General features: G+C 43.9%; 2 protein-coding genes across 6 annotated transcripts; one reads left to right on the top strand and one right to left on the bottom strand.

Moving 5' to 3' along the window:
- The first annotated feature begins 22,864 nt into the window (after window positions 1-22,864).
- On the top strand, window positions 22,865-84,907 carry LOC144692232 (calponin-3-like). The gene is made up of 7 exons (XM_078560820.1): window positions 22,865-23,202; window positions 65,792-65,913; window positions 68,167-68,233; window positions 69,602-69,739; window positions 80,282-80,398; window positions 81,307-81,453; window positions 83,373-84,907. The coding sequence occupies exons 1-7, from the start codon at window positions 23,146-23,148 to the stop codon at window positions 83,724-83,726; spliced, it is 1,002 nt and encodes a 333-aa protein (XP_078416946.1). The 5' UTR covers window positions 22,865-23,145; the 3' UTR covers window positions 83,727-84,907.
- A 6,972-nt stretch (window positions 84,908-91,879) lies between these two features.
- On the bottom strand, window positions 91,880-189,245 carry LOC144692229 (choline transporter-like protein 3). Of its 5 annotated transcripts, none has more exons than XM_078560813.1 (16): window positions 189,116-189,245; window positions 175,469-175,573; window positions 152,729-152,871; window positions 145,786-145,922; window positions 143,402-143,495; window positions 142,324-142,493; window positions 137,800-137,889; window positions 134,728-134,852; window positions 129,754-129,940; window positions 121,426-121,591; window positions 119,427-119,583; window positions 111,092-111,175; window positions 98,468-98,605; window positions 95,893-96,129; window positions 94,970-95,065; window positions 91,880-92,029 (listed from the first exon to the last, which is right to left on the bottom strand). In XM_078560813.1, the coding sequence occupies exons 1-16, from the start codon at window positions 189,137-189,139 to the stop codon at window positions 92,012-92,014; spliced, it is 1,971 nt and encodes a 656-aa protein (XP_078416939.1). In that variant the 5' UTR covers window positions 189,140-189,245; the 3' UTR covers window positions 91,880-92,011. The 5 variants fall into 5 exon arrangements, with proteins under 5 accessions (XP_078416939.1, XP_078416940.1, XP_078416942.1 ...); XM_078560814.1 differs by having other exon boundaries at window positions 152,729-152,861; XM_078560816.1 differs by lacking the exon at window positions 95,893-96,129.
- Between the last annotated feature and the right edge of the window lie 48,135 nt (window positions 189,246-237,380).

The raw sequence follows: 237,380 nt of genomic DNA, 5'->3' as shown, positions 1-237,380 counted from the left end.
TAACCTTTATTCTGTGCCCTCTAGTTAAAACCCTCCTGCCAGTGGAAACAGTTTCTTCCTATTTACCCTACCAGAACCCCTCATATTTTAGAATACCTCTATTAAATCTTCCTTTATCCTTCCTGGCTTCTCCAGTTTTACACAGTTCACAGGCACCTCACTTAACTTCCAGATCACCTTCAGTAAATTTAAAAACTAATTGAAGAATCTAGCCTATATTATCAGCAGACCCATTCATGGTGGTAGAATTGTGCTGGAGTGGGACTTTCATCCACTGCTTTGGACATGCATGAACTCCATTCCTAAATTGCAGGTTTGGATTAATTAGAATAGTTGGGAGGGGATCCCAGGCCTATAGAGACACAACAGTAGTGACTGATTGACTGTGCTGCCAGAATCCTTTTGTTTGTATAGTGTGCCCATACATTGACAAAAATATTCTGTAAGAATATGTGTTATGTTATATCATTACCAATGGCTGAAACTGATATATTGATGTTAATGTCTTGTCAATGACATTAAGGTTTGCTAATGTTCTGTCAATTGCATTGTTAGGATTAGGAGAAACAGGTGATGAGCATTAATTGTTTTTGAGCACATATAAACAGGGAATAAAAGCAAAATACTGCAGATGCTGGAAATCTGAAACAAAAACAAAAACTGCTGGAAAAGCTCAGCAGGTCTGACAGCATCTGTGGAGAGGAAGACAGAGATGAAGTTCTGATGAAGAGTCATACGGACTCGAAACGTTAACTCTGTCTTCCTCTCCACAGATGCTGTCAGACCTACTGAGATTTTCCAGGAATTTTTGTTTTTGTTATAAATAAGGAATAGCTGACAAGCCCGGGTGTGTGGGAGGAGAGCTGTGAGACTGAACTTCCTCAGTAAAGGAAGGCTTTGTCTTTTGGTTCCAGCTTCACCTCCTGGCTTGGATCCTATTAACAATTGACATTCTTCACTTTTATTTAACATTTTAATAAAAAATCATAAAATATATATTTCATTAAAAGGTGCATTTTTGTACTAACCGCTGGCCAATCTTTACAATCAGGGCTTGAAACTTGGTATCTAAAATCAATCATTTCTATTTGAACTGGCAATAGTCTATACATAAGATTTGTCATGTGGAACAGTATTGAATCATGGTATTGATTAAACATATTAGTCATGCTCGTTGATGCCCACTTCTTATAATGAAATTTAAGTAAGGCACTCTGTCACTGAACAAGTAGTTTCAAAATGGATTTGGATGTAGCCCCAGTCTGTGGCTGGTGGCAGATGTTGCTCTCTGTGCATCAAAACTCATCCTGGTGGAAGAATGTAGCAATGACTGAAGCTCCATTGGAAGAAATGATTACAGTCTTCCTCAAATACTTACTCTAAACATATCCTAGTCTTGCTTTTCAGGACATTTCAAGGATTACAATCTTGTGTTTAAACTGCTTATGAATGATTACTTTATGCCAATATTTAATTCAGTGCATCGTGAATGTTTGGACTGAACTGCTCAGTGAGGAAATCGAGGATTAGCGCAACAGTAATTTTAAGACAGAAAAGGACAGGCAGTTGAAGAGAAAACCAATTGAGGGATACAGGGAGTGAACCATGTAACTTGTTTGAATTTATCCAGATTTTCTGTAATGTTCTTCCATCCGTGAACATTCCTACATTCCTGTGATCAGCATTCATTTGCTGCAGCCTTTCTCCTAAGTAAAACTGCTTTTGGAGCCTGTATCTGTGTGGGAATGGTGAAATCTGAAGGACAAGCAATTGCTACTCAATATGGTCTTTCCTATTCCTCTGAAGGAGGATCTTCATACAATAACTCTTTGGCCTTCTTCCCTTCCTCTGAATACCTTTTGAAGTAGGTGGTTCTTCCAATGACTATGATTTATAAGAAAACTGTCCGCTCTTTGACACAAGTGATATGAGTTACAATTCTTCCCTTAGCTATGTTGATTTAGTGCTGTGAATGAAAAACTGTTCTTTAGAGAAACAGAAACTGCACTGATGAGCAATATTCCCCTTTCACAGACTTTCCTCAATCGTAAAATTTGTATTTACCTGTAGAAGCTATTTGGCCCATCATGTCTACTGATTTTGCTATAGCAATTCAGAATTAATCACATTACCCTGTACCTTCCTCTGCTTCAAATGTTTATCCACTTTCCCCTTAGAAGAGTCAGTAGTGTTGGCCTTAGCCAGTACCTGCAGCAAGGTATTCCAGGCTTTAACATTTATCTGCTGTCGTTAAACCGTTTCTGCAATATTTTATTCTGAGTTAATTTCACATATCCAGAGGCTAAGGCTAACGTTCTGGGGGAAAGGGTTCAAATCCTACCACAGCAGCTGGTGGAATTTAAATTTAGCTAATGATCTGGAATTGTAATGGTGACCATGAAACCATTGTTGATTATCATAAAAACTCATCTGGTTCACTGATCCCCTTTAGGGAAGGAAATCTACCACCCTTACCTTGTCTGGCCTACATGTGACTCCGCAGCAATGTGGTTGACTCTTAACTGCCCCCTGAAATGGTGTGGCAAGTCACTTAGCTCAAGGGCAATTAGGGATGGGCAACAAATGCTGGCTTTGCCAGCGCCAGTGCCAGCCACATCACATCAAATAATCGAATTTTTAAAAAGCAGCAGTGATTTGTTCTTTTGGTGTTTGTTGAGAGATGAATATTGGCCAGGATACTTCCCTGTACTCTTTCAAAAAAGTACAATGAGCCTACAATCATCTTCTAAGATTATTTTCTCTTTAAATATTGTTAGGAACAATGTATAATATTTAGGTTGAATATATATTTGTGTGTGAAGAAAGGTAAAATGGTTTCAGTTTCATTTAGTTGATTTGAGAGCCTTGTTGCCTGGAATTCTGGATAGACTCCTGACTAAAAGGTCAGGAGTTTTGGGTTTGTTTGTATATACACCATTTTAATGAGGTTTTACAACCACTGAAGTTAAAGAGATGGGTTAAAAAATGAGTGATTTAGGGAAAACAAACACAACAAAAGTAAAAAAGACTTTGCTGTTGTCTAGTGATGGTGGTCTAGGGACACAGACACAGGAAAAAGACAGGAGTTGGGAGAAGAGAGTTCAGTGTGTCAGAGAAAACGGGGATTTTTAGTTCCCTTGAGAAGTAAAACTAAAAGGCTATTGGGGCAGTAGTTAACTAAAGGATCAGCTGTAAAATTCAATAAGGTGATCAGTTTAGCAGAGGTGCTACTGGGAGACTAAGTTTAGGGAACTTGTGTTTGCTCTGCAGTTGAAGTAATAGTGAGTTTAGAATAGCAGTTTTGGGTGTCTTGGGAAGAGATACGAGGGCTGAAAAGTGTCGAGTGAATGCTCAGGGATTCACCAGAAGAAAATGGTTTGCAACTGTACCAGTCCCAAGTGAGAAGCCTTTGTGTCAAGATAGTGGTGAATCTTCACTGGCTTATGTGTCTGTAAAGACACTGCTGGATAAAGAAAGTGTGAATTTGAAGTGTCTTCCTGTGTTTGCATTGAGATCTTTCCAAACTTTTTGTCTGATGCAATAGTTCATTTTCCTTGTTTAATAAACATTTTACCCTTTTGTTAAGAGTTCATCAGCAAACTCCTGTGAGTTTATTCAGTAACTTTCCTCCACTGTTTCCAAAAAAATGTTAGGATCTATCAAGCCAGGTATCACTCTGGGATCTGACTTGTCCAGTATTAACATCAGCGGGGATTGGAACAGCATTCAGCACTCCATGCATTCTTGCCTGTGCTGAAAAGCTGCTGCTCCTGTCTTTGAATCAGTAGTCACACAGATTTACATCAGCAACAATGGTATGTGCTGGCATTGGTCACCTATCAGTGTAAACTGTTTTTGGTGCAGAGATCTTATGTTGGGCATCTTCAGATTTACGGCTCAGTTCTATATTAATGTTCCGTTTGCAAATGAAAATAAAATATTTTAAGAGCACCTTTTTGAAATCGCTGAAATGTTGACTTGTTCAGACCATGTACAGCATTATCAAATTCAATGTGGTCTCTTCAGACTGACATTCTGAAATGGAGTGCTTGGACAGTCTCAGACCAGCTTTAATGGGATAATACTTAGGACTGGCTGGGAATCAATCCAGAGCTGTGCAACCCTAGACAGTAATAAAAGGAATTCATACTGTTGCAAACAACAGAGCTTCAGGAGGTTGGCCAATTCTGCAAAGGTTTACCGGCTGGCTCAAAGTGCCAGATTCCATTCATCTGAATGGAGCACTTATAGCAGACATGTGAGCCATTCTTTATTACAGTTAAGCACCACCGGAAGTATAAGTTGTTCATATATATTCCAACATTTTTATAACATATAAATAGGATTAATTACATAGCTTTCATAATTTTAGGCTAATGAAATAGTGCTATATCGTTCTCTTGGCTCACTTTATTTAATTCACATTACTAAAGGCTTGCAACTGGGCTACTAAGTTCCCTTTATGACCACTCTTCAGCCCTAGTTTTTCATTTTTCTATGCAATTAGATGCTGTTACTCAAAAGACTACTGTGCGCAGAGTCTCGCTGCCTGATAATGAAATAGCCGGGAACAGTATTTCTGAGGATTGCCAGCTGCTGAAATACACTGCGTGTTAATGTTGGCAGCTCTGCAAAATACCTACATAAATTCCAAAGTTACTGAAGCTGTGCATTTTCACAGTAATTAAATACAGCTGGGCAAGAAGGAGAATTATTGACTTTGATCTGGCTAAATTCCAAACTGAGGTAAGACACTAATACTACGGATTATGAGAGACACTGACATGGGTTTGAAATACTCCAGAGAAAGACCTGATGACAAATTAGTTTAACGTCTGCAGCAGTTCAGTCTGAGATACAAAACATCTTCATGATATTTACTGAGCTTTTGGAAACATCCACAAAATATGTCTGATGCAAGTTTTTATAAATAACATGTTAACATTTAAATGTTTTCAGTACATTTTTTGCAGTTGGATTGCATTAAAGCTAAATATTTTGTGCATTTTCTTTGTGTCAGGTCAACTGTTCTATTAGACTATTTTGCCCTGTATCATATTCTGAACGTCTCAGTCATACTTTGTATACTTATGCTGGATTCCAAATTTGGCTTCCTTCTTCATTCAAATATGACACTCAACCAATACTTAAAATCTAATTTTTCACCTGTAATAATTCACGAGAAAAATGAACCTTCAAGTTTGGAATCCTTTTGCACACCCCAGTATTAGGAATATATCAGGTGTTTAATGTCTGGCCTTCCTCAGATTTCTTAAAATTAGCAGTAGGAAAAGTTTTATTTCCCTCACATTTTACTCAAACCCAATGCTCTGATAAAATTACATTTCAAACTTAAATATATTGGGCAGAATCTTGTTAAGGCGGTCGGGATCTCGTCTGCTGGCTGGTGAGCTGACAAGAGGCCCATGCTGCCTCTTTTCGGGAAAGCCAGCCAAACCACAAGCTGCGGGCAGTCAAACCACAGGGCCACTGGTGGGCCTTCCCCTGGAATCAAGACCTTGAGGGCAGAAGTCGTGCGTAGTGAGAGCTGCCAGCCAATCCCAGCAGCGCCATTTGGGTGCCTGCTGCTGGAAGGACAGTCACTGGAATCCCAGGGTCACGGTGCAACCCAGACCACAGGTAACTAATATCGGGTGGTGGGGGTATCACAGGACGAGGTCACCAGGAGAGAGGTTCGGGGGGTCAGCAACAAGGAAAGGAGGGCCCCACATTCCTGGTGTCAAGCCCTCGATGAAGCATTGTGTGCCTTTGATCAACGGGACCCCCCAGCCCTGGAGGTGATGGGCAGCCCACGTAGGTTTACCTGTCATGCACGCTGCATGGTGACAGGTCCACCTGCAAATGGATTAATACCAGCAGCAGCAGGATGAGGTCCTTATGTGGTCATTAATTGGCCACTTAAGAGCCTCAATTGGCAATGATGCTGGAAGGTTGCCCATTGACCTTAATAGAGTGAGGTGTCAGCTGTGGCTCAGTTCATAGCACCCTCGCCTTTGAATCAGAGGGTTGTGGGTTCATGTCCCACTCCCGGAAACCAAGAACTGTGATTGTACTCGAAAGAGTTGCAATCTGTGACTGTTGATAACTTGACCTTAATAGAATTTAATTTGGGAGGAGGTGGGAAGGCGGCACGCCACCACCCCACCTAAGTACCTGTCCTTAACGCTTCCAAGCTCGCCACCTGCGAGAGCACAAGATTCTGTCCATAGTCTCTATCTCAACATAAATGCTGCCACCTGTTACTTTTCTAAGGGCAGAATTTTCTGCCTGTTGGGCGGGTGGGCCTGACCCGATCGCCGGCAGGCGGGGAGCCGATCGCCGCCAGCGAAGCGGGCCCTGCCGCCATTTTACATGGGCGGGGCTATGCGCTCCCTGTGTGGGCAGGGAGGACTCCCTAAAATTGAGAGTGCGCTCTTTCGCGCATGTGCAGGAAAGAGCGCACATCTCCCTGAGGCTAAGTGCAGCCTCGGAGATCGCTTCGACTTATAAAACTATTAAAAATAGAGAAAAGAAAAATCTCTTACATGTCCCCTCATGTGACAATGTCACATGAGTTGGGACATGTTCATAATTTACAGCACAGCTTTATTACAATTTTTAAAACCCTACATGAAACCTCATTCCGCCGCTGGATGAGATTTCATGTTTTCTCTAGTTGCTGCGTGGGTTCCTGGCCTGCCCGCCAACCTTAAGATTGGATGGGCAGGTCCTTTAATTGTTTAAATGATCCTGTCAATGGCCTGAATTGGCCATTGACAGGTCGGCGGGCCTGCAGCTGATTTTGCTGCACCCCCGCCTTCCTGAAAATTTAAATGGGGCGGGGTGACGTCGGGAGTTCTGCCCAATGTCATCCCGTGTCAGCGAGCGGGCCCCGCCCCCTGATCACCAACGGCGAAATTCTGCCCAAAGTTACGCATATTCCCCATCCAGTCTGCAATGATTTCTTATATCATTCTTCGGGTCAGGCAGAGTGACATTGTATCGCAAAGTCAATTCATGAATTTGAACTCCTGTTTTTGAATATTATGCATCAAATGAAAATGCATCCAGGTTTCATAGTTAGTCCCTCACAAGCGCAATGCTTTTTGGATAGCGTCATAAGAGTTATACAGCACAGAAACAGGCCCTTCGGTCCATTGTGTCCATGCCAGCCATCAAGCACCTATCTATTCCAATCCCATTTTCCAGCACTTGGCCCATAGCCCTGTATGCTATGGCGTTTCAAGTGGTCATCTAAATACTACTTAAATGTTGTCAGGGTTCCTGTCTCTACCACCCCCTCAGGCAGTGTGTTCCAGATTCCAACCACCCTCTGGGCAAAATTTTTTTTCCTCAAATCCCCTCTAAACCTCCTGCCCCTTACCTTAAATCTATGCCCCCTCGTTATTGACACCCACTAAGGGGAAATGTTTCTTCCTATCTATGTACCTCATAATTTTGTATGGACCTCTATCAGGTCCCCCCTCAGCCTTCTCTGCTCTAAGGAAAACAACTCTAGCCTATCCAGTCTCTCTTCATAGCAGAAACACTCCAACCCAGGCAACATCCCTGTGAATGTCCTCTGCACCCTCTCCAGTGCAATCACATCGTTCCTATAAATGATGACCCCACACTGAGCAGCAAGCTTCCTTCCCTTCTTGTTGGGGAGACCCTTGTCAGGGATAGCCTTGTTCATTCTTATATAACCCTGACTTCCAGCTGCCCTTCACCTTGCACGTTTTCATTCAATATCTAAAAATATCAAAAGAATTACAAACACAGAAGAGGGCAATCTGTGCTGGCGTTCACTAATTCTCAAATACTTATCCAATTTCATCTTGCACTATTCACCCCATCGCACACAATAGCTAGGTGCCCCTAAAGCTGTGTGACAGTAATTTTGGTACATTTCCCTGTAATCTATACCATACTAAATCGTACTTTATTGTTGGCTTCTGCTGTGTTCACCTTTGCAGTGGGGTAACTGTTTCACTGCACATTTCTGTTTTGTCTGCAACAGTGATGCTCGCATCCCTATGACTCACCATTTCAACAACTCTCCCTTTTTCCACTCAAACAAGCCTTTAGTCTCACACGGTATTCCAAATGATCTCAAGATATCCCTCAAGAACAGCAACTAATCTTATTCCTGGGCAGAGTGGAACCCTCTCAGATATACATTGGCTTTTGCAATTGATATTTTTTTAATCATTTCCCCATCTGCCTTCACCTTTGTTTGCCTCCATTTAGGAGGTGTTTTATGTGTATTTTTCTGGTGCCTGTTTTTTTGCTGCCTTACTTCTTTATTTTCCTGTTGGTTTCTTTGAATGTCTTCCCATTGCCTCACCAGGATAATAGTTTTCTAGCTCTGCAAAATTTATTTTCAATGACCGTTAAGTGCAGCAGAAGGATAACTCCCTGTCTGTCACAAAACTATTGGTCTATACATTTCAAAATGGACCCCTTGTAAATTATGGCCCGGATTTTCCAGTCAGTGGTGAAGGGGATGGTGCTTCTGCTGACCTTGAAAAAAGCTGCCCACAAAGATCTAGCGATCTACATGACTTGAATTTCCCCTTTCCTAACTTCAGTTTGCATCTTGCGGCAAGTCAATGGATAGCCAGGTGTCGCGCAACAGTGATGTCATCAAGCAAGGTAAGCAACCAATCACATTGAAGTATTCTCAAAGACAGCAAAGGAGCATGTAAAATGCACTAATTATCCCTCACTTTTAAATATTACAGAGAGCAAATTGAATGATCGGGACATGCCGGCATGATTAAAGTTGAAGCTGAAATATCTTAAACAAACTCTTTAAAAAAAAAGTTAAAAAGATGTGCAATTTTTAACATCATAATGAAGAAATTTGATATGCCACAAATGTAAAATTAGTTTTTCAGGCCCAGAGAAATTTGAGCGGTATTATTACCTTAGGATGTTGTTACAATCCCAGTTACACCTCATTCAACAAGGTGTTACCTTCAAGGCTTTTTACAGCATAACTAATAGAGTAAAAGAGCAAGTTCTCATCTATTAACTGATTTCAATTGAATGGTGTCTGCGGGGACTTAAACAGTGCACGTGGTCAATCTGCTCATATCATAGTGTAAAACTGCTGACAGCAACTTCTGGATTTCCATGTTTAACCGTGTAGTTATGGACTCCAGAAGTTGCTGTCAGTTTCAAATGAGTTATGACGGCAAAGACTCTGTTTTTTTCTGACATTTCTACCACAAAATCCAGATCCACAAGTTCTCCCCTGAATTTTCATAAAGAATGATGTAACATAGAAGGAGATCATTCAGCTCATTGTGCCTGTGCCAACTGCTTTAAAGACCTATCTAGTTAGTCCCACTCCCCTGCCCTTTCATATTTTGATCTGTAATTTGCATTTTTTAACACCATGAAAATTGCATATTGGTGAGCATCCTCCTCCAGACAGGAATATGAGAGAGTTTGAACCATAAGTAGGTACCTCATGCCTCAGAAATCTATCAGCAAGTATAGAATTCAACTGAAGAGAAATCATTATAGAACATACAGCATGGAAGGAGGCCATTCAGCCCACCACACCTGTGTTGGCTCTTCGAAAGAGCTATCTAATTAATCCTGTCCCTCTGCTCTATCCTCGTAGGCATACATATATGTACAACTCCCTTTCAAAAGATACTATTGAATCTGCTTCTTTCACCCTTTCAGGCAGTGTGTTCCAAAGTATAAAAAATCACCTGAAATTCTTTTGCTAATTATCTTAAATTTGTGGTCATCTGGTTGCCAACAGTTTCTTCTTAGTTAATCTATCAAAGCACCTCTTAATTTTGAACACCTATATGAAATCTAACTTATATCACTGGTGCCAATTTTTCCTCACCCTACTGCCCACCCAACACTATATGTGGCGTTTCACCTAGTGAGCAGACTGAAAGCTGATTTAAAAAAAAATCTTTGACCAACCTAAGCAGATTGAAGCGACGAGAAGCCTATAGGCCAACCCCAACATATGGAGGTGGTGCGTGGTGACAATATTTGGAATTGGTACAGGTATGCTATGGTTTGATAAATTGAATCATATAACCTTGACAATTTCCCTTCCCAATTAAATGTGGTGGCAATCTGAGGTGCAATACACCTTTAAGAGAATATGAGCAGATTGACCACGTGACTGCATTACCCAATTGCTGTGTAGCGCGGGCTACAATGTTAATCAGCAGTTTAGAATAGGGTCTGGTTGGAGAAGCACCCATGTGTTAGTGCTCTGTTACTTGTGTTAATAAACAGCATGTGCTTCATCTTGCGTTGATCTCTGTGTCTGCAATATCTTGTTTACCAACTCGCTCACCAGTAGATAGGCGTGCAACTGTGTTCGCTGAGCAAAGTGACCCAACAGAGAAGGAACATGACAAATATCATGGAATCCTTTTAAAGTAAAATTTTGTTTACCAGATCTGCCACTAGATAAGTTACCACATGATGGAATTATTGCTGCATTGTTTGATAAATTGAAGAAAGGACAATTGCTAGGAATCAGACCATCTAAAGAGGAAATAAATATGTGTAACTGTAATATGAGTGTTAAAGCTATTGGAAAGTGTTATGGTTCACTTGTTGCAATCTGTCCAATTTCTGTTTAGTCCTGTTTTTGTTAACATTGTTGTTAAATTAATAAAGCATTCTGCTCCCAGCGAGGCGGGGAAATTCTATTGTTTCCAATAATATAAGTGAATTAAATTAACAATAATTGATACCATGATTAAATTGATGGGTTACTTGTGGAGGATTTTAATTCAGATTTCTCATAGTTTTGGGTCAATAGTATTTCTGTGTAATTCTTGGACATATCAGTATTCATGGTTCGAGCAAATAAAAACATAACATAAATCAAAGGGACATTAAAATAATTCCCAGCCTTTTAAACAAAAACAGGAAATGCTGAAAACACTCAGTGGAACCAGGTGGCATCTATAGGAGGAGGATTAGGTCATTAGGCCCTTCGAGCCTGCTCCGCTATTCAGTATGATCATGGCTGATCCTCTATCTCAACGCCATACTCCTGCCCTCTCCCCATACCCCTTGACACCTTTATAGTCCAGGAATCTATCTATTTCCTTCTTAAATATATTCAACAACTTGGCCTCTGCAGCTTTCTGTGACAAAGAATTCCATAGGTTCACCACCTTCTGAGTGGAGATGTTCCTCCTCATCTCAGTCCTAAAAGTTCCGCCCAATATCCTGAGACTGTGACGCCTTGTTTTAGACCCCCAGCCAGAGGAAATATCCCTGCATCCAGTCTGTCCATCCGTCAGAATTTTATATGTTTCAATGAGATCTCCTCTCATTCTCCTAAACTCCAGTGAATACAGGCCTAGTCGGCCCAATCTCACCTCATACAACAATCCTGCCATCCCAGGAATCAGTCTGGTGAACCTTTGCTGTGCTCCCTCAATGGCAAGTATACCCTTTCTTAGGTAAGGAGACCAAAACTGCACACAATACTCCAGGTCCGGTCTCACCAAGACCCTGTACAGATGCAGTAAGACATCCTTGTCCCTGTACTTAAGTCCTCTCGCAATGAAGGCCAACATACCATTTGCCTTAACTGCTTACTGCCCCAGCATGCTGGCTTTCAGTGATTGGTGTACGAGGACACCCAGATTCCTTTGTACAGTAACATTTCCCAATCTATCACTTTTTAAATAATATTCTGTCATTCTGTTTTTTCTAACGAAGTGGATAACTTCACACTTATCCACGTTATACTGCATCTGCCATGTCCACTCACTCAACCTGTCTAAGTCACCTCGAAGCCCCTTAACACCTCCTTCATCGCTCACGTTCCCACAAAGTTTTGTGTCGTCAGCAAACTTGGAAATATTACATTTAGTTCCCTCATCCAAATCATTGATACATATTGTGAACAACTGGGGCCCCAGCACTGATTCCTGCGGTACCCCATTAGTCGTTTGCCACTCTGAAAAAGACCTGTTTATTCCTACTCTCTGTTTCCTGTCTGCTATCCAATTCTCAATCCATGTCAATATATTACCCCCAATCCCATGTGCTTTAATTTTACACACGAACCTCTTCTGCGGGACTTCATCAAAAGCTTTTTGAAAATCCAAATACACCAGTCCTCTAGTTCTCCCTTATCTATTCTGATAGTTATGACCTCAAAAAACTCCAGTAGGTTTGCCAAACATGATTTCCCTTTCATAAATCCATGTTGACTTTCTTTAATTCCATTGATATTTTCTAAGTGTCCTGTTATAACGTCCTTTATAATAGACTATTGCATCTTCCCTACTATTCATGTTAGGCTAATTGGTCTGCAATTCACAGTTTTCACCCTCCCTCCTTTTGTAAATAGTGGGGTGACATTTGCCACCCACCAATCTGCTGGGACTATTCCAGAATCTACAGGATTTTGGAAGATGACAACCAATGCATCCACTATTTCCATGGCCACCTCCTTTAGTACCCTGGAATGTAGATTATTGGGCCCTGGGGATTTATCAGCTTTCAGTCCCATTAATTTCTCCAGCAGTATTGTTTTAGTAATACTAATTTCCTTCACTTCCTCCTTCTTACTGGCCCCTTGGGTTCCCTTGTATTTCTGGGAAGTTATTTGTGTCTTCCTCCATGAAGACAGAACTGAAGTAGTTGTTTAATTGTTCTGCCATTTCCTTGTGCTCGATTATAAATTCTCCCATTTCAGACTGTAAGGGACCCGCATTTGTCTTCACTAATTTTTCTTTTTACATACTTATGGAAGCTTTTACAGTCTGCTTTTATGTTCCTTGCAAGTTTACTCTCGTACTTTATTTTTCCCCTCTTAATCAATCTCTTGCTCCTCCTTTGCTGAATTCTAAACTGCTCCCAGTCCTCAAGCTTGAAATTTTTTCTAGCAACTTTTTACGACTCCTCTTTGCATCTAATACTATCCTTAATTTATTTTGTTAGCCATGGTTGGGCTGGTTTTCCTGGTGTTTTTGCGTCAGAAAGGAATTATAACTGTTGCAATGCATACATTTGTTCCTTAAATATTAGCCATTGTCTATCCACCATCATGCCTTTTAACGAAGTTCCCCAATCTATCTTAGCCAACTCATGTCTCGTACCTTTGTAGTTTCCTTTGTTAAGATTTAGGATCCTAGTTTCAGATCGGACTACTTCACTTTTCAACCTAATGAAGAATTCTATCATGTTATGGTCACTGTTCCCCAAGGACCTCAAGACACAACAAGGTTATTAATTAAACCCTTCTCATTTCACAATACCAAATCTAGGATAGCCTGTTTCCTAGTCAGTTCCTCGACATACTGATCTAAAAAACCATCTTGTGCACACTCCAGGAGTTCATCTGCCACAGTATTATTACTAATTTTGTTTGTCCAGTCTTTGTATAAATTAAAGTCACCCATGGTCATTGTAGCACCCTTGTTACATGCATCTCTAATTTCCTGTTTAATGCCATCCCCTACCTTATCACTACTGTTTGGAGGCCTATAGACAACTCCCACCAATGTTTTCCACTCTTTGTTACTTCTTAGCTCCACCCAGACTGATCAATCATCTAGATTTTCTGAGCCAATATCCTCTCTCACTAACACACTGATTTCATCCTTAACTAACAATGCCACACCACCTCCTTTTCCTTTTTGCCTGTCTGTCCTAAATATCGAGTAGCCTTTGATATTCAGTTCCAAGCCTTGGTCACCCTGCAGCCAAATCCCTGTAATCGCAATCATATTGTACCTATTTACATCTATTTGCGCTGTTAATTCTTCTACCTTATTGCGAATGCTCTGTGAATTCAGATACAGTGCCTTTAGACTGGCCTTTTTAATATTTTTACACATTTTTTTTGTACAATTGCCCTATTTACTGCCAACCTTTGTTTCCTCAGCCTTCCACTTTTGCTTTTTACTTTTCTGTCTTTCATTCCTATCTTTGTTTCCCTTTCTTGTGTCTCCCTGCTCAGGTTCCCAGCTCCCTGCCAATCTAGTTTAAACCTTCCTCCACAGTACTAGCGAATACCCCTGCGTGGATATTAGTCCCAGTCCTGTTGGGGTGCGACCCGTCCAGCTTGTACCAGCAGGTCCCATCTTCCCCAGAATTGGTCCCAATGCCTCAGGAATCTAAATCCCACCCTCCTATATCATCTCTCCAGCCATACGTTCATCTGGTCTATTCTTCTATTCCTGATGTCGTTGGCAGATTATTAATACCCTGCACAACAAGATTATTAATTAAACCTTTCTAATTCTATTATTGAGATTACTACCTTTGAGGTCCTGGTTTTTAATTTATTTCCTAGCTCCCTATATTCCCTATAGAATCCCCTATCACTTGCTCTCCCGCTCTTTTTGCCCCCACTCTGTGCAGCTGAGCCATTTGTGGCGCCATGGACTTGGCTCTGCTGAATTCCCCTGAGAAACCATCTCCCCTGCAGTATCCAAAACAGAAAATCTGTTCGAGAGGGAGATGGACCTTGGGGACTCCTGCACTACCTGTCTTATGCGTTTACTATTTCTAGAAGTCATCCATTCTCTTTCTGCCTGTGCACTCTTTATCTGCGGTGTGACCACCTCACTGTATGTGCTATCCATGAAGATCTCAGCCCTGCAGATGCTCCATAGTGACTCCAGCCGCAGCTCCAGCTCCGAAATACGAATTTCAAGTAACTGCAGCTGGAGACATTTCCTGCACACATGGTTGCCCTGGAGACTGGAAGTGTTCCTGACTTCTCACATCGCAGAGGATGAGCATTCCACTTGGCTGAGCTGCTCTGCCATGACTTACTCTTAAGTTACTCCTTTCACTTTTACTTCCTCTAGTTTAGAGAATATTAAGGACAGAAGAAATACTTACCAGGTCCTACTTACCAAGGCTCTTCTTATGAGGAAAGATAGAAAATGAAAGGATCACCTCCTTCCCTCTTCAGTAAACTCCGTCTCTCATCAAACTCCAACTGAAGTATTCTAATGCAGCCCAAAGCAGCACTGTAGATGTCTTGGCTTTATACTGTCTGAATCTAGCTTCTAAAAACCTGTTTAAGCCAGTTAACTAATTTACTAGCTGCAGCTGCAAGAAGACCCTGTTTTAAAGCTGGACTAAAATTCACCTTCTCCCAACCTAAAGAGCAAATTTTAATTAGTTGCTAAATTAAAGAAAGATTCAACTTTAGATAGAAATTAACCCTTAAAAGTCCCTTTCTCACCAAATTCCAACTGAAGCACTCTAATGCAGCCCAAAGCAGCACTCCAGTGCAGACTGTGGAGAGAGAAACAGTTAACATGTCAGGTTAGGAACATAGGATGTGGGAGCAGGAGTAGGCCATTCGGCCCTTTGATCCCGCTCCGCCGTTCGATAAGTTCATGGCTGGTCTGGTTGTGATTTCAATTCCACTTTCCTGTCTATCCCCCCCATAGCCTTAGATTTTTGATAGACAAGGGAGTCAAACTAATTCAGCCTTTAAAATATTTAATGACCCAGTCCCACTGCTCTCTGGGGAAGAGAATTCCACATACTAACGACCCTCTAACAGTGGATAAAACTCTTCTCATCTCTGTCTTAAGAGGACGACCTCTTATTCTTAAACCGTGCCCCCTAGTTCTAGTCTCCTCCACAAGAGGAAACATCTTTCCATTATCCACCCTATCAAGTCCCCTCACGATTTTCTATGTTTCAATAAGATCACCTCTCATTCTTCTAAACTCCAATGGGTATAGGCCTAACCTGTTCAACCTTTCTTCATAAAATAAGCTCTTCATCCCAGATAACCTTTCATTAGTTTAATCTTTTATAACTGGTTATTCTTAGAAGTAGGACTAATAGCTTCATAAACCACATAGAAATGAACAAAAGGCCACTCTGCAGATCCAGATCTTCATCATTCAACATCTCCTTTAGGATCCAATCTGACCATTTCTCATTTCTTTCTCCTTTAGCAGAGAGCAGATGTTAAATTAATTCTGTTTTGAATTCTCCAAATTTACTGCATCAGATGGAAAAATCTCTGCAGGTTGATGTTCTTGCCATGAAGAAATTACTCGTTAACTTACTTTAGTTCATGTTCTTAGATTCCCTTTTCCAGTTGGACACAAAATTCCTCTCTCCTGCCATATTCTCAGTTCCCTTCAATGTTTTAGAAACTTACATCATGCCTATCATCCCAACATTCGTATTTTTCCATTGAGTTAAATTTCATTTCCAAAGCCTTCTTTTATAGCTCTGTCATCATCATTTCCATTGCCGTGTTATTTTTGGAGCTATGGAAACAATGGGGCCCCATTTGCTTTGATCTAAGTTTCTATCCATTTTCTTTACAGGGACAAATAGTAAATACTTTAACTATCAAAACAGTTATTATTCCATTCTGTTAACCTAATTAGTAGCTAGGAGTTGAATCATTATAGAGTTTAAGTAGACTCCAAAATGTGAATAGTTTAATTGTTCTTTTTCACTATCTTTTATACGGAAACTGGAGTCAGAGCAATAGAGAGTTTGGCGGGGCAGACGGAATGTAGGGGAGGATGAGGAATAGGGAGTGACGAGGTTGTGGAGGGAAGTAAACATGAGGACATGAATTTTGTAGCACGGAGGAGCTGGAAGGCAATGTAGGTCAGTAAGGGCAAGAGTAATGGGTGTACAGGATTTGGTCGCTGGGTCAAAATCCTGGAAATCCTTCCCTAACAGCACTGTGGATGTACCTACACTACACGGACTGCAGTGATTCAAGAAGGCAGCTCACCTTCTCAAGGTTGGGTTGTGTTGGCCTAGCCAGTGACGCCCACATCTTGTAAACAAATTTAAAAAAGGGATACAGCCAGCAAAGTTTTAGATAAGCGGAGGATGGAAGATGGGAGGTCAGCCAGGAGACCATTGCAATAGCCGAATCTGGAAATTACAAAGGCATGGATGAAGGTTTCAGCAGCAATAGGCTGAGATAGGGGTGAGAGTGGATGATGTCACAAAGGTGCAACCAGGCATTTTTGTGATGGAGAAGATGTAGGATTGGAATCTCAGTTCAGAGCTGAATAGGACATTGAGGTTATGAACAGTCCGCTTCAGTAATAGATGGTGGCCAGGGTGGGTGTTGGTATTGGTGGTGGCATATAGAGTTTGCTTATAAACAGAGGACAGGACGGAGATGATTTGAAATATTCTGCTTTTTGAAAGCCAATTGAGAGTTGTCAGAGGTCAATTTGAGACCAGAATATTTATGCCTGAAGAAAGATGCTGGGTGGAGTTAGTATTAGTAAGAGTTCATGGCTGTTGGTCGATCAAGCTAAAGACATGAAGAAACTGACTTTAAAGAACCGAAAGAAACAAAATTGTCACTGTCCCTTCAACAATGAAGAAAAGATTAAAATTTAGTGATTAAGATATTGTGCACCAAAAGGACTGAAATATAATAACTGAGATCAGAGATAATTTTTTAAAAATTCTTTAATGGTATGTGGGCTTTGCTGGCTGGGCCAGCATTTATTGACCATTCCTAATTGCCCTTGAGAAGGTGGTGGTGAGCTGCCTTCTTGAACCGCTGCAGTCTGTGCTGTTAGGGAGGGAGTTCCAGGATTTTGACACAGCTAGAGTGAAGGAACTGTGATATAGTTTGAATTCAGGATGGTGTGTGGCTTGGAGAACTTACCGCTAGTGGTATTCCCATCTGTCTGCTGCCCTTGTCCTTCTAGGTGGTAGAGGTCGTGGCTTTGGAGGGTGCTATTGAGGAGCCTTGGTGAGTTGGTGCAGTGCATCTTGTAGGTGGTATATACAGCTGCCACTGTGCTTCGATAGTGGAGGGAATGGATATTGAAGGAGTGGATGGGTGCCAATCAAACAGGCTGCTTTGTGCTGGGTGGTGTCGAGCTTCTTGAGTATTGTTGGAGCTGCACTCATCCAGGAGATTATTCCATCACACTCCTGACTTGTGTCTTGTAGATGGTGGACAGGCTTTGGGGAGTGAGGAAGTAATTTATTCTCCGCAGAATTCCCAGCCTCTGTATTTATATGGCTAGTCCAGTTTAGTTTCAGTTGTAACCCTCTCGATATTCATAGTGGGGGATTTAGTGATGGTAATGCCATTGAATATCAAGGGGAGATGGTTGGATTCTCTCTTGTTGGAGATAGTCATTGCCTGACACTTATGTGGCGCGAATGTCACTTGCCACTTATCAGCCCAGCCTAGATATTGTCCAGGCCTTGCTGTAAATGGGCATGGACTGCTTCACTATTTGAGGAGTCGCAATTGATGCTGAACATTGTGCAATCATCAGTGAACATCCCCACTTCTGACCTTATGATGAAAGGAAGGTCATTTATGAAGCAGCTGAAGATGGTTGTGCTTAGGACACTACCCTGAGGAACACCTGCAGTGATGTCCTGGAACTGAGATGATTGACCTCCAACAATCACAACCATCTTCCTTTGTGCTAGGTATGACTTCAACCAGCTGAGAGTTTACCCCCTGATTCCTATTGGCTCCAGTTTTGCTAGGGCTCCTTGATGCCACACTCGTTAAATGCTGTCTTAATGTCAAGGGCAGTCACTCTCACCTCACCTCTCAAGTTCAGCTCTCTTGTCCATGTTTTGGCCTAGGTTGTAATGAGGTCAGGAGCTATGTGGCCCTGGTGGAACCCCAACTGAGCATCAACGAGCAGAGCTGGGTAAGTGTCACTTGACAGCATTGTTGATGACCCCTTCCATAACTTTCTGACGATCGAGAGTAGACTGAGGGGGCCGTTATTGGCCAGGTTGGATTTGTCCTCCTTTTGTGGACAGGACATACCTGGGCAATTTTCCACATTGCCGGGTAGATGCCACTGTTGTAGCTGCACTGGAACAGCTTGGCTTAGCGTGTAGCTAGTTCTGGAGCACAAGTCTTCAGTACTATTACTGGAATGTTGTCAGGGCCCATAGCCTTTGCAGAATCCAGTGCCTTGAGCTGTTTCTTGATATCATGCCACTGTTGTAGCTGCACTGGAACAGCTTGGCTTAGTGTGTAGCTAGTTCTGGAGCACAAGTCTTCAGTACTATTACTGGAATGTTGTCAGGGCCCATAGCCTTTGCAGAATCCAGTGCCTTGAGCTGTTTCTTGATATCATGTGGAGTGAATTGAATTGTCTGAACACTGGCATCAGTGATGCTGGGGACCTCCGGAGGAGGAGGCCAAGATAGATCATCCACTCGGCATTTCTGACTGAAGATCGTTGCAAATAATTCAGCCTTATCTTTTGCACTGATGTGCTGGGCTCCCCCATCATTGAGGAGGGAGATATTTGTGGAGCCTTATCCACAATTTAATTTAATTGTTTAATTGTCCACCACCATTCACAACTGGATGTGGCAGGACTGCAGAGCTTGGATCTGATCTGTTGTTTGTGGGATTGCTTAGCTCTGTCAATTGCATGCTGCTTTTGCTGTTTGACATCCAAGTAGTCCTGTGTTGTAACTTCACTAGGTTGACACTTCATTTTTAGGCATGCCTGGTGCTGCTCCTGGCAATATCCTCTTACACTCTTCACTGAACCAGGGTTGATTCCCCAGCTTGATGGTATTGGTAGAGTGGGGGATTTGCTGGGCCACAAGGCTACAGATTGTAGTTGTATACAATTCTGCTGCTGATGGCCCACAGTGTCTCATGGATGCCCAGCTTTGAGCTGTTAAAAAATCTATCCCATTTAGCACAGTGGTAGTGCCACACAACACGATGGAGGGTATCCTCAATGTGAAGACGGGACTTTGTCTCCACGAGGACTGTGAGGTGGTTACTCCTACCAAGATTGTCTTGGAAAGATGCATCTGTGACAGGTAGATCGGTGAAGACAAGGTTTTTCTCTCTTGTTGGTTCCCTCACCACCTGCCCAGCTCCAGTGTAGCAGCCCTGTCCCTTAGGACTTGGCCAGCTGGGTCAGTAGTGGTGCTCCGATACCACTCTTGGTGATGGACATTGAAGTCCCCCATCCTGAGTACATTCTGAGCTCTAGCTACCCTCAGTGCTTCCTCCAAGTGATGTTCAACATGGAGGATACAGCTCCATCAGCTGACCTGGGGGGGTTGGGGGGGTTGGGGGGGAGGGGGGGAGGGTGCGGGTGGGGGGGGTGGGGGGGAGGGTGGGGGTGGGGGGGGGGGGGGTGAAGGGCAGTAGGTGGTAATCAGCAGGAGGTTTCTTTGCCCATGTTTCACCTGATGACATCAGACTGTCAGAGTCAATGTTGCGGGCTCCCAGGGCAACTTCCTTTTGACTGTATACTACTGTGCTGCCACCTCTGCTGGGTCTGTCTTGTCAATGGGACAGGACATACACAGGGATGGTACTGTTGGTTTCTGGGACATTGTCTGTAAGGTATGATTTTATGAAAATGTCAGGTTGTTTCTTGACCAGTCTGTGAGACAGCTCTCCCAATTTTGGCACAAGCCCCCAGATGTTAGTAAGGAGGAGTTTGCAGGATTGACAGGACTGGATGCGCTATTGTCCTTTCAGGTGCCTAGTTCGATGCTGGGTGATCCGTCCAGTTTCATCCCTTTCTGTAGTCTTCATAGAGGTCAGACACAACTGAGTGGCTTGCTAGGCCAGAGGACATCTAAGAGTCAGCCACATTGCTGTGGATCTGGAGTCACATGCAGGCCAGACTAGGAGAGGACGGCAGATTTCCTTCCCTAAAGGACATTAATGAACCAGATGGGTTTTTACGACAATTGACAATGGTTTCATGGTCACTATTACTGAGACTAGCCTTTTTAATTCCAGATTTATTAACTGAATTGAAATTCTAGCAGCTGCCATGTTCAGATTTGAACCCATGCCCCCAGAGCATAAGCTTGGGCCTCTGGATTACTAGTGCAATGGCATTACCACTACGCCACATAGTCCCTCTCCCCCCCAGGAAAACTGAGCGGAATTATCTTCAAACAAAAGTTAGTGTCCAATGATCAATGAAGAAGGTCATTGATATAGAGAATGTACAGAACTTAGTGAACACCCTCAACAGTCTGATGTGTGTCTTTTATACCCACCACCATCTAATTATTCATTGGGAATGGTTAGACTCACATTGAGTAATCGAGCAATTAAAGGTTGTTTTTCAGTCACCATCTTGGCTCAAAGGTAGTGCTTTTATGTCTGAATCAGTAGGTTGTAAGTTTATGTCTTACTCTAGGATATGAGTATATAATCTAGGCTGATATTTGAGTGCCATGCTACATAGGTGCACATGTTGCCTTTTGCATGAGCTATTAAACCAAGATCTTGCCTATACACTTGGTGGAAATGTGGTATTATTTGAAGAGCAGATGAATCTTCCTGGTATTCTAGTCAATGATTATCCCTCAACCAACATTATTGAAATGGAGTACCTTGTCATTCATCTTATTGCTATTTGTGTGAGCTTGCCATGTGCAAATCGATGGCCCCATCTACATACAAAACAACACAATGACTAAAATTTAAAAATTTCAATTAATTGAAAATATAATAATGAAAGATAATGGGACTGTTAAACAGTAAATTCTGCTAATCCAGTATTCCGACATCTACAGATGCCCAAGGGCCACACATGAGTTTTACAGCATAAAGTTGACATTTTGGTGCGGTGCAAAGTGGGTGTTTCATTTGTAATGGTGTTATACTTTGGATGAAATGTTAAATAGAGAGACAACCTGGCTGTTCCAGTAGTTCAGATCGATATTAAAGGTCCGGTGGATACTGTTTGAAGAAGGGAAGGAAATTCTCCCTTTATCTTTCCCAGCATTGTTTTCTCAGCCAATACCCATGAGAAAAAATGATTGGTTTATTTTTCTGCACAATGACTTTGTTATTTTGCTTGGCATGTCAGCAAATGCATTTCATTGTAGTTTCTTGTACATGAGGCATTTGGAGGCCTTTCTATAGGTTGAAATGGAACAGTGTACAAATGCAATCTTTCCACCATGAAGATGTTTCTGCTAATACTTTTTCCAAATGTGATTTTCACCATTTTATGGCCTCTAATCCCATTTTATTTGAAAGTAAAGTCAGGATTTTCTCTCACCATTTATTGTTTTACAAACTTTAAGGAGATTTTCCTTTATCCTCATCTCTCTAGGTTGTAGACTGCCATTTTTACCTTTTCTCTCCATTCATCCCTAATTCTTATTGGTCTTTTCTGTATACCTCCCAATAAGGACCAATGTCCTCTGTCTGCTGCATGACTTGAATATTGTACCTTCCTCATCATTTTGTGACCAACATGGGACACAGTACTCGAATCACTCTTCAGTTTCTGCAGGGCATATACCCTGAATTGTCCAGTAATAAAATTCAGCATTCCATTTTCAGCAGATTCACTTTCAACATTTATTACAATTAAAAGAAATGACATGAAGTTTATCTGGGAATGTTTGATACAATAAAAAACTGAACAGGATCCACTCGGGAAAAGCAGATAACCCAGTGGATTTTCTCCGTAGAATAAAACCTGCAGAACCAAAGATCTACTGGGAATAAGATTGCTAAACAATAAGCTTATTTTCCTCTTGGGAGCATCCTGGGAGGGAAAGAAAAAAATCCCTTTAACTCTCCGGGGTGGGTACTAGATTTGCCTGTCCCCACACTCCCAGCCTGGCTCTTAATTATCGCTGGGTTGTAGCAGTAGCCTGTCCCTGGATGCTCAATGGGGTAGACAGGCTATTCAGCCCCTGGTCTCAAAGCCACACACACATACTGACTCCCCTCCTGCTTTCTCTCCTCAAGGTTCTCCCTGTGGGCGTGGCGGGGTGAGGGTCTTTCAGGGCGAGACAAAGGCTGGGAAGCCGATTGGTCGGGCGGCTGCTCCAATCGCGGGGAGCAGAAGGGGAAGGGGGAGTTAAAGCTGGGGGATTTTGCATTGTACTGGATGAGAGGCAGTGTCTGCGCGAGGAGCAGGGAGGAGAAAGAGAGAGAGAGAGAGAGGGGGGCGGGTTTGGAACGTTGGACCAGGGGCCGCGCGATACACGGCGTTCCATCGGGGCGGGTTTGGAACGTTGGACCAGGAGCCGCGCGATACACGGCGTTCCATCGGGGCGGGTTCGGAGCGTTGGACCAGGAGCCGCGCGATACACAGCGTTCCATCGGCCGGGCTTCTCGAACGCGCTTGTTGCGCTCTCTCGTCCGCTGCATCCATCCACACAATGGCTCACTTCAACAGAGGTCCCGCGTACGGGCTCACCGCCGAAGTGCGAAACAAGGTAAAAAGAAACCGATGTAACCGGGCCGGTGGGTCAGTTCGAGATGCGATCCCCCTTCCCCGTGCAAACGGCTCTCCTCGAACTTTTTGTTCGTGACGTAGGAAGAATAGTTTCATTCAAAAAAAAAATCCCTCTGCTCGCAAAAGATAACGGTCGCTTGAAGTAAAATTGGTATTTTTTTTCCCATTATTTAACGAAAATGCAGAACGCTCGCCGTGGGTTTTTTTTTGGGTATTGTTGCACGTATTAAAGTCAGGACTCAGTGTTTGATCAGGTTACAATGCCAGCGCATTGTGGAGGAGAAAGCGCTTCTCAGGGTCTCTTCCATTTCCAGTTCCATTGTCTGAAGGCGCCAGGGCCCTTTGATGTGTTTTTTTTGCTGCAAATTCCTTGGGGAGTGGAGACCAAATTCGTCGACGTGACTTTTGTCCGTTTTTTTTTAAACCCCCCCCCACCCCCACCTCAACCTCTTTATTCAGCAAAACCAGAGGAAAGAGTTGGGAGGGAGAGAGAATCCGAGCTGTGGGAGCGTGTGAATAGTGTTGGTGAAGAATGGGATTGTGTGATTTGAATGAGGAGTTTTGATTTAGTGCTGCTTGCAGGAGCGGGTGGGGGGGTGGGGGGTTGTTGGTGGGAGTGAGGGGTGCATTTGCTGTTGTGTTGAGAGCTTCTGCGACTACTTCAGCTTGAAGCCATCGAATGTCAGCATTTTGCTAAAGTTTGGTTTATACAGATTATTTTTAATCATGATCCAGAATTAAATGAGAATTCGATGCAGCAATCCCTGATCTTGAAAATTTAGTCCACTGCTAGGCTCCAGTCATCTGCTGTTTTTTTTGACATAACTGAGTTAAAATAGATCACAGATAAAAGCTCAGTTTATAAAGACCAATCCGCATTAATGGCTGTAATATATAACCACATTGTGCAGTATATTGGTTTTGCAAGTGGTCTATTGATCTTGAGCATTTTGCTTGCAAGCTGATTTTTTTTGAGGAACAATGAGACAATGAATAGGTAAGTACTTCAGAATTAAAATACTGACTCCCCCCACCCCCTGCTTTTGTTCTATCTTTTTAGATAAATTCCAATTTTTGAGAGTCACAGCATCCTGTAGAACATCTCGCAACTCGTTCATGGCTCCCTGCAATCGAATCACTCAGCCATGATCGAGGCTGGTCCACAGTGGCTGTTCCATTGGTCCCATTGCTCCTATACTCATTTTATTAACAAGAGCACTGTGATTAGACTTTCTGCTTTCTGTAATGCTGCTTGTTGTGTAAGGGATACTGGGCAATCCATATTTTATTTAAAGGAAGCACGTGATTCTGAAGTGCCTTTTAACATCTCGAAGCACATCACACCAGAGCAAATTTACCATATAAGGACATCAGAGAAGAGTTTACCACTCCAGCATTTCAACTTGCTCAGATCTAGCAGGATCTATCAAACCTGGTAGATCTTTCCATGTGCTTACTGTGCATTTTCCCAAAGATCTGTACTAAATTTACTATTTTCACTGATTTTAATGTCCTCCTAACCAAGTGACCTAACACATGTACACACGCATACTCTTCTGGGTTCTCTTTCTCTGTGCCATTAAATACTTTCATATGGATGTGAGTTCCTCAGTTGACTGGACGTCTGTGATGCTGTAGTAATGCCAGTGGTGCGGGGTTCAGTTCCCATGCCAGCTGAGGTCATCCATGAAGGCCCTGCCTTCGCGACCTCGCCCCTCACCTGAGGAGTGGTGACCCTCGGGTTAAACTCCGCACCAGCCGTGTCTCTCTGATGAGAGAGCAGCCTACGGCCCTCTAGGACTACGATGACTTTCGCACGCAGAGAAGGCTGTCCTGGTACGTGAATTGTTTTGGTTCTGCTCGACAGAACTTTTTCTTAGATTTTTATTCCCCCACCCCCAAAAAAACTATATTACAGTCTTTATTATGCTATCCTTCCAAAGTCAGGGAAGACTGCGTGAGGCATTAAAAAGAATGCTTGGATCTGTGGAAAGTAATTGCACTCTGGGGCATAGCGAGAAAGGGGATACACGTGGGATTGATCACTGACTATTCTGAATCCCAAAAAATGAGTAAGAATCCCATAAAATGTGCTGGTGATGTCTGATGAATGGTTTAGGAGTAAATTGCCCTTGACTGTTCCAGCCTCTGCTGGAATGGATGGCTCTCATTGAATACTTTTTCAGATGACACTGTTAGTGTAGGTCACTGAACAAATTGATCCACTTTTTCAATTTTAATCTGGGGAGATGGTGGCGTAGTGTTAATGCCACTGGACTGGTAATCCATAGGCCCAGGCTCATGCTCTGTGGACATGGGTTCAAATCCCACCATGGAGCGGGTGGAATTTAAATTCAATAAATAAATCTGCAATATAAAGTTCGTCTCTGATGGTGACCATGACAGCTATCATCGATCATTCCCTAATGTCCTTTAGGGAAGGAAATCTGCCATCCTTAACCTGGTCTGGCTAACATGTGACTCCAGACTTTCAACAATGTGCTTGACCCTTAACTGCCCTCTGAAATGGCCGAGCGAGCCACTCAAGGACTTGGCAACATGTTGGGGATAGGCAACAAAACTTGGCCCATGTCCCATGAAAGAATGAAGAAAAATGGAGTTGCACTTTTGTAGACTTATATATTAATGAAGGGGCAGAATAATTGAGTCAAAGGTCCATTACAATAGAACGAGCCCCTGCTATCAGTCTCGAGTTTGGAAACTGAATAGGCCACTTCTTTCCTTTGAAATGCAGAAAAGTACAAGAGCTCTTGGCTGCAAATGTGCAAGTTCTTAAACCCCTCTTCCCTGTCTCCTCTACCCTCACCTCGAACACCAAGTTTGAGGAGCTCATGCACTTTGTCACTATGATTAAGACCATCTGACCAGCAGCCTCTACCATTTCTGTCCCTTCCCCTAGCCCACCTGGTCAAACCTTCTCTAAGGCACCCCCACCACCCCCCCTAGCCCTGAACTTGTATCTTTCTGTAGTTTCTCTCGCATTGTACCCTCTGCAAGCTCATCTTTCCCATAAAACCCACCTCCTGGGCCGTTGACCAAATTTCAGCTAAACTGCTCACCATCCAACTTCCCTCCCTGGATCCTACATTAGCTGATTGTTGGCAGTTCTCCCTCCTTCAGACCTGCTACAAAAAAAAATCTCCCCAAAGAGAATAACCGTTGACCCCTCCATACTTGCAAACTACTGCTCTATCTCCATCCTCTTTTTTTTCCTCCACAGAAATTTTAAATGTTTTATCTCTTCCCAAATCCATGCCTGTCTTTCCCAACTCCATATTTAAATCCTCCAATCAGATTTCCACACCGTTACAGTACCAAAACGGCTCATGTCAAAATTGCAAATGACATTCTGTGTGACTGACACAGGTAAGCTATTCCCCCTTAACCCATCTGCAGCCTTTGATTTGCTTGAGCACACAAGAGAATCACCTGCAATGGCTTCTCTTCCCAAATGATCTCGGCCCCTTCCTAATTCCCATCTGCATGTGCTCCTGGTCGATCTCTCACATTCTACCCTCTGTAAACTTGAGGTCACCCCAAATGATGATCATGTCTTAACTTGCATTAAGCATGTTTGTGCTCGCTGACCTATGTCAACTCCTGATTAAGCAACACCTCATTTGTTTTTTTTTGAAATCTCATTTTTGTTTTGATGTTCCTCTGTGCCCTCGCCCTTCTCTCTCTATCTCCTGCAGCCCTACAACCCTCCTAAAATTCTGTCCTTCTCCAGTTGTGATCTCTTGCACATGCCCAATTTTAATAGCTGCATCGTTGGTGACCGTGCCTCCAGTTGCCTGGCCCCCTAAGCTCTGGAATTCCCTCCCTAAACCTTTCCACCTTGCTATCTCTCCTTCCTCTGAGATGCTCATTAAAACCAAGCTTTTTATGTCATCTGCCCTGATATCTCCTTATGAGGCTCTGCGGCACATTGTGTTTGACAACATTGCTGTGAAGCACTCTTTGCTATAAAGGTCTTATGTAAGTGTTGCGAGATGTGACATTACATGAGATCAGGGTGCTGCAGGCAGCTACCATCTTTTGATCAAGATTTGAATGCTTTGTGTCAATCATTGTATGAAGACCCTTTTTTTAAAAAAAAAAGATACTTAATGTATTAATCTGTTAACTGTTCTGTTGAAGTTATACGGACTCGAAACGTTAACTGTGTTCCTCTCCGCAGATGCTGTCAGACCTGCTGAGTTTTTCCAGGTATTTTTATTTTTGTTTTTGTTTTGGATTTCCAGCATCCGCAGTTTTTTGCTTTTTACTTAATATATTAACATTTTGAGACCAAAGTCTGAAACAACATTGGTGAAATAAGGGATTGAAAGCTTAATACATTTGTGTGAATTTTAAGACCCTGTTTTAATATGTGCGTGAAAGCCAGCAGTAGGGTAAGATAATATTGCCGATGCTATTTTCCAACTTTAAACTAGTGGTGTAATAAGAAACAAATGTTTTCTTTAAAAGTAGTATTCGGAATGATGGTTTTCAGATCAGCTTAGTAGCTTTTTGGTGGGGGATGGGGCTGCTGGGTTGTGGGGAAGAAGCAGCCCCTCAAAATGATTCCTAAACTCCTGCAGTTGCCACTAAATATTCTCTTCAGGCCTATTAGCAGTAAAGCTAGAACAAAAACAAAAATACCTGGAAAAACTCAGCAGGTCTGACAGCAACTGCGGGGAGGGATACAGTTGACGTTTCGAGTCCGTATGACCCTTCATCAGAACTAAGAAATATAGAAATGAGGTGAAATATAAGCTGGCAGAGGGGGGAGGGACAGGTAGAGCTCGATAGGGGGCCAGTGATAGGTGGAGGCCAAGAAGAGACTGCCAAAGATGTCATAGACAAAAGGACAAAGGGGTGTTGACGGTGGGGTGTAGTAGTAAAGCTATACTGTGCAAGGACTAGACGGTGCAGTAAGGTGACTGTTTCCCTCCCAGCTTGTGTCTAGGCTCAGTGCTACTTTAGCACACTGGGTGTGTGCTCACTATTTTTACACCTATGCTAAAAATAGATAAAAGTGGCAGACCTGTCTAGAGGTACCGGGGGTATAAAATGGGGAGAGTGTACCACCTAGCCTCAAGTCTCTAGGTGGTGACTTATTTGGTTAGGCAAACGGGAAGCTCATTTCATCCGACTTTGCAAAATACATTCCGCTACTACACTCCTCCCATGGTCAGAAAAAGAACTGAAATCTGTTGATTGAAGCTTGTACAAAATCTCCAGAATTTTCTTTGTTTATACAGCCTGGCTTCCACTAATTAGAACTTGGTTGGGCTCACGTACTTTCAGCTCCGTCGTTGCTGCATGGAGTTTTTGCATTCCTTCTTGTTATGTATTTGTGATTTCAAAAATGTTAGATTCCCAGGGTTTAACCCACTGGGACAAAGTGCAACTCTAGTTTTGAAAGATTAGAATTTAAGAGGCTGTGTTGCCTTGCAAGACTCTCTCCATTATGTTGTCAAATGTTACTAATGTTATGGCAATATTTGTCTTGAGTTTATGCAGCTGCCATCTTCAGCCAGTTGAGAAATCCCATCCCACTTATCCAGCAATGTGGAAAGATCAGTTGTGAAGCGTGGGTGTCAAAATTCGCTTGTAGGCCTTTTTGTCACTTGTGATTCTTGAGTTGCGTTGCGTGCAGAGTGCAAAGAAAGTAAGTTGGTTGTGTTATGCCAAAAATACAGTGAGCTGCAAACTTCTATCAAGAACTCACGCACCGATTTTAAGGATGTACTTGGCTGTTTACAGCTGCTTTTCCAAGATGTTTTTTGGGTGGTATTCCTGTGTACCTAAACTGTTCGAAGGGTTGTAATAGTTATGCTGATAAATAACTCAAAAAGACAAAGCTTTCCTTTATTTGTAATCTCCCTGGGTGGAATGGAGGAGGTGGGACTTTGAAGGGTGCTCTCTCTACTTATCAAGCTACTGATTATCACCTAGTAAAACCTTTAGTAATTACTAAATTACACTGAACAATGGCCTCATTCATAATGACAGCAGATATCAGCAAATAAACTTGCATCCATTACTGAAGACCAGAGGAGACTAAAGTCATTGAACTTTACAGCACATGATAAAAATGTACACTCTGTTTAAGCTGTGATCACTGTGTTACTTCTTCAGGGTGTAATGAAGAACGCAGAGTAGCATTGAGCTACTGAAAAACAGATTAAGCCTGCATCTGCTTTGGTTTTACTAATTGTTAATTTAAAATGGCTGATGTACAATATTTATAGTTTGCCTTTCAAAGTATGAGCTTTGTATTAAAAATTGCTGCTTCTGCCCCCATACATACTTTTTTTCATACATACATGTACTTCAGGGGGATGGAAGCATTGTGATAATTTTACTGGACTAGTAATCCAGAGTTCCAGACTCAGGAGACATGAGTTCAACACCTACAGCAGCTGGGGGAATTCAAATTTAATTAATCAATCTGAAATGAAATGCTGGTCTCATTAATGGTGATCATGGAGATACTGGATTGTTATATAAGCCCATCTGGTTCACTAATGTCCTCCGGGGGAGGAAAACTGGTCCACCCCGGTCTGGCTACATGTGACTCCAAACCCTCAGTAACGTGGTTGACTCTTAACTGCCTTTAGCAAGCCACTCAGTTGTTTCAAACTGCCACAACAAAGCTGAATAAGAATAAAACTGGATGGACCATGGCATCAACCTCTCCTTAACAGCACTGTGGGTGTACCTACACCACATGGACTGCAGCGGTTCAAGAAGGTGGCTCGCTGTTACCACCTTGAGGGCAATTAAGGATGGGCAACAAATGTTGGCCTAGCCAGAAATGCTCCCATCCCAAGAACACTACTTTTAAAAAAAAAAAAATTGGCATGTTAGATTGCCAGAATTACACTATACTTTGATGAAAAATGTATCTTGAGTTGCAATCGTCAATGTATATAAAGTTGCTTGTTTTCAACATTGTACTAACTTCAGTTTGGAATGCAAGCCTATTGTATATTAAAATTGGCGAGTAGGTCATAAAATTTCACTTCTCAAGGCATTGCAATGATTCGTCCTATCCCAGTAAGAACCTTTTGTTATAATCTGATCATTCTTTAGCAACAAAAGGCATAACGGGCAGGATAATTTAAAAAAAAAAATGTCATGTGACAATCATAGCAGCTATATTCATTTAAGCTCCCACAAAACGCGTCAAGTCTGCATGTCAGTTGTAAGCACTGGCTGCCAGGTGTTAGTGAAGCATCCAGTATATGGTTCGGTGAGCAGCCTTGCTGGTGCTGATTAATCTACTAGTTAAATGTTAACGTTTCTATCTAAGGCACATGTCTGGCATCCCAGCTTGATGTGCAAGTTTATTTTTTTTTGTTCTACTCACACATGGGAGCCACAAGACCCAGAAAGTGGCTTTGAGGTGCTATAGTCCTTTGGCCAGTTGGGTTGTTGGCTGTGTTTCATTATAAACTGATCTCAGTTTCAGCCCTAACAGTTTGTTGTGGAGAACAGAAGAAATCCATCCAATGTTTCAATGACCAATTATTTCAATTTTCAATGTCATTACCGGTCCCTTTTGTCTCGTGTCCATGACATCTTTGTCAAATTTCTCTGAGCCCCCACATATCCACGACCTTCTATTTTGCTCCACCACCCCCTCTTCAACAGTATAAAGCCCCTCACGTTTCTGAAGAAGGGTCAGACAGACTCGAAACGTTAACTCTGTTTCTCTCTCCACAGATGCTGCCAAACCTGCTAAGTATTTCCAGCGTTTTCAGTTTCTATTTCAACTTGGGAGCCCAAAAAAGTGGGCTTCGTGTAAATTGGCATTTTAGAATTCGGGAATATAGTGGCAATTGGGTGCAGAATGGCGCATGTTTCACTTTTTTTTCCCTCAATGGAATATTTGTAACTTCTCCCTGGATTACAGCATCAAGACTTAATTGGTTAATTTTGTTGATTTTATAACTCTCTAACCATAATATCTATTTGTCAAAATGTTGCTGAGGTTAGTCCTCTGAATGTTCGGATGTTATAAAAGTAGATCCATTTCAGCAAGCCGGATGACTTGAGGCTATTCATGCATTCATGGTTTTGGAATGGACAACGTACATGGTTGGCTGACCTCCGAGGCAGACAAAACAAATGACAACAGGGGTAAAGATGGTTGAGTAAGTGTCACTTCTGAAGCCAGATGCCATTAAAAGAATATGTCATTGTGGGCAAATTTAAACTTTGATATATTTGTACTTCTGGTACACAACAGAACTTTGGCATCACCTGTCTTTAATGCTTTGTATTATCAGGTTATGCAATTAAGTTCTTATTTGACAGCAACTCCTTTTTTAAAAAATGAGTTTGGAGACAACAGAGAGCAGCTTTTATCACAGTTGCCCTCCAGTTCATTTGGTGTTTATACTTCATTGATTCAGCTCTGAGTAGAGAACAAACAATGGTGACACTTGAATGTACATGGTATGTGTTGCACATTATTATATAGCCCATCCACATGATCATTAATGTCTAGAGAACCTTTTGCAGTTAGGATGCTAGCTGTATATCATTTTTTTCCCGCCCTGCCCCCAAAACACAAGCACACAAGCTAGCCTTCTGCTGTGCATAAAATATTTTTTGGATGTGTGAAGTTTAGTCAGTGAAGTGTTGAGGGGGAAAAAACATTTTAGGACAAAGTGACCCGAGTAGGAAGTGTTTGAACGGCTTTTTTAAAAAAAAGATATGACTGTTTTGCTTCCTTGTCTCTTTTTATCATAAGGGTGTCTCCATAATATTATTTATTCAAGTATGTGCTGCCTGAAGGTGGGTCCTTGGCTCTTTTTTGGCAGTCTTTGGTAGTGGTGGTTTGTCACTGCCTTCCACTCTCTGGGACAGGGGAAGGAAGCAGCTCCCAGGTCTACCTCAGTCGGAATGGGAAGTGAATCCAAGTGTGTGTGCGTGCATGCATGTCTGTCCTGTGTTTAAGCTCTGCCTGTTAAATTTCCAAGCAACTTTCACGTCTTTTCCTATGGTCATGTCATAATGAACCACTTTAAGAGTAAAGAAAAGACTTGGCTAAAATAATCCAAATGCCAGATGATGGGAATGTATTTGACGTTAGTAAAGGTATTGAACTAAATCTGTATGGCACCATGGGGAGAAATGTGAAATTTCCAGAGGGTTCTGCCGTCAGCAGACTGGAAGAGTATCATATGGCAGATGGGATTGCAGATGTTGCTAAGAGACACTCCATTCTCTTGACATTCTGCACCACCCAAGTAATGATATTGGCTGTCGAAGTAGGGAATGGTCCAATTAAAGGGAGGAAAAAAACAAAACTTGGAAATCCTTGAATGAGGAATTAAGTGTGCAATAGAAGCAAGAAGTTCAGAAACTCACTGGTTTAAACAAAACCTGAAAATATTACTTCAATTAGCAGAGGGGAAAGCCACTGTTTTGGCTCTTGTGAAATTTAAATCACCTGGGCAAAGGAGTGATTGTTTAAACTTTGACATTTTCCCCCACTAAATAGTGAATAGATGTTAACAGTATTAGAAGCAGGAGTTTCATTTCTATTATTCTAGAATATTCCATTACTCTACTCTAAAATAGGTGGTGCCTGTATTTTGTAGCGTGAGTGTCAGGCCTGTTTTTTTTTCGTATTGTTTGAAGTAGCAGCCTAACTTTACTTGAACTTTCTGACCACCTTTTTACAGTTAATTTAACAAAAAGAACTTGAACTCGAACTCAAAAAGAACACTTATTATTGAAGTATGCAGTGTTTGACGCAGTATGACTGCCTGGCATCGAAGGTAAGTTGAGAGATGAGAACCAGATGCCTCACTGAATTTCTTTCATCCAAGTCTGTAACTTGTGCTTTTCATAAAACATCCTGATGAGTTGAATTGGGCTAGAAAGCTAATTGGAGAAAAAAAAGTCAGTGAACTGCACTTGTGGTTCTTGTGCTTTTAGAATATCTGTGGTAATTATAAAATCGCCAAGTCAGGATTTGCAAGCCCCTTGGTATTCAGCGCCTCAACCCTGCTCCGTCATTCAATAAGATCACGCCTGATCTGGTTATAGCCTTAAACCCACTTTCCTGCTGGCTCCCCATAATCTTTGCCTGTGCTAGCATTGCTATGTACTCAAATAATGGGGATTAAAATTTTATAAACTGGACCCTCTCTCGGGCTTATGTGCTGCCAGAGAGGCTGCTTGTTAGGATGTTGCCATTATTCCTCAAGGGGTTATACTGCTACACTTGTTTACCTTTTTTGGTGTGTTCCAGGAAACTATGGATAAAACTCTACAGATGCAGGATGCCATCTGCAGAACTTGCATACCATTAAAAAAAAACAACCTAGTCCTTCATCTCTATATAGAGGCATAGCATGCAGAAGTTAGGGAATACGGCGGAACTTGTTCAAGAGTTTTAAGTTGGGTTGCAGTTTGAGTACTGCCTCTTAGTCCTGCAGGATTGAGGATGACTTGCTTCCACTCTGGTTCGATGGCTTAGAACCATGGAAAAGTTATGGCGTAGAAGCCATTCAGCCCATCGTATCTGTGCTGGCCAAAAGAGAATTTTAAAAAAACTAGCTGCCCATTCTAATCCCACCTTCCAGCACAAGTTACAGCACTTCAGGTGCAGATCCTGTTGAAGATTTCTGCCTCCACCACCAAACCAGGCAGCAAATTCTAAACACCCACCACCCTCTGGGTGAAGTTTTTCCTCATGTCCCCTCTAATCCCTCTACCAATCACCTTAAATCTGTGCCCCCTGCTAATTGACCTCTCCACTAGGGGAAATGGGACATCCCTGTCCACTCCATCTAGGCCCCTCATCTTGTGCACCTCAATCAGGTCACTCCTCAACCACCTCAGTTCCAAGAAAAACAACCCCAGCCTATCCAATCTTTCCTCATAGCTGCGGTTTTCAAGCTCGGGCAACATGCTTGTAAATTTCCTCTGTACTCTCTACAGAAAGGACATAATTGCTCTGGAATGTGGTGACCGGAACTGTGTACACAATTCCAGCTGTGGCCTGACCTAAGCAGCGTTTTATACAGTTCCAGCACTAAGCCCCTGCTTTTGTATTCTGTATCTCGCCCGATAAAGGAAAGTATTTGAGATGGCGTAGTACGATATGTGAGCTGCATACAGCCATATGTGGGGCAGGTGGTGAGTTAAGGGTCGGGTAGGTGGGGTGTTTGGAGGTTTATGCACTCCCTTTGACAGCTTGACTTAATCTCTGCACGTACCTGACTAAGTCTCTGTGTGCTTGGTGCCTTCCCAAATGAACCTTCCGTTTTGGCCAGTGACAAGCCAGGGCCTCCCACAAACCGGCAGGGATGTTTGACCTCTTTATTGATGCTTTGTGGACATCCCTAAAGTGTTTCTGATGTCCTCCTGGGAGGCTCCTGCCCTGACTGAGTTCCGAGTAGAGCAGTTACTTCAGGAGTCTGGTGTCAGACATACAAATGATATGTCCTGTCCAGTGGAACTGTTTTAGAGTAACTAGCTTCTTGAGGCTGGCCTAGTTGGCTTGGGGGAGGGTGCTGCTGCTGTTGAACTGCCTTTTTAGCACTGGATTTGAGGGAATCTGGTGCCTGGTGCAGGCACCTCTGGTTGTACTACTTCAGTGCATGGAGGTGCCTCCTGTAGGTTGTCAAGTCTCTGAAGCATATAGGAGCGTGGGGTCACTGCTGCTTGGTAAACCATGATCTTCGTCTCCAATTTGAGATCCTGGACTTGGGGTACTCTTCTTCAGTTGACCGAAGGCTGGGCTGGCACACTGGAAGCAGTGTTGAATTTCATCATCTCTGTCTGAATTCGTTGAGAGGAGGCTCCCGAGATACGGAAAATGATCCACATTTTCAAGGACCTTGCCATTGATCCTTAATCTGCAGAGTGGGGTGAGGTGTTTTGCTGTGGGAGCTGATTGGAAGAGTACCTTAGTTTACTGGTGCTTAGTGAAAGGCTGATTTTTCTCATATGCTTTGGAGGAGTCGACAACAATGACCTGGAGCCCAGTTTGAGTGAGTGCAAATCTGCACACTGAAGCTCTATGATTGAGGTTGGAACAATTTTTGGTTTTGGATTGAAGGTTGAATATTTTCCTGTCTGCTCTGTAGATTATCTCTGTCTGTTGGGAATTTGCTGGAGATGTGGTGCAGTATTGTGGTGAGGAAAATGGAGAAAAGTGTTGATGCAATGATAAGAGCTTGGGTTAGGCTGCAGTTTGAATACTGTGTACGGTTTTAAGGCAGCCTGTCATGAATATAAAAGCAATGGAAAAATAAATTCACCCAATATTTTTGGAGATGAGGGATTAGTTATGAAGACACTTGAAGATGGGACTTATTCACTTGTTCCGTCTCTGTAAGATCTTGGAACATTTCGTCACCTCTGAAAACTGCTGTGCATCTTTCTCAAAACTGCATGCTCCAATCCCTCCAGTCCAGCTCACACTGGTTGTGAAAATGTCATTCTGTGACTATGGTGTTTTATTTCTCCTCATCCTCGCTATAGAAGGCTGTATCATTGATTACGTGAGCCTCTTCCACCACCTTCTCTTCCCCCTCCTTTGGTGCATTTTGTGAAACTGCAATGTCTGGATTCCATCCCATCATATCTGAGAACAGCTAGTACTTTGGCAACAATCATCCATCTTTTGTCAAAGCACGGGCGTCTGAGCAGCTCTAAGGATTTATTCTCTTCCCATTCCTCTCTATGCATGGTGGCAGTTATTTGGAGGCTTGAGACACGCTTTCACAGACGGTATATGCTGCTGCCATCCAGCTCTAGCCCTCTGGAACAAGCAGGTTGACATCATGCCGTGCATAAGTCACCAACCCAACATGGAGAAGACAATGGAGAAGCAATTGTCTTCAGCCCCTGTCACAAGCTTTGACGTCTTGCTACTGTTGAGGAGGCAGATTGACAATGAATGAGGGGAGGTGGAAATTATTTTCAAGATTGCATGAGCTCCATGTTTTTTGAGCAGTAAAGTTAAAATACACCGGATGTAGTTTTGCAAGAGAAGGTGGCAAATCAAAGCCTATATTAATGAATCTGAAAATATTTCAAGGGCTGGGCATCTTCTTTCAAATGGAGCTTGAAATTGATTGGGCAGCTTCTGGGCTAGAATTTTATTTGCATGAGTAGAAATACAACATATGAAATGGAGAGCTATTAAAATTTCTTCTATGCATTGAAGTACCTCATACAACTCTATTGTTGTCTTCTGCAATTCCTTAAATAAGTTGTAAAGGAGAATTGAATTTAAAAAAAAAAACAGCCAGAATACAGGGGTTTAAATGAGAGTTAAGTAAACTAGAGCAACATGAGATGTCAAACTCCAGAAAGGTGTAGCTGTATAGTTTGGAAATATGTATCAGAGTCCATTAAATTTTCCCAGGGTCAGAATGGGGTGGTTACTGTCAAATGCATATTATGTAGCCTGTCTTGCTTTAGTAATGAGGCTGTAACCGTATATCACAATTTCACCCCCCTGCCCCCCAAAAAAACACCAAGCGGCAGGATAGGCAAAAACTTCATCTAGATTTCGGGCTGTAATTCAGATAAACTTTGAAACCGGCACTTCCTCCTATATCTCCAGGTAGGGGTCTGTATTTTACATAAAACTTGTCAGAGATCGATCACAGAAACATTGATACCACATCAATAACCTGTTGGCCTCTTGTTTGTATGCTGATCACCTCGGCCTCCTAAGATCTAAAATGGCACGCTGAGTATAGTTCGGTTACATACTGGTTTAAAAAATTCTTAATAATTCGACACATTTTGCTCAATTGTAAAAATGATTTCATTTGTATTTCCCTCGAGAGTTTAGGGAGGAAAAAATGCCAAGCTATTTTTTTTATTTTTTTTTAAAAAAAAACCTGATCTAAATGTGTTAACCAAGTTTTCGCTTTTGGCCCCCTCTCTTAATCTCTCCTTTCTGGGCCCAGTGTTTTCTTTTAAGATGAAAGCAAAATGCTGTGGATGCTGGAAATCTGAAATAAAGACAAAAAAAAAAATGCTGGAAAAACTCAGCAGCTCTGGCAGCATTGGTGGAGAGAGAAACAGTTAACGTTTCGAGACTGTACGGCTCTCTTTTTATGAAGAAGAGTCATACGGACTCGAAACGTTAACTCCGTTTCTCTCTCAATGGATGTTGCCAGAGCTGCTGAGTTTTACCAGCATTTTTTTGTTTTGTTTTTACTGCAATATTTTCTTCCATAGGCTACTCTGAAATACTTTTTCCAATAAAAATATTGTACAAATGGAAACTCTCAAATTTTCGCTTCTGCATTTGTGTAGAATAATGCAGAAAATGCATGATCTAGGTGCACTCTAATCTGTTGCAAGAAAGATGAAGAAAAATGTGCATCTGTATAGTAGCACTTTCTCACTAATTCAGGATCCCAAAGCATTTCACAGCTAATTAATTACTTTCGAAGTGTGGTCTTGTTAGGTAGCCAAATGTGAGTGCCAACATACACATAGCGAAGTCTCTCGGACAGCAAATTAAACAAACATGGAAGTTAATCTGCTGTGGTGGCTGAGGGATGAACGTTGGTTTGGACATTACCAAGAACATGTTGCTATGTTTTTTTTTGTTGAAAGATTTCCGTGTGATTTTTAACATTCATTGAGCAGGGTTAAAAAGGCTCTGGCATAAACGCATGCGAAGGATGGCACCTCTTAGAATACAGCATTTTCTCCCTGTGCTGCACTGTAGTGCCAGCATAGATTGTGCTCAAGCCCTTGGACCGCAAGCCTTCTGACTCAAAGCGCCACTAACTAAATCAAACTCTCTAAGACAAGGAGTGAGAATTGTGATGCTTTTGCATAACCATTTCAATGACAGGGATGTGCTTATGTTTTTGAAGTAATTTGAAACCTTTTATTAAATTAATGATATGTTAATGCAAAAGATCTGGTCTTTTGCTAGTTTTGGGCTCTATGCTGCATCACATCATAGGAATTGAGAAATTTTAACAGCCTATTGAGAATACCCTGATTTGCTGCTGCTCTTTACATTTGGTTTCCAAAGTGAGTTCTAGCTCCAAATTAAGAGTGAATTAAATAACCAAACAGTTTGTGGTTGTTTCTATTTCTACCATGTAGATGCACTTTGGGAGTGACTGTACAGATTTAGTTTAAATGGAGCTTTTGTCATTTTTAGTGTTGAATTCATAGTTCAGTTCTTTAGCTGCACAGAGAAAAGGCGTGGGCAGTTCTATGCATTATGTAAACAAAATGACTATATCTGACTTTTCACAAGCCATTGAATGTATTTTGCATTCAACTACGTATTGTTATGTCGAGTTTCCTGTGCGGCTGTCATGTTTTGTATACAGGAGAAATGTGAGTGTCTGAATTTAACTGTTCCCATGATCAGGACTTTTGTGGTAGCACATGTTTAACATGTCCACATTCTAACTTCAGGAGTGTGCTTGTATTAGTCTATATTTCCCTGAGTTGCTATTCAATAGCTTCTTCTGTAATGCAGTTTAGCACTAAGATAGGTCAGTTACTATGGAGCACTTTTTTTAAGGGATGGTTGTTAGCTCATAGCGTTCCTGCTTCTGAGGGTAAGAACAGCACGTGTACACCTTTTGTAATTTGTGATTCACGTTTCCGGGTATGAATTATTGAGATATCGTTAATAGACATGCAAAGACAAATGGAGTTCAGATTGATGGACTGCCTTTGGGGAGAGTTTCTCATATTTGCTATTTGAGTGATTCAACTTCAAATGGACTAAAGCAACCTTTAACCTACCAAGTTAGCGGAAGCTCTGGACTATTCACTCCCAATTATTCTGTAATGACTAATGCCTTCTCCATCTCGGCACAAACAAAAACAATTCTACGTTATCCCAATGCTAATCAAGACATCTGGTGGCAGGCTCTTTGCCTTGGACATACGCCAGACACTCTGCAAGAAACCATTCTAATAACATGTCTGAAGAACTATTTGAGAGAGAGTGGAAAAATTTACTTCAGCTGTCAGCGTGACCTACAAAGGTAACACTGTCTGGAGATTCAACCTTTCTATGTAGTATTTTAAACCCATGCCGTCAGTCTTTTGGCAACACTGGAAAGTAGGTACTTTGTTCTGTAGCACTTCAATGGAAGGCTTATGGCCATTTAGAAAGCTGCTGGAGATGTATTAAATTTCCAATGTTAAATTGCATTTGTCCTGTTTTTGTAATCTTATGGGGTATGCGTGTTTTTCTTTAAGCACCCTGCCTCTGTACTACAAAATGCTGTGCAATATTGTTAAGGTAGCTTTTTACATCAAATTCCAATAAACAATGTGAACTGTGTATTTTTTTTTCAACTTAATTATCTCAACTAACTTATTCTCTCCTCTCCTAAAGATGTCAGCTTCTGGTGTACAGCAATGCCTCATTCCCAGGTGGCCATCATTTACCCAAGAGCCTTCATAGTGAGTCCCAGAGGACTGTTGGAAGTGCAACTATCACACCTGATCTGGTTCCATGTTCTTAAGTGTATAGTTCCAGCAGTGTCTTGAGTGGAGAGTGCCGACACAATCTGCTGTCTTTTATTCTGGATTTTTAGGTTTTAATTTGGTTGTGCTGTTCTGCAGCATCAGTTATCATATTCAGGGAAGGAAATCTGCCACCCTTACCTGGTCTGGCTTACATGTGACTCCAGACCCACAGCAATATGGTTGACTCTTAACTGCCCTCTGAAATGGCCTAGCAAGCCACTCAGTTCAAGGGCAATTAAGGACGGGCAGCAGATGCTGGCTTTGCCAGTGATGCTCACATCCCATGAAAGAATAAAGGAAAAATGTGGCATACATAAAATCAGAATGACTGGAGGTTCCTGTCCTGTCCGTCACTATCTACTCTGCTTGACTTTTCACTTGGAAATCTTCACGCTGGATTTCACTCCCACTTTGATTCTTTAATGGGGATCTTAATCTTGTCCCTAAGCAGGATGTAACCTCCTAAGTAGTCTGTGCAAAAATGTGCGACATGTATTGGTTTATCTGTAGAATGCATGGAAGGAAACTTGATGAGACAAGACAGGTATGAGTAGAAAGGCTGGTGCATTCTCTATTTTAGCATGCTGGCTTTGCATGTTTGAAATTATATTTATGGAGACATGGTCTTAATATCCTAGCATGCCTGCAAGGTTTAAGGCTGGAAATCCAAACACTGAAATGCAACATTTGCTCCTGAAAGGACACCATTGCATCTTTTAGGGAACTCTAGATTAGATTAACTATTTAAAGCAGAGATACAGGGATAAAGGGTGAAAGACAGGCAGTGGGGTGCATTCTAAATTGTTGTACTAGAGCTGGCACCGGCACAGTTGAGCCAAATTGCTGCCCCCTCCTGTAGAATTGTGTGGGTTATGTGATGGCTTGTTCATCATGCTTCGTATTTTTTATTTGTCTGTCCAGAACAGTCCACAACCATGTATTACATGAAGCCTGCAGGGACCCGCAAAACATTTTGTGGTGAAATTAGCATCTGTATTGCAACAATACTTCTTTAAATCCCCATCCCATACCATTTCATCCATCTCATGCCATACCCATCCCATCCCTTTCATATTACCACCCTCCTTATGCCATCCCTCATTCCGTCCCTCCCATGCCAGTGCATCACCATCCCTATCTCCCATTACCGTACCTTCTGTGCTTTTTTTTTTTTCCACCCACCCTAATCCCTCTAGCCCAAAGGTAACAGTTGTTGGGCTTTCCCTTGTCTCCCAACCAGCAAAACTATGGTGAGATTTAGTATCTGTTACTTGGGCCTGAATCTCCTGGTCGGCATGTGGGGGCGGGCCCTGCTTGCCGATGAGTAACATGACGCGTGGTGATGTTGGGTGTGCGTCCCAACGTCATCGCGCGTCAATCAGATCTTCAGTTCGGAGGGCACGCAGCAGAGTCGGCTGCGCGCCTGTCGAACTATCAAAGGCCTATTAAGGCCATTTAACAACTAATTAAACTAATTGTCTGGGCTGCCCGTCCAACCTTAAGGTTCTCCCCTTGCAGAAATGACGTTAGTTACAATAAAGAGGAGTGTACAGGTCCAGGAATGGTCAGCTTTCCCGTTAACTGTATTTCTCTCCACTTTATACCTATGCCCCACTCCATTTTGAGGTACCACAGGATGCTTTGCTACTTTGGAGGCACACACAATCATCTCCATAGGTGGTTCAGTAAAACTTGGCTTTTTCCAACATTTTCAATTTCTATTCATTCATGGGATGTGGGCTTCACTGGCTGGGCCAGTATTTATTGCCCATCCCTAGTTGTCCTTGAAGGTGGTGGTGAGCTGCCTCCTTGAACTGCTGCTGTCCATGTGGTGTGGATGCACCTAGAGCGCTGTTAGGAAGAGAGTTCCAGGATTTTGACCCAGTGACAGTGAAGGAATGGTGATATTTCCAAGTCAGAATGGTGAGTGACTTGGAGGGGAACATCTAGGTGGTGGTGTTCCCATTTATCTGCTGCTTTTGCCCTTCTAGATGGTAGTGATCGTGGGTTTGAAAGGTGCTGTTGAAGGAGCCTTGGTGAATTCCTGCAGTGCATCTTGTAGATGGGTACACACTGCTGCTACTGTGCGTTGGTGGTGTAGGGAGTAAATGTTTGTGAATGTAGTGCCAATCAAGTGTCCTGGATGGTGTTGAGCTGCTTGTGTTGTGGGAGCTGCACTCATCCAGGCAAGGGGAGAGTATTCCATCACACTCCTGACTTGTGACTTGTAGATGGTGGACAGGCTTTGGGGAATCAGGTCAGGTGGTGGGTTACAAATTGCACTATTCCTAGCCTCTGAGCTGCTCTTGTAGCCACAGTATTTATATGGCTAGTCCAGTTCAGTTTCTGGTCAATGGTAACCCCCAGGATGTTGATAGTGGGAAATTAGGTGATGGTAATGCCATTGAACATCAAGGGGCGATGGTTGGATTCTCTCTTGTTAGAGATGGTCATTGCCTGGCACTTGTGTGATGTGAATGTTACTTGCCACTTGTCAGCCCAAGCCTGGATAATGTCCAGGTATTGCTGCATTTGGACATAGACTGCTTCAGTATCTGAGGAGTCGTGAGTGCTGCTGAACATTGTGGAATCATCAGCGAACATCCTCACTTCTGACCACCTGATGGAAGGAAGGTCAATGATGAAGCAGCTGAAGATGGTTGGGCCTAGGACATCACCCTGAAGAACTCCTGCAGTGATGTCCTGGAGCTGAGATGACTGACCTCCAACAACCACAACCGTCTTCCTTTGTGCTAGGTATGACTCCAACCAGTGGAGAGTTCCCCCTCCCTGATTCCCATTAACTCCAGTTTTGCTAGGGCTCCTTGATGCCACACTTTGTCAAATGTGGCCTTGATGTCAAGAGCATTCACTCTCACCTCGCCTCTAGAAGTTCAGCTATTTTGTCCATGTTTGAACCAAGGATGTAATGAGGTCAGGAGCTGAGTGGCCCCGGCAGAACACAAACTGGGCATCAATGAGCAGGTTATTGCTAAGCAAGTGCTGCTTGATAGCACTGTTGATAGCCCCTTCCATTACTTTACTGATGATGGAGAGTTGACTGATGGGGCAGTAATTGGCCAGGTTGGATTTGTCCTGCTTCTTGTGTACAGGACATACCTGGGCAATTTCCACATAGCTGGGTAGATGCCAGTATTGTAGCTGTACTGGAACAGCTTGGCTAGGGGCACGGCAAATTCTGGAGCATAAGTCTACAGTGCTATTGCTGGAATATTGTTAATATTGAATATTGTCAGGGCCCATAGCCTTTGCCATATCCAGTGCCTTCAGCCTAAGACTGCAATAAAATTTAAAGTTGGTTAGAAAAATAAACTTTGTTGAGGATCGTTGCAGGTCCTAGAATTAATTGATGGTACGACATACCATCTGGCTTTTTCAGGCCTGTGTAGTGCAAGCAATGTGTCAGTAGCTTCAGTAAAAGAGCTTGGAGCAAAGATTCTTCCTCTTGCCATTTTCTGCCTGTGTAAAAATGCTCTCTGGCTGTGTGCATTATCTATTATTAATGTGTATTATAAATATTTAAATATGACACGGAGCCTCAAGGAATCGTGGAGGACTTGCTCATTCCTGTGTAGACTTCTCCAAAGTTTTTCCCAAGATCAGGAAAACCGAACTATTTTCGGTTCGTGAGAGTCCCAAGTGAAGCAATCAGTTTAGGAAACATAACCGCCCCCCCCCCCCCCCACCCAAACTGATAGTTATGGTGCACTGGATGAAATTATTGATGTTTATGAATAGTGTTTTTTTTACATGATTTGCCACTTCTCTGTAATAGTTAAAAGTGCTGGAATTGTGCAAGTCTTATTTTCTGTTTTTACTTCTCCCTGTGGCTTCTTTCACATTCCTATTGTGAAGGCCACTTTCTCTTCACAAGCTCAGACGGCTGAAAGGGGAAGGAAGGGACAGAATAAAATGGGCTCATATCCAGGACTCCCAGAGTAAATCGGACTAAATTTTTCCATTGTGAGCTCATGAGAAAAATCCCTTTTCACTCAATTTGTGCAATTTTTAATATTAACTTTTTTCACGTGTCGTATTCCCAGCACCATTCTATCCTGCAGCCATTGTCAGAAAAGAAGAGAAGCTACTTTGTGAAAAATCACATATGGAAAATATAGTCTTGGAAAGATTCACGTTAATATTCCAGAGGCATTAGTCATCGAGATGCGAATACAAACGTTTATTACCCAAAAATCTGGCAAGCGTAAATTGCACATTCTTTACAAAGCTGCATGAAACTTCCATTATGCAACTCACAATGGTTTCAAGTATCACTGACCTTAATTAAAGGTCATTTTGAACTTTAATTATACATGTGCCATTTTGAAAATGCGGTTCATACAAAATATGGCAACTTGAAACCTTTTATTTAAAAAACAATACAATCCCTGAATTTCCACCATGAGTCCAAATTTAGGTCATGAGTCAATTGATCAGATTGCAAAGAAATACTAATTCTCGAGAGAATGTGGTGACAGATTCAAGGGCTTTTCGCCTTCGTTGAGTTTTTAATCAAAACCAGAAAAATGCGGGTCAAGCGGCATCTGTAAACAGATTGAATATTTCAAGTTGATGACCCTTTCATCAGACCTGAAACATTCACTCACTCTTGTTTCTCTATCCACAGATGCTGCCTGACCCGAGGTCAGACCTGAAGCCGCCATTTTCTGCTTTTATTTCCGGTTTCTGCAGTGTTTTTTTGCATTTTTAATGTTCCGCATTTGGCGGTCCCGATTCTGACCATTTCAAAACGGGAGTTCTGGCCAGCCAGAAATAGAAAAGTACGGAGCATAATTTTTGCCTTGTGGACAGCTGTCACTTCATTTATTGACACCTAACATCACATTTGTTGACGAAAATAATAACTCTGCACTGAGTCATATGAATTTTATTGAATATTATAACATATAATCCGTGTCATTGCTCACGCATTAAATAACCTATTTTTGATTGTGTCCTTGCACCCTAATTCTTTCTACCTGCTGCTGTGTGCTCATGTTTGTCTTCCACTTCTTCTCCTCTTGACCCCTCTTCTGTAGTTTCTTCTCTTTCCCTGACTGCATTCGTTCTCCCTCTTTTTTTTTTGTCTCCTTTTCGTCTGTTTCCTCTCTCTCTCTCTCATACAGCACGAACGCCCCACCTCTCAAATAACACTTGGCCGGTTTATTAACTTAAAAGCCACATGTGGAAAATTATCACCTTTAGAAAGATACATTAACATTCCAGAGATGTTTGTAATCGAGACATAAAGTGCTATGAATGAATCTGGGAAATGCCAGAGCATGCACAGATGAAAGAAGGTGGGCCAAAGGGAAAAGCGCACAGTGGGAAGAGTGGGAGGCTTGGGCTGAGGTAAGGAAGTACGTGGGTCCTGAGGAGACGGTTGAGTGACCACAAACAGTGTTGATGTGTCGGGCTAGTGGGGCTGGTCAGGAAGGCAGCAGCAGCGCTATGGGTTTAAGCCTGGAAGGAGTAGGGTTACGTTTGGAGGCAGTGAAGATCCAATGCAAATGGACACTGAGGTGGTTGCAGTGTGTGTAGGAAGGCGAGTCTGCACAGAGATTGTTGGCATTTGTGAATAACATAAATGAATTGGGCTGGAAGAGGTGGAGGTACTTGTCCATTTTGTATATTACTGCAGTGACCTCACTTCGAAAAGTGCTTCATTGGCCATAAAGTGCTTTGAGACACCTGGTGGTTGTGAAAAGCCTTGTGTAAATGCAAGCCTATCTGCCTCTTCTTCCTTTCATATACAAAAATGCAATGAATTCTCATTTTATCATTTGGGTACTGGGAAATGGTTTTAAAACTGTATTCGTTGTAGTTATGTCTGAGATACTTCAGGTTGAGCAACAAACGCATTGCCAGCCAATCTGGTACCTCTAATTGAGCAATACTAAGAGGGTTGACAGATTGAAGCTAGTCCTGTACAGTACATTATTGGAATGGACATTGTAACCTCTCTGGTAGCAACCATGTGAAAGAACTTGATATCAAGTTCTATGTGTGCTCTAATCCATTGTAGGGTGAAGGACCAAAGCTCACAGTGCAGGCTATCACCAGTGTTCAAAAGAATAAAAACTGGATGCCAATTGCTGCACTTCCAAAGTGATTCATTGTGTAAAATGTTTTTGAGACTATGACTTAGGTAGCTAGAATATAATTACAAGTATTGGAGATAGAACACTAATTAGATGACCCCATATTTCAGTTCATACATCCAAACTCTTTAAAAAAAAAAAAATTATAGAATTTTTATAGTGACTACTACAATGGGGAAAATTCGAGGAACTTGTGCAGCTGATTAATTTATGCACGGTATGTCCAGCCTGCTGTATGACTTGGATGCTGTTCTAGTAATTTTTTTTGTCTAAATTTTCTCCTGTTTTCCAACACTAACCTACTTGCACAACTGGTCAGAAGTATGTTAGGACATGCACCTCTTCAAGATGCAATACAACAGTATATAATTTTTTAAAAGAAATCATCCAATGAAAAATCTTAATTTTTTTTTTGGAGGGATGAGAAGGTTAAAGCAACGTTTTAGTTAAATTTGAATTTCCTAATTGTCAGATGAGGCTTAGTTTAGAAGGTGTGTATCCTAGGCATGAAAAAACAGATGCTGTAGGGATTGCTAGACAGTGTAAATCGGTGTATTGTATAAAGTGGAATGAACTCCAGCTGCTCAGATTCTCAGCTATTTCCTCTGGCTATTGACTTACCAAGGGCACATCCTGGTTATTTTATTTTAATGTCTGTTGCAGGATGCTTATGAAGGAAGGTTTGCATCATTTGTACTGGCAAGTGCTGTAATTCACGTTGGAATTGGGCTGTTAAACGCCATTCCTTTTTTACAATGGCTAAATACTTTGGTATCGGAAATGAAATTGTATATTTTGAAAAATGCATTACCCTTGGTAACTGAGTGCTGTTATGAAAATGTAATTTAAATCAATTGAGATTTTTCCTGAGCAGGAAATCCAATCAAAAACCCACACATAGCCTGGTGCATAATCAGATTTTTAATGCTATTTAAATATTAAGTTCTTCTGGCAGCAATGTGTATTGCTACTGAGTGTTTCCATTTGCAAACTCCTAAGTAATCTGAAAATGCATAATGGGGAAAGATGATGTGACTAAAACAGTATTCTGGATCACTCACTTGTGTCTGAGTAATGTGAAGCCTAGTTATGAACTAATGTCAGAAATATGTATTGAACTGAGATCTAATTTGATGTCAGTAGTAGTTTGGATCAAAATGAGAACAATGCTTCCATTTTGGATATATAGTGTCTTTAGTTATAGGAGGAAAAAGATGCTGAGGTGGGAAAGTAGGTTGCAATTAAGAAATTTACAAATGGATATGGACAAGTTAAGTGAATGGGCCAAAATTTGGCAGATGGAGTTTAACGTGGATAAGTATGAGGTTATCCATTTTGGTTGGAAGAATAAAAAGGCAACTTATTATTTAAATGGAGAGAAACTTCAGAATGCTTCAGTGCAGAGGGATCTGTATGTCCTCGTGCATGAATCGCTGAAAGCTAGTACGTAGGTACAGCAGGTAATAAGGAAGACAAATGGAATTTTGTCATTTATTGCTAAAGGAACAGAGTATAAAAATAATGAAGTGTTGTTGCAACTGTACAAGGCATTGGTGAGACCGCACCTGGAGTACTGTGCACAGTTTTGGCCCCCTTACTTGAGGAAGGATGTAGTTGCATCGGAGTAAGTTCAGAGGAGGTTCACTAGATTGATTCCAGAGATGCGGGGCTTGTCTTATAAGGAGAGATTGAGTAGTTTAGGCCTATACTCGCTAGAGTTTAGAAGGGTGAGAGGAGATCTAATTGAGGTATATAAGATACCAAAGGGGATAGAGAAAGTGGACGTGGAGCGGATGTTTCCCCTTGTGGGGCATTTGAGAACAAGAGGCCATAGTTTTAGGCTAAGGGGTGGTAGATTTAAATCAGAGATGAGGAGGAATTACTTTTCTCAGGGCCGTGAATCTGTGGAATTCACTACCTCAGAGTGCAGTGGATGCCGGGACACTGAATAAATTTGAGGAGATGGGCAGATTTTTAATTAGTAACGGGTTGAAAGGTTATGGGGAGAGGGTGGGAAATTGGAGTTGAGGCCGAACTGTGATCAGCCATGATTGTATTGAATGGCGGGGCAGGCTCGAGGGGTTGAATTGCCGACTCCTGCTCCTAGCCCTTATGTTCTTTTGGAAAAAGATTACCAAATTGTGTTTTCTCTTGTCCCATTTAACCTGTAATTTAATTACTCCAATAGATGATGGCTCGAGCTTGAGTTCCTTCTTTGGCCCTGAATCTGTCCACACATGTTCTATAATTTGCCCGAAATATCAAAAGCAGTTTTAAAATTTCATTTTGGCTTCCAGATGCATCATGTGCTGCATAAACACTTTTTTTGGGTCAGATTTCAGACGTTAGTTATAAAGCTGATTTTTTTTGAAGTGTAGATGGACAAGCGAATGAGTAACAATAATATATAATGGATATAGGACTATCATACTATCTTGAAAAGAAAAATTGTCTCTCATCTCTTTGCTAAACCTCCCTTCCTCCCTTTCTTTCTTATAGAGTTTTTAACCAGCCTGGAATATCTTCCCTGAAATTCCTGAACCCAAATTTGAACAGGCCAGCTTAATTAAATACTTCTCAAACAGTTGCTGTTGATTTAAATAATTCTTGCCTAATCCCTGTAGTAATTGCCAGTCATGCAAATATCTGAGTGAATCACACAGTGCATTAGTTTGTAGGCATCCTGGCTCCATCCTTTAAATTCTCTGCTTGGAATTCAAACACAGCAAAGCTTTGCAGCATTTGCTTTGAGTTAGGCAGGGGTCATAATTTCGTTGGTTGCAACTTGTTTTGAAAGTATCTTTAATACACAATACTTAATTAAAGGGACCATTACTAAACTAAAAGTAAAAATGCTTCATTTTTGACACATTCAAAATTAATTGGTCAAAAATTGGGGTTATAAAATATGTTGCACTCCTCCATTGTTCCAGTTGGAAAATACCCTGAATTAATCACTATTGTATTCCCCCCCACTCCACCCCCCCACCCCCGCTTTCTCCCCTGCTTTTTTGCCAGTCCTTACTCTTTTGGGGAAGAGTTCTATAGGCGCCACTATTTTGCCCAATAGACCACTCTTTGTGTGAGCTGAGGCATTTGATTGTTGACAGGCCATTCATCTGCAGCTGACACTGATCCTGCCTTGGCTCAATGCTGTGAAGTGAGCCCATACAGACAGAAATCACTTGCTGGTGATGAGGATTGAAGCGTGTGTCTGTACTAGTCAGCATAGACTTATCCTGTATTAGAAAATGCACTTTCTCACCAGAGTTAAAATGAATTTAAAACAAAAACAGAATTACCTGGAAAAACTCAGCAGGTCTGGCAGTATCGGCGGAGAAGAAAAGAGTTGACGTTTCGAGTCCTCATGACCCTTCAGCAGAATTTATTAGTTTGCAGCATCTGTGGAGAGGAAAGAAAAACAGTTAACGTTTCGAGTCCATACAACTCCTCTTCAGAGCTCATACGAACTCGAAACGTTAACTTTTTTTTCTCTCCACAGATGCTGTTAGGCCTGCTGAGTTTTTCCAGCATTTTCTGTTTTTGTTTCAGATTTCCAGCATCCGCAGTATTTTGCTTTTATTAGTTTGCACTTGTTTTTATACTGCATTTCACCACTGAGGCATCAGTGTTTAGTCAGTTCACATGCTTTTAGTAAAACTAATTTTGGTAATAAGTTGACCTTTTCAAATTTCAGTTTTAAAAATCTCTTCCACATACAAATGCCTTTTCAGCTAAAAGCTGATCTTGCTTTTAGAACAGTAAACCTTATATTAGCTTACGTGCAAACTCCTCACATCCACCCTTGAAATGAATTATTTCGCTTTAATTGAATACCTTGTGGAGCTGCCAGGAGCCTTTAGTAAGACTCTTGTGGGTCAAGGGTTCAGTATTTTCAAAGACTGCAAAGCATAGTGTTCTTCCCTAGGCAAAGGAGAGCTGCTGATAGGGGTGGGAGAATCTAAAGGGAGCTCTTCCCCTTTGAATCCATTAAGCAAAAGGGTTGGAGTTGCACATCAGGACATTAACAATTTATAATTGGTCTTGAGAAGTGGGAGAAGACGCAATGTGGGATAGCCAGATGGCATTGATTCCAGCTACGAAGACACGCTGTTGATTTAATGCAGCGTGGTCCTGATCCACTGCTGTTTTTGTCAGTTTGAAAGCTGCAGCTTTCATTGTGTCAATGCCAAGGCAAAGTTGCAGCATTGCAGGGAGTAATGTTGCTGATCTGACAGTACACAAAATCCTGGTAGCTAGTGCGAGACTCCAGAGGAGGCAACGCCCACAGCTCAACTTCATACACACGCTGGGGAGGTGGGGGCACAGTGGTATTGTCACTGTATTAGTATTCCAGAGACCCAGGGCCATACCCTGGGGACCTGGGTTTGAATCCCACAGCTGATGGTGAAATTTGAATCCAACAAAAATCTGAAATTTAAAAGTCCAATGATGACCATGAGCCCGTTGCTGATTGTGGTGGAAAAACCCATCTGGTTCACTGAAGTCCTTTTAGGGAAGGAAATTTGCTGTCCTTACCTGGTCTGGCCTACGTGTGACTCCAGACACACAGCAATGTGGTTGACTCTTAAATGCCCCCTGAACAAGGGCAATTAGGGATGGGTAATAAATACTGACCTAGCCAGTGACGCCCACATCCCATGAACGAATTTTAAAAACAAAACACTTGGTTGCAGTGGAATATTTTAACATTCTGTCTGAATTTCTGTCCTGTCAGCCCTTTACTGGTGGAAGAGCAGCACACCAGTGAGTGAAGCCAATGTTATAGCTGTCAATCAAGTGTCAGTCTCAAATGATTCATGTGGTATATCAAGGCAATTGGATAATGGCTTTCAATTTTGAACCAGAGAATTATTTGTAATTCCCTCAGTGGGAATGTTCTGATTTTTATTTTAAAAGGTGTAAAAATTTCACAATGAGTGCATATTTGTGAGGTGATTCCATAAAAACAATGTTTCTAACATCTTTGTGGACCGATGTTACTGTGGTGTAAACCCCCTTTTGCACTACTTGCTGCTGGAGGTGGGGATGGTTGGTGGTGATGGGGTTTGAGGTGAATTTGGTGATCAAACAAGCCTCCCACTTTACTTCATCTAACAGTATCAGCATATCCTACTGTTCCTTTCACCCCCTGTAGCTTCCCCTTAAATGCATCTATGCAATTTGCTCCAACTGCTTCACAAGGTAGCAAGTTAATGCATTCTAACTGCTGTCAGTAAAAAAAAAAAATTCCTCCTGAATCCTTTTATTGGCACACTATTTGTAATATTGACTTGTCATCTCCAATTTCACAAAAGATGAAAGCAAATGAGGGAAATCATTTGACTCCCCTGGATAGCTCATCCTTGCACAGGAACATATTATTTACACTTTTGTGTTATCATCTCCCCCCACCGCCCCAGAATTTATATGGCAACGTATAATTACTGCTTGAATAACTTATGATTTTCTTTCAAAATTGGTCCTGGATAGATCATGGATTCCTTGTCTGAAGTGTTTCTTGAAATCACTCAAACTTGCTTTTTTTCTCTTGTGTTTTATCTTGTACTGTAGATATATTTTATCTTAAGATAGTGTTTTTTAAAAAGTTCATTTAATGTGTTCTGATGAACATTCATTGACCTGAAACATTAACTCTGTTCCCCTCTCCACAGATGCTGCCAGGCCTGAGTGTTTTCAGCACTTCGTGTTTATAAGCACAGACTTCCAATTAAGTTAATGTTGGTGACTTAATAAGCCACTTACTATGTTGGGGCTTCTATCAGAGTTGTGTACAATGGGAAATCAGCCTGGGTTCCTTTGACTGATGGTTATCACTTACGTCCTTTTAGAGAAGGAAATCTGGTGACCCTACCTGGTCTGGCCTAACGTGACTCCAGACCCACAGCAATGTGGTAGACTCTAAATGCCCTCTGAAAGAGCCTAGCAAGCCACTCAGTTGTACCAAACTATTGACAGAAAAGTCAAAGAAATAAAATCAGATGGACCACTTGGCATCGACTTAAGCACCAGAAACAGCAATGGCACGCCCAGCCTCTTGACCCTGCAAAATCCTCCTTACTTATACCTGGGGGCTTGTGCCAAAAATTGGGAGAGCTGTCCCACAGACCAGTCAAGCAAAAGCCTGACATCTTCATACTCACCGAATCATACTTTACAGACAATGTTCCAGACATCACTGTCACCATCCCTGATGTCTTATCCCACCGGCAGGACAAACCCAGCAGAGGCAGCAGCACAGTGGTATATACTAGGGAGAAGGTTGCTCTGGGAGTTTTGACAATTGACCACCTACCATTCCTCTTCAGCTGATGAATCGTTGGTACTTCTTGTTGAACACCACTTGAAAGCACTGAGGGTAGCAAGGGCACTCTGTATGTAATCTGGGTTGGGGACTTCAGTATCTATCACCAAAGTGGTGCTCAATAGCACTGCTACTGACCTGAGTCCTGAAGGACATATCTGCCAGACTGGGCCTGCAGCAGGTGGTGAGGGGAAAAACTACTTTACCTTATCCTCACCAGTCTACCTTTCGCAGATGCATCTGTCCATGACAGTCTCGGTAGGAGTGATCACTGCACAGTCCTTGTGGAGATGAAGTCCCATCTTTACGTTAAGGATACCCTCCATGTGTGGAAATACCACTGAGCTAAATGGGATGGATTTAGAAAGATCTAGCAACTCAAAGCTGTGCATCATGAAGTGCTATGGATCATCAGCAGTTAGCAGGATTGTATTTGATCACAATCTGTAATCTCCTGGCCCAGCTTTTTACCTCAGCTTGATGGTAATGGTAGAGTGGGGTATCAACCCTGGTTCAGTGAGGAGTGCAGGAGGGCATGCCCGGAGCAGCACCAGGCATACCTAAAAATGAGGTCAATCTGGTGATTGTGACAACACAAGACTACTTGCGTGCCAAACAACAAGCAACATGCAATAGAGCTAACGGATTCCGCAGCCAAAAGATCAGATTAAAGCTCTGCAGTCCTGCCACATCCATGGTGGTGGATGATTAAACTAACAGGAGGAGGCTCCACAAATATCCCCATCCACCACTGTGGGGGAGCCCAGCACATCAGTGCAAAAGATGAGGCTGAATCACTTGCAATCATCTTCAGCCAGAAGTGCTGGTGGATGATCCATCTTGACTAAAACAAAAATAAAAATACCTGGAAAAACTCAGCAGGTCTGACAGCACCTGCGGAGAGGAACACAATTAACGTTTCGAGTCCGTGTGACTCTTCAACAGAACTAAGTAAAAATAGAAAAGAGGTGAAATATAAGCTGGTTTAAGGTGGTGGGGGGGGGGGGGCGACAGGTAGAGCTGGATAGAGGGCCAGTGATAGGTGGAGATAGACAAAAGGACAAAGAGGTGTTGAAGGTGGTGATATTATCTAAGGAATGTGCTAATAGGTGACATTAAAGGTAGAAAGCAGGACGAGCAAGGTACGGATAGCCCTCGTGGGGGTGGGGTGGGGGGGAAGGGATCAAAATAGGCTAAAAGGTAGAGATAAAACAATGGATTGAAATACATTTAAAAATAATGGAAATAGGTGGGAAAAGAAAGATCTATATAAATTATTGGAAAAAAGGGGATCGGAAAAGGGGTGGGGATGGAGGAGAGAGTTCATGATCTAAAATTGTTGAACTCAATATTCAGTCCGGAAGGCTGCAAAGTGCCTAGTCGGAAGATGAGGTGCTTTTCCTCTAGTTTGCATTGAGCTTCACTGGACCAATGCAGCAGGCCAAGGACGGACATGTGGGCATGAGAGCAGGGTGGAGTGTTGAAATGTCCATCTTGACTCCCTGGCACCTGTAGTGGTCTCCACCATAACAGTTAGTAGCCTTCACCTAATTCTAATCACTCCATGTGATAGCAAGAAACGCTGAAGGCACTGGATATTGTAAAGACTATGGGCCGGACAATATTCTAGCAATATTACTGAAGACTAGTGCTCCAGAATTAGCAGCGCCCCTAGCCAAGTTGTTCCAACACAGCTGCAACACTGGCATTTACCCTGCAATGTGGAAAATTGTCCAGGCATGTTCTGTCCACAAAAGGCAGGACGAATTCGACCTGGCCAATTATGGCCCCATCAGTCTACTCTCAATCATCAGTAAAGTAATGAAAGGGGTCATCAACAGTGTGATCAAATGGCACTTACTCAGCAATAACCTGCTTACTGATGCACAGTTTCAGTTTTGCCAGGGCCACTCAGCTCTTGACCTCGTTACAGTCTTGATCCAAACATGGACAAGCATTACCACTGCTGAATCTCTCTGCCAACATCCTGGAGTTACCATGGACCAGAAACTGAACTGGACCAACCATATAAATATTGTGACTACAAGAGCAAGTCAGACTGGGAATTCCAAGATGAGTAACTCTACTCACCTGACTCCCCAAAGTCTAACTACCATCGATAAGGCACAAGTCAGGAGTGTGATGGAATACTCCCCATTTGCCTGGATGAGTGCAGCTCCTACAACACTCGCAGCTTGACACCATCCAGGACAAAGCAGCCCACTTGATTAGCACCCTATCCACAAACATTCACTCCCTCCACCACCAACGCTCAGTAGCAGCAGGGTGTACCATCTACAAGTTACACTGCAGGAACTCGGCAAGGCTCCTTAGACAGTACCTTCCAAACCCATGACCTCTACCACCTAAGACGAGGAAAGCAGATGAATGCGAATATTACCGCCTGCAAGTTCCCCTCCAAGCTGCACAGCATCCTGACTTGGAACTATATCACCATTCCTTTACTGTCATGGGATCTGAATTGTGGAACTCCCTGCCTAGCGGCACTGTGGGTGTACCAAAAGCAGAGAGACTAGCATTTCAAGAAGGTGGAGCGACACCACTTTCTCAAGGGCAGTTGGGGATTAGCAACAAAACACCCACATCTCATGAAAGAACAGAAAAAAATCTAGTAATCAGTGCTGAGTGTTCTCTGAAGGACTGAGTTGGGTCTGCTCTGATAGTTGATTTACATAGATTTCTAATTCTCACTGTCTGCACGAAGAATAGTCACTTGGGCAATGTTCTAGGAGCTGTAGTTATTGTAGCAAGGGTCAGTGCCTTTGGGAAGGGAGAAAAATGAAGGGGAATAATTTACTGTCTGAACTAGACAAAAGTATTTTTGTAATTGAAGCCAGACTAGTGGAGATAATGTAGTGTTGGTTTGTTAATGTTTGATGTTTAATAAATTTGTTTTGCAATTGTTATGGCTACATTTCGGGCATTGTTGGAGGTTAGTTCCTAACCTATTTAGTCATCCCATGCTACCCAATAAATAAGCATTTCCTGAATAATATGGGAATAGTGAACAAACAATTCTGGTAAAATGCTCTACGTTCAAAGATATTCTGAATTCAGAACCTGCATTGGGAGGCAGTGACGTAGTGGTTTGTCACTAGATTCATAATCCAGAGACCCAGAGTAATGCTCTGGTGACCTGAGTCCGAATCCCACCATACTGGAATTTGAATTCGATCAATAAAAATCAGGAATTAAAAATCTAATGATGACCATGAAACTAATCTTAGATTGTTTTAAAATCCAGCCTGGTTCACTAATGCCCTTTAGGGAAGGAAATTTGCTGCCCTTGCCTGGTCTGGCCCACACGTGACTCCAGACCAACAACAATGTGGTTGACTCTTAACTGCCCTCTGAAATAGTCTAGCAAGCCATTCAGTTGTATCAAACCACTAGAACGTCTATAAGGAATGAAACCAGATGGATCACCTGATATCAACTTGGGCACTGGAAGCGACAATGGCAAACTCGGCACTGTCAACCCTGCAAAGTCCTCAATATCTGGGAGCTTGTGCCAAAATTGGAAGAGCTGTCCCACAGACTAGTCGAGCAACAGCCTGACACTGTCTGTAGGGCATGATTCTGAGTGTAAGACACTGTCCCAGACACACCCAGGGATGGTGATATCCTGTCCCATTGGCAGGACACACCAAGCAGAGGTGGTGGCATAGTGCTATACAGTCAGGAGGGAGTTGTCCTGGGAGCCCTCAACATCAATTCCAGACCCTGTGAAATCGCATTGCATCAGGTCACACGTGGGCAAGGAAAGCTCCTGGTGATTATCACCTACTGCCCCACACCCCCAACTAATGAATCAATACTCCTCCATGTTGAACACCACTTGGAGGAAGCACTGAGGGTGGCAAGGGTGCCGAATGTACTCTGGATTGGGGACTTCAGTGTCCATTACCAAGAGTGGCTTGGTAGCAGCACTACAGACTGAGCTAGTTGAGCCCTAAAGGACATAGCAGCTAGATTAGGTATGCGGCAGGTGGTGTGGGAACCAACAAAGCGGAAAAAGCATACTTGACCTCACCAATCTGCCTGCTGCAGATGTATCTGCCTATGATAGTATCAGTAGGAGTGACCACCGCACAGTCCTTGTGGAGATGAAGCCCCCATCACATTGAGGACACCCTCCATCGTGTTGTGTGGTACTACCATTATGCTAAATGGGATAGATTTAGAACCAATCAAGCCACTCAAGACTGGGCATCCACGAGGCATTGTGGGCCATCAGCAGCAGCAGAATTGTACTTGACCACAATCTGTAACCTCGGCCTAGCATATCCCCCACTTTACCATTACCACCAAGCCTGGGGATCAACCCTGGTTCAATGAAGAATGTAGGAGGGCATGGCAGGACCAGCACCAGACATACCTAAAAAATGAGGTGTCAATCTGATGAACCTACAACACAGGACTAGCATGCCAAACAGCATAAGCAACATGCGATAGGCAGTGCTAAGCAACCCCACAACCAATAGATCAAGTCTAAGCTCTGCAGTCCTGCCATAGCCAGTCGTGAATGGCGGTGGACAATTCAACAACTCTCACTTGCAAGAATCTTCAGCCAGTAAGTGCTGAGTGGATGATCCATCTCTGCCTCTTCTGGAGGTCTCCAGCATCACAGATGCCAGTCTTCAGCCAATTTGATTCACTCCACATGATATCAAGAAATGGCTGAAGGCTCTGGATACTGCAAAGGCTATGGACCTTGACAATGTTCTGGCAATAGTGCAGAAGTCTTGTGCTCCATAACTTGCTGCACCCATAGCCAAGCTGTTCCAGTACAGCTACAACACTGACATCCACCCGGCCGTGTGGAAAATTGCCCAGCTATGTCCTGTACACGAAGCAGGACAAATCCAATTGGGCCAATTACTGGACCATCTGACTACTCTCCATCAGTGAAGTGTTGGAAGGGGTCATCAACATTGCTATCAAGCAGCACTTGCTGAGCAATAACCTGCTCACTGGCACTTAGTTTGGGTTCTGCCAGGATCATTCAGGTCCTGATCTCATTACAGCTTTGGTTCAAACATGAACGAAAGAGCTGAACTCCAGAAGTGAGGTGAGAGTGACTGCCCTTGACATCGACAGCATTTGACCGAATGTGGCATCAAGAAGCCCTAGCAAAACTGGAGCTGATGGGAATCAGGGGTGGGGTGCAGGGGTTCAATGTCTCCGCTGGTTGGAGTCCTACCTAGCACAAGGGAAGATGGTTGTAGGAGGTCAATCACCCCAGTTCCAGGACATTACTGGAGGAGTTCCTCAGGGTAGTGTCCTAGGCCCAACCACCTTCCGCTGCTTATCTTTAACCTTCCATCATGAGGTCAGAAGTGGAGATGTGCAATCATTCGTGAATCATGTTCAGCACCATTCATGACTGCTCAGATACTGAAACAGTCCATGTCCAAATGCAGCAAGACCTGGACAATATCCAGGCTTGGGCTGACAAGTGGCAAGTAACATTCACACCACACAAGTTTCAGGCAATGACCATCTCCAACAAGAGAGAATCCACACAATGTTCAATGTTCAATGGCATTGCCAACACTGAATTTCCCACTATCAACATCCTGGGGGGGGTTACCATTGACCAGAAACTGAACTGGACTAACCGTATAAATACTGAGGCTACAAGAGCAGGTCAGAGGCTAGGAATCCTGTGACAAGTAACTCACCACTTGACTCCCCAAGCCTGTCCGCCATCTACAAAGCACAAGTCAGGAGTGTGATGGAATACTCTCCACTTGCCTGGATGAGTGCAGCTCCAACAGCATTCGGGAAGCTCAACACCATCCAGGACAAAGCAGCCCACTTGATTTGCACCCACCAAACGCCTTTAAACATGACTTCCTCCTCCACAAGACGCACAGTGGCAGCAGTGTGTACCATATAGAAGATGTACTGCAGCAACACTCCCAAGGCTCCTTTTGACAGTACGTTCCATACCTGCAACCTCTACCACCTAAAAAGGTGAGGGCAGCAGATACATGGAAACGCCACCCCCGCCAAGCCACACACTATCTTAACTTGGGACTATAATTGTTGTTCCTTCACTGTCGCTGGGTCAGAATCTTGGAACTTCCTTCCTAACAGCACTGTGGATGTGCCTACACCACACAGACTGCAGCAGTTCAAGAAGGCAGCTCACCCCACCATCTCGAGGGCAATTAGGAATTGGCAATAAATAATATCCAAATCAGTGATGCTCATGTCCTGTGAAAGAGTAAAAAATTTGCTCCTGAGTCGGGTCATGAGTTCCCGTTCCACTTCAGTGCTGGAATGCACAACTTAGCCTGCACTTCAGTTTACTTATTAAGTAAGTGCCAATGTTAAAGTGAAGGAAATAGCTGATTATAATTTTCTTTTGGATATGTTTTATTTTGGTCAGAGTTTTCCATAGGAACAACTGATATTGTTGTATTTCTTGTCCTCTGTAGTTGCAATTGACTGCCTCACTTTGATTACAAGTTTCGAACTTTTTAAACGGGCAACAATCCGATTTGGTTTTTTAGTTTTGATTTGTCAATACTGGGAATCATAATATACTTGAGTTTGTTTCAAGTTTTGGAAAGAGAATTGGTTTGAAATGAATGCTTTGTGTTATATATTCTATATTCTATTAGAAGTTACAGCTAAGGTTTAAGAAATGAAAAAAAATGAAGCAAGAGCACTTGGAATCCATAACACTGGGCTTCTCTGGTTCACTGGGCGTGGAGAATTGACATACTGGACAATGTAGATTTGATGAAGCGGTGAAGTGGCATCTGAAATGGAGCCTCTCTTTTGCCTCCAGCAGTGGGAAGAATCATTCTGGACTATTGAGGAAGCTACTCTTGAGATTATTTTGCAAACAGTGAACAAAAATATCAAAATATTTCTATAAACCTTGTGGCGATGTCTGTCTCTCTCTTCCCCCCCCCCCCCCCCATTTTTACATTCTAAGGTGGGTGAGCTGTATAAAAGGATATTTACTGGTTGAAGTCCACAGTTGAATCCTGCTGTCGGCTGAAGGATAGCAGCCACGGAATCACTGATTTATAGTTTCCAAGGACCTTGGTTGATTTGTTGAAGTGGAATGCCACAAGGATGCAGCCCATCAGTTGAGTTTGTTTTGGTTTATCCCTGTAGAAGGGCATCTGGCCTCCCCTTGGATGTTCTTGACATTTGTCTTAAAAAACATATCAAAGATCAGGAGCTTGCCCTGGAGAATTCTGAATCTAAGGCTGCTTCATAATGCAGCCTGGAGTGATAAATAGCCTTCCAATTGTTGAATGGAAAATTTTATGGAATTGGTAAAAGGAGCCTTTACTTGTTAGGTGCGTTCAGTGGCCTTTTTTTTTGCTGCCAGCCTTGGACTGTTGCTATCCTTTTAATTTATTCAAAGCTGCAGCCCATCTAATTAATTTGTGCTAGATTCATCTTTAGAATTCATCTGCATTGTTCTGTGTTTGATTCCTGTTGAACTCTGTTCCGAAAGAATCGGGATCCTATTTTCGGCAGTGGCTTGCAGGGTTCTTTACCCCAAATGACGATTTAATCAATTGTCCGTATTATTTCAAACATTGCATATTTTTATAAAAGCAAAAAACTGCGGATGCTGGAAATCCAAAACAAAAACAAAAATACCTGGAAAAGCTCAGCAGGTCTAGCAGCATCTGCAGAGAGGAGCACCAGTTAATATTTCGAGTCCGTATGACTCTTCAACAGAACTAAGGAAAAATAGAAAAGGGGTGAAATATAAGCTGGTTTAAGGCGGGGTGGTGGGACAGGTAGAGCTGGATAGAGGGCCAGTGATAGGTGGAGATAACCAAAATATGTCATAGACAAAAGGACAAAGAGGAGTTGAGGGTGGTGATATTATCTAAGGAATGTGATGATAAAGGTACAGATAGCCCTAGTGGGGGTGGGGTGGGAGGAAGGGATTGAAATAGGCTAAAAGGCAGAGATAAAACAATGGATTGAAATACATTTAAAAATAATGGAAATGGGTGGGAAAAGAAAAATCTATATAAATATTTGGAAAAGAGGGGGATCAGAAAGGGAGTGGGGGTGGAGGAGAGAGTTCATGATCTAAAATTGTTGAACTCAATATTCAGTCCGGAAGGCTGTAAAGTGCCTCGTCGGAAGATGAGGTGCTGTTCCTCCAGTTTGCGTTGAACTTCACTGGAACAATGCAGCAGGCCAAGGACGGACATGTGGGTGTGAGAGCAGGGTGGAGTGTTGAAATGGCAAGTGACAGGGAGGTCTGGGTAATGCTTGCAGACAGACCGAAGGTCTTCCGCAAAGCGGTCACCCAGTCTGCGTTTGGTCTCTCCAATGTAGAGGAAACCGCACTGGGAGCAATGAATGCAGTAGACTAAATTGAGGGAAGTGCAAGTGAAATGCTGCTTCACTTGAAAGGAGTGTGTTGGGCCCTTGGACGGTGAGGAGAGGGGAAGTAAAGGGGCAGGTGTTGCACCTTCTGCGGTTGCATGGGAAGGTACCGTGGGAGGGGGTTGAGGTGTTGCGTATTTTTCTTCTGTTACTTCATTTTACTGAACACCATCTATATATTGATGCCCTTTTTTTGTTAAGGATGGAGACCAGAACTTGCATGCACTATTGCAGCTAGTTCAAATACAGGTACTTTCAATCTTTTCGAAACTGCAAAAACTTCTTGTGAACTCTGTTTCTCATAATCATCTTTTCTCTTGTAAACTGTAACAGTTTGCATGGTAAACTACTCTTGACTGACTTTCCAATGCTTAAAAACTTCAATCTCCCATGAAGTTGGCATTTGTTCAAGTTTAAAAAAAAAACGCGCATGAAAACAAGCCCCCAGTTCACCTGTTTCTTCGGGATATTTAAAATAATTTGAGCTGTGATTGTTTCTTTTTTTTCTTGATAACTAGTTCTACGTTTTGAACAAACGTTTGCTTTTTTTAAATTGCTTCAAAGATGATGAACTTCAATGGAAAGTGTAATTCACTCCTTTTGAGTGTTTTTTTTCTTTTAATGTCACAGGGTTCTTGAAGTTTCGTTGGAATGCAGTGAGTCCTTTAGTGTCTTTACCAGGTGGCACAGACGCATAGTTTGATTATCATTCCTATTAATTTGCGAAAGGCTTGAGGCCCTTGGTTTATGACAAGAGGTGTTCAAAAAAAATTGAATCGAAGTGATTAGGTGGCATGGTATAGCCTCAAAGTAAGGTGAGATTAAGCAAGGAAGGCAAGAAATTCTCAGTTTTGAAATGCTGATTTTAAAAATGAGTAGAAGATGGCGGATTGCAATTCAACATAGATATGATTTTGGGGAGCAGGAAGGGCACATTTTGAAGCTCTGATCTGTAGCAGCAACAAAATAATGGGAAGGTGCATGTAAGTAGTGTAAGAGGAAAGTCTGTTGGGTGATGAGGTTTTTCTTGTTTCCCACTCTAATTCTTGGATGAGAAAGCTGGTGGAAGCACATTCCCACAAGGAGACATTTCAGTGATACAATAGTTGAGCTTTCGTTTGGAGAGTTAAGTTGGGAGGGGAAAAGAAGTATTTGGTACACAGCCAAGTTTTTTAAGCTATTTCAGAAAGTTAGACAAATTTCGGAGACCAATTTGATTAGAAAAGATTATGGCCTGGATTTTGCAATAAGTAGGGCAGGGGTAGAGTTTCATCGCTGACCTCCAAGCTACCCACGAGGGTCGAGTGATCTCTCTGGTGTGGATTTCACCTTTTTCCAATGTTAATTTTGAATCTGGTGCCAAGTTTAAGGGGATCTTCAGGCATCCATCAGCAATGATGTCATCAAGCAGGGTAAACAGCCAATCGCATTGAAGAATTCTCGCAAATAGTAAAATGTGTTTAATATCCTTCACTTTTTATATAAAGTAAAGACTTGGATGTGTGCATTAGAAGCTGAAATATCATGAATAAGTTTTCTAAATGAATATTATATTGAAACTATGGAGCTTTTAGAATTTGACATTGCTGAAATATAAAATTAGTTTTCCAGTGCCAGAGTGACTATGACTTGGCACGCTGTTTTAAAAACCTTTAACAAGGCATAACCTTTTCAGCATTTTTAATTTTTGCAGCGATATGACAGCATAAAGGGGAAGTTTTCATCACTTCAGTGATTTCTAAAGATTTGCAGTAGCCAGCCAGTGAGGGAACAAAGAGCGCCAGTCTTTAGATTTATTCAGAGTGAGACATTAAAGATATATACTTCCTAGTTTGACCACTGGCCCCACTGTCAGTAAGTGCCTTTTTATATGTGCTCAAGTCAATGCCCTTCGTGTGTGTGTGTGTGTGTGTGCGCGTGTAGGTGCGGGAACGTAATTGATACACCAAGTGGATCAGCAGGGACTCCGAGTGCGATCTGGACTATCCGATCGTTCCTGTGCACGCAGGTACTCCAGATGTTGCTCAGCCCGCAAATCCGGGGGGGCTGATAAAATGTTGGAAAAAATTGTCCCACAAACTTTGAATATACCCTAAGCATTAGACTGAGGTTTCACCAAATTGTTGCAAGACCAAACCTTTAACATGTTAAACCAAACTTTATAGCCTGTACAACAAGACCATCAGAAAACTGCAAGGCAATTGTGAGGTTAAGAATGATCCTATCAACCAAAAACTGCAAATTTGCTCCTGATGTGTTCAACTTTGCTTAGCTTCTGTGATGTGACTTGATTCTGGCCAGTGATCAGAGGAGTGTTCGAGCATTCGTTGTTAACATACTTTTTCATTTTTTTTTTAAGAGGCTGATCCATGTTAAAATATTGAGATATACAAAAGTGTATAAATGTCTCTGTGCTTGGTGTGTAAGGATATACTGTCTCCGAACTTCCTTGAAAATGCTAACGTTGGCACATTTTTCTGCACCATGAAGCTCATGGGATCAATTTTTTCCCCTTCCAAAACAGCTCTGTCTGGTATGCAAGTCAGCTGTTTAATCTTTTTCAACACTCAACCTTTTGTCAAAAAGCAGTATTTCACTGACCGGTGTATATATATCTGTAGTGACGGCTTGTTAAGAGTGCTGGAGAATGTACTGCCTGCTAGCGGCTAAATTTTCCTTTTGCCTAGCCAAGTGCAATTTTCATCCTTTCAACAAGTATGTAAAACACAGGCTGTAGAATGTTCTACAAAGGCTAATTTAGGAAGCAAATGCTGTGTTTCCCAGATGGCTTGGTATAAAACAGTGCATCATTTTCGTATTACTGTCGATCAGTCAGCAGCTGGAATCTGATCCATTTTAGGCTGTGACCCCTCCAGTCCTGAAATCCAGAAACAGCAGTTGTCCCAACTTTTTTTTTGAGCGGGCCCACCCAACTCTCAGACTCGCCACGTGTGTCGCTGCAAAAAAAAAAAGTGAAATAGTGAATATGTCATGGTGTTTGTAGTTTTTCTAATGGTCCTGCTTCTACTGAAGATGAGAGTAAAAGCCTTTTGGCTGATTCAGTGGGGGAAAAATGCAGGGGGGAGAGAGAAGAGATGGGTGATGGAAGGAAAAAAAGGTGGGCTAATTAGTGTAGAAATTAAAACTAAAGCTCCAAGTCTTTTCACACTGGCACTACCTTGCCCATCTTTCTGGGAAGGAAATTGTTCTTTTTTTTAATATATTGGATGTTTAGTAAATAATCCATATCCTACTTTCCCCAACCTGGGGCTGGCTGTTGGTCATGCTAACTCTGGACCACCTAGACTCACCTGTCCCCTCACATAATTTTAGTACAGTACTTTGGAAGCGGGGAGCAAGGTGTGGTATTTGGGGAAATAAAACCATTTTTATTCGGTGCTTTATAATATTTTGTCACTGTGTTTGTGCATATTTCATATCTGGTCACTCACCTTGCGGTTAGGTGTTCTAAAGTTACCCTATAATCCAGAAAATTCTGAAACCTGGAGATGCATTCCGGACTGGAGAGGTTATAATATAATTCGTTGGTCGCCGTTAAATTCACATGACCAGGTGGTGTAAGTGAGGGGTTTTCTTATGCACTTGCTCCGGGTCATGTTATAGCTTTATCAAAGTGTACATAATGGAGTGCACAGACCAATGTTGGCCTTGTGCCATCACCTTTTTATGAGCAGGAACAAACTAACCAAAATTCCAAAGAGCAATGTGGTTGTGCTTCGAATAGCTCCTTAGACTAAGTTTTTAAAAATGACTAAGTAGTGACAGCTACTACCTATTCTTGTTCAACTCAAAACCTCCTTGTGAAGACACCTCTAAATTCTCAAAAGGATTGCAGTCTCCAACGTAGAAATATTTATTTTTAATTAGTTTAATCATCAGTGGTCTTTTGACAGGTGTAGTTTGCATCACTTTGCTCCCGACCAGTTTTCAGCATTTCTTTTGCATTCTGTTTGAGCTAATTATGTTTCATTTGTGCGAACAAAATTTAATTGTGGAAAAGCCTTGTGGGATCATTTATCCAAACAAAATTTAGTCTCTAGAAGAAAAGCATTAAAAAAAAAAGTCCCAGATGAACGTGCCAGTTTGTGCGTTAACTCGTGCCTTCCCTCTGATTCCCTCACTTACTCTTTTTAAAAACTAACATTTATGGTTCTCTGTTTTAAAATGTTGCAACTTTTTTTTTGTTGTAGCTTACTGAACTTTTGGTTTTTCTCTCTTGCCATCTCCTTGTGTTCTCAAGTTTTTGGAAATAATCTGGCAGGCAGATGGAGGTCGCATGAAGGGCACTGATCGACAGCAGGATTAAACTTTATACATGCTGCAGCCCTTTTCAAAGAATGGAAGAGGGCAGCAAAATGGCTTCCCCCTCCACTGAAGTTCCCTGGCCTGAATATTTCCAGGATTTTGTTGTATTCTAGCAAAAACGGTTGTTGAGTGAAGGTCCAGAACTGATGGGAGAAAACTTAGCTCTGGGTAAAAATTGCTCCTTCAGGTTTTGTAAGTAAGGAATATGAAACTTCCAAAAAAAAAGATAGTTCGATCTTGAATCATGTGTCAGAGTGACAAATTCAGGAAGAGCTGTTAGTGAGGTTGAAGTCCAGGCATTCTGTCTTTTTTTGTGAATTGTGAACAAATAAGATTGCCAAAGCAGAGCCAGTCATGAAACAGTTAACTTGGTGCAATATATTCCACAAACCTACTCCTCCTGTTTCTCTCAAAATCCTGAAGCATTGACTAATAGTTGGTCTCGCAAAGGAAATGAGCAACTGTGTCATTCGTTATGTCAATTAATTGCCAAGATTCTTCATGCAAGATCTAATCTGGCCCTATAGAACTTTAGATTCCTCTTGGAGAGCTTCGCGAACCTTGACCAAGTATGCTGTATTAAAAGGCTTTATGAAAGAAAAGCTGCCAGAAATTTCTAATGGGTTTATTGAAATGTTCATACTTTGAGGGTAGGTCCATCATTTTGTTTTCAACCTGTGCAAATTAGCCATGATGTTCTCCTTTTCCATCAGTAAAGCAATTCCAACAATAAACATGATACCGTTCTCTACAGGAAACCTGATTAGGCCTGCTGTACAAATTTCAGGGCACAGGATGACAAACTTTATTGTTTCAATGCGTAGATGTACACTCAATTATGTGGTAATGTGCATATCATATATTCTGGTTTCTTCTAGATTCTTCAGAAATATGACCCTCAGAAAGAGGAAGAGTTGCGAGTCTGGATTGAAGAAGTTACGGGCAGACGTTTGGGTGAGAACTTCCAGCTCAGTCTTAAGGATGGTGTCATCCTTTGCATGTAAGTAACTGACTGCTTTGCTAAGTCTTGTTCCCACTATGCCAATGCTAATGTTGCATTTTAAAAACAGGGATTGTGCTGCGGTTTCCCTTGTGTTACCCTCGAAAGTGCTTAATGTTTCTAGATCTGGCTTCATTTAGTAAAACGGTTCCAGAAACGAGTCTTATTTTCTTGTGGAAAAGCAAAATTGTGCTGATGCTGGAAATCTGAGTTCTGATGAAAAGTTATCGACCTGAAACATTAATTCTCTTTTTCTCGCCGCAGATGCTGCCTGAACCTGCTGAGTACTTCCAGCATTTTCTGTTTCTGTTTATCACTTTTGCAGCTTAAATGGAAAAATATGAAAGAACTTGAAAAGGAAATTAGGAAAGCTAAGAGTGCATGAGAAAGCATTGGTGGGTAGAATAAATGAAAACCCAAAGGAGTTTTTTAAATATATAAAGAGCAAGAGAATAACTAGGGGAAAGAGTAGGGCCAATTAAGGACCATAGAGGTATTGTGTGTGTGTGTGTGTGTGGACCTGGAAGCCGTGGGTGCAGTCCTCAATGAATACTTTGAATCCGTCCTCACAATGGAAAAGGATGACGCAGATATAGACATCGGGGTGGAGGACTGTGAAATATTAGAGGAAATTAACAGAGAGAGAGGAGGTACTAGCACGTTTAGCGGCCTTAAAAGTGGATAAACCTGCAGGCCCAGATGAGATGTATCCCAGGCTGTTGCAGGAGGCAAGGGAAGAGATATCAGGGACCCTGGCAGTAATTTTCAAATCCTCTCTGGCCACAGGTGAGGTGCCAGAGGACTGGAGGACTGCTAACATTGTCCCATTATTTAAAAAAGGGAGGAAGGGATAGACCAGGAAATTACAGGCCAGTCAGTCTAACCTCAGTGATGGGGAAGTTACTAGAAAGAATTTTGAGGGACAGAATATATCTGCGCTTGGAGAGACACAGATTAATCAAGGATAGTCAGCATGGATTTGTTAAGGGAAGATCGTGTTTGACAAATTTGATCGAATTTTCTGTTGCAGGTTGTAGTGACACGTTACTAAGATGACATAGCTGGAGTATTTGAACAAGAAGGTTTTTTTTATGGCATGCCTTGTCATGTTGGATGGTTTGATTTGACTGTAACCTACTTTTAACACTTGGAGTATGCTTATTTCCTTTTGTTAGACATGCTTTAAAATAGGCAGAGTGTCTCCTGTGCTGGGCCTGAGTACCATGCTGTGCTGTTTATATTGATGCAATGGGCACAGTGTTTATTACACTCGGTCTGCAAATCCGGCGTGCTGTATAAAATTGGTTTTGAGCTGCTCACAACAGCTTCCTCAGAAGTTCAGGTGGGAAACTTTAAACCCTTAAACTTTTTTTTTCCCCCAAACAGGATTTCATGTCGATTAATGCCCTGTGCTGCTACCTCAAATGGCTTTTGATTTCTCCCAAAGAAACCAATCGGTGCTCAGCTTTATCATCGATAAAGTTTATTCATCCCTCTTGATTTGAAGCATTTGGAGTGTTTCCTACCAGCATGTGAAAATCCAAAATTTACATTTTTAATATGGCAGAAAAATGCCTCTTTCAAGGGAATTGTCTAAACGCAATAATGGAGGTTGGGACAGTTGCAGGCACATGTTTCTTGGTGGACTTTCTTTCCAAAATTCATCTCCCTTTCCCTCTATTTGTTAATCCAACTTAAATTGCAAAATGGGCCAGTTGCACAAATAGGAGGCAGTACCTTGGAATGGTGAGTCCTCGACCCTGCTCCAAGCTCTATAGTTTTGAGGTGATGCACTCTCGGGTTGGCTAATTTTGAACTCCCTGCAGTTCTTAATGAAAAGCTGCAACCACAGGGGTCGGGTAAGCAGTTTGGTTTAACCTGCCTGGTTTGGTATCCTTTTTGATTCTGGATGTTGATCTGGAGCTGTTAGTTTGTAAACAGATGGCTGCTAATTTCTGAAGTTGGGTGACCATTGTTTTGTAGCCCTACACTGGCAATGTTTAAACTCATCGTTTGCTTTTCTATAAGTCTCCTGGTTAGCTCCATTACTTTCTTGCAGGACAGTAAACTATTTTGGAATGCACTGTGTGAACAGAGGATTGCCATCAATTGATAATGTAGCAAACTGCAGATCGTAGAGTCTAGAATGGCTTAGCAAGTCTTTATTTAATTAAAATTTTTGGCATCAGTGCAGAATTGTTTCATTCGCATGGTCAGAAACTGCACTAAATCCTCCTTTAATCAATTTTTCAGGCTCATGAACAAGCTACAACCCAATTCAATCAAGAAAATAAATGAATCCAAATTAAACTGGCACCAGGTAAGAAACGTAACTGTTTTCTTCAAATTATTTTTAGCCGGTTCACCCTGACTTACGTTGGGTGTCTGATTTTTGCGGGTGTTTTCAGTGTCTTGGTCTGTAAAACTGAGCAATGTGCAAATGACTTGGGCTTTGAGCTACCCAGTGCTGACCCTGGCACATGTTCTCACCCACTGTTCTCACATGATTTGGATTGGCTGGGATATTTTCTGGGATATGGTTGAATAACTTGCAGATACTCTGCGGTGAGCTGCCAGTTGGACAGGGTACTGGGAAGGTGCCCAGTGAGCCATACAGCAGCGTATGAGTGTTGAGCTCTCTTTGTTGGTTCCCTTTCAACTCCTTTCCCTGACACTCCGATTGGAAGATTGCCAAACAGTTGCTGGGCTGATGTCAACCACAGGCTCGCGAAGCAGTGCTGTTTTAATTGGGCTGGTTCAGCATCCTGTTTGATTCTGGATGCCAGTCCAGAACTCTTGTTTTATAAAAATATAGTTGCTCATTTCTAAGTGCCGTTCACTTGTAGCCTTACTAGGGCAAAGTTTTTGAATTGGCAAATGCCTTTTCTATAAAGCTCTGTGTGGCAGTACAATTTACTGTCCTCCAGGAAGGTATTTTGAAAATGAAGTACGTGAACAAAGGAATATTAGAGTACTTTACGGCACAGAAGGACTCTCTATTCAGCTCATATGCCAGCTCTCTGTGGAACCGTCTGGCCATGCCTGCTTCCCCCTGCTCTACCCCTGTAGCCCTGCAAGTTTATTTCTTTCAAGTGCCCATCCAATTTCCTTTTGAAATCATTGTCTTTGCTGCCACAGTGGGTTTCAGGTCATTACCACTCACTGCATTTTTTAAAATAATTCTTTGCATTCCCCCCAGATCTCTTGCCCAAAATGTTAAATCTGTGACCTCCTCAGTCCTCGTACCAGCAGCTTTTTCCTTGTCGTCTACCTTTACCCAAACCGGTTGTCATCATCGTGTACACCTCCTATCAAATCTCCCCTCAATTTTCTTTGCTCCAAGGAGAACAGACCCAGCTTCTCCAAACCTGTGGTAAATTTCCTCTACGTCTTCACAAGGATCCTCGTGTCCTCCCGAAAGCCTGGTGACCAAGAACTGGACTTGATTTTCTCATGTGACTGGGTTTTCTGTGGTGCCCTTCATTGTTGAATAACCTCTTGATACTTGTGAAGAATCACCAGCTGGTGAAGCAGTGGAGGCACCTAGTGAACCATATCCCAGCAAACCTACAGTGCATTCAGAAGGGTGGGGATGGTAGAGAACTTGATGTATGAATCAAACTATAGGTCTTTCAGAAATGGGCTCTATGTTGTACATTGTTTAACAGCTTGGTTTATTTTTCTTCAGCTGGAGAATATTGGTAACTTTATTAAAGCTATCCAGTCCTATGGGATGAGGCCACATGACATTTTTGAAGCAAATGATCTTTTTGAGAATGGGAACCTGACTCAAGTACAGACAACGCTTTTGGCACTTGCAAGTCTGGTAAGTGCTGTCTAACCTGGGATGTTTTTCATGGATGCTCGTAGTGCAGCCCAAATCGCAATGTTCTATCGGGTGTTCATCGTTGCTTGACTTGGTGTTGGCACTCTTGCCTTTGAGTCAGAAGCTCATGGGTTCAAGTTTCACCCCACACTTCTCTGGATTGATTTGGTGGGCAGAGGCTGGTTCACAGTGGGACGTGTGGAAGACTTGAAGCAAGTATTAATTTGGTGGTGGTGGTGGGGGGCCCACAGAGGACAGCTAAATTCAAACATCGTGAAACAGTTCCATCATTATATTTTTATTTGCTTTAAATAATTTTATTGGCTCTCCCTCTGATTAGGTGAGCACTTTGCAGCCAATGTACTGGGCAGGCCTCAAACCTGGCTCCCCAACCACTACCAAACCTGTGGCCAGGAAAGGCCAGAGTCTGCCTACCCGATGTGACTCCCTACCTTCCTTGCTCCCTTAACTTCTCCTTTCACCTCTGCCCCCAGCCCCGCAGATGGGAAACAGATGTGTATACGGAGAGTTCCGTGTGAGGAGCAGGGCTGGAACCTGTCTGTCCACGTGCTGTTTAAGGGGGTGGGGAAGAGAGGGGTTTAAAGAGCCTTACTTGCCTATGAGTTTTAGTAAGTGGTTGCTGCTTTGAGGTGTAGCTACTCTGAAGTGATGTTGACTGGAGCACTTGTAGCTGCCAGTGTTTGCTGGTGGCTGGGTAGGAGGAAGAAATGTGGAAGGTAAGGGAAGCCCAACAATAAAGCTGAAAGAATTGATGACAGAGGTGGGGGATTCCAAGGGAGGTCTGGAATGGGTGATGGGATGAGTTGGGGATGGCATAGGAAGATAGGGTAGGATGGGGTGGGGATGATTTGAGAGGGATGAAAAGGAATGAATTGGGTATAGCATGAGGCAGATGGTATGGGAAGGATGGAATGGCATGTGATTGGGGATCTACTGTTTTTAATAAAGATACTAGTTTCACCACAGATGTTTTGTAGGTCTCGGCTAAATAATTAATTGGCTATGAAGTGCTTTTTGGCAGTGAGGACATAAAAGCACATGAATGCAGATCCTGCCTTTATCTTTGTCCCGTTCTGCACATAGTGTACGAAGAAGTGTTTGCACCAAGGTGATTAAAAGATCATATAACCTGTCACATTTTTAGTTTTGTTTGGTTGGAACTGATGAACACGTAAGTGTATCATGTTCATCATCTAGGGTATTTGGTAAGATTCCAGTAGGTATGTAGGTGGCTGCTAAGGCCAATCTGCACCTGTACGGTTCCGTTACAAATAGGACAGAATACCGCAGTCAGTTGAGTTTTGCATGAATACTGGCTTGGGATTTCCTCTCTTGCGTTTTCTCTCTGCCGCTGATATGCACTTTTTTTTGAAGGAGGCTGCACAGTTTTTTTTTCATTTGGTTGTGCCAGGTTCAGAGATCCAAGGCGAGCTTCTCCCAGGACTCAGTCAATTCCAGAACTCATAAGTGAAGCCTTTCGTAGTGTCTGTAGTGCTTCCGTTGACTGCCATGGGAGAGCATCCCCAGAATCAAGCTCTGCACAGAAGATCCGCTTTGGTAAGCGAGTGTTGGACGTTGTGGCTACATGACCAGTTGTGACTGTCTCCAATATGATGTGGATGCTTGGAATGCCAGCTCAGGTGAGCACCTCGGGGTGTCTCTGGTATCTTGTCCTGCCATCTGATCTTCAGAAGCTTCGAAGGCATCTCAAGTGAAAGTGGTTGAGCTTCTTGGAACGACGCTGGTACACAGTCCAAGTCCTGGATGTATAGAGCAGAAGGGGCAGGATTATTGCTCTATAGACCTCCAGTTGGGTAGACAAACGTACTCCTTTGTTCCTAGACTGATGTTCGAAGTCTGCCAAAGGCTACGCTTGTTTTGGCAATTCTTGCATGTGTCTCATCATTGATATAAACAGCTTGAGAGAGTGTGCTGCTGAGACAATTGAACTTAACCCACTGCTGACAGATTCTTGTCATGCACTGAAACCTTGGGCTTGTTATAGGGCTTTCCTGCATCAGGCTGGTACAGTACTTTCTTCATGCTGATCATAAGGCCAAGGTTGTCGCATGCATTGAAGAGCCACTCCATGCTACTACATTGCATTTCCAACTCTGAACCGGCAGCTGGTGCACAGTCATTGGTGAGCAGGAAATCAAAGTATGTCCTCAGAGACCTTAGTCTTTGCCTAGGGTTGTCTCGGATTGAACAGTTTCCTGTCCGTGAGCGAGCTGATTTTGTTGTCAGGGTCACCATAGAAAGCATTGGAGAGCATGGCAGAGAAGAACATGCTGAAGAGGGTTGGCGCTGGCACACAGACTCCATTAGCGACTGGGAATGGGTCAAAAGACTCCCCATCATCCAGGACACATGTGAGCAAGCAGTTGTCAAACCATTGTGATGAATTTCTCAGGACAGCTGAATTTCTCTCTTGCCTTCCAAAGGCCCTCACAGCTGACTGACTATGTCAAAGGCCTTAGGTCAACAAATGTGCTGTAGAGGTCCATGTTCTTGGCATTTTCTCCTGGAGCTGTGCAACTCCAAACACCAAACCACTGGTTTCTCAATCTTTTCTGAAACCCCACTGACTCCCTGGCAGTAGATTCTGGTCAGGGTGTTGCACTTAATGGTTCAGAAGGTTTCTGATCAAGATCTTGCTGGAGATGGAAAGGAGTGAGATTTATGATTGTTGCAAGATTAATGAGTCTCTTTCGGCTTGGACAGGTGGACAACGGAGGCATCTTTGTATTCTTATGCGATAGTTCCTTGCTCCCACGTTGAAAGAACTCCGTAAGCTTCTTGACCAGGCATTGACCTCCAGCCTTGTAGACCTCACCTGTGATAGCACCATCTCCTGGAGCTTTGCTGGTAGCAAGGAGTTTGATTATGTTCGTTGTTTTTAACAAGTGTGGGAGGATCATCGAGAGCAGCTAGCAGCTTGTTGATTGTTTCCTCATTAATAGATGAAGGCCAATTGAGGGTGTGGTTAAAGTGCTCTGCCCATCTTTCTAGAATTTGGGCTTTTTCTGTGAGCAGTGTTGACCTTTGGCACCTCAGCATCTTCCAAGACAAGCAGCCCACTTGATTGGCACCCCATATACCACCTTAAATATTCACTCCCACCACTACTCTGCACTGCAGCAGCAGTGTATACTATGTACAAGATGCACTGCAGCAACTCACCAAGCTTCCTTCAGCACCTTCCAAACCCGCAATCTCTACCGCCTAGAAGGACAAATGTACCCAGTGCATGGGAACATCACCTGTAAGTTCCGCTCCAAGCTGCACACCATCCTAACTTGGAACTATATCATCGTTCTTTCACTGTCGCTGGCTCAAAATCCCTTCCGAATAGCACTGTAGTGTACCTACGCCACATGGACTGCAGCGGTTTAAGAATGCTGCTCACCACCATAACCCTTGAGGGCATTTACGGATGGGCAATAAGTGCTGGCCTTCCCAATGATGCTCGCACCCCATGGAGAAAAAAATTACACCATAAGGCAATGCTCTGATGCTGACATTTGCAGGTCTTTTGTCGTCATCATTGTGTGCCAACCACTACACAAATCACCTTTATTTTTCTTTTCTATGGTTTCCAATTGAACATGGATTTTGGAAATTACACCAGCATCACCTCCTGATTTCACCCCCATTGCACACTCAAAAGCATGAGATACTCTGAAAATGTGTTTCTCCTGTACCTGTGGCCAGTAATCCTTTCTTTGACTCTTTGGCACTGTCGAAACTCCTGTTATGCATCATTAACTTACAAAGTGTTCTCCAAATCAATGGAGGCTCCATCTATGAAAGCTATTAAATTTGACCAAGTATGCTAAGGTTAAAACACAACTTTCACCATCATACATCAATCTGCATGTCCTAGATGAATCTTGAATTATTTTGGAATGCCCATTCCTTACATATGGATGAGTGTTCACTCTCTGGTCCACCTGGTTTTTGTTCTGCTGATCTCTCTTTTCCTCCCCTTCCTTGCCTGTTTCATATTTTCTCAAATTCTTTTTCTGTGCTGGTAGTTCTTGAATATTCAACAGCAAAATCAAAATTGCTTATCTTCAGATGGATCAAAATCTGGAATGTGTACCATTGCCCTCTGTCGCTACACACTTTCCTCCCCCACCATCCCCTTCCAGTCTTCCCCGCTAAGTGGTAGTGGTTTTGCTTTGCATTTATTTGGTTTTAATTTTCCCACCTCACTCTTTGCATTGTGGTATTTTAAAGAGCCAGGCTGCTATGGGTTTTAAATCATTTAATCTTTTAGTCATTTTGCTCAACTTTGGCATTGATTATTGTAGGAAAAGAGTACCAAAACACTTGAATGAAGTTACAATTAGAATGAACGTGAAAAGAATGGCTATTGGAAAACATTGGATCAGGTGTGGACAGACAGTAGCTGCTCTGAAGAAATGCTGAACTTTTGTATAGATCTGTTGTACTTAGTCAACAGTAAGTGGCTAAGTGAAGCCAAAATATGCTCAGTTGCTTGAAAGACTTAAACTAAGACGGATTGAAAATGTCTGAATTTAAAAATGCTTCAGGAAATGTTGATTAGACTGACAGAACGTGAGAAGTTGTCGTTCTAAAGAGGTTGACGTGAGGACCACTGCTGTTCACCGTTCACAATGATTTGGATTCAGGATTTGGAAATACAATTTCAAATTTTGCACATGGCACCAAGTTGGGTTGTACAGTTACTTTGGACTGAATTCAAATACAGGACGACAACTTTCAGAATGGGTGTGTGAATGGCAAATTAGTGCGATTTTAGTAGGAGGTTTCACAGTCCTTGAAACACAGGAGTCTAAGTGGTGTGGATGAGCAAAATGAGGTCTAGGTTACACATCGCAATTCATTAAAAGTAGCAGTGCAAATTAACAAGACCATAAAGTTATAAACAGCACTATGGTTCAATTCTAGAGGAATAGAATTAACTTCTCTGCATTTAATGTTAAACTTGTGTAGAATTTTGGTTAGACCACACCTAAGCACTCTTGTCAGCATTGGCTGTCCCTCGTTTCATTTCTTTGTATACTGCAAATGTGTGCAGAGCTGGTTCCTGTCTCAAGAAATCAGTGAACTGTGCATGTGTGGCAATTTCCTGGTTGGTGCATGCGCAGAAAGCCCAAGGCCCACTAAACTGTAGTTGTTCGTGCGTGTACACAACGGGCCCTGGCGGGTGGGATGTTCCACCGATTGCATCCAGTGGGTGCGACAGAGGCAATGCTGGTGGAAGTGCGCTAGCGCAGTACAGGTGTGTGCTGACACAACTGCTTTGTACACTAGGACTTTTGATGACTTGCAGAAGGTCTTCATTGTGAAATACTCAATGCTGTAGAAGACTGAGCTGATGCAGCTGGCCTGGTGTTGGACCTCCTCATTAATAGTAACTTTTTGAGAGAGGTGGCTGCCAAGGTATGGGCAGTGCTCAAAATGTTTCAGAGTTTCCCCTTCCAACATATGAGAGGCGGAATATTTGACTGATCGGGTCAGGGTTGATATGAGCATTTGAATCTGGCAACATTCAAGGGCTGGCTGAGTCACTTGTACGCAGAACTGAAGAGATTTGAGAGTGGTTTTCAAATCTGGTGCAGAGTGGACAATGTCACTGCAGTCATCTGCAAACTGTAGATCATACATGTCTATGGTTGTCAGTTTAGTTTTGGCACTGAGGTGATTGAGGCTAGAGTTTCCATCTAGGTGGTGTTTAATACTGATGCCAGAGGGCAATTGACTGTTGAGATGAATAGCCATTGTCAGGTAGATTGTAAATAGTATGGGAGTTATATCTCAGCCCTGCTTGACACCAGTCTGGATTTTGGAGGTGCCTGTTTCAGATCTCCCATACAAGCCGATGGCAGTCCTTTCATGAAGCATTTGCAGGTTTGTGATTAAATTTCTTTGGACATTCAAATCTCTGGAGCACAATCCAGAGCCTCACGCTTTACTGAGTCAGATGCTTTGCTCGGATCAGTGAATGTAATGAAGAGTTCATGGTGGTGTCCTCGACGACATATTTTTCTTGGATTTGTCTGGCTACAGAGACCACGTCAGAGGTTCCTCTGGATGGTCGAAAACCACACACTATCTTTCTCTCAGAGGATCTCCTCAGCCACAGGAAATAGGCAATTCAGGAGGAGCAGTGTCAGGATTTTGCCTGCTATGGACAAATAGGGAAATAGCTCGATAGTTTCCATGGCACGATTTCCCATTGAAGGTGGCTCACCCATGGATTCTACCACAGGGTGCTGGGGGATAGGGGGATAGCCTGGAGAGTATCAGCTGCCACTGTGGATTCATGGTTGAGTTGTTGGAAATATTCTTTCTAGCATTGATGGATGGCATTGTTATCTTTAAGAGGAGAGACACCCTTGAGAGAAGGGGAATTTGTTCATTTGACCTTGGTCTGCAGTTGGCCCTGGTGTTTTTTTTAAAAAAATGTTCACATATCATGACAGTCGGTGTATCTTTTGATCTCTTTTTTTCTCTTCCTGGCATATGCCCTTTATCTTCCAGATTTGTCTTTGGGTGTCAGCCATGAGCTGTTGGCATGCTACTTTCTTGACTTGGGATTGTTTTGCCAGGTGATGAAGGCTGCTTGTTTTTCTTCCAGGTGGTCACATGTTTCTGCATAATTTTTGTGGAACAGTCCTGATGATGAAGATGCTTGAACCTAATAGTCTGGACACGAGTCTAATACAGCTGACTTTATTTGATCCCACTTCTGAAATTGAGTTGGGTGTGTGAAGATTTTCCAAATTGGCTGTCAGCTGCACTTGGAGCTCCTCCCTTTTGATCAAGCAGCCTGACCGTCTTCCTCTTGGACTTTTAGTTCTTGATGTCTTGGTGCTGGGTGGAGGTTTAACACCTATTGAACAAGTCGACCTGTCTGCAGGTATCAGTCCCCTACATGGATCATGAGACACAGATATTGTTTTGATCAAGTAATGACGTTTTTATTCTTTCACAGGATGTGGACATCGCTGGCTAGTCCATCCATAATTGCCCTTGAAGGTGGTGGTGAGCCGACTTCTTGAACTGCTGCAGTCCATGTGGTGTAGGAACACCCACCGTGCTGTTAGAAAGTTCCAGGATTTTGACCCAGTGACAGGGCAGGAACAGCAATTGTAATTCCAAGTCAGGATGGTGTGTGGTTTGGAGGGCCACTTGTAGGTGGTGATGTTCCCATGCATCTGCTGCCCTTGTTATTCTAGGTGTTGAGGTCGTGGGTTTGGCAGGTGCTTTCGAAGGATCCCTGGTGAGTTGCAGAGGGTGCCAGTGCTTTGATCCAGGATGCCTTTGGTTTTGTATTTTTTCTTCTGGTGAAAGAGTGTGTTTGTTACACTGAGACCATGCTGAACACACACTTTGTCAGCAGGAAGGCACCATTTGCATTGGGGGAAAAGCAGCATGGGAAAATCCAATGGCTCCTCTCCATCAGAGTCACAGCCAACGCTGGCATTAAAGTCTCCCAGCTGCGTGGTTTTACCTTTTTGGGATGGCAGTGAGGACATCAAGGTCAGAATAGAACTTTTCCTTAACATCTTCATTGGAGCCGAGAGTCAGGGCAGAGACGCTGATGACGGTGGCATATTGGTTACAGCTGAGCTATAGGTGAAGTGTCATGAGTCTCTGGTTTATAAAGTTGCGAAATTTTGGCAGTGCATCCAGGATCCTTTTTCCAGATGGCAAAAATCAACCCTATGGGCACGAGGGTCACTGTCAGTGTTTCTTTTCCAGTAGAAGGTACATTGCCCTGCTTGTTTCATTAGTTGCCCCCAGGAAGGCGGATCTCACTGAGGGCAGTGATGTCAATTTGCTAGTTCACGTGATATGATCACAGTTCTTTCCAGATGGTCACTCTTGAAATTGTCCACGTGTTCTAACATTCCAAGTTACAAAATTCAAAGCTTTCCTTCCTTGACCACAAAGTTGGTGATCCTGCAGGGTGTGGTTCCCCAGCCAGGAGAAGGTGGGACAGCATATTTTTAGGGTACTTTTTCTAGCCCCTCCCCCATTTGGGGTGAGCAGAAGGTATCCTGAAGGGGACTGCTCAGTCACAGATACCTCTGTCCCAACACAGGTGTCCAACCACCTTCATGCATCTGTCGCCTGTGTGTGGGTTCTTGACCAGGGACTCCCAGGTTTAGAGCCCTGCCTTGCCAGTTCTCCATCGCCACAGGCCTTGGCAAATGGACCCTGGTGTGACTTTGTTTAACATGGGCAACTTGGGGCAGGTCACCATTGTCCCCACGATCTTGACAGGTTGGTGGTCAGACATGTCAAATCACGATGACCGGGACCACCACCTCTCAGCAGCTGCCTACTGCCTTCACAGCCGGTGAGACGCACAGTCTTCCTTCGCCTGTTCTGCCTTTTGAGGACTTTTTGGACTGCACTTTGCTTGGCACTACCCCAACCTTGCCTCCATGGGTAGCCCTGTCAGGAGCAAGGAGCTCCCGACGGCATTGCTCAAGGGATCGTTGGAGCACAGGCCTCTCCACCATGCCAAGGTGGCAATCCATGCAAGCACTGTGTGTACACAGTTCTGGTCTCCATATTACAAAAAAGATGGAGACACTGCAGAAGGAGCCAACCAGGTTTACAGGGATGATCCCAGAAATGAGGTTATAATATTCAGAAACAACTTAGCAGGCTGGGACTGTTGTCTCCAGAAAAGATGACTGAGGAGTGACCTAGTAAAGGTCTCTCAAATTATGATGCTGTTCAGTAGAGTGTACATAGAGAAGAAATTTTCGAGTGGGGGAAGAGTCCAAAACTCAAGGTTATAAATATGAGAGAGTCATTAATAAATCCAATAGGAAATTCAGGAGAAATTTCTTTACCAGAGTGGTTAAAATGTGGCATTTGCTACCACGTGGAGTAGTAGCTAAGGCAAATAGTATTTAGCCTTTAAGGGAAAGCTAGCTGAGTACATAATGCAGAAAGGAAAAAAAGACGGGTAGATAGAGTAAATGAAATAGGATGAGAGGGAGGCTTGAATGGAACATTAAACAGCATGGATCAGGTGGGCAGATTGGCCTGTTTGTGCTGTAAATTCCATGTAAGATGAGGGAAGCAGCAAATAAAAACAAAAGGAAAAACCCAGCAGGTCTGACAGCATCTGTGGAGAGAGAACAGTTAACATTTTGAGTCTATGTGACTCTTCAGAGCCGAAGAGAAGTAGAAATGTGGATGTTATACTGTTTGGGGAGGGGGTGGAGCAGGTAAAGCAGGATAGAAGGTCAGTGATAGGTGGGGGCTAAGGAGAGATTGACAAAGATGTCATGAACATGACAAAGGGGGAGTGTTCATGTTAGTGGTAAGGGATAAAGGATGTGCTGATAGTGGCATAAAGGTAAGAAAGAATGTGTGAATAACAGAACAAGGGTCAGCACTCTTTGAAAGAACAACATGAAACAAGTAACAGATGGCCCTTTTAGGGGGTAGGGTGGGGGGAGGGGGTGGTGGTTGGGGGGAAAAAGGATAGAAAGGGGGATAAAACAATGAATAAAAAATAAGTAAACACTTATTTGCTTTTTATTTTATTCATTTTTTTTATCTCCTTTATCCTTTTAACACCTTTTTCCCCAACCACCCCACCCCACCCCCAAAAGCAGCCATGGTTTTGTTCTATGTTGTTCTTTTGAGTGCTGACCCTTGTTCTGCTGCTACTCTCACATTTTGCTTTCTTTATGCCACTATCAGCACCTCCTTTAGTCCTTACCCCTACCATTAATACTCCCTTTGTCTTGTGTCCATAACATCTTTATCAATCCCTCCTTAGCCCCACCTATCACTGACCTTCTATCCTGCTATACCCCGCTTTAAACAGTATAAATTTAAGCACATTTTTACTTCTCTTTAGCTCTGAAGAAGAGTCATATGGACTCGAAACGTTAACTATGTTTCTCTCTCCACAGATGCTGTAAGACCTGCTGAGATTTTTCAGCATTTTCTGTTTTTATTTCAGATTTCCAACATCCACAGTATTTTGTTTTTAGCAAATGAATGCAAATGTTTAAAGTAAGTTTATGCCATGTAATTCTCACCTTCATGGTTTAAATGAAAAAGTTGGATTTGGTTTTCTTTTTGCTAAGAAAAATTAGCAAAGACAACAATATTGCTCCCTTAAGTGCTGAAAATTGAAGATGGAATGTGGTGGTAGATAGCACCGGGGGGCGGTTGGGGGGGGAATTCAAAAGATTGATTTTGATTGTACCAAGACAAGTAAATTTTGATTTACGTACTAGAAATATTTCTGATTGCTGGAATTAACTTGCAGATTCTAAAGCAGTTCCTTGGCAACTACTTTTGCAGAATTGCATTTTGTCTCCATTCCTGCTTTTATTTAGTCTCTGTGTTCCATGTGTAGTTTTGCTGTTAATCTTTGTAAGTTACTTTTCTATATTTATTCCAGAGGAAACACTGCCTGAACTGTTGGTTTCCTTCAGTTACAGTGGTTTTCATTCACTGTTGCTATACTTGATTTCTTTTGGACAGGCAAAAACTAAAGGCTATCACACAAGAATGGATATTGGCGTTAAGTATGCAGATAAACAGGAAAGGCACTTCAAGGAGGAAAAACTGAAGGCTGGACAAAGTGTCATTGGGCTTCAGGTAGCCATGACTTATTTTTCAAATTATTTTCAATTGGTGAGGTATTTCTCTCCTTCCCAACACTAATTGTTAACTGGAGACTGAGGTCATTCTAGAAATGAGATTTTGATTTTGTTGATGAAACTAATTTGTACCTGCTGCATTTTATTTTTTTAGTTTTTCATTATTATATCTTGATACAGGGAATAAAATCCTAATTTTCTTGAAAATGGAACAAGAATATTGTAAACAGAATGAGTGACAGCTGCATTTGATATTGGCATGAAATGGTATAATTGTCAAATGGTTGTTATTACTGGCTTCCTGATCAGATGGCTTCTGGCTTCCAGTCGCTACAACGCACAGTATTTAGAATGTGTTTCCTCAGTTTTTCTAGTCAATCACTCTCTGCCTGGTCAAGGAACCTGGCATCAAGCAGGGGGAGAGCTGCTGAAAGCCACCCCCCCCCCCCCCCCCCCCCCCACCCTTGCTAATTCTCATGCTGCCCTCGCTCGCCTTTTGGCCTGCGGCCAATGATGACCTGGACCTCTGGTGAATGCACTGACACCAACAACCACTGCTTCCACTGGTGCCGGCCTCTGAAATTGGCTGGCAGCTCTCAGCGGGTGGGACATTTGCCATCAGGGACCTCGGGAAAGGCCTGCTGGTGGCGACTTAAAAGTGCCTGAAGGGTACTTGATTCCATCCACGAAACTAGTATGGGGTGTTCACTGCTGGTTCTCTGATCAGTGAGCGAGACCCCCACCTTTGGCCTGATTAAATCCTGGCCATGGTCTTCTGAAACGCCACTAGCCAGATTTAATGCTGTCTGAATTCAACTGAGAAATTGATGGTATTCTTTTGTATTGGGTCACCTGTCCTTAGCTGGCATTTGGATGTTGCTGTAAAGGAAATTCATTTAATTTCAGATGGGGACCAACAAGTGTGCCAGCCAAGCAGGTATGACTGCCTATGGGACTAGAAGACACCTTTATGATCCGAAGACTCACACCGAGAAACCTTATGATCAAACAACCATAAGTCTCCAGATGGGAACTAACAAAGGTGCCAGTCAGGTAAGCAATCCAGTGTGTGTGTCTTAACACATTGCAATTAGACTTAGATGTGATCTTTCCCAGCTGAAACCCATGCAAGGGTAACTAATTTTCAGTAGTATGGTGTATCCACCTCCCTTTGTTACAAAACTTTCTGTAATCTGCTCAGTTACTGCCCATAATCAACTGCTTATCAGTTCCACACTCTTTCCCCTGCTTCCCCCATGATAAAACTAAGGGCTCTGATGAAGGATGATGGCATTGATATTGGAGGCTGAGTAAGAATCTTTCACTGCTCTGAGTGCTGTAAGTAGTGTGTAATTTTTAAAAAAAAGCAAAGCTGCTGAGCTCCAAATCCTGATGGCTCCAGAGACTTCCCCATGCCACCCAACTGAGCAAGCAGGAAGTTACATGCTAATATAGGAAATAGCTGGATTTACACGCTTTGCTCCACTTGCTGGCTCTTGAATTCACAGTCTAATTTTAAACTGTTCAGGTCAGTGGAGCAAAGCACATCTGGACAGTGAGCTGTTGGTTTCTTCCTTCATGATCAATAGGGTTGCCCACAGCACCTCACGTCACACATTGTCCTGATTACAGCTAAACTGAGTGGTGAAAGTCTGCAGAAAAATTGGGACTTGAGCAATCGGGCAGCTAAAGGCGATGTAAACGCTGTTTGCTAAATCAAATTATTAGATGGGAACGTGGAAATCGAAACACAAGATCATCAGCCATGATCTTATTGAAAGTTGGAGCAGCCTCGAGGGGCTGAATGGTCGTCCCCTGTTCCTATTTCATATGTTCTTATATTTCTTAAATATTTTGATATTCTGGGATCTTGATATGTTGGCATTCTGTTATGCAGAAGAAAGTCAACCTAATTCTTAAAACTGTAAAACGATCCATGTGTAGTTCTCGCCTGACGTCTAGCCTCCCAAAAAATCCTGATTTCATCTATATGGTCAGAGTTGCAGTTTACATGAGTGCAACATGTGGAACTAATTAGATTTGTCATCTTAGCTGAGATATTTTGAAGGACAAGTCATGTGGTACAACAGTTACATTAGAAACTTAATGTCCCAGTGAATGGTATGGATTGGGCAATCTGTGGAGATGGCTTTAATTTTCCTTCACTGAAAGGAGCCATCTGGGTGTTTACTAAATACTGATACTGAAGGGACTTGGCATCTACCTGTAAACATTTAGTTAGTCTTTATGGCCTAGTCGGCCTCCAGCTGGTGAGTGAACAGGACGTACAGGACGTGAACATCTATACCTGTTCAATGGCCAGTCTGTCTCAGGTGGCTGACGGTGCTGCTTAGGATGTTTGCAGTTAACTGGGGCCTCATGTTTTCCTGATCCACATCTTCTCCTCCCACCCCAGCTTCTTTGGTGCCTGCAAAGAAATGGGCTGCTGAGATTGGAGCATGCATTTTTAACAAACTTCTCAGCTCCTTTTGAACAACAGTTTCGAATTTCCCACGCTCTGCTATCCTAAGAGTCATCATGGCTCCCCACACTGCAAGACATTTGAATCCTTGGATTTTAATGAATGTGTGACAGACTCCAGTGACTGTGGTGCTGTGCTCAGTCTGTTTGTGTGGATTACTCACATATATAATATAGCTCCGTCCTGAACTCCAAACAGTGGCCTACATTCATCATCTTGTCCTGGTTATATTCAGTAGTCTTTGTACAATGTTTTATTGAGCCATTTATGAAGAGCAGTGGGTGGTGGAAGACTCTGCCTTTAATGAACCTAACTTTGGGATTTAGATAAAAGCTGGAGGTTGTGTTTCAGGTTTTGGCAATCACCTTTTTCATACTTTTTTTTTCCCCAAAATGTTAGTCACTATTTCAGACACACATTATCACCCATTTCATACCTGTATTAAAACTCTGTTCACGTGCATATTCCTATCCCCTCCTGCTCTCTCTAGGCTGGTATGACAGCCCCAGGTACCAGAAGGCACATCTACGATCAGAAAGTGTCGACAGAGAAATGTGACACTTCGACTATATCGCTGCAGATGGGCACTAATAAAGGGGCGTCTCAAACAGGCATGACTGTATATGGTCTTGGACGGCAGGTGTATGACTCCAAATATTGTGCCACCCCAACTGAGCCTATAATCCACAATGGAAGCCAGGGAACAAATGGTTCAGAATACAGTGATGGAGATTACCAAGGTGAATATCCAGGTGAATACCCTGACGACTATCCCCTGGAGTATCAGGATGAGTACCAAGGAGATTACCGTGGTGAATATTCCGATCATGGTGTTGATTATTAATGAGCAGTATTATGATCCAATACGCCTTCGTGAACTAGCTAGACAGCTTTGATTTTGCTACACAGTCTTCCATGAATTTAAAGGTCCAAAAGATTGGATTGCTGCCTTTTCCGTGCACAGCTAATCCATAAAATCAGTATTTTGCTGTCTTGCTTTTCTATTCTTTATTGCCACTTGCTGGTAGCAGTAATTACCATTTTTTATGTACTGGAGATAATTCAGTTTCACTTTGACTTGAAAGAAAAATAAACGAAAAACATTTTTAGAAATTGTGCCTGGTGCCTTCCCACCGTTTAAAAGTTGTTGTTTTTGACTTTAATTGCCTCCTTCTCACATAGCATGGTTGATTGGATTTTGGGAGGCTGCCAGAAATATTGCTAAAATAGGACTTGGTATTTTTCTTTAAACAAACACAACGCATGTTTGCCGCACCAAGTTGCTGTCAGCTATGATGTAGTGACAAATGTTAAGAGCTGAAACCAGTGTAAATGTGCATCTACAGCTAGCCAGTTGTCATATCCTTTAGTCTTAAGATTTTTGTTCTAACTTTCATAACCATTTTGTATGGAACCAATGCCTTTTCAAATACACAACCTAAAGTGAACACAAAACTATGAAGAAACCTTATTCCTGGATAACGGCTCTTCTAAGGTTAGAAATGAAATGGCCCACGACAGCTACAAGTAAGAAAAGGGGCAGTTCCACATTACTGTGTTATGGGGCCCAAAGCGAAAGTACTGGGGCACAAATCTTAAATAGTCAACCATGCCTTAAACCTTTACATCCTGAACTGTTAAAACAATGAAACTAGTTATGCAATATGTAGGGTAATAAGTTTAAAACAATACACTTTGATGTAATGCATTGTTTAGAATTATTGGGGATGTTGTATGTGCAAAGAGGCAAAAACTTGTGATTGAAAACTGAAATCATTCTTTTCATTACATTAACCAAATGAAGTGACTGAAACGATTGAATAAATATCTGTACTAAAAAGGGACTTTACAAAATGCAGTGCTTTTATCCATTTTTGCTCTAGATTAAATGTATTTTACTTATGTGCCATATTTTATCCATGTAGGAATTCTCTCCTCATTTTTGTATTTATTGCCATTTTCTTTGGCATAAATGTCTTTGTGTATGGTTCATTTTTGTGAATAAAAATTGTTATAGACACAACATGTCCACAAAGTGATGATTGTCCATTCCTTTTTTTTTTGGCTTGTATCTTTTTGTTGTTGTCCATGCCTCGGGTACATTTTTCCATGTTAAAATGCTTTATAACAATTGTTTAGATTTGATTCATTCAAAAGTGAATGATCTGTTTCTGTGCAAATTCCAATTTACTTAGTGCAGCTGATCCACACAATGCTCTTGTTATTTAAAAAAAAAGTGTAAAGCAACCTTTTATTACAACGTAATCAAGATTGATTTTTGCAGTAATTGCTAAATCAGTTGCCGATTTGATTGCTGAAGTGAATCTCTCAATTCATCGCTGTGATCCATCCCTTAAAAACCAGAATATTGAATCTAAAATGTTTCCAATCTATTTCTAAATAAAATTGGATTCACTTTCATGTTTTATTGTCAGGAACAGCAGTGGGTTGGGACTGTGTTCAAAGGTTAAGAAAATCGTGCTTTAAAATGTCAGTGCCTCAAGAATTACTTCTGTACTACACAGTTCTTACTGAGCAGTGGTTACCCCACATAGAGGCATGTATGTTGGGCCTCAGGAGCAGGAGGGATTTTGATTTGGAATTAAATGCAAATATAAATCATTACTACATATTTCAACCAGTTCCGCATTTTATACTGGTGAGTAGCTGTTGGCCAGTACAAGCCGGAATTACTACAGTCTAAAATCACAACGGCACCCCATTTAGTGGAAAATAAAATTGTTTGGGTTCATTGGAAAATTTATCAGTGCAAAGCAATTTAACATTGGCACGAACATTGCACTGGTAATGTAACTGCCCTGTAAGAAAATGGGATCCAATCTGACTCCAGAGGAAAATATAGAGACACTCCCTAGAAGTGGGTAGGCTTTGACACAATATGGATGGTAAATCCAGTGCTGTGTCATATCTGATTTTTAAAATGCTTGATAGTCTATCCACCTAATTGACTATAAAAGTAGGAAAGTCTTGCCACAACTGTACTGGGCATTGATGAGACCACATCTGTATTGCATTCAGTTTTGGTCTCCTTATTTAAGGAGGGATATATTTTCATTGCGCCTTCTCTGAACTGCCTCCAGTGAGGAAAAGTTGAACATGTTCAGCCTATACTCAATGGAGGGAGGTGATCCTATTGAAGCATTAGATTCTGAGGAGGCTTGACAGGTTAGATGCTGAGGTTGTTTCCTCTTGAGGGAGAATCTAGAGCTAGGGGGCATAGTTTCAGAACAAGGGGCTGCCCATTAAAGACAGATGAGGAATTTCCTCTCCAGGATCTTATTCTCTACCCCAGGGAAGACTGGGTCATTTGGTAGAGGTTGAGTTAGAGTTTTGATCGACAAGGGAGTCGAGGGTTATGGGGGACTGGCAGGAAAGTGGAGTTGTGGTCATGAGCTGACAAGCCATGATCTTGAATGGCAGAGCACGTTTGAGGAGCCATATAACCCCGGTATGTCCCTATTTCTTATGTTCTATTTGAACATTTAAATAATCAGGACCATCTTCCTGTTTTCTAAACTTACTGGCCCAGATCTTCCAATTTGGATTGGAAGCCCCATTTCCGACCATGATCAGACAAAAAATGCACCCTTCCAGCAATTATTTCAGGGCAGTCTTCTGATGGAGGATCCTTCACATCCGACCCAGTGCAGCAAACCTCATAAGGAACAGTGGAGAGAATCTGTGCAGAAGACATGCCTCCTTTTTTATTGCAGCACTAGCTGCCGTGTTCCGATTAAACACAGCTTAAATGTCCCAACGCATCTTTGAAAACAGCTAGGGAGAGATTTTGTGGGTAAGGTGTGTAAGGGGGCAGGGTGGTGGGTGCATGAGTAGGTAGGGGGCGGTAGGGTCAAGTTGGGTGCTGGGGGCTAACCTGGTCACGGGGGTCAGATGAGTTATTTGGTGGGGGTGGTGGCAGTTGTATAGTTACCTCTGTTAGACTAGTTTTTTTTCTTAGGTAAGTATGCTGGCAAGTTAAAATCATCAAGTCTCTGACTCTAACTTCTGGGGGAGCAGGGGAATTGCCCATTGGGCAATTGGCCATCACAATTTCCGGTCAATTGCCATGCATTCGGAATTCTGAGGGGTCTATAGCGCATCTTCTGGGGTATGTCCGGTGTCTGACTCTCCAGAGATCGGAAGATCTGGGCCTATGTTTTTAACTTTTAGGAGAGAACTCTGTCCTGTCTACCCAGGCATGCACACAGCTTATCTCCTGGGTGAGACGTTTGCAGCCAGCCATGCTAAATGAAGCTGTGCCTAGCTGGAACTTTTGAATGCAGTCACTGGTCTCGAACTGCAGTGTGGATACATCCTTACTGAGAAAACCCAAGTCTTTTTGTAAGCTAATTGACAATCTTTTGTGACAGAGACTATTTAAATATTAAGTATTGGTCAAGCACTCAGTTTTCACCATTACTAAAGCAACTATTGGTTCTCAGTTGGTTTAATTTTGTACTAAAATTATAAGAGCAAAGAACTTATGCCTATGTTTGTAGATAAACAGGCTATACTCATAACAGGATATGGAACGTAACTAAAACACATTCACATTCATAGTGTCATCAAGTCTAACTGCAGTACCATCTTCCACCCAATCACCTTAACATGTTAGAATATTGTGTGCAGTATTGCACTGCACACTATAGGAAGGATATTGAGACTTTGGAGAGGATACGATGTAGATTCAATGGATTGCTGTCTGGGATGAGGGAATACAAGTGTGAAGAAAAACTTGGCTCTTTTTTGTTGGAGTAGTCCAGATTTTGGGGTGTTAAAAGCTTCTTTAAAAATGGATGGATCAATGTAGATCGAGCCAAACCTTTTCAGTAGTTGGGTTGGAACTGCTTTGTGAGGCTGCGAAATGCGCAGTTGGAGTTGGTGATTGAAATAGAAACCATGTTAACACAAGTTGTGAGGTGACTGAAGGGAAATGGCAACAGCAGGCACAAGGGATTAGGGACTGCTGTTTAGGTTGACGCTGAACTCCATATTGCACTGGTTGGACTGAATGATCTGCTTCTGTATCATAATTCCTATGTAACACTTAATTTGTTTTATTCAAGTGAAACTAAATATATGTCCTGTTTTTGTTTTAATTCTTTCATGGGATGTACGTAGGTGTACTTTGCAAAGTCAGTATTTATTGCCCATCCCTAATTGATGGGTTGCTTTGTCCTGGATTGTGTTGAGCTTCGGTGTTGTTGGAGCTGCACTCCTCTAGACGAGTGGAGAGTATTCCACCATACTCCCAGCTTGTGGATGGTGAACGAGCTTGGGAGTGAGGGGTGATTTGCCACAATACCCAGCCTCTGATCTGCTGTAGTCCTTATGGCTGCTCCAGTTACGTTTGTGGTCAGTGGTGACCCTAAGATATTGATGGAGAGTGACCATAGTAATGCTGTTGAATCTAAAGGGTTAGCTAGATTCGCTTGTTGGAGCCTATCACTAATTATCAGCCCAGTCTTGAAAGTTGCTATGTGCAGGCATAGATTGCTTCATTATCTGAGGAGTTGCAGATGGAACTGAATACTATGTAGTATACTCATTAGTTTCCCAATTTAATCATACTGTTGTCTACTACAAAAATAGTGCGCTTACAATGGGTAAAGAAGGAACAACATACTTAAACTTCTATTCCAGCCAGGGAATAATAGATAATTCTCCCCAACTAATGCAGTGTTTTAATGCAAATCTCTTTTTATCTAAACACAGTAAGTATGGTGATAATTTGGTGATGAAAGCAGCTGTTGGAATCATACACTGGATTTTTTTTAGCTTGCATAATGAAAATCTCGTGAATTTTATTTTTTGAAAAATATTTTTCAAAACTTTGTCACTTTGTTTTATTGGTTGTCATTTAAAACTGCATGCAGGAATTTTAAATGGTCAGGACCAACAGAATCTTTCCAAAATCAGGTATTGGCATTTTAATTAAGACCTTGCATTCTGTAGCTGGTTATTTTCGTAGTTGTATTTGTGCTTCAAGTTCTGTAGCACAGTAAGGCATTGTTACAGCTCAATAGTTGGGAGCCAGCCAACTCCATTATATAGCTTACAGAAGTGGTAAAATTAAGAGTTCCATTTTCTTTCCGATCTAGAAGTAATGAAGCTAAACAATGCATCAATTGTTAACAGCTGAGCTCCAAGCCATTGCTGTTTCTAACTGGAACAAAGTCCTATTTTTAAATGCATATGGATTCCTACGTTAGTGACTTCACTTCATTGGCTGTGAAGAAGTACTTTAGGATGTCCTAAGGTTGTGAAAGACTATATAAAGGCATGTTATTTTCTTTACTCTTGCACTGTTCCTCTGCTCCTCTTCCTCTGCTGTCAGCTAGTGTTTTTTTTCTGCCATGTCACTCTTTTGGGCATAGCCAGGACAACTGCCTTGTGTTGTAAGTGCTAGAGGTTATCAAGAATAGAAAAGGTCGTGTAAATAAATGTTAGAGTACAGAACCAGCACTGCTGCAATAATCTTGATACCACAGGTGATGACTAACAGTAGTGAGAGGATAAGGATGTCTTCTAGCTAGTTCCTTGTTTTCAAACGAATACTAACTTTTTACACACCATGTTTTTCAAGGGAATATAAGTTGGAAATCATGTACATGTCAATGGAGGTTGGGGTTCCACTAGAGAATCAAAGTGATGAAATCTATTTAATTTTTCATGGATAGTATTAAATTCAGATTACAAGTAATTCTTGGTGTGGTTAAGATCAACCTGTTTTAAAAGCAGTGCCAGATATTCCACTGAAAAGTTCACCCAATATGTCATATACAGGATAATTACCACATGCAGTCCTCACAATTGCCAACAGATCAATTTTGGTGTTGCTGGCACATGTACATAAATTCTAGAAGTTTCCAATTCACCCAGTTAAATGATGACAAAACTTTTAATGTCCAAATTTTTAACTTTACAATGAGATTTAACATAGTAAAAACATCGGTTTTTTTTAAAAAAAGTGTGCCCTATTCTGTAACAGGATACCAAAAATAGATTCACCCTGTCAAGTAACTTTTAGAGTTGATACTATTTTACATTTTTTAAAACAACTCCCTTGTAAAATTTGTCCTAATGTGCTTCGAAGGAGAGGCTTACCCCATGGCTTCACCTGTTAAAATGCAAAATCTTAATTACAATCTATACAAAATAGTTCAAACTTGACCCTTGTTTTCTCAAACCAAAAACAAAACTTAGATTGAGTGAAGTGACCCCCATCAAAGTAAACTCTTGGTGCTTGGTAAGTGAAATATTTGTAATGTAGACTATCAAAAAGGAGCAATTTTTAAAATAAAACTTCAGTGTCTTAAGTATTAGAACTAATGGCAGTGGATGCACCTTTCTTACCAGGGACACCTTTCAACATTGTCATTCTACATCTACAGCAAATGTAATATTCATTTTGTTTACTTTAGGCCCAGTTAGGAGATTTTTCATCAGGTTTGCGCTTGTGCTACATAGAATTTACAATACAGAAACATGCCATTTTGCCCAGCAGGTCTGGCTGTTGCTTGGGCTCCACATGAGTTTCCTCCCACCATGACCTATCTACCTACTAAGGCAGTCTTATTAATGGGAAGAATGGTAGAGAGCAAAGTGGGTTAAGATTGGGATCATTTCACAAATGGATGTTGCTGTGCGGCACATTCCAAATACTCAAGCTTGCAATGCTGGCTCACATGAAACCAGGTAAGGTGTGCCTGCATTTCTGATGATTGCTGCCAGCAAATGAAGCCAACCAGCAGCAGAAGACTCAAAGTTAACCGTTTATTTGAAGGTAATGCCTATGGAATTCTCTGACAGGTCAGCATACTTTATCTAGATCCACAGGGTTCTATTCCATTCCCTAGCTGTGGGCATCACTAGTGAGTTTGGGATTTATTGCCAGTCCCTGCTTGCCCTAAGGTGGGAGTGTGCCTGCTCCTTTAGAACTGTTGCGTTTTCCTCTGCAGCAGCTACGTAGAGTTGAGTGACTTAAGAGGGCAGTTAAGGATCAAACCAAGTGGTGTGGGTCTGGAATCGCATATGGTCCAGAGTAGGAAAGGATGGCAGGTTTCCTTCCTTTTAAAGGCCATTAGTGAACCACATTGATTCTTATGGCAATCTGACAACTTCACAGCCACTTTTATGGTGCCTGCTTTTTATTTCTTCACCCTTTTTAAAAAAAAAATAAAGTACAGCAGGGGACAGCATGCTTCTATCAATAGAGCAGAGCTGGGGTGGGCTTCAGTAGAAGGGATCAGTAAGTAAAGAGGGTCCACTACAGTACATCATAATATTACAGATAAAGATTTAATAAATAAAACTGTTAAATGATTATTTTTAAAGAGGTTAGAAGCTCTAATCTCAAAAAAATTCTAAAATGAATAGTGATTAGCATTGGTGTTTAGGTATTTAATTTAATAGGACTATTCAAGTTCTGGTAGTATTTACAATAGAGAATTAGTTAACATTTTACAACCCTCCAGTAAGATAATCAGAACTCAATTAATGGCACATTTTAAATATATTCTGAAAATTTCAGTGAATATATTCATCTGCCCTGAAACATGGATGGCAGCATTTAAACTCTCTTCAATCATTAGCAAGGGAGCTAGCAGCCATTTGGAGAAACTTTTAGACCCAGCCTAGAGCTAATATCATTGTATGTTTCATCTTGTAAAACTGAATATTCGTGTTAAATGTGTGGGCAGAACTAACATAAGGCCCCTCCGTTACTGACAAATCCACTTCTGAATGGATATTGGTATCACGGTAATGAGATCCCAGTGTATGATCACAGAATCACAGTGCAGAAGAGGCCCTTCGGCCCATCGAGTCTGCACCGACACGTGGGAAACACCTGACCTACCTACCTAATCCTATTTACCAGCACTTGGCCCATAGCCTTGAATGTTATGACATGCCAAGTGCTCATCCTGATGGGAGACCGAACAACAATAAAACATTTCTTAAGAAAAAGGATTACTCAAAGTGGATCTGTGTGGACCAGACAACTCAGGCTAAATTGATAGTAGGGCTCAGCTCTCCACTTGGCTTGCAGTAATCAAATGAGAAAGGATTGTTGGAATGTTGATACTCAGTTCACTGGAGCCCCCATCATGCTGTATTTGTGCCCTGCGGAAAGAATTACATTGCAATTTTAATTCTGTAGGTGAGCTGTATTGATCTATGTTTTGACAAAACTACAGTATAAAATATTTATGCCAAATAAACATGTTAAAATGTTTGGGATATGATCTGACAAGTTACTGGTTTTTTTTTTTACTTGTCACCAACTATGATTTCCTCCCACAACTCTTTCTCCGGTACATCGATGACTGCTTCGGTGCTGCTTCATGCTCTCGTCTGGACCTGGAAAAATTTATTAATTTTGCTTCCAATTTCCACCCATCATTTTCACATGGTCCATCTCTGACACTTCCCTTCCCTTACCTGACCTCGGTCTCAATTTCTGGTGATAGACTGTCCACCAATATTCATTACAAGCCCACCGACTCCCACAGCTACCTCGACTACAGCTCCTCACACCCCGCTTCCTGTAAGGACTCTATTCCATTCTCTCAGTTTCTTCGCCTCCGTCACATCTGTTCTTATGATGCTACTTTCCAAAAAAGTTCCTCTGACATGTCTTCCTTCTTCCTTAACCGAGGTTTTTCCACCCACGGTGGTTGATAGGGCCCTGAGCCGTGTCCAGCCCATCTCCCACGCATCCGCCCTCACACCTTCCTCTCCCTCCCAGAACCATGATAGCGTCCCCCTTGTCCTCACTTATCACCCCACCAGCCTCCGCATTCAAAGGATCATCCTCTGCCATTTCCGCCAACTCCAGCATGATGCCACCACCAAACACATCTTCCCTTCACCATCCCCCCCACCTCCAGGACACCCTGGTCCACTCCTCCATCACCCCCTATACCTCAACCCCCTCCCATGGCACCTTCCCATGCAACCGCAGAAGGTGCAACACCTGCCCCTTTACTTCCCCCTCCTCACCGTCCAAGGGCCCAAACACTCCTTTCAGGTGAAGCAGCATTTCACTTGCACTTCCCTCAATTTAGTCTACTGCATTCGTTGCTCCCAATGCGGTTTCCTCTACATTGGAGAGACCAAACGCAGATTGGGTGACCGCTTTGCGGAACACCTTCGGTCTGTCCGCAAGCATGACCCAGACCTCCCTGTCGCTTGCCATTTCAACACACCACCCTGTTCTCATGCCCACATGACCGTCCTTGGCCTGCTGCATTGTTCCAGTGAAGCTCAACGCAAACTGGAGGAACAGCACCTCATCTTCCGACTAGGCACTTTACAGCCTTCCGGACTGAACATTGAGTTCAACAACTTCAGATTGTGAACTCTCTCCTCCATCCCCACCCCTTTTCCGATCCACCTTTTTCCAATAATTTATAATTTTTAAAATATATTTTTCTTTTCCCACCCATTTCCATTATTTTTAAATTTATTTCCATCTATCGTTTTATCTCCACCTTTTAGCCTATTTCGATCCCTTCCCCCCACCCCACCCCCACTAGGGCTATCTGTCACTTGCTTGTCCTGCTTTCTACCCTTAATGTCACCATTAACACATTCCTTAACTAATATCATCGTCGTCAACACCCCTTTGTCCTTTTGTCTATGACATCTTTGGCAATCATTTCTTTGCCTCCACCTATTACTGGCCCTCTATCCAACTCTACCTGTCCCACCCCCCTCAACCAGCTTATATTTCACCTCTTTTCTATTTTTCCTTAGTTCTGTTGAAGAGTCATACGGACTCGAAACGTTAACCGTGTTCCTCTCCGCAGATGCTGTCAGACCTGCTGAGTTTTTCCAGCTATTTTCGTTTTTGTTATGATTTCCTTCCATTCATTTTAATGGACAGGCAAATTACAGACCAGTGACCAGAAAATCTTGGCTGTGCTACATAGCATTTTTGCTGCATAACTTGTTTAATGCTTTTCAACTGTTTAACAGTACCCCTGCTTCTGTCTTCAATACCTTTTATCCACTGATGGTTAAGCCCCCCACCCCTCATGGAACTTTTCTCACCTTGAAGTCCGAGGGCTGCAGACTTGAGTACACCTGGAACTTTATTAGCCTGGTAGCTCACAATCAGATTTGGCTTTACCTTTCTCTAACAATAATATGGATCTCACTACTGAGAGTCATCCTGGAGATCGAGAACAATCCCAGAATCCTAAACAACAAATCTTTTCCACCTGACCTCCTCCATCTTCACCAGCAACAGAAAGTGTGAGGGGCTTATGTATTTTTTTCCCCCAGACACTCCTTTCCTTATTCCTAATCCCCTCTGACATTTTTAAACTCTTAACTCCTTGCATGTGTACTTCGTACTCCTGTCAGGATCTTCTTCACTGAAACCCAAATCCAGATTCTTTGTGCCCTAAAGCTTGCTAACATTGAAATTGGTTTCCCCTTGGATAGCCACCATTCCCATTCTCCTCAAAGCCCACTCTCAGCCTTTCCAGCCCATGTCTAACCTCCCTGTTTTCTCAGGTCTTTGTGCCACTGCCACCCAGTTCAATGCCACATCATCATGATTGACTGTTTAAGTCCCTTCAGACTGCTGTTGCTGAAGTCACCAGCTACACATCTTAGGACTGTAACTGTGGTTCATTATACCTTCTTGACCTCTCTGTTTAACATAGTTGAATAGTACATCCATCTCCAAGAGGAAAGGTGCTATATAAATGCACGTTGTTGAACTTGCTTTACTTTTAGAGGATATTGCTAACATAGATGGAAAGTTTCATCCTTTATAGATTGAATGAGCTGTGCTGCTCCCTTCAAATCACCCATTTAAATACTGCATTTTCTATTGCAAACTTACCCAGGCTTTACATATTATGGCGTATCTATAAACTTAACCAAGAACTCAGGAAATGCATCTGCTGCTTGGTAACAGAAAATTATATCCACCTGTTATGCAATATTTTAAATAGACAGAATCCACCATGTAAGAGACGGATATGGAACGGAAATGCCAGTGCAGCAATTTGACATACTCTTACTGCTGATGCAGTTTGACACACTCACCATTGGCAGTAGTTCTGTGTTTGGGTTATTTTCCAGGTTTGATTTGTCACTTTGACTGGTCCTCTTGGGCTTTTGATTGCTTTTGCCCATAAATTTCTAGAAAACAGCAACAACATTTTTAAAAAATGTGCTGAGTTCTTTCGATAATTCATACATAAGCATTATTCTATCCTTCTATTATAGAATTATAAATTCTATAATTTTATTATAAAATTAAAAATAGAACCTGTAATTGTAATGACAGCACATGATCCATGTGCGTACTCACTCTTTCACACACACATACATACATGCCAATGCAGCTACTGTCAATTACTAAGTAGGTCTCCAGCCCCAACACCTCTTCCCCCCCTTGGAGCAGACTAATTTTGAGGTCCTGAGGACTATCCTTGTGGAGCGCAGATCAAATATTTAATAAAGAGCAAGTGAGGTTGCCTTGCCCCAGAGTATTTCTCAAAGTGATGAGCGTGAGCTACAGATAAATGCTGGTAATTAATAGCAGTTCAAGACACAGTTACTATGTCTGCTTCTTAAAGTTATTGAAGTAATAAGTCAGTGTTTACGCACACAGATGGTCCAATGTATCATTGATTCTTAATATACTCATCTGGAAGGAACTCCAAGGAGAGTAAGAGGTAACTTATTTGTTGCACTTATTAAAAATCCATGAGATTTCAAGTTGTTGAGGTGAAGCATCATACCATGAAATTACACTTGGGCATTCCTGAACTCTCAAGGATTAGGAAAGTGTCTAGTGTACAAAGTGCAACATCTATTATGTTAAATTTGCTAATACATATTGAATAGCAAGTTAATGTTTGCATACAGAGGTGCCACAATGTAAACCACCACCCCCCCAACCAACCCCACTTTCACTTATTAGAAAATGAGGTAGTAGAAATTAATGAGTCTTTAATACTCACCATTAACTCCTTGTCCATGAAGTAGGGTTTTTCCGCTGACCCATCATTAGTTGCCAGGTCAACAGCATAACACATAAACAAGACATCCAGCACCATTTCAAACACTGACAAGAAGCAATGTGCCACCAAATAGGCAAAAAAGGACACCATTATAAGTGGGATAACCCAAACATTCAGATCACGATTGTAGTTAAATGCCACGAGGCCTCCAAAGACTGTGAAACACACTACAAACACCTGAAAAGAACAAAACATATTGATGTGTATTACTTACACAAACATCATGCAAAGTCCTACTGCTCATTCAAGATGATTTCATCAGTGATGATATGCAAAACGAGGTTTTCTTGGCCAATTTCTTTCCTCCATTCCTGAAGACTCAGACTCCTTGCTGAGATATAGGGATCTGCTAGCCTCCTGGTACCTCAACCAAATAGCCGTGTTCACATGGGAACCTTTACGGCGAGCGCCTGGGAACTGTTCATTAGAAGCATCACTTCATTAGGATTGATGGCTCAGCGGAGTCATTCCAACCAGGAAGGTTTCCTGATTTGACCCCCCGTTCTTGCCAAGACAGCACTTGGGATATTATATTTGACCTATGTTAACAAAGGAAAGCTCAGCCTTTACTGATGTCTCTCAGTCGATCTGACGTGGAAATGCATTCAAGGAGGTTGGATGGGAACAGTATCACAGCTGAATCAGTATTCAGATCAAAATAAAAGCCAGGACAATTGACAAACTCTCTTGTCTTCCTTAAATTGTGTTGTGGTAACTTTAAAAATTCACCTGAATGACTGCTGCAGACAGACTCTGTTTTAATGCCTCATCTGAAGGTTGACATCTCTGACTATGTGGCATTCCCTCAGCACCGCAACGGATTCAGCCTGGACATCAGATTCTAGATCGCAGTGGTGCTATAAATATACGGCACCAACAGGCTCCTATAAAGGTGTCTTTCTCTGAATGCTTCAGCTTTAAAAATGTTCCAAAATACCCTGATTATGAAGGTTAACCAAATCACCTTTCTTAACACATCCTCTGATTTAACCATTGGCTATTGGTATGCTGAAAAGCCTTGCTGCACTACCAAAATAAGGGTGTAATTTACCTTCGTTATAGTCCCATCTTGGTTACAAGCTGGGCCAAGGACTACAACAACAACATGCATATATATAAGGGCTTTAATGAAATGTAATCCTGAAGCACTTCAAAGGAGTATTTGACAAAGGTTCAATTATATTACATTAATTATATTGTTTAGCCTTCACTGGGGTATTAGACTACCCATAATAACTAAAATTTTCAGTTTCAAAGGTCTATGTAATAATGAGATGGCCTGGAGCTAAGACTTCACTATGCTTTTATAAAATATCTATACATCATCCTGGTTAATTTATAAAATTATATTTAAAAACTGGACAAAGGCTTTAAAATGACTGAAGCCATGACTGGCTATGACTCCAACAAAAGGAACTTCCTGGCATTCAGAACTGCAGCCACCTTGCTTTCTCTAGTGAGGTGCTAATTAACCCCTGTGGCTGCACAGGTTAAATCCCAGGGAATTGTATAAAGGCTATTTACATTTCTAATGCCAGACCCCTGGCCAACGGAGATTATCAATCTGTGAGGACAAAGTACCCTGAAACCTCTGTTGAAATCATTAATGATTGAAACATTAACTATCTCAAGAATCCAGACAAAGGAATATTCATCCTTTGTCCAAAGCAAGGTGGAGAAGTAGGAGTCATATCACATAATACGCACCCCCCACCCGCAAGCTGCTGGAACCTGTAATATTGCCTTGTGGAGCTGCAGAGCTCAGACTGCCACTTTCCATCAACCAAGCAGCAGCTCAGAACAAGGGCTTGGTCCGGGTGAATGTCTGGCCCCCATCTACACTGTTTCTACTGGAACTTCTGTACCACTGCCTACAAGACTAATTCATCTCTATGTGCCCTTCTCATCGTGGAAGTCATCTTTACTGGAAAAGTGAATTATCCAGCATCAGTCTTCAACCTGCTGACTCTGAAAGAATATACCATTGGACGTTTGATTCTGGACTCACGTGAAACAATAAGTCTAATCTTCTCTGTGCTCTTTGCCCTATACCTCTTTCTTTTCCTTATCCCTCTTTTATTGTATGAATGTACCAGGGGTTATGTAGCGACACCCACCTCCGGTGTTCTGAGTGTGAAATAAACTAATCCTCTGATTTTACCCTATCTTGAGTTTGCTGTGGAATTGTTAATGAAAATTGGATCACACCAGAATGGAGGGGTTGGGAAACACGCCACCACTTATAAAGGAGGAAATCAAAAACAAAGCACCTTTCTGTTTACAACGGGTGGTGAGAGGAGAAATCGGGGCTGTTTAAATTAAAGCCCCTCCTGTCCGTAACAGGAGTGTGGAATATGTTAATGATTCCAGTAAGAATTATAGGAAACGCCTTCTTAATTGTGAAAATAGCAAAGCTAATGCTGCTAAAATTCATATTAAACATCAATATTTAGGAAAATCCTTCATCAGTAGAACAAGGAAGTGGCAGCTTCTTAATGGGTATTAAAGTACTCACTTTTCCAAGAAACAGTAGAAAGTCTCCAAAGCAGTTGATTGTCGTCACATTCAGTGCATTGTTTACAATTAGAAAGAAAGCTTCTTTGGCTGAGGTGCAGAAATTTGTCCCATTGATTGCAGTTGCAATGTATGCGTTCTGAAACAGAAATGGAGGATGGGGGTTGGGGAAGTTTACTCTGTATAACCGAGCTACTTGCTAAACACTAGTCCAGCAGGTAGCACATTTTGCAATACTTTTAAAGCAACGCCCTACAGTGTGAATTTCAAGTCATTTTGTCCGCTCTTTCTGAATTTCCTACAAAAATGCATATTTAGGAAGTGCCCTCACAGCTTTGCCTATGTAACAAGCCACACCACCCTCCCCCTCTAATATTCTCGTTTCTTTGCTCCTCAGTTCACACCAGGTTACCGCACAAAGGTCCATTTTACATTTTACAAAGGCCGTAAGCATCAACGGATCATTCAAACTGTGTAGGATATTAACCCTCGCATCCCCTTGCTGGATACATTCGCTTTTTTGGAAGGGGTCACTGCATAACAATCTGCAATTGGAACTTGGGCTGACTATAGCAGCTTCACACAATGAGGTCAGGTCAAGCCTGCAGTTCTCTAAGTTTGGAATATATTTTCCTCTGTATATTGTCAGCAAAAAAATTCAGCCTGAGTATAAAACAGATTTTCCTGATTATACTCTTACTGAATTTCTCACTAACATTAGCTCCAATAGTATTACAAATTATTTCAGCATCCAAAATAACTGGCTCCTAATAATTGTCTCTCACTGGGCGGAACTGTCCCAGATTTTCACTAAGTGCGGAAGCGGGTGCGAAGAAGGGCATTTTACCTGCTGGCCGCAATGGCGGCTTTTTGTGCCATATCGTCCCAATCCTGCCTCGATTAACCGCGCATTCCCAGGAAACACACCGTTTCGCTGGCGGGCGGCCTCCGATTTGCCCGGCATGCCGTCACCTCGCTGCTTCCTCACGCTGAGCGCCATATTTAAAGTGCGGTTGTGCGCGCACACCTCTCAGTGCTTCCAGCCCAGATCTTCTGCACAGCAGGCATGGCCCCGAAAGGCAAAAGAGTGCAGGCCCCTGATTCAGTGACGCGTCCCTGGCACGTCTTTTGGACGCCCACCGCGATGTCCTCTACCCTCGCTCTGGCTGCAGGAGGGGCAGCAACACCACCAATTCAGCTTGGGAGGTGGTGGCAGTGGTGGTCAGTGCCAATGCTGCCAAGAGGTCAGCCATCCTGTCCAGAAAGTGGATGAATGATCTCATCCATGCTGCCAGGGTAAGTCAATCATCTCATCACTCTAAACTCACACTTACAAGCTCATCACACATCCACAGGGATCTCTCGCCTCAAGGCGCAACACCACTGACCCTCACACACCCACACATCTCCATCAGGCTCTCATCCCCTGGAGCTCATGTCCTCATCCTGTCCATGGCTCCGCTCAACACACAAACGTTTAATGCAGTGCCATGTGTCCTGCGCACACTCTCTCCATCTGTTTTCATGCAGGAGAAGCTGGCTCACATCAGCAGGGAGAGATCCCAGACTGGGGGTGGAGTAGCCCACATTAAGCCCTCACTCACTTTGAGGAATGTGCCATCATGTTGACTGGTGAGGACATGGACCCTGCCTGAGGTGACAATGAGGTCGGCAGCGAACACCCACATCATCCTTCTCTCAATGCAACTGAGTGCTCTCTCTCCTGCTTTTGACTCTGCAGCCATGCACTAATCATCTCTACTTTGGTTCATAGGGAGCTCTGCCTAGCGACAGACACCCTCAGCCAGCCAGTCCCTCAGCTCCATCCACGTCCTTACCTCCAGCCAAGAGGGCACCTCCTCCATTGAAGAGCTGGAAATAAGCAGCCTGGAAGACCCGTCACAGCGCTTACCCCACACCCTCCACCAGCGCAGAGACACACACCTCGGTGGGACCTAGATCTAGAGCAGGTTTGGGTTCAGAATCTGGTGGTCACCGCACAGACACATGTCCACAGCAAGGAGCAGTCAGGTTCAGCTGAGTCCCTTAGCACTTGGAGGACTGCTGGGGAAGAGGCATCTGTGAGGTCCGAGTCAGATGACGAGCCTCTGGATTCGGCCTTCCAACCCTATGTGGAGAGACAGCAGAACAGGTGGGGGAACATCATGCAGAGCTGCTGGAAGCCCTCAATGGAGTGGCAGGTGAGTCTGCCTACTCTCTGATGAAATGGTGCCCGTATGTGCTTGTATGGAGGCCTCCATGGGAAGATTGGTGGATGCCATGGAGACACTGGTCCAGCAGAATGCAGAGATACACATAGGCCTGAACTCCATTGTGGTAACCATGGGTGAGTTCCTGCAGTGGCAACGCGAGAGGGAAAAGGGGCACCTCGATGTCCCTCCAGATGCTCCTTCCCCTCAAGGAGTCAGGCCGGGGCCCTTGAGCATCCGAAGGGAGGAGGAGCAGCAGCTGGACACCCCTGGGTAATTCACTCAGGAATCTCAGAGGCTGTCCTCTCCCTTCGCCTGTGACCCCCCCCTCAACCTTGTCCTCTGTCACCACAGAGGGAGCAGCTGACAGCAAGTCAGGGCCCCCAAGGCCTCAGCTCTCCAGAGGACTCACACCAAAGACTTCAGAGCAACAGGGCCAACCACTGCACAGGCTGTCTCCACCCCTGCTGCGGATGTCAGGGCAGCACCTAGAAGAAATGGTAGGCCTAGAAAAGTTAAGAATCTCTGATCACATCTCGTTGTACAGGTGAACACATTTTGTCACTTTATAATCTGAAAATATATTCACTTTCACTGAATAATGTGTAATGCTGTCTTTCAGCTTCATTTACAGGCTTCTCAAGACTTCCCCTGCATCCACCCCCACTCCTCACTAGCATTTCAGCTGCACACAGCCAGCCCACGAATGGTTCTGGAGGGAGAAGTGTGTGTGTGGCAGGGCCTTTCGGAGCCTTGTGCCAGCACTCTCCCATGCACACGGAGCCTTCATCCATCACACTCATCATAATGTCCTGAGCATTTTCAATGCTGCTGCTGGGGTTCACTTTCAGTTGTCCACCTGAGCTGACCTGCATCTCCACCCACCCACTGATCACACTCCCATGCAGCACCTGTGCCCGTCCAACATGAGGCTCCGCTCACTGTCGATTTTGCAAGATGGTTGTAGTGATGTACTTCTTCAGCTCCCCCGCCCTTTCCCATTCCCCAGTCACCCATATCCTTTCCCCTATCACTGTTGACCTCCCCCAGCATCACCTTCCTTCTCTCTCTAACCCCCTGCCCCAACCTGGACTCCATCCTACCCCATTCCTCCCCCACCCAGGGACTCCTTCCCCCCCAACCCCTCGGACTCCTTCCCCTCCCCTCCCCACCCCCCCGGACACCTTCCTCCTCAACCCCCCCCACACCCCAGACATCTTCCTCCTCAACCCACCCGGACACCTTCCTCCTCAACCCCCCCACACCCCGGACACCTTCCTCCTCAACCCCCCCACACCCCGGACACCTTCCTCCTCAACCCCCCCACACCCCGGACACCTTCCTCCTCAACCCCCCCACACCCCGGACACCTTCCTCCTCAACACCCCCGGACATCTTCCTCCTCAACACCCCCACACCCCGGACACCTTCCGCCTCAACCCCCTTGGACACCTTCCTCCTCATCTCCCCCGGACACCTTCCTCCCCCCCCAACACCCCCCAGACTCCTTCCCCACCCCCAACCACCCCAGACTCCTTCCCCCCCCCCCCCCCCCCCCAACCAGACTCCTGCCCCCTTCCTCGGATTCCTTCCCTTACACTTACCTCCCCAGTTGCCGCATTCCCCCAATACACCTTCCTCCCCCCATATTCCTTCCACCCACCCCCCAACCTCACCCCCTCCGGTACAGCTTCCTCTCCCACTCACAGCTGGACCTTCCTCTCCACCCCCTTCACGATCATCGGTAGCAGCCCATGGCCAACAGTGAAGTCCCGGAGCAGACCCTCAACGGTGACCTTCCACCTTCTGTGAGCTGCTTCGTGGTGAAGCCACGTCCACCTGTTTGCCACATCCTGCTGAAGACCCTGTTGCCTGCCCACCATCGGAATTGGGGGAAGGGGGGGTGAGAGGTGCTCAACCTCCCATCTACCCATGTAGCTCTCCCACCCCACCCCAGTATTTGGAGGCTGATCATAAAAGCCTGCTTCTGAGAGGTATCATGCGCTAACTTCTCTTGCAAGAGACTAGAAATAAAGGCTGAGAAGTTTCTCGGGTGCTCAGAGGATTATAACGTCACGTTCAATGCAGCCCCCAACATTGAACCTCAAGCCTCTATTTCCGTGTGCAAAGGGCCTAACATGTTTCAAACATGGGCACTGCACACCATTTCCTTGGTCTTAAGATGGTGCATAGCACATATCGGAAGCTGCTTGGCTGAATTTCTAAGCTCACGACAGGAAGGTTAGCAGTTTGGTGGGGGTAAGAGGGGAGGGGGTGGCGGTGAATGTCAAATTGCCAGCTGAAGAGAGAGATAATGGGGGTATCAGCCTGTTAAAGTGGCAGAAGGGGTTTTAGGATCATACACGCAAAGAAGTTCGGTGAGGGGAGCTGGGTAACCACAGCGCAAGATCCTAAACCAGAGCCTCCCTCGACCGGAGTGCAAGGGTTAGTTTTGCAAATGTTGCTTTAAGGAAAGTGAAGCGTGTGCTGGAGTTAAGGAATCAGCACTTTGTTTTAACTCCCAGCAGGTGGTGTGTGTGACAATCCTGGCTAGCACACACACACACACACAGACAGACAGACAGACAGACAGACACACACACACACACACACACACACACACACACAGAGGAGTCTGTGCCTCCTGTCTGCACTTCGCTTCAAGACAGTCTAAATCAGTGGAGTTCTTTGATTTTCTTTTCTCTCCTGCTACTTTCTCTGGCTGCTTGGTGCAAACTGTCCACAGGCATAATCCTCAAAGTATGAAGAAAAGATTGATGTGACTTGCAGTGAAGTTATCTAAGAAGTGAGTGAGGCAAACGCTGCACCTTCCAATCTAAGATTGCTCCCCCATCTGTTGCTGAAACATGTAGGTCGAACTGTCCTTTGAAAGGCTGTACCTCAGTTGCCAACCTTGGCAGCTAATTATACCTGCTTTACACATGCTTTATGGCAAAAGCGATCCCAATGGCCATGTAAGTAAGTTGCCTCAGGAAACTGTCATGCAATTGTCCATCTGCACCACCAGCAGGTATAAATCTTCACTCACTGCTAGAACTCACTGCCTGGAGATCAGCAGCTATATTTTTACCTGTTCTCTAAGTATGTTTCCTAACTACAAACAGAAATGTCTGTTATGGGGGTTGATGGGTATGGTTGCTACAGTAAGAATAACAAGATATTGGCTGCCTTTTTTGAAAAAATCATTCCAAGATCTCTGCCAGGAAAGAATCTGCCCTGAGCACTTCAAATTGGAAGACATTTGTGCCAACGAACTCAGCTGTTGTGATCTGTGAAAAGTTTAAAGCTTGGGACTAAAAGGGATGCCTCTTGCTAACAGCCCCAAGGCTCCAAGTTAATCTCTGGTCCGTGAAAAGCCTTGTTGAACCTCAGTACATTTTCCCCTGACTGGCTTCCAGAAGTTCAAAACCTGCTGCCTCTGAAATGAGCTAAGTGAAAGCCTCAGTGATCTTCGACAGTTATTCAGTCTTTCTCATGTTTAGCTATGAAAAGTGCTGTTGTTCCAGCTATGCTGGACCTGCTCAGATCAAAGTGCTGGGCCTCTTTCTCTCTGGCCTACTTTGCAAGTGTTGACAGAAACTCTATGTTGCAAAGTCATTGTCAGGAAGACGAAAGGCTGAACAATAGACACTGATCGTAATAACTAGTGACTAGAAAGTTATTGTTGCTGGGCGTTTTGACACTAGGAATTTAAATCAAGCATTTTCCATTAGTATTATGAAGTAAATTCTAATAGAAGCACAGTGTATAAAAGCACGAACCCACAGATCACTGGCTAGCCCTCAGCTAAAGTATTGTGTTCAATTCTAGGCGCCACCCTATAGGAAAGTTCTCACCTTGGAGAGGCAGCTCAGGAGATTTACTGTATGGTACCAGGGTGATTGACTTCAGGATACAGAGAGACTGGAGAAGCTGGAGTCATGCTTCCCACAGCAGGGATGGCTACAGGAAGATTTAAAAATTTAATGAGGGGTTTTGAGTGATTAAATAAGGAAAAGCTGTTTCCACTAGCTGAAGTAACTAGAGGGCACAGAGTAACAGTAATTGGCAGGACCAGTAGGGTGATAAAAATAATTCACACAATGAGTGGTTGTTATTTGAAACGGACTGACTGAAAGCACGCATGGAAGCAAAGTCAACGAGCAGGGTTTTTACTTGTGGGGCGGGTGCAGTGGGCAGGCCCGGGACCAATTGTGAAGCCGACTGCGATCGGGCCCCGACATCGATTTCACGCTGGCTGGCCAACTAACGGCTAGACAGAACTGCCTCAGGGAGCTGTTGGTTTAAAAACACAAAAATAAAAGAATTTCCACTGTTAAACACTGTCACATGAGCAGGGCCATTATGAGTTTTAAAATTTTTTATTACATTTTTAATTGCCATTGGAAACCTCATCCCGTCTTGTGGATGAGGTTTCCTAAATAATCCAAAGGCCGCCTGGCCTTTTCGCCTGCCTGTCAGCCGTAAGGTTGGACGGGCAGCAAAAAATTTCATTCAATTGGAGCTCTAATGGCCTTAACGGGCATGTTAATTGTCAGCGGGCGCGCTACCAACTCCCGCGCACACCCACTGACCGAAATATCGCGCAAGTGCATGGTGACATCGGAACGCTCGCCTGACCTCATTGCGCGTCATCTTGCGCTCAAGCGGGTTGGGTGTGCGCCTGCCCGCCGAGCACAAATTCCTGCCCAATAGTAACTTCCAGAAGGGAACTGGATATTTGCTGGAAAAGGGAAATATGCACGGCTATGGGGAAAGAACAGGGGACGGGGACTAATTCTTTCAAGGAGCCAGCAAAGGCACGATGGGTCGAATGGCCCCTTCCGTGCCATGAAATTCTATGATAAAATTGAGACTGTAAGGGAAATAATTTTCTGATCTACAAAGTTTATTAAAACTTTCTCAAAACAGTTAATTGTGAAGATAGTTCTGTTTTTCTACCTCCAACATCTTGGATATTACTGGTTATCCCCTTTCCACACAAACTATGATTTGGGTAAATTAATATTTAACAGGCTTTTAAACAAATTTATCTAAACAAACACTTCCATTATACCACTGATACTGGCTTCAACTCTGTAGAATGTGATGCTCAATCAGCAGCCTTAAGGCGCACTGCTAACTTTTTTTTATTAATTCACGGGATGTGGTCTTCGCTGGCTGGGCCAGCATTTATTGCCCAATCCTAATTGCCCTTGAGAAGGCGGTGGTGCGCTGCCTTCTTGAACAGCTGCAGGGTACACCCACAGCGCTGTTAGGAACGGAGTTCCAGGATTTTGACCCAGCGACAGTGAAGGAATGGTGATATATTTCCAAGTCAGGGTGGTGAGTAACTTGGAGGGTAACTTCCAGGCGGTGATGTTCCCATCTATCTGCTGCCCTTGTCCTTCTAGATGGCAGTGGTCGTGGGTTTGGAAGGTGCTGTCTAAGGAGCCTTGGTGAATTCCTGCAGTGCACCTTGTAGATGGTACACACTGCTGCTACTGTGCATCGGTGGTGGAGGGAGTGAATGTTTGTGGATGAGGTGCCAATCAAGTGGACTGTTTTGTCCTGGACGGTGTCCAGCTTCTTCAGTGTTGTAGGAGCTGCACTCATCCAGGCAAGTGGGGAGTATTCCATCACACTCCTGACTTGTGCCTTGTAGATGGTGAACAGGCTTTGGGGAGTCAGGAGGTCTTGTAGCCAGTATTTATATGGCTAGTCCAGTTCAGTTTCTGGTCAATGGTAACCCCCAGGATGTTGATAGCGGGGGATTCAGTGATGACAATGCCATTGAACATCAAGGGGCAATGGCTGGATTCTCTCTTGTTGGAGATGGTCATTACCTGACGCTTGTGTGGTGCGAATGTTACTTGCCTCTTGTCAGCCCAAGCCTGGATATTGTCCAGGTCTTGCTGCTTTTGGACATAGACTGCTTCAGTATCTGAGGAGTCGCGAATGGTGCTGAACATTGTGCAATCATCAGCAAACATCCCCACTTCTGACCTTATGATGGAAGGAAGGTCATTGATGAAGCAGCTGAAGATGGTTGGGCCTAGGACATTACTCTGAGGAACTCCTGCAGTGATGTCCTGGAACTGAGATGATTGGCCTCCAACAACCACAACCATCTTCCTTTGTGCTAGGTATGACTCCAACCAGCGGAGAGTTTTCCCCCTGGTTGTCTGACTTGGCATCACTCCGAGCTCTACTCCTTGGGTGACTAAGGCCTTAATATTTCGGATGTTGGGGTCTCCCTTCCTGCCATCCGAAGAGAATATCAAATGAGTGTTAAGTGGCTGCAGGTGGGACATCCGTCCCTCACTCGGGAGGAAGCCCCGCCTTAGAGAGCTGCCGCGGACAGAAGAAGAAATGCTGGAGGATGTCGGAGCCTAAGTCCGGGCACCGGAGGCCCAGGTAAGGTCAAAGGGTCCCAGGGTGGAGAGGCTAGGGAAGGCCCGAGGGGGCACGATCGGGGTCTCAGGGTAAGGCGATGTGGGGGGGGGGGGGGGGGGGGGGGGGAGTTGGGGAAGAGAGGGAGGTCCAGAGGCCATCAGACCGACTTCATGAGGGGGCTTCTGATGGAGGCGCTCCCCCTCTTCCCGCCTGGGATCTAACTCTGTTCTTCTTCCCTCACAGGCATTCAATCCTCCCGCCAGCCTAAAAGTTGAGGCTGGACGGGAAACGGCCTTTAAGTGGCCAATAATTGGCCTTAAGGGCCTCAACTGAGGTAAGGACGGGCTCTCCGTCCGAGGCCTTGCCCACCCCAGTGTAAAATCGCTGGGTGGTCGGGGCGGCCAGGAACCCAGAGGGAACCCCGTTCCCTCAATTTAAACCCCCCCCGCCCCCCGACCTAAAACCCACCTGTGAGGAAGTGTAAAATTCTGGCCTAAGTTTAATACACCCTGTTGGAATGCCCACCTTCCCCTGACAGTAAAATAAGTTCATAAGGTTCCCTGGAGGTCCAATGGACGCCATGGGGACACTCAAACCAAATCACCTAGGCAAAAAGGGACACGTTTCTCCTCTTCAGCTGAAGGAGCAACATGACTGTGACTGATACCAAAGCGACTGATACCAATGCGACTGATACCAACGCGACTGATACCAACGCGACGCCAAACGAACTGAAGCCTTTTGAGAAAAATGAAATACGACATTGAGAGAGGGGCAGAGGGGGAAAGGGTGAGAGTCCTGCGGCTTCAGTCTGAAACGTCTCCTTCTGATTTCCTATAGCAGGTACAGGGATGAAGAACTGCCTGACCTGTAGGAGCAGATGTACAATGAAGTGCACCACATAAAGCTGACCCTTAGCAACATGCTAAAATAGAGTGGGAGGGTTCTGTCCTCAACACTTCCGTTTTAAAGAAAACAGCTTGCTCAATTATTAGACCAAGCTGTCCGCTACGAAGTAAGAGACATGTGATGATTTTTTTTTTAAATGGCTCAATCGTTTTCCTCCCACTTCACTTCCAAAGGAACAGCTTTGTTTACAATCTAAATCATTCTAAAGGAGACAGCAGCACCATCAGAAACTACCACAGAAGAGCTAACACCATAATAATTGTGCAAAGTTTGAGGGATTGTTTAATTATAAATTTCCTCCGCAAAAGTATGGATGTTTATCGAAACACAGATTTCTGGCCAGCCTCCAGTAATGACAATGGCAGCAGATCAGCCAGTCAGAGTCATGAGAACAGCACTGTGGGCACTTGTCCAGTTTCTTTTTTTCCATGGACTGCTTGCTGTGAATAATCATTGCTTTGTGAAGCAGCTGAACCGAGCGGTAGAATGCGAGATGCACTACAACGCACTGAGGCCGTGGGTAGATGGTTGTCATGGCAACAGCTGATCTCGTCTTCACAAACTTAAGTGTTTGTGCCAGAAAGGATACCTTGGAATAACCAACACTGAAACAGAGGGGTGAAGCAGAGCTTCACCCCAGCATTGTAAAAGGCCTGAGATACAAATTTCCCCCAAAGAAACTGTGGCCCTACAAGGGTTTAAGTCTGAGTAGAAAATTCTCGCGGCTGTCTTAATACTTGCAGGGCCATTGCACTTCAGAAGTTTCACTAGAGTTTTTGGCTTCAGTAGTCCAACAACATATAGCTGGATAATCTTGCAGATATTACCATGTCGTTCGATGCATTCATTCCTCTGTCCCTTTTTTGAGAACAAGAAATGCCATCACAGTAATGTAAATCTCACTATTCAACTGACCTGGAAAATAACACATGGATAGGTGATTGCAAAAAAATAGATCAGCAAAGAGAAGCATTAAAAGTTGGTTGTAAAATTGATGTGCTTTATTTAAAAAAATAATAAAAGCAAATTAAGACAATGAAGCTAATCTTAATTACTTTAAAATACAGATTAATTAAAACAAGGAAAATATGGAAAGGCATATAAAGGTTGGGGTTAAAATTAAAAGGTAAAAGGACATTCTTAAAAGCATCAAAATGTTTAAATAAATTTTTACTATCCAGATTTTTAAAAAATTGCTTTAAGTAAGTACAATGGAAAAATCAGATTAACCATTAAAAGTGAAATACCTGATTTTGTTCTTGAAATTTAATGTAGCTTTGCATCTTTTGTTGTTCAAATGATTCCTCTTTCCCCTGGTCTTTCTGACTTCAAGAGAAACCTCTGACCTTCTACCATTCAGGCTGGTTTCTCACAACCATGAATAGCAGAGCTGGATAAATAGATTGGCTTCATACACCATGCAAACAGGAGATAAAAGCACCTGGCCTTGAAGTTTAAGCAACGGCACACATTTCAATCAAAAAGCACACAGTATCACAAGGTAAGCACATGTTCTCTGGAGAATGACGGGGACCAAGACTGACTCATGGGCAGGCTCGTTTACTGCCATTTAAATGGATAAGGTCTTGCTCATTGGAGCCATTTAAAAGGTATGCCTCAGACTCGTGTAAACAATGTTGGAAGACGCTGCAGATAGTTTCCCCCCTGCCTTCTTTAGATGGCCCTTCAGAGCTGTGAAACCTGCCCTCCAAGTTCCCTAGATTGTGAAAAATCAACTGCACACATGCCGCAATTTCAATGCCTACAGAACTTTATAAATACGTTAAACAAAAACAAAGAGCAGCTAAAGAAACAAACGTACTTTTTAAACCAAGTACAACAGATGAACACATGGGACTTTGTAAAGCATGTTTGATGTAGCAATTAAGTTAAAGTTGGCCAAGGTGGCAGTTGGACAACATTTGCTAAATAATCCTCAATGTGCTAAGAATGACGTTGACAACCAATTGAAGATTGCCAGTTGGGCTCACAGTTTGGTGCATTTGCGTGTACTGGGAACTACATATATTAATACATAGAGCTCTATTCTTTGCAGACAGAAAGATCATGTACACACATTGCACCTGTTTCAGCTAAGCAAAATAAATGTCAGCCATTCGCTGGTTCATTCTCCAGGGCAATGGCTTGGCCAATCAGCCTCAAGCTGTCTGTTTTAAATGTCAAACAATGCTTGGCAGTTAACAGCCAGTCACAATCAACTAGTGCATTCTCCAGGGCAACACCTTTACCAATCAGGGTCCACTTGCCAGCCAATCAGCACTTTCTTCTCATACAGTATAAATATGTTGTTTCCCCCGACATTGGTATTTTCTTGTGAACTGTCCTGATGAGTGCAAGACGAAAAGCTTCAACAAAAAATCTCTTTTTTCAGCAATACTTGGTTAAAGTTATTGCATTTATTAAAACACAACTTGCATCGAATTATGTTAAAGCAAGAGGAAAATGTAAAGGCTATTTATTCCACTGCTTGGTTACTCGCAACTCACTAGGAGGATCGTAATTCTGTTTCTATAACCATCTTGTACTCCTAGAATGTTATGTTGAAAATTTTACTGGACAATGCAGTGTGACTTATTGCTTATTTGTTACATTCAATGCATGTCCTACACATTAGAACAGGAGCCCATTTAAATAATTAGGCTCCAAGGAGATTTGGACTGCAGGAAACTGAGTATTGCTGAAAAAAGAGATGTGTCAAAGCTTTTCGTCCTATCCTCACCAGGACACTTTGCAAGAACACCAATATAAGGGGAAAACAACAATTTATACTGTATGTGAAGAGAATACTCTGTGGTTGGCAAGTGGACTCTGACTCCCTACTTTTGAGAAGGCAGATGATGGGATCACTGATATTTCAGATTTACTGCCATCTTTTGAATTTATATTCCCTGTTAAAATTGCATTACTAATCTCAGAATTGCATTCAGACTTTTCAAAAGTTTCTTTCTCAGGTCTACATATTAATATTCTCAGATCCAGTAACTTCACACATTGACTGCTGCTGGACCCAAGTGCAAAGCCTTTTCAATTCCTCTCCAATAAAGCTCGTTGCACAATCCCCATTAGTAGCTCTTACAGGAGTGAAGTACCTGGTTTAAAAATCGCAGCCACTTTTCCAGACAGCAGAGACAGCACGTACAGCATTTAACCAGACATCTGGCACAAGCACTTTCCTAAAAGAGAGCAAAACAGTCCATCAAATCCAAACATTCTGTCAACTCCAGTACACTTGCAGCCCAAACGTTACCCCTGCTCATTATTCTTTGAACCCTTTCTTTTATGTTTGGGGTGGCAATTCATTCAGACTCCTTTTTTTAAAATTGAAAAACTAAGATGCAGAGCCAAGGCCATAATTCAGGAAACCAGCAAGCTTAAAAATATTACAAGAGAAAATGAGTTATCACCTGAACAGAGTTCCAGAAGTGCAAAGCATAGACAACAATCTCACAGGTAAAACGGTCAAACAAAAAGTCATGCTGGTAAAAACGGATTAGGCCGGAATTTGCGAGGTGATAGACAATTTCTTAGCAGCAGCTTCCACAAGTTTTAAAAGTACCAATTAAGGGCAATTGAATCATAACAGCTACAAGGAAGTAGCAGACTAGTCACAGCAGATTGCCAAGATAGCACAGGAGAAAGGTTAGTTTGGAGGCAGGCCCTCTTGAGGACAATGGGAAGGGTACCATCAGAAAAAGGAAGCCAGACTTGTATTTCTAAATAACCTTTCATGACCACAGGACATCTCAAAGTGCTTTATTGCCACTGGAGTACATTTGGACTGTAGTCACTGTTGTAATGTAGGATACACGGCAGCCAACATGTGCACAGCAAGCTCCCACAAACAGCAATGTGATAATGACCAGATAATCTGTGCTTTTTGTGATGTTGATTGCAGGATACATATTGGATACATGCAGGTCACTGGTAATAAGTCCCTTGCTCTTCTTTGAAATAGTGCCATGGTGTCTTTTACATCCACCTGAGAGGGCAGACAAGCCCTGAATTTAACGTTGCTTCCACCTCTGACAGTGCAGCTCTCCGTCAGTACTACAATGGAGTGTCAGTCTTGATTTTGTGCTCAAGACCTGGAGTGGGTCTCGAACCCAAAACCTTGTGACTGCAAAAGTGTTGCCAACTGAGCCACAGCTGGCACACAACAGGAAGTACTTTACAAATCCAGAAAGTAGAGGATCTAGTAGAGATGCTGGACATTAATATCAATCATAATGGTAAAAAAAGAATGGAGCAACGGAGGTAGGTTATTCACTATAAAGAAAAAAAAAGACTTTAATTTATATGGCGCCTTTCGCATCCAAAGTGTTTCACAGCCAATGAAGTACTTTTGGAGTGTAGTAGCTAGAGTCATTAAACTTAAGGGTTGCATGAGAAAAGACAGCTAAAAAGTTCAGTTATTCTTTTACGGAGGCTAAAAGCTGCAACATTGGAAAGGGGAGGTTTACAGGAAGATGCACAAAAGAGCATGAAAACATATTCAACGTTTTGATGGGGCATCACCTGGAGGGGGAGGAAGACAGCAGTGGCCACTTCTTTTCAATAGAATTACTTTCAGTTGCTCTAATTGTGCATTAACAGAAATGATGCACAGAGATGCTTCAAGATGTCAGCTCGAGTCGATTATGAGGCAGGTATGATTGAACTGAGATATGTAGCAAATCAGAGGTACGGAATCTCCTGTGGCAGTTAGAAAACCACCAGTTACTTTAATAGCACAGCTAGGTGGTCAGAAGAGTACGAGCAGCATTTAGATCAGGGGAAAATAGCAGTGAATTCCTAAGGACCATCGCAGTTGGCTGATTTATAAAACAATCGATTCCAGGGAACCAGTTAGATAGCCCCTGGGACCACCGTGTGAGGCTCAGAGTACACAACCCTTGTGATGAGCCAGTCTCGGTGAATGCTGCAAAGTCAATTCATGAATACTATGTTCATATGCTCCCCCCATAGCTTGATCCTTGCATATGGAGTGAGACAAAGGAGGCCCTACAGAATATCACACTGAAACGAAAGGGAACTGACATGGGAATAAAAAAAATATTGAAGCCATTTTTATAAGTCTAAGAAAAACGTTTCTGCCAAATTTTTGGCCTTCATTGTACAAGGAAGGAAGAAGTCACAGTCAAGAACGAAAGGATTGAAAAGTCAAAATGGAGGCATGTCTGTGGCTGAGCATTGCAGCCCTAACTCAGAGTTTGGTGTCTGTCAAAACGGATATACATCTGGTTGCGAGGAGAGTTGTGTTTGACACTACTTTAGCACATAGCAGTGCCCTGTCCCTGGCAGGAGATGAAAGCCCAGTTCAGTGCTATCTACAGGACACGGACGTGGGCATATTTGCAAGAGAAGATGGCATGCTAAGTAATCTGGCATCCTACCCAACAACACGAGGTAGATGGTCCAACGTTTCCAACTGACAATGCCACTGTATCAGCCCTGTAGGGCCCAAAAAAAGAGCAGTTTTACAGTATTCTGTAACAAACAAACCTGTCATTGGAGTTGGCATTGAGAAGGCAGTTATGTAAAAATTAGGATGGGGAGGCAAGGGAAAAAAGGGCAGAAATAATAGGAGCTTGTCAGCAAGGTACGGCAATAATCATAGGGTATTTTAATCTTCATATAGAATGGGAAAATCAGGGCAAAGGATGAGGAGTTCATTGAATGTTTTTTGGATAGTTTCTTAGAACAGCATATTCTGGCACCAAGCAGAGAGCAGGCCATACCAGACTTGGTATTGTGCAACGAGATTGGATTAATTAATTACCTCATAATGAAGGCGCCCCTAGGTAGCAGTGATCATAATATGATTGATTTTTACATCCAGTTTGAGGGAGAGAAGAGTGGGTCCAAGACTAGAATTTTAAACTTAAATAAGGACAATTCTGAGGCATGAAAGCAGAGCTAGCTAAAGTGAGCTGGCAAATTACTTTAAGCGATAGGTCAACAGAGATGCAGTGGTGGGCATTTCAGAATACACAGAATAGATACATTCCAACTAGAAAGAGGAATTCCATCCACTAAAAAAGTTAAAGATAGTGTTAAATGTAAAGAAAAAGCATATAATTGCACAAAGATGGGTGGCAGGTCAGAAGATTGGACAAAATATAAAAAACAGCAAAGAATGGCCAAAAGATTGATAAGGAAGGAAAAATTAGAGAATGAGAGAAAGCTAGCTAGAAATATAAAGACAGATAGTAAGAGTTTCTATAGATATTTTAAAAAGAGAGTTAACAAAGTGAGCATTGGTCCTATAGAAAGTGAGTCTGCAGAGTTAATAATGGAAAACAGGAAGATGACAAATGAATTGAACCGATATTTTGTATCGGTTTTCACTACAGAGGATAAATGTAACATCCCAGAAATAGCTGTAAATCAGGAAATGGAAGGGAGGGAGGAACTCAAGAAAATTACAATCACCAGGGAAGTGGTACTGAGCAAATTGTTGGAGCTGCAGGCTGACAAGTCCCCGTGTTCTGATGCACTTCATCCTAAGGTCTTAAAAGTGGTCAGTGAGATAGTTGATGCATTGGTTTTAATTTTCCAAAATTCCCTAGGCCAGGATTTCCTGGTCGGCGAGTGGTGAGGGGGGCCACTCGCCGACGTGTAAAATGATGAGGGATGACGTCGGGCGGAACTCCCGATGTCACCCCGCCCCCATTTAAATTTTCAGGTAGGCGGGGGCTCAGCAGAATCAGCTGCGCGCCTGCCAACCTGTCAATGGCCAATTGAGGCCATTGGCAAAGTCATTGAAGTAATCAGTGGACCTGCCCGTCCAACCTTAAGGTTGGCGGGCAGCCTGGGAGCTCTGGCAGGCATTAGAAAAAGCATAAAACCTCATCCACGGGCGGGATGAGGTTTCATGAGGGTTTTAAAAAATGTAATAGAAGTGTATTTGAAAGTGATGGACATGTCCCAACACATGTGACAGTGTCACATGAGGGGACATGTCAGGGAAATTTTTCTTTTTTATTTTTAACATTTTTTAAGGTGGAGCCAATCTCCCTGAAGCAGCTCTTAGCCTCAGGGAGATGAATGCACTCTTCCGTGCACATACGCAAAAGAGCGCACTCTCGGCTCAGGGAATCCCCCCCCACCGCCCGCGCAGGGAGCGCATAGCGTTTCTTGGCGGACGTCAAGCTGGGTGGGCCTTAATTGGCCTGCCCATGTAAAACGGCGGAACGCCCCCAATCGGGGGCGCTGATCGGAGGTGCGCCTCCACGCGCCCGCTCCTAAACTTTCCCCCAGACGGGGGGAAAATTCTACCACTAGATTCGGGGAAGGTTCCATTAGATTGGAAAATAGCAAATGTAACTCCATTAATCAAAACAGGACGGAGGCAGAAAGCAGGAATCTACAGGCCAGTTAACTTACCATCTGTTATAGGGAAAATGTTAGAAACTATTATTAAAGATGTTGTAGCAAGACACTTGGAAAAATTTATGATAATCAGGTAGAGACAACTTGGTTTTGTGAAATGGAAATTATGTTTAACCAATTTATTGGCAGTCTTTGAAGGAGTAACATATGTTGTAGATAAAGGGAAACACATGGATCTACTGTATTTAGATTTCCTGAAGGCATTTGATAAGGTGCCACATCAAAAGTTGTGAAAAATGAAACCTCATAGTGTAGGGGGTAACATATTGGTATGGATAGAAGATTGGCTAGCTAACAGATAGTAGGCATAAATGGGTCTTTTTCTGGCTGGCAAGATGTAACGAGTGGTGTGCCACAGGGATTAGTGCTGGGGCCTCAATTTTTAACAATTTATATAAATGACTTGGATGAAGGGACCACAGGTATGGTTGCTAAGTTTGCTGATGACACAAAGATAGGTGGGAAAGTAGAATGTGAAGAGGACACAAGGAGGCTGAAAAAGGATATAGATAGGTTAAGTGAGTAGGCAAAGATCTGGCAAATGGAGTATAATGTGGGAAAATATGAAATCGTCCATTTTGGCCGGAAGAATCAAAAAGAAGCATATTATCCAAATGGTGAAAGATTGCAGAGCTCTGAAATGCAGAAGGATCTAGATGTCCTAATGCATGAATTACAAAAGGCTAGTATGCAGGTACAGCAAGTAGTTAGGAAAGTTAATAGAATACTATCATTTGTTGTGAGGGAAATCGAATACAGAAGTAGGGAGGTTATACTTCGGTTATACAGGGCATTGGTGAGGCCACATTTGGATTACTGTACACAGTATTGGTCTCCTTATTTAAGGAAGGATGTAAATGCGTTGGAAGCAGTTCAGAGAAGGTTTACTACATTAATACCTGGATTTGGCAAGTTGTCTTATGAGGAAAGGTTGGACAGGCTCAGTTTGTATCCACTGGAGTTTAGAAGAGTGAGATGCGACTTGATTGAAACATATAAGATCCTGAGGGGTCTTGACAGGGTCAGTGTGGAGAGAATGTTTCCTCTTGTGGGAGAATCTAGAACTAAGGGCCACTGTATTAAAATAAGGGGTCGCCCATTTGGAAGATGAGGAGAATTCTTTTTCTCTCAAGTCTTTGGAACTCTCTTTCTCAAAAGGCAGTGGAAGCAGAGTCTTTGAATATTTTTAAGGCAGAGGTGGATGGATTCTTGATAAGCAAAGGAGTGAAAGGTTATCGGGGGTAGGTGGGGTTGTGGAGTTGAGGTTACAAACAGATCTTATCGAATGGTGGAGCAGGCTTGAAGGGCTGACAGGCCTACTCCTGCTCCTAATCCATATGCTTGTATGTTCGTTAGAAAAAACCTAGTTGATTAACTGAATCACTGGGATCAGAGAGGCTGATTGCTAATTCAAGGCCTTTCAAGGTTAGCAAAGTAGCCTCAGAAATACAGTCAGTCCTTATGTCGAACATCAAAGTCAGCAAGAAAGTGGGAAAGGGAGAGATACCAGGTTTGCTTTTTATTAACGGTTAAACATTCTAGAGGATTATTTATTGAAGCGATATGAGAAAAATCCTTTGAGGCAAGGGAGAGATATTTATACTCACAAGAGATCAAAGTTAGGATACTTAAAAAAGCTGGAATACCGGGTACAATCATAAATATACAAAACTTTTTTTTGGATCAGAGGCTCCGATAAAGAATGTAAGTGAGAAACAATAGATGAGAGCACAAGAACTGGACAGGAAAAGTAGTTAAGGAAATGACACAATGTCACACTGAGAAAAGGGAGCCGGGGTTGGGGGTGTGAGAGAGTGTGGGATGGGTACAGCTTATTTTAACCTCATACTTCCCAGTATTCCAAAATGACTCAGCAGCTTCAATCACATAGAACTCTCCAGTGATTGGTTAACATCTTCTTAACCTAGCAGTCCATGCCCAAATGCGGCAAGACCTGGACAATATCCGGGCTTGGGCTGATGAGTGACAAGTAACATTCGCGCCACACAAGTGCCAGACAATGATCATCTCCAACAAGAGAGAATCTAACCATCGCCCTTTGATGTTCAATGGCATTACCATCACTGAATCCCCCACTATCAACATCCTGTGGGTTACCATTGACCAGAAACTGAACTGGACTAGCCATATAAACACTGTGGCTTGAAGAGCAGGTCAGAGGTTAGGAATCCTGCAACAAGTAACTCACCTCCTAACTCCTCAAAGCCTGTCCACCATCTACAAAACATAAGTCAGGAGTGTGATGGAAAACTCTTCACTTGACTGGATGAGTGCAGCTCCCACAACACTCAAGAAGTTTGACACCATCCAGGACAAAGCAGCCCGCTTGATTGGTGCCACATCTACAAACATTCACTCCCTCCACCACCGATGCACAGTAGTAGCAGCAGTGTGTACCATCTACAAGATGCACTGCAGGAATTCACCAAGGCTCCTTACACAGCACTTTCCAAACCCACGACCACTACCAACTAGAAAGACAAGAGCAGCAGATCCCCTCCAAGTTCCCAAGTTCTAGAAGTTCCCCTCCAAGTCACTCGCTATCCTGACTTAGAAACATATCGGCGTTCCTTCACTGTCGCCGGGTCAAAATCCTTGGAATCCCTCTCGAGCAGCACTGTGGGTGTACCTACACCACATGGACTGCAGCTGTTTAGGAAGGCAGCTCATCAAGGGCAACTCGGGATGGGCAATAAATGCTGGCCCAGCCAGCGAAGCCCACATCCCGTGAATAAATGAATAAGAAAAAGCCTATCACCATCTCACGTGCCATGACTGTTACACTTTTCCATTTTTAAATTTCAAATGAAAGGAATGTGGGAAAATTGCAAACATCAAGTGTACCTGGTAAATCTCTGCTGTCCGCAGGAATGAACCCTGTGAGTGTGGTTGGTGGAGAATTAAACATTGCAACAGAGTCCTAACTAATCACTCTCTGTGTTGTTGCTGCAAGTCTGCTGAGCTCATTTTTGAAATTGTGAAGCTTCAGAAAAAAGGCCAACAGAAAATGATGCAAACCAGGGATAACAGCCCTGACTGACCAACTGCATCCAAGGACGGCTTGTTACATGTGATCGTGCATACTTTAAATTAGAACACGCTCGGACAAGGGGCGGAATCGTCCCCCATCCCACCACCGACGAGCGTCATGATGGGGGTCGGGGGGGGCGGATGGGGGACAATCCTGCGGGAACATGAGAATCGGTTTCACGACTTGTTAAAAGTGGCATCAGGATATGATGCGCGACTTCCTGCCTGCCCCGCTGCTAACACGGGCAGGAAACCCCCCTGCTGCATAACTAGTGAGACGAGCATCGCGCGATTCCCGCTGGGCTCTGCGGAGGGAAATATTCCTGCTTCCAGCCCCCGCCACGGGACTTAAGGCTCGCGGCGGAAAATCCCGGCCACGGTCTTGCGCTGACAGAAAATATTATCTTGCCTCCCCACCCCCAGGAATCTCGTGCAAGCTCACTCTTCTGCTGCTGACGCCAGCACCGGTCCCATCCAGTCCGAGACTCAGTTTCAAGCGCTTTGTTCAAGGATGTCTCGCTTTGTGAACGTTCGCTCCTTGTTTAAAAACGTGAGAGAAGGCATTCTGCCGAAACCATTTCAACGTCAAAGTTATTCTGATCTAGAAGCAGATCACAAGATGATCAAGCAGCCCTCAGTCCCTCAGCACTAATAGTCTACAATCAATAAGTGATCGCACAGGCAGATATTGGACTTTGAAGCCCATACAATTACTGGAACAGGAATGGACTGGATAGAAAGGCATTCAGAATCAAAGACAAAATAACTTATTACTAAGCAGCTGAATCTAATTGGATCCAACTTTCTTTTATACACAGTTCAGAAAAATCTTATAAATTGCACTTCAGTAAAATACACTGCTGTTTATCACGGGACGCAAAGCTATTACTATAAATGGTAAGGCTCCCTTTAAACACAAGGAATATCTTGAAAAACATCAAAAGGTCTCGAAATGAATCCCAGCCCTGGTCCTTATCTTACCTTTCCTTTCAGACAGCTGTGAACGTACAGGAGAACAATCCGTGGAATTCTGACCAGCGTGATTATAAATGAACCTTTAACAACCGTTCCCAGATGGTAATTAAAGAGCCTCGAAACAGAAGTGAGGATTGGGTGGCCGGGTGGATTATTTTTGTCCCTGAGGAAAAAAAGAGTCTGGTGATCACGTTATTAGACTGAGCTCTCCAGCAACACAACGACATAGCTGCCGCTTAACACATACCACGCGAGCAATGCTGCTGCGTCAGGGGGTTCAGCGTGGTGCTGAGCCAAAAATATCCAACAGGCTCAACTGCTGATGCACTTGGTGAGGAGTTGCTGTAGAGTGCTTGCTGGAGTTAGGGGAGGGGGAACAGAGGGAGAAATGCTAGTTAGGTTCAAGTCCCAGTGAGGGGTGGAAGCAAGCAATAAAATGACCAGGCTCCTGAGGCAGAGCAATCATGTGGTTGAGAGGGGACTCAGTTGTTACAAGCCTCTTCCCGCAGTCGTTGAAAGCTTGGCCTCTTGTGAGAGATCAGCCCAGTGTCGGGGTGCGCCAGAGATCAAAAATACCAGGAACTAAATCCCAGCCTGTTGGCAGCCATGTATCAAGATCCCGTTAAGCCAGTGTACAGATGAGAGCGATGGAAGGACCAACAATGTCAGGGGGATCAATGGGAGAACAGCAAACTCCCTCACAGCCCACCCCAGCTCCTCCATCAACTCCCCCAATGGGAAATTTATGATAGACAAAGTCCATCATACATCAGGCTGCAGGTCATCATCACACCCTTACACTCGATTACACTTTCAGACGATTTATACCCTAGTTTATTTAATGGTGATTTCTTCTGTTCTCTAATCTACATTGGATTGTTAAAGGAAAAGATGGCCAACAACTTCATGTTCAAATTATGATTATGCATTGAACTTGTCCCATTAAAAGCCCCCAATACACAATGTAAAGATTAACTGAGCGCTAATGAATCCAGCGACTGTTGATAGCTGGCTGCAGACAATCCTAATCTTCCTCAGTGAAGATCTTTGGGTGAACGTCTGTCAGTGCAATGCTGTCCACCTCCTGGTCCTTAAATGCTACTTTTAGGAACTCACACTACTACAGACAAGCCATGCTCACTGGCTGCCCTGGCCAGAAATTCAGGACCATAATTGTCTGACTATTAAAATTGGCCCTTAGCTTCCAAAAAGTGATAAAGCAATACATTCAGACAGCATGAAGGTCTTTCTGCTCAGGTGGAGCATGGGTAAAATAGAGAACAAGGTGCCCACTGCTTTGTCCCAGAGTGCGCCTTAGCTCCAGAGAACTACTTTGCATCAGCAGATGTCTCAAAGCACTTTACAGCTAATACTTTGAAAGTGTAGTCACTGCTGTAATGCAGGAAGAACCATTAATCCTAGTTCCCATAGTGAACTCACAGTCCGATTTCCAGGTAACTGAACAGATGAGATGTCCAAACCATGCCATATATCACCATGATAGGCTGATTACTGGGACGAAAGCGTTGTCTTAAGAGGAAACGTTGAGTAGGTTGGGCCTATATTCATTGGAGTTTTAGAAGAATGAGAGGTGGTCTTATGGAAACATATAACATTCCGAGGGGGCTTGACAGGACAGAGGATGGACAGCTGAGAGGATTTTCTCTCCAGGCAGGATCTAGAGCTAAGGGGGCAGTTTAAAAATAAGTGATTGCCCCTTTTAAAACGGCGATGGAGAGGGATTTCTTCCCTCAGAGGGTCGTTAGTCTTTGGAATTCTCTACCCCAGAGAGCAGTGGCAGCTGGGTCACTGAATATATTCATGGCTGAGTTAGACAGATTTGTGATTGACAAGAGAGTGAAGCGTTATGGGGGACAGGTAGGAAAGTGGAGTAAAGGGCACAATCAGATCAGTCATGATCTTATCGAATGGCGCAGTAGGCTCGATGGGCCGAATGGCCTACTCCTGCTCCTATTTCTAACAAGCCTTTCTAACTAACTCCTACCTGTTGAAGTAACAGCGCATCACAGCCCCAGCAATTGTCATCTGCTGACAAGCAACAAGAAATTCACTGGTCCAGATCAGTCCAATCACATGGTACCACCACATGTACCGTATTCCAGACAGTGGTCTGTACTCAACCAGGTTATCTGCGGTTACATAAGCATTACCTGGAGGAGATTAAAACAAAAGCAAAATGAGAAACGCAGGAAGACCAAAATCAGAAAAACACAGAGCACCAGCCATAACTTTTATTCCCTCCTAATGAAAATTCCAGGCAAGGAAATCTCATCTTCCCTTTAACCCAAAAGTGGTCAACGTTTGAAAATGAACAAAAGCTAGCAGAGTCGCCAAACTTAAACACAAAAATTAAAATTAAAATTAAAAAGTAAAATCACAACTGAATTGTAAAATTGGTCCACACAGCCCCTGAAACATCTATTCCAAACCAACAGGACAATACAACACTGAAGTTATTGGGCTGTTCATTAAGTGAGTCAAATGTCTATTGTGGTGGAATCTCAGAAGGACCATCTCACACCTCCTTCTACAGCCTGAAGGGCCCGGGGGTGTGTCGACGGGTTTGCAAACAGAAAATCCAGGTGAAATATGTTCATCATCCGCACTAACGTCTAGATGATACTGGATTCATTTTTGGGAGGGGGGGGGTTTAGGGGAGGGGAAGGTAACGTCTGCAGGAAATGCTGACTGTCCCTAATATTATTTGGTCCAATTTCCAACGATCTGCAGCTGAGATTTTCTACAGATATAAATATTGCATGATGGGTGGTTGGTGATTGGACAGGTCAATCTCGGCTGAGTTAAGGCTTTGTCAATAGCTGTTCAAAAATAACTCACTGGGTCTGAAGCACTTTGGGATGTCCAGAGGCAGTGATAACGTGCTAAACGTATATTCAAGCTTTTTCTGGCTGAAAGCTGGAGTGAATGTTGTTGCTATTGAAATATTTTGGAATTGGCAAAGACTGGTCATTTCCATAAAGCCTTTTTACAGACAGAAAACCGTTCTAGCAGAGTAGAAAGCCCCCCCTCAGCATGGAGCCACCCGTTGGCTGATTTAGCAGGATTGGATTCTCTGCATTAGCATGCAAAAAAGACAAAAGCAGGACTGGCATGCAGAGAGAGTAAAGGAAAAGCAGTAAAACTGGGAAATAAAAACAGAAATTGCTGGAAAAACTCAGCAGGTCTGGCAGCGTCTGTGTCGAGAAAAGATAACTAGCGTTTTGAGGCCAGTATGGCTCTTCTTCGGAACACAACTTGGGAAATGACTGGGACTGGTCTGAACTGGTCTTGCATGCCTAAAAACGGAACTCCCCTTCAGGTCAGTACCTGTCATTTCCCAAGTTTTACTGTTTCCCTTCCGGGGGCTTAAAGAAGGGGAAAGAGAGGGCGGGGAGAGGGAGGGGGCGATGGGATGGAGGGGGGGGGACGGAAGGGGCGGAGTCGGGGGGAGGTAGCAACCCGGGGGAGGTGATAACCAGGAGGGAGCGACCGGGGGTGGGGTACGGGGGCAACGGGGGGAGCGGGCGGGAGCGAGGGGGCGGGCGGGAGCGAGGGGGCGGGCGGGAGCGAGGGGGCGGGCGGGAGCGAGGGGGCGGGCGGGAGCGAGCGGGAGCGAGGGGGCGGGCGGGAGCGAGGGGGCGGGCGGGAGCGAGGGGGCGGGCGGGAGCGAGGGGGCGGGCGGGAGCGAGGGGGCGGGCGGGAGCGAGGGGGCGGGCGGGAGCGAGCGGGAGCGAGGGGGAGCGAGCGGGAGCGAGCGGGAGCGAGGGGGAGCGAGGGGGAGCGAGGGGGCGGGCGGGAGCGAGGGGGCGGGCGGGAGCGAGGGGGCAGGCGGGAGCGAGGGGGCGGGCGGGAGCGAGCGGGAGCGAGGGGGCGGGCGGGAGCGAGGGGGCGGGCGGGAGCGAGGGGGCGGGCGGGAGCGAGGGGGCGGGCGGGAGCGAGGGGGCGGGCGGGAGCGAGGGGGCGGGCGGGAGCGAGGGGGCGGGCGGGAGCGAGGGGGCGGGCGGGAGCGAGGGGGCGGGCGGGAGCGAGGGGGCGGGCGGGAGCGAGGGGGCGGGCGGGAGCGAGCGGGAGCGAGGGAGGGAGGCGGAAGCGAGGGAGGAAGTGGGAGCGAGGTGGTGGGCGGGAGCGAGGGGGGAAAGCAGATGAGGCTGGTGGGGGTGAGAGGGGGGAGTGTGGGGGGTGAGTGGATGTTGGAGAGAGGAAACAGTGGGGAGAGGAGAGAGAGAGAGAGAGACAGAGATAAACAGGCAGTAGGAAACAAAAAGAGTTAGAAATTGGGAATCCATTTGGGAGCGTGACAGAGGGAAACAGAAATGCTACTTTATTCAAGTTGTGGCCATTTTTCTGATCTGCTGAAATTTCAGTGACTGTGTCTGTAAATAATGAACACTGACAGCCTCTGACAGGCGGTACATAGACGCCATCTTGTGATCTATGTGAGCTAAGGCAGGCAAAGTGTAATCTCAGAACATTCTTCCAAATTCTCTACCAAATGCTTAAGTAAGGCAAGCTTGACAGAAAGGAAAGCCACCTCGCATGAGCTAGTACATAAAATAAAACTGATCCAACATTTATTTTAAAACTAGGAAAGTTGTACGCCAGTGGGCTGCATTTACCTTCAAGGTTGGCACATAAACGGGATTACAATATCAACACTGTTTAGATGAAAACGTCGAGTTTAATGCAACCACAAAATCAAACAGTGCAATAAGCAATACAAAATGGCCATACCCCCAAGGGAATGGGCTCCCAGCCACTGGGGGCAATAACGTATAATGGCATAACCTCTGTCTTCTCCTCTTCTATGTACATCAATTCCCTCCTTGTATTAACTAACAATGCCAAAAAATAACCAGGATGAAGATATATAAGCAGCTTCCTCACATCCAAGCGAACTCTCAAGTGAAAATAGGTGCCCAAAGAAGGCAATATCATAATGCAAGAAACAAAAATATCTTTGCAAAAGGCTACTCAAATGCAAGCATAGCAACTGAAACAAGCAGTACGCATACTAGGCAAACAAACACTTTTCACGGGGGTGGGCCACCTCCATCCGCTGGGATTTATTCTGTCCCCAAATATTAGCTTTAATCCTGAAGTATAAAATCGGCTATTTCGGGAGACGTCTCTGACAAATTGAGCATCTCAAAGCAGCCAGGAACAGGGCTGGTGGTACAGACAGACGGCTGGCTAGGTGTGCTAGAGGGTCAGGGGCCTGGGCTGGGGGCCTGCAAGACCGGATCAGTTGGCTGCATCAGAACAGGGACATGCGTTGGGGACTGTAAGACTGGTCTAGTTGATAAAGACCATACCCAGAAGGAAAAAACAGTCCAGACCCGTACTCTTTATTTCCCAGTTTTACTGGTGTTCCATTTTAAAGTATACAAGACCAGTTTGGACCAGTGTTCTTATTTCCCAGTTTTTACTGTTTTCCCTTCTGGTTAGCTCTGGATCAGGTATAGGCATCTCCACATCGCCGGTGGGGGGCAGACGGGCAGGGCAGCTCAGGGGTCTCTCCCGAAGTCAGCGATTAGGACAGGACTGGGTGACCCACTGTAGGCGTTGGGGTCTGCATGGTTGACCCTATAGTTGACAACAGCGGAGCTGTGGAAGACATAAAGATGGCTCAGCTGCTTTGTTAGGGTTTGCAGGAACAGGCTGGACAGGATGGGTCAGCGGGGGAGCGGTCACCATGGCTGGTACAACCATTACCAGAAGTGGAGCAGATCGCAGAGCCTGTGCAGAAGGAAGGGACTTTGTAGCATTCTGACCTCATGACTCAATGAGTTGAACCGTGGAGCTGGGAACTGATGAACTTGCGCATGTTGCACCAGCTGTTATCAACAGAGGTAACCAAATAGCGTTGGAGGGCCTACTTGTTGCAATCGGCGAAACAATCTGTTTGCGATGTGGCGAATCTCCCAGCAGCTTTCTTCTGTTACCGTTATCCAGCAGCATCTCTCAGGAATCCAAAATGAGAGTCCTGGCTGGCAAATGGCTCATGGACCCAAAGAATATGATAAAAAGGGTATAGAGGTGGTGGAGGAGTACAGTGGAAATTTGCAAGGATGATACCAGAAATGTGTGGGTATACACAACAGGAAAGGAGTTACAGGCTGGACCTCTCTTGAAAAAAAGGCGGCTGAGAGGTGACCTAATAGAGGTCTTTAAAATTCTGAAAGGTTTTGATAGAGTGGATAGACAAAGAATGCTTCCTCTTGTGGGGAAGAGCATAATGAGAGATGATCAATATAAGATAGTCACCAAGAAATCCAGTGGGGAATTCAGAAGAAACTTTTTTGCCTAGAGAGTGGTGGGGATGTGGAACTCACTACCACAGAGGGTGGTTGAAGTGAATAGTATAGATGCATTTAAGGGGAAACTAGACAATCATATGAGGGGGAAGGGAATAGAGGATTACAATGGTAGATTTAAATGGGGAAAGATGGGAGGAGCATAAGCACTGGAATGGACTGGCTGGGCCAAACGGCCTGTTTCTGTGCCATGTACCCTTTGTCATCCTACATAAGAATGACTAATTCTAAAGCTTCTCCTCAAAGAAACTGCTTTGCAACGTTAGCTCTCCCCACCTATTAGTCTGCATAATGCTAACATTTCCCAGTATCACGTCAACAAATACTCTTATTTCAGTAAGTGATCACAGCCGACGAAAGGAAGTTTTGCTCTGAATTTGACTAAGCTACAACTCCACTGGGAGTTCTTTAGACTGATAATGTGTTATAAAAGTGGGACGAAAAATTGATCCACTGCCCAGTGCTAACATTCTTCAACTTGATGAGCACCAAGTGCATCTGAATGGTTTTCTTTGAAATGAAGCTAATTCATGGGTCTAGGCCCGACTTGTTCTGAGGGGGTAAGTAATATGAAGGTTTAATCTATTCTAAACCCTAACTACTTTGAGACAGGAGGTAAGTTATTGATAATGCAATGGTAGTAAAGTAAGGATACAATTGTAGGTTGAAGCACCTTCCAGCACACCTTGAAGAATAATTGCTTCTCACCTTAGTGCCGTTGACCTGTAAAATCGATTGCCTCGAGGTGCAATAAGTATTGATTCAAACTAGAATGATTCCTAATCCAGTAAAGAATAGACAGGAATAATCATTTTGGAATAGGATACACAATTAAAAATGAACAAATCAGGTGCTGCACAATGGCTGGACGGGCTCAAAGGTCTTTTTTCTAACTTTTTCCAACAGCACTATTCCATGACTTGGTCAATTCCCATTCTCTATCGGCCATAGGGAATGATTGGAATTCAGCCTGGAAAAGTGTGAGGTAATGCACTTGGGGAGGGCTAACAAGGCAAGGGGTTACACCATGAATGGTAGGACCCTGGAAAGTACTGAAGATCAGAGGGACCTTGGTGTGCATATCCACAGATCCCTGAAGGTAGCAGGGCAAGTAGGTAAGGTGGTTAAGAAGGCATATGGGATACTTGCTTTTATTAGCTGAGGCATAAAATACAAGAGCAGGGAGGCTATGCTGGAACTGTATAAAACGCTGGTTAGGCCACAACTGGAGTACTGCGTGCAGTTCTGGTCACCAGATTATAGGAAGGATGTGATTGCACTGGTGAGGGTGCAGAGGAGATTTACCAGGATGCTGCCTGGACTGGAGGGTCTGAGCTATGAGGAAAGATTGAATAGGCTGGGATTGTTTTCCTTGGAACAGCAAAGGTTGAGAGGGGATCTGATAGAGCTGTGTAAGATTATGAGGGTCATAGATAGGGTGGATAGGATGACACTTTTTCCATTAGTAGAGGGATCAATAACCAGGAGGCATAGATTTAAGGTAAGAGGTAGAAGGCTAAGAGGGGACTGAAGAGAAATATTTTCACCCAGAGGGTGGTGGGAGTCTGGAACTCACTGCCTGAAAGGGTGGTCGAGTCAGAAACTCTTGTAACATGTAAGATGTATTTAGATATTCACTTGTGTTGCCATAGCCTCCAGGGCTATGGGCCAGGTGCTGGAAAATGGGATTAGTGTAGTCAGATCTTTGTTGACCGGTGCAGACATGATGGGCCGAATGGCCTCCTGTGCTGTAAACGTCTATGGGTCTATGAATCTATGAGATTGGGAGCTTCCCGGAATTTAGGGTTCCTTTCCTGAGCTCTGTTTCCAGATGCTAAGGAGTTTAGTGATTTACTCCATGGCTCGATTGATAGTACACTCGATCAGCCACCAGACTGTATATTTAGTCAGAAAGCACGATAGTCAGCAGATTTCTCCTCTCTTCCGCCTTCCCACCTCATGACTTGAACTCATGTCCAGTCATCACCTCTGCTAAGCTAACAGGAAGCCGAGGTATTCACTTTAATGGCTATTAAGGTGTCATGATAACCTAGCTGAACTGGATAACCTGTCAGAAATCAATTTAATATATTGATTCAATAACACACCAGGACCGAAGGAAAAACGGACATTTATATAACACTTCTCATGACCTCAGGATATCGCAAAGCTCACCGCCACCTTCTCAAGGGTAATTGGGGATGGGTGACAAATGCTGGCCTTACCAATGATGCTCTCATCCCAAGAACAAATAAAAATAAGGCTCTTTACAGCCAATGAGAGTGCAGACACTTTTGGGACTGCTTTGCTCATTGTGAGTGATATGATCAGAAATTATAGAGTCTTAAATCATTTTCTAAGTCAGCTCCTCTGCCCCATCGTGTAAGTTCAGCTCCTACTGCAGCAGCGTAGCATTATATTATCTCCCTCTGACCAGGTTGCCAACTTCAAGTCAAGTCAGGAACATCTTTTGTAGGGGACCACGTCCATTTGGAACGAGTCTGGACCTGCCCAAATTCATGGGACTTTTTGCAGAAATCAAGCAGAGGGGTCTGGTCTGGATTCAAACCAGTTTCACAAGTACCGTCCAATACTCCCACAATAGCATTATATTGTCGCTCCAAATTAGATTAATTCTAAACACACGTGCAATTTCTATTTTTAAATTTTGTCTTTGGGATGCCAGCATCTCTAATCGCCTGTCAGAAGGTGGTGGGTGAGCCTCCTTCTTGAACTGCTGCAGTCTACGTGTTGTGGGTACACACACACACACACACACACACACACACACACACAGAGAGGGCAGGGTTTTCGGGTCATTGGGCGGGCGCAGTAGGCAGGCCCGGGAGCTGCCGGGAAACGGACCGCTGCCTGTGATTGGTCCCCGACCGCGATTTCACGCTGCCTGGCCGATTGACGGGCAGCCAGGGTGAAAGGCGGGCCGAAAGGCTCAGCGCTGTCGGGGTGGGGGCGGGAGGAGGGCGAGCGCTGAAGTCTGCGCGTGCGCGGGGTAAGTGCGCACTGGAACCTCCCTGAAGGCACAGAGCTGTCTCAGGGAGCTGAAGGATTTTAAAATTAAAAATAAGGGCTTTTAAATTCTGAAAAAAAGTCCCCACAATGGACTCACTCACATGCACATATACATAAAATATTGTAACATAATCTTTATTAATTTTATTAATGTCGGAAACCTCATCCCGCCCGTGGATGAGGTTTCCTCAAAAATGCCAAGGCCGCCTGGCCGATTCTCCAGCCCGCCAACCGCAACGCTGGACGGGCAGCGGAAAATGACACTTAATTAGCAAATTAATGGTCTCAATGGGCCTCTTAGTTGTTGGAGGGGCGCGCTGCCGACTCTCACGCACGCCCGCCGGACCGGATATCGCGCCAGTGTGCAATCCCATCAGGGCGCTCGCCCGACATCATCGCGCGCTCTTTCAGGCTCGAGCGTGTCGGGCGCATACCCACATGTTCTGCCCACAGTCTCTGGAGCAGTTGGATACAAGTGAGTGGCTTTGCTCGGCCGGTTCAGCGAGCTGTTAAGGGTCGCCCATGTCGCTATGGGTCTGGAGTCACGTGTAAGCCAGGCTGAGTAAGGATGGCAGGTTTCCTCCCCTGAAGGGCTTGAGTGATCCAAGGTGGGGTGGGGGGGGGGGGGGCTTTTAGTGACAATCCTGTAGTCTCACGATCATTATTACTGAGACCAGCATTTTATTCTCAATTTATTAATTAATTGATTTTAAATCCCCCTAGCTGCCCAGGTGAGATTTGAACATGTGTTTCTGGAACATTGGACCTTTGGGTTACTAGCCCAGTTACAATACCATGGTGCCCCCAGGTATGTAAAACAATTTGTCTGAACCGTCAAAGAAGTCAGGCTGCTCTTCCACTTGTTCTGGAGAATGTTTCTTTAAGCTCGCCTGGATATTCTGGGTTGAGTTGCCACCTTCAAATGGCTTTAGGACCAACTCACAGGAATCAACGCTACAGTCGCTCACCTGCAGTGCCCAGACTTAGAAGCACGGCCACCCAGTACATCCAGAACAGAGCGAGGATGATGAAGGTCCACACTGGTTGGAAAAGTAAGAGAGGAACGCTCCCAAGTAGGTTACTGGCAATCCGAAACAGCTGAACCATCAGGCTGATCCTTTTCCACATCACCAAGGTCAACACCGTAAGGATTACCTGCGGAGACAATAAATCTATGAGCCAAATAACTTGAAAGAACCCTGCAAAAGCAAAATGCTGAGGATGCTGGAAATCTGAAATAAAAAGAGAGGGAGGGGTGTGTCAACTTGACATCGCAAAGGGGTGGGCAGCCTGTTGAGAGCTACCCCCCACTGTCCTTGCTGCTGATCCCCCCCCACAACACCCCTTTCCCCATGACCGCACCCCCTCCCCCACATTACTTACCTGTTGCCTGGGTCATTCTGCAATCCTGGGACTCTGGTGCCTGTCCTTCCTGCAACAGCCACTGCCTCGCCTGTGGTGCTGCTGAGCACAAGAGCTGCCGGCCTCTGATTGGCTGGCAGCTTTCGGTAGCTGAGACTTCTGCCCCCGGGGTCCTGATTCCAAAGGAAAGCCTGCTGGTGGCCTCGCCACTGCCTGATTGGCTTCTGGTTTGGCGGGCCTTCCCAAAGAGAGGCAGTACGGGTCTCTTGCTGGCTCTCTAGCCGGCAGGCGTGACTCCCCATGCCTAAACAAGATTCCATTCCTGCAAGGCTCTAAAGTGCCGAATCAAAAGATGCGGTGCTGTTCCTTGAACATGTGTTGAGCTCCATTAGAACATTCTTGCAGTCCCAGGGCCGATAGGTCAGATTGAGAGCGAGGTAGAGAATTAAAATGACAGGAAACTCAAGAGTCAGGCTTGCGGACTGAACGGAGAAAGGAACTTGTATTTATATAGCCCCTTTCAGGATATCCTAAATACTTCACAGCCAACTACTTATCTTGCAGTTTGGTCACTTGTTATGTACCAAAGTATGGCAAGATCCCACACACAGCGCAGGGACAAATGATCAGTTGAGGGTAGATTCACCTGGAAAGCTCCCCACTTCCTCCTCGAGTTGTGCCATGGGATTTTATTTACATATACCTCACCAGGCAGATGAAGGTTTGATTAACATCTTTTCCAAAGGATCAAACCTCCAATTATGCCAAACTCCTTCAGTATCAACCTAGATAAGAGAGGCAATTATTTCTTAGTGGGGCTTTAATCAAAGACCATTTGCCTCGGTGGTGAGAATACTGTAATAGCACCTTCGTGTGGCCATTTGTGTATGTATACAAGTCAAACCGGATTAAACTAGTTCAGGTGTGTATTAGAGCTCAGCCTGTCTCTTCCAGTTTTTTTTCTGTCCTGTAAAGATATCACAAACATTACCACTGAACCAAGCATAAAATGGAAATTACTTTAAAGGCAAAGTTAACAGAGCCATCCATTTTGCCTATTTATTAAAATAAATCATAGTGCAGCCATTTTAATAGGACTGCAATAGCACTTTAATAGCAACAGCCTGACATTGTCTGTAAGGTATGTTTCCCTGAGCATGACCATGTCCCAGGCACCGCCATCCCTGGGCATGTCCTGTCCTAAAGGTAGGTCAGGCCCAGCAGAGGTGGTGGCACAGTGGTATACAATTTGGAGGGAGTTGCCCTGGGAGTCCTCAACATTGACTCTGGACCCCATGAAGTCTCATGGCATCAGGTCAAACATGAGCAAGGAAGCCTACTGCTGATTACCATGTACAACCACACCACCCCTACACCCCACCTCAGCTGATGAATCAGTGCTCTTCCATGTTGAACACCACTTAGAGGAAGCACTGAGGGTGGCAAGGGCACAGAGGGTACTCTGGGTAGGGGACTTCAATGTCCATCACCAAGAGTGGCTCGGTAGCACCACTACTGACCGAGCTGGCTGGGTCCTAAAGGACACAGCTGCTACACTGGGTCTGCAGTAGGTGGTGAGGGAACCAACAAGAGGGAAAACATAAAACAAAAACAGAATTACCTGGAAAAACTCAGCAGGTCTGGCAGCATCGGTGGAGAAGAAATCAGTTAACGTTTCGAGTCTTCATGACTCTTCTGCCGAAGGGTCATGAAGACTCGAAACGTTAACTGATTTCTTCTCCACCGATGCTGCCAGACCTGCTGAGTTTTTCCAGGTAATTCTGTTTTTGTTTTGGATTTCCAGCATCCGCAGTAGCTTTTAGCTTTTTGTTTTTATAAGAGGGAAAACATACTTGACTTCACCAACTTGCCTGCCGCAGATGTATCTGTCCATGACAGTATCAGTAGGAATGACCACTATCCAGTTCTTGTGGAGACAAAGTCCCATCTTTACATTGATGATACCCTCCATCATGTTGTGTGGCACTACCACCGTTCTAAATGGGATAGATTTCAAACAGATTTATCAGCTCAAGACTGGGCAGCCATGAGGTGCTGTGGGCCATCAGCAGCAGCAGAATTGTACTCAACCACAGTTTGTAATCTCATGGCTCAGCATATGCCCCACTCTACCATTACCATCAAGCCAGGGGATCAACCCTGGTTCAATGAAGAGTGCAGGAACATATTCTATGAGCAGCACCAGGCATATCTAAAAGTAAGGTGCCATCCTAGTGATGCTACAACACAGGACTACTTGCATGGCAAACAATGATGGGGGAGCCCAGCACATCAGTGCAAAAGATGAGGCTGAAGCATTCGCAATAAGCTTCAGCCATTAGTGCTGAGTGGATGATCCATCTCAACCTCCTCCGAAGGTCTCCACCAACACTGATGTCAGTCTCCAGCCAATCCGATTCACTCCACTTCATATCAAGAAATGACTGAAGGTACCGGATACTGCAAAGGCTATATGTCCTGACAATATTCCAGCAATAGTACTGAAGACTTGTGCTCCAGAACTTGCCAAGCAGCTCCAGTACAGCTACAACATTGGCATCTATCCAGCTATGTGGAAAATTGCCCAGGTATGTCCTATGCACAAAAAGCAGGACAAATCCAACCAGGCCAATTACTGACCCATCAGTCTACTCTCATTCATCAGTAAAGTAATGGAAGGGATCATTAACAGTGCTATCAAGTGGCATTTGATTAGCAATAACCAGCTCACTGACGCCCGGTTTGGGTTCTGCCAAGGCCACTAAGCTCCTGACCTCAGTACAGCCTTGGTTCAAACATGAACAAAAGAGCTGAACTCCCAAGGTGAGGTGAGAGTGACTGCCCTTGACATCAAGGCAGCATTTGACTGAGTGTGGCATCAAGGAGCCCTAGCACAAAGGAAGATGGTTGTGGTTGTTGAAGGTCAATAATCTCAGTTCCAGGACATCACTGCAGGAGTTCCTCAGGGTAGTGTCCTAGGCTTAACCATCTTCAGCTGCTTCATCAATGCCTTCCTTCCATCATCATAAGTGGGGATGTTCGCTGATGATTGCACAATGTTCAGCACCATTAATGACTCCTCAGATACTCGAGCAGTCCATGTCCAAATGGAGCAAGACCTGGACAATATCCAGGCTTGGGCTGACATGTGGCAGGTAACATTCACACCACACAAATGCCAGGCAATAACCATCTCCAACAAGAGAGAATCAAACCATCGCCCCTTGACGTTCAATGGCATTACTATCGCTGAATCTCCCACAATCAAAACCCTGGGGGTTACCATTGACCAGAAACTGAACTGGACTAGCCATATAAATACTATGGCTACAAGAGCAGGTCAGAGGCTAAGAATCCTGCAGCAAGTACCTCACCTCACTCCCCAAAGCCTCTCCACAATCTACAAGGCACAAGTCAGGAGTGTGATGAATACTCTCCATTTGACTGGATGAGTGCAGCTCCAACAACACTCAAGAAGATTGACACCATCCAGGACAAAGCAGCCAGCTTGATTGGCACCCCATTCACAAACATTCACTCCCTCCACCACCGACACACAGTAGCAGCAGTGTGTACATCTACAAGATGCACTGCAGCAACTCACCAAGATTCCTTCGACAGCACCTTCCAAACCCACGACCACTACCATCTAGAAGGACAAGGGCAGCACACACATGGCAACACCACCACCTGGTAGTTCCCCTCCAAGCTACACACCATTCTGACTTGGAAATATATCGCCGTTCCTTCACTGTTGCTGGGTCAAAATCCTGAAACTCCCTTCATAACAGAACTGTGGGTGTACCTACACCACGTGGACTGCAGCGATTTAAGAAGGCAGCTCACCACCACCTTCTGAGGGGCAATTAGGGATGGGCAATAAATGCTGAACTACCCATCTCATGAATTAATAAAAAAATGTTAGCCAGCAGCAGTGTCTTTATTTTAACAGGTTCAGTTTACATTGACAAACAGTAGTTCCTGAAAGAAAATTACAGGTAAATACGGTATTATTCAATATTCTGACATTGTTTTTACTGAACCATATACATTTGGATGAGGAATTCCCCTTCATGTTCATTGACTTAGTGTTCTATTTTTCATTACGAAAACAAATTTAAAGATTGAATTTCTAATTGTAGTCACAGGATTTTAACATTAATCCGAGGTTGTATTCGGGGGAATGCTGGGGGTGGGGGGGTGGGGGGAACACTTGAGATTGATGTTCATAAAAATCAGATAGAGAATCTGCGTTTGTTTAGTCCTGACTGTTCCAAATGTGTTCATGACCTGAGCAAAAATGGTAACATCTGTACACGGGAGAATCCCAGTCCATTCAGTTCAGATTTCAACCTGAGCTGAACATTTACCCCAGCACACGTTATAATGCAGTATAAGTGCAGATGTGAAACATTGCAACTAAAGTAAAATGAACCATTGCGGACCTGAGGTTGGCACTGAAATGATCTGGAGCCTCTGCTACAGATATGACTTTTCTAATACTCTCCAACTTCAAATTGCTGAATGCGCCCCTTCAACTGATAAATAATCCAGAAGGGTTTGTATTTTAAACAACTTACCGATATGATGGTTGCAGTAATAGCAAATCCCAGAAGCGCTTTTGTGTTTTCCTTCTCTGTTTCCAAGACTATGTTGGGGTCATTCACATTGTCATAGTACAGCCACCACAGAACACCTGACACAACTAAACAAACAAAATTCATCAGAGGAAAATGAAAAGAACTTTAGAGAGGACAGAATATTTTCATTCCAACATTGTGCGAGGATCTGTATGAAGAGCTCTCACTTACTCAATATACGCTGCTGAGTTCCAGATGTGTCTGTGTATGTGCAGAAGGTTAGATCACAGCTATATCAAGATAGCCTAGGTGCAGATCTTCTGCATCCCATAGTACACATACTGACACCGTTGGCAGCTATACAAGTGTCAAACAATGTGACTAGAACAAGCTAGCCTTGGCCAGCAGCTAGCAAGAATCTGATCGACCTATTGTTTAAAGCCAACATCTTGCCTGGCATAGCATAGGTGGTGCACGTGTTAGAATTAGGAGGTTTATAATGATATTATGTTTTGGGACTGTATTTTTAAAATTACCGTAAATTGAAGGGGTTCATGTGACCTGGTTTGAAGTCTGCCTGACATTAAGCCTGGGTAGTTTGATTGTTAGCGATTAAAGGAAGGCTTAGATTGTTTTACTGGGAACAAAGTACAAGGTATTTACACTTGGAGACAATGGCAGTAGCCTGTGCGTTAAGAGTGGAGATTTCAAGCTTTCCAACATCCCAGAAAGGTGTTGAAAGTATTAGTTTATAAATAGTTGTGCCTTAAACTATCCATTTACTTCTAAGATGAAAGAGAGTTTGGGATCAAAAATAACTGATCAGCATTTCGATTTGGATGAAAGACTAACGCGTTTCACTTTGCAATGGGAAAGGGTACAGAAGAAACATTTTTTAAGATCAGGTTACAGGCTTCCCTACAAATCAATGAATATGACAGACAGACAGCAGTTTTTTGCAGTCAGCAGAGAGGAGAGACTGCTTGGCTTTGCAAACTATCACAGCCAGATATGGGAAGGAGTTGGTCTCTAGTCAAAGCGACACAGCACACAACCATCTCGGGAGATTCATCCTGGTGTGACCAGAGGGGAAGAATCATTGGGACCGGCTTTACTGCTGGTAGCAGTTTTTGGAGAATTTCATTAATCCAAGGGAATTGCCTGGAGACAGTCACTCAAAGTTGTTACTTGGCGAAATGCATACCCAGAAGATTGTAGTTCCTTGGAGAGAGTAATATGAGAGAAATATAAAAGGGGAACATTCCTTTCTGAAGTATAAGTTGCCTACAAGAAGAAAATAGGCTTTGGTCAATAGTGTTTTCTTAGTCATTTGTTAGAGTAAGAGTTTGAGAATGTGAGATCTTGTTGTACCATCCTTTCAGGTGTCAACTGGAAGTTTGAATCTTTCTTTTAAAGTTATAGGTCTCTATGGAGATTGTAACACATGCCATATTATGCAGCTTAGATCTACTGAAACATGAAAGGTACTCAAAGAGATGATGGGGATGTTAAAACATAGAGCCAGTAGAGAGACAAGGTGGTGGTGGTGGGGGTTGGGGGGGGGTTCTCATGGGTATATCTTGATTTACATACAAGAAATGTGCTTTATATGGCAGCAGTAAGCTCTAGCCTGATGAGGGGGGGGCAACTTTCTAGATTTCACATTTTCTCGAAGACCATTTTGAGTAAATGCAGATCCATGGCTGAATAGGTGAAATATTTGGTAATTGAAAGCGTGGGAATATGCAATGGGTTCATCAGTAATCCAGGATAATGGTGTGAGGAGAAGCGCATGCAGTTTTCAGACTGTAAAATTTGTATTGCTGTAGGTTTAATAACCTCAAGATATAATTAAAATGTTGCAAGGTTATGATACACATTAAGGACAGAACTTGCTGGGAAGACACAGATAGCCAGAGATTATGTTTTTTCTCTTTATTCTTTCATGGGATGTGGGTGTCGCTGGCAAGGCCAGCATTTGTTGCCCATCCCTAATTGCTCTTGAACTGAGTGGCTTGCTAGGCCATTTCAGAGGGCAGTTAAGAGACAACCACACTGGTGTGGGTCTGGGGTCATATGTAGGCCAGACCGGGTAAGGATGACAGATTTCCTTCCCTAAAGGACATTAGTGAACCAGATGGATTTTTACAATCACTTTCCATTCCAGATTTATTAATTGAATTTAAATTCCACCAGCTGCTGTGGTGGGATTCAAACCCATGTCCCCAGGGCATTAGCCTGAGCCTCCGGTTACAATTGAGTGACATTACCACGACACCATCATCACCCCTATGTGTTGCACCTGATTTTCCAATGCAAAATATACCAATTTACAGTGGGATGACCTACACCCAGTCTGCACAGACATCGATCCTACCGTCAAATTGGTGGGGTCTTATTTTCTAGCCATCCCGCCCAGAGACTGCTCCAATCCCTCTCCTGGGGCGTGACTCAGGGGACTGCTGCCAACAAAGCAGGGCGCTTGAAGGTGACTTCTCCCTTCGCCCACCAGTGCCATCAGCTCACCCCAAGGATGTAAACGAGGCCCAGGAACCAATTTACACTCAGGCTGCAGCACTCTTGCTCCACAGCGCTGAGTCTCAGAACAGGCGCAGGCTACGTTCTACCACAGCAGGCCTGTCACCATCTGAAAAAAAAAAATGGCCACTTGGACCCTTTGTCGGAATAGCTGGTACTGGTCTGGAGTCACTGTCCAGAATATTCATCTGCATTTTCTCCTTCCTGATGGACCTGCTGTGCTTCTGCAGTACTTTGTTACTAGTTGGAACCTTTGTCACCTTTTCTCCCTTAATTTCTTTTTCATTGCAGCATTTCACTCTAGGGGAGCTCACAAGTAAGGCGTAAAGGGGTAAACGGAAAGTTCTTTCCTATAAAGGAACCTTTTGTAACTTATCCCCTCACTTCAAGGTTCAAAGCATCCAGGAAGGTTGCATATTCCCTTCTTTTTGGATACTTTGGGTTTGGCTATCCAATCAGACGGCTTCTACTGGGAAACACACTCCTGTCACTACTGTGTGAATGATGAAACTGGTTTAAAATAGATGCACTTACACAGCAATCCAAAAAGTACCAGAGCGATGAAGATATGAACCAATAGTGTGGCGATGAATTTGAAGACAACCACCATGATGAAAGAGAGGACTGTGGAACAGACAGAAAGAGTCACTACGATTGACGTTCAAACTATCTGAAGCTCTGATTTCCATTGTTCATTGCTTTCAGTAAAAATTAAACATGAATGTAAAACATGTTTTCCAATTTTTACACCACGTCCACATTTTTACTTCCTAAAATTGATGATTGATCTCCCTTTCTTTCTAAATCTTAATATCGCATCTATCCTGGGTTTAACTACTCACAGCCATCAATCTTATGACTTCTGAAGAAAATCAATTTTTGTGCTTGTTTGTGAATTGGGGACAATATCATGATGTAGGCACGCGTCCATTGGAAAGTGGGTACAAAATCAATGGGGGTAGTTTTAACTATGATCACCAGACGAATTGGGATTAACGGGAAAGGAAATCATGAGTAAAATGGGTGGTCAGTTTGCTGTTACCCATCTTGCACCTGGCCATAAAGGTTAAGATGATTCCAACGGTATGAAACTATTTGAAAATATTAAGCTGCTCTGGCTCCTTATCAGGGGTGTTCAAACCATGGCCCAAAGCCCAGGTGCCTCAGCTCTATTTGCGTTTATATTTCTTACAGGGCAGCTTGTCCTAGTTTGAATTATGTTGGGGGTCGGAGGGGGGCATGCAGGGAATGGCTGATGCAAGAGGTTTGGAAAGGACCCTTCTTAGCATTGCTGGCCAAATCGACAACAGCCACTTGTATTTGTGTAGCACCTTTGACTTAGTAAAATATACCAATGTGCTTCACAGGGGTGTAATCAGACGATCATAACTGACACTGAGCCAAAGGAAGAGACATTAATACAGGCAACCATAAACTTGGCTAAAGTGGCAGGTTTTATGAAGCATTGCAAAACGAGGAGCGAGAGGGGGAAAGGAGTAATCCTGCTAAGGACGCCTAGGTCAGTTATTGTGAGAATTATGAAATCAATAGGAACATTGATGTTAACTTTATACCTGATCTGTGAAGCTCCAGAGGGAAAAGCTAGGCCATCCCAATTGTTTAAATGTCAATTTACAACCGTATTTCAGTAATAATCTTTGCTGCCAGCAGAGGGCACAGGTTCGCATCTAATCAACCTGGGCTGGAGAGAGTCAGCTCCCAGAGGAGTAAAGACAATGCTAGAGTTCGCCACGCCACCCACCAGCGCCGCCTGCTGCGCTGCCCACCGGCGCCCCCCGCCCCCGCCGCGCCACCCACTGGCGCCGCCCCGCCACGCCACCCACCGGCGCTGCTCGCCGAGCCGCCCACCGGCGCCCCCCCCCCACCCCACCGCCACGCCACCCGCTGGCGCCGCCCCACCCGCCTGCGCCGCCCCACCCGCTGGCGCTGCCCCACCCGCCGGCGCCGTGCCATCCACTGGGAGACACAGGGGAGTTTAAAGGAGTGAGAGAGAGCTCAAGAGACTTTGGAGATACAGTGGGGCTTTGCAGACATGGTGCGGTGGGCAGGGCCGTCTGTGGCCAGTCTGGGGATTAAAGTCTGTGTTTGGAAAGAAAAATCAAGGTGTGACATCGCAGGGAAACAGGTAGGTCATTGGCTGGTGACTAATTGCTATTTATCTTGTCTAAACTAGGAAATAAACAGGCAAGTCTTATTTTACTTCTTTTAAAAGTAAGGTATATTACTACGGTATCAGTGTTATTGAGAAGGTTTACTAATAGAATTGATTGAATTTAAATTCCACCAAGTGCTGTGGTTACCAGTGCCACTATGTCACCATCTCTCCCCCATCCCCCACCACCCCGGTAAATAAGAGAAGCAAAGAGGGAGCATGAAAAGAGACTGGCAGCTTTTTAAAATTCATTTATGGATGTGGGCATCACTGGCTGGGCCAGCATTTATTGCCCAAACCTAGCTGCCCTTGAGAAGGTGGTGGTGAGCTGCCTTCTTGAACCGCTGCAGTCCATGTGGTGTAGGTACACCCACTGTGCTGTTAGGGAGGGAGTTCCAGGATTTTGACCCAGTGACAGTGAAGGGACGGCGATACATTTCCAAGTCAGGATGGTGAGCGGCTTGGAGGGGAACTTCCAGGTGGTGGTGTCCCTATTTGTCTGCTGCCCTTGTCCTTCTAGATGGTAGCAGTCATGGGTTTAGAAGGTGCTGTCTAAAGGAGGCTTGGTGAGTTTCTGCAATGAGTTTCCCAAAGTCTTCTGCAGGCATATAAATAGTAAAAGGGTGGTAAATGGAGCAGTAGGGCTGGTGAGGATAGAAAGGGGATTTACGCATGGAGACCGAGGGCATAACTGTGGTATTAAATGAATACTTTGCCTCTGTCTTTACCAAGGGAGAAGATGTTACCCAGGCCATGGTGAAAGAGGAGGTAATTCAGGTATTAAAAGGTGTAAAATTTGTAAGGAGGTATTACTGGAGAGGCTATCTACTCTTAAAGTTGATAAGGCACCAAGATCAGATGAGATGCATCCATGGATACTGACAGAAGTGAGGATGGAAATTGCAGAGGCAATGGCCATAATTTTTCAGTCCTCCTCGGACTGAGGGGGTGGTCCCAGAGGACTGGAGAATTGCAAACGTTACACCCTTGTTCAAAAAAAAGGGTGTAAAGATAAGCCCAGCAACTGCAGGCCAGTCAGTTCAACTTTGGTGGTGGGGAAACTTCTAGAAAAAATAATTCAGGACATAACTAATAATCATTTGGACAAATGCAGATTGATTAAGGAAAGCCAGCATCAATTTCTTAAGGGAAAGTCATGTTTAACTCACTGGAGGTTTTGAAGAGGTAACACAGGGTCGATGGGGGCAATGCTGTTGACGTGGTGTACATGGACTTCCAAGAGGCATTTGATACTGTGCCGCATAACAGACTCGTGAGCAAAGTTACAGTTCATGGAATAAAAGGGAAATAGCAACATGGACATGAAATTGGCTGAGTGACAGGAAACAGAGAATGGTGGTTAATGGATGCTTTTCGGTCTGGAGGAAGGTTTTTAGTGGAGTTCCCCAGGGATCAGTGTTGCGACCCTTGCTTTTCCTGATATACGTTAATGACCTAGACCTTTGGTGCACAGGGCACGATTTCAAAATTTGCGGATGATATGAAATTGGAAGCATTGTAAACTGTGAGGAGGATAGTGTAGAAAGGACATAAACAAGTTGGCAGAATGGGCAGATAGGAGGCAGATGAAGATTAACCTGGAGAAACGTGAAGTGGTTCATTTTGGGAGGAAGAATATGGAGGGACAATATTAAATAACGGGAGCAACTCTGATGGGGGAGCAGAAGCAGGGGTCAATGGTGTACATATGCATACATCATTGAATGTGGCAGGACAGGTTGAGAGAGTGGTTAATAAAGCATACAGTATCCTAAGTTTCATTAACAGGGGCATAGAGTAAAAGAGCAAGGAGATAATGTTGAACTTGTGTAAGACACCTGGTTTGTCCTCAGCTGAAGTATTGTGTCCAGTTCTGGGCACTGCACTTTAGTAAGGATGTGAAACTACCAGGCAGAGTGGAGAAAAGATTGATGATAATGGTTCCAGGGATGAGAACAAGTTATGAGGATAGATTAGAGAAGTTAGGACCGTTTCCCTTGGAGAAAAGGCGGTTGAGAGGAGATTTGATAGAGGTATTCAAAATTCATGAGAGGTCTGGATGGAGAAGATAGGGAGAAACTGTTGCCACTTGTGAAAGGATCGAGAATGAGGTTGAAGGGTGGGGGTGGGGGTGAGGGTGGGGGTGGGGGGTGCGGCGGGGGCACAGATTTGAAGGAATCAGTAAAAAAGTGACACGAGAAAAAAAAATTTCAGGCAGCGAGTGGTTAGGGTCCAGAATGCACTGTCTGAGTGTGTAGTGGAGGAGGGTTCAATTGAAGTATTCAGTTATGTTACCTGAAAAGAAAGAATGTGTAGGGTTACAAGGAGAACATGGGGGGAATAGCATTCAGTGAATTGTTCATTTGGAGAGCTGGTGCAGACATGACAGGCTGAATGACCTCCTACTATGCTATAACAATTCTGTGGTTCAGTGCCAACGTCCCACTGCACCACCCCACTGCCACCGCCCACTGCACCGCCCAGTGCCAACGCCCCACTGCCGCCGCCCAGTGCCGTGGCCAGTGCTGTGGCCAGTGCCACGCCCATCCTGTTACCCAGTGCAGCAGCCTTTCACGGATAATCTTTTAATGAACTGTATCACATTTGTAACATAAAAAATAAAATATTAAAATGTTTCCCAATAATTATTGCTGTTTCTAAGCTTTTTGCTTCAACATTGGACAATTCATTAGAATGCAATACATGATAACTGAATCTGCATGGTCCCAATAATTGCTACATCACTGTCACTATGCAGAGGATATATTTAACACAGTTTCCCCCGCTGACTACATGTTTACATCCCTGAAGGCACAAATGAGAATCTTCTCTAAAGTTACAGCAGTTACACATCAATCCAGTCCCTAGCAGAGAACAATCTTTACCTACTGCAAAAAAGCTGAGTCCGATAATGTACTCTTTGTTTGCCATGATGCCGCCTATAATGCGCTGGAAGAAGTCACTCTCCTTGACCACATTGATGAGGACGGTGAGAAAGTGAGCATAGCAGGCAGGGCTCTGAGGGACACAGCGATTGAAGAGTGGGAATGACTTGCTAAAAGAGGAAAACGTTTCAAATGTAAATAACAAAGGACAAAGTTACACTAACGTGGTGCCTTTCATAATGTCTCGAAGTGTCGTCACTGTTGGAATGTGGGAAATGCCACAGACAAATTGAGCACAGCAAACTCCCCAAAACACTAGTGAGGGAAGTGTCCAGAGACTCAGGTGGTGTTTGTCGAGGGATAAATATTGGCCAGGACAGTAGTGCTATAAGCATCCCTTGCATTCACCCGAGAGGGTCGGCAGGGCCTCAGCTTAACCAAGCCGAAAGACGGCACCTCTGACAGTGCAGCACTCCCTCAGAGCTGGGCTGAGTTGTCAGCCTGGATTAAGTGTTTTAGCCTCTTGAGCGGGACTTGAACCTTCTGCCTCAGATGTGAGAGTGTTACCCGCTGAGCCATGGCTGACACCGAAGGACAACGATGCTTGTTTTTGTAGAAAGGTATTAAACTTTTGTTTTAAAAATAAGTTCAAGTGATACGTGTAAGTCGATTGGGTAACAATAAACTGCAGACGTGTGTGCATACCTGCAAACCCCTGCCTGGGAAAACATTACTCTCATGAACATACACACACATAATTTTTTGTCAAATAATAGTTCAACATATTCAATGTAAGCTCAACTTTCTCAATATTTATTTAACAAATGGAGTGACACAAAGACAGTGATTACATTGTGCAAACGATCAACGAGAACATACTACAGGAGACTATTGACTCCTAATCACTCTTTATTACGGGCATATAATTTGGCACAAAGTAAACTCAAAGTGTCTAATCACAGAGGAATGTACCAAGGGTACAACTAACTATATGGTTTCAGCTTGTCTAGGCAGGAAGTGCTTCCCCGAACAGTAAACAAACTCTCATTCAGAACCATAAACAAATGAATAATCTCACCTTGGAGGGATTGGTAACTTGGGGCAGAGACGAGCTGCTTTTGAAGGTTCTGTGTAGTCGGAAACGTTTAAACTGTACACACATAAATAGGAACCTAAGCAGCAACACAAATATTGGTTTAATCACAGGTGGAAACCAGAAATTTAAAGAATTTAAGAAGCAGCCTTTAGATGTTTGACTGGTAAAACACAACTTGTGTTGTTACTTTTGTTGCCTCCACATGCCATTGGCAGAGCTTTGCTGTTCAATTCTACTCATGCTTTTGTACAATGAATCATAAATAACATTGACAAATCGACAGACCTTCAGAAATCAAACAGACATGCATATATTATATATATCCTATATATATATACATATATATAATATGCATATATCAGTTTACAAGCCCTCTCAGCCTATTTTGTGTGATGGTGAAGGAACTCACTTTGAAGTGATAGGACAAATAAAAGTGATTAGATTATATATTAAACACTGCAGAAGAGTGGAGCACATTAAAAATAGAATACAGACACTGGTATCAGGTCATTTTTGGTGGGGGTGTGGGAGGATACTGGTTGTCGCAGAGTCAAAAGCACAAAAGGAGGCCATTCGGCCCACTGAGTTCATGCTGGCTTTTGTCTGACATGTAGCCATAACACTGCACAGATGGGCACCCCTATGAATTCTTTCCAAGGACTCTCTCTGAATCAGATTTTGGAGATATTTAAACAGATTTTGTGTAGAGAGCACAAGTGACTGGATCTGGTCAAAATCTATTTGAAACCTGACTTTCTCTTTTGCCCACTAAAATTTTAATGCTCTTTCTTTTGGTTTCCTATTGTTGATTTGAAAAACAAAATCCATCTTTCTTTGGACTCTTTCAACCACAGAAAAATGTTGTAAACACAATTACTATGGAAGCAGCAATTACTGCAGTTCCCAAATGCTCGCCAGAGTGTGGTGCTGTACTATTACATTCTGATTTTCAGTCACCAGTTGGTGAAACAGAGGGTATGTTCTTATGTGCCATTGTGCTACCAGCTGGTTGAACAAGAATAAAAACAATCTGTATCCAGGTTAAAGGCCACTAGTGATTTGGCATGGCCAATAGAACAACAAGCTTTACTGGGTAAAATAGCATCTATATAGTGAAAACAAAGTGTAAATTCCTCACTTTTAAATAGCAGTTGGATTACTTGGTAAAGATATCACAATTTATCACCTCACTCTCTTCAGAGTGTTTCAGCTCTGTACCTTCCGACTTCTTTACCACTGACTGTGACGCACCACCTAAATATTCCCTTATCTCAGCCCACACCATGGCTCAACTGCCATCTTCTTAACAGAAATAAGGGGTGGGCAACAAAAGCTGACCTTACCAGCAGCGCCCATATTCACAGAGTGAATAATAAAAAAAACGACATTAATCACTAGTGATGAAGTTGATGATAAAGCAGCCACTGTACACCGGGATGCTTAGTGCCCAGGTGTCAGGCTGTGAAATGCTGCTGGAAAATAGTTCAGTGAATGCTGTGTTGTGAAGTGGCTTCACAAAACAATCCAAAGAAAGTGGAGACACAGTCATCTTTCATTTTGCTGGGTTGCATTTCTCTGCCGTAGGCTGCACAGCAAGATTCAGGGTTGGTTTACATTTCACCTATCACAATTTTACAAACCAATCACATCATATTAGAACTGAAACAGCTACTTCACACATCATGTTCTGTTTTACATTGTGAAGTAAATGATACACACTAGACAAAGCTTTCATAAAGAAAATGTTAAGTTAGATTGCCAGATGAAAGCAAACAATCTCCCAATGAGCTATCTTTAATAACAAATGTATTTTGAAAACATTTTCTGTTGAATTTTGATAGCTCCATTTCCTAAGCTTCACACAATCATAGCATGAAAAGTTTTTTTAAATTTGTTCATGGGATGTGGGTGTCGCTGGCCAAAGGACATTTTAAGAGTCAACCACATTGCTGTGGGTCCCTTCCCTAAAGGAGATTAGTGAATCAGATGGGTTTTTACAACAATCGACAATGGTTTCATGGTCACCATTAGACTTTTAATTCCAGATTTTTTTTTGAATTCAAATTCCAACATCTGCTGTGGTGGGATTCGAGCCTGGGTTCCTGGATTATTAGTCCAGTGACAATACCACTATGCCACCGCCTCCCCAAACTTAGGAGGTGGTTGAGGCAAATAGCATTGATGCATTTGAGGGTAAGCCAGTTAAGTACATGAGGGAGAAAGGATAGATGGGCATGTCGATAGGTAGACATGGAGTAAAAAGGGTGGAAGGAGATTCATTTGAATCAATGACACTGGCATAGACCAGTTAGAGTGAGCAGCCTACAATGTCCACAATGCTGTAATTTCTATGTAACTGTGCTTACCATTGTACTGAGCAAAATGTTTCAGCTCTTCTAGTCCATTCAGCTGCTCTTGAGGACAGCCAGATACACAAATAGACAATGAATTTATTTGATGGTTCTTAATGTCCACATTGCAGGTGTTCAGAAAGAATACATGTCTGGTTGGAAACAAAATACCTTGTTAATGTCTGAAAATAGCTTTTTTAATCCAGGTCAGGCCCAGAACTAGTTTATTGTCAATGAGTGAGCATGTTGGCACACAGTTTGTGGAGTCCAACAATTGGTTTGATTGACACAAATACATACTTGCTGTCGGCCGCAATAATTACATCACAACAAGTCAAAGACTATCCAGATGTTGGCACACGCTAGGCAGGAAGAGTTCCTTTCAAACAGCCTTGGACAATGTGGTATCTAGGGAATTTCTGTGGGCACAGCTTGGAGGAATTGCAGAGCAACCACGAGTTGTCCCCAGAAGCCTCAGCTCTCAGCTGCCCTGCACGCAGAGGCTGGCCCCCTCACAGCTACAGGAGATTCCGTTCTAACAGAAACCTTTTCACTTTTCACATATTCAGCTATCGAGGGTCACCCAAATTAAAGATCTTCAGTCAGTTCTTTCGTTCCACGTGGCGGTACCTGTGCAATGTAGCTGAAGGCAGAAGTGAGAAGGTCGCTGGGGGCACAGTGCAAGGCGGCATTAACACTAAGCAACAATAAGAGGCATAGTGTATCCCACCCAGGGGAGGGAGGTGGCCATTGGGGTAAGGGGAAGGGGGGGACAAGTTGTCAAATCAGAGCCAGGTGCAACTCCACTGGAAGTGAAATAGGCTGGCTGGTTATCCAGCCCTGCTTCACATTTAAACCCCATACCTATCGTGGCCAGCTGAAGAGCAGGCCTGGTCGATGATGGGGGTGGAGCGGCAGCCTTGTGAACTGGGAGGGGGAAGGGCCCAAAATTAAATATATACTTTAAAAAATGATCACATTACTGCAAAAATTGTTATTTTTTTTCCCACCTTCAACACCACCGTTTCCCATCAAATTTTTTCTCTTCACCCTCTGCACTCAGAAGGCTTTAGGTGCTGGCTGGGGTTACACCTTTAAAGGCCCTGATCATCTCTGGCGCCTCACTTACTCTGCGTGCAATCAGAACATTGGAAATTGTGGCAAGTATCAAAGCTGATCCTGATCCCAATCCCTGGCGGGGGCTGTTCACAGGCATCAGTGGAGACAGGACTGCGGCGGTGTCATAAATCACTCAGGGAGGTCAAGTTGCTGTGGCAACGTGCACTTTTACATGCATGTTGTAGTCTGGAGCTATTGTGTTTCTCACGTGTCGGTGCAGACTCGATGGGCCGAAAGGCCTTGTCTGCATTGTGATTCTGTGATATGGATAGTGATGGTAGAGTCTCCAACCTTCTTTCCATCACATGGCCAACCTGGAATCTCTCCCGTTCTTACCACCTGCCACTGCTGTGCGTTGGAAGGATTTTAAGACGATATCAACCTGTTTGGGCAGGACAGTAGTGGTCCTTTTAACATCTTGGCTGGGCCCAGCTAGCTCACTGCACACTAGTCTAAATTGGTCTAAGCATCCTAGTCATCATGGTGGGAGGGTGGGGAGACTTGAGTCATTGAAAATTCAACAACATGTGATGTCAACTCTCTTCACAGATGCTCCCTGACCTGCTGAGTGTTTTCCAGTATTTTGTTTTTATTTTAGACAACATCTGCAATGTTTTGCTTTTTGGGTCTGAAGTCTCTTTCACTTTAACACAAAAACTCACTGCGGAAGAAAGAAATGGATTCTTAGCATGGCTCAAGGGATTCACGTTTATTATCTCCATTATTTCATTATGGGATCAGACAATTCCAGTCACAAACATCATTTTGTGAGAAAGTCATACAACTTGATATTTGTTCCCCTTCCTCGCTCTGTCTATATTCTCTCCTGCTCAGCCTCACCCCTAAAATACTTTGGGGCATCTTTTTGTTAGCGAGGAGGACTGCAGAAATGCCAGTAACTCCATCAACGGACACTGAATTTAAATCTCTTCATCCCTGCTCCTCCAGTCTCCTGTTCATCCCAAGCGGTTGGTGGTAATTATTCCTCTCAGAAACAAAGCTGTCATTATTCAATGGGCACATCAGTGACGCTTCAAATATCAGCGACCTCTGGGCCGAACATATTAAAAAATGATTCCGCAGGCTGTCCGGAAAGGTTTTGTTTGAAGGAATGATCAGAAAGGCAAACTACAATCAGCTTCAACTGTGGTGTAAGTCTGGCTCAACAGCACACTCTCACTGTGGAGTGAAAAGTTTATAGGTTCAAGCTTTGCTGTAGAACTTGACACATGATGTGCAAGAACTATAGAGTGGTGATACGGGGAGACTTTAATTACCCAAATATCAATGGGGATAATGTTAGAGTAAAGGGTCAGGAGGTAGAAGAATTTCTGAACTATGATCAGTATGTTCTCAGCCCAACCACAAAAGAGGCATTGCTGGAGCTAGTGTTGGAAATGAGGTGCGCCAAGTGCAGCAAGTATCTGTGGGGGAACATTTGGGTAAGAGTGATCATCGTATAACATAAGGTTTAGATTAGTAATGGAGAAGAGCAAGGAACAATCTAATATAGAACTTCCAAATTGGAACGGCTAATTTCAGTGTGATGAAAAGGGATCTAGCGAGGATAAAATGGAACCAGAGATTGATAGGAAAAACTGTAGAAGAACAATGGGTAATCTTTAAAGGAAGAAATGATTCAGGTACAGGCTAGGTACATTCCAACAAGGGCGAAAAGTAAGGGAGCCAAAAACAGGACTCCTTGGAAGATGAGGGAGATAGAGATTATGATGAAACAAAAAAGATGTATGATGCATGCCAGGTGAGTACCTCAAGTGAAAACCAGGTCAAATACAATAGGTTGAGACGGGAGGTGAAGAGAAGAAGACGACTGGTAAATAGAGAGTTTGGGATTAGAATGGCAGTCAACATAAAAGGGAACCCCAAAAAACTTCTCCCAACATGTAAATAGTGAGTGGGTAGTAAGAGGTGGAGTGGGTCTGGTTAGGGACAAAGGGGGTGATTTTTGCTTGAAGTATTTTGGCCTTGGCCTGTACCTCTATGAGCTCTTTGCTTTTGTGTTTGCTAAGGAAGAGGAATCTGACAGTATATTGTTAGAAGCAGAGGTAGTGGAAGCAATGGATATTGTGAAAATTGAAAGGGCGGAGGTCCTGGAATGGCTGGTTATGCTTAGGTTAGATAAGTCACTTGATCCGAATGGCTTGTATCCCAGGTTTCTAAAAAAAGTGGTGGGGGAAATAGCAGAAGGGTTTGCCTTAATTTTTCATGTCTCCCTAGATATGGAGGACTGGAGAAATGCAAACGTGGTTCCATTGTTTAAAAAGGGGTCAAAGGAAATGCCAAACAATTATAGGCCAGTTAGTCTTACATTGGTGGTGAGCAAATTAGTAGAATCAATCCTGAGAGATAGGATTAATTGTCATGTGGAAAGGCATGGACTAGTCAGGGATGGTCAGCATGGATTTGTTAAAGGAAGGTCTTGCCTCATAAATTTGATTGAATTCTTTGAGGAAGTGACAAGAAGGGTTGATGAAGGTAGTGCAGTGGATGTTGTGTACATGGATTTTAGCAAGGCATTTGACAAGGTCCCACATGGCAGATTGGTCAGGAAAGTAAAAGCCCATGGGATTCAGGGTAATGTGGCAAATTGGATAAATGGTTGGCTTTGTAACAGGAAACAAAGGGTAATGGTTGATGGATGCCCTTGTGAATGGAAAGTTGTCTCAAGTGGTGTTCCACAGGGCTCGGTGTTGGGACACTTGCTGTTGGTGTTATATATTAACGATTTGGGCGTGAACGTGGGGGGCAAGACTGGGAAATTTGCAGATGACACAAAGATTGGCCGAGTAGTGGATAGTGTAGAGGATAGCCATAATCTCCAAAACGATATCGATGGGTTGGTGGAGTGGGCGGTAAAGTGGCAGATGGATTTTAACATAGAAAAGTGTGAGGTCATACATTTAGGGAGGTCAAACAGTTACAGAGATTACAAAATAAATGGGAATATACTAAGAGGGGTAGATGAAGTGACAGATCCTGGCGTATAAGCACACAGGTCCCTGAAGGCAGCAGTTCAAGTAGACAAGGTTGTAAAGAAGGCATATGGAATGCTCTCCTTCACTGGCATAGGTATAGAATATAAAAGTAAGGATATAATGTTGGATTTGTATAAAAACTGGTGAGGCCACAACTGGAGTATTGTGTGCAGTTCTGGACATCCACATTACAGGAAGGACGTAATAGCTCTGGAGAGAGTGCAGAAGCCGCTTACAAGAATGTTGCCAGGGTTAGAAAAGTGTAGTTACGAGGAGAGATTGGATAGGTTGGGGTTATTTTCATTAGAACAAAGAAGGCTGAGAGGTGATTTGATTGAGGTATACAAAATTATGAGGGGAATAGATAGAGTGGACAGGATAAAACTGTTTCCCTTGATGGAGAATTCTAGAACCAGGGGATTCAAGATAAGTGTAGGGGCGACATGAGGAAGAACATTTTTTCGGAGAGGGTAGTGGGTGTCTGGAATTCGCTGCCCAAGTTGGTGGTAGAGGCAGAAACTTTAAACTCTTTTAAAAAGTACCTGGATCTGCACCTAAAGTGCTGTAAGCTGCAGGGCTATGGGCCGGGTGCAGGAAGGTGGGATTAGAAAGGGCACCCGAGTGTCCTCAGGCTGGCATGGACAAGATGGGCCGAATGGCCTCCTTCTGCGCTGTAACTTTTCTATGGTTCTATGGAGGGGTTGGCTGGTGGTCGGGGCGGGGAGTGAGGAGATGTACCAGAGAATTGGAGAGTGGAAAATGTGACATCCTTATTCAAGAAAGGGTGTAAGGACAATCCTACCAGCCACAGGCCAGTTACTTTAACATCAGTGGTGGGTAAGGTTTTGGAATCCTGAATCAGGGGGGGAAAAAAATCAGCAGACACTTGGGAGAGGTTTGAGTTAATTAAGGAGCCAACATGGATTTGTAAAAGGCAGATCAGGTTTAACTAATCTAACTGAATTTTTTGACGGAGTAACAGAGAAGATTGTTGAAGGGAATGCGGTGGATGTTTATGTATTTTAAGTGTTTGACAAGGTACCATGTAAAAGAGTGATTTAAAGAAATTGCGGCTTGTAACTTAAGATGACCAGTGTGCTATTCAATAAAAATTGGCTTAAGGAAAGTAGTGAATCATGGTAGATGGTTGTTTATCAGACTGGAGGGTGGTAGACAGTGGTGTTCCACAAGGTTCAGTGCTAGGAAAACTGCTTTATTTGCTATGTATAAATGACTTGGATCTTGGAATATGAAATAAAATTTCAAACTTTGTCGATGATACCTAACTTAGAGTAGTGGCAAATAGTGAGGATGAAATTAATTGTATGCAACAGGACATAGGTAGACTAGCAGAATGGGCAGACAAGCGGCAGATGGAATTTAATAGAGAAGTGTGAGGTGATGCATTTTGGCAGAAGGGATGGGGAGAGGCAGTATAGACTTAATGCACAATTCTAAAGAGTTTGCAGGGACAGAAGGATCTGGGGGTACATGTCCATCGATCTTTGTAGGTGGCAGGACATATTAAGAGTGTGGTTAGCAAAGCAGATGGGATCTTGGGCTTCATTAATAGAGGCATAGGGTACAAAAACGGGGAAGTTATGCTGAACCTATATAAAACTCTGGTTAGGCCCCAATTACAATATTGCGTTCAGTTCTGGTCACCACACTTTAGGAAAGATCCTTCAGAGGGTACAAATTTACCAGAATAGACCCAGGGATAGGGGGGTTATAGTTCCAAGGTTAGGTTGGAAGTAATCTTCAGGGTCACTTTGATGTTTCTTTGAAAGTTCTTTGATGTTTCGAAGAAGAATTTTGATTTGAAAATTCTGCAGACACTTTTCTGCCTCTGTATTGTCCATTACTGGGGCGGACACATCAATATTTTTACTTAAATCAGTTCCTTGCTTAACTGAATCACAAACAGGTGAAGAGCTTTTACTCACAGGAACCATTTCTGGACTGAGTCCCAGATTGTAGAACAACAACACTACTCGCTATATCATTCCCCAATATAAATTCTACATGATTAATGGGTAATTTAGAAATGATGTTGACGATAGCAGATCTCTTTACCAGAGCACAATTTCAGTTCACTCTACACAATGGGATAGGCACACTCTTACCATCAATACCCTTTACCAATAGATTTTTATTCCACAAATTTTCTGAAGGTTTAAATCTTCTGCTGACAATAAGCTTTGGGCTGAACCCTTAGCATAACAACCTTTCTGGGTTCTTCCTTAGACAAAAAAATGGATTGACTTCCCCTTCAAATCCCTCACATCTCTATTTACAGCCAGGGTAAAAACATTAGAAGTGATCAGTTTCTCATAAACTGCACTCTTCAGCGCAGTTTTCTTTGGATAAATGCAAGTCACGTGTACCAATGCCACAGGTTTACTTTTTAATTTCCAACAATTTGCTTTAAAATGTCTGACTTCATAACAATGAAAATTTGCCAGACTTACTGACTCACCCCTATCTTCCACAATATCTTTTTCACCACCTTGGGAAGAACCTGCTCTTTATTTCTGGTATCCTCTTCATTATAATTTGAATTCTGTTCACGAGCATCTGATCTACCTCTCCAGCTCCTGTGTAGGTTTATAAATGGAGATCCACTGCCACCTAGCTGTCTATATGTTAATTGGTGGAGACTTTCCCCCCTCTGATCTTTTTTTCCCCCATGGGTAAACAGTGAAGAGCTGCTTGATTGGCCAGCTAACCTTTTGTCAACCATCTTTTTTGTTTGTTTGGAGAATACAATGTGTGGACAAGGTAATGTGACAGAATATATACACAGTACGTACACATTGGTAAATCTTTCAAAAAGTACTCACTTTTTGCTGGTCATGTCTTGTCCTGACAGCGAGGCCCCCTTAATTGGAGAGTTTTTCTTTCCACAAGTGTTTCCAAAGCTGTCGTACCCAAAGATGAGTCTTTCTGCAGAACCGACTGTCACAGCATAGCCAGCTATAAACACCTGGGTGGGGAGACCACACAACCAGTCAGTCCACAGTAAGTAGAGGAAAAACAATCGCTAGATAGACACTTGGAGCTCTAAATAATGTTCTAAAGTTAAATGTATTATAATCACCCCATACGATTTATTTTATCCCTGCCTTTACAGGTCCTTTTAGAGTCTCGCAATTGAACTCCCCACCCCCGCCAACCCCTAGCCGTAAAGAGGATTGGGGTTCAAGGGAAGTGATGTCACCCTTTCTGACAAAGTAGGAGGATTTTTCTGTGGTTCCAGGTGCAAGAACAATTGATCAGAATTTTGTCTTAACGTGCTATGAAATATTTACCTGCACTGCAATCAGAACTCCAGCATTAGTTTTCACTTTCCAAAGCAAACATTGTCAAATGGCTTTCAATCTCTGCAACATTCAGGCTTGGGTTGATAAGTGGCAAGTAACATTCACACCACACAAGTGCCAGACCATGACCATCAACAAGAAAAAGAGTCTAACCACCTCCCACTGACATTCAATGGCATTACCATCACTGAATCCTTCAACGTCAACATCCTGGGGGTCACGGTGAACCAGAAACTGAACTGAACCAGCCACGGAAATATTGTACCTACAAGAGCAGGTCAAAGGTTGGGAATTCTGCACTGAGTAACTCGCCTCCTGATTCCCCTGTCCAGCATTGACAATTAAGTCAGGGGTGTGTTTGAATACACTCCACTTGCCTGGATGAGTGTAGAACAACAATCTGGAAGTGCTTTGACATCATCCAAGATGAAGCTGCCCACTTGACTGGCCACCATTTAAACATTCACCATGAAGGCATCATGGCTGCAGTGTGTACCTATCTCCAAGATGCACTGCAACAACTTGCCAAGGCTTCTACTATAGCCCCTTCCAATTAACCTGTGACTTCTAACGCCTGGAAGAACAAGTGTAGCAGGCACAAATGAACACCACAGCCTGCAAGTTTCCCTCTAAGTCACAAGACTGAAGAAGAGTCATATGGACTTGAAACGTTAACTGTTATTTTTCTCTCCACAGATGCTGTTAGACCTGCTGAGTTTTTCCAGCATTTTCTGTTTTTGTCCCTCTAAGTCACGCTATCTTACAGCACTGAGACTACCTACACTACACAAACTGCAGCTTTTCATGATGGCAGCACACCACCAACTTCTCAAGGGCAATTACTGATGGGTGATAAATTTTGGCCTTGCTAGTGACACCAACATGAATGGATAAAAAAGCCAAATGAGTTAGTTTTGAAGTGTAGTCACTGTTATGTAGACAAATACAAGAGCCAAACTGTACACAGCAAGATCCCACACACCATCCTGACTTGGAACTACTTCGCCGTTCCTTCACTGTTGCTGGGTCAAAATTCTGGAACTCCCTCCCTAACAGCACTGTGGGTGTATATACACCACACGGACTGCAGCGGTTCAAGAAGGCAGCTCACCACCACCACCTTCTCAAGGGCAATTAGGGATGGGCAATAAATGCTGGCCTAGCCAGCGATACCCACATTCCGTGACAGAATTTTAAAAAAACCCAGCAATTCAGATAAACGAACAGGTACTCTGTTTTTGGTGGTGTTAGTTACGGGAGGAAATTTGCCTGGGACAGGGGGAAACTCACTGCTCTTGAAATGTCAGAATTTGTGCATGTTAAACTAACTTCTGCTATTCTGTGGTGCACTGAGAATTGGCAACTTTTGCAAATGACTCATGAGTTCTGCAATTTGTTGAAGTATTAAGTGCTCCTGGCTTTATGCATCAAATTGCTCAAGCTATGTTTAAAATTCCTCAAAGAAGCTCGAGACTCAAGTAAGTAAATCACGACTGCTGGCTGAACAGCACAAAACGCGACAAACTGTGTTTGGAACCATTGCAGACATGATTTTAAAAAATGTTTAACAAGTGGTAACAGATACCATACGGCTATCAACTAAATGTGATCAAACCAACCCAGAAATTCCAGTGGCAAGCTTTTGGTGGGGGCGGAGAGAGGTATTTGCTTACACCGCCTCAGGTATGGGCGTGTGGTGGAAATTTACTGTGGTGTTTTGACGTGTGTCCACAGACAAGAGGGAGTCAAAGCACAAAAATGCTGCCCCGCATTCACTGGAGTTTTGTGATCGATTGATTTTAGGAGACCTGACTTTAAATTTTAAATGCATACCCCTCCTGGGACACTCTTTGCAATGCTGAATTCCAGGAACATTCAGCCCTTTCTTGCACCCTGCGAAACAAATTGAGAGAAATACGTGGCATAATGTACTTTCCCCAATTTTTACAAGATTGTAACTGACCATTTTTAAGTAGGTGAATTATACACCTGGCGCTATTGCTACTTAAATTTCCAATGGGTTAATAAAAGGGCGTGGTTGCCATCAGGAGCCAGGCATAACTAGCCGCCATCCCATAATTCATTCCCATTACATTGCTGTTGTGGGTCCCAGTGCCAAAATCCAACGACTGAATGGGGAGAGGAGAAAATGCAGATGCATGCTGATAAAAATGAATTAAAAAGAAATGAAAATATGGAATCAGTGTGAAGTTGTAATGCAATTAGTGGTTTGAAGGGAGTTAAGGGAACAATAACAAGAATGTTTCCAAAAGTTGGAATTTTAGACCACCTGGAATGGAAGTGTCAAATGGTTCAGGTCCACTACTGGTGAACTGTTCCGTTTGGCCACTAGTGTGCACTTGAGTTCTGCACTTCCTGAGGACAAAGAATGAACATAAAATCGCAACTTACTTATTTTCCATTCATTTGTTAGATTCAAAGCTGCATTTTTCTAAAAATCCAGAGCCTAAAAATAAAAGATTTCCTGGGTAGCCAACTGGAATGCAAAACCAATTAGTTTAAGGATCATTGTGAATTCAACCTTTTGTCTTCGAATAGTGACTGCAATCTGTGCCCCCTCATTATGCTTGTTCCTTATTCTGCAAGTGAGGACAGTTGACCTGATTATAAACAGAGCATGAAGTAGATATTCAAGGCCACAGTTTTATGATGTATGTCGGATATTCAGCTGCTTTTTGGGAGATGGAAATAGTCTAATGATTTCTGAGAAAACAAAACTCTGTTTCTGGTACCAGGTCAGTCACAAATGTTAAACCATCCCGGTTGTTTGTCATTCATTATGGATGTGATGAAGCATTGATTAAATAAATTGATTAAATTAAATTAAATGTACGGGCAGGGAAAATTGGCATTCAATTGGACTCTTAAGGGCCTAAGTGGCCACTTAATTAATTGGCATGCACCACCCATTGTGACAATTAAGACACAAACTACTACCTTATACAATTTGGAGATCTTGCATTGGCAATTACTTTGAGAAGTGGCACTGAAAGAGGGAACATTTCCATTGGGTCAGTCTGGATTACAATATTTATGAAACACCTCACAATTAACTATTATGTTAGCCTAGCATATTGAAAACAATTAGCCAGCTTACACATCTTATCCTTTGCCTGTGAATGTGTCAAACAATTGCCTTCAGGAACTAAAGAGCTATAAAATTATTAGCTGTGCTACGAGTTCCAATGGGCAAGTTATTGACCCAAGGGCAGAAATATACGCCTGACCTGACCGGGAGTAAAATAGTGCACGGTGACATTGGGCGTGCGCCCCAACGTCATCGCACACTTGCGCAATATTTTGCGTGGCGGGTGTGCGCGGCGCCCGCCATCAATTAAGTGGCCACTTAGGCCCTTAAGAGTCCAACTGAATGCCATTTTTCCCCGCCCGGACAATTTCCAGCTTGTTGCACGGGCAAAACGGGCAGGCGGCCAGCCAACTTTTTCACAAACCTCATCCAAGGGCGGGATAAAAAGGGTCAGCAGCATTGCCAGTGTGAGTAGTGAGGAGGAGTTTTGGAAATAGTTTGCTGCTGGTTGCTTATTGGTACTTGGCAGCCTCATCTCTGTTCGGGGCTTCATTCTTAGCATTTCCAGGCTTCAGTTCAGGACTTACTGCAAGGCCCTCGGAGGATTCAGGCTGTGTGGACCCTTCTAGGTATCAGACAGCCTTCCCTTACCCTGGTAATGGGGATTGTGGTCTCCGCTGGAGGCACCTCCTCTGAGGAGGAACAGAGGGGCAGAAGGGGAAGGAGGCCAGGTGTCCCAATGCAGCTTCCAGGGGAGTGACCTGTGGGAGGAGAGGCGCAGGCACAAGGGGCGCAGGGCCAGCAAGTAGTCCAAGGTGAAAGGGGCCACAGATGACGCCACTATCCTACTGCCAGGGTTTACAGGCGGTGATGCAGCTACCTCAATATGCCTGAGGTGCAATGCCGAAGGAGGCTCCGCCTCTCAAGGGAGAGCGTGACCTCCATTTGACAGATGATCGGGCCTGAGATCAGCTCTGATTGTGTGGGTGGACACCCCATGTCAGTGGCTCTGAAGGTCACAGTGGCCCTCAACTTCTATGCCTCCGGCTCTTTCCAGGGCTCAGTGGGGGATCTGTGTGGAGTCTCCCAATCAGCTGTCCAAAGTCGTGTCAAGCTGGTAACAGAAGTCCTGTTCAGGTGAGTACTGACCTTTATTCTTTATCGTACAGACGAGGCCAGACAGACTGAGCGAGCCAGGGGCTTTGCAGCGATTGCTGGGCTTCCCCCCGCCGAGTTCAGGGTGCTATAGACTGTACACATATGGCCATCAAGGCGCCAGCAGCTGAGCCTGGTGCCTTCATCAACAGGAAGGGCTTCCACTCCATGAACGTGCAGATTTTGTAAGCCTGTGCAAGGTACCCTGACAGCTCCCATGACGCTTACATCCTGAGACACTCCCAGGTGCTGAGGCTCTTCAGTGCTCCAGCCTGACTGGATGGATGGCTGCTGGGTAACAGGGTCTATCCCTTGAAAAGGTGGCTCACGATGCCTCTCCACCATCCAAGGATTGAGGCAGACCAGCATTACAATACGAGTCATGCCTCCATAAGGGTGGTGGTAGAGAGGACCATAGGTCTTCTAAGATGTGCTTCCAATGCCTGGACCGTTCAGGGGGAGCACTACAATACCCACCAGAGTGGGTGCCACTGATCATGGTTGCATGCTGCACTTTCCACAATCTGGCACAGGCAAGGAGGGACCCAATGGAGGAAGAGGATCTTGAGGCAGCTCCACAAGCCACAGAGGATAAGTCCAGTAGTAAGTCAGAAGAGCAGCATGGTGAGGAGAACGCCGAGGGTGTGGAGGCAGACCTCGGTAACCTCCAGGGAGGCAGGGACACCTTGATCCAATGTTCTTTCAGCTAGGTCATCAAAGATCAGCTTTAACTACATACCAGGGCTGCCGCCTCCATCCTGGATGTCTGAAAGGACTCTTTGATTTGAACACAAAGAACACTCAGTGTCTGTGCAATAAAGTTCAGAGCCACCTATATCCAGCATTACATACTGGCGTTCCCCGCACCGATGAAATAAAAAGGCGAAGCAGGCAATGACAACAAAAACACAATATATGTTATTCTGACAGGTCAAAAATCTTAACAGAAATGTTTCTGGTATTCAACACCAGGCCCATACGCATAAAGTAAACAAAAATGAACATAAAATCACCAGTGACCTGTCCTTCTTGTGCTCATGGTGCCGCCTAATGGATGATTCCAGAGGGCATGTTGTGATGAGGACATAAGGAATCTGCAAGGGGATATAGACAGGTTGAGTGAGTGGGCAAAAACTTAGCAGATGGAGTTTAATGCAGAAAAGTGTGAGGTCATGCACTTTGGTAGGAAAAATCAAAAGGCAGACTATTATTTAAATGGAGGGAGGCTCCAAAAAAGTGCAGCACAGAGGGATCTGGGTGTTCTTGTGCATGAAACACAAAGTTAGCATGCAGGTACAGCAAGTTATTAAGAAGGCAAATGGAATTTTGGCCTGTATTGCTAGGGGGTTGTAGTTTAAAAAATAGGGAAATCTTGTTACAACTGTATAGGGTGTTGGTGAGGCCACACCTGGAGTACTGTGTACAGTTTTGGTCCCCGTATTTAAGAAAGGATATACTGGCATTGGAGGCAGTTCAAAAGAGATTCACTAGGCTGATTCCTGGGATGAAGGGGGTTGATTTATCAAGAGCAGCTAAACAGGTTAGGCCTTTATTCATTAGAGTTCAGGAGAATGAGGAGGTGATCTTATTAAAACGTACAAGATTCTGAGGGGGCTTGACAGGGTAGATGTTGAGAAGATGTTTCCACTAGTGGGAAAATCTCGAACTAGGGGACATAGTTACAGAATAAGGGAACACTCATTTAAAACTGAGATGCGAAGGAACTTCTTCTCAGAGGGTAGTGAATATCTGGAATTCTCTATCCCAGGGAGTTGTGGAGGCTAGATCTCTAGAAGTATTTAAAAAGGAGATAGATAGATTTTTGAAATATCGGGGAGTTGAGGGTTATGAGGAGTTTGCACAAGAGGAGTGGAGGCCTGGGGTATATCAGCCACGATCTTATAGAATGGTAGGGCAGGCTTGAGGGGTCAATTGACCTACTCCTGCTCCTTATGTTATGTTTAACTTACATTTGCGAGTGCAATGTCTAGGTGCTCCCCCATCGCTGGCACCAGCGTTGGAGACAGCCTGCTGACTCTGCTGTCTTGTTGGCCTAGATGACCTTGGCGGTCGTCCTCTGGCCTGTGGAACCTGTGCTGACCCCGCCTGGGAGGGAGTGGCCAGTGCCATGACTGGCATCTCCCCAGTCTCTGCAGCCTCATCAGATGCCATGGTCACTGGCAGAGGGGCTGCCATCATCCTGAGTACCCTGAGGGAAGCCTGCAGAGACGACAGGTAGCTTGTGCACCAACATGAGGTTGCTCCGAAACTCCCTGCTCACCATTGATGGATAGGCACCTAGCTGGGATACTGGGTGCCTTATCCATCTCCCAACTGACCACCTAAGGTCAGTGCCTGTGTGAGGATTTGAAGGTCAGAGCGCAACCCCAGGAACCCCTGATTCTGTCCCTGGAGCTGCCTCTCCATGAGAGTTGCCACTCTCTCAATGGAGGAGGAGTGCGCTCGGCCATGAGGGTCAATGCAGTGCTTAATCTCCGCATGGACTCATCCACAACAGAGACCATGGGACGCAGGCCCTCATGGATCTCCACCAGATCCTCCCGCACATCTCACTGGACATCCAGCGTCTGCCACCTAATGGGCGACCCCGGAGGCTCATCGTCAACCTTTGACTGAGCATCATCCTGGTCCCCAACAGTCCTCCGACTGCCTGTACCCTGGGCACTCTCTGCTTCCGCCTGCACCTCAAGCAAGTGTGAAGTGCCCTCACCAATGTGCACCGAGATAACAGCCGCTGCTCTAATGCCCACCGAAGTGCTGGTATCTCCACTGGTGCCTGCTTCAGAGAGCGGGTGTGATGCAGGTGCAAATGGTGCCCGGTGGCCCTTCGGGGTCCGGAGAGCAAATGCCAGCTAGCGAACCTAAAAGGAAGAACAGGGACATGTCACTAGTCATCACACTGTCACTGTGCATGCCAGGCACCCTGGTGAGACGATGGAGATCTGCATCACGGTGCCATTATCTTCCAATGGTCAACGAGGAATCCAGGCTTGACACTCACATTGATGAAGAGACTACACTAGAATGGCTGCGCAAGCTGAAATTCTCACCTCTGTGCACTGCACTCTTTCCTTCGTCTGGCACCCCCGCCTCTCCACGCCCGGTTGTACATGGGGCATGCTGGTTCTCGAGCTCCATGGCTCCAGCCATTTAGCCATCAGACTCTAGCACCCGAGGTCCAGGGGGGTGGGGGATGGCCAGACCTCAACACAAGGTCTGCACACTGACCCACACCAATATGGTACTCACCCTGAGTGCAGCAGGTCATTGAAACGCCTCCTGTACCGCACCCACATGTACCGCACCACGTCACGGCTGCTCACCAGTGCTGCCTCCTCCTCCCATCCCTGGGGACAAGGGTGTCCCTCCTGGCAACCACCTCCTCCAGGAGGACCGCGAGGCACTCATCTGCAAAGCAGGTGGTGCCGAGTGCCCACCCGACCTGCCCTCCCACCTGCTGTGCCCAGCTGCACTCGGGTCCGTCGCGAAGGTTCAGGGGACGTCCTCTGTGGCAGCCTGGGCCACTTTTAAACTGGCCACTGGGTCTCCATTTGGGACTGGTGGCCTACAGGCCCTCGCCCACCCCCTCGCGGCCCTTCCCAGCCAGTGCAGAGCTGCGTTTCATGCTGGGCGGGCCTTAACCGGCCCTCCGGCCTGAAATTGCAGTCGGAACACGATCGTGGGCGGTGGTCCATTTCGCGGCCATTCCTGGGCCAACGGAGGGAAAATCCGGCCCCAAGAGTTGCATCTTCCAAAGTTGAACTAACAACTGACCTTATAGATACAGGCTCCACTTTTAGTATATCCTTGGGCTAACTTGAATTTCTCACAGGTTAAGGTTTCAGTTAATTAAGTATGATGTTCAATGCCAAAAGTCTAATAATCAAGTGATCTTAGCATATTAATGCAGTAACTTAGCGGTAAATAATTGCTTGTGAAGCATTTAAGACATCTTGTGGATATATCAGGCACTATATAATTACAAGTTTTCTTTTCGCCAGGATATTTGAAGAAATCAGTCATTACAGTTAAAATGCTGGGCTGTGATGTTCAGCAATGTTATAATAAACTAAACTTACTCACTATAAATACACATATGGCCCTGGAATTTTTCTGATGTGTCCTTGACATATTTCCACAAATTTATGGTAGTAGTTTATGTCTTAATTGTCACAATGGATGGTGCATACCAATGGAACATATTTAATCAATGCTTTATCACATCCTTAATGAATAACTAACAACCGTGATGGTTTAACATTTGTGACTGACTGGGTACCAGAAATAGAGATTCGCTTTGTCAGAAATCATTAGACTATTTCCATCTCCCAAGAATTTCTGTCAATAAACGTCCTCAGTAATCTAAACCCAAAAAATTCAGACACATTGAACTGGATTTATTATTTTTTCTTCCATTTATATAGCTTGAAATTAAGAAATTTAATGGTACTAGACTGGAAGTGGTTACATGTCCTTGATTATATGAGACAAAACAGACTATACTAAGTTAATAGCTTGACAGAATATTCATCAGGGGCACCAGCTAATTCCTTAACCCTTGACTTTAACTCCTCATCAAGGAACTGGTGTCCACCACGCTCCTATTTGACAATATTGCCCCCAATCTCGTGAGTGAATCAACACTGTTTTAACAGTTAGAGCCACATTCCTCTGTTCCCCAACCTTGATAATATTTCATAAAAAATATTGACAAAATCCACTTACAAAACTTGGCTAAATTGAGCGAACTATTCCAATTGAGCTTACAACAAAACCAAGGCTGACTGTAATGTGAGCAGTCAATGTGCAAGATGCAGTCCCTCCCCTTGGGTGAAAGATTGGTGTAGCGTCTTGAAGGTTTGGAATTTATAGGAATTGAGGGAGTAATTGTCTACTGCTGAAGTTACAAAGTGTTAAGAAGTAATTACAGGACAGAAACAGGCCATTCGGCCCAACATATCTACTCCAGTCAAGCCTTCAACACACCCCTTTTCATCTAAGCCCATCAACATGACCTTCTATTCCTTTTTCCCCTTATTCCCCTCATGTGCTTACTAGCTTCTTCCTCTTGAATGCACCCATGCTACTTGTCTCATCTACTCCCTAATGATAGCATGTTCCACTCTCTAGGCAAAGAAGTTTCTCTTGACTTTCCAATTGGATTTATTAGTTATAAGAACAGAAAGTGCTGGCAACACTCAGCAGGTCCAGTAGCTTCAGTGGAGAGAGAAACAGAGTTAACATTTTGAGGCAAATATGACACTTCTTAAATTACTATCTTGTATTTATAGCTGCTAATTTTGCTCTTGCCTGCAAGTGGAAACAACAACTCTATATTTATCCTGTCAAACCCTTTCATAATCTTGAAGACCTCTATCAGGTCAACCCTCAGTTGTCTCTTTTTTTGGGAAACAAGCCACATTCTCTTTCCCGATAGGTACAACCTCTCAGTTTAAGTATCATTCTAGTAAATCTTCTTTGCATCAGCACCTCTGTTTCCTTTTTATAACATGGAGATCCAGGGCTGGCACAAGTGTATTTGCTGCCCTAGGTGAACCTTCAGCCAAGCGCAGCCACCATTTCCCTCACTCCCTTCACCATTCTTCCACAATTAACTTTCGAAAGAGACTACAGTAAAACGGTCCCACTCTCACTCACCTGCTAAAAGTTGTCAAACTCAAAAGGGTAGTTGTTACCCATGGTCTGCCCTCAGCTCTCGCTCTGGTCTCAGCCTCCTGAGTCTCATCCCACTGCTCTGCTTCTGCAGCACTCCTGCATTGCTCCCTCGGGGCCGCACAGATTTGCGTGCTCCGCTCCTGCATCTGTCGTGAGACCTCAACCCGCATCACAAGGTCGTCGCCCTGGAGCTTGCCTTTCTGAATGGTTGAATTTGAAGTCTCCCGCCTCCCAGGCACTCGGTCAAGTTGCTTATGCTCATAATAAAGTCATAATGATGTCATTCTAAAGTCTCAGAATTCAGACGTCAGTTTTTTGCAATGGCTGCTGCCCCCTCTCCCCGCCCCCAAATCTTACCACTCGAGGCAACCGCCTAGTATGCTTAGTGATTGCGCCAGCCCCATGGAGACCAGAACGGCTCACAATACTCCAAGTGTGGTCTAACCAAGGCTCTATAAGAGTTCTCAAGGGTAATTAGGGATGGGCAACATATGCTGGCCTTGCTAGCAACACTCTCATCCTGTGCATAAAATGAAAAAAAATTTAACATAACTTATCTGCTTTTCAGTTCTATTCCTCTAGAAACGAACCCCATGCTTTGCTTGCTTTTCTTGTGGCCTTATTAACAGATGTTACATCTCCTTTTGATAAATATGCACAAGTTCCATAAAATAAACAGTGTAACATGTCGGTTTCATATGACAATTAAATTAGTTTCACTCCATCCAAAGCATTGTTCCAATGCTGATTAACAAATCTACACAGAAAGCAGATAAATGTGTCCTGTTCTGTTTGTGGTTACGCAGCATATGCCACTCATGGGTTCAAGTTATCGTCTAATACCCAATAAATGCCAGCAAACGTACAGTCAGCGCTGTCACTATAACACCATACCATATCTCTAAATCGCTCCCATACTTAAAAGCACTTTACAGGGTGATGGGGCACCAAGTGTGAATGATCCCATGGCACTATTTTGAGGAAAAGCAGGGGAGTTACCCAGGTAACCTCGACCAATGCCACTTTTAAAAAATCTGGTCATTATTGCAATGCTGTTTGTGGGATCTTGCTGTGCACACATCTGCATCCAAGTTTCCTGCATTACACTAGTGGCTTTAAAAAGTACTTTACTGGCTGTAATGTCTGAAGCTTGTGAAAGGTGCTATATAAATGCTAGTCTTTCTCTGAGTGGGAGTAAGGCAAGAGAGGGGTTGAGGGGTAAAAGCACAATGGAAGAGAATGGCTTCTCATATGTTACTGAAGACACTAATAAAACTAAATTAAAGCCAATTATCCCACTTTTATTAGAAAATCACGTGCAATGAAATGTCAGTCCGTTCAATAATCAAGAATGTTCCGAAAGAACAAAAGACATATCAACTTCCAGAGAAGAAGGGATACGCGGACTCAAAATGTCTAATTGTAACTAATGGAGGTGACTTTACATGAATGCAGATATTGTTCTGCACTGTTTTTTTGGACTAAATGCATTTGTGAAAAGTATTTCCAAAGCACTTTGCGCTGAGAAATATTTGGCAATGCATACATTTTGGCAGAATGCACAGAGATAAATGTGGTGGTCGCACATCAGCAAACATGAAATTAATACCAATTTATACACCCCACCCACCCCCTTGAGGGCAGGAGCTTGTGTTTATGCATCACACTTGTGAGTTGCACCCATATCTTTCGGCCAGTTTCACTCCTGTACACCAGCTGGGAGGGGTAACCGAAAGCAAAGTCCTGTAGCCGACCAGAATTTTCTGTCAAAAACTCATGGTAATTAGGCTCCAAAATCCATTAAAGAATGGGGGTGAGAGGTGCAGGACTGGGAGAGGAGGGAGGGAGCTGGTCCTAATGGGAAAAGTCAATATATGGCATTTCACCCTAAGCAGCCATTTTCATCATGCATGAACCGAGGTGATGTGTCAATTGACTATTCAATCACTGAATGCTAATCCAATTGGCCCTCACTGCACTTCCCTATACATCTATTTTTCAGCAGAGATAACTGATTAGTAATCCTTGCTGTTTTACGTTTTAGCTCAGCTGCGATGAAGTCAACTCAAGAGCCTCAACTAAGATGATAAGCTAAGTGACGAAAAAAACTAGGGGTGGGGAGATGGAGAATTTATTATTTTTCCAGGATTTTGACCCAACGACATCGAAGGAACGGCGATATATTTCCAAGTGAGGATGGTGAGTGACTTGGAGGGGAACTTCCAGGTAGTGGTGTTCCCATCTATCTGCTGTCCTTGTCCTTCTAGATGGTAGTGTCATGGGTTTGGAAGGTGCTGTCTAAGGAGCCTTGATGAGTTCCTGCAGTGCATCTTGTAGATGGTACACTGCTGCTACTGTGTGTCCGAGGTGGAGGGAGTGAATGTTTGTGGATGTGGTGCCAATCAAGCTGGCTGCTTTGTCCTGGACGGTGTCAAGCTTCTTGAGTGTTGCGGGAGTTGTACTCATCCAGGCAAGTGGAGGATATTTCATCACACTCCTGACTTGTGCCTTGTAGATGGTGGACAGGCTTTGGGGAGTCAGGAGGTGAGTTACCCGTCGCACAATTCCTAGCCTCTGACCTGCTCTTGTAGCCACAGTATTTATATGGCTAGTCCAGTTCAGTTTCGGGTCAATGGTAACCCCCAGGATATTGATAGTGGGGGATTCAGTGATGGTAATGCCATTGAACATCGAGGAGCGATGGTCAGATTCTGTCTTGTTGGAGACGGTCATTGCCTGACACTTGTGTGGCACGAATGTCACTTGCCACTTGTCAGCCCAAGCCTGGATATTGTCCAGGTCTTGCTGCATCTGAACATGAACTGCTTCAGACTGCTTTTATGAATGCTATGTGTAAAATGATCACACTTCAATAAACAGCAGTTGCTGCTTCGATGTTTTCAGACAGACCAAGTTGCTGAAACTTCCAGGACAAACCACCAAAGCTCCCCTGGACTCCAGTGCATCAATCAGTAAGGATCCCTTGATAGGACCACTGTCATCTCCTGAAGTGCTACGTTTGAAACGATGGGCTCTTTCCTGATTTCACTTGTCGCTACTCTTGCAGATGTAACATTGTATACATTGGTTCTGCTGCTGGATTAATAACGAAGAGAGTGCAAGTTCAAATTCCCTAAAGAACTAAAAAAGCCTACAGCTAAAGGGGAGCACTTGGCCGACCATGTCGGTGGTGATGCAAATCTGAAACTCTCTCCCTCAAAGGTCAGGCCTTGGTCCATTGAAAATGCCAGAACTAGATAGATTTTAGTTGAGCAAGGGTATTAAGTGATATAGAACTAATTAGGGTGGGTAAATGAATCTGAAATACACATATTTGAATGATTAACAGGCCTCAAGGGGCTGAATGGCCTACTCCTGTTCACTTGTTCCTTGGCAGTTTGATAGAACAAGACAAACTAATCCACTGCTCTGCTTCCTGCCCATAGCCCTGTATGTTCCTCTGCTTCAGAAATGGATTCAATCTTTCTTTCTTGAAAAATAGTACCAGCGTGAGCTACTCCCAACGGCAAAGATTTCATACTCCTACAACTCTCGTGTTGTAAACTTGTAAATGGTTCAATATCGCCTTGTCACACCACTTGGGAAGGCACAGAAATTGCCCTGTCTTATACAATAAACATGTCTGCACCATGTAAGTATCATGCACAATGAGTGAGCTGTCTGTCAGGGAGCTGCATCTCAGACAGAGTGGGAGGAGTGACTGAAGAAGTATTGGAAAGGGGAGAAGATCCAAAGCAGTTAGGGTTCCAACTCAAATTCCTTCCCCATGGTCAACTTGCACTACTAGAAAAAAAACTGAGGATTTCGGGACTTGTCTCTTCCTGTTCACAGATTGGTGAGTGCAGGGGTATTATTGGAGACCTTCTGAATATTTGTACCATGTTTTTAAGATGTTAAGAAATGTTTGCAGTCATCTTCAGCCAGAAGTGCGAAACAACTTAAAATGGGGCATACACCTCGGTCTATCCCAAGGATCCAGCATTACAGATGCCAGGTTTCAGCCAATTCGATTCACTCCATGTGATATCAAGACACGGCTGAAGGCACTGGATACTGCAAAAGCTTTGGGCCCTGACAATATTCCAACAATAGTGCTGAGGACTTGTGCTCCAGAGCTTGCCGCGCCCCTGGCCAAGCTATTCCAGTACAACACTGGCATCTACCCAGCAATGTGAAAAATTGCCCAGGTATGTCTTGTCCCCAAAAAGCAGGACAAATCCAACCCAGACAATTACAGCCCCATCAGTCTACTCTCAATCATCAGTAAAGCAATGGACAGTGTCATCAACAGTGCTGTCAAGCGGCACTTGCTTAGCAATAATCTGCTCACTGATGCTCAGTTTGGATTCCGCCAAGGCCACTCAACTCCTGATCTCATTACAGCTTTGGTTCAAACATGGACAAAATAGCTTAATTTCAAAGGTGAAGTGAGAGTGACTGCCCTTGACATTAAGGCAGCATTTGACTGAGTGTGGCATTAAGGAGCCCTAGCAAAACTGGAGTCAATGGGAATCAGTGGGAAAACTCTCCACTGGTTGGAGTCATACCTAGGACAAAGGAAGATGGTTGTGCTTATTGGAGGTCAATTATCTCAGCTCCAGGGCATCACTGCAGGAGTTCCTCAGAGTAGTGTCCTAGGGTCAACCATCTTCAGCTGTTTCATCAATGACCTTCCTTCCATCATAAGGTCAGAAGTGGGCATGTTCGCTGATGATTGCACAATGTTCAGCACCATTCGTGACTCCTCAGATACTGAAGCAGTCCACGTCCAAATGCAGCAAGACCTGGACAATATCCAGCCCATGTTCATATTCAGCAAGATTTGGACAACATGCAGGCTGGGCTGACAAATGGCAAGTTACATTCATGCCAAACAAGTGTCAGGCAATGACCATCTCTAGCAAGAGAGATTCTAACCACCTCCCATTGACATTCAATTGCATTACCATCATTGAATCTCCCACTATCATCATCCTGGGAGTTACCATTGACTAGAAACTGAACTGGACCAGCCATATATATATATATACTGTGGCTACAACAGCAGGTCAGAGGCTGGGAATTCTGCAGAGAGTAACTCACTGCTTGACTGTCCAAAGCCTGTCTACTACCTACAAAGCACAAGTCAGGAGTGTGATGCAATGCTCTCCACTTGCCTGGATGAGTGCAACTCCAACAACACTCAAGAAGCTCGACACCCTCCAGGACAAAGCAGCCTGCTTGATTGGTCCCTTATCCACCACCTTCAACATTCACTTCCTTCTCCTCCACTAATGCAGTGGCAGCAGTGCGTACCATCTACAAGATGCACTGAAGTGACTCTAGGTTCCTTCGGCAGCACCTTCCAAGCCTTTACCACCTAGAAGGTCAAAGGTAGATGCATGGGAACACCACCACCTGCAAGTTCCTTCCAAGCTACTCACCATCCTGACTTGGAAATAGATCGCCGTTCCTTCACTGTCGCTGGATCAAAATCCCTGAACTCCCTCCCTAACAGCACTGTAGGGGTACTTACACCACATGGACTGCAGCGGTTCAAGGGCACAGCTCACCACCACCTTCTCAAGGGCAATTAGGGATGGGCAATAAATGCTAGCCATACAGTGACACCCACATCCCATGAAAGAATAATGAAAAAATGTTCACCACTAGCTTTCCTGTTAACAAATGCTTCTTACTATAGTTTATGGTACATCATAAAATAAATGTAACCAGAGAAAATCCATGGTCATCCCCTAGCAGTCAGTTATACACATTTTGAAATGTTTGACTGTGCTGTTGAAAAGAGCCTGTTAAAATTATTAAAACCATATATGGTTTGCCACAAGAATGCGCTCAGCATGGAAGAGTTACAAACCATACAGAATGCGGTGGACAAGCATCAAATCTACAAGATAATAATTAACAAAACTTTCAAGGGTGACTAACACAACATAAATCACTGACTGCTACGCAAAAAAATTCTACTTAGGCTGTTTCACTCAGACATGTAGGTGCTGATGAACAATTTAAGGTCTGCAGGAATTTAAACCATCCGTAATGCTAAACATAAATACCAGCTCCATTAAAAACAGCATCAAATCGAAACAACTTAAAACAGGGAAACTTAAAGTGAGGACTTAACTGTATCTTCAAAAATGATCTAGCTAGCAGTCACAAGCACAGTGGCTAAAATTTGCAGATATTACAAAGCCATTAAAAATGGTGGACTGCAAATCTGAACAGGGTAAACTTGGGAAACAGGCAGACAGATGGCAGATGCAATTCAATGAGGACAACAAATACAGAAAAGGGCTATTGCTTAAATAGAAAGAAAATAATGCATATGGAAAATGAAAATGAAAGTGATCTGAAAGTCTTGAATGACAGTTTTATTTCTTTATTCTTCCATGGGGCGTGGGCATCTCTGGCAACACCAGCATTTGTTGGCCATCTCCATTTGCCCTCGAAATGAGTGGCTTGCTAGGCCATTTCAGTTAGGAGTCAACCACATTGCAGTGGGTCTGGAGTCACACATAGGCCAGACCAGGCCAAGTAAGGATGGCAGATTGTCTTCCCTAAAGGACATTAGTGAAGCAGACAATCGACAATAGTTGCCATGGTAATTGTTGAGAGTGGTGGCCGAGTTGGTACTATTGATAGAGTTGATCATCAGACACTTCTTAGGTGGAAACTTTTATTTTATTTACAAAGGTACTCAGCAGTAACTACACGTGCGCTTTCACTTCAAACCTCATCTCGACACTACTGCTAGCCCGTGCTACTTTCCTATTGGTTGCTACTTGCCTGTTGGTTACTACAGGTCATGTGATCTTCCTTAGAAGTATTATTCTTAAAAGGTAATTACACACTAAACAAAACCATAATTATTACATTCCTCCTCCTTTACTCAGCTATACTATACCATATTTACAAATACAAATTTTTCAAGACAACAGAATATTTACACTGGGTAAGGAATTTACAAATTCAGTCGTTCAGGTGGTTTCCTGGTACGCGTGGAATGTCGCAGCTCCACAACTTCAGACTCTTTGTCAGGAACCTCCTTTTCCGGAGTTGCCTGAACATCAGGTGCTTCAGTGGGCACTTGCAGTTCTGTATCCTCAACTCATACAGGAACATCAGACATGTCTGTACTGGGTTGAGTATCCTCAACAGGAAACACAGACCCGGTCATGAACACTAGTGGGATTAATTCTTGGTGATTTGTTTCTCTCTTCCTTAACGATCCACATGTCTCTGTGTGACTCGGTCTTCCACCTCCACATGGTAAGATAGAGGTCTGGTCACTGCACTTATTTCACTAGGTAACCACTTTGGCCCTTCTCCAAAGTTCTTCACATATACTGTCTCTCCCAAGGTAAATTTCCTCTCGTGACTATGCCAGTCGTGTCTAGTTTTCTGGCTTCCTGGACTACTTTTCACCTTCCCCTCTAAATTCGGTATTATTAAACTCAATCTTGTCTTGAAACGGTGTTTCATCAATAACTCCCCGGGTGTGACACCTGTTGTTGTGTGAGGGGTGGTCCTATAATGGAAAAGAAAGTGTACTAGCTTGGTCGCTAAGGAATCTCCAGTTAGCTTCTTCATGCCTGCTTTGAATATTTGAACCGCCCTTTCAGCCGTCCATTTGAGGAAGGTAGGTATGGTGAAGTATTTACAAGTGATACCGTTGACGCTGATAAACCGTTGAAGCTCAGCTGTAAATGCCGTGAAATAACTACTTCTGGTAGTCCATTAATGGCAAAACTCTGACATAGCTTCTCAATTGCAGCAGAAGACGTTGGTGACTTTGCCTCATATATGTCCATCCATTTTGGGTGGGCATCGACAATAAGCAGAAACATTGTTCCCATGAAAAGGTCCCACATAGTCAATGTGTAACTGCACCCATGGTCTTCCTGTCCACTCCCAACGGTGTAATGGATCTGTTGAAGGTAACTTTTGCAGTTGCTGACATTGCACATAATTCTTCACTAAATTCTCTATTTCCATCCCAGGCCACCATAGATAGCTGCTTACTATGGTCTTCATTTGGGAAATTCCCGGATGGGCACTGCGTAGTTCAATTAAAAGCAGCTCCCTTCCTTTTGGAGGAACTATCACTCGTGCTCCCCACAATAAGATGACATCCTGGCTGGTTATTTATGCCTTTTGCTAAAGTACAGTTTAATTTTGTCAGATACGGGCTCTTGTGAGCAACCATGAAGAACTTGTTCTCGTACTTAAGCTTGGACTGGGTCTCGACTTGTCCAGTCTCTGATCTGCTGACCACATGCTGGCTCGAGATTGAAGAAATTTAACAGTAAAACAAGTTCCTGTGGGACTAGGACATGCTCATCATTTTCCTGGCAAATGACTAAAGCCTTCAGTGTTTGCGATTTGATTGCCAGGCCTATGTACTGTAGTGTATTCGTATCCTGCCAGAATTAAAACCCTATTAGTATTTCTGTATCTTCTTTCTACGTGCCTTCTTCTTTCTAGCGCAGACTTTAATCTTGGCTTTCTGTTTGACTTCACTATTGGCCAGACTTCTCTCAGATGCCAGGTCAACTTGTCTTGGTCCAGTAGTTGAGCTACCCGTGACTTCATTATCTGCTCGCATCGTGGAAAGTTTTATGACTTTTCCTTTCAAAGCCTCTTTAGCTTCATTCAGCTGATTCTTCAGCTCTTTGCTAGACAGCTAGCTTCACTGAGCTGGCACTGCCTTGGAGTTTCTCCAAACTCCTGTCCTGGTTGTTTCCAGCTGTATACGACCACCAGGGCTTCCCCTGATGCCCTCTCCGGTCGCCAGGGCTTCCCCTGATGCCCTCTCCGGTCGCCAGGGCTTCCCCTGATGCCCTCTCCGGTCGCCAGGGCTTCCCCTGATGCCCTCTCCGGTCACCAGGGCTTCCCCTGATGCCCTCTCCGGTCGCCAGGGCTTCCCCTGATGCCCTCTCCGGTCGCCAGGGCTTCCCCTGATGCCCTCTCCGGTCGCCAGGGCTTCCCCTGATGCCCTCTCCGAGTTTCTTCTGCTGTGCTTCCCTTCAACTATTTAAGACAGTCTTCATTTTTTCATGTTGCTGAATGGTGTCACATTCCTTTTGCATTTGATCTTGAAGGGCAATCAACTGTTCTTTCAACTGTTTAATTTATTGTTGCCCTCCCTCTGCGGTCTCTTGTTGCCCTATGCAGAGTTGCCCTCTCTCTGGGGTCTCTTGTTCCCTTTGGCAGAGTTGCCCTCTCTCTGGGGTCTCTTGTTCCCTTTGGCAGAGTTGCCCTCTCTCTGGGGTCTCTTGTTGCCTCCTGCACAGTTGCCCTCTTTCTAGGGTCTCTTGTTCCCTTCCGCAGAGCTGCCCTCTCTCTGGGGGTCTCTTCTAATTTTCTGTCCATAGCCATTTTTCTTGTACTTACCACTTTAAATGTATTTCCACTTTAAGAGCAGTGACGTTTTTTTTACTTGGGCTGTCTCTGCAGCTGTTGGCTTTTCTGTGGTGTGTTTTCGCGCGTTTTGAGTTTTGGCAGGATCCCCCCCCCACCCCACCCCTCTGATTGTGGGCCTTCTTCTCTTTTAACATTGTAAAACTCCGTTCCTGTTTGGAAAAAAAACACAGCAGTGATTTCTTCTCCCTTTTCTGGGCAATACTGCAGGGTTCTCTCTTTTTTTTATAAAGCCCGTTTGAATCTTTCCTTGCAATGCCTCATTATATGTCCATTTCTGTGACAATAATAACATTCAATTTTTTTAAACTGCCAATCATTAAAAGACTACTTGTTTCCACCTCTATTGAAATTATTCTTTGTTTTCACTACTAAGTCATTTTTTTTTCATTTTCCTGCTTCTTGGCGGAGTCTTGCATTTTCATGCCCTTTTTGGCTGGGGTTTCCTGCCCGATGTGGGGGACGGTGCCATTTTGCGCTCCCTGTATGGCTTTTGCATCTCTTACTGCACTTTCCATGGCCAGCGCTATCTCTAATGCCTTCTTGAAATCCAAATTCGCTTCGGACATTAATCTTTTCTGAATCGTGTCCTCATTCACACTGCACAAGAAACGATCTCTGAGCACGTCATTTAGGGATGTACCAAACTCACAATATTCCGTTAACAGCTTCAAATTTCCCACATAGCATGCAACTGTCTCCCCCAGGGCTCTATTTCTCAAGTTAAACTTGAACCTTTGCACCATTACTGAGGGCTTCAGTTGATAATGACCCTTCACCAGGTCCACCAATTCATCAAAATTTTTCGAATCTGGGGCACCGGGTGCCATCAAACTTCGAACCAAGCCATAGGTTTTATTCCCACATGTACTTAAGAGGATCGCTCGCCTTTTCTCTGCCTCCGTAATCTCGATCGCTTGGAAAAAGAACGTGAGGCGTTCAATGTAATGAAACCAATTGTCCGTGGCTGGATCTTCAGAATTGTGCTTTCTGAGAGGGAAATACTTCTTTGATTCGAATGGAGCTTCTACTTACAATTATTGTGCGAGGTACAGTGCCGATTTCTCTTTACTTGATTTCTTCTGTTAAACCTGTTTTATCCTCATCACCAGTTTGTTGTGAGTGGTGGCTGAGTTGGTATGTATACAGTTGATCAGCATACACTTGTTAGGTGGAAACTTAGTTTATTTACAAAGGTACACAGCAGCAACTACACATGTGCCTTCACTTCAAACTCTATCTCTACACTACTGCTAGGGGTAGCCCGCACTACTCTCCTAGCTTGCTACAGTATTACCTCACAGCCGATGGTAAAGGCTGAGTTGTTCAAATCCCAGAGGGAAACTTGAAACAACTGTCATAGCCAATTTTTTGCAATTTGTACATTTCGAGATGCAGGCTTTGAATTCAATTATAATAAGACCACTGAGTCTGCAGAGGTTTTTATAAAACTAAATGAAACATTTATTAATTAAAAGTTTGTAAGTGCATACATATGTCTATGAATTACTATGATAACAAATTATAAAAAATATCCCATAATTAATCTGACTCTCAGTTACACCTCCGTTAAGACTACAGTAAAACACAGATTTAAACAGACCCCTGGCAAAGCACATTCTGGACAGTCGTATTCAAAATGAGTTTCTTTCAGCTCTGTGTCCTTGCAGACAGCGGCTTGAGGCTTCCAGGCTGGAGGATTTAGATCTTAGAATTCCTCTTCTTTTACAGACAGCCTTCTTTTCCTTTATACATATTTTCCTCTTTGAATGCAAATTCTCATTGTACCACTAGGTTTTTTGAACTTTACCTCTTCTAACAATAAAACCCGTTCATAGCACCAATTTTATTCGCAAGCTTTGGAAAAAATAAACACATTGTTTAGCTTTTCCGGTTAGGTGTAATATTTCACCCATTCTTTTGAATGGTTTATTCAAAAATGCAAATTGCCCCCCCATTCGCCTCACCTTGTAAATTCCCTATGTTTACCTAATTACCATTCCAAACCCACTTCTCTTCTATACATCAAAACCTCTAGATCAGCTGGCTTTAATCCAATTAAGACACAAATATACACACACATAGGCACAGAAAGCACCAGAACTCTATTTTAAAATAATTTCCAATAATATAGACATTATTATATCTTCTTGACAACAGGTCATGTCATCTTCCTTATAAGTATTATTCTTAAAGGCACATTACATACTAAACAAAACCATAATTACTACAGTAACCATTACTGAGACAAGCTTTATATTCCAGATTTATTAAATGAACTTAAATTCTACCAGCTGCTGTAGTGAGATTTGAACACATATCACCAGAGCATTACACTGGGTTACTGGCCCAGTGATATTACCATTACCCCACTGTCTTCCCCAGGGAGACAATTAGGGTAATTTATTTCCAATAAAGACATGTCTCTAGTTCCTCTCCTCCCACCATGTGTTCTCCCCAAATATCTGCACCAGTAAATGTAACACTGGAGACGGGTAGTTTTTCAGACCATCCCTGGTGAGCAAACCTCATCTGACTTCCCTCTAAAACCCCTTCCCCTTGTAGTGAATTGACTCACTTCCACTAGAGCTCTAAGGCAAGATAGAGAGCTCAATGGATAATTGTGAAGAAACGTGATCCACCACAGAATTTTAGTCCATTATTTTAGGCCAGACATTTAACCTGCTGGAAGGATGCAGTTATCGTAAGTTAGTATTGTCTTTAACACAATAATTTTTTCAATGTTATATATTTAAGGCTCATATTTGAAAATGTTACCTGGTCTTGTTCTAAACTCAACAGGTTAAAACATTTGTTGTCAGACCAGCATTCCAAAGATAAGATTAACATTAAGTCATTCTGCTTCTTTTGACTGAGTAATACATTTTTCCTGCTTGCTCCAATTACAACACACTCACCATTCCACCCCAGAAAAGACAGAAGATAACAAGCCACACAACGTCTGTGGACCTCCTGTAAATCTGTGGCCGCCATTCCCTGTGAGATACGTCTCTACCAGATACCTGAAGTAAAAAGTCAATTTAAAAATGATATGAGAAAACGTCTTTGTTTGATTCAATCTAATTTCTTCTACAATGTTTAGGCTTACTCTGATCTTTCATGTATTCTGAAGACATAGCATCAGTAACTAAGACGTCCTGCAAGACGGATATTGGACCCATAGATTCAGCTTTTCACAATATTTTTACAACAAACTGATGGTCGATAATGTTGGAATGTTATAAATGATAGTTGAAGGATTAATTTATCCACAAGGCAGCAGTTACCAGATAAAGCACGACACAGTCAAAACCAAAGTGCAATAACCAATACAAAGGGTCAAATATTCTAAACTTCACAGAGAAGTTAAAGGGTTTTATTTTTAGATCTTTCTTTTTCATTCCTTCATGGGATTTTTAAAAAATTCATTCACGGGACGTGGGCTTTGCTGGCTGGGCCAGCATTTATTGCCCAACCCTAGTTGCCTTTGAGAAGGTGGTGGTGAGCTGCCTTCTTGAACCGCTGCAGTCCATGTGGTGTAGGTATACCCACAGTGCTGTTAGAAAGGGAGTTCTAGGATTTTGACCCAGCGACAGTGAAGGAACGGCGATATATTTCCAAGTAAGGATGGTGAGTAACTTGGACGGGAACTTCCAGGTGATAGTGTTCCCATCTATCAGCTGCCCTTGTCCTTCTTAGGTGGCAGTAGTCGTGGGTTTGGAAGGTGTTGTCTAAGGAGCCTTGGTGAATTCCTGCAGTGCATCTTGTAGATGGTACACACTGCTGCTACTATGAGTCGGTGGTGGAGGGAGTGAATGTTTGTGGATGTGGTGCCAATCAAGTGGACTGCTTTGTCCTGGATGGTGTCCAGCTTCTTCAGTGTTGTGGGAGCTGCACTCATCCAGGCAAGTGGGGAGTATTTCATCACACTCCTGACATGTGCCTGTAGATGGTGGACAGGCTTTGGGGAGTCAGGAGGTGAGTTACTCGTAGCACGATTCCTAGACTCTGACCTGCTCTTGTAGCCACAGTAGTTATATGGCTAGTCCAGTTCAGTTTCTGGTCAATGGTGACCCCCAGGATGTTGATAGTGGGGGATTTAGTGATGGTAATGCCATTGCATATCAAGAGGTGATGGTTGGATTCTCTCTTGTTGGAGATGGTCATTGCCTGACACTTGTGTGGCTTGAATGTTACTTGCCACTTGTCAGCCCAAGGTTGGATATTGTCCAAGTCTTGCTGCATTTGGTCATGAGCTACTTCAATATTTGAGGAGTCGCAAATGGTGCAGAACATTGTGCAATCGTCAGCGAACATCCCCACTTCTGGCCTTATGATGGAAGGAGGATCATTGATGAAGCAGCTGAAGATCTTTGGGCTGAGTACACTACTCTGAGGAACTCCTGCAGTGATATCCTGGAGCTGAGATGACTGACCTCCAACAACCACAACCATCTTCCTTTGTGCCAGGTATGACTCCAACCAGCAGAGAATTTTCCCCCCCGATTCCCATTGACTCCAGTTTTGCTAGGGCTCCTTGATGCCACACTCAGTCAAATGCTGCCTTGATGTCAAACACAGTCACTCTCACCTCACGAGTTCAGCTCTTTTGTCCATGTTTGAACCAAGGCTGTAATGAGGTCAGGAGCTGAGTGGCCCTGGCGGAACCCAAACTGGGCATCAGTGAGCAGGTTATTGCTAAGCAAGTGCCTCTTGATAGCAGCGTTGATGACCCCTTCCATTACTTTCCTGATGATCGAGAGTAGAATGATGGGGTGGTAATTGGCCGGGTTGGATTTGTCCTGCTTTTTATGTACAGGACATACCTGGGCAATTTTCCACAGCTGGATAGATGCCAGTGTTGTGGCTGTGCTGGAACAGCTTGGCTAGGGGGTGCAGCAAGTTTTGGAGCACAAGTCTTCAGTACTACTGCTGGAATGTTGTCAGGGCCCAAAGCCTTTGCAGTACCAGTGCCTTCAGCCATTTCTTGATATCACGTGGAGTGAATCGAATTGGCTGAAAACTGGCATCTGTGATGCTGGAGATCTCCGGAGGAAGCCAAGATGGATAATCCACTCGGCACTTCTGGCTGAAGATTGTTGCGAATGCTTCAACCTTATCTTTTGCACTGCTGTGCTGGGCTCCTCCATCATTGAAGATGGGGATATTTGTGGAGCCTCCTCCTCCAGTGTCAATGGTAACCCCCAGGATGCATCACTGGCAAGGCCAGCATTTGTTGCCCATCGCTAATTTGAACTGAGTGGCTTGCTAGACCATTTCAAGAGGCAGTCAATGAGTCAGCCACATTACTGTGGGTCTGGAGTCACATGTAGGCCAGGCCAGGTAAAGATGGCTGCTTTCCTTCCCTAAATAACATTAGTGAACCAGATGGGTTTTTACAACAATTGATGATAGTTCACAGTCACTGTTGCTGAGACTAGCTTTCAATTTCAGATTTATGAATTGAACTTAAATTCCACCAGCTACTGCTGGGCATTAGCCCAGTGTCACGAAGCTATTAATGTATATAATATTTTGAAAAATGTTTTTCTTTTAAAACAGAGGTTTAGTCTGCGCGTATGTCTTAACTGGATTAAAACCAGCTAGTCTGGGTGCTTTGATATGTATGACAGATAGCGTGCATTTGCATTTTTTGATTAGAGCATTCAAGAAGTGGGGTGAAAACTTGACGCCTTTCTAGCAGCTACTGAGCAACATGTTTATATTACTAATAAAATTGGTACAATGACTGTGGTTTCATTGTTAAAAGGCAAAGTTCAAAGAGACTGGTGAGACAATGAGAATTTGAATTCAATCAGGGGTGGTAGGTATAACTTCAGTAGTTTTCGGGTGTGCAGGCAGAGGCAATGTAAGATCAAAAGGGAGCTGTAAGCCTCCAACTGGCTCCACAGTGAAAAGAACCTCACTCTGAATTCGTAAAGTGAAAATGCTTTGCCTGGTGTCTGGTTAAGTCTATGGGTTGCTGTTGCCTTAATGGAGGTTAGTTTGGGAATTTGTTAAAAGTTATGACAGTAGTAATTTGTAGCCATGTGTACATATATTTTAACCTGTGTAAATTAATAGAATGTTTCAGTTAGTTTAATTTAAAACCTCGAGAATCAGTGGCCCGAATCCTGAGTTTAGGGTCGCATCTCAAACATAATACTTAAAATTATTGGTTATGACAGTTGTTTAAAGTTTCCCTCTGGGATTTAAAAAAAAATAACTCCACTTTACCAACTGCATCGGTCATAACAATTGGGGGCTGTGCTGGGATAAATTATATTTCTAATTCCTTGATTGGTTAGGAATTGGTGAATCTTAAGCTTATGAGTATGATAGGCGCTTTGAATTCAAGAGTTGGTGAGGTATTTTAGAAGTGGTGAGACTGCAGGATGGCTTTGGCAATTGCCAAGTCTTGTCTGGGAGTAGAAGAGAGTGGGTTGGAGAAAATAACCAAAAGCAAGATAAGAGAATTGGCGGATAAGTTACAGTTGGGGTTACCTGCAAAAGCTAGGAAATCAGATATAGTTAAAAGTATAGCACAGAATCTACAGTTGGAAGTGAAACCTGACACTAGTGAGTCACAGCTGGAGGTAGTGAGGATTTAGCTGGAAATGAAAATGCTTGAATTAGAAGCAAAGGACAGAGAAATGGCTTTTGAAAAGGAATTAGAAATTGCGAAGGTAGAGAAGGAGGAAAGAGAAAGAGAGAGAGAGGAAGAATTTCAACTGAAAATGTTGGCAGTTAGAAAAGAGATGTCAGTAAGTGAGGAAGGATTTATCTCTAGAGTAGAACTCAGTGGGGATATGTTTAAATTTGTACAAGCTCTTCCAAAGCTTGAGGAAAAAGATATTGAAGCATTCTTTATTTCATTTGAGAAACTAGCTAAACAGATGAAATGGCCACAGGAAAACTGGACACTATTATCACAACCTAAGTTGTTAGGTAGGGTGCTTGAGCGATGTGCTTTGCTTTTAGAAGAAATGTCGGTGAATTATGACGTGGTGAAAAAGGCTATTTTGAGTGCATATAAGTTGGTTCCTGAAGCATACAGGCAGAAATTTAGGAATTTGAGAAAACAGCCTGGGCATTGAGTTTGAAAGAGTAAAACAAAGTAATTTTGACCAGTGGATACGGGCGTTAAAAATAGAAACAACCTATGCAGCCCTTAGGGAAGTCATTCTTTTGGAAGAATTTAAAGATTCAATCCCTTCAGAAGTGAGAACTCATGTGGAGGAACAGAGGGTTGATTCTGTAAGACAAGCAGCAGAGATAGCTGATGATTATGAGTTAGTTCATAGAGCTAAACCTTTTTTCCATCACCCTTTCAAATTGGAAAAGGATAAAAAAAAATGGGAAGGTGAAAGGAAGGCAGGTATTCAGGGAAGAGAAGGAGCAGCTGGAAGTTACCAGGAAGTTTTTTCTCAGAATAAAAAGGAAGGTGCTGAAGGTAGAAGTGACATTCGAAAATTGAAGTGTTTTCATTGCAATAAAGTAGGGCACACAAAGTCAGTGTGTTGGAGATTGCAGGAAAAATCTGTAGGAGTTATTGGGGTACAGAAAAGCTCTGGAAGTAAAAGTACTATGGGCTCTGAGGTTCAGGCACAGGAGAAACCAGTGGTTTGTGTACTGGTGAAACAGGGAGAATCAGTGAAAGGTAAAGAAGTGAGAATGTGTTCACAGTTTACTCAAGAGAATTCTGAGGAGCAGGTTCCAGGGATGTTTAAAGACTTTGCATGTGAAGAGAAAGTCTTTCCATGTGTACAGGCTGGAGTAGGTAAAGATGTTAAAACGTTAAGAGACATAGGGGCTAGTCAATCCTTAATGTTGTGGGATAGTGATATTTGTTGTTTAGAGGGAGTGCTGCTGCAGGAGAAGGTAATAATAAGTGGGGTTCATGGAGCTGCTAAATCTATTACGTTATGAAAGGTAAATTTAAAGAGCAAATGGAAGAATGGGGAAGTTATAGTTGGGGTGGTGGAAAAATTGCCCATTGCAGGGGTTCAATTTATTCTGGGTAATGATACAGCTGGATTGCAAATGTGGGTGATGCCTATGGTAGTTGAGCAGCCTGTAGAAGTATTTTCAACAGAAGTGCTACAGAAGGAACATCCTGGATTGTTTCCAGATTGTGTTATAACGAGATCAAAGGCCCATCGAGAAGAACAAAATAAACACGATAAGCAGGCAGTTCAAAGGCAAGAAGGCGGTGTCTAAATCCAATTAGCTGGCACTATATTTGACATTGTTCAGGAGGAAGGAATGCAGGACAGTTCAGTTGAAGTGTTTAACTCAAAGAGGTTAGTGGAGTTACAGAAAAATGATTTGAAATTAAAACAGTTACATCAGAAAGCTTATTCAGAAACCAAAGCAAAATGTATTCCAGTATGTTATTATTTTCGAGGGAATGTGTTAATGTGAAAAATGGCAGTCGGATTACATCTCAGCAAATGAAAGTTGGAGGGAGGTGCATCAGATTGTTATCCCATTAGGTTATAGAAATGAGATTCTGAGGATTGCCCATGAAATTCCAATAGGGGACATTTAGGAATTAGGAAAATGCAGGAAAAGATTCAGAGGTTTTTTTTGGGCCAGGATTGCATAGGGATTTAGTCACATTCTGTAGAGCCTGTCATATATGTTAAGTAACAGGAAAACCACAAGCAGTGATTAAGCTGGCGCCTTTAATCCCAATACCAGCATTTGAAGAACCTTTTACCAGGGTCATGATTAATGTGTAGGATCGCTCCCTAAGACTAAAGGCGGAAATCAGTATTTATTAACAATAATGGATGTGTCTACTAAGTTTCCTGAAGTGATACCTTAAGAAATATTACAACTAAGAAGATTGTGGAGGAGTTAATTACATTTTTCACAAGATATGGTTTACCTAAAGAAATACAATCAGGTCAGGGGTCAAATTTCATGTCACAACTGTTTAAGGAAATAATGAACAGTTTGGGGATTAAACAGTTTAAATCAACAACTTATCATCCAGAGTCACAAGGAGCTTTGGAAAGATGGCATCAAACTTTAAAAACTATGATAAGCGCATACTTTCAGAATTATGCACAGGATTGGGATACGGGAATTCTATTTTTGTTATTCCCTATTATAGACGCTCCTAATGTATCAACTGGTTTTAACCATTTTGAACTAGTTTATGGCCATGACGTAAGGGGACCACTGAAATTGATTCATGAGAAATTAGTGGGTCTAAATTCAGAAACTACTCTCCTGGATTACGTTTCAAATTTCAGGGAAAGATTGAACAGAGCATGTGAGTTGGTTAGGGAACATTTAAAGATATCACAGCAAGTGATGAAAGTGAAAGCAGATAAGGCGGCTAAAATTTGCAGCTTTGTTTCTGGAGAGAAAGTCTGAGTTTTGTTACTAGTACTAGGGGATTCATTAAATGCAAGATTTAGTGGGCCTCACAGGATTGAAAAGAAATTGAGTGAAGTAAATTATTTAATATATACTCCAGGTAGAAGAAAGAAGCAGAGGGTGTGTCATGTAAATATGCTTAAAAAGTACTTTGACAGGAAAGAGGAACAAAAAGAGATGTTAGTGATGGTGGATGATGAGAAACAGGTAAAAGTGCAGGACTCTGAAACTGATTTTCCTCTAATCAAATTGGATAATGAGGGGGTGCTTGAAAATTTAAATGAAATATTGAGTTACCTTCCAACCAAGTGTCAAAGTGAGTTGGAAAAGCTATTGCAGTCACACAAACCTATTTGTGGGAATAAGTTGGGAAAGACACATTTAGATTTATATGATGTATGTATAGAAATATCATCTTCAGTGAAGCAACAACTTTATAGATTAAATCCGGCAAAGTAATCACAAGTACAAAAAGAAAATGATTTCATACTTCAAAATGATATAATTGAGTCTAGTTGCAGTAGTTGGAGTTGGCCTATTGTACTGGTACCGAAACCAGATGGAAGACTATATGTGGACTATCGAAAGGTGAATGCGGTGACAAAAGTGGATTCATATCCCATACCACGGTTGGAGAATTGCATTGAGAAAGTGGGACAATCGAAATTTATCACAAAGATTGACTTGCTAAAAAGGATATTGGCAAGTAGCATTGTCGGATAGGGCAAAGGAGATATCAGCTTTTGTAACGCCAAGTGGACTATATCAGTTTAAAGTCATGCCACTTGGTATGAAGAATGCACCTGCGACATTTCAAAGACTGACAAAGTAATTGTAGGTCTAAGCAATTGTGTGGTATATACTGACGATCCAATGGTTTTTAGTCAGATGTGGGAGGAGCATTTACAGCATCTGGAAGAATTATTTACTCGGCTACAAGAAGCTAATTTGGTGATCAACTTGGCTAAAAGTGAATTTGCAAAAGCACAAGTTACGTATCTAGGCCATACCATTGGACATGGTAAGGTGGCTCCAAGAGATGCGAAAGTCAAGGCTATCGTCGATTTCCCAGTGCCTACAACAAAATGAGAAGTTGAGATTTCTCGGCATGAGTGGGTTTTACTGGAAATTTGTGCTAAACTTTAGCCAAGTGGTTGCTCCACTGACTGAACTATTAAAAAAGAACAAGAAGTTTCAGTGGAGACTTGAGTGTCAGAAGTCATTTTGATAGTCTGAAAACTATTAACTATGACACCAGCTTTGGCAGCACCCAATTATGCCAAGCAATTCAAGTTGGCCGTTGATGCAAGCGATATAGGCAAAGAATAAAGAAAAATAACTTAGCAGTGAAATCAAAGAATAGTTTTAATGGTGGTGGAAACAAGCAGCCTTTTAGCAATTGGCAGTTTAAAAAAATCGAATGCTTCTATTGTCACAGAAATGGACATATATTGAGGCAATGCAAGGAAAGATTCAAGCAGGCTTGTAAACAAAAGAAGGAGCCCAAAGAAATCTACAATGTAGGAGAACCTGAATCAACAAATTCAGATGTTTACTCATTGTTTGATCAGCATGTTGGAAAGACAGAACCTATATTTATCACCTGTTAGAATGGAAGTGGACACAGGAGCTTCCACTACAGTAATTGGGGAGCATACCTTCAGATATCTGAAATAATGGTGAACATCAATTAAGTTTAGAAGGAATAGCTGCCAAGCTCAAAACACACTCAGGTGAAGACATTCAAGTAAAAGGCATAAACAGACTAACTGCCCATTATGGAAGCCAATCGGCAAAGCTACCAGTGTTAGTATTGAAAGGTAGAGGACCAAGCCTTCTCAGGTGAAATTGGCTAAGGGAAATCAACTTTGATTGTCCACTGAGGTCCTAAAAGGAAGCTGGAAGCATCCTGTTTTGAAAAAGGAGTGTGTATGGACTCAGCAACCTGGAGAAATGCAGGCCGTCTTAAGCCAAAACCTAGAAGAGCAGCAGAAGAAATTCGAAGAGACCTTGCTAGCTCAAGACGAGCTGAGCAACCTTTGCAGGGAAAAAGAAAACCTGTTAAAAGACCTTCGCACACTACAAGATTCCCTCGGGTCAAAGTTTGTACCTCTGGAAAGGTATGAAGAGAATAAAAAAAAATTCAGCACTTCTCTGAATAAACTGAAGAACGGGTTGGCAGAGAAGACAGGTAGAAAGAAGATACAGAAATACTAATAGGGCTTTAAGTCTGGCAGCATACGAAGACACTTTCGTACATAGGCCTGGTAATCAAATGCTGATGCCCTTAGTGACAGGTCCATTACACCCATGAGAATGGCCAGGTAGACTCTGGGTGCAGTTACACATTGACTACGTTGGACCTTTCCTGGGAAATGTTTCTGCTCATTATCAATTACCCATTCAAAATGGTTTAACATATATGAGATGAAGTCACCAACATCAGCTGCTTCAATTGAGTAACTACTTCAAGCTTTGCCATTCACGGACTACCAGAAGTAGTTGTTTCCGATAACGGTATGGCATTTACGAGTGCTGAGTTTCAACGGTTTATCAGCCTCAACAGTATCACTCATGTAAAAACTGCACCATACCACCCTTCCTCAAATGGACTGGCTGACAGGGCGGTTCAAACGTTCAAGGCAGGCATGAAGAAGCTAACTGGCGACTCCTTGGCAACCAAGCTAGCACGCTTTCTTTTTCATTACAGGACTACCCCTCACACAACAGGTGCCACACCAGCAGAGTTACTGTTGAAAAGCCATCTCAGGACGAGATTGAGTTTAATAATGCTGAATTTAAAGCGGAAAGTGGGAAGGGGTCAGAGAAGCCAGAAAACTAGACACAACTGGCATAGTCACAGGAGGAAATTTACCGTGGGAGAGCCGGTATAAGTGAAGAACTTCGGAGAAGGACCAAAGTGGTTACTGGGTGAAATAAGTGCGGTGGCTGGACCTCTATCTTACTACTTAATATGTTTCCACCCAAGAAGCGTCTGCAGGTCAACTCTATCATCAATAGTAGCAACTTAGCCACCCTTACAGCACTACTCCAATCTATCTATGTGACTGAAGTTCCTCATCCCTGGAACCATTCTTGTGAATCCTTTCTGCATCCTCTTTCTAATGCCTTTCATTTCCTTCCTAAAGGATGGTGCCAAGAAATGGACGCAAAATCCCAGTTGAGGCCGAAGCAGTATTTTATGCAGGTTCACCATACTTTCCTTGCTTTTATACCTTATGCCTTCAGTCAGAAAGCCCAGAATCCCATACGCTTTATTAGCTGCTCTCTGAACCTGCCCTGCCAGCTTTAATGATTGTGCACATATCCCCAGGTTCGCCTACATTCCCTTTAGAATTGCACCCTTTATGTTATATTGTCTCTCCTCATTCTTCCTATCAAAATGATTCACTTTACACATCTACTGAATCGAACCACTCACATTCTTTGTCGAATTAACCCAGACATTACAGCAAACTACTGATCCAGCCACCAAACTTTCATGGTTGTAGTTTTTAATATGTGTCACAACATCCGAAAGCAATTAAAACAGCAAATGCTAAAATTTCATCAACCCTGGAATGTTCCATTAACTCTGTTTCTCTCTTGCCTGACCTGCTGAATATTCCCAGCATTTTGTTTTTATTTCATATTTCCAGAATTTTTCTTTGTTTTTATTTCATATTTCTAGCATTTGCAAGTAATGTTCTGGTTAAATTAAACGGCATTACATAAGAGTTTAATAATTCTGGGATAAATGGATGTGTGTTAAAGAGGCATTATTGTTTGCGTGAGGAATTAAATAATCCTGAAGCTGATCCATTGCTCATCCAAAATCTCTGTCTTTGTTTATTTAACAGCTTTGTTCTTCTTGATCCTCTGCACACAGCCAGGAGAGTACCAAATTGAATGAAAGCATTACGTTCAAGTCCAGGCTCTCTGCTGCTTGTGTAGGTATAGCCTTTATAGCTCTGGATTTTCTGCACAGGAGCATCTTGCACCATGTTCCGTTAGTTAGTTCAACCTTTTCCCTCACCATTCAGTTCAAAACGCTTTTGCCGTGTTAAGGTGGTGGAAGTGTGACCTGATGACGGGCAGTGAGGGTGAATGGGCATCTGAGACCTTCATGAATAATGGGCCCAACACTCTATCTCCTTAAACAATGTGTTTTAAGGCTTCAGGAAAAACGAGTGGAACAACAGAGAAGGAAACAGGCTGCATTAGTCAAATTAGAAAGAGAAATAAAGAAGAGAGGAAATGACAGAATGGAATGAGAGAAAAGGAAATGAAAAGAAAAAAAAAGGAAAAATGAGAGGTTTACTTTTTAAAAAAAAATGAACAATTTACTATCTGAGTTCCCAGTTTCAATTGCTTCATTTTTGAGCCAGGGAGATTGAGTAGCATTGCAGGAATTTAAATCTCATTATTAAAAGGGTTCTTACATCATTAAGTAGCATCCCTTAAGGGCAGGTTTAATGTGCTTTAACAGCACAAGTGCAGCAATTTACTGCATTTTCACAAGGCTAATGGCAGATCATCGCAAATCATCCAGCAAGCGGTGGCGAAAATCACTCCTCACATTGTATCTCCCCTTTGCCTCAAACTGTTGAGTTATATGCACACTAATAATGGTGTGTGCATTAAACTCACCATTAGTTTCCACGAAAATTCTGGGCCCATATGTTAGTCTTTTGAAAGCAGAGTTTTATTTTTAGCAAGGGGAGGGAGTGGGGGCTGGAGGTTCAAGAGAAACATATTGGCTTTGGTCTTCATGAAGTTTAATGGGAGGAAATTGTAACTCAGGACAGGCATCAGACAGCAAGTGGAACGACTGAGTCAGTTAGAGCTGGGTGTCATTAGCTTAACAAGGCCCTGTATCATCAGATGCTGCAGCCAGAGGCAGCATGTAGATGAGGACAAGACGGGTCCAAGAATCAATCCTTGAAGTGCCATAACCTATAAGTACTTTTTAAATGTTCTGAGGGTTTCTACCTCTACCACCCTTTCAGGCAGTGAGCTCCAGATCCCCATCACTGAGCAAAAACATTTTTCCTCGAATCCCCTCTAAATCTCCCACCTCTTATCCTAAATCTATGCCTCTTATTTATGGATCCCTCAACCAAGGAGAATAGGGTCTTCCTATCCATTTTATCACCTTCAGGAATCTGGGGACGCGAACTCCAAGGTCCCCACTGTTCCTCTACCCTTTGCAGTATCCTACCATTTATCGTCTATTCCTTGCTTTGTTTCCCCAAATGCATTCCGGACTGAACTCCATTAGCCACTATTCTTCCCACCCGACTAGCCCATTGATACTGTCCTGCAGTCACAGCTTTTTCTATTTTCAAAATGGCAAAATGTTGCATCATCAATCTGCAAATTTCTAATCATACCTCCTACAGTAAAGATCAAATCATTGATACATACCAGAAAAAGCAAGGAGGCTTGCAGAATCCTGCAGCCCTGAAGAACCAAGTGGGAGTAATCCCTCAGAGCAGGGCACTGGAGGGTTGCTGTTGGAGGAGGATGGTGTAGTCAACAATGGTGACCTTGTCCCAAGAGATGCTGAGGATCTGACTACAAAGGTGGAAACTTTTCTGAACTGGTAAATGCTGCCCAGGTCTCACTGCTGCAGAGGTGTGCACTGAGCATATGTGAAGTTAACAACAACATCCAGCATCACATTGTCAATGCTGATAGATAGCAGCATAGCAAAATCCTGGATCATGATTTGTCTTCCTGATGTTCAAACTAAACTCAGAACGTGTAGATAGTGCTACACGATATTTTTTTGAAATAGTGCAATGGGATCTTTTATATACACCTGAGCAGGCAGATGGGACTCGGTTTGTGGTTTCATTTGAAAGACAGTACCTCAGCATTGCATTGGAGTATTACCCTTGATTTTTTTTGTGTTCAAGCCCTGGGTTGGGACTTGAACCTTGAACCTACTGACTCAGAGGCAAGAGTGCTACCCAACTGTGCCACAGCCAACAGCGTTCTACAGTTTAGTAGGAATGGGGGTCAAGAGAGCACGAGCTGGGTCTCACAGCCAAGATGAATTCAGACAGACCATGAGGAGAAATAAGAGAAACTAGAAAAAGTTGCAGGTTTGGGACTAGAGCAGGGATAGCTTTGGATTCTACTTCTCTTCAGCTCTGAAGACTCATGCAGAAATGAAATGTTAACTTTCTCTCTCCAGAGATGCTGCCAGACCTACTGAGTTTTACCAGTATTGTGTGTTTTTATTTATGACAGCTTTGGCTTGGTGGGCAAGAAGCTAGATAAATAGACAGTTTCAATAATAATGACAAAGAAATCCTCATACTTGCAGGTGAAGCAGCAGGAGTGATGAGTTTAAGGGAAAGATTAGTCAAGTAAAAACACATGGATTATTTTGACTATGTTTTAAAGTGACGAGCCTTAGCTCTCCTGAATCAATAAAAAGCTGACCCCCCCCATAAACCCCCTGCATTAGGGACCGTGATTAGAATTGAAAACAAGCCCTAATAAAGTCTACTTTTGTTTCAATGTCTTGTCTTTAATGAAACTTCTTGCAGTCAGTTCCAAAAAAGATTCACGTTAAAAAGAAAGTCTGCAAATAAACTGAAAGATTTATTATAAATTAACTGGATCATGGAGCCAAAGAGGCTGTGCTGGCACAAGTCGATACGTAGTTAAAATAAAAGTCTGCAGAACTCCCTCTTAACCACAGTTGGGTTGAGCAGTACAGTGCCCAGTGTAATGTGCAATTACTAATGGTTAAAGTATGCATTCACCAGTTTATCAGGGGAATGAAGGTTTCAATCAGGTACTTCTCCTCAAGGGCGGATGTGAGTTAATTAAAATAAAGATTGAGTAACAAACGAGTGAGATGATGACCATGTGACCTTTAGAAATCCAGTGCGTTCCCTACACCGTGACATTTTAAATCTCAGTTTGGAACAATCTCTTTTATCTGGAGGTAAACAGCAATTATACTTGTAAGTACTTGCCGTGACTTAGACTGAACTATCACCTTTACCTCGGCCAGTCCCTTACCAAGGCCCAAACATTATAGCTGAGGCAAAAGGAACCTTCCGCCTTCCCCTGCAGACTGTTATCAGTGCAGCTAGAGAGTCAGGCAGAGGGGCAACTCCCGCTCCACAGCCCCGTTTCTGACAGCGCCGACTCACCTCGTATTGGCCGCAGCAAGACATCCCGGGGTCCGCTTCAGCGCCACTGGTAACTTCAGCCCGGCAGTCCAAAGCAAGCGGCAGAATGAGTGAAGTTTCGCAAAACTGCGGCTGCACTAACTCACCTGCCTTGGGGGAGGGGGAGACCGCAAGATAGGGGGCGATGGCGAGCTCGCTAACCTTTACCTGGGCTCCTGTCAGCCTTTACCATCGGTAAAGCGAAGAGCAAGGGCTCTGGCTCTGGCAAGGACTTTTTTTTTTATATATAAGTACGCATTTGCACAGTGTCCCGCACAGGGGACGATAGCATAGTGGTAATGTTACTGGACCAGTAATCCAGAGGCTAATGTTCTATAGATAAGAGTTCACATGGCAGCTGGAGGAATTTAAATTCATAAATCTGAAATAAAATGCTACTCTCATAACTAATAATCATTTACGACTGGGTCGTTGTAAATGCCCATCTAGTTCACTAATGCCCCTCGGGGGGAAGTAAATCTGCCTTTCTTATCCAGCCTGGCCTACATGTGACTCCAGACCCACAGAAATCTTATTAGGCCTATTTCAGAGGGCAATTAAGTCCCACAGTTCAAGGAGGTGGCTCAAGGGTAATTAGGGATGGGCAATAAACACTGGCCTTGCCAGCGATGCCCAAACCCCAGGAAAGAAGAAAAGCTCCCCAGTGAACAAAAAATACATTCCTGTTTACTTTGCAAATCCAGCTCTTCGAATGCTCATTTGCTTCTTAATTAGTACAGGATTGGCACAGTGGGTTAGAATGCTGGTCTGTTCACCTTTGTGGTTTGAGTTTAATGAGCTCAGTCTGATGAGATTTCTCTCTCTCTCTCTCTCTAATGAATGTATGTGTAACAACTTTGCTACTGCAGGCCTGTCTTTTAATTGGCCTTAGAAACTTGTGGTATTCAGCCCTGAGTTACACCGCACAAAAGACACTTTGTTCCTACCACCTGACCCTTTGTGCATTCCGCCATCCTTTCAAGCTGCTAGGCTCCCAAATTCTGAAATTCCAACCACCTCTCCAAGTTTTTCCATCTCCGTGGTCCCTTTTAACACCTTCCTTTTATGAAAGAGTACAGTAGCATAGTTGTTGTGTTATTAGACTAGTAATCCTAAAGCCTGGGGTAAATATCTGAAGACATATGTTTAAATCCCACCATGGTAACCGGGAAATTTAAATTCAATTAATTAAAAATATGGGCTAAAAAGCTAGCATCAGTGATGCAGACCATAAAATTACCAGATTGTTGTAGAACAATCTGGTTCACTATTCACTAATATGCTTTAGGGAAGTCTATCTGCCATCCTTACCCAGTCTGAGCTTTTTGTGACACCAGACAGTGACGTGGTTGACTCTTAACTGCCCTCTGAAATGGTCTAGCACATGAAAGTTAATTAGACCATAAGACATAGGAGCAGAAATTAGGCCATCGAATCTGCTCCGCCATTCAATCATGGCTGATAAGTTTCTCAACCCCATTCTCTCACCTTCTCCCCATAACCTTTGATCCCCTTACCAATCAAGAACCTATCTATCTATCTCGGTCTTAAATACACTCAATGACCTGGCCTCCACAGCCTTCTGTGGCAATGATTTCCATAGATTCACCACTCTCAGGCTAAAGAAATTTCTCCTCATCTCTGTTCTAAAAGGTCTTCCCTTTACTCTGAGGCTGTGCCCTCAGGTCCTAGTCTCTCCTACTAATGGAGAGATCTTCCCCCACGTCCACTCTATCCAGGCCTTTCAGTATTCTGTAAGTTTCAATCAGATCCCCCCTCATCCTTCTAAACTCCACTGAATATAGACCCAGAGTCCTCAAACGTTCCTCAATTCAAAGGAAGCAGCTTGGAAACTAAAGAAATTATATGTAACTAAGCAGGGCAGTAGCTGATTTAATTAATATAGACAAGTGTAAAACAGTGCACAAGGAAAGAAAAAGATATAGGTGACATTAAGACAGACTTGCATTTATATATTACCTTTCATAATATCAGGATGTCCTAAAGCACTTTACAGCCAATGAAGTACTTTTGAAGTGTGGTCACTCTTGTAATGCAGGAAGCATGGGAGCCAATTTGTGCACAGCAAGCTCCCACAAACAGCAATGTGATAATGACCAGATAATCTGTTTTTAACAATGTTGAATGGGGGATAACTATTGACGAGGACACCAGGGAAACTCATCCGCTCTTCATCGTTATTCAGAAATTCCTCACTTAATGTTGTAGTTGCATTCGTGAAAAGTACAACTTTAAATGAAAGAACGTAAACCAAATCCGGTTTTCCCATTATAATCAATGTAAAAGGTTTAAGTTAGGTTCTCAGAAAAAAAATTCACACATTACACTCTAAGTTTGAATACTGTACATTACTAAATTACAATATTCATAAACAACATTTTTAAAATGAAATAACATTTAAAATATAAAAGAAACATGATGACTTTCTACTTAGGTCATGCCCACTGGCTTTCTCACTTGCTGCCTCTCCCACTTGCTGACATTCCCACTCCCCAACCCTCTGGCCACAAATCATGTTCCCTGGCCCTCCTGCTGGCCGACCTTCCTGCTCGCTGACCCTCCCACTGGCCACCTTTTCTCATTTGCTGATACTCCCACTGGATGACCCTTGCACTGGCCTCTTCCCTCTCCTGAACCTTCGGTGCGAGCGAGGGTTCGGGAAATGAATGACGAGTGGCAGGAAGCAACCTACAAAGTGAGAGCAGCTATGAGTTGCAGGATTGCTGAGGTGAGCCTCAAGCTGGAAGGGCAGCGACTGGGAGGGTTGGTCAGCAGGAGGGGCCAGGGAGCAAGAGAAGTCACTCGAAAATGTCAGCCATTGGATCACACTATCTTATATCACACAGCTCTAAACAACATTGATATGAATCCACAACACTAAATGCAAATACCAACTCCATTAAAAACACCGTTAAATTGAAATAACAACACGGGGCAACCTAAAGCAAGGACTTATTTTAGTACCATGAGATCTTTTGCATCCTGATCAGGAAGATAGGGCCTCAGTTTTAATGCCTCATCCAAAAGCCAACACCTCCGACAATGCAGCACTTCCTCAAAACTGCACTGGAATGTCAGTCTAGTTTCTTTTTCAAACTAGAGTGGGACTTGTACCCACAACCTTCTGACTCAGAGGTAAAAGTGCTACCAGCTGAACCAAAGCTGACAATGCCCGTGGGCAATCCTGAAATAATTAAGGTCAAAGTTGGAAGAGATGGGATGGAGTCCTTACAGGAAACAGGATGTGAGGAGCTGTAGTCGAGGTAGCTGTGGGAGTCAGGGGGCTCGTAATGAATATTGGTGGACAGTCTATCACCAGAAATTGAGACAGAGGTCAAGGAAGGGAAGGGAAGTATTGGAGATGGACCATGTGAAGGCAGTACTTTGCCTTTCTTAGTCTTACTGTTGCTTTTTTCCTTATTTTGAAATTTAAAATCTTAGCAATATTTTCCAAGGCAAAGAAAAACTAAAATTCGCATGTTGAAAAATTGGCTACCGAATCACTATGCTGCTGGCATGGACCAACTTTATCCCCTTATGTCAGCCACGGGTCAGTTGGTGGTACACTCACCCCAGAGTCACAAGGTTCCAGGCTTGAGCACAAAAATCCAGGCCGAGCTTCCAATGCAGTACTGGGAAGTGCTGTACTGTCAGAGGTGCCGAGGCCCACCTGCCTGCTCGGATGGTGCCAAAGGTCCCATGGCACTATTTCGAAGAGGAGGGGAGTTATCCCAGGTGTCTGAACAAGTTCAGCCAGACGGAGGAGAGTAGTGGTGGATGGGGATTGTTCGGGCCTCTGTTCAAGGAAGAAGCTAAGGGCCCTCAGACCATCCTGGTGGGGGATGGAGGTGTAGAGGGATTGGACATCCATGGTGAAGAGGAAGCGGTTGGGGCCGGGGAACTGGAAATTGTTGATGTGACGTAAGGTGTCAGAGGAATCACGGATGTAGGTGGGAAGGGACTGGACAAGGAGAGAGAGAAGGGAGTCAAGATAAAGAGAAATGAGTTCCGTGGGGCAGGAACAGGCTGACACGATCGGTCTGCCAGGACAGTTCTGTTTGTGGATTTTGGGTAGGAGGTAGAAGCGGGCCGTCCGAGGTTGGGCGACTATCAAGTTGGAAGCTGTGGGAGGAAGATCTCCAGAGGAGATGAGGTCAGTGACAGTCCTGGAAACAATGGCTTGATGTTCTGTAGTGGGGTCATGGTCCAGGGAGAGGTAGGAGGAAGTGTCTGCGAGTTGACGCTCAGCCTCCGCGAGGTAGAGGTCAATGCGCCAGACAACAACAGTACCACCCTTGTCAGCGGGTTTGATGACAATGTTGGGGTTGGACCTGAGAGAACGGAGTGCAGTAAGTTCAGAGAGAGACAGATTAGAATGGGTGGGAGGAGCAGAGAAATTGAGACAACTAATGTCACGCCGACAGTTCTCAATGAAAAGATCAAGAGAAGGTAAGAAGCCAGAGGGAGGGGTCCAGGTGGAGGGAGAATATTGGAGGTGGGTAAAAGGATCAGTTGAACAGGGAGAGGACTCCTGCCCAAAGAAGTGAGCACGGAGACGAAGACGGCGGAAGAAGAGTTCAGCATCATGCCGAGCCCGAAATTCATTGAGATGAGGGCGTAAGGGTATGAAGCTAAGTCCTTTGCTGAGCACTGAACGTTCAGCATCGGAGAGGGGAAGGTCAGGGGGTATAGTGAATACGCGGCTGGGGCTGGGATTGGAAGATGGGGTGGGGACGGAGGGACAAGCAGGGGTGGAGGGTCCCAGATGGGTGTTGGTGTCGATGAGTTGTTGGAGCTTGCGTTCCTTAGCACTTGAGAGAAAGAGAAAAAGTTTCTTGTTGAGGCGACGGATGAGGCGAAGAATAAAATGAAACTGGGGGCACGCGCAGCTTTGAAAAAGGGTGCGGCGGTGCTGCTGGAGGGAGAGGTCGAGTGTGTTCATATGGCGGCGCATGGCACTGAGTGTGGATCTCAGAATGCGACGGGAACAGCAGTCCGAGAAACGTTTTATGTCCCGGAGATACCTGTAATCCTGGGTGGGTTCGAAACAAGAGGGATGGAATTTCAGTTGAAATCCACGTGGGGTGAGTCGGAGACGGAGACAGTCACTGAGAAAGGAGATATGGCTGTGAAAGCGGGTTTTAGTAAACACCTTGTCAAACACCAGGAGAGAAATGGAAAGCAATGAAGGTGAGCAGGGCAGAAGAGACAGGCGGAAATCCTGTCGGAGAACAGAACAATACTTCTTCAGAGAGGGCATTTCTTGAAGAGAGGTGGCAGTCAATTAAACACAGAGATAAAAACAAAAAGCTAAAAGCCACTGCGGATGCTGGAAATCCAAAACAAAAACAGAATTACCTGGAAAAACTCAGCAGGTCTGGCAGCATCGGTGGAGAAGAAATCAGTTAACGTTTCGAGTCCTCACGACCCTTCGGCAGAACTGAGTATAGTTAGGAGAGAGGTGAAATATAAGCTGGTCTAAGGTGGGGGGGTGGGGGGAGAGAGAAGTTGAGGGTGGGGTGATTGTGGGGATAAGCAAGCAGTGATAGGAGCAGATAATAAAAAGATGTCACAGACAAAAGGATCAAAGAGGTGTTGAAGGTGGTGATATTATCTAAGAAAAGTGCTAATTAAGAATGGAAGGCAGGATACTCAAGGTGTCAGCTGTGGCTCAGTTCATAGCACCCTCGCCTTTGAATCAGAGGGTTGTGGGTTCATGTCCCACTCCCGGAAACCAAGAACTGTGATTGTACTCGAAAGAGTTGCAATCTGTGACAGTTGATAACTCGAAAGAGTTACACTGCACCCCTGAGGTGTCAGCTGTGGCTCAGTTCATAGCACCCTCACCTTTGAGTCAGAAGGTTGTGGGTTCATGTCCCACTCCCTGAAAAAAAAAACCAAGAACTGTGAATGTACTCGAAAGAGTTACATGAAATCTGTTGATAACTCGAAAGAGTTACAGCTCTAGTGGGGGTGGGGTGGAAAGACTAACAAAGTTTTAGTTTTAGATTTAAAAATAATGGAAATAGGTGGGAAAAGAAGAATCTATATAAATTATTGAAAAAAAAGGGGGAGGGGGGAGAAACGGGGTGGGGATGGGGGGAGGGGGAGTTTAAGATCTAAAGTTGTTGAATTCAATATTCAGCCCGGAAGGCTGTAAAGTGCCTAGTCGGAAGATGAGGTGCTGTTCCTCCAGTTTGCGTTGGGCTTCACTGGAACAATGCAGCAAGCCAAGGACAGACATGTGGGCAAAAGAACAGGGTGGCGTGTTAAAATGGCAAGCGACAGGGAGGTTTGGGTCTTTCTTGCGGACAGACCGCAGGTGTTCTGCAAAGCGGTCGCCCAGTTTGCGTTTGGTCTCTCCAATGTAGAGGAGACCACATTGGGAGCAACGAATGCAGTAGACTAAGTTAGGGGAAATGCAAGTGAAATGCTGCTTCACTTGAAAGGAGTGTTTGGGCCCTTGGACGGTGAGGAGAGAGGAAGTGAAGGGGCAGGTGTTGCATCTTCTGCGTGGGCATGGGGAGGTGCCATAGGTGGGGGTTGAGGAGTAGGGGGTGATGGAGGAGTGGACCAGGGTGTCCCGGAGGGAACGATCCCTACGGAATGCCGCCGGGGGGGTGAAGGGAAGATGTGTTTGGTGGTGGCATCATGCTGGAGTTGGCGGAAATGGCGGAGGATGATCCTTTGAATGCGGAGGCTGGTGGGGTGATAAGTGAGGACAAGGGGGACCCTATCATGTTTCTGGGAAGGAGGAGAAGGCGTGAGGGCGGATGCGCAGGATATGGGCCGGACACGCTTGAGGGCCCTGTCAACGACCGTGGGTGGAAAACCTCGGTTAAGGAAGAAGGAGGACATGTCAGAGGAGCTGTTTTTGAAGGTAGCGTCATCAGAACAGATGCGACGGAGGCGAAGGAACTGAGAGAATGGGATGGAGTCCTTACAGGAAGCGGGGTGTGAGGAGCTGTAGTCGAGGTAGCTGTGGGAGTCGGTAGGCTTGTAATGGATATTGGTGGACAGTCTATCATCAGAAATTGAGACAGAGAGGTCAAGGAAGGGAAGAGAAGTTTCAGAGATGGACCATGTGAAAATGATGGAGGGGTGGAGATTGGAAGCAAAATTAATAAATTTTTCCAGGTCCCGACGAGAGCATGAAGCAGCACCGAAGTAATCTTCGATGTACCGGAGAAAGAGTTGTGGGAGGGGGCCGGAGTAGGACTGGAACAAGGAATGTTCCACATACCCCATAAAGAGACAGGCATAGCTGGGGCCCATGCGGGTACCCATAGCCACACTTCTATTTCTGTGCCCTCCTTGTCCCTCATATTACATCTAGGATGCTGGATAGCTAATTGAATCCACCATCCACAAAATATTAAACATCTGTTCTCAATAACTTCCCTGACAGGCCCTTTGCTTCCCTTTGTTTAGATTTGTTTTGCAGAGTTCTATATCCAGCAAATGTTTACTTTGAAGGAATGTTGTTCCATTAAGAACCATTCCAAACAGATGTCTTCTGCTGTGAACTTTGGATACAGGCTTTATTCTATAATACCACTGACATTCTGTGTGGGTCTGTCATTTGGTGGGAAAAATCACTAAAGAGCCTTAAAGTCCAAATATTTGATTGCCTATTGCCACTGATACATTAGGCAAAACTAATGCAAAACTGTAACAGGAGAGGTTGATACGTTGGTTAAGGCGGCATGAAATATAAGAGCAGAGGGGTTATGCTGGAACTATAGAAAACATTAGGCCACAACTGGAGCAGTGTGTGCAGTTCTGCCCACATCATTACAGGAAGAATGTAATTGCATTTGGGGTGGGGGAGAGGGGGGCAGGGTACTGAGGAGATATATGAGGATATTGCCAGGTCTGGAAAATTGTAGCTATGAGGAAAGATTGGATAGGCTGGGATTGTTCTCCTTGGAACAGGGGAGGCTGAGAGAGGTTTGATTGAGATGTGCAAAATTGAGAAGGGGCCTGGAAAGAATGGATGGGAAGGGCCTATTTACTACAGCAGAGAGGTCAATGACTAGGGGGCATAGATTTAAAGTGATTGGAAGAAAGATCAGAGGGGAAATGAGGAAAAGATTTTTCACCCAGCTGGTTGTGGGCATCTGGAACTCACTTCCTGAAAGGGTAGTAGAGGCAGAAACCCTCATCTCATTTAAAAAGGTGTATTAGATATGCACCTCAAGTGCTGTAACCTGCAGGGCAATGGACCAAATGCTGAAAAGTGGATTGGGCTGGGTGGCTCATTTTCAGATTCGATGGGCCAAGTGACCCATTTCTGTGCTGTAAACATTCTATGGTTCTATGATACAGCACACCTGATTTTTTTTGTGGGAGGCAGGGTTATGGTGGAAGGTGATGCTGCTACACGCACAAAATCAAAGTTCCTGCCAGTTATGGGATTTGTATTTTTATATACAAACAAAATGGCTTGAGCATGCACTTCACATGCTATCCCCAGTTGTGACAGGTAGTGAGTGACCTAACTAGAGATCCTTAAAGGGAATGATAATGGTCACGTGAGAAGTGGCCCAGGATTTTGTGAGTGGGGTTGAATTTGATACACCTCTGCTCTTCTCGGCTTCACGAGAAGTTGGGACTCGACACGCTACTACACTATGTGCACCCCCACTGTATGTCAGTTCCTCCAGAACCTCTGTTCAGATGGAGCCCACCTGTTTCCCACCCTCTCAACCAGTGAGCCACATTGAGCCTTTGGCATTGGCTTCAGGTAAATGGCAAGGCAGCTTTAGAAACTCCCAATAGATCCAAGCAGAAGGCAAACTCCCACCACCCATCCCCATGATCCTCCCATTTCGTCACACTTGCTAAACACAAACATTACTTGCAGTGTCAAAGGTTTTGATTTAGGTGTTCCTATAATCTCTTGAAGATTACGTAATTCAAACTCAGTTACAGAGCCATGCCTATGGAATGCTGCAGTATTGGGTTTCTAGGTGAAAAGTCAGTCAATTAGCTGGAAACTGTAGCATGGCATTCATAGGTAACGGATGTAAGAAACATCAAGGATAAACCTAATCCACAAAGCAGAAAAAAGACAGAATGTACAACCTGCTTAAGATTACAATTTGTGGCATTAAGGATTTCCGTTCCCTGATCGAGCAGGAAAAACCTGTGTTGCGTAAATGCCCTGTTATCTTGGAACCCATCTATAGTTTGGGGAAATATTTTATATCACTAACAATGTCCCAACCATAATGTAGAGACAATCGAATACACCCATGAGATTTATAGGGATCGAGTTACATTGTGTATAATTATGGCAACAGAAGCTAAGTGGATATTTAATAAAGAATTAGCTCTGAAGTAAATACATTTCCTGCTACAGGAGACTACATGATCTTAAGGCAATCAAAAAAAATATGGATTAGATTTTAACTCACTCAAAATCCACCCCCTTGCACAAAGGTCTTTACAGGTTCTAAGAGAACATTCATTGTGTTTTGCTATAAAAGCGATGGTTTATACAAAACCAAGTTGCATAAAGTACACACACATACCATTCTGGAATGAGTCAAAATACACGTGCACATTAATGTATGGAACTCAAGTGGGAGCATCCCATTGCTTGCTAATCCGTTTCATAGTGTGGATTGTATTATAAACCCTGGAGCTGTTATAAAAACTGGATCAGATTGCATGGTTGCCAGACAATCAGTAAGCTCAATGTGAAAACAGTGTTGGAAAATGCAGAGATGCAATTATGTAGAGAACGATGGCAACACCAACCAACAGATTTGTAACATCCACTAATCAGGAAGTTAAAGCCATCAATTTCCAGTGATAAAAAATATTGGGCTTAAAACAGAGAAAAATAGCCATGCAAATTAACAGGTAAAGCAAATAAAAAGTCCTCTCATATTTCTCTAAAATAAACCACTGAGGAAAGCAAGTTGTGTGCTAGCAAACATCTAGTGACATTTAACAGGGATTCAATTGTATTCAACAATGGGACGTGGTCAACCAATTGAAATTGACACTGCAGCCTAATAGAAAAAGAATTGAGACCTCAGGCAAAGGCGAGATAGAGAAAATATAAAAAAGCTTTTTATCAAATTACAAGCATGTAAAAGCAGTGCTGTAACAAGGGGCAGAATTTTACAGCCCCATTGCGGCAGGGCAGGATCGTAAAATGCAGCAAACAAGGTCAATTGGCTTCAGCAGGACTAGAAAATCCTGTTGGTGGGAGGGACTATAAAATTCTGCCCCTTAAGGGCTTGGGTTGAGACATCACAAGGCATTTCACAAATCGTGTAAGGAACTGCAGAAAATTGGACCAAAAGGAGAAATACTAAGCCCTCCAGGCCACAAAAACGACATGATAGTGGGTGGGAACATATCGCCCCATTTCGTTTACAGCAACTCACTGTTCACTATTCTGCTTTGACACTAGTAAATAAATTTCCTGCTACTGGTGACCATATGATCTCTGCTACTGGTGACCATATGATCTCAAGACAATCAAAAATAAATTGGTGAGATTTGAGCTCACACACTTGCACAAAACTAAAAGGGGGTCCTGTCTTTACAGGTTCTAAGAGAAAATTCATTGTATGTTGCTACGTGTGTTGATTTGTGCAGGACCAAGTTGCATAAAGCACATACATATATTATTCTGAAACCATGAGCCAAATGTGTGTGCTGGAAGTATTGCAACCCTTTCAATTTCATGATCCAGAGATCGATCCTCTGATAAGTGAGAACAGTAGTGCTCAATATTTCAAAAGCTTTTGCAATGAAACAGTACCCTGACCTTATTGTAAGGCTGGCTTCCTGCTGCATCTGGTGAGCTGTTGACCCCTATGATCTACATTTAATGCACTTACATGCCAATTTACTGCCTGCACTATTTTAACTATGTAATCTACCCATTTATAAATAGCATTGTTAAGAATAAGACTTTGGCATTTGATGCAAGCATGCTAAAACAAAGCACACTGAAAAATTTTAGTTAAAAGCAAAATACTGCGGATGCTAGAAATCTGAAACAAAAACAAAAATAGCTGGAAAAACTCAACAGGTCTGACAGCATCTGTGGAGTGGAAGACAGAGTTAACAGTTCAAGCCCATATGACTCTTCATCAGAACACAATTTTAGTTTCCATTCTATAATGTCATGTCTTTAGACATGAGATCATAAATTGTTTAAATCTTATTTATTTGCTGAACTAAAAGATGGCTGCTACAGGCCATATGATTCACAAGTTGGCTAGTGTCTGGAAATTTCCAGCAGCAGTTACAGGTCAAAAGCTCAAGCATCATCCTTGTGGAACCTCATACTTCTCATTGTGAGGACACATTGCAATCAATGAAACCAGGGGCCAGCAGATGATCTTTCACAGTGATTTCTTAATGCACAAACAATGTCAGGTTTTTATGGCACAGTGAAGGGTTTCAAGGTTCTTTGAATCAATACTGAATGTTTTATCAATGACTCTTTAAATCTATCCTAATTTCTATACCAGGTAGTAAATTCAGCCTTTTCTCATGTTTTATTTTGTAAATTACAAATCTAACATTTTTAGACTTCTTTTGTAAAGAAAGGTATTTTGAATATTTAGTTATTGACCTGAGTTTGTGCTTTTTGTGATTCTAGGAGTTTGGCATCCTTTCCTGGATTGGACTTTATGACTGATGCTTCTCAAGCTGTTGGGCACTGGACCATATACACTCTGCATCTGGAAACAGACAAGCTAAACACGTTGACTTGTGAACATTGAGAAGCTCAGACACAGATTGGCGGTATTGTTGATCAAATGAACAGAACTTGGACCTCTTTAAAAAGGTCTGTTTTGGTCAGTGGGGTTGGGCCTGAATTCTGTCAGTTGACGGGAACCTGATGTTGGGGCTATTTGTGTGTCCTGACCCTGCACCATGCTAGCACCAGCCATGCGATGGGATTTTCAATGAAATGTGCCCAAATTGGCCTGAAGCCTGGTTCAGTGCCCAACTAGGGGTGTTGGGCACAGGCAGGAGCTAGCTCTGGAAGGCCATTTTAAGAGGCAGATGACAGCCATTACTGGGCTTGCCATTGCCCGGAGGAATGGAGCAGGCAGGTGAGCAGAGGGCCAACAACCTCAGTCCACTACAGTGCCCAAACACACACTGCACAGGTACTCAAGCTGTTGAAGCAATGGCAACTTTGTGCCACTGCATGAGTATTCCTTTTTAGACTATTCTTTTTCAAGATTTTAAAATCAGCAGTCACAATCAATAATGGTCAGCTGCTGTGCTCCCAGCAGCTGTGCACTAACCATGTCCAGACCATTTGCTCTTCCCATTATTAAACTTTGAAAATTGGATTCTGTCCATCTCCAGCCAGTTAACAAGCTCTTCAACAAGCTTGACAGCAAATTAATTAGAGGTGTGTAGGTTTCTGGCTCTCCCAACCTCACCCTCCCTTTACAAATTCCAGCGCCTCAGAGGCATCAGAATGCTGACATGTCCAAGAGTGCTGTTTTTAGCGCATACCCACACCTGACCATGCCCCTAATTGCCCATGACACCTGGAAAAACACCACCATTTTTAAATGCCTCCAAAACATGTTACTAAGAAACTGACACAGGTAGGGTTGCGGTTTGCCTGATATGGAATGCATACTGTAACTCTGTAAAAACACGTCCCACTTTCCTTAAGGTGGAGAATTTGGATGCAAGTTGGCAGAGCACAAAGTTTGGCCCCCCAAAGTGTATGCTGGAGTTCAGCTAAACTGTACAATGGCTCTCTCAGTCAGATCCTTCCCACACACCAGGAGCCCCCCCTCCGCACACTGCCCTCAAGGTGGCTGTGGTGGGCAAGAGACCATTTTTCACCTCCTTGTGGAATGTGCCTTTGCAAAGAAGGTCTGGAGAGAGATACCATGGCTTTTGTCATGGTTCATCCCAAGCAGCTCTGTGACACAGGACTCTGCTGTATAGGCTGTTCCCAGGGACACACACCAAGACAAACATTTACTGCAGCTGGAGGATCATCAGCTCTGTGAAAGATGCTCTTTGGCCTGCCTGAAACTTGTTGGTCTTCCAGCGCAAAGAGTTGTCCCCGACTGAGTTGCAGACTGGCACATTCCAAGGTCCAGGACTATGTGCTGAGGGACGCACTAAAGCTTGGGGCAGCTGCCTCAAAGGCGTAAATGGGGAAGGTCGCTGTCTAAGACCTTTCTGCCATAGTGCACCAAGGGGCTGGGAATTGTATAGACCCCTTGGGCTTTTTGACTCACATTGAATGTATGCAGTGAATACTACATGTATCACAACTGTATTGAAACACAACAGAGTGTAACACGATCTATGTTGATAACTTGAATACCATTGCACTGTGACTGTCTGTAATGACCATGTTGGAATGTTTGTAATGTCCATTGATTGTACTGAAGCATCTCATGACCTATGTGGAAAACTGGAATATGATTGTACTTTGTGATGGCTATTTTGAAATGTTTTGTAATGTTCTTTCAGATATTTATGACTAAAGTATATTTTCCAAAAAAAAACCAACCAGAACAGAACACTGCTAAACATCCCAATTCTTGTCCAACTAGGACCATCCTATCATTTAGGGTATTGGCTGTTATAATTCGCTGCTCATTCACTCAGTAAAGGAAGAATCTGGAGCCACTCTTTCTGAACATAGGTTTATTCACAAAACCTAGGAAACAAGATACGGAATCTTTTTTCCTTCCCCTACACAGGTGGGGACCGGTTCTTATATATACACTTAAGAATAATGCCCTACCTTTCTTCAATTAGTAACAGCTGTTTCACTTACAAGTAGAGCATGCACTTCATTGTGACCTTTTTGGTGCCACACGTGCCAGGCAATGGCCATCTCGAACAAGGGAGAATCTAACCATCACCCCTTGATATTCATTGGCATTACCCTCGCTGAATCCCCCGCTATCAGCATCCTGGGGGTTGCCATTGACCAGAAACTGAACTGGACTATCCATATAAATACTGTGGCTACGAGAGCAGGCCAGAGCCTGGGAATCCTGTGGTGATTAACTCACCTCCTGACTCCCCAAAGCCTGTCCACCATCTACAAGACACAAGTCAAGGGTATGATGGAATACTTTCCATTTGCCTGGATGAGTGCAGCACCAACACTCAAGAAGCTTGACACCATCCAAGACAAAGCAGCCCATTTTATTGGCATCCACAAACATTCACTCCCTCCACCACCGATGCAAAGTGGCGGCAGTGTATATCTTCTACAAGATGCACTGCAGGAATTCACCAAGGGTCCTTACACAGCACCTTCCATACCCATGACGACTACCATGTAGAAAGAAAAGGGAATCAAACCACATGGGAACACCACCACAAGTTCCCCTCCAAGCCACTCATCCTGAGTTGGAAATTTATCGCCGGGTCAAAATCCTGGAACTCCCTTCCTAACAGCTCTGTGGGTCTACTTACACCACATGGACTGCAGAGGTTCTAGGTGGCAGCTCACCACCATCTTCTCAAGGGCAATTGGTGATGGGCAATAAATGCTGGCCTAGCCAGCAATGCTCACATCTATGAATGAATTTAAAAAATTGCAACGTTAACAAATTCTCTTCTTCCTTTACAGAAATTTTTAAAAAAAAAATCTGAAGAAAGAGAAATGAATCTTACACCTTCAAGGCTCAAATCATGAGTCAAACTTCTAAGACTCCCGATAAGAACATACAAAATAGGAGCAGGAGAAGACCACATGGCCCATTGAGCCTGCTCCACCATTCATTACAATCATGGCTGATCTTGGGCTTCAACTCCATGTTCCCACCCGCTTCATATATCCCTAGCTTTCCTGAGCCAAAAATCAATCTATCTCAGCCTTAAAAATATATTCAACTATGGAGCATCCACAACCCTCTGGGGTAGAGAATTGCAAAGGCTCACAACCCTTTGAGTGAAGAAATCTCTCTTCATCTCAGTCCTAAATGGCTGAACCTCTTATCCTGCCTGCATGTCCTACATTCCCCAGCCAGGGGAAAATACATTCCTAATTGAATTAAATTCTCCAGTCACTGTGGTGAAATTTGAACTTGTGTCTCCAGTGCAGGGCCCTGGATTACTAACCCAGTAATGTAAGCACCCGCTACAATACCATACGTACCCCAATCCTAAACATGATGAAAGGAATAGAAAGTTCACTTGAAGGTATCAGCTGAAGCAAGGCAGGAGGAAACACCTGAAGTAAGGCCGGAGGAAACACCAACATGGACCAGTTGGGCTGAATGGCTGTTTCCATGCTGTAAACTAACCTTGACTAGTTAGGTCCAGAGTGACACAATTGAGCAGGACAGAAGCTTCCCACAGTTTGCAGCCATCCCATGAAAGAGACACAGGACAGGACATGGACTATGAGGTATTGAGCATAGAGTAGGCACAAAGACAAGCACACACACACAGGCCTTACAAAACATGATAGCATGCTGTTTGATTGCCAAACAAAATTTGACAGATATTCACACAGGTAGAGAGGCATAAAGGTTTACAGACCATTGTTAAGGCCCAGCTGCCAATGATGGAGCAATTAAAATCAGAGACACACAAGAAAATTTTAAATTAATATTGGGATCAGAAGGTCAGCTCAGAGTCAAAGCAGGTCCAAGATCGTGAATGGTTTGGTTCAGGAACCCTGCCCTCCCCACCACCCACTACCCCTCCAACAACAGACACCCACTTCTTGCTGGAAACATTCCTTTTTGTAAAAGGATCAGAAAATTGATAGTTTGTATCTACCCATTTAAGTTTGGAGATTTCCTTTTTCTCTAACATTTGTTGGAGAATCACGATATCAATTCCTAATCATTTCATTTGCACGCTTTGTGGAGTGCACATTATTCCAAAGGGAATGATTGTCTATATAACATTATATTGGTACAGTTTCTTCAGCATCTCTGATATAGAAGTTCCTCTAATATCTTTGATAAAAAGAATGCCAAGTCAACTGTCTTGACAAGTGCAAGAGTTCCTGCAGCCAGGAAACTTGTTACTATTCTCCTTATTTTCTTGGCTTCTATAGTATAGCTGTGCTTGGAAACCCAACACAACGGTTTGCATGAGAGACATCACAAAAAACAATTTTCTATCCTTAAGGACACCCAAAGTTGGAAGTTTCAGCACCTGTTTTCTATCTTTAATTTTCTTCATGATTTGTTAGCTTGTAAAATGTCCTCTACCTTTAGATATTTCATTACAGTATTCAGTTCTAAGACATCAAAACTTGCATCTGGCCTTGTCTGTGTGCCCAGCCAATTCAACTTCACAGCTGCTCAGTCTCAGCTTTGGAATCATCTGCATCTTTTTGTGAGGACCTGGCATTGTTAACAGAGATAGGATTAACACTTTATAAAAGTAAGATTGTTGATGTAAAGTAACATTATGCTCATTTTGCCTGGTTTCCAACCCAATGTATTTAAAGGCCCCAGAAGCCTGACTCCCACCCTGAAATTATGTTCTAATCCTGTCAATATCATTGTTTTGGAACTCGCTAGTACCACACCATAGGAAGTCATCAACATACATCATAAAGATGCCCGGGAGTTTCCTTACATGGTACCAATAAAACAAGGTATTATCTACCTTCATTTGGAATCAAAGAAACTTTAAGAAAACTGATCTAACTGAAAAGTATCATACTCTGGAAGCATTATTCAAACCATAGACATCTTATTTAACTTCCAAAATCTTCCTTCTACATTTGGCTCTTCCTTGGGAGGTTGGAGGAACACTACCCTCTGTAGGTGATCACCCTGGGCCACTAACCTAGCCTTGGCCTTATAATTTCCATCCAGTAGAACCTTTTCTGTGCAGATCTATCTATGCAATAATGGATGACCCCTGTCTGGGTCCTCCAAATACATGTTAACTCTCTCCAATTGTCTAACTCTCTGGTTTGGCTTCCCATATGGTTTTATCCCATAATTTGTTGGGGGCTACAAAAAATCCTGGTCATGGGGACGACTTCTTCCACTATTTTGTTGGGATGGTTCTGCATTCTCCATTCTGTGTGGCCTAGTTAGACTGTGACCTCCACCCACCTGTTGAAGTATTTCTGGGCTACTATTATTAAATCCCCTGTATACCCTGAGGCCCTTTCCACTGTACATGAACGTATCCTCGACCAGGAGCTATTGCCCGACCCATTACTGTAATTTGAGCTACGCTTCCTTATTTTCTATTCACCCAGTCCATGGTCTTCACTGCTTGCCCATCAACCTGGACATTCAACCAATTCTTATACTTTCCAGCGGGTTTCCCTGCTTGCCTCACTTTTGTAGTATCTCTCCAGTTATTCAATCCTTCTGGACAGTATGATACCCAGAAACCCACTTTGGGCAGTTGGCCCTAGATAAAATAACCCTTTCCTGTTCATTACAAACAGTTTCTCTACCATCTAACCTGATCTTTCATATCTTGTCCCTCTGGCTCTACCCTGCAAAACATATGAGTACGTGATGCTTAGTCATCCTCTATCACATTGTTAGTATCCAAAAGCTTATAATTCATTTCACTGATCTGTGAGGAATGGTCTTTTATTGTTTGATTCCCCTGTTCGATAATCAACATTTCCCCCTCATCCTACAACTTTCCCTGGGCATTTCCGCTCTCTATGCCCCTTTCTCGTAATAAACCAGATCACCGGAAAGTCTACCATGGACAATCTTATGTGATGTCACAACGCTTTCAGAATTCTTTCCAAGACTCCAGCCTTGATAAATCTTTCCTGCCTGCATGAAATACATTCAAGTGAGCAGAGAAAATAGAACTAATGTTTGTTCCTTCTAGTGTAGGGGGAGCATCAGAGCACTGAAGCCAACTTTAGATTTTTTCCATATACCAACTGGTTTGGGCTATCCCCCCAATCGTTTGCAAAAAAAATTTAGCATGTACCACCCATCCCAGCACTGTTTGCAACTTACAAGCTGGTTGGTCAGCCAGTATCTTACACAACATTGTCAATTACTGCAAGATTCCTCTTACGTAAACCACAGGCCCTCAGCCACAATATTCAGGACAATAATATTCAAATTCTTGCATGTCCCGAAATTCTTCATTTGTGAATTCTCCTCCATTATCTGTCAAGAAATTTGGTTGACATTCCTAGTCCAGTAGGAACCCAATTTTCCACAACCTTGTCTATGATGGTCTGTTTGTCCTTGCCAATTATCACCATAGATAGGCTGAATCTGGTTGCCATATCCAAAAAGGATAACAAAACACTTTGATTCTTGTCCCATAGCTTTCGGTCATTAAATTCTCTGGCCAGTGGAAGACTGACAACAGGACATCTTGGTGTCCTCTGGAATTTCACACAAATGTCACATTGGGCGGAATCATCCCAGATTTGCACTAAGTGCGATAGCAGGCGGGAAAAATGTTCTTTTTCCCCGCCAGCCGCAATGGCGATTTTTCCCCCCACTTATCGTCCCAATCCCACCTCATTAATCATGCATTCCCAGGAAAAATTCCCACCACACCATCACCTCGCCACTTTTATTTTAAGAAAAAAAACATTCACGGGATGTGGGCTTCGCTGGCTGGGCCAACATTTATTGCCTATCCCTAGCTGCCCTCGAGAAGGTGGTGGTGAGCTGCCTTCTTGAACTGCTTCAGGGTATACCCAGTGCTGTTAGGAAGGGAGTTCCAGGATTTTGACTCAGTGAAGCGGCTTATCTGTGTCCTCGCCCGATTGTGTGGCACCTCAACCTTGAAGTTCAACAGATGACCCTAGCAAGCGCTGCGCAACATGACTGTTCACTCACATCAAGAGTTCCCCTTGAAGTGCAGCCGGCCAAGTGCATGCCTTATATGATGTGGTGAACCAGATTTTTGTTGTTCTTGCTATATTGTCTGCTCACTCCATCAAACACACCAGAGTTTCATATTCCCTAATGAGTGCTTTAGCATCCCACAGCAGAGTTTTTCATTTCTGTGATGAAGGATATACAAATTGTCTGTGTAATTTCCAAATAATTTTCCTGTCAGCAAAACCCTTATCCCCGAGGTCAACAATACTGCCTGAACTTCAACAAGAAACATCTGCTTTCCTCAATGTTTTGCAATAATGCCCTGATCGAGTGAAATGTAAATCCATGGCTTTCCGGAATACAAGTGCCTTGTCATTTTTCCACTGTTGTTTCATCTGTACTTTTTTCATCGAGGACTTGGAAATATAATCATTATTCCTTCACTGTCAGAGTCAAAATTCTGGAACTCCGTCCTAACAGCACTGTGGGTGTACTTACATCACAGGGACATAGTAGTTCAAGAAAGCAGCTCACCACCACCTTCTCAAGGGCAATTAGGGATGGGTAATACATGCTAGCCTAGCCAGCGACACCCACATCCCACGGATGATTTTAAAAAAAAAACTTGCTCACCAAAAAAGGTCTAATTGAGACATCAGAACTGAGACTTATCCCAGGTATCTTGTATGAGATGACTACCTTTTTGAAAGACTCTAGCATATTGTTGTCCCCACACCTAAAACAGATGGAGCTTTCATACTCTAGCGTTATGCTGATCTTCCTTGGCAAGAGATTCCAAGTAGCAATTAAGCCAGTTCACCCCACATATTGTAAAGGCGTAACTACCATCCAACATCACAGAGCTGAACAAATCAGCGATCAAAATGCTCATCACCAAGCTCAAGCTTCCAATAACCAATACAATTGCTTCAGGCCCATCATACTCAGCATTAGTTGTCCATTTCACACATCACTTCAAAGGCTTGATTTTTGCACTTTGAAGCAATTCATTGCTTAAGATGATATTTGGAATCAGACCAAAAACACATGGTAATCATTCCATGTACATTTATAGGGTTCAAGTGCATACAGTGCCCATCTCAGACCCATGTTTTGTCTTGATGCTCAAAGTGGCTTAAAATACAACCCTCTTCAAACCACCTATCAGCAATTCCATCTTTGTACTGATGCCTGCATCTAGTATTCAGGCAACCTCAGAATTCAGCAGCCATGGAGTCCTCTATTCTTTACATCACTGCAGAGCTGGCTATATTTGATCTGAAAGTAACTGCAAGTGACAGCTTTCACAGATTTTTAGGACAGCAGCCATTCGGTCTAAGGGAGTCTGATCCATTAAATTGAAGGCCCATCAGTAGCAGAAGTCTACCTATATGCAAAACCTACGCACAATCCAGTATCTAGAACACAAGCATAGGCTCATGGACCTCTAGGTCAAACTTTATCCATCTCTTATGCTACATAAGAGAGTACATAATATACTCTTCCATGGACTGATTTTACCAAAAGTTCCCCACACTTCATAAGCTTCTAACAGATCATCTTTCTTATAAGCCCTATCCATAAACTGCAATGGAAGAAGTAATCCCTCTGCAGTATCCAAGTCACCCATATCCAGCTCTGAAAGTACTTCTAATCTTACTTTTTCCTGGCAGTGCCAAAGCCATGCCATGCTTCCTCATTGATAAGGAGATAACAGGAGTCCACACTTGCACCTCATTTTTCCACTCCTGATACAAGTCAGACTCCAAAAAGAAACAGTGGATAAAAAAAACTTGAGAATTTGCATTGGGCCTCAGCCATTTTGCACCAGAGGTTGCCAGGAGCCATACTTTAGTCAGAAGACTGAGACAAAAATTCCTCATTCAGCTTCCAGCCATCATAGCTCAACATTCGTTCTCTGCTACCATGCCATAACTTGCTGCTCACTCACTCATTGTGTAGAGGAGGAATCTGAGGTCAGTCTTTCCTTAATGTAGGTTTATTCACAAAACCCTTTTTCCCTTCCCCCTACACAGTTCTTATATATACTTAAGAATAATGTCCTAACCTTTCCCCAATTAGTAACAGCAGCTCTCACTTAAAACAAGGGCATGCACTTCATTGTGACAGAATTGCAACATTAACACTGGCCTGCAATGCTGTCTAGAGCCAAGGAAGAGGCAACCCAGCCTCCAATGACATATCTACCATTTCATTTGTGAGGCAGGCTGGTCAATTAATTGTCATCATTGCCTGTTGTGCGAGTACTGAGTCTACTGAAAAATTAACCTGGTTCCAAAACCCAATCATCAGCAATTGCAACTTGAAGCTACCTCAATCCTTTTCATTCCTCTCCCTTCCTCTGCTCCCCTCCCTTCCTCCACTCCTCTCCCATTTGTATACCTTCCTTCCATTAAGCAAGACAGTCACTAGTTGGTTATTAGACTACTGATACATGTGATTTTAACCTGCAAGTATTTAGATAAAGTTTTAGTAAAGGTATTTCAACCCTGTATTTGTACACGCTGAAAGAGCAAGATTCACAGGGTGTAAAATCACAGTCTATTTACAAGTTTAGACCAGGCAAGAGTTTCTCCTGATCAGCCATAGTGCAGAAGGTAATGGGAAACCACTGCAGCACTTTGCCAAGTATAATCATGGACCAATCCAATGGAAGTCCATGGTCGCCAACACCCTCTTAGGACATGTGTCCTGGAAGAGGAGACCGAGCAAGGCTTAAGAACCTGGGCCAGATTTTGAAATGGCTGTGGGGGGGTACTGGAGGTGGCTGGGCAGAAAGATCAGCATGGGAGTGCGGCATGCCAGTTTGCCAGCACCCTCCTACCTCTGGGCCATTTTTAAAGAAGCCGGGTTGGAAGAGCAACAACTACCTGCCCCCAAGTGGCAAGTAGCCAACTGCAGTAATTAATAGGCCTATTAAGGCTTCTGGGTCAGCTGTGGCTCAGTTGGTAGCACTCTCGCTCAACTCACAAGGATTCCAGGTTCAAGTGCCACTCCAGGAGCTGAGCACAAAAATCAAGGCTGACACTCCTATATGGTACTGAGGGAGTGCTGTACTGGCAGAGGTGCCATCTTTCAGATGTAATGTTAAAAACCAAGGCCCTATCTGCCAGCTCTGGTGGATGTTAAAGATCCTGTAGACTAATTCACAGAGGAGCAAGGGAGTTATCCTGGACAATATTTAGCTCTCAATCAACATTACAAAAACAGATTACAGCCTGGTCATTATCACATTGCTGTTTATGGGAGCTTCCAGTTGGCAAATTGGCTGTCACTTTTCCTGTGTTCCAACAGTGACTACACTTCAAAATACTTCATTGGTTGTAAAATGCTTTGGGGCATCTGGTAGTCATGAAAAACACTATATAAATGGAAGATTTTCTTTCTGGAATTTTCCAGTTGGTAGGTGGGCCCCCTGCAGTGGCTGAAATAGGGCCTGTGAAAGGAGGCAGCCTCCTGGTGGCAGACAGGAGAGTCAGCACTCCAAAAAGCACGCCCCCCCCCCAACGCCCTCTACCACTGCAGAAAGATGGCTATGGTTGCAGCCACAGGCCACCCCCTCCACAATAGCGGTCTGGTAGCTGTGGCCATTTTTACTTTCAAAACTTGTAACAGTGCTGAGAAGGCAGCTCCAGCTTGAGGCGACCTCTCTCTCTCCCTTGCCTTCATCAGGAGGCTTCTGTTCTCTCAGTGCTGGAGGGTATTTTGTTGGCCCTGTGGCATTAGGAGCCCACCCATTGTTGAATGATGAGTGTGCCCTCTGGATAATGATGCGATTCCTTGGAAAATCTTGTTGGGTGACTACTTTCGACACAGTGAAGAGTCGGGACCCACATTTGTCCCAACCCCAAAAGCAAAATCCTGCCTCCTGTGTTTATGTATTTTTAACATTGCCTTTTTTAGTATTTATACTTCAGGTAGGAACGCATGAGGTTTAATTGTAAAATATTGGGGTTGATTGCATAGCAGCAATCTTTCTGCTAATGGGGCTGCAGCAGGTTTTTGAATAACTCAAGTATCTCAGATAAGAGTGACTAATGGAGGGTTAGTTTAGAACTAACAGAGTACTTTGACCTCATAGCAACTTGAAGGTACAGCTTGTTTGTTCTATAGCAACCCCTGACAGAACTTTAAAAGCATTGTGAACTGACAAATATATCTTGTAACAGCTGCTGGGCATCCTGAAGGGGGAGGGTGATAAGGCAGAGGTCATGGTACATGTTGGTACCAATGACATAGGTAGAAAGAGGGATGAGGTCTTGCATCAAGAATTCAGGGAGTTAGGCAGTAGACTAAAAAGCAAGACCTCTCAGGTTGTAATCTCTGGATTACTTCCAGTGCCATGTGCTAGTGAGCTCAGAAATAGGAGAATAATGCAGGTGAATAAGTGGCTTAAGAGTTGGTGCAGGAGGGAGGGTTTTTGATTCCTGGATCACTAGGACCGTTTCTGGGGAAGGTGGGTCCTGTACAAACGGGATGGTCTACATCTGAACCAAAGCGGGACTAACATCCTTGCGGGCAGGTTTGCTAGTGCTGTTGGGAGGAGTTTAAGCTAATTTGGCAGGGAGAGGGTACACAGAATGTTAGCAGAATAGGAGCACATCATAATACAGTACAACAATCAAGTCAGAGGGTGTACAGCTGCATTAAGTTTCAAGGGAGTAACGCAAGGCTGGATGGCCTCTACTTTAATGCCTGGAGTATTACAGGTAAAATGGATAAGCTAAGGGTCAGGATTGACACGTGGAATTGCGATATAGTAGCCATCACTGAGACGTGGTTGAGGGAGGGGCAGGATTGGCAGCTCAACATTCTGGGATATAGAATCTTCAGGCGAGACAAGGGAGGGGGTAAAAGAGGATGAGGTGTTGCATTATTAGTTAAGGAGTCAGTTACTGCAGTAAGGAGAGATGATATCTTGGAGGGGGCATCGAATGAAGCTTTGTGGGTAGAGCTTAGGAATAAAAAAGGGGTAGCCACATTGTTAGGTGTTTATTATAGACCCCCAGATAGTCAGCAGGAAATTGAGGAGCAAATATGTGCACAATTTGCGGAGGTATGTAAAAACAATAACAATAGGGTAATTATATTAGGTGATTTCAACTTTCCGAACATTAATTGGGATAGACATAGTGTTAAGGGCTTGGATGGAGTGGATTTCTTGAAATGTGTACAGGAGAACTTTTTTGGTCAATATGTAGAGGGTCCAACAAGGGACGGCGCAGTGCTGGACCTAATTCTGGGGAATGAAGCTGGACAGGTGGCTGAGGTGGTGATGGGGGAGCATTATAGTGATAGTGACCGCAACATGGTACAGTTTAAGTTTGTTATGGACAAAGAAATAGACAAGTTTCAAAAAATTGTTTTGGACTGGGGGAGAGTGGATTTTAGTAAAATAAGGCAGGATCTGGCCAAGGTAGACTGGGAACAGCTACTTGTGGGGAAATCTACAGAGGAGCAGTGGGGGGTGTTCAGAAAGGAAATGGGGAAGGTACAGGTTCAACATGTTCCCTCTAGGGTGATAGGAAGGAGTAACAAGCCCAGGGAACCATGGATGACTAGAGATATTTAGGTTACGATGAGAAGGAAAAGAGAAGCTTTTAGCAGGTACGAGGGAAGCAAATCAGCAAAGGCATTAGTGGAGTACAGAAAGTGCAGGATGGAGCTTAAGAAAGCAATTAGGAGAGCAAAGAGGGGATATTAGAAAGCTCTGGCTGGTAAAAGTAGGGAAAATCCCAAGATATTCTATAAGTATATCAATGGGAAGAGGATAACCAGGGAAAGAGTAGGGCCCATAAGGGGGCAATCTATGGGTGGAGCCAGAGGACATCACTAGAGTTTTAAATGAATACTTCACAGCCGTCTTCACCCAAGAGAATGAGGATGAAGGCATTGAACTCAGGGAGAGAGTGTAAGGTTCTTAAGCAAATTGATATAGGGAGTTACAAGGTATTGGAGGTGTTGGCAGGCTTAAAAATGGACAATTCTCCAGGTCCAGATGATTTGTGTCCCAGACTGCTGAGAGAGGCAAGGGAGGAGATCGCAGGGGCTCTGACCCAAATTTTTAATTCCTTTCTGGCCACGGGGCAGGTGCCAGAGGACTGGAGAACAGCTAATGTGGTTCCGCTATTTAAGAAGGGTTGTAGAGATAAGCCAGGGAACTACAGGCCAGTGAGTCTCACATCAGTGGAAGGGAAACTATTAGAGAAAATTCTGAAGGAGAGAATCTATCTCCACTTGGAGAGGCAAGGTTTGATCAGGGATAGTCAGCATGGTTTTGTCAGAGGGAGGTCATGCCTAACAAATTTGATTGAATTTTTTGAGGAGGTGACCAGGTGTGTAGATGAGGGTAGTGTAGTTGATGTAGTTTATATGGATTTCAGTAAAGCCTTTGACAAGGTCCCACATGGGAGACTTATCAAGAAGGCAAACGCACATGGGAGACAGGGTAATTTGATAAGGTGGATTCAAAATTGGCTTAGTTGTAGGAGACAGAGAGTGATGACAGAAGGGTGCTTTAGTGACTGGAAGCCAGTGTCCAATTGGGGGTGCGCCGCCATTTTTTGTGACGTCCGCCAGAAAGCGCTACGCGCTCCCTGTGCAGGCAGAGGGGGGATTCCCTAAGCCGACAGTGTGCTCTATCGTGCACGCGCGTGAAAGAGTGCTGTCATCTCCCTGAGGCTAAGTGCTGCCTCAGGGAGATCGGTGCCAAATTTAAAAATGTTAAATATAGAAAAATAAAATTTCCCTGACATGTCCCCTCATGTGACACTGTCACATGAGTTGGGACATGTCCATCACTTTTAATTAAACTTTTACTAAATTTTAAAAAACCCTCATGAAGCTTCATCCCGCCCGTGGATTAGGTTTCATGCCTCTTCTGAAGCCCGCCAGGGCTCCCAGCCTGCCCGCCAACCTTAAGGTTGGATGGCAGGTCCTTTAACTAGTTCAATTAGTTTTTAACTGGCCTCAATTGGCCGTTGACAGGTCGGCGGGCACACAGCTGATTCGGCTGCACCCCCACCAACCTGAAAGTTGAAATGAAGGCGGGGTGACGTCGGGAGTTCCGCCCGATGTCATCCCGCATCATTTTACACATCGGCGAGCGGGCCCCGCCCCCACCTTGCTCACCGACCTCAATATCCTGCCCTCGGGTATGCTCTTACAAGGACCAATGAAAGTTCGTATGAAGCAAGTCATTAGGAAGGCAAATGGCCTTTATTTCAAGGGGATCGGAACACAAGAATAAAGAAGTCTCATTACAATTGTACAAGGCTTTGGCGAGGCCACACCTGGGATGATGTGTACAGTTTTGGTCTCCATATTTAGGGAAGGATATACTTGCATTGGAGGCAGTACAGTTAAGGTCCACTAGATTAGCCCTTGGGATGAGGGAATTATCCTGTGATGAGAGGCGGAGTAAATTGAGTTATATTCTCTGAAGTTTAGAAGAATGAGAGGTAATCTCATTGATTTAAAAAAAGATTTTGAAGTGGTTTGATAAATTTGTAGACTCAGACTCGTGGATGTCTACAGCACAGAAGGAGGCCATTCGGCCCATCGTATCCGTGCTGGTCAACAAAGATCTGACTACATTAATCCCATTTTCCAGCATTTGGCCCATAACCCTGGAGGCTATGGCAACACAAGTGAATATCTAAATACTTCTCAAATGTTACGAGAGTTTCTGATTCAACCACCCTTTCAGGCAGTGAGTTTCAGACTCCCGCCACCCTCTGGGTGGAAATAATTTCTCCTCAGCTCCCCTCTTAGCCTTCTACCTCTCACCTTAAATCTATGCCCCTTGGTTATTGACCCCTCTACTAATGGAAAAAGTGCTTTCTTATTCACCCTCTCTATGCCCCTCAATCTCATACACTCCTATCACGTCCCCTCTCAACATTCGCTGCTCCACAGAAAACAATCCCAGCCTATCCAATCTTTCCGCATAGCTCAGACCCTCCAGCCCAGGCAGCATCCTGGTAAATCTCCTCTGCACCCTCTCCAGTGCAATCACATCCTTCCATAATATGGTGACAGGTCAGCGGGCGCACAGCTGATTCGGCTGCGCCCCCGCCAACCTCAGGCTCCTTGCATTAAAATATATTCCATTTAGCCTTGCTAAACTCACTTTTTTCTAATCTAGTCTATGTTTCCTCTGTCTTCCAGACTCACTTACTAGCATTTTAACTTCTAATTCTATCTAGCTTCTCTCCTCTCTGAACTACTTTTCAGGATCTCATTCCACTGCCAATTTCACTTAAATTCGCCTCAACACCATTGGCAAACCTCCCCGCGAGGATGTTGGTCCCGCTCCTATTCAGAAGTAACCCGTCCAACTTGTACAGGTCCCATCTCCCCCAGAAACGGTCCCAATGCGACAGGCATCTAAAGCCTTCCCTCCTGCACCATCTCTCCAGCCACACATTCATCTGCTCTATCCTTCTGTTCCTATACTCACTATTGCATGGCACGGGGAGTAATCCGGAGATTACTATCTTTGAAGTCCTGCTTTTCAATTTCCTGCCTAACTCCCTAAAGTCTGCAGGACCTCATTTCTCTTTCTGCCTACGTCATTGGTCCCAACATGGACCACGACCTCTGACTGTTCACGGTCCCCCTTCAGAATGTCCTGTAGCCGCTCTGTAACATCTTTGACTCTGGCACCCAGGAGGCAACATACCATCCTGGAGTCACGTCTTTGGCTGCAGAAGTGCCTGTCTACTTCCATCACTAATGATTCCTCTACCACTATTGCCGTTTCACACTTCTTCCTCCCCCACTGAGCAGCTGGACCGCCCACAGTACCATGGTCTTGGCTCTGGTTGGCCTCCACAGAGGAACTGTCACTCTCACTATTTTCCAAGGCCGAAAAACAGTTTGTGAGCGAGATGCACTGGGGGGATTCCCTCACTACCTGCCTGGTCCCCTTCTTCTGTTTGGCGGTCACCCATTCCCTCTCTGCTTGCAGTTCCTTAAGCTACAGGGTGACCATGTCCTGAAACGAGCTATCAACGAATCTCTCAGCCTCGTGAATGTACCGTAGTGCCCCCAGCTGCTGCTCAAGCTTCAAAATCCAGAGCTCAAGCTACTCCAGTTGGAGGCACCTCCTGCACACATGGTCATCCAGACTGTCAGGGGCACCTAGGATTTCCCACTTAGTGCAGGATGTGAAAATCATGGGACTGAGCTCCCTAGACATATGTTACTAAATAGAATATGGACCATTGCTTTTATTGTACCCTTATTCCTACTTGAGTATAGACCAGGTGCTAGATCCTCTAGATCCTCTAGATGCTGCTGACTGCCTGTCCTAGGGTTCTCCTCTCTATCCTCTAGATGCTGCTGACTGCCTGTCATGGTCCTCCTCTTGCACTGTCCTCTAGGTGCTGCTGACAGCTTGTCCCAGGATCCTCCTCTCGCACTCTCCTCTAGTGCTGCTGACTGCCTGTCCCAGGATCCTCCTCTCTTTCCTCTAGGTGTTGCTGACTGCCTGTCCCAGGATCCTCCTCTCGCACTCTCCTCTAGGCGCTGCTGACTGCCTGTCCCAGGATCCTCCTCTCTTTCCTCTAGGTGCTGCTGACTGCCTGTCCCAGGGTCCTCCTCTCACACTCTCCTCCAGGCATAGATAGGGTAAACACTGAGGCCTGAACCATCATAAAGATGGAGAGGGTCTCTGGTGTAGTCAAAATAGCACTGGACACCCCATTCTGGAAGTCCCACTCCTGAACCCAGTGCCCACCATTTTCCCTGCAGGGGTCGGGGAATGAGGTGGGGCGGGGGGTGCGGAGGGGGGGCGGTGGATGGCGGATAGTAGTTTGTGCATCCATGGTTCACAGGGTCAGTTACACATGTCAAAGTGCAGCTGCCTTCAAACCGATCCAATTTTCACCAGTGGGATGACCAAAACACGGCTTGTGGGCTTCATACTTTTCAGAAGAAGATCTGAAGCTGCCAGAGTTATTTGGAGAGGTAGGGTACCCTTTTGGATAGGTCCAGGGATACCTTTGGAAGAGGTAAGGTGCTCTTTGGGAGAGGACAAGTGCCCTTTGGGATCATTAAAAGTAGACCTAATGTGCGTAAAAAATGGATAAACTCACTGGGACTTTCAAGCTCAATTGCTAGGAACTTGGCCTCCTCCCGAGGCCCCCAGCATTACAGATGCCAGTCTTCAATCAATTCCATTACTCCATGTTATATCAAGGAATGGTCAGGGGAACTGGATACTGCAAAGGCTATGGGTCCTGACATCATTCTGGCAATAGCACTGTAGACTTGTGCTCCAGAACTAGCCATGCACCTAGGCAAGCTGTTCCAGTACAGCTATAACACTGGCAGCTAGCCGGCAATGTGGAAAATTGCCCAGGTATGTCCTGTACACAAAAAGCAGGACAAATCCAACACAACTAATTACCACCTCATCAGTCTACTCTCCATCATCTGCAAAGCGGTGGAAGGTGTCATCAACAGTGGTAACAAGCGGCATTATTCAGCAATAACTTACTCAGTGATGCTCAGTTTGGGTTCTGCAAGGGCCACTGAGCTTCTGACCTCGTTACAATCTTGGTCCAAACATGGACAAAAGAGCTGAACTCCAGAGGTGAGGTGAGAGTGACTGCCCTTAACATCAAGGAAGCATTTGACCAAGTGTGGCATCGAGGAGCCCTAGCAAAACTGAAGTCAGTAGGAATTGGGGGAAAACTCTCCACTGGTTGGAGGCATACCTAGCAAAAAGGAAGATGTTTATGGTAGTTGGAGGTCAATCACCTAAGTCCCAGGACGTCACTGCAGGAGTTCCTCAGGGTAGTGTCCTAGGCCCAATCATCTTCAGCTGCTTCATCAATGACCTTCCTTCCATCATAAGGTCAGAAGAGGGGATGCTCGTGGTTGATCGTGCAATGTTCAGCACCATTTATGGGGAGGCAATGGCGCAGTGGTATTATCACCAAACTGGTAATCCAGAGACCGAGGGTAATAATCTGGGGAGCCGGCTTCAAATCCTGCCATGGCAGATGGTGGAATTTAAATTCAATAAATATCTGGAATGAAAAGTCTAATGATGGCTATGAAATCATTGTCAATTGTTATGAAAACCCATCTGGTTCACTGTCATCCTTACCTGGTCTGGCCTACATATGTACTCCAGACCCACAGCAATGTGGTTGACTCTCCTGAAACGACCTAGCAAGCCAGTACAACCACTACTAACAACTCTTTTACCTTTGTTTATGACATCTTTTGCCATCTCTCCTTTGCCTCCACCTATTGCTGGCCTATCCAGCTACACCGGTTCTACCCACCTTAATCAGTATATATTTCACCACACCTCTACCTCCCTTTAGATCTGAAGAAGAGTCATAAGGACTCGAAACGTTATCTCTGTCTCTCTCTCTCTCTCTCTCCGCAGATGCTCTAAGACCTGCTGAGTTTTTCCAGTATTTTTTGTTTTCGTAGCAAGCCACTCAATTGTATCGAACTGCTACAAAGTTACAAAAAAGGAATGAAACTGGAAGGATCACCCTGCATCAAACTAGGCAGAAACGACATTGGCAATCTCAGCCCTATCGACCCAGCAAAGTCCTCCTTAATAACATCTGGGGGCTAGTGCCAAAATTGGGAGAGCTGTTGCACAGATGAGTCAAGCAACAGCCTGACATAGTCATCTTCACGGAATCATATCTTACAGATAATGTCTCAGACTCCACCATCACCATCCCTGGGTATGCTCTGTTCCACCTTCAGGACAGGCCCAGCAGAGGTGGTGGCACAGTGGTATACAGTCGGGAGGGAGTTGCCCTGGGAGTCCTCAACATCAACTCTGGGCCCTATGAAGTCTCATGGCATCAAGTTAAATATGAGAAAGGAAACCTCCTGCTGATTACGACATACTGCCCTCCTTTAGCTGATGAATCAGTGCTCCTCCATGTTGAACACCACTTGGAGGAAGCACTGAGGGTGGCAAGGGCACAGTATGTGCTCTCGGTGGGGGACTTCAATGTCCATCACCAAGAGTGGCTTGGTAGCACCACTACTGACCGAGCTGGCTGAGTCCTAAAGGACATAGCTGCTAGGCTGGGCCTACGGCAGGTGATGAGGGAACCAACAAGAGGGAAAAACATACTTGACCTCATCCTCACCAACCTGCCTGCCGCAGATGCATCTGTGCATGACAGTATTGGTAGGAGTGACCACTGCACAGTCATTGTGGAGACGAAGTCCCGCCTTCACATTGAGGATACCCTCCATCGTGTTGTGTGGCACTCCCACCGTGCTAAATGGGATAGATTTCAAACAGATCTGGCAACTCAAGACTGGGCATCCATGAGGCGCTGTGGGCTATCAGCAGCAGTAGATTTGTACTCGAACACAATCTGTAACCTCATGGCCCGGCATATCCCCCACTCTACCATTACCATCAAGCCAGGGGATCAAGCCTGGTTCAAGGAAGAGTGCAGGAGGGCATGCCAGGAGCAGTACCAGGCATACTTGAAAATGAGGTGTCAACCTGATGAAACTATAACACAGTACTATTTGCATGCCAAACAGCATAAGCAGCAAGCGATAGACAGGGCTAAGTGATCCCACAACCAACGGATCAGATCTGAGCTCTGCAGTCCTGCCACATCCAGTTGTGAATGGCGGTGGACAATTAAACAACTCACTGGAGGAGGAAGCTCCACAAATATCCCCATCCTCAAAGATGGAGAAGAGCAGCACATCAGTGCAAAGGCATTTGCTATAATCATCAGCCAAGAGTGCCGAGTGGATGATCAATCTTGGCCTCCTCTGGAGGTCCCCAGCAACACAGATGCCAGTCTTCAGCCAATTGAATTCGCTCCACGTGATATCAAGAAATGGCTGAAGGCACTGGATACTGCAAAGGCTATGGGCCCTGACAATATTCCAATAATAGTACTGAGGACTTGTGCTCCAGAACTTGCTGCATCCCTAGCCAAGCTGTTCCAGTGCAGCTACAACACTGGCATCTACCCAGCTTTGTGGAAAATTACCCAGGTATGTCCTGTACACAAAAAGCAGGACAAATCCAACCCGGCCAATTACTGCCCCATCAGTCTACTCTTGATCATCAGTAAAGTAATGGAAGGGGTCATCAACAGTGTTATCAAGCGGCACTTGCTTAGCAATAACCTGCTCACTGACACCCAGTTTGGGTTCCACCAGGGCCACTCAGCTCCTGTCCTCATTACAGCCTTGGTTCAAACATGGACAAAAGAGCTGAACTCCAGAGGTGAGGTGAGAGTGACTGCCCTTGACATCAAGGTCGCATTTGACTGAGTGTGACATCAAGGAGCCCTAGCAAAACTGGAGTCAATGGGAATCAGAGGGAAAACTCACCATTGGTTGGAGTCATACCTAGTACAAAGGAAGATGGTTGTGATTGTTGGAGGTCAGTTATCTTAGCCCCAGGACATCACTGCAGAAGTTCCTCAGCATCGTGTCCTCGGCCCAAACATCTTCAGCTGCTTCATCAATGACCTTCCTTCCATCATAAGGTCAGAAGTGGGGATGTTCACTGATGATTGCACAATGTTCAGCACCATTTGTGACTCCTCAGATACTGAAGCAGTCCATGTCCAAATGCAGCAAGACCTGGACAATATTCAGGCATGAGCTGACAAGTGGCAAGTAACATTTGTGCCACACAAATGTCAGGCAATGACCATCTCCAACTAGAGAGAATCCAACCATGGCATTACCATCACTGAATCCCCCACTATCAACATCCAGGAGGTTACCATTGACTAGAAATTGAACTGGACTAGCCATATAAATGCTGTGGCTACAACAGCATGTCAGAGTCTAGGAATCGTGCGATGAGTAACCCACTTCCTGGCTCCCCGAAGCCTGTCCACCAAGGCACAAGTCAGGAATACTCTTCACTTGCCTGGATGAGTGCAGCTCCCACAACACTCATGAGGCTTGTCACCGTCCAGGACATAGCAGCCCGCTTCATTGGCACCACATCCACAAACATTCACTCCCTCCACCACCGACGCACAGTAACAGCAGTGTGTACCATCTACAAGATGCCCTGCAGGAATTCACCAAGGCTCCTTAGACAGCACCTTCCAAACCCATGACCACTACCACCTAGAAGGACAAGGGCAGTAGATAGATGGGAACACCACCATCTGGAAGTTCCCCTCCAAGTCACTCACCATCCTGACTTGAAAATATATCACCGTTCCTTCACTGTTGCTGGATCAAAATCCTGGAACTCCCTTCCTAACAGCACTGTGGGTGTACCTACACCACATGGACAGCAGTGGTTCAAGAAGGCAGCTCACCCACCACCTTCTCAAGGGCAACTAGGAATGGGCAATAAATGCTGGCCCAGCCAGCGAAGTCCACATCCTGTGAATGAATAATAAAAAACAATTTGCAACTCCTCAGGCACTAAAGCAGTTTGTGTGCATTTGCAGCAATACATGGACAATATTTAGGCTTAGGCTGATAAGTGGCAAGTAAAACTCACGCCACATCTATGCGAAGCAATGACCCTCTCCAACAAGAGACAATCTAACCATCTCCCCTTAACATTCAATATTATTATTATCGCTGAATCCCTCAGAATCAACGTTCTGGGGGGATTACGATTGAGCAGAAACTGAACTGGACCAGCCATATAAATATTGTGGCTACAAGTACAGGTCAGAGTCTGGGAATTCTGCAGAGCATAACCCACTTCCTGACTCCCCTAAGCCTGTTTACCATTTATAAGGCATAGGTCAGGAGTATGATGGAATGCTCTTCACTTGCCTGGATGAGTGCAGCACCCACAATACTCAAGCAACTTGATACCTACCAGGACAAAGCTTGATTGGCACCCCATCTACCACCTTCAACATCCATTCCTCCCACCACTGGCGCACAGTCGCAGCGGTGTGTGCCATCTACAAGATGCACTGCAGGGACTCGCCAAGGCCCCTTTGACTGCACCTCCCAAAACCACAACCCCTACCATCTAGACTGGTACAGAAGGTAAAGTCGCACGGGATCAGAGGTGAGCTGGCAAGATGGATACAGAATTGGCTTGGTCATAGAAGACAGAGGGTAGCAGTGGAAGGGTGCTTTTCTGAATGGAGAGCTGTGACTAGTGGAGTTCCGCAGGGATCAGTGCTGGGACCTTTGCTGTTTGTGGTATACATAAATGATTTGGAGGAAAATGTAACTGGGCTAATTAGTAAGTTTGCAGACGACACTAAGGTTGGAGGAGTTGCAGAAAGGGAAGAGGATTGTCAGAGGATACAACGGGATGTAGATCGGTTGGAGACTTGGGCGGAGAAATGGCAGATGGAGTTTAATCCTGACAAATGCGAGGTAATGCATTTTGGAAGGTCTAATACAGGCAGGGATTATACAGTAAATGGCAGAACCCTTAAGTGCATCGACAAGCAGAGGGATCTGGGTGTACAGGTCCACAGGTCACTGAAAGTGGCAACGCAGGTGGATAAGGTAGTCAGGAAGGCATATGGCATGCTTGCCTTCATTGGCAGTGGTATTGCGTATAAAAGCTGGGAAGTCATGCTGCAGCTGTATAGAACCTTGGTTAGGCCACACTTGGAATATTGCATACAATGCTGGTCGCTACATTACCAGAAGGATATGGAGGTGTTGGAGAGGGTGCAGAGGAGGTTTAACAGGATGCTGCCTGGTCTGGAGGTTATTAGCTATGAGGAGAGGTTGGAGAAACTCGGATTGTTCTCACTAGAGCGATGGAGATTGAGGGGCGACTTGATAAGAAGTTTACAAAATTATGAGTGGCATGGACAGAGTAAATAGTCAGAAGCTTTGTCCCAGGGTGGAAGAGTCAATTACTAGGTTACATAGATTTAAGGTGAGAGGAGAAAACTATAGAGGAGATGTGCGGGGCAAGTTTTTTAGGCAGAGGGTAGTGAGTGTATGGAATTCGCTGCCAGAGGAGGTGGTGGAAGCAGGTACGATAGTGATGTTTAAGAGGCAGCTTGGCAAATACATGAATAGGATGGGAATAGAGGGATACGGACCCCGGAAGTGCAAAATGTTTTAGTTGACGGGCAATATGATCGGCGCAGGCTTGGAGGGCCGAAGGGCCTGTTCCTGTGCTGTACTTTTCTTTGTACTTTGCTCTTTGTAGAAGGACAAGTACAGCAGACACAGAGGAACACCACCACCTGCAAGTCCCCCTCCAATCCACTCACTGTCCTGACTTGGAACAATATCACTGTTCCTTCATTGTCACTGGGTCAAAATCCTGGCACTCCCTTCCTAACAGCACTGTGGGCATATCTACACCATAGGAACTGCAACGGTTCAAGAAGGCAGCTCACCACCACCTTCTCAAGGCATTTAGACATGGGCAATAAACGCTGGCCTAGCCAGTGATGCCCACATCCCATAAATGAATAAGCAAAAGCTGTCAATCTGTCAAGTTAACTACCAAGCTGTTAATACATTTAAATCTCCAGGCCTTTACATTTTTGGGAAAAAAACTCTGCAGTTTCAAAAAAAAATCAGTGCTTACTATTTCATTCCATCTGTTGACCCATGCCTGAAGGTTTGCATTATAGGATCTGTGCTGAATAACTGATTTCACAATCTAGCATTATCACATTGGAGTGCCTGTCAGTTCACAGTTTGACTGACAGCTTCAAGTGGTTATAAATTCTTTGGTGTGGGGCTATGAATATTAATGCTTGTTTTTATAAGTGATTAAGCGCTTGAGTGAAATGTCTGTTTTTATGAGGGATTAAGATGTTGAATTCAATATTTGTTTTTATGAGGAATTATATACTTGAAGGTATGTAAATTAGGGCATGTCTTTTTATGAATGAGAGTTTTTAAAATAAAAATAAAGTCTGCAATAGAATTGGAACTTTATTTTAATTCCTCTCAGAAAGGGTCCTGAGATCTGCCCATGATGGATACTGGTTGTGTTGGCTTGAAGGGTATAAGGGCAAAGGGTGGTGAGTGGGATGGAATGGTTTTGATTAGAGGCTATAAGGGGCCATACGGGGTGGGTAGAGGGGCATTGGTTGGCATGGAGAGTTTGGGGGATCTTTGAGGTGGGTGGGGGGCATAAGATGTCATGTGTTGACATGGATGGGGCATGGGAAGTGTATGGTGGGTGTGAGGGCTGAAGGGTTGTCCAGCATCACTGAGGTGGGCCTATCACACAGTCTATCCCCACATTCAGCAGCCCCTGTGTTTGCGTTTGAACACTTTATGGGGGCAGCGGGCCCAACTCCCATTAACACGCAGCCACCACCCCGCCCACAGAGTGAAAATACGACTGTCTGGGGCACTGTCTCCCAGGCTGAATTTGCGGAGCCGGGAATTTTCCCAACTCTGTGCTCCCAACTCGGGAGTGAAAATTCAGGTCTGAGAGGTTGCTTCCCCTAGCTGTGGAACCTAAAACAGGATACCAACTCTCAGGATAAAGGGCCAATCATTTAGGACTGAGATGAGGAGAAAATTCTTCACTCATAGAGTTGTGAATCTTTGAAATTCTCTACCTCAGAGGGCTGTCGATGCTCCATCTTTGAATATATTTAAGGCTGCGTTACAGAGATGTTTGGTCTTTCAGGGAATCAAGGGATATGTCCCACCCCCCCCTTAAACCAGCTTATATTTCACCTCTCTTCTACTTTTACTTAGTTCTGTTGAAGGGTCACTCGGACTCGAAACGTTAACTGTGCTCCTCTCCGCAGATGCTGCCAGACCTGCTGAGTTTTTCCAGGTATTTTTGTTTTTGTGTTGTGTAAGGGATATGGGGAGTAGTTGGGAAAGTAGAGTTGAAGCTGAAGATAGCCACGGTTGTATTGAATGGTGAAGCAGCGTCGATGGGCCGTGTGGTCCTCTCCTGCTCCTATTTCTTGTGCTCTTGTATGAGAAGGAATTTCTTCTTTTAGTGGGTCATGAATCTTTGGAATTCTCTACCTCAGAGAGTTTTGGAGGCTGAGTCATTGAATATATTCAAGGCTGAGATCAACTGATTCTTGAACTGTAAGGGAGTCAAGGATTAGGGGGACCAGGTAGGAAAGTGGAATTTAGGCCAAGATCAGGTCAGCCACAATCTTATTGAATGGACGAGCAGGCTCAAGGGACCGTATGGACTCCTGCTGTTTCTATTTCTTACATTTGTATGTTTTTACATTTGTCATGTCTGGACCTGTTGTAGACTAATTGGTATAGAATCTTTGTCCCGTATGACAGCAGCCTCATTCTCATGAAGCTACTTGGATGGTGGAAGGTGAATTAGATAGTTGTCAATCTTTCTTTGTGTAATATAGTACACATTATATACAGACTACCTTCTCTTATCTCCAATCATACTTTTTAATTCTCCATTAGCTTTCCTCTACCAGAATATCTTATGGAATAATATACTGTTTTGTATTTGTGCACTGCCTATTCTCAGGGTGTGGCCAATACTAGCAAGATGGCATTTATTGCCCATTTCTAGTTGCCCTGAGAAGGTGATGGACCTTCTCCTTGAACTGTCGCAGGCCATGGTGCTTTCCATGAAAGTGTAAAGTAGGGAATTGGAGAAAATTGACTCAACAGCGATAAAGGGAGAGTAGTTTCGCTGAAAAAAGACTCATGCTAAGCTTTTCGTCTTGCACTCATTAGGGTACTCGCAAGAACACCAATATAAAAAGGAAAACAACAATTTATACTGTATGTGAAGAGAGTGCTGATTGGTTGGCAAGTGGCATTGCCATGGAGAATGGACCACTGATGGTGATTGCCAGTTAACAGCTAAGCATTATTTGAAATTTAAACCAGGCAGCTTGACCCTGATTGGTCAAGGCATTGGCCTGAAGAATGAGTCAGCAAAAGTCTGTCACGTATTTTGTTTAGCTGAAACAGGTGCAATGTGTGTATATGTTCTTTCTGCAAAGAACAGGGCCCTGTGTATTAATACATCGAGCTTCCAGTACAGGCAAATGCGCCACATTGTGAGCCTGACTGACAATCTTAAATTGGTTGTCAGCTTAATTCTTAGCACACTGAGGATTATTTAGCAAAACTTTGAGCAACAGGTGAATCTAGCTACTTCACACTGCTACTATGCAGTAGCAACTAACAGGATGCTGCCGTCAAGCCAAAAAGACTTTCTGCCTATCACACAAATGAGTAGTGTAGTATGTGAATTTCAGTGCCAGTGTAATGCTAGGAACGTAGGCTGTATATCCCAAAGACTGGCGGATCGTATCAAGCAGCATGTCCCAGCCACTGTTCGCAACGGGCAGGGTATAGCTCAACCAGCCCGTACCTGCAAAACTCAAAACACCGTGTCCAACTTTAGATGTGATTCCGCAATTGGACAATATTTTCTAAATACTCCTCAGTGTGCTAAGAATTACGCTGACAACCAATTTAAGATTGCCAGTCAGGCTTGTAATGTGGCACATTTGCGTGTACTGGAAGCTACATACGTGAATACAAAAGACCCTCTTCTTTGCAGACAGAAAGAACATGTACACACATTGCACCTGTTTCAGCTTAACGCAATAAGTGACAGCCATTCACTGACTTATTCCTCAGGGAAATGCCTTGACCTCGTCAGGGTCAAGTTGCCTGGTTTAAATTTCAAACAATGCTTGGCAGTTAACTGTCAATCACCATCAGTGCTGCATTCTCCATGGCAACACCACTTGCCAACCAATCAGCACTCTTTTCACATACAGTATAAATTGTTGTTTTCCCGCTTCCATCAGTATTCTTGCAAGTGTTCTGATGAGTGCAAGATGAAAAGCTTAGACTTGTTTCTTTTTCAGCAATATTCAAGTTCTGTACTACCAAACAACTAAGAGTAGTTTTATATGTCCAGGATGATACACCAGGTTGGAGGTGATGGTGTTCCAAGAAGATTGTCACTCTTGTCTTTGGTTGTAGTGCTCACAGGGCGGAAAAGTCCTGTGAAATTGACATTAATGAATTGCTGCACTACATTCTGTACACTGTAAACATTGTGGTCACAGAGCACTGGCGTTGGAGGGGGTAGATATTGAGTCAAGTAGTGGGGTCATTGATTAAATAAGCTGCTCTGTCCTGGATGTGGTCAAGCTTCCTGAGCATTGCTGCAGCTTCAGGAGAGTGGTGAATATACCATCACACTCCTGACTTGAACATTGTAGATGGTGGAGAGGCTTTGAGGAATTAGAAACTAGACGAACTAGGGGAAATGGTTCCTCCCCATCTGTCTAGCAGGTCTCGTTAATTTCTTCAAAACTTTGATCAAATCACCCCTTAACCCTCTAAATTCCAGAGAATACAACCCTAGTTTGTATAATGTCTCTTCGTAATTTAACACATTTTGGTAAGCTTCAGGCACACTCCCTCCAAGGCCAATATATCCTTGCTAACCTCTCTCCGTAAACCTCTCAATTTTTAAGATCTTCCTGAAAATCCACTTCTGTGACTATCTGCCCTTTCTTTGGCTTGCTGTCCATTTATGGCCAGTGGCTGTGGTGTGCCTTTGGGCATTTTTCTACTTTAAAGGCGAAAACTTGTGCTTTTAAATGATGTAAAACATATTCTAACCACTAGACGGAAGTAATGGGCCAAGATGGTTTTAGAACCTGCAATTAAAAGGTTTAGCTGATACTCTGGACTAACAGTGTACAATTTATCCATTACAACTTCATTTTATATTTAGCTTGCTCACATGGAACTGTTTTGCTTGGATCACTCTGACCTAAAGGACAACTGCAAAGCAACACTTCCATTATCAGCTGTACCTGGCTGACTTACCTCATGAAGCTGCCATAGTTCAATCAATGAATTGGAGGATTAAATTAACAGTTATAAAGGCAAGGTCAGCAACGAGTAGAGGGACATTAGTAAGCGGAAAGGAAAAGATGTCAGATATTCTGAAGTTTGAAAATTGCTGAAAAAGAGACATTTTGTTGAAGCTTTTCATCTTGCACTCATCAAGACAATTCGCAAGTATACAAAGTAAGGGAAGACAACACATTTATACTGTATGAAAAGAGACTGGTGATTGGTTAACACATGGCCTCTGATTGGTAGAGGCTTTGCCATGGAGAATACACTAGTTGATGGTGACTGACAGTTAAGTGCCAAGCATTGCTTGAAATTTAAACCAGGCAGCTTGACTCTGATTGGTCAAGGCATTGCGCTGAAGAATGAATGAATGGCTGTCACTTATTTAGTTTAGCTGAAACAGGCGCAATGTGTGTACACATTCTTTCTGTCTGAAAAGAACAGGGCCCTGTGTATTAACATGCATAGCTTCCAGTACATGCTTTTGTGCCACATTGTAATCCTGACTGACAATCTTAACTTGGTTGTCAGCGTAATTTTTAGCACACTGAGGATTATTTAGCAAATGTTGTCCAATTACGGAATCACATCTAATGTTGGGCACTGTGTTTTGAGTTTTGCAAGCACGGGCTGGTTGGGTATGGTCTGAACCCTGCCCGTTGTTAACAAAGGAAGGGGCATGCTTTATGATACGATCCGCCAGTTTTTGGGTGTACAGCCTACATACCTAGCATCACACTGGCACTGAAATTCATATACCACATTACTCATCTCCAAAGTACATCCCAATGACTGGTGGATCATATCAAACAGCATGTTGCTTCTGTTTATCGCAATGGTCAAGGTACAGACAGTACCTAACCTTGTGCTTGCAAAACTCAAAACACAGTGTTTTTCCCTTACATTGTATTCTTGTGAATTGTCCTGATGAGTGTAAGGTGAAAAGCTTCAACAAAATGTCTCTTTTTTCAGCAATACTCAAGGTTGAAAATGTTATGCTAACCTAAGGGGGTCTCCGGGGGTACACAGTTATCATATAGTCACAAAGTTAGGTATAGATTGATGAGTCCATTTGGCTCATCTAGCTGAGTGAATGCAAGGGCAAACATAAAACAGGTAACAATATATTGGCACCCTTTTTGCTCTCCACCCAAAATGTAAGAGAAATGTGGGAGGCACGCTAAACAGGCAGCCAATATGCTAGCACCCATTTATCACTCCTACCCAAGATGAACTTAGTCCCTCTTTATCTAATCTTTCCTTTGCTATTAGGGATGAGCGCCAGAGCTCTTCTCTGCATCACCTCCAGGTCTCAGATCATCCGCCTGTGTATTATGGACTAGTCGAGATGAGGCCTGACCATAAAACTTAACAACATCAACACGATAGTCTCAGACTTACATTCCTTTGATTTGCCAATATAGCTCAGCACCCTGTTTGCTTTGTTGATTGCAGTGAATAGATGTCTTCAGTCTTGAGTCTATATAAGCAGGCCCAGATCTCTTTCATCCCATCCCCTAACAATGCATTTCAACATCATTGATTAAATATGTTATTCATTTTTCTTCTTCCAATGTGCAAACATTTGTTTGTATTTCAGTTCCATAGTTCTGGACATTTGTAAATTTTACCTAAATTCCTACTGTAGCTCTTTGGTTGTTTCATCAGCTTCTACTGCTCCCTAGCGTGCTTGTGTGACAGCCACGGCTCAGTGGGTAGCACTTATGCCTCTAAGGTTGAAGGCTCTCGGTTCAAGCCCCACTCCAGGACTTGAGCACAAAAATCAAGGCTGACATTGCAGATAAGACTTTAAAACCAAGGGTCTGTCTGTCCTCTCAGGTGGACGTAAAAGACACCATGGCACTATTTCAAAGAAGAGCAGGGGAGTTAATATTTATCCCTCAATCAATGTCACAAAAGCAGATTATTGGATCATTATCATATTTTTGCCTGTACTATGTCTGCGATAAATAAACATTAGAACAGTTATAACTTCAGTATTGGTGAATTGTCCCTCTGATGTGTAATCCATATATTTGACATTGAGGGTTGCGGGAGTGTGAGAATTGGTGGGTTACAGGTGGGTACGTGTGAGATCTGTCTAGATCTGTGTGACAGGGAGTGCCCTTGTCCTGTTAATGCCAGATTGAGTAGCCATTATATTGGATCTGGGACAATGGGCTTAGTAACTTCCAGGACCTCTGCAACTGGAGATAGAAGCATGACAAGAATGCGCCCAGTGGATAATGATGGTCATATTCCCTGACTTCAGTCCTCTCCATCCTGTTGGGGTAATCGTGCCGCACAATAAACTGATTTACCAAAACGGAGGTGAAAAAAAATTACAAATCTAAAATACAGAGTGTACTATGATTCACTTTAAATCACGCATTATACTTGTTATTTTGTGATATATTTGCAATTAGATATGTTACAAAAATTAATGCTCACCACAAATATTTCAATACCCCGAATAAAATGCAACATTGCTCAGTATCTAAAGACTTAAAGGCCATATATATGTTGAGGGGAGAACCCCCAGAGTAATGATTACCATGATGGTTGACGCTTGTGTTTGTTAATTTAACTAACCACTGATTTAAACTGGCTCTGAAGACTGATAGGTAAAGGACAGTTAGTTAGCATTGATTCCCTGATAGGTAAAGGACAGCTAGTTAGTTAGCATTGTTACCCTGCCATTATCAAAAAGGAAGACGTCATGTTATGTCCTTCTAAGGCTTGTGTTGTTCAGATAGGCCCCGTTACCAGATTAATATGTGCTGGATAAGCTTCCACATACAGTATGTTAAAGAGTGTTTCCTCATCCACATGTTACAAATGACTTTCCAATTAACCTGTTGCAAGAAGACCAGGCACTTCATCCTTCAAGGTTGGCGGGAAGATGGGAGGTCTACTCTGCACACTCCTGGGTTATAGGACAGTATTGACTGGCGGCCTGTTTGCAGGTAACATAGCTGCCCTCTTGGCCTGGGAGCAGTGCAGAGAGGCCTAAAGAGGGAAAACAATAAAATGGCTCCCGAAAACACAAAAGGTTATGCCAAGTCTATCAACTGGGTATCTGTGATTTGGAAATGGTAATGTAGCGGTAAGGATACTCAGCGAGCAACTTAGATGTTCAAATTTCACATTCAAATTATGAAATTGAATACAATAAATCTGGTCGACTAGTTCACTAACCTCTATCACAGAAGAGAACCTGTCACCCTTAAACAGCCTGGTCTACAGGCCTGCACTTTCACAGTAGTATGACTGTTTTTTTAATGCCTTCTAAATTAGCTTGGTAAGCCTGCCAATTAACCAATCCATATAAAACAAATTGTTCAAGAAGGTGGCTCACTGTGAACTAGGGATACGAACATACGAATGAGGAGCAGGAGTAAGCCATTCAGCCCCTCGAGCCTGCGCCGCCATTTAATAAGATCATGGCTGATCTGCAATAAATGTGGTCCTACCAGTGTTGCACACATCCTAAGAACAGATGCATTCATGGTACATGGAACTACAAGAAGTGTAATTCATTAGCACCTTCCAAAGACCTGACAGCCAGGGGTAAAACTACCAGGCACAGCATAACTTCCTCCCAGTGTTCCCTGAACTGAAATTTATATACACTTAACCCAGAAAGAGTTAAACAGAAAAGAGGGGCAGTGGAATAAGTGCAGACTGTCAACAATATTTATAGACTTCAAGCAAAACCATGAAGGAAGTGAGACACAGGAATTTTAAAACAAAATAGTTTAGCTTATGTCATGATAACAATTTTAAATTTGTTTCTCTATAATGGTTGGCAGGCAGGCAAAAAGGTCAAGCGGCCTTTACATTTTTTAGGAAACCTCATTCACGAGCGGGATGAGGTTTCCTAAAGTTCAAACAAATTAAATAAAGACATTGTTTTGAAATTAAGAACATGTCCCATCTCAAGTGACACATGAGGGGACATGTTGCATTAAATTTTTATTAGAGTCATTTATTTTTTTCAAAAGCACTTCAATCTCCCTGAGGTGGCTCCGTGCCTCAGAGAGACTGAAGCGCTCTTAAACGCGTGACCCACTCTCCCTCCTCCCCAACCCGCATAGGCAGTGCTCAGTGCTACCGCTCGCATATTATTGGCCCCCCCATGTAAAATGGAGGTGAGGAGCTGATCGCGGCCGGTGGTTGGACCCGCCCCCGCCTGTTCCCACCCCCGCCTGTTCCCGCTCCCGCCTGTTCCCGCCCCCGCCTGCTCCCGCCCCCGCCTGTTCCCGCCAAGCTCCTACCGACGCGGGAAAAATTCATAATGTAAGAAGCTTATTTTTTGATCTGTAAGCTCCTATCCTATTGACTCTGTCTGTACCTCTTCCTCAGCTATATCAGCCCCCTCCAAGAGCAAATATTCATTCCTAAACCACTTTCTTGACTTCTCTATCTGTCTTAAATATATGATATCAAAATTTGTTTATTCTCCATTCTTGTTCAGTTTGCAATCAAAGGCTGGGTTTTACGTGCCCCCTACCCACCACCGCCCCCTCCTCCCACACCACTCCCCCCTCCCCTGCCCCCACCACCACCCCCCCACCCCTCAAACCCCCAACCCCACCGCACCACTCCCCAAGCACCAACACCCCCCACTGCCTCCACCACCACCACCTTCATACCTGCCGGAGAGGGAACATAGAATCCAGTCCAATGGCTAACAGCATCTTCCAACTCCACCAGCCAGAACATTATGAGGAGGAGCTTCAAATGAAAAATATACTTCATGCCTTTGCACAATGCTTTGTGTTTACACTGGATTTTGTTAGAAAACGGTTGCTATGCTCTATTGACAATTCAAAAAAAATATTGGTTAATACATGGGGCAGAATTTTCTGGATGGCGGGTGGGGGAGGGGGGGTGGGGGAAATGGGGGCGGGCACAGGCCGGCGCGGACCTGATCGCCGCTCGCAATCGGGTCCCCACTGCCATTTTACACGGGCGGGCCAATTAAGATCCGCCCAACGTACTTCACGACTCACGTGCATAGCAGGAGTGGGTGGGCAGCGGCGGGCGCACTCAGCCCGCCGGGTCCAATGGCGTCCCGGTGGCCTGGATAAAGGAAGGCCTGGCAGCCTTGGAAAGGCTGCTCGCAATGGCTGGGTGAAGGGCTTTGCAGAGGGGCAATGGAGGTTATGCAAGTCCAGAGGGTAGGCCATGGGGGCAGGCCAGTCCGGAGGGTAGGCCACCAGGGCTGGCTAGGCCGGAGGGTAGGGCAGTGGGACAGGCCAGGCATGGGGCTAGGACAGGGGGCCACTGTGCCCCTCATTTTTCCGATGACTGCCTTGCTGCCCTCCTCGAGGAGGTGGCAGAATGGTGGGAGGTGCTGGTTCCCCAGGACAGGAGGAGGAGGCCCCCCCACATGACCAAACGTGCCTGGGAGGAGGTGGCGGAGGTGGTGAGCTCCCGGGATGTGGTGCGGCGCACCTGGATCCAGTGTCACAAGCTCTTCAACGACTTGTTGTGCTCAGGAAGGGTGAGCACCATGTTGGCATTGGTCACTTAACCCAGCAGGTAAGCTTTCCCCCCTGGTACACCCCCCAACCCCCAAGCCGGAGTGTAGTGACTGCATTGAATCATTGACGGCATGTGTCTTTCGCTGGGTGGACCAGCAGATATTGCCTATGCCAAGGTCACCCTGATAGGGTGGTGAACAGATGGGTTCTGCCCCGCAGCATGTGGCACACTGAGACCCACATTACTGTTTTGGGGGTACCTGGAGGAACTGCACCCAGGCGCAGTGCTGGAACTCAAAGTCAGGGTGATGACATACTGGGAGGGAGCTTCAAGGTGGCGTTGGCACTGAACCATCTGCTGCCCTCTGCACTCCATGTGTTTGCGCCTCCTTGCTATGGAAGGATATACCGTGTGGTGCCTAATGTGATGTAGGCAGCATGTGTCCAAGGTGTGGGTGGGGAACAGGCCTAATATCTTTGTGTGAGTGTTCGGCAGCAGCGGGGTGAGGAGCCCTGTTATATCCCACTGTGGTTGGGGTGGGCCGTCCGCGAAGAGAGTCCAGGTACAAGTAGCACTAATCAATGCTTTTCTCTCATTTTCAGGAGAAGAATGCTCATAATTCAGCAGAGCGGGTGAGGACTGGCAGCGGCCAGGCGCAGTTAGCCATTCTCAGCCGGTTTGAGCAGGAGGCCCTGGGTTTGGAGAGGCGCCATGCGCCCAGGTCCACTGGTGTCGGTGAGGTCGGGGTGCCACGGCCAGGTATGTGCCCAGCAGTGAGGTCAGCATTGTTCTCCCAGCAGCCTTGGCAGTGCTGAATGTTAAGTGATTTAATTTTGTAATATGGCTTGACCATTGCTTATGGAAGGATGAGCGCATAATGATCCGGGGGACAGGGATGCACATTGACATTGTCTCCACATTAACTGATCCAATGTCCTTGTTCTTCCTTTCAGCATCAGCGGAGCAGGGCCAGGAGGAGGAGCAGCAGAGGCCCCCTCTCAAACCTGAGGGCCCTGAAGTCTCACCAGCGTCACACCATCTCTGCCAGGCAGGCACCAGTGTAGATACTAGCACCTCGGTGGGAATTAGAACATTGGCTAGTGTCCCAGGGCACAGCGCTGAGGGCACTTCACCGTCGCTGGAGCAGCTGGCAGAGACAGAGAGTGCCCATGGCGCCAGCAGTCGGAGGACTGCAGGAGACCAGGTACATGCTCAGTCGGTGCCTGATGATGTGCCTCTGGAGTCGTCCGCGATGCAGCAGGGGCAGGAAATGCGGCCGGGTGTGCGGGAGCATTTGGGGGAGATACGAGGCTATGCTTGGCTTGGTGTCCATGGTGGAGGAGTCTACGCGGATTATTGCCGAAGCAATGAGCCTCATGTCCGAGCGCCGTGTGTCCTCCATGGAGAGAGTGGTGACTCTCAAGGAGAGACTCCTCCAGGAGGACAATCAGGGCTTCCTGGGCATGCGCTCTGACCAGCAAGCCCTTACATCAGCATTGACCTCAGCTGGTCAGTGCCAGTGTGGGAGATGGTCTGGGCACCAAGTTTCCCAGCTCGGTGCCCATCCATCCACAGTGAGCAGGGAGGTCCGAAGCAACGTCACGTCAGTGCAGCAGCTGCATGTCGTCTCTGCGGGCTCCTCTCAGGGAACTCCAGATGAGAGCAGCAGCTTCTCCGCCCTCTCCCAGTGACTGTAGCATCCGGTGAGGCTGCGATGACTGGGGAGATGCCAGCTGTGGAACTGGCAGCTTCCTCCCAGGCGGGGCCAGCACAGGCTCCACGGGCCAGAGGACGACCACCAAGGTCATCGAGGCCAACAGGACAGCAGAGTCAGCAGGCTGCCTCAGATAGCACTCTGAGCGATGGGGCGGCACCAAGACATAGCACCTGGAAACATGAACATAAGGTACCTTAGGCACTACACGGGTTTATCACTGGTGCTTTTGTGTTGGCCCAAGATGAGGTCTTTATGATTTGCTTTGAATTGGAAAACCCTTGTCATTTTGTTTCATTAAGTTTCTTTGCCTGTGATATTAAATTCAGACATGTCACCATGGCTGAGGTTGCCTCTTTTCTTCTGCATGTGTGTGGTTTCCAAAAATGTTAGGAGGGCTTTGTGGGACATTCAGCTTTATTAACAAGGCCCTTAGTTACTGTACCTAACCTGGAAGATTTGGCATTGAGTATGGAGCCTACAGCCCAGGCTTGTCCTGGAGGTCCATATGTTGTGTGCTAACTGGAGGTTTATTGGATTAAAGCCTCCCGTGTGTCCCTGCCTCCCTGCAGTATGCCCGGGTCAGCGCCTACCCCTCAGCATTTCCCTGTGCATGTTCATCCTCGGACTCACTGCTGGACTCATCGTGTGCAGCCGCAGCCACTGCGTCGATGTCTTCCTCATCCACTGCATCCCCCTTTCCAGCGCAAGATTGTGGAGAGCGCAGCATGCAACCACTATCAGCGACGCACGATCTGGGGGGTACTGGAGTGCGTCCCCTGAGTGGCCCAGACATTGGATGTGCATCTTGAGAAGACCGATGGTTCTCTCCACCACTGCCCTTGTGGAGGCGTGGCTCCTATTGTAGCAGTCCTCAGCTTCTGTTCTTGAATGGTGGAGAGGCGTCATGAGCCACCTTCTGAGGGGATAGCCCTTGTCACCCAGCAGCCATCCATCCAGCTGAGCTGGAGCACTGAAGAGCCTCGGCACCTGGGAGTGTCTGAGGATGTAAGTGTCATGGGAGCTGCCTGGGTACCTTGCACAGACTTGTAGAATCTGCATCCTGTGATCACACACTATCTGCACATTCATGGAGTGGAAGCCCTTCCTGTTGACGAAGGCACCGGGTTCACCTGCTGGCGCCTTGATGGCCACATGTGTACAGCCTATAGCACCCTGGACGTGGGGGAAGCCAGCAATGGCTGCGAAGCCTCTGGCTCGCTGTATCTGACTTGCCTGGTCCCAATGGTAGTGGATGAAGGTCAATGCACGCCTGAACAGAGCGTCTGTAACCTGCTTGACACAAGTGTGGACAGCTGATTGGGAGACACCGCAAAGATCACCCACTGACCCCTGGAAGGAGCCAGAGGCATAGAAGTTGAGGGCAGCTGTGACCTGTAGAGCCACTGGCATGGGGTATCCACCCATATAG

The sequence above is a fragment of the Cetorhinus maximus genome, chromosome 17, assembly GCF_964194155.1.
Source record: "Cetorhinus maximus chromosome 17, sCetMax3.hap1.1, whole genome shotgun sequence".
Taxonomy (NCBI): Eukaryota; Metazoa; Chordata; class Chondrichthyes; order Lamniformes; family Cetorhinidae; genus Cetorhinus; species Cetorhinus maximus.
Note: the sequence above shows the minus strand (reverse complement) of the source record. Positions and strands in the feature narration are given on the sequence as shown.

Coding starts and splice junctions, on each gene's coding strand:
- LOC144692232 (XM_078560820.1), top strand. CDS start 23,146: ATGGCTCACTTCAACAGAGGTCCCGCGTACGGGCTCACCGCCGAAGTG. Junction 69,740..80,281: donor TTTTGGCACTTGCAAGTCTG/GTAAGTGCTGTC, acceptor TCTTTTGGACAG/GCAAAAACTAAAGGCTATCA. Junction 80,399..81,306: donor AAAGTGTCATTGGGCTTCAG/GTAGCCATGACT, acceptor ATTTAATTTCAG/ATGGGGACCAACAAGTGTGC.
- LOC144692229 (XM_078560813.1), bottom strand. CDS start 189,139: ATGTCTTGCTGCGGCCAATACGAG. Junction 152,872..175,468: donor GTCTTTTCTGGGGTGGAATG/GTGAGTGTGTTG, acceptor CTCCCCACCCAG/GTGTTTATAGCTGGCTATGC. Junction 134,853..137,799: donor GGTACTTTTTGGATTGCTGT/GTAAGTGCATCT, acceptor TTGTTTGTTTAG/TTGTGTCAGGTGTTCTGTGG.